The 220,547-nt window shown below is 46.3% G+C and overlaps 6 protein-coding genes across 10 annotated transcripts; 2 read left to right on the top strand and 4 right to left on the bottom strand.

Annotated features, from left to right (window-relative positions):
- The first annotated feature begins 7,252 nt into the window (after window positions 1–7,252).
- Window positions 7,253–29,369, top strand: LOC135557966 (adhesion G-protein coupled receptor G6-like). Of its 2 annotated transcripts, none has more exons than XM_064991704.1 (19): window positions 7,253–7,471; window positions 7,917–7,991; window positions 9,006–9,116; window positions 11,058–11,141; window positions 11,261–11,407; window positions 11,520–11,558; window positions 11,841–11,915; window positions 15,637–15,793; window positions 16,490–16,646; window positions 19,464–19,598; window positions 19,852–19,962; window positions 20,450–20,489; window positions 20,750–20,850; window positions 21,734–21,855; window positions 22,422–22,690; window positions 22,935–23,025; window positions 26,260–26,392; window positions 28,388–28,538; window positions 28,712–29,369. In XM_064991704.1, the coding sequence occupies exons 2-19, from the start codon at window positions 7,931–7,933 to the stop codon at window positions 28,876–28,878; spliced, it is 2,151 nt and encodes a 716-aa protein (XP_064847776.1). In that variant the 5' UTR covers window positions 7,253–7,471; window positions 7,917–7,930; the 3' UTR covers window positions 28,879–29,369. The 2 variants fall into 2 exon arrangements, with proteins under 2 accessions (XP_064847776.1, XP_064847775.1); XM_064991703.1 differs by having other exon boundaries at window positions 7,254–7,471; window positions 11,258–11,407.
- An 8,277-nt stretch (window positions 29,370–37,646) lies between these two features.
- LOC135557963 (homeobox-containing protein 1-like) lies at window positions 37,647–64,316 on the bottom strand. 2 transcript variants are annotated; one of them, XM_064991699.1, is made up of 9 exons: window positions 64,072–64,316; window positions 61,694–62,332; window positions 56,216–56,301; window positions 54,146–54,256; window positions 53,845–53,998; window positions 53,097–53,179; window positions 52,700–52,795; window positions 51,499–51,677; window positions 37,647–37,816 (listed from the first exon to the last, which is right to left on the bottom strand). In XM_064991699.1, the coding sequence occupies exons 2-9, from the start codon at window positions 62,329–62,331 to the stop codon at window positions 37,673–37,675; spliced, it is 1,491 nt and encodes a 496-aa protein (XP_064847771.1). In that variant the 5' UTR covers window position 62,332; window positions 64,072–64,316; the 3' UTR covers window positions 37,647–37,672. The 2 variants fall into 2 exon arrangements, with proteins under 2 accessions (XP_064847771.1, XP_064847772.1); XM_064991700.1 differs by having other exon boundaries at window positions 51,499–51,674.
- An 86-nt stretch (window positions 64,317–64,402) lies between these two features.
- On the bottom strand, window positions 64,403–148,667 carry LOC135557964 (kinesin-like protein KIF13B). Its single transcript, XM_064991701.1, has 41 exons — window positions 148,569–148,667; window positions 148,333–148,411; window positions 147,931–148,028; window positions 146,197–146,290; window positions 141,672–141,684; window positions 141,495–141,555; window positions 139,182–139,274; window positions 138,215–138,395; window positions 137,868–137,955; window positions 136,613–136,747; window positions 134,242–134,354; window positions 133,232–133,343; window positions 128,896–129,108; window positions 123,454–123,564; window positions 122,973–123,107; window positions 121,215–121,345; window positions 119,745–119,831; window positions 118,687–118,874; window positions 118,213–118,465; window positions 115,630–115,792; window positions 112,344–112,490; window positions 111,873–112,022; window positions 111,059–111,163; window positions 110,466–110,639; window positions 106,879–107,036; window positions 104,673–104,805; window positions 100,736–100,885; window positions 100,277–100,376; window positions 99,815–99,941; window positions 88,803–88,858; window positions 85,737–85,858; window positions 81,013–81,189; window positions 80,678–80,770; window positions 79,600–79,758; window positions 78,246–78,323; window positions 77,809–77,868; window positions 74,730–74,841; window positions 72,836–72,927; window positions 71,133–71,216; window positions 69,256–71,035; window positions 64,403–69,085 (listed from the first exon to the last, which is right to left on the bottom strand). Exons 3-41 carry the CDS (start codon window positions 147,995–147,997, stop codon window positions 68,829–68,831), a joined length of 6,552 nt encoding a protein of 2,183 aa, XP_064847773.1. The 5' UTR covers window positions 147,998–148,028; window positions 148,333–148,411; window positions 148,569–148,667; the 3' UTR covers window positions 64,403–68,828.
- A 306-nt stretch (window positions 148,668–148,973) lies between these two features.
- Window positions 148,974–173,076, top strand: elp3 (elongator acetyltransferase complex subunit 3). 2 transcript variants are annotated; one of them, XM_064991697.1, is made up of 14 exons: window positions 148,974–149,140; window positions 149,679–149,778; window positions 150,367–150,505; window positions 150,604–150,674; window positions 151,442–151,505; window positions 151,592–151,660; window positions 152,078–152,232; window positions 156,559–156,720; window positions 157,454–157,580; window positions 161,880–162,073; window positions 163,226–163,316; window positions 164,043–164,336; window positions 165,338–165,419; window positions 172,200–173,076. In XM_064991697.1, the coding sequence occupies exons 1-14, from the start codon at window positions 149,119–149,121 to the stop codon at window positions 172,283–172,285; spliced, it is 1,656 nt and encodes a 551-aa protein (XP_064847769.1). In that variant the 5' UTR covers window positions 148,974–149,118; the 3' UTR covers window positions 172,286–173,076. The 2 variants fall into 2 exon arrangements, with proteins under 2 accessions (XP_064847769.1, XP_064847770.1); XM_064991698.1 differs by lacking the exons at window positions 148,974–149,140; window positions 150,367–150,505 and having other exon boundaries at window positions 149,692–149,778.
- An 18,978-nt stretch (window positions 173,077–192,054) lies between these two features.
- On the bottom strand, window positions 192,055–205,042 carry si:ch211-63o20.7 (Serine/threonine-protein kinase pdik1l-B-like). The gene is made up of 4 exons (XM_064991696.1): window positions 204,729–205,042; window positions 202,082–202,948; window positions 197,343–197,595; window positions 192,055–192,883 (listed from the first exon to the last, which is right to left on the bottom strand). Exons 2-4 carry the CDS (start codon window positions 202,865–202,867, stop codon window positions 192,645–192,647), a joined length of 1,278 nt encoding a protein of 425 aa, XP_064847768.1. The 5' UTR covers window positions 202,868–202,948; window positions 204,729–205,042; the 3' UTR covers window positions 192,055–192,644.
- Window positions 205,043–209,225: 4,183 nt separating this feature from the next.
- Window positions 209,226–220,296, bottom strand: LOC135557960 (oocyte zinc finger protein XlCOF6-like). 2 transcript variants are annotated; one of them, XM_064991694.1, is made up of 4 exons: window positions 220,051–220,296; window positions 219,259–219,490; window positions 213,112–213,271; window positions 209,226–212,932 (listed from the first exon to the last, which is right to left on the bottom strand). In XM_064991694.1, exons 1-4 carry the CDS (start codon window positions 220,219–220,221, stop codon window positions 211,636–211,638), a joined length of 1,860 nt encoding a protein of 619 aa, XP_064847766.1. In that variant the 5' UTR covers window positions 220,222–220,296; the 3' UTR covers window positions 209,226–211,635. The 2 variants fall into 2 exon arrangements, with proteins under 2 accessions (XP_064847766.1, XP_064847767.1); XM_064991695.1 differs by lacking the exon at window positions 220,051–220,296 and adding an exon at window positions 219,629–219,755.
- Window positions 220,297–220,547: the final 251 nt, after the last annotated feature.

Raw genomic sequence — 220,547 nt, 5'->3', positions numbered from 1 at the left:
GCCATTCCTGTTTTTCATTAAAGAACTCTGTTTTCTGTTAAAACCGCTTTTGGGTCTTCACTCAAGTACATAACAGAAGAATCAGACCAAGAATGGACCCAGCGGCTCCGGACCCTTTTCACTCCGCCGTCGAGATCCAGGGAGCGATGCTAGGCAGACACGAGGAGGAATTGTCTGCTGCTCGACATGCCGTTGAGACCCTGGCCGTCCAAGTCTCCGACCTCACAAGACAGGTTCACCAACTCCACCTCGATCCACCGCCCACTTCCAGGGTTTCCGAGTCTCCGGAGCCCAGGATCAACAACCCGCCCTGTTACTCTGGGGAGCCCACTGAGTGCCGCTCATTCCTCACTCAGTGTGATGTGGTGTTCTCTCTCCAGCCCAACACTTACTCCAGGAGCGCAGCCCGCATCGCCTACGTCATTTCTCTCCTTACCGGACGGGCGCGTGAGTGGGGCATGGCAATCTGGGAGGCGAGGGCTGAGTGTATTAACCAGTTTCAGGACTTTAAGGAGGAGATGATACGGGTTTTTGACCGTTCTGTTTTTGGGGAGGAGGCTTCCAGGGCCCTGTCTTCCCTATGTCAGGGGAATCGATCCATAACGGATTATTCTATTGAGTTTCGCACTCTCGCTGCCTCTAGTGACTGGAACGAGCCGGCTTTGCTCGCTCGTTTTCTGGAGGGTCTCCTCGTCGAGGTTAAGGATGAGATCCTCTCCCGGGAGGTTCCTTCCAGTCTGGACTCCTTAATAGCCCTCGCTATTCGCATAGAGCGACGGTTTGATCTTCGTCGCCGAGCTCGTGGAAAGGAGCTCGCGTTCTCCGTTGCTCCCCTCTCCACATCACTGCCACCTGCCGCATCACTGCCACCCTCCTCCGCCGGCTCGGATGCTGAGCCTATGCAGCTGGGGGTATCCGCATCTCGGCCAAGGAGAGGGAACGGAGAATCACCAATCGCCTCTGTCTCTACTGCGGCTCCGCTGGTCATTTTGTCACCTCATGTCCAGTAAAAGCCAGAGCTCATCAGTAAGGGGAGGGCTACTGGTGAGCGCAACTACTCAGGCCTCTCCTTCTGGATCACGCACTACCTTTCCGGTCCATCTCCGCTGGCCCGGTTCATCTGCTTCCTGCAGTGCCTTGATAGACTCTGGGGCGGAGGGCTGTTTTATGGACGAGACCTGGGCTCGGGAACATGACATTCCTCTCAGACAGTTAGGGAGCCCACGGCCTTGTTCGCTTTAGATGGTAGTTCTCTCCCCAAGATTCAGCGTGAGACGCTGCCTTTAACCCTCACTGTCTCTGGTAATCATAGCGAAACCATTTCTTTTTTAATTTTTCGTTCACCTTTTACACCTGTTGTTTTGGGTCATCCCTGGCTAGTGCGCCATAACCCTTCTATTAATTGGTCTAGTAATACTATCCTATCCTGGAATGTTTCTTGTCATGTGACCTGTTTAATGTCTGCTATCCCTCCTGTTTCCTCTGTCTCTTCTTCACAGGAGGAGCCTGGCGATTTGACAGGGGTGCCGGAGGAGTATCACGATCTGCGCACGGTGTTCAGTCGTTCCAAGGCCACTTCTCTCCCTCCACACCGGTCGTATGACTGTAGTATTGATCTCCTTCCGGGAACTACTCCCCCGGGGTAGATTATACTCTCTGTCGGCTCCCGAACGTAAGGCTCTCGAGGATTATTTGTCGGTTTCGCTCGACGCCGGTACCATAGTCTCCTCCTCCTCTCCCGCCGGAGCGGGGTTTTTTTTTGTTCAGAAGAAGGACGGGTCCCTGCGCCCATGCGTGGATTATCGAGGGCTGAATGACATAACAGTTAAGAATCGTTATCCGCTTCCTCTTATGTCTTCAGCCTTCGAGATCCTGCAGGGAGCCAGGTTTTTCACCAAATTGGACCTTCGTAACGCCTACCATCTCGTGCGCATCAGGGAGGGGGACGAGTGGAAGACGGCGTTTAACACTCCGTTAGGGCACTTTGAATACCGGGTTCTTCCTTTCGGCCTCGTTAACGCTCCAGCTGTCTTTCAGGCACTAGTTAACGACGTCCTGAGAGACATGCTGAACATTTTTGTTTTCGTTTACATGGACGATATCCTGATTTTTTCACCGTCTCTCTCGATTCATGTTCAGCACGTGCGACGCGTCCTCCAGCGCCTTTTGGAGAACTGTCTTTATGTGAAGGCAGAGAAGTGCACTTTTCATGCCGCCTCTGTTCCTTTTCTCGGTTCCGTTATTTCCGCTGAGGGCATTAAGATGGATCCCGCTAAGGTCCAGGCTGTCATTGATTGGCCCGTTCCTAAGTCACGCGTCGAGCTGCAGCGCTTTCTGGGCTTCGCTAATTTCTATCGTCGTTTCATCCGTAATTTCGGTCAGGTGGCAGCTCCCCTCACAGCCCTTACTTCTGTTAAGACGTGCTTTAAGTGGTCCGTTTCCGCCCAGGGAGCTTTTGATCTTCTTAAGAATCGTTTTACATCCGCACCTATTCTTGTTACACCTGACATCTCTAGTCAGTTTGTTGTTGAGGTTGACGCGTCAGAGGTGGGCGTGGGAGCCATTCTTTCTCAGCGCTCTCTCTCTGACGGCAAGGTCCATCCTTGCGCGTTTTTCTCTCATCGCTTATCGCCGTCAGAACGTAACTATGATGTTGGTAATCGCGAACTGCTCGCCATCCGCTTAGCCCTAGGCGAATGGCGACAGTGGTTGGAGGGGGCGACCGTTCCTTTTGTCGTTTGGACTGACCATAGGAACCTTGAGTACATCCGTTCAGCCAAACGACTTAATGCGCGTCAGGCTCGTTGGGCTCTGTTTTTCGCTCGTTTCGAGTTTGTTATTTCTTATCGTCCGGGCTCAAAAACACCAAGCCTGATGCTTTATCTCGTCTCTTCAGTTCTTCTGAGGTCTCCACCGACCCCGAGGGGATTCTCCCTGAAGGGCGTGTTGTCGGGTTGACTGTCTGGGGAATTGAGAGGCAGGTAAAGCAAGCACTCGCTCACACTCCGTCGCCGCGAGCTTGTCCTAGGAACCTTCTGTTCGTTCCCGTTCCTACTCGTCCGGCCGTTCTTCAGTGGGCCCACTCTGCCAAGTTAGCCGGCCACCCCGGCGTTCGGGTACGCTCGCTTCCATTCGCCAGCGTTTCTGGTGGCCCACTCGGGAACGTGACGCGCGTCGATTTGTCGCCGCTTGTTCGGTCTGCGCGCAGACTAAATCTGGGAACTCTCCTCCTGCCGGCCGTCTCAGACCGCTTCCCATTCCCTCTCGACCGTGGTCTCACATCGCTTTAGATTTCATCACCGGACTGCCTTCATCAGCGGGGAAGACAGTTATTCTTACGGTTGTCGATAGATTCTCTAAGGCAGCTCATTTCATTCCTCTCGCTAAGCTCCCTTCTGCTAAGGAGACGGCTCAGATCATTATCGAGAATGTTTTCCGAATTCATGGCCTTCCGTCTGACGTCGTTTCCGACAGAGGCCCGCAGTTCACGTCTCAATTTTGGAGGGAGTTTTGCCGTTTGATTGGGGCTTCCGTCAGTCTCTCGTCCGGCTTTCATCCCCAGTCTAACGGTCAAGCCGAACGGGCCAATCAGACTGTTGGTCGCATTTTACGCAGTCTTTCTTTTCGTAACCCTGCGTCTTGGTCAGAACAGCTCCCTGGGCAGAGTACGCCCACAACTCGCTTCCCTCGTCTGCTACCGGTCTATCTCCTTTTCAGAGTAGCCTCGGGTACCAGCCTCCGCTGTTCTCATCTCAGCTCGCCGAGTCCTGCGTCCCCTCCGCTCAGGCTTTTGTCCAGCGTTGCGAGCGCACCTGGAAGGGGGTCAGGTCGGCACTTTGCCGTAATAGGGCGCAGACTGTGAGGGCCGCTAATAAGCGTAGGACCAAGAGTCCTAGATATTGTTGCGGTCAGAGAGTATGGCTCTCCACTCAGAACCTTCCCCTTAAGACAGCTTCTCGCAAGTTGGCCCCGCGGTTCATTGGTCCGTTCCGTATTTCCCAGGTCATTAATCCTGTCGCAGTGCGACTTCTTCTCCAGCTATCTTCGTCGCGTTCACCCGGTCTTCCATGTCTCCTGTGTTAAGCCCGTTCTTCGCGACCCCGCTCGTCCCTCCCCCCCCATCCTTGTCGAGGGCGCACCCATCTACAGGGTTCGTAAGATTTTGGACATGCGCCCTCGGGGCCGTGGTCATCAGTACCTAGTGGATTGGGAGGGGTACGGTCCTGAGGAGAGGAGTTGGGTTCCCTCTCGGGACGTGCTGGACCGTTCGCTGATCGATGATTTCCTCCGTTGCCGCCAGGTTTCCTCCTCGAGTGCGCCAGGAGGCGCTCGGTGAGTGGGGGGGGGTACTGTCATGTCTTGTTATGTCTGTTCCTGTCCTTTCTCTTCACTGTCTCTGCTGGTCTTTTTAGGTTACCTTCTCTGTCTCTCATTCTTCAGCTGTTCTACATCTCCCCTAACTAGCTCATTCACTCTTTCACACCTGTTCTCTCTTCCCCCTCTGATTAGGTCTCTATTTCTCTCTCTGTTCCTGCTACTTTCAGTGTCTGATTCTTGTTTGTGTTTTTGATGCCAGAAGCAAGCTGTCGTCTCGTTTGCTTCCACCTTGTCCTATCCTGTCGGAGTCTGCCTGGCAGGTGCATCCTGCACTATACTACGTTCTTTTTGTTCCATTGTCAACGTTGGAAGAGGATATATGCCATTCCTGTTTTTCATTAAAGAACTCTGTTTTCTGTTAAAACCGCTTTTGGGTCTTCACTCAAGTACATAACACATTGAGCACAGATGTCAGTTCAACGTCCAGTTTTGATTGACATTTGGTTGAGTTGTCAACTAATGTGAGTTCAACAAAAAAAAATGTCACCGTATCATTGGATTTAGGTAAAGAAAATGTGGGGAAAAAAATACTAAATTCCCTTAGGTTGAAGATTTTTTTTTTTTTTTTTTTTTAAATACAATTACATTTTTCCACATCGATTCAGCATCATCACATTGAATTTTTTAGTTGAAATGACGTGGAAACAAACTTTGATTCAACCAGTTTTTGCAGAATAAGATCATTAATCGGATGGTTTTCAAAACACACTTTAAGACTATCAGGCCGACTGGGCTAATAGAATATTTCAATTCATATTTTATACTGAACATGTTTTTGTTTTTTTGTCTAGTACTAGGCTTAGGCTTAAGGTCACCTTTATGGGTCTGTGTCTAGGAAAGCGCACTTAGATGTCTAATTTACATGGTTCCAGTAGCTGTGGTAGCAGGTCATGGTTGTTCATTGTCGTGGCACAGAGTAAACGGAGGCCAATGACTGTCATAAAGTCCCAGAGACTTGGGAGAACATTGCACAGCACATTCCTAAAGACAAGGTTAGGAGGGTCAATTCAATTTAAATCCAATCAATTCAGGAAGTAAAAGTCCAATTCCTATTTTACTACATTTCCCCTCTTCATTTCAGTTCCAAAAATTACTAAATTGATTTGGATATGGACACAACAAAAAGAGTAGGCTACAACACTTCGCCTTCCAATTTAGGATTTCCTGAATTGCCAGACCTAAAATGGACCTGGGCCCATATTTATAAACTATCTCAGAGTAGGGCGGCTGATCTAGGATCTGGTCTGCCTAATGAATGGACAGGGGGGCGGCTGAACTAGGATCTGGTCTTCCTAATGAATGGACAGTGGGGTGGCTGATCTAGGATCTGGTCTGCCTAATGAATGGACAGGGGGGCGGCTGATCTAGGATCTGGTCTGCCTAATAAATGGACAGGGGGGCGGCTGATCTAGGATCTGGTCTGCCTAATGAATGGACAGGGGGCGGCTGATCTAGGATCTGGTCTGCCTAATGAATGGACAGGGGGCGGCTGATCTAGGATCTGGTCTGCCTAATGAATGGACAGGGGGCGGCTGATCTAGGATCTGGTCTGCCTAATGAATGGACAGGGGGCGGCTGATCTAGGATCTGGTCTGCCTAATGAATGGACAGGGGGGCGGCTGATCTAGGATCTGGTCTGCCTGATGAATGGACAGGGGGGCGGCTGATATAGGATCTGTTCTGCCTAATAAATGGACAGGGGGGCGGCTGATCTAGGATCTGGTCTGCCTAATGAATGGACAGGGGGGCGGCTGATCTAGGATCTGGTCTGCCTAATGAATGGACAGGGGGGCGGCTGATCTAGGATCTGGTCTGCCTAATGAATGGACAGGGGGGCGGCTGATCTAGGATCTGTTCTGCCTTATGAATGGATGGGGGGGGGCTGATCTAGAATCTGGTCTGCCTAATGAATGGACAGGGGGCGGCTGATCTAGGATCTGGTCTGCCTAATGAATGGACAGTGGGGCGGCTGATCTAGGATCTGGTCTGCCTAATGAATGGACAGGGGGCGGCTGATCTAGGATCTGGTCTGCCTAATGAATGGACAGGGGGCGGCTGATCTAGGATCTGTTCTGCCTTATGAATGGATGGGGGGGGGGCTGATCTAGAATCTGGTCTGCCTAATGAATGGACAGGGGGGCGGCTGATCTAGAATCTGGTCTGCCTAATGAATGGACAGTGGGGCGGCTGATCTAGGATCTGGTCTGCCTTATGAATGGATTGGGGGGGGGGGGGGGCTGATCTAGGATCTGGTCTGCCTTATGAATGGATTGGGGGGGGGGCTGATCCTACTCTAGGAAGCTTCATAGACACATGTCCTGGAATAGACTTCAAGCCTAGCTCCTCATTTTTTAAATGTAGTTTTATTTAACTTTTATTTAACTAGGCAAGTCAGTTAAGAACAAATTCTTATTTACAATGATGGCTTACCAGGGAACAGTGGGTTAACTGCCTTGTTCAGGGGCAGAATGATGGATTTTTACCTTGTCAGCTCGGGGATTCGATCCAGCAACATTTCGGTAACTGGCTCAACACTCTAACCACTAGATTACGTGCTGATCACATTAATATGCTTATTCATGTAAAAACCAACAGCAGAATTATAACGCTGGTACAGGTTTGTCCTGTTTACCAAATGATGCAGTGTACAATACACTGTATAACTCATTATTTGATCAGACATCAAATACGTCCCAAAATGGTATCCCTATATAGTGCACTACATATGACCAGAACCATATGAGCTCTGGTCGAAAGTAGTGCTCTATAAAGGGAACAGGGGGCTATTTGGGATGCTTACATAGTCTTCTCCATGTTGTTTTTTTTGTATCCTTTGCATAATGACCGACAAAACAAAGAAGTGCCTGTTGGCTTGTGCACGGACCACTGACCACTGTCCACAGAGTTTTGCAAGGGAAATGTGACCCTCCGGCTTGGCATGCAAACTCACCGCCACGTTTAGATGTACACTTTCACGTGTGCATCATCGTTGAGGATCAGTCAGAGAACATAGTTTTCATTCTTTGACGGTTCAGCAGAACGCGTGCCGCTGTTTTCCGTGATCGTGGCTATAGGTGTTAACACCAAGAAACGGGTGAGGCTCCTATATTACTTTGATTAGTATATCTGTTATCTCCATCTGACTGTCTTTCTGAATTCAGCATAACGTGGCATCATGGGGCAGCATTGTTTGTAACATGCTATATTTTGTGTGTGTGTGTGTGGGGGGGGGGGGGGGGGAATGAATTTGCGTGCCACAAAAAAAATGCAAACATGGTAATATTTGGTGTCCATTACCAAATGTAATCATTTTTAGTAAATAACAATTGAGGGTAAAACGTTCAGAACGCTGAAAATCACTGAAAGGTTTTGATGGGAACGTCTAGACAACGGCCCACAGTAACGTCCAGTCAATGTGTACGAGATGGATGCTAATGTATAATAACTGCTCACTTTTAAATGTTGTACTGAACTACGAATTAGATTTTTGCATCTGAACAGTTGAGTGTTACCACATCCAAGTTGTTGTTTTTTTGTAGCCAACACAAACACCATGGAGTTGAAGAGTTTGGTGGCTTTGGGCTTCCTGGTCATTCTTCTCGGGAGTCCTACTTGTGAGTAGAAGACCAACTTAGAAAACTAACTAAGGAAACTAACTTCGCTTACTCACCATAAATGTACTGTAGGTGTCATGTGTATTACCATCAGGGTTTGGGGTCAGTTCAAATTAAAGTCACTCAATTCAAGAAGTGATTTGAATTTAACATTTTAAAACTGGAACAACTTTTGAAATAAATAGCTTCTCTTTAGTTGTTAATTAATTCAATTTTGATTTCATTTTTTGTGTGTGACTAAATTCAATTAGAATTGATTCCAAACTTGATTACTGTATTACAATATCAAAGATATCGCTTGGCCTTCCTTTCAATGGGAAAGCAATCCAACAAGATCATGCATTGTAATTAATACAACGGTTTTGGCACAATAAAAAAGGTTCTATCTAGAACCCATAAAAGGGATTTTCAATTTTTTTCAGGAACCCAAAAGAGTTGTACCTGGCTGGGACCCAAAATCAATCAATGAAATGTATTTTAGGAAGCCCTTTTTATTGCAGCAGCTGTCACAAAGTGCTTTACAGAAATCCAGTCTAAGACCCCCAAAGAGCAAACAATGCAGATGTAGAAGCACTGTGGTTAGGAAAAACTCCCTAGAAAGGCAGGAACCTAGGAAGAAACCTAGAGAGGAACCAGGCTCTGAGGGGTGACCAGTCCTCTTCTGGCTGTGCCAGGTGGAGATTATAAGAGTACATGGCCATTAAGGCCAGATCGTTCTTCAAGATGTTCATAGATGACCAACAGGATGGAATGATAATAACCACCCAGTGGTTGTAGAGGGTGAAACAGGTCAGCACCACAGGAGAAAATGTCAGTTGGCTTTTCATAGACAAACATTCAGAGGTGGAGACAGGAGAGGGAGGGAGAGAAAGAGATTGCTTTGTAAACATGTTTCCCATGCCAATAAAGCCCATTGAATTGAATTGATTTGAGATAGATGTCCTCCTCACCCTTTTGGAATTTTTTGTTGTTGGTGTATTTGTGTTTCTATGTCTTATGTTTTCTCATTTACAGGCGCGGGAAACAATAAACAACCATCATGTGACATCATGGATTGTCTGAATAAGGATACAAATATTTTGATAGCTGACGCTGGCTTCACGGGTACCCTGAAACAATGTTGTGGTGAGTTTCATCGCAGCCTGCGATTTATGAGATACAGTGCCTTGCGAAAGTATTCGGCCCCCTTGAACTTTGCGACCTTTTGCCACATTTCAGGCTTCAAAAATAAAGATATAAAACTGTATTTTTTTGTGAAGGATCAACAACAAGTGGGACACAATCATGAAGTGGAACGACATTTATTGGATATTTCAAACTTTTTTAACAAATTGGGCGTGCAAAATTATTCAGCCCCTTTACTTTCAGTGCAGCAAACTCTCTCCAGAAGTTCATTGAGGATCTCTGAATGATCCAATGTTGACCTAAATGACTAATGATGATAAATACAATCCACCTGTGTGTAATCAAGTCTCCGTATAAGTGCACCTGCACTGTGATAGTCTCAGAGGTCCGTTAAAAGCGCAGAGAGCATCATGAAGAACAAGGAACACACCAGGCAGGTCCGAGATACTGTTGTGAAGAAGTTTAAAGCCGGATTTGGATACAAAAAGATTTCCCAAGCTTTAAACATCCCAAGGAGCACTGTGCAAGCGATAATATTGAAATGGAAGGAGTATCAGACCACTGCAAATCTACCAAGACCTGGCCGTCCCTCTAAACTTTCAGCTCATACAAGGAGAAGACTGATCAGCGATGCAGCCAAGAGGCCCATGATCACTCTGGATGAACTGCAGAGATCTACAGCTGAGGTGGGAGACTCTGTCCATAGGACAACAATCAGTCGTATATTGCACAAATCTGGCATTTATGGAAGAGTGGCAAGAAGAAAGCCATTTCTTAAAGATATCAATAAAAAGTGTTGTTTAAAGTTTGCCACAAGCCACCTGTGAGACACACCAAACATGTGGAAGAAGGTGCTCTGGTCAGATGAAACCAAAATTGAACTTTTTGGCAACAATGCAAAATGTTATGTTTGGCATAAAAGCAACACAGCTCATCACCCTGACCACACCATACCCACTGTCAAACATGGTGGTGGCAGCATCATGGTTTGGGCCTGCTTTTCTTCAGCAGGGACAGGGAAGATGGTTCAAATTGATGGGAAGATGGATGGAGCCAAATACAGGACCATTCTGGAAGAAAACCTGATGGAGTCTGCAAAAGACTTGAGACTGGGACGGAGATTTATCTTCCAACAAGACAATGATCCAAAACATAAAGCAAAATCTACAATGGAATGGTTCAAAAATAAACATATCCAGGTGTTAGAATGGCCAAGTCAAAGTCCAGACCTGAATCCAATCGAGAATCTGTGGAAAGAACTGAAAACCGCTGTTCACAAATGCTCTCCATCCAACCTCACTGAGCTCGAGCTGTTTTGCAAGGAGGAATGGGAAAAAATTTCAGTCTCTCGATGTGCAAAACTGATAAGAGACATACCCCAAGCGACTTACAGCTGTAATCGCAGCAAAAGGTGGCGCTACAAAGTATTAACTTAAGTGGGCTGAATAATTTTGCACGCCCAATTTTTCAGTTTTTGATTTGTTAAAAAAAGTTTGAAATATCCAATAAATGTCATTCCACTTCATGATTGTGTCCCACTTGTTGTTGATTCTTCACAAAAAAAATACAGTTTTATATCTTTATGTTTGAAGCCTGAAATGTGGCAAAAGGTCGCAAAGTTCAAGGGGGCCGAATACTTTCGCAAGGCACTGTATATATTTAGATTGATAGGAGCCAGGAATGATCTACAATGATACTGAAAACCGTATGTGAAATATGAAAAAACTTCTGTTTGGTCGAGCTGCAGTGGCGGGCAAGCCTGGTCGTTCCAGATTTATTTGTTGCATAGCCAATTTCTATTACCCTGTTCGGAATTAACCGATTAGACGATTCTCAACTTCCGGTGTCCAACCAATCCATAGACGTCCGATGTTGTGTCCCAAGCCTAGTATTAACCATAGACTAGCTTTTTACCAAACTATCATCTCCCTTCTTCACCAGGAAATGGATCTAAACCCATCGCAGACATATTTCAAACGGTGTGCAGTGTTTCATTCAACACTCGTCGTGGTATTCGCTTTCAGAGTGAGTATGACGCCCATGTACAACAGTTTTGCATACGGCTTATTACATTCCAACATATTTACATCTCATGTGTCTAAAATGACTTTTTTCACTTTTTGTTTACTTGGGGTTGTTAGAAGACTGCAAGGATGTGGACTTTTGTTTGCGGGAAGTAAATACATCTCATCACCTGTACATGCCAAAGAAGTACGTGAACACACAAGTGTGTGTGATGGTTGGACAGAATTGCAAGGACACACTGGACTCACTTAGGGCAAACATTACAGGTTTGAAGATGCAGTCTTTCCCTATTCATGATGCAAATGTTTTGTAACACAGGGAACATCACCTTATTCTTCTTCTTCTTGTCAAAATAATAACAAGTGCATTTTGTTACAGCTTACAATAAGAAATGGCCTTCCATCGAGTCTAAGACAAGTACGTTTTTTATGTTTTCCATTGAGATCTTCCTGTCTATGTTCAGCATGTCCATGTGTGCATATAGAAAGAGAGCGGAATACCTTTCAATCCAAGCCGTGTTATAGTTCACTATACAACCGGCAAATTTTTAAAAAGGCTTTATCCCTGAAGTTCGCGGAGAACGCGTTCACTGTAAACCAACGCACGTGTTGGTTCAACAGTAATTTACCTTTAAAAATCTGTTGAAGCGCACCATGCTATAACGCGGCTTGCATTGAAACCCTTATTTTCCATCCACAGCCGGCTGCAGTGTCTCCTGTTTCAGCATCTCTGAACATTGCAGGGCATCCGCATATGATGAAGAGGTCTGCAAAAGTAAGAACCTGCTGTATGTCCTAACCTGCCGTGACTATGTAATTGTTGAGTAATTATGAGATGCAGGGCTCCCTTGGTCTCAATGAGACTCCCCGCTAAAATAAAGATAACAAAAATATAGACTGAACAAAAGATACAAACACAACATGTAAAGTGTTGGTCTCGTGTTTTATCAGCTGAAATAAATTATCACAGAAATGTTCCATATGGGGCGGCAGGGTAGCCTAGTGGTTAGAGAGTTGGACTAGTAACCGGAAGGTTGCAAGTTCAAATCCCCGAGCTGACAAGGTACAAATCTGTCGTTCTGCCCCTGAACAGGCAGTTAACCCGCAGTTCCTAGGTCGTCATTAAAAATAAGAATTTGTTCTTAACTGACTTGCCTCGTTAAATAAAGGTTAAAAAAAAAATATTCAATTCAATATGCACAAAAAAAAAAACATTTGTCTCACTTGTAATGGACGCAAGCCTTGACTGGAAGCCAGTGGAGTGTGTGGAGGAGCGGGGTGACCAGTAGCTGTCCATTGGTAAAATCAGTGAGGAAGCCAAGCCATATTACAGCCTATGCTGTGGTAATTGCATTGTTTACTCTATAACCCATTCGTTCATACGCCATTGTGTTATCCAATAAGGCCCGTGACAACAATAAAGACAGTCACACAGTGGTGGAATAAATTCAACTACACATACAATTGTTTCATTACTAAACCAGCAGCATGCCACCCTGCATACCACTGCTGGCTTGCTTCTGAAGCTAAAAGCAGGGTTGGTCCTGGTCAGTGACTGGATGGGAGACTAGATGCTGCTGGAAGTGGTGTTGGAGGGCCAGTAGGAGGCACTCTTTCCTCTGGTCTAAAAAAAGTATCCTAATGCCCCAGACACTGCCCTGTGAAGGGTGCCGTCTTTCGGATGGGACGTTAAACGGGTGTCCTGACTCTCTGAGGTCACCAAAGATCCCATGGCACTTATTGTAAGAGTAGGGGTGTTAACCCCGGTGTCCTGGTGAAATTCCCAATCTGGCCCTCAAACCATCACGGTCACCTAACAATCCCCAGTTTACAATTGGCTCATTCATCCCCTGTAACTATTCCCCAGGTTGTTGCTGCAAATGAGAACGTGTTCTCAGTCAACTTACCTGGTAAAATAACAGATAAATAAATAACAGATAAATAAAAAACCTGGCCAGCCACATCTGACCAGTGAAGTCCACAAGGCAAATATTGCATACAAACAGTTATCTGCAGCATGTTCAAACCAGTTAATGTTTCTGACAGTTCACTAAACAACTACTGATTTAGAACCACAAAGACAACAGGAGCTCTGCCTCCGCTATTTCAATTTAAACGTCATCAACTCAACAAGGTTATTATATGCTTAGTTTAAAAATCCCCGAAGGAAACTGCTATTCATGTGTAAATACATGATTCTGACTTGTGTGGCTCAGTCGGTAGAGCATGGCGCTTGCAACGCCAAGCGTCGTGGGTTCGATTCCTGCTGGGGCCACCCATATGTAAAAGTAGTGGCCCCAGCCGACTTGTAAGTCGCTTTGGACAAAAGCGTCTGCTAAATGGGATATATTATTATTATTATATTACAAACTTGGTGTATTTGGAAAGAAAACACCTGGAAGATGATGAGGAAATGATCAGAAGATAGCTAGGAGTTAGTGGCCATGTTCTGTTATAATCTCCACCCGGCACAGCCAGAAGAGGACTGGCCACCCCACATAGCCTGTTTCTTCCTAGGTTTTGGCCTTTCTCGGGAGTTTTTCCTAGCCACCGTGCTTCTACACCTGCATTGCTTGCTGTTTGGGGTTTTAGACTGGGTTTCTGTACAGCACTTTGAGATATCAGCTGATGTATGAAGGGCTATATAAATAAATGTGATTTGATTTGACATAGTTCAGAATACACAAGATCAAGCACACACTAAATAAAAGTTTATTTTATTTTATTATATTTTATTGACGAGCTATACGTGAATTAGTGATGACTAGAGCTGGAATCACATCAGAAGACTTCCACAACATTGTGAACAATATCAGAAAAATGGAATTGATAGACCTAACAACTAGAAATGGGCAGATGTTTTAGTAAGTGGTGGCAGGTGTGGTCACGGAACGATTCCAACTGTCCCTAAACCTCCCTCAAAGTAGCAGATAATTCCAGTCCTATTACATATACACAATCCCTAAATGCTATTTGTTCTGTATAAAAGCACAATTTTTACCATATACCAAACCTCATTCAAACATTGTGGTGGTGTTATGGGTGTATCCAGGGTACATTCAAGCGTCGTTTCAACCTCTGCAAAGTGTCTTAATGTTGTGGTGGTGTCGGGGGCATACAGGGGATATAGATGTGATGACTACAACGCATAAGCAGGCAACATCATATTTTTGATGCATAAAGATATATTCACTGACTGAACATTCGATATTGCCATCAAGTCATACATCATCAATAGGCTAGATTTGTTCCTACCAACGTAACGATTCAATGATGTAATTAAAGCTCAAACATAGACCAAATGGAAGTTTACCTTGTAAGAAGTTTGCTGTTAGGTGAAAACGTTGTGTAAAATAAACCATGTTGACTCTCGGGGCTAGTGATCAATAACGGTAGGTCACAGGCAGACAAATAAGATATCGTCATGATGTATGGAGTCCCGGCTTTCGGTGTGTATCAACGTATTCCGTGTTTATTTTGCCATCTTGAAATGAGGTCATCGGATCGGCCTGTCTTTATCAATTCGTATGCCCATAAATGGTAGTAAGTCGTACCAAATGATTTTAAAGCACCGATCGATTGCCAAGATACTTAGCTTTCTGCAGACACCCAAATTTTGCCGATAGGGGCTACCATTCTCATAGCAGACTGAATTAAATAAAACAAATCAAATAGGGTGCCCAAATATGGAGACGATACATTTAAGAGTTAATAGACTGAAAACAAACTTAGTTGCCCCCCCCCCCTTTATCTGGCTAATTATCTTATAAATGTATTTTATCAAGTGAGGCCAAATGCTTGCTGGCATCAAGCAATCAAATGCTACAGCGGCAACAGGCTAAACTCTTTTGGTCCAGACAGCATCCGATACATAGGCCACACATACTGAAACAGTATCGCTCTGATGATTTCTCCGGTGAGATTCAGCGACTCGCAAATTGACGAAAAAATTATTAAAACACAAAGAGAGAGAGATGTAAGATTAATTATTTTATCATTTGAATGTATTTTATTGGTCAAAATATTTGAGGAAGCCTGGCTTCCCATGGCATCCATGTATACACACGCAGAGGATGACATGGGAGAACACCAGGCGATCTGCAGCGTTCTGGATGAATTGCAAGGGGTTTGATGGCACAAGCATGGGAGGCCCAGCCAACAGCGAGTTGCAGTTGTCCAGATGGGAGATGACAAGTGCTTGGATTAGGACCTATTTACTACTCACTGTACTGTAATTCAAACACAGCAGCGTGCTCTTGGTGGAATGTGTTAGTTTATAAATGGTCAGTCTCTGCAGAGCTGTGGTGAAGTGGTAACACTCCCTGGCACAGGTCACATATATAAGACTCCAAACTGGAGGTCAGGGTTCAATTCCTTCCCACTTGCTCTCCTTCTCCCCCTCTTGATTTCCTTTCTGTCTAAATACAGCGAGAACCCTTCAAAAATTATATATTAAAGAGAAATGCTGTGTTTGTTTTTTTTACATATCTTCTTAGACTCCAAAATCAAAGAGAAGTTCATCATCAACGTAACAGCACCAGGGAGCTTGTGTGTCAACTGTTTTGAACCATTCAAGGACCCCGTGGAAAAGTTGCCTCCTCCAGCAATCTTTGACACGGGAAGTGGAGTTCACATCGATGGTGAAAAGGCTTCGTAAGAATTACTCAATCATATTTATTATTATTAATTATTATTATGTCATTCATAGGGCCAGTTTCCTGGACAAAGATGACACCTAGTCCAGGAATATAAAACATGTTCAATGGAGATTATCCATTGAAAGTGGTTTCTAGGTCCAAGATTAGGTTTAATCGCTGGTCGGGAATCCACCCCTATAAAGTGTAATTTTTTTAGAGAACATATAACAGTATCCAAACAAGCACTTGCTGTCACACTTACCAGGCTTGGAAATGTACTTATTAGGGCACAAAAAAAAATCCCCTCGCAAGAACAGCTGCCCTGTGAACTAACACAAAGAAACATTGTAAATAACTGATGCTTCAATCACCTCTAGATTGAAGTGTGTGTATCGCGGTGTCACAAAGTCTCTTGTTAAACTAGAGTTCCTCCTCACAGATAATGTTAAAGACCGTGGATGTGTGAACTGTTCTAATATGTAGACTGTCATAAAGGGATCTTCAAATCCCAGCCTGGAGGTCTGGAGCCTGCTGGTTTTCTGTTCAACCTGATAACCATCTGGTGTCACAGGTCTAAAACAGTCTCTGATTCAGATGGGAAGAATGCAAATCAGCAGTGGAATTGGCTTCAAGGACCACATTTGAATATCCCTGCTATATTCTATAGATGTGTGACTGTCCTAATATGGACACTGTACTCCTCTCCACACAGGAAGGCCATGAAAGATATCGCCTCTCTGGTCAATATGATGAATGAGTCCTCAGCTTCTGTGTCGATGGGCTCGGTCACTGGGGTCGTAGTGAAGCCCAAAGAGAAGACCGACATCGAGGAAGTCTCCTTTGGCTACTCTTACAACTCCGGCATTAAGGTGGGTGGATTTCCTGTATTTCTGTATGAATGGATGGACAAAATGCTTTAAAATGCTTTAATGTCCCGTAGGCACATTTGATTTGCAACATTAGGTATTAGTCACATTTTAAAAGTTGGACAGAGGGCAGACTTTTATATCTGAGACATTAGAGGTCTGACAGGTCAACTAGGGTACGGTTGTAGCTGGGTATGGTTGTAGCTGGGTATGGTTGTAGGTGGGTGTGGCTGTAGCTGGGTATGGTTGTAGGTGGGTATGGCTGTAGCTGGGTATGGTTGTAGCTGGGTATGGCTGTACGTGTATGGTTGTAGCTGGGTATGGTTGTAGGTGTATGGTTGTAGCTGGGTATGGTTGTAGCTGGGTATGGTTGTAGGTGTATGGTTGTAGCTGGGTATGGTTGTAGCTGGGTATGGTTGTACGTGTATGATTGTAGCTGGGTATGGTTGTAGCTGGGTATGGTTGTAGCTGGGTATGGTTGTAGCTGTATGGTTGTAGCTGGGTATGGTTGTAGCTGGGTATGGTTGTACGTGTATGGTTGTAGCTGGGTATGGCTGTAGCTGGGTATGGCTGTAGCTGGGTATGGCTGTAGCTGGGTATGGCTGTAGCTGGGTATGGCTGTACGTGTATGGTTGTAGCTGGGTATGGTTGTAGCTGGGTATGGTTGTAGGTGGGTATGGTTGTAGGTGGGTATGGTTGTAGCTGGGTATGGCTGTAGCTGGGTATGGCTGTAGCTGGGTATGGCTGTAGCTGGGTATGGCTGTAGCTGGGTATGGCTGTAGCTGGGTATGGCTGTAGCTGGGTATGGCTGTAGCTGGGTATGGTTGTAGCTGGGTATGGTTGTAGCTGGGTATGGTTGTAGCTGGGTATGGCTGTACGTGTATGGCTGTAGCTGGGTATGGTTGTAGCTGGGTATGGCTGTAGCTGGGTATGGTTGTAGCGGGGTATGGTTGTAGCTGGGTATGGCTGTACATGTATGGTTGTAGGTGTATGGTTGTAGGTGTATGGCTGTAGCTGGGTATGGTTGTAGCTCGGTATGGTTGTAGCTCGGTATGGTTGTAGCTGGGTATGGTTGTATCTGGGTATGGCTGTAGCTGGGTATGGCTGTAGGGGTATGGTTGTAGCTGTGTATGGCTGTAGCTGGGTATGGCTATAGCTGGGTATGGTTGTAGGTGTATGGTTTTTGCTGTGTATGGTTGTAGGTGTATGGTTGTAGCTGGGTATGGTTGTAGCTGGGTATGGTCGTAGGTTTATGGTTGTAGCTGGGTATGGCTGTAGCTGGGTATGGCTGTAGCTGGGTATGGTTGTAGCTGGGTGTGGCTGTAGCTGGGTGTGGCTGTAGCTGGGTGTGGCTGTAGCTGGGTATGGCTGTAGCTGGGTATGGCTGTAGCTGGGTATGGCTGTACGTGTATGGCTGTAGCTGGGTATGGTTGTAGCTGGGTGTGGCTGTAGCTGGGTATGGCTGTAGCTGGGTATGGTTGTAGCTGGGTGTGGCTGTAGCTGGGTGTGGCTGTAGCTGGGTGTGGCTGTAGCTGGGTATGGCTGTAGCTGGGTGTGGCTGTAGCTGGGTGTGGCTGTAGCTGGGTGTGGCTGTAGCTGGGTATGGGTTTAAACTGGGTATGGCTGCAGCTGGCTATAGTTGGCAATAGTTGTAGCTGGGTATAGTTGTAGCTGGGTATTGCTGTAGCTAGTTATGGCTGTCGCTGGGTATGGCTGTAGCTGGGTATGGCTGTAGCTGGGTATGGTTGTAGCTGGGTGTTGCTGTAGCTGGGTGTGGCTGTAGCTGGGTATGGCTGTAGCTGGGTATGGCTGTAGCTGGGTGTGGCTGTAGCTGGGTGTGGCTGTAGCTGGGTATGGGTTTAAACTGGGTATGGCTGCAGCTGGCTATAGTTGGCAATAGTTGTAGCTGGGTATGGCTGTAGCTGGTTATGGCTGTAGCTGGGTATGGTTGTAGCTGGGTATGGTTGTAGCTGGGTATGGCTGTAGCTGGGTATGGCTGTATCTGGGTATGGCTGTAGCTGGGTATGGCTGTAGCTGGGTATGGTTGTAGCTGGGTATGGTTGTAGCTGGGTATGGTTGTAGCTGGGTATGGCTGTAGCTGGGTATGGTTGTAGCTGGGTATGGCTGTAGCTGGGTATGGCTGTAGCTGGGTATGGCTGTAGCTGGGTATGGATGTAGCTGGGTATGGTTGTAGCTGGGTATGGCTGTAGCTGGGTATGGTTGTAGCTGGGTATGGCTGTAGCTGGGTATGGCTGTAGCTGGGTATGGTTGTAGCTGGGTATGGCTGTAGCTGGGTATGGCTGTAGCTGGGTATGGATGTAGCTGGGTATGGCTGTAGCTGGGTATGGATGTAGCTGGGTATGGCTGTAGCTGGGTATGGCTGTAGCTGGGTATGGCTGTAGCTGGGTATGGCTGTGGTATCAGTATTACATAGTATTAATCCCAAACATAGTGAGGTCCACAGGAGGTTGGTGGCACCTTAATTGGGGATAGCTGGAGCAGAATCGGGGTTATGGTATCAAATCTATCAAATACATGATTTCCATGTGGTTGATGCCATTCCATTTGCTCCTTCCCAGTCATTTTTTTGTGAGCCGTCCTCCGCTCAACAACCTCTTGTTGTCCAGATACACTAACGTGTCGAAGGGTTGCAGAAATATTGAAACTTTCCCCAAATTAGTTTGTCTTCCAGAAAGCCCGGTTGGAAATTTGGAATCCTCCAAGCTATTGATTTCTGGAAAATCGAGACATTTTGGTAATGTTAGCAGATTTGTACAATCCTCTGTGTGTCTGACATTGTTCTCGTTTGTTGTTGTTCAGATTGTTGAAGATCAGAAGTCTCTGGTTGGCTTCTCCAGGTCTGTATCAGTCACAAAGGAAGCATTTGAAAAGGCCTACAACTTAAGCAACGGCAGTGCATTTGCCGGTGTTTTCAGATTCCCCAACATGTCCAAGGTATGTCTAAGACCAATGGTCCTGTCATTGAATTAAGAAAATCAAACGACAGTTGGTATGGTGCCACTAGGGTCACAGAATTCTGGTCCCAATTTTCCCAAAAATCCTGGATTACGGATTCCCTACATACTCCGTCCACTTTCCTTGAGTTTTTCAACTGGTATTTCTTGGAAAACCAGAGCATTTTGGGAAATCCTAGGGGTTGCTATGGTTGTCATGGTTATCATGTCATGGTTATCTCTCTTTCTTCCAGGATGTATACAACAGCACAGTTCTGTATAACGAAGTGGTAGCGATCGAGATGGGCTGTTTCATTGTCAATTTAACCGACAAGATAAATCTTAATTTTCGAAACGTCCATAAGGTAAATGATGATGCACTTTACTAATACCTGTTAATAAGGTACAAGTATGTGGGATGTAATGTATACAATGTCCCATACAATGTCCCACCTTTATTTAACCAGGTAGGCAAGTTGAGAACAAGTTCTCATTTACAATATGCGACCTGGCCAAGATGTACTGTAGGCTGAGGAACATGACACACAGACTGATCAAAAGGTTGAGTTCAGACCTCTTGGTGTAGTAGCTGAGGAGTTGGACTGACAGTCTCGACAGAATCACCAAGTACATTTATATGTTGCAGGAATTTAAACCTGGTGAAATGGCACTGCCACAATAAACAGAATACACAGGCAATATAAGACAAAGACTTTACACATGGAACCTGGGTGGAATCCGAGTTGGGCTAAACCCCCCCAAATTTGCTGCATTTAGTGTGAAACACAGTCTTCTAAATACTCAATGAGTACATCAGCTCAACCCATAATGCACTACTTTGTTTTCCACTAGGGGGGAGCCATTCCATCGTGCCAGTCATGGAACGGCGAAGGTATTTAGTCGCATTACATCCATTAGGAATGGCATGCTTCCATTAAGTAACCATAGCGAGTAGCTGGTAGTTTGTCGTAAGCACTATGCAAGGGCGCATCTTGGTATGCTTAAAAAAAAGACCAGGAAGTCACACTTACTGCATTTGTTGAATAAATGGATTACAGGACGACGCCACTGTTCAAGACGCATACCGGCACTCAGGCAGTGTTCAGGTACTCAGTATGTGGTATCCGATTCTCACCCTTTTCCCCTTCATAGGGAGTCAACCCAACTGGACAGACTATGGCTGTTTGACCATTGTGACAGGGGACAACATAACCTGCAAGTGTACACACCTGACTTTCTTTGCTGTGCTCATGGTAAGGTTCCCTCGTTCTCTTATAGAGTGGCAAAATGCACGTAACGTTCCCAAAATTTGCCAGGTTTTCTACAAATCCCGGTTGGTAATTCCCTCCTTATCTTAAAACTGGGATTTCTGGAAAAACTTGGAATTTTGGGAAAGTTACCAGAATTTTCCAACTCGGTTCTTTTACCATTTACTGTATTGTTGGAAGGGCCGTAAATCAACATTTCACTGTTAGTCTGTATTGTTGGGAAGGCTGTAAATCAGCATTTCACTGTTAGACTGTATTGTTGGAAGGGTCGTAAATCAGCATTTCACTGTTAGACTGTATTGTTGGAAGGGCTGTAAATCAGCATTTCACTGTTAGTCTGTATTGTTGGAAGGGCCGTAAATCAGCATTTCACTGTTAGACTGTATTGTTGGAAGGGTCGTAAATCAGCATTTCACTGTTAGTCTGTATTGTTGGAAGGGCCATAAATCAACATTTCACTGTTAGTCTGTATTGTTGGAAGGGCCATAAATCAACATTTCACTGTTAGTCTGTATTGTTGGAAGGGCTGTAAATCAGCATTTCACTGTTAGTCTGTATTGTTGGAAGGGCCATAAATCAGCATTTCACTGTTAGTCTGTATTGTTGGAAGGGCCGTAAATCAACATTTCACTGTTAGTCTGTATTGTTGGAAGGGCTGTAAATCAACATTTCACTGTTAGTCTACACCTCTTGTTTACCAAGCATGTGATAAATAACTGGATTGGATTTGATTAAATAAGGTTGCATATGCTCCAGATTGTTGCTTATTTCATTTCAATTCTAAGCAGATCTATTTGAAATAGTAAAACAATAAAGATTTCTATTGCATGAATCTGTTCATCACGAACCTGTGCTTTTTTTTTTTCAGTCCCCTCCGAACCAGACTCTCTCAGACGGTGATGTGAACTCTCTCACCTACATCACCTATGTGGGGTGTGGCGTGTCCATGTTTTTTCTGGGCGTGGTTCTCTTCTTGCACTTCCTGATAAAGTAGGTGGCTCCGCCCACTGTCATTATGGCACTGGTCACTACTTCCTGATAAAGTAGGTAGCTCCGCCCACTGTCATTATGGCACTGGTCACTACTTCCTGATAAAGTAGGTAGCTCCGCTCACTGCCTTTATGGCACTGGTCACTACTTCCTGCTAAGGTCGGTAGCTCTGGTCACTACTTCCTGCTAAGGTAGGTAGCTCCGCCCACTGTCATTACGGTACTGGTCAACAAAGCTGCATCTGAAAACATACTTGCTGTCCTCTGTCCTTGTTTCCTCAATTATTTATCAAAGCGGATTGGAGGAGGTGGTCTGAGAGAGTGTGGATATTAAACAAAGCTCTTGGCCAGCCCATCTCCACACGTAGCAATGGCCTCCATTGACCTGAAAACTTAACCACACTGCTAACTTTGAACATAACCTTAAATTAAGACCAAAAAAGGTTATTTTTGTTTTCATACAATGTTTTATGATTATAGTCAATTACGACTCAGGCCACCTAGTGGGTGTCCCTTGACCTACTAACCCCTTGAACTTTGACCTCTAACCTGTATGTGACCTTTCAGGAAGGCGAAGTCAAGCAATACCACCCAGATCCTGATCCAGCTGTTCCTGTCCATGTTCATGCTCAACATCACCTTCCTGACCAACGGGTGGGTGGCCAGTCTGCAGAGCCCACTGGGCTGTCAGGTGATGGCTGCGGCCATGCATTACTCAATGCTGGCCACCTTCACCTGGTTCGCCGTGGAGGCCTTTCACCTCTGTCAGCAGCTCTACAAGTCAGGCTCCCTCCCCATACCGCGCTACATCATGAAAGTGTGCATCACCGGGTGGGGTGAGTGATACCGATACTCAGGTTGCGATAGCTACTGTAGGTTTTGAACGAGATAAAGTTAGGGTTGTACTCTAGGTAGGGGCCGGTTTCGGGATGTTAGGTATTATGGTGTTGGGGGAGGGAGGGAGGGGGGTCAACTGAGTCAATTGAGTCTGTATTTTTTTTTTTTTTCTTTTACAAATGGTTGAAGAATTGAATAACCTACTTACCTTTTTTTTTGTTTGATCCATGTCCTCTGCCTTAGTGCTGCCCGGCACGGTAGTGATCATCCTCCTCAGTCTGGGTAAATACGGAAAACAGATCATCTACACTGACGGAGGAAAGGAGGTGTACATGTGAGTCTCGCTTATGTAATACTTGATTAACATTTGTCTTTTCAGAGGAAAATAACTTGTAGAGTCTCAGACTCAATCCGGGCTTAACCCTGTGCTTATTATCACACTGTGAAGGTCCTGGATCCGAGACATAATGAACATCAGCCACACTACATATACCCTAACTCTATAGCAACTACACTACATATACCCTAACTCTATAGCAACTACACCACATATACCCTAACTCTATAGCAACTACACTACATATACCCTAACTCTATAGCAACTACACTACATATACCCTAACTCTATAGCAACTACACTACATATACCAGAACTCTATAGCAACTACACCACATATATCCTAACTCTATAGCAACTACACTACATATACCCTAACTCTATAGCAACTACACTACATATATCCTAACTCTATAGCAACTACACTACATATACCCTAACTCTATAGCAACTACACTACATATACCCTAACTCTATAGCAACTACACCACATATACCCTAACTCTATAGCAACTACACCACATATACCCTAACTCTATAGCAACTACACCACATATACCCTAACTATATAGCAACTACACCACATATACCCTAACTCTATAGCAACTACACCACATATACCATAACTCTATAGCAACTACACTACATATACCCTAACTCTATAGCAACTACACTACATATACCCTAACTCTATAGCAACTACACCACATATACCCTAACTCTATAGCAACTACACCACATATACCCTAACTCTATAGCAACTACACCACATATACCCTAACTCTAGCAACTACACCACATATACCCTAACTCTATAGCAACTACACCACATATACCCTAACTCTATAGCAACTACACTACATATACCCTAACTCTATAGCAACTACACTACATATACCCTAACTCTATAGCAACTCACTACATATACCCTAACTCTATAGCAACTACACTACATATACCAGAACTCTATAGCAACTACACTACATATACCCTAACTCTATAGCAACTACACTACATATACCCTAACTCTATAGCAACTACACTACATATACCAGAACTCTATAGCAACTACACTACATATACCCTAACTCTATAGCAACTACACTACATATACCCTAACTCTATAGCAACTACACTACATATACCCTAACTCTATAGCAACTACACCACATATACCCTAACTCTATAGCAACTACACCACATATACCCTAACTCTATAGCAACTACACTACATATACCCTAACTCTATAGCAACTACACTACATATACCAGAACTCTATAGCAACTACACTACATATACCCTAACTATATAGCAACTACACTACATATAGCCTAACTCTATAGCAACTACACTACATATACCCTAACTCTATAGCAACTACACTACATATACCCTAACTCTATAGCAACTACACTACATATACCCTAACTCTATAGCAACTACACTACATATACCCTAACTCTATAGCAACTACACTACATATACCCTAACTCTATAGCAACTACACTACATATACCCTAACTATAGCAACTACACCACATATACCAGAACTCTATAGCAACTGCACCACATATACCAGAACTCTATACCAACTACACTACATAGTGATGTAACTCTCCTCCATCTCTCTACCAACCACATAGTGATGTAACTCTACTCCATCTCTATACCAACCACATAGTGATGCAACTCTCCTCCATCTCCATACCAACTACATAGTGATGTAACTCTCCTCCATCTCCATACCAACTACATAGTGATGTAACTCTCCTCCATCTCCATACCAACTACATAGTGATGTAACTCTCCTCCATCTCCATACCAACTACACTACATAGTGATGTAACTCTCCTCCATCTCCATACCAACTACATAGTGATGTAACTCTCCTCCATCTCTATACCAACTACATAGTGATGTAACTCTCCTCCATCTCCATACCAACTACACTACATAGTGATGTAACTCTCCTCCATCTCCATACCAACTACATAGTGATGTAACTCTCCTCCATCTCCATACCAACTACATAGTGATGTAACTCTCCTCCATCTCCATACCAACTACATAGTGATGTAACTCTCCTCCATCTCTCTACAAACTACATAGTGATGTAACTCTCCTCCATCTCTATACCAACTACACTACATAGTGATGTAACTCTCCTCCATCTCTATACCAACTACACTACATAGTGATGTAACTCTCCTCCATCTCTATACCAACTACACTACATAGTGATGTAACTCTCCTCCATCTCCATACCAACTACACTACATAGTGATGTAACTCTCCTCCATCTCCATACCAACTACACTACATAGTGATGTAACTCTCCTCCATCTCCATACCAACTACATAGTGATGTAACTCTCCTCCATCTCTATACCAACTACACTACATAGTGATGTAACTCTCCTCCATCTCTATACCAACTACATAGTGATGTAACTCTCCTCCATCTCCATACCAACTACACTACATAGTGATGTAACTCTCCTCCATCTCCATACCAACTACACTACATAGTGATGTAACTCTCCTCCATCTCCATACCAACTACACTACATAGTGATGTAACTCTCCTCCATCTCCATACCAACTACATAGTGGTGTAACTCTCCTCCATCTCTATACCAACTACATAGTGATGTAACTCTCCTCCATCTCTCTACCAACTACATAGTGATGTAACTCTCCTCCATCTCCATACCAACTACACTACATAGTGATGTAACTCTCCTCCATCTCCATACCAACTACACTACATAGTGATGTAACTCTCCTCCATCTCCATACCAACTACACTACATAGTGATGTAACTCTCCTCCATCTCTATACCAACTACATAGTGATGTAACTCTCCTCCATCTCTATACCAACTACATAGTGATGTAACTCTCCTCCATCTCTCTACCAACTACATAGTGATGTAACTCTCCTCCATCTCTATACCAACTACATAGTGATGTAACTCTCCTCCATCTCCATACCAACTACATAGTGATGTAACTCTCCTCCATCTCCATACCAACTACACTACATAGTGATGTAACTCTCCTCCATCTCCATACCAACTACATAGTGATGTAACTCTCCTCCATCTCCATACCAACTACACTACATAGTGATGTAACTCTCCTCCATCTCTCTACCAACTACATAGTGATGTAACTCTCCTCCATCTCCATACCAACTACATAGTGATGTAACTCTCCTCCATCTCTAGGTGCTGGATCCTGGACATTGACGTGCACTACATAGTGAACATTGGCTACTACGCGCTGGTCTTCCTCTTCACTTTCACCACCTTCATCGTGGTTCTGAGCTGGCTGGTCCACCTTAAGAGCACCAAGAACAAGGTTGTTATAGTTACCAACGTACAGACATTAACATCCCATGTTAACATCCTTTTGCATAAAGGCTGAAGAATTCTAAACCTAAGGGACCGGCGATTGAGCACAAAAAGGATTGGGAAATATATACCATTAATAATTACCATTAATAATATACTGTCGGCCATCGAGCTGACGCTTTTATCCAAAGTGCCTTCAATCATGTGTGTAGACATTTTCTGTATGGATGTCTCCAACCTAGGTAGAGGACCATGAGAAAGAGGAAAATAAACAGAGTGAATTTCAGTGAACTAATCAGGAAACACATAACTGTTTTACTGTCATTCTATTCATGGAAAAAAAATTATACATACAGTGGGGCAAAAAAGTATTTAGTCAGCCACCAATTGTGCAAGTTCTCCCACTTAGAAAGATGAGAGAGGCCTGTAATTTTCATCATAGGTACACTTCAACTGTGACAAACAAAATGAGGGATTTGTTTTTTAGAAAATCACATTGTAGGATTTTTAATTAATTAATTTTGCAAATTATGGTGGAAAGTAAGTATATATATATATACACAGTATATCTACAGCCACTTCATTAATTGATTTCCTGACTGCTGTTATATTATCAATGCTCATCCTGTAGCATCTTTAGCTATCTTAGCAACGGCGATGTCCACAATAATTTGTCATTTAAAAAGACAAATGTGGCATGTGAATACAATGTTGTCCACAAATACACCAGCAGAATACAATGTTGTCCACAAATACACCAGCAGACGATACTTCTAAACTCAGCAAAAGAAAAGAGAAACGTCTTCTCACTGTCAACTGCTTTTATTTTCAGCAAAATTAACATGTGTAAATATTTGTGTGAACATAACAAGGTTCAACAACTGAGACATAAACTGAACAAGTTCCACAGACATGTGACTAACAGTGATGGAATAATGTGTCCCTGAACAAAGGGGGAGGTCAAAATCAAAAGCAACAGTCAGTATCTGGTGTGGCCACCAGCTGCATTTAGTACTGCAGTGCATCTCCTCCTTGTGGACTGCACCAGATTTGCCAGTTCTTGCTGTGAGATGTTACCCTACTCTTCCACCAATGCACCTGCAAGTTCCTGGACATTTCTGGGGGGAATGGCCCTCGCCCTCACCCTCCGATCTAACTGGTCCCAGACGTGCTCAATGGGATTGAGATCTGGGCTCTTTGCTGGCCATGGCAGAACACGGACATTCCTGTCTTGCAGGAAATCAAGCACAGAATGAGCAGTATGGCTGGTGGCATTGTCATGCTGGAGGGTCATGTCAAGATGAGGGAGGAGGATGTCTTCCCTGTAACACACAGCGTTGAGATTACCGGCAATGACCACATGCTCAGTCCGATGATGCTGTGATATACTGCCCCAGACCATGACGGACCCTCCACCTCCAAATCGATCCCACTCCAGAGTACAGGCCTCGGTGTACAGGCCTCACCCATGCGACTTGTCAGTGAAGAGCACTTTTTGCCTGTCCTGTCTGGTCCAGTGACGGTGGGTTTGACCTGCCTTACAACAGGCCTACAAGTCATCAGTCCAGCCTCTCTCAGCCTACTGCGGACAGTCTGAGCACTGATGGAGGGATTGTGCATTCCTGGTGTAACTCGGGCAGTTGTTGTTGTTGACATGTACCGATCCTGTGCAGGTGTTGTTACACGTGGTCTGCCACTGCCAACCGTCTGTAAACTGTTAGTGTTTTAACGACCGTTCCACAGGTGCATGTTCATTAATTGTTTATGGTTCATTGAACAAGCATGGGGAAACAGTATTTAAACACTTTACAATGAAGATCTGTGAAGTAATTTGGATTTTTATGAATCCTCTTTGAAAGACAGTGTTTAGTTCTATTTGATGTCAACAGAGTAAATCCCTGCTAAAACAGCCGACAAATTGTTCAATTTTTGGTGTAAGGACTCTATGACATCAGGTTCTATATCTACAGTCAGTAACCTTGTGATCCTAACCCTGGATCAGGCCCAGCAGCAGGGGACAGGCACCAAGGACATAGTGACTGTGATGGGGCTGTGCTGTCTGCTGGGAATCACCTGGAGTTTTGCCTTCTTCGCCAACGGGGTCCTCAAGGTTCCCTCCTTCTACATCTTCACCATCCTCAACTCGTTCCAAGGTAGGTTATTAAGACAGATATGAGATCAACTAATATTACAATTTATAAACCGATCAAAAAAAAATAAAAAGGTATGCTTGAGATATATGGATTGTAATATCATTCATTTTTTACATATGGACACACGCACTATTGGTATGTGTAGTAACCAGTCTCCCACCGTCTCTCACTAGGTTTCTTTCTGTTCCTCTACTACTACAACACCAGTAGAGTAATTGGGGAGACCACCAAGGACAACAGCACCAGTAGCAAAAGCTCCACAATGTCCGTCACAGTCACCACCTTGGAGAACCCTTACTTTGACCTAGGTCAAACAATCAAAACTAATCCCCAATCCTAGACAGTGGAGGCTGGTGAGAGGAGGACGGATCATAATAATGTCCAGAATGGAGAAAATATGTGTTTTGATACCATAAAAAAAAAAAATATATATATATATAATATATTATATATATATTTGTTCCAGCTGTAAATATGAGCCCGTACTCTGATGTAAAGTACCACCACTGACAGTGGAAGTCCAAGAGAAATTATACTCTTCACAGAATTATAGTTCTCAGAAAAAAAAACCAATCTCTGAGCGTATGGACATTTTGCAGCTTTTAACTCGTATTGTAGAATAGACCAAGGTGACTGTACCCCTCCTGGTAATCCATAGATCTTTACTGACTTCACCCCCAGAATTTGGTAAATATTGATTTAAATTTTTTATTTTTGTTTTGTTTTAAAAAGAGATGAATCAGAATTGTTTTGCTTTCTTTAAATCTAAATAAATCTGTGAACTATGATTATTACATGGAGCTTAAATAAAATTAAATGTATGCGTTTGCATTTAGTGTGTGTGTGTGTCATATGTACAGTTGAATTTAATTTAACCTAATTTATTCAACTTAAAAATGAACAGCATCAGAAAAAACAAGTTGTCACATTGATATAGCTTTATTCTCGCGTGTGTGTGTGTGTATATATATATCAGACTAAAAATAAACACAAGTAAAAAATAAAATAAAATCCAACAAAGAAACTGTACAAAAACATTTAAATTACAGAAGTCTACTGTCCAAAAAAGGCACTAAATTCTGAAATGAGCAAAATAGTAATTCAGAAGATAACTATTGGAGATAGATTGATACAACACCATTCAGTCTTATTTTGAAAGAGTTATATTGAAGGTTTTATTTACTGGGGACAGGAGACCTGGAGGGAAGTGAACCTTTACCCTGCCCTTCAGGGGCAGACTGGGAAAAGAAATCAGTCCTGGCATTTCTAACACACTGGCCCATTTAAAAAAAAAAAATGTTTTTCTTTCATTGAAGCACCCACAGTGGCATATTTTTTGTTGTTGTTGCTCGATGCCTCCCATTATGAGCCAAATAACAATCATTCTCCGCAATGACCCCCAATTTAGTCAGGCCCGCTGGGCTAAAGATGGACCAACTTATCTGGCATTGGCCTGAATTGGTTCGAAACACCCAGTCGATCACATAAAGTAGTAATTTGGTTTTTACCTGAATACTGCCAGAACGTTCTAACATACAGGACCTGTACCACAGCACCCCTTCAGGTCAGGAGGTGCTACTACAGGAAAGTACATAACAATTCACCTGCAATAGAGGGGGGGGGGCTAAGCTTTCACACAATACACTCTTGTCATCTCAAATCACAGACATGGAAACTGTTCTTCATGAGATGGGGATAGCAAACAATGGAATAAAAAATAAAAAAATTGTTTGTTTTTTTGGGGGGAGAAATCAAAAGAAAACAAATCAAGAAACAATTTGATTTCACAATAAAAGCATAATGTTCATTTCCAAACATATCATCCTTGTCATAGTGCTACACTGTAAGAACAAAATATAAAATACACTTGCATTTTTTTTCTTTATCCTCGTAAGGACAACAAACCCAGCGCAGAGTTCGGGCTCGAGTCTAGAAGAGCTTCAACTCAGGAGCAGCAGAATTCAATATATATATATATATGTGAAAAGCGTATTTAATCTGACTGGTGTTATATATATATATATAACACCAGTCAGATTAAATACGCTTTTCACACTATAGGGCCCGAACCAAACTGTGCTGGCTTAGATATTTGCCTTCAACATGGTCCTTTTCCAGCACGATGCCAAACCAGGCCAGAGCAGTACATCGCCGCTTAGCTCTGCTTCAAATCAGAAACGTGAAAAGAGTCAACCAGTCTTTTAAAAGCACATCTTTCTTTTAACACTACTACGAGGCAGCCATCTTAAGAGTAAGTAGTAATAGGTAGAGATAACATGGTGCCCAAGTTTTTATCTTTAAGAAGTAGTTGCTAAACTGAGAGGGTTTCCAAAACTTGTTGGCAGGTCGGTAAGACACACGGTATTCTCTGTACAGTGGTTGCTGTAACTCTAAACAACACATGGTACTGTCTGGTCTATCATAGACTATATCAATTGTTCTCTCTACGGTACCCATACAGTACCCCCCCCCCTCACTTACAGGTAACTGTCAAAATAAAAAGGAAATACCTACAAAGTGCCTTAATTAAGGCCACCAGCAACTTGGCATAGATTCTAGTGTCTGGAACTCTATTGGAGGGATGTGACACCATTTCTTCCACGAGAAAATTCCATCATTTGGTGTTGATGGTGGTGGTGGAATAACACTGTCTTACGCGACGGTCCAGAACCTCACAATTGAGGTTGAGATCTGGTTTACATTGTTTTCGCGCTCATCGAATCAATCAGTGCCCACTCGTACCCTGTGGATGGGGACATTGTCATCCTATTGGGGGGGGGGCATAGCCATGGTAACAGGCCGCACAGCATTTGTTATACATGACGCTAAGCATGAGATGTTAATTGCTTAATTAATTCAGGAGCCACACCTGTGTGGAAGCACCTGCTTCTGTTTCCCTCATTTAGGTAGTTACTTGAATATCCACCGTGTCTGCCAGTTGATCTAACGGTGGTCTCAAACTCAATTCCAGAGGGACAGTGTCTTCAGGTTCACTTCTCCTTTGTATGTGATCGATCAATTAAGGTTATTGATTAGTTAGTAACTCCCCTCACCTGGTTGTCTAGGTCTTATTATATTAGTTAGTAACTCCCCTCACCTGGTTGTCTAGGTCTTAATATATTAGTGAGTAACTCCCCTCACCTGGTTGTCTAGGTCTTAATAGATTAGTGAGTAACTCCCCTCACCTGGTTGTCTAGGTCTTAATATATTAGTTAGTAACTCCCCTCACCCGGTTGTCTTGGTGTTAATAGGTTAGTTAGTAACTCCCCTCACCTGGTTGTCTAGGTCTTATTATATTAGTTAGTAACTCCCCTCACCCGGTTGTCTTGGTGTTAATAGGTTAGTTAGTAACTCCCCTCACCTGGTTGTCTAGGTCTTAATAGATTAGTTAGTAACTCCCCTCACCTGGTTGTCTAGGTCTTATTATATTAGTTAGTAACTCCCCTCACCCGGTTGTCTTGGTGTTAATAGGGTAGTTAGTAACTCCCCTCACCTGGTTCTCTAGGTCTTAATATATTAGTAACTCCCCTCACCTGGTTGTCTAGGTCTTAATATATTAGTTAGTAACTCCCCTCACCCGGTTGTCTTGGTGTTAATAGGGTAGTTAGTAACTCCCCTCACCTGGTTCTCTAGGTCTTAATATATTAGTAACTCCCCTCACCTGGTTGTCTAGGTCTTAATATATTAGTTAGTAACTCCCCTCACCTGGTTGTCTAGGTCTTAATATATTAGTTAGTAACTCCCCTCACCTGGTTGTCTAGGTCTTAATATATTAGTTAGTAACTCCCCTCACCTGGTTGTCTAGGTGTTAATATATTAGTGAGTAACTCCCCTCACCTGGTTGTCTAGGTCTTAATATATTAGTTAGTAACTCTCCTCACCTGGTTTTAATAGGACCCAACCTGAAAGGAAATAACAAAAACCAGTAGACACACGTCCCTCCAGGAGTTTATAACAGGAGTCAACAGCTTTGTACTGTTGTACATATTTTACACACTGCCTCCAATGGACTTAACGCGTCTCATCAATGGACTGATCTTAGTGCTATACGAAGCTTTCAGGAAAGTCACCCGCTGTTAATTACTGTAGCTAATTCACTTTGGATAAACTGAACCCGTAAAGACAAAAAAACAACAACATTCCTCCCCCTTTTGCAGGGCTCTGCCGTCAGTTTGAAAAGCTCAGACAGCACATATTATCCACTGAAATCATATGGTTAAACTGACCAAGAGTCAGTTTATATACGTTATCTGAGGTGTATTCATTAGTCACACTGTAGCAAAATGTTTTGCAACAGAAACCATTCACTCCAAAACAGTATACAGTTTGCAATAAAAACAAGTTTCTTTTTTTGGACAAATTCAGCTAGGTTCCTCCCCGTTCTGCTCTGTTTCCGTCCGTTTGGTTTCATAGCGAACGTGACCCTGTTCTAACATCTCATCTGGTGGGGGATGATACTTCTGACTTTCCCATTTCAGAATGCTTCAGAATGCCTCAGAATGCCTCAGAATGCCTCAGAATGCCTCAGAATGCCTCAGAATGCTTTTTGCCACCTGCACCTTATTGTCCGTTAATTTCTGCTGGCCGTTGGATTCAAAACAACACATGGGCAATGGTACCGGAACACATGGGCAATGGTACCGGAACACATGGGCAATGGTACCGGAACACATGGGCAATGGTACCGGAACACATGGGCAATGGTACCGGAACACATGGGCAATGGTACCGGAACACATGGGCAATGGTACCAGAACACATGGGCAATGGTACCAGAACACATGGGCAATGGTACCAGAACACATGGGCAATGGTACCAGAACACATGGGCAATGGTACCGGAACACATGGGCAATGGTACCAGAACAAAACAAATTATAACGTTAAAAACAATATCAATTGTTTTTTACAACAAACAAAAAAACGTTAAGATTCCAGTAGGAATGAAAGCTCTACAGTGCAGGATACATGGAACAGTACAGAACAGTCTAGTCCAAATCAGAACAGTCCAATCCACAAACAGTTCTCAACTGACTGTTCTGTGGCAGGGTGACAGACTAAATCCATCCATTCATCCCTCTCTCTCTCTCAGAAGTATTAGTAAGAGACCACTGCTGCTCTGCCAATGCATTGCACAAGGAAAGGGGTTCAGGGTAACGCGGTGATGAAGGAGCATGAGAACCTTAGAAATAACAGAACTTCTAGAATAGAATCATGTCTCTGATGAGAACCATATATGCGCACTGCTACTGCTGCTCCCAGGCAGGGTTGAGGTTAGTGATGCTGGGATCAGGTCTAGAAAACCAGCCTGTGACAAGGACAGGGTAGACTGGGGCTGTGACGAGGACAGGATACACTGGGGCTGTGACGAGGACAGGCTACACTGGGGCTGTGACGAGGACATGGTAGACTGGGGCTGTGACGAGGACATGGTAGACTGGGGCTGTGACGAGGACAGGGTAGACTGGGGCTGTGACGAGGACAGGGTTCACTGGGGCTGTGACGAGGACAGGGTAGACTGGGGCTGTGACGAGGACAGGGTACACTGGGGCTGTGACGAGGACATGGTAGACTGGGGCTGTGACGAGGACATGGTAGACTGGGGCTGTGACGAGGACAGGGTAGACTGGGGCTGTGACGAGGACAGGGTAGACTGGGGCTGTGACGAGGACAGGGTAGACTGGGGCTGTGACGAGGACAGGGTAGACTGGGGCTGTGACGAGGACAGGGTAGACTGGGGCTGTGACGAGGACAGGGTAGACTGGGGCTGTGACGAGGACAGGGTAGACTGGGGCTGTGACGAGGACAGGGTAGACTGGGGCTGTGACGAGGACAGGGTAGACTGGGGCTGTGACGAGGACAGGGTAGACTGGGGCTGTGACGAGGACAGGGTACACTGGGGCTGTGACGAGGACAGGACAGGCTACACTGGGGCTGTGACGAGGACAGGCTACACTGGGGCTGTGACGAGGACAGGGTACACTGGGGCTGTGACGAGGACAGGACAGGCTACACTGGGGCTGTGACGAGGACAGGCTACACTGGGGCTGTGACGAGGACAGGCTACACTGGGGCTGTGACGAGGACAGGCTACACTGGGGCTGTGACGAGGACAGGATACACTGGGGCTGTGACGAGGACAGGCTACACTGGGGCTGTGACGAGGACAGGCTACACTGGGGCTGTGACGAGGACAGGCTACACTGGGGCTGTGACGAGGACAGGCTACACTGGGGCTGTGACGAGGACAGGCTACACTGGGGCTGTGACGAGGACAGGCTACACTGGGGCTGTGACGAGGACAGGCTACACTGGGGCTGTGACGAGGACAGGCTACACTGGGGCTGTGACGAGGACAGGCTACACTGGGGCTGTGACGAGGACAGGATAGACTGGGGCTGTGACGAGGACAGGATACACTGGGGCTGTGACGAGGACAGGGCAGACTGGGGCTGTGACGAGGACAGGGTAGACTGGGGCTGTGACGAGGACAGGGTAGACTGGGGCTGTGACGAGGACAGGATACACTGGGGCTGTGACGAGGACAGGGTAGACTGGGGCTGTGACGAGGACAGGGTAGACTGGGGCTGTGACGAGGACAGGGTAGACTGGGGCTGTGACGAGGACAGGGTAGACTGGGGCTGTGACGAGGACAGGGTAGACTGGGGCTGTGACGAGGACATGGTAGACTGGGGCTGTGACGAGGACAGGGTAGACTGGGGCTGTGACGAGGACAGGGTAGACTGGGGCTGTGACGAGGACAGGATACACTGGGGCTGTGACGAGGACAGGCTACACTGGGGCTGTGACGAGGACAGGGCAGGCTACACTGGGGCTGTGACGAGGACAGGGTACACTGGGGCTGTGACGAGGACAGGGCAGGCTACACTGGGGCTGTGACGAGGACAGGGCAGGCTACACTGGGGCTGTGACGAGGACAGGGTACACTGGGACACGTCCAGTAACCACCTCCCCAGTCATTTTTCAGTAACCCCTCCCCCCTCTTCCCCCTCCCCTCATTGTCATCCACCCAGTAACCCCCTCCCCTCATTCAGTCATTCATCCAGTAACCCCCTCCCCCTCATTCAGTCATCCACCCAGTAACCCCTCCCCTCTTCCTGCCCAGTAACCCCCTCCCCTCATTCAGTCATCCACCCAGTAACCCCCTCCCCTCTTCCCCCTCCCCTGCTCAGTAACCCCCTCCCCTCATTCAGTCATTCACCCAGTAACCCCCTCCCCTCATTCAGTCATTCACCCAGTAACCCCCTCCCCTCTTCCCCCTCTCCCTGCTCAGTAACCCCCTCCCCTCATTCAGTCATCCACCCAGTAACCCCCTCCCCTCTTCCCCCTCCCCCTGCTCAGTAACCCCCTCCCCTCATTCAGTCATCCACCCAGTAACCCCCTCCCCTCATTCAGTCATCCACCCAGTAACCCCTCCCCTCTTCCCCCTCAGTAACCCCCTCCCCTCATTTAGTCATTCACCCAGTAACCCCCTCCCCTCATTCAGTCATCCACCCAGTAACCCCCTCCCCTCATTCAGTCATCCACCCAGTAACCCCCTCCCCCTCTTCCCCCTCAGTAACCCCCTCCCCTCATTTAGTCATTCATCCAGTAACCCCCTCCCCTCTTCCCCCTCCCCCTGCTCAGTAACCCCTCCCCTCATTCAGTCATTCACCCAGTAACCCCCTCCCCTCTTCCCCCTCCCCCTGCTCAGTAACCCCCTCCCCTCATTCAGTCATTCATCCAGTAACCCCCTCCCATCTTCCCCCTCAGTAACCCCCTCCCCTCATTCATCCAGTAACCCCCTCCCCTCTTCCCCCTCCCCCTGCTCAGTAACCCCCTCCCCTCATTCAGTCATTCACCCAGTAACCCCCTCCCCTCATTTAGTCATTCACCCAGTAACCCCCTCCCTCTTCCCCCTCCCCCTGCTCAGTAACCCCCTCCCCTCTTCCCCCTCCCCTGCTCAGTAACCCCCTCCCCTCATTTAGTCATCCACCCAGTAACCCCCTCCCCTCTTCCCCCTCCCCCTGCTCAGTAACCCCTCCCCTCATTCAGTCATCCACCCAGTAACCCCCTCCCCTCTTCCCCCTCCCCCTGCTCAGTAACCCCTCCCCTCTTCCCCTCAGTAACCCCCTCCCCTCATTTAGTCATTCATCCAGTAACCCCTCCCCTCTTCCCCCTCCCCTGCTCAGTAACCCCCTCCCCTCATTCAGTCATTCATCCAGTAACCCCCTCCCCTCTTCCCCCTCAGTAACCCCCTCCCCTCATTTAGTCATCCACCCAGTAACCCCCTCCCCTCTTCCCCCTCCCCCTGCTCAGTAACCCCCTCCCCTCATTCAGTCATCCACCCAGTAACCCCCTCCCCTCTTCCCCCTCCCCCTGCTCAGTAACCCCCTCCCCTCATTCAGTCATCCACCCAGTAACCCCCTCCCCTCATTCAGTCATCCACCCAGTAACCCCCTCCCCTCATTCAGTCATCCACCCAGTAACCCCCTCCCCTCTTCCCCTCAGTAACCCCCTCCCCTCATTTAGTCATTCACCCAGTAACCCCCTCCCCTCATTCAGTCATCCACCCAGTAACCCCCTCCCCTCTTCCCCCTCAGTAACCCCCTCCCCTCATTTAGTCATTCACCCAGTAACCCCCTCCCCTCTTCCCCTTCCCCCTGCTCAGTAACCCCCTCCCCCTCATTCAGTCATTCACCCAGTAACCCCCTCCCCTCTTCCCCCTCTTCCTGCTCAGTAACCCCCTCCCCTCATTCAGTCATTCACCCAGTAACCCCCTCCCCTCTTCCCCCTCCCCTCATTCAGTCATCCACCCAGTAACCCCCTCCCCTCTTCCCCCTCCCCTGTGCAGTAACCCCCTCCCCTCATTCAGTCATTCATCCAGTAACCCCTCCCCTCTTCCCCCTCCCCCTGTGCAGTAACCCCCTCCCCTCATTCAGTCATTCATCCAGTAACACCCTCCCCTCTTCCTGCTCAGTAACCCCCTCCCCTCATTCAGTCATTCACCCAGTAACCCCCTCCCCTCATTCAGTCATTCACCCAGTAACCCCCTCCCCTCATTCAGTCATCCACCCAGTAACCCCCTCCCCTCTTCCTGCTCAGTAACCCCCTCCCCTCTTCCCTCCCCGTGTTCAGTCATCATCCAGGGCCTCTGTCTTGATGTCGCTGGGCACCCCTCCGGTCCGGGAAAGAGCCAGGATGGTGTGGTTGACTGCAGCCATCTCAACGGCCAGAGAGATGGGGTCCTGGTGGTCTCCATGGCCTGGACCATCATCCTAGGAGGAGGAGGGGAGAGATCATCCATATGGAAAGATAGCGCACCTTTTATCCTTGTAATGGCTGACTTCTGTGGCAGCATTGGCAGTGCATTTTTAAAAGGTAGTCAATCTCCATTTTAAAGTAGTCAATCTCCATTTTAAAGTAGTCAATTTATTGTTCTAAGTTCTATTAGTGTACTGGCGGTGCGTACATCAACTAAAACGGTGCACACCCCCACCTACTGTGCTGCAGTGTATTGTCTTAACAGGTACAGAGCCAAGGTTACCGCCACCTGCAGTGTATTGTCTTAACAGGTACAGAGCCAAGGTTACCCCCACCTACTGTGCTGCAGTGTATTGTCTTAACAGGTACAGAGCCAAGGTTACCGCCACCTGCAGTGTATTGTCTTAACAGGTACAGAGCCAAGGTTACCGCCACCTGCAGTGTATTGTCTTAACAGGTACAGAGCCAAGGTTACCGCCACCTGCAGTGTATTGTCTTAACAGGTACAGAGCCAAGGTTACCCCCACCTACTGTGCTGCAGTGTATTGTCTTAACAGGTACAGAGCCAAGGTTACCGCCACCTGCAGTGTATTGTCTTAACAGGTACAGAGCCAAGGTTACCGCCACCTGCAGTGTATTGTCTTAACAGGTACAGAGCCAAGGTTACCGCCACCTGCAGTGTATTGTCTTAACAGGTACAGAGCCAAGGTTACCGCCACCTGCAGTGTATTGTCTTAACAGGTACAGAGCCAAGGTTACCGCCACCTACTGTGTATTGTCTTAACAGGTACAGAGCTAAGGTTACCGCCACCTGCAGTGTATTGTCTTAACAGGTACAGAGCCAAGGTTACCGCCACCTGCAGTGTATTGTCTTAACAGGTACAGAGCCAAGGTTACCCCCACCTGCAGTGTATTGTCTTAACAGGTACAGAGCCAAGGTTACCGCCACCTGCAGTGTATTGTCTTAACAGGTACAGAGCCAAGGTTACCCCCACCTACTGTGCTGCAGTGTATTGTCTTAACAGGTACAGAGCCAAGGTTACCGCCACCTGCAGTGTATTGTCTTAACAGGTACAGAGCCAAGGTTACCCCCACCTACTGTGCTGCAGTGTATTGTCTTAACAGGTACAGAGCCAAGGTTACCGCCACCTGCAGTGTATTGTCTTAACAGGTACAGAGCCAAGGTTACCGCCACCTGCAGTGTATTGTCTTAACAGGTACAGAGCCAAGGTTACCGCCACCTGCAGTGTATTGTCTTAACAGGTACAGAGCCAAGGTTACCCCCACCTACTGTGCTGCAGTGTATTGTCTTAACAGGTACAGAGCCAAGGTTACCGCCACCTGCAGTGTATTGTCTTAACAGGTACAGAGCCAAGGTTACCCCCACCTACTGTGCTGCAGTGTATTGTCTTAACAGGTACAGAGCCAAGGTTACCGCCACCTGCAGTGTATTGTCTTAACAGGTACAGAGCCAAGGTTACCGCCACCTGCAGTGTATTGTCTTAACAGGTACAGAGCCAAGGTTACCGCCACCTGCAGTGTATTGTCTTAACAGGTACAGAGCCAAGGTTACCGCCACCTGCAGTGTATTGTCTTAACAGGTACAGAGCCAAGGTTACCGCCACCTACTGTGTATTGTCTTAACAGGTACAGAGCCAAGGTTACCGCCACCTGCAGTGTATTGTCTTAACAGGTACAGAGCCAAGGTTACCGCCACCTGCAGTGTATTGTCTTAACAGGTACAGAGCCAAGGTTACCGCCACCTGCAGTGTATTGTCTTAACAGGTACAGAGCCAAGGTTACCGCCACCTGCAGTGTATTGTCTTAACAGGTACAGAGCCAAGGTTACCCCCACCTACTGTGCTGCAGTGTATTGTCTTAACAGGTACAGAGCCAAGGTTACCGCCACCTGCAGTGTATTGTCTTAACAGGTACAGAGCCAAGGTTACCCCCACCTACTGTGCTGCAGTGTATTGTCTTAACAGGTACAGAGCCAAGGTTACCGCCACCTGCAGTGTATTGTCTTAACAGGTACAGAGCCAAGGTTACCGCCACCTGCAGTGTATTGTCTTAACAGGTACAGAGCCAAGGTTACCGCCACCTACTGTGTATTGTCTTAACAGGTACAGAGCCAAGGTTACCGCCACCTACTGTGTATTGTCTTAACAGGTACAGAGCCAAGGTTACCGCCACCTGCAGTGTATTGTCTTAACAGGTACAGAGCCAAGGTTACCGCCACCTGCAGTGTATTGTCTTAACAGGTACAGAGCCAAGGTTACCGCCACCTGCAGTGTATTGTCTTAACAGGTACAGAGCCAAGGTTACCCCCACCTACTGTGCTGCAGTGTATTGTCTTAACAGGTACAGAGCCAAGGTTACCGCCACCTGCAGTGTATTGTCTTAACAGGTACAGAGCCAAGGTTACCGCCACCTGCAGTGTATTGTCTTAACAGGTACAGAGCCAAGGTTACCGCCACCTACTGTGTATTGTCTTAACAGGTACAGAGCCAAGGTTACCGCCACCTGCAGTGTATTGTCTTAACAGGTACAGAGCCAAGGTTACCGCCACCTGCAGTGTATTGTCTTAACAGGTACAGAGCCAAGGTTACCGCCACCTGCAGTGTATTGTCTTAACAGGTACAGAGCCAAGGTTACCTCCACCTGCAGTGTATTGTCTTAACAGGTACAGAGCCAAGGTTACCGCCACCTGCAGTGTATTGTCTTAACAGGTACAGAGCCAAGGTTACCTCCACCTGCAGTGTATTGTCTTAACAGGTACAGAGCCAAGGTTACCTCCACCTGCAGTGTATTGTCTTAACAGGTACAGAGCCAAGGTTACCGCCACCTGCAGTGTATTGTCTTAACAGGTACAGAGCCAAGGTTACCGCCACCTACAGTGTATTGTCTTAACAGGTACAGAGCCAAGGTTACCGCCACCTGCAGTGTATTGTCTTAACAGGTACAGAGCCAAGGTTACCGCCACCTACAGTGTATTGTCTTAACAGGTACAGAGCCAAGGTTACCGCCACCTGCAGTGTATTGTCTTAACAGGTACAGAGCCAAGGTTACCGCCACCTGCAGTGTATTGTCTTAACAGGTACAGAGCCAAGGTTACCCCCACCTACTGTGTATTGTCTTAACAGGTACAGAGCCAAGGTTACCGCCACCTACAGTGTATTGTCTTAACAGGTACAGAGCCAAGGTTACCGCCACCTGCAGTGTATTGTCTTAACAGGTACAGAGCCAAGGTTACCGCCACCTGCAGTGTATTGTCTTAACAGGTACAGAGCCAAGGTTACCGCCACCTACAGTGTATTGTCTTAACAGGTACAGAGCCAAGGTTACCGCCACCTGCAGTGTATTGTCTTAACAGGTACAGAGCCAAGGTTACCGCCACCTGCAGTGTATTGTCTTAACAGGTACAGAGCCAAGGTTACCGCCACCTGCTGTGTATTGTCTTAACAGGTACAGAGCCAAGGTTACCGCCACCTGCAGTGTATTGTCTTAACAGGTACAGAGCCAAGGTTACCGCCACCTACTGTGTATTGTCTTAACAGGTACAGAGCCAAGGTTACCGCCACCTGCAGTGTATTGTCTTAACAGGTACAGAGCCAAGGTTACCGCCACCTGCAGTGTATTGTCTTAACAGGTACAGAGCCAAGGTTACCGCCACCTACAGTGTATTGTCTTAACAGGTACAGAGCCAAGGTTACCGCCACCTGCAGTGTATTGTCTTAACAGGTACAGAGCCAAGGTTACCGCCACCTGCAGTGTATTGTCTTAACAGGTACAGAGCCAAGGTTACCGCCACCTGCAGTGTATTGTCTTAACAGGTACAGAGCCAAGGTTACCCCCACCTACTGTGTATTGTCTTAACAGGTACAGAGCCAAGGTTACCGCCACCTACAGTGTATTGTCTTAACAGGTACAGAGCCAAGGTTACCGCCACCTGCAGTGTATTGTCTTAACAGGTACAGAGCCAAGGTTACCGCCACCTGCAGTGTATTGTCTTAACAGGTACAGAGCCAAGGTTACCGCCACCTACAGTGTATTGTCTTAACAGGTACAGAGCCAAGGTTACCGCCACCTGCAGTGTATTGTCTTAACAGGTACAGAGCCAAGGTTACCGCCACCTGCAGTGTATTGTCTTAACAGGTACAGAGCCAAGGTTACCGCCACCTGCAGTGTATTGTCTTAACAGGTACAGAGCCAAGGTTACCGCCACCTGCTGTGTATTGTCTTAACAGGTACAGAGCCAAGGTTACCGCCACCTGCAGTGTATTGTCTTAACAGGTACAGAGCCAAGGTTACCGCCACCTACTGTGTATTGTCTTAACAGGTACAGAGCCAAGGTTACCGCCACCTGCAGTGTATTGTCTTAACAGGTACAGAGCCAAGGTTACCGCCACCTGCAGTGTATTGTCTTAACAGGTACAGAGCCAAGGTTACCGCCACCTGCAGTGTATTGTCTTAACAGGTACAGAGCCAAGGTTACCGCCACCTGCAGTGTATTGTCTTAACAGGTACAGAGCCAAGGTTACCGCCACCTGCAGTGTATTGCCAAGGTTACCGCCACCTGCAGTGTATTGTCTTAACAGGTACAGAGCCAAGGTTACCGCCACCTGCAGTGTATTGTCTTAACAGGTACAGAGCCAAGGTTACCGCCACCTGCAGTGTATTGTCTTAACAGGTACAGAGCCAAGGTTACCGCCACCTGCAGTGTATTGTCTTAACAGGTACAGAGCCAAGGTTACCGCCACCTACTGTGTATTGTCTTAACAGGTACAGAGCCAAGGTTACCGCCACCTGCAGTGTATTGTCTTAACAGGTACAGAGCCAAGGTTACCCCCACCTACAGTGTATTGTCTTAACAGGTACAGAGCTAAGGTTACCCCCACCTACAGTGTATTGTCTTAACAGGTACAGAGCCAAGGTTACCGCCACCTGCAGTGTATTGTCTTAACAGGTACAGAGCCAAGGTTACCTCCACCTGCAGTGTATTGTCTTAACAGGTACAGAGCCAAGGTTACCGCCACCTGCAGTGTATTGTCTTAACAGGTACAGAGCCAAGGTTACCGCCACCTACAGTGTATTGTCTTAACAGGTACAGAGCCAAGGTTACCGCCACCTACTGTGTATTGTCTTAACAGGTACAGAGCTAAGGTTACCGCCACCTGCAGTGTATTGTCTTAACAGGTACAGAGCCAAGGTTACCCCCACCTACAGTGTATTGTCTTAACAGGTACAGAGCTAAGGTTACCCCCACCTACAGTGTATTGTCTTAACAGGTACAGAGCCAAGGTTACCGCCACCTGCAGTGTATTGTCTTAACAGGTACAGAGCCAAGGTTACCTCCACCTGCAGTGTATTGTCTTAACAGGTACAGAGCCAAGGTTACCGCCACCTGCAGTGTATTGTCTTAACAGGTACAGAGCCAAGGTTACCGCCACCTGCAGTGTATTGTCTTAACAGGTACAGAGCCAAGGTTACCGCCACCTGCAGTGTATTGTCTTAACAGGTACAGAGCCAAGGTTACCGCCACCTGCAGTGTATTGCCAAGGTTACCGCCACCTGCAGTGTCTTAGTTATGGAAGCTTTTCTCAGGAGTATAATTCAGTGGCTGACCCATCCTGACGACCTGGATGGAATCCTGTGACCCTTCCTTATCTATCTTGTCAATATAATTGCTATGGGTTAAGTGACTGCCCTAATGGAGAGATCTGGTAGGACCATTCTGTGAACAACAGGCACAACGCCAATATAAAGTAGTATTTTTTCAAAAGTTGCCGAAATGCCACGCATGTCCACTTAAAAATCAGTACATTTGCACCAACCTAACCATAGCCAGCTTCTATTGAATCAAATACGCTTCACGTAGGAAATATTGGCAACACACATTTTTGTTGACGAAATTCAGCACCTCCGTACAACAATTTCTCACTTCGTGGTCATATTTTTGTGTGGACAGATTTTGGGCGGAGTAAACCAATCTCGCTTCGCCTCGTCCTCTCTGCCCATAGTGTGGGAGCAAGATGTACATATAGGGAGAAACTTAATACTGTACCACAAGAGAAAGATACACTTAGAGTGCATTTGCCATTCTTGTAAAATGCATTGTCTATTGTATAGGACAGGAAGCCAAAGTAAGGCCATGAGAGCATAGGACAGCTGGACATACCAAGGTCAGAGGGACACACAAAGGAGGGGGTCAGCCAAATGACCAACTGATGGACTATAGACGAAGAGAAGAGGCACATAGTCTACTAGTCCTAATAAGGACAGACATACCAAAGACCACACCAAGCTGAACATAAGGGGCCCATAGGATAAGATGGGCATGTATTATTTTTGGGACATGAAGAGGTCCTGTCACCATTAAATAAAATCAAATGTTATTGGTCACATACACATGGTTAGCAGATGTTAATGCGAGTGTAGCGAAATGCTTGTGCTTCTAGTTCCGACAATGCAGTAATAACCAACGAGTAATCTAGCTAACAATTCCAAAACTACTACCTTATACACAAGTCTAAAGGGATAAAGAATATGTACATAAAGATATATGAATGAGTGATGCTACAGAGCGGCATAGACAAGATGCAGTAGATGGTATCGAGTACAGTATATACATACGAGATGAGTATGTAAACAAAGTGGCATAGTTTAAAGTGGCTAGTGATACATGTATTACATAATGATGCAGTAGATGATATAGAGTACAGTATATACATATACATATGAGATAATATAATGTTTACATACCCTACATTATTTAAGTAGCATTGTTTAAAGTGGCTTGTGATATATTTTACATCAATTCCCATTATTAAAGTGGCTGGAGTTGAGTCAGTGTCAGTGTGTTGGCAGCAGCCACTCAATGTTAGTGGTGGCTGTTTAACAGTCTGATGGCTTTGAGATAGAAGCTGTTTTTCAGTCTCTCGGTCCCTGCTTTGATGCCCCTGTACTGACCTCGCCTTCTGGATGATAGCGGGGTGAACAGGCAGTGGCTCGGGTGGTTGTTGTCCTTGATGATCTTTATGGCCTTTCTGTGACATCGGGTGGTGTAGGTGTCCTGGAGGGCAGGTAGTTGCCCCCGGTGATGCGTTGTGCAGACCTCACTACCCTCTGGAGAGCCTTACGGTTGTGGGTGGAGCAGTTGCCGTACCAGGCGGTGATACAGCCCGACAGGATGCTCTCGATTGTGCATCTGTAGAAGTTTGTGAGTGCTTTTGGTGACAAGCCGAATTTCTTCAGCCTCCTGAGGTTGAAGAGGCGCTGCTGCGCCTTCTTCACGATGCTGTCTGTGTGGGTGGACCAATTCAGTTTGTCTGTGATGTGTACGCCGAGGAACTTAAAACTTACTACCCTCTCCACTACTGTTCCATCGATGTGGATAGGGGGGTGTTCCCTCTGCTGTTTCCTGAAGTCCTCAATCATATCCTTAGTTTTGTTGACGTTGAGTGTGAGGTTATTTTCCTGACACCACACTCCGAGGGCCCTCACCTCCTCCCTGTAGGCCGTCTCGTCGTTGTTGGTAATCAAGCCTACCACTGTTGTGTCGTCCGCAAACTTGATGATTGAGTTGGAGGCGTGCGTGGCCACGCAGTCGTGGGTGAACAGGGAGTACAGGAGAGGGCTCAGAACGCACCCTTGTGGGGCCCCAGTGTTGAGGATCAGTGGAGATGTTGTTACCTATCCTCACCACCTGGGGGCGGCCCGTCAGGAAGTCCAGTACCCAGTTGCACAGGGCGGGATCGAGACCCAGGGTCTCGAGCTTAATGACGAGTTTGGAGGGTACTATGGTGTTAAATGCTGAGCTGTAGTCGATGAACAGCATTCTCACATAGGTAATCCTCTTGTCCAGATGGGTTAGGGCAGTGTGCAGTGTGGTTGAGATTGCATCGTCTGTGGACCTATTTGGGTGGTAAGCAAATTGGAGTGGGTCTAGGGTGTCAGGTAGGGTGGAGGTGATATGGTCCTTGACTAGTCTCAAAGCACTTCATGATAACGGAAGTGAGTGCTACAGGGCGGTAATCGTTTAGCTCAGTTACCTTAGCTTTCTTGGGAACAGGAACAATGGTGGCCCTCTTGAAGCATGTGGGAACAGCAGACTGGGATAGGGATTGATTGAATATGTCCGTAAACACACCAGCCAGCTGGTCTGCGCATGCTCTGAGGGCGCGGCTGGGGATGCCGTCTGGGCCTGCAGCCCTGCGAGGGTTAACACGTTTAAATGTTTTAATCACCTTGGCTGCAGTGAAGGAGAGTCCGCATGTTTTGGTTGCGGGCCGTGTCAGTGGCACTGTAGTCCTCAAAGCGGGCAAAAAAGTTATTTAGTCTGCCTGGGAGCAAGGCATCCTGGTCCATGACTGGGCTGGTTTTCTTTTTGTAATCCGTGATTGACTGTAGACTCTGCCACATACCTCTTGTGTCTGAGGCGTTGAATTGCGATTCTACTTTGTCTCTATACTGACGCTTAGCTTGTTTGATTGCCTTGCGGAGGGAATAGCTCCACTGTTTGTATTCGGTCATGTTTCCGGTCACCTTGCCCTGGTTAAAAGCAGTGGTTCGAGCTTTCAGTTTCACGAGAATGCTGCCATCAATCCACGGTTTCTGGTTTGGGAATGTTTTAATCGTTGTTATGGGAACGACATCTTCAACGCACGTTCTAATGAACTCGCTCACCGAATCAGCGTCTTCATCAATGTTGTTGTTTGACGCAATACGAAAAATATCCCAGTCCACATGATGGAAGCAGTCTTGGAGCGTGGAATCAGATTGGTCGGACCAGCGTTGAACAGACCTCAGCGTGGGAGCTTCTTGTTTTAGCTTTTGTCTGTAGGCAGGGAGCTTCAAAATGGAGTCGTGGTCAGCTTTTCCGAAAGGAGGGCGGGGCAGGGCCTTATATGTGTCGCGGAAGTTAGAATAGCAATGATCCAAGGTTTTGCCAGCCCTGGTTGCGCAATCGATATGCTGATACAATTTAGGGAGTCTTGTTTTCAGATTAACCTTGTTAAAATCCCCAGCTACAATGACTGCAGCCTCAGGATATGTGGATTCCAGTTTGCAAAGAGTCAAATAAAGTTTGTTCAGAGGCATCGATGTGTCAGCTTGGGGGGGGAATATATACGGCTGTGATTATAATCAAAGATAATTCCCTTGGTAGATAATGCAGTCGGAATTCTAAATCAGGTGAACAGAAGGACTTGAGTTCCTGTATGTTGTTGTGACCACACCACGTCTCGTTAACCATAAAGCATACACCCCCGCCCCGCTTCTTACCAGAAAGATGTTTGTTTCTGTCGGCGCGATGCGTGGAGAACCAGCTGGCTGCACCGACTCAGATAGCGTCTCTCCAGTGAGCCATGTTTCCGTGAAGCAAAGAACGTTACAGTCTCTGATGTCCCCCTGGAATGCTACCCTTGCTCGGATTTCATCAACCTTGTTGTCAAGAGACTGGACATTGGCGAGTAGAATGGTAGGGAGTGGTGCGTGATGTGCCCGTCTCCGGAGCCTGACCAGAAGACCGCCTCGTTTCCCTCTTTTACGACGTTGTTGTTTTGGGTCGCCGGCTGGGATCCATTCCGTTGTCCTGGTTGAAAGGCAGAACACAGGATCCGCTCCGGGAAAGTCATATTCTTGGTCGTACTGATGGTGAGTTGACGCTGCTCTTATATTCAGTAGTTCTTCTCGACTGTATGTAATGAAACCTAAGATGACCTGGGGTACCAATGTAAGAAATAACACACAAAAAAAACTGCAGAGTTTCCTAGGAACGCGAAGCGAGGCGGCCATCTCTGTCGGCGCCGGAAGTGTGTAACTTGACTGAAAGCAGATATGGGCGTTATTGGGCGTGAACAAGCAGGAAGCACAGATTGAAAGATAATGGTGGCAGATGGACTGAGGGAAGTAACTTCATTTGCATGTGGGATGGACTCATATGTTGTATGTGTATAAATCAGAGCCAGTGCTCTGGAAAAGGGTGTGTTCCGCGGACCATCTAGGCTTCTGAAATGTTTGTATTAAAAGCCTATATTTAATTCACAAGTTCTTGTAAGTGTTCTATTTTGTAACGATCCTCTGCGACAATAGCAGAGAGGAAGCAAGGAGCAGCAGGTAGCCTAGTGGTTACAGCGTTTGGCCAGTAACCGAAAGGTTGCTAGATCAAATCCGCGAGCTGACAAGGAAAATAAATAAGAATTTGTTCTCAACTGACATGCCTAGTTAAATTTAGAATTTTTTTAAAAAAAAAGGTTGACTGCCCCTACTGTTTTTCTTTGGAACTGCAGTTTAACGGACACTCTTAATAAGACACTTCAGTCATGGCCTTTGTGCAAAAAAAATAAAAACATCCATTGAATTATTCAAATAATTGTCGCTGCTCCTTGTGCGCGCCGAGTGCTAGTGTGCATGTGATGTTGGTCTGTACAAAGCCGGATGCAACTCGGATCGAGACGATGCAGGAATCGGCGGAAGCAAACCCGAGTAGATTTCCTTGAAAACAACGGGCGGACATTTTGGACACAGTCTCCAGTTCTTATTGTACCTCAAAATGGAGATGGCCCTAGTAGCGACTACGGTAATCTGAGCATATTGACTGGGGGGGGGGGAATGCTGCCCATCTAACATGGTGTGACTCTGGGAACAGCCGGAAGCAGAGATGTAGTTAACCAATAATACACGAGGCCATGTGTTATGACATTTCTATCATGGCTGTGACGTGGTCATAGCTACGAGGCGAAGCCGAGCGGCATAGAGTCGTAGACCACCGCAGCCGTGATAAAAATGTCATGACACATGGACGTGTGTATTATTGCTTTTATACAATGGGGTTAGCAGAATTAAAAAAGGAAGATTTGTTCCAAAACCATACATTTTTCAACAAAACACAATGCTACATTCACGAACACTGGTTGTCAAGTGCAATTTTAGGCGTTCTCTGGTCGTTAGTTCTATTCCTATTGACTGCCATGTAAAGAAAAACCACCCAAGAATTGGTTGATAGTTCCAGAACTTTGCAGGTTGCTATCGGAAACCAAAAATGGTTGCTATGGAAGCTCTTCCCCCCTTGCAAGCTAGACAACTACACAGCTAACACAATCACTTCAGACTGAAGCTAGCAAGACAGCAAACTAGCTGTTTTCGTTTCCGTTAAAAAAATAAAAAATAAAGTTCTTTATAAAAATTACGCTGATTCATGATTGACTGGCTGAAACAATGTCTCACCATTATTATAGGACACAGTGGAGATTGAATTTTAATATTGCAACATTGTTGCAAATGTTGGAGATAATGCCGAGACGGTATTTACAGTGGCGATCAAGTTTATAAATCGCTACGCTCGGCATATGAGACAGTGGTCCCTGGTCCTGGCTGCATGCCTGTCCCTGGTCCTGGATAAAAACCTGTCCCTGGTCCTGGATAAAAACCTGTCCCTGGTCCTGGATAAAAACCTGTCCCTGGTCCTGGCTGCAAACCTGTCCCTGGTCCTGGCTGCAAACCTGTCCCTGGTCCTGGATAAAAACCTGGTCCTGGCTGCAAACCTGTCCCTGGTCCTGGCTGCATACCTGTCCCTGGTCCTGGCTGCATACCTGTCCCTGGTCCTGGCTGCATACCTGTCCCTGGTCCTGGCTGCATACCTGTCCCTGGTCCTGGATAAATACCTGTCCCTGGTCCTGGCTGCATACCTGTCCCTGGTCCTGGCTGCATACCTGTCCCTGGTTCTGGATAAAAACCTGGTCCTGGCTGCATACCTGTCCCTGGTCCTGGCTGCATACCTGTCCCTGGTCCTGGCTGCATACCTGTCCCTGGTCCTGGATAAAAACCTGGTCCTGGCTGCATACCTGTCCCTTGTCCTGGCTGCATACCTGTCCCTGGTCCTGGATAAAAACCTGGTCCTGGCTGCAAACCTGTCCCTGGTCCTGGATAAAAACCTGTCCCTGGTCCTGGCTGCATACCTGTCCCTGGTCCTGGCTGCATACCTGTCCCTGGTCCTGGCTGCATACCTGTCCCTGGTCCTGGATAAAAACCTGGTCCTGGCTGCATACCTGTCCCTGGTCCTGGATAAAAACCTGTCCCTGGTCCTGGATAAAAACCTGTCCCTGGTCCTGGCTGCATACCTGTCCCTGGTCCTGGATAAATACCTGTCCCTGGTCCTGGATAAATACCTGTCCCTGGTAAGTCGCTCTGGATAAGAGCGTCTGCTAAATGACTTAAATGTAAATGTAATGTAAATGTCCTGGCTGCAAACCTGTCCCTGGTCCTGGATAAAAACCTGGTCCTGGCTGCATACCTGTCCCTGGTCCTGGCTGCATACCTGTCCCTGGTCCTGGCTGCATACCTGTCCCTGGTCCTGGCTGCATACCTGTCCCTGGTCCTGGATAAATACCTGTCCCTGGTCCTGGCTGCATACCTGTCCCTGGTCCTGGATAAATACCTGTCCCTGGTCCTGGCTGCAAACCTGTCCCTGGTCCTGGATAAAAACCTGTCCCTGGTCCAGGATAAAAACCTGTCCCTGGTCCTGGATAAAAACCTGGTCCTGGCTGCATACCTGTCCCTGGTCCTGGCTGCATACCTGTCCCTGGTCCTGGCTGCATACCTGTCCCTGGTCCTGGCTGCATACCTGTCCCTGGTCCTGGCTGCATACCTGTCCCTGGTCCTGGCTGCATACCTGTCCCTGGTCCTGGATAAATACCTGTCCCTGGTCCTGGCTGCATACCTGTCCCTGGTCCTGGATAAATACCTGTCCCTGGTCCTGGCTGCATACCTGTCCCTGGTCCTGGCTGCATACCTGTCCCTGGTCCTGGCTGCATACCTGTCCCTGGTCCTGGCTGCATACCTGTCCCTGGTCCTGGCTGCATACCTGTCCCTGGTCCTGGATAAATACCTGTCCCTGGTTCTGGCTGCACACCTGTCCCTGGTCCTGGCTGCATACCTGTCCCTGGTTCTGGCTGCATACCTGTCCCTGGTCCTGGCTGCATACCTGTCCCTGGTCCTGGCTGCATACCTGTCCCTGGTCCTGGCTGCATACCTGGTCGTGGCTGCATACCGGTCCCTGGTCCTGGCTGCATACCTGTCCCTGGTTCTGGATAAATACCTGGTCCTGGCTGCATACCTGTCCCTGGTCCTGGATAAATACCTGGTCCTGGCTGCATACCTGTCCCTGGTCCTGGCTGCATACCTGGTCCTGGCTGCATACCTGTCCCTGGTCCTGGCTGCATACCTGTCCCTGGTTCTGGCTGCATACCTGTCCCTGGTTCTGGCTGCATACCTGTCCCTGGTTCTGGCTGCATACCTGTCCCTGGTCCTGGCTGCATACCTGGTCCTGGCTGCATACCTGTCCCTGGTCCTGGCTGCATACCTGCCCCTGGTTCTGGCTGCATACCTGCCCCTGGTCCTGGATAAATACCTGTCCCTGGTTCTGGCTGCACACCTGTCCCTGGTCCTGGCTGCACACCTGTCCCTGGTCCTGGCTGCACACCTGTCCCTGGTCCTGGCTGCATACCTGTCCCTGGTTCTGGCTGCACACCTGTCCCTGGTTCTGGCTGCCCACCTGTCCCTGGGCCTGGCTGCATACCTGTCCCTGGTCCTGGCTGCACACCTGTCCCTGGTCCTGGCTGCACACCTGTCCCTGGTTCTGGCTGCACACCTGTCCCTGGTCCTGGCTGCCCACCTGTCCCTGGTCCTGGCTGCATACCTGTGTGGGTGAAGTGGGCTCCAGCCTGTAGAAGCCAAAGGGTCTGGCCATGGGTCTCTTGTCGAAGTAGGGCAGGTCACAGGCCTGTTCTGTGTAGTCGCCTCCATCGATGTCGTCGCTGTTGGAATGTCCTCCAGGACTCTGAACGTCTATCCCATGGCTCTCCAAGATCGTGGCTTCTTGAGAAAAACAGAATATATTTCATGATGTGCCAAATCTTGACTTATTATAGGGTAAACATTATAATAAGCCGCCTAATATTTGCAGCCATAGGTGATAATATCTTTCTAGGAGCAGTCGTCAGTCCCGTGGAGGGCAGCAGGTAGCCTAGTGTCTAGAGCGTTGGGCCAGTAACCGAAAGGTAGCTAGATAGAATCCCAGAGCTGACGAGGTACAAATCTGTCGTTCTGACGCTTAACAAGGCAGTTAAATCCACTGTTCCCACGAAGGACGTCATTGTAATAAAGGTTAAGTTAAATAAAAGGTCAAATAAATTAAAAACAAATACAAAAATTGTGGAATCGTTCTAATGTTAATGTAAGAGTTGGATGGAGAACACTGATCTGAGAACAGTTCTTCCTTTCTTTCTCTCCAATCAGTATCAACACAAGCCTCAACGACTCACTTCTGAAACATTCGCTCTTCATGGTGTTTTGGGAAACTTATGTTACGTCTTCGGGCCGTTGTAGGAAAGACGAATTGTTTAAACACTCCTAATCTGAAGTTCCATCACTATCGAGAAACCGAGCCCTCGTTCTTTGTCTTAATTACAACAGATACCCAGCCTCAAGCCCGCTTTACCAATATTAGCCCAGCGTCCCCAAGATTAGCCCAGCGTCCCCAAGATTATCCCAGCGCCCCCAAGATCAGCCCAGCGCCCCCAAGATCAGCCCAGCGTCCCCAAGATCAGCCCAGCGTCCCCAAGATTAGCCCAGCGTCCCCAAGATCAGCCCAGCGTCCCCAAGATTAGCCCAGCGTCCCCAAGATCAGCCCAGCGTCCCCAAGATCAGCCCAGCGCCCCCAAGATCAGCCCAGCGTCCCCAAGATCAGCCCAGCGTCCCCAAGATTAGCCCAGCGTCCCCAAGATCAGCCCAGCGTCCCCAAGATCAGCCCAGCGTCCCCAAGATCAGCCCAGCGTCCCCAAGATTAGCCCAGCGTCCCCAAGATCAGCCCAGCGTCCCCAAGATTAGCCAAGCATTACCAATATTAGCCCGTCTCTTGATCTCCTTGCGTCGGTTGGCAAACCAGTTGTAGACTTTGAGGGATGTGACTCTCTCCAGGTCAGAAAGCTTCTTCCCTGGAATAAAACACTCCACAGTTTAGTATTGCGTATAGTAAATTATATTCCTTAGGGCAAAGTATGCTGATTTGTTTATTTTATTTTTTTAAAAGCAACAAAAAAAAGCAGAGCAACTCACAATCAGTGCATTCAACTTAAGGTAGCTAGGTAAGGCAGATAACCAACCTCATATCACAGTCATTGTAAGTAAAAATTGACTCAACAAAGCAGCTATCAGCAAAATCAAGTCCTAGTAAGAAAAGAGGTGCACGAGAACAAGACAAGCCAGTACAACGGTCAGGTGGACAGAAGGAAATACCTGGTTTCTGGATAACCGCGTTGCAGGCGTTGGCGATCTCCTCTCTCTTGGCTTCGTCAGGGTACTGGTTGTCATTGAAGTAGCTGAGGAGAAGAGGTGGTTGTCATGGCAAAACATAGGATTTAGGTAGTATTCCAATTGGTACCCTATTCCCACCTCTCTCCTCGCCCCCTTCTCAAAACCCATTGGATGAGATGGGAAGAGGTCACCCCTGACCTTCTCATCCAATGGGTTATGAGAAGAGAGGCCGCAAGGTTGAGATTCTCCCCAATGTAGTGCACTACTTTTGACAAGGGCCATCTCCTCACATCTCCTGCCCAATCCCCTCGCACAACTAGTAATCTCCCCACCTCCCCTCATCTCTCTCCCCATCCCCCCTCTCTCTCCCCTCATCCCTCCCCCCCCTCTCTCTCTCTCTCTCTACTCATCCCTCCCCCTTCCCCTCATCCCTCCCCCTCTCTCTCTCTCTCCTCATCCCTCCCCCCTCTCTCTCTCTCCTCACCCCTCCCCCCCCTCTCTCTCTCTCTCTCTCCTCATCCCTCCCCCCTCTCTCTCTCTCTCCTCATCCCTCCCCCCTCTCTCTCTCTCTCTCTCTCTCTCTCCTCATCCCCCCCTCTCTCTCCCTCATCCCCCCTCATCCCTCCCCCCACCTCTCTCCCCTCCCCCTCTCCCCCTCTCTCTCCCCTCATCCCCCCTCTCTCTCCCCTCATCCCTCCCCCTAACCTCTCCCCTCATCCCTCCCCCTAACCTCTCCATCACAGCCAGACATTCCTTCCTCCAGGTAAAGCGACTCCCACGCCGAAGCCGGAAGCTCCCGGGGGCGGTGCTTATAGGGGGTGGGGTCTGTCTCCACTCCATCTCCTCCAGAGCCATGGGGGCAGGGCACATGTTTAGAGTGGCACCTGGAGGAGCCAATAGAGAGAAAGCATTAAGTTAGAACTTTTTAACATGTCTCACATTCACAAGACACCAAATGGAACCAAAAGGGCTGAAATTGTTTTAGTTTAGAGACCAGACCGACACACACACACACACACACACACGTGTACCTGGGGTAGTTTTCTCTAGCTGGTACCAGCGGTAGAAAGCTCTCTTCTTCTGTTCGCTGAGGTCAGAGCCGTGCTGGAGCAACCAATGAGAGATCCTGCTCTGACTGATACCTGGAAGCACACAGGCACCACACAGTTAAAAACAGCAGTCCTACCAGGCACCACACAGTTAAAAACAGCAGCAAAGAGAATTGTAGCTATCACTGTACTGCCTACATATACACATTACTAATGTAGCTATCACTGTACTGCATATAGATATACACACTAAACCCATATATACATACACACACACACACACACACACACACACACACACACACACACAATCACTAATGTAGCTATCACAAGTTTGTGGGTACTTAGAAATGTCATTGTTTTTGACAGATAAGCACATTTTTTGTCCATTAAAATAACATCAAAATGATCAGAAATATAATATAGACATTGTTAATGTTGTAAATGACTATTGTAGCTGGAAACGGCTGATTTTTTAAATGGAATATCTACATAGGCATACAGAGGCCCATTATCAGCAACCATCACTCCTGTGTTCCGATGGCACGTTGTGTGAACGAATCCAAGTTTTAAACGGCTAATGGATCATTAGAAAACCCTTTTGCAATTATGTTGTTACAGCTGAAAACTGTGGTCCTGATTAAAGAAGCAATAAAACAGGCCTTCTTTAGACTAGTTGAGTATCTGGAGCATCAGCATTTGTGGGTTCGATTACAGGCTCAAAATGACCAGAAACAAAGCACCTTCTAAGTGACCCCAAACTTTGAATGGTAGTGTGTGTGTGTGTGTGTACACACACACACCTAAAGTAGCTATCACTTAACTGCCCATATACTAAAATAGATGTCTGATGAAATAAAGGCTATTCAACTCAATCCTATGTCTGTTAGAAAGTTGATTGCTGTGTGAGGAGGAGGAGGAGGAAGAGGGTGGTGAGTGGAGGAGGAGGAAGAGGGTGGTGAGTGGAGGAGGAGGAAGAGGGTGGTGAGTGGAGGAGGAGGAAGAGGGTGGTGAGTGGAGGAGGAGGAAGAGGGTGGTGAGTGGAGGAGGAGGAAGAGGGTGGTGAGTGGAGGAGGAGGAAGAGGGTGGTGAGTGGAGGAGGAGGAGGAGGGTGGTGAGTGGAGGAGGAGGAGGATGGTGAGTGGAGGAGGAGGAGGAGGATGGTGGTGAGTGGAGGAGGAGGAGGATGGTGGTGAGTGGAGGAGGAGGAGGAGGAGGAGGATGGTGGTGAGTGGAGGAGGAGGAGGAGGAGGATGGTGGTGAGTGGAGGAGGAGGAGGAGGAGGATGGTGGTGAGTGGAGGATGGTGAGTGGAGGAGGAGGAGGAGGAAGAGGGTGGTGAGTGGAGGAGGAGGAGGAGGAAGAGGGTGGTGAGTGGAGGAGGAGGAGGAGGAGGAGGAGGAGGGTGGTGAGTGGAGGAGGAGGAGGAGGGTGGTGAGTGGAGGAGGAGGATGGTGAGTGGAGGAGGAGGAGGAGTAGGGTGAGTGGAGGAGGAGGAAGAGGAGTAGGGTGAGTGGAGGAGGAGGAGGGTGGTGAGTGGAGGAGGAGGAAGAGGAGTAGGGTGAGTGGAGGAGGAGGAGGGTGAGTGAGTGGAGGAGGAGGAGGAGGAGGAAGAGGAGTAGGGTGTGGAGGAGGAGGAGGGTGAGTGGAGGAGGAGGAGGAGGAGGAAGAGGAGTAGGGTGAGTGGAGGAGGAGGAGGAGGAGGAGGAAGAGGAGTAGGGTGAGTGGAGGAGGAGGAGGGTGAGTGAGTGGAGGAGGAGGAGGGTGGTGAGTGGAGGAGGATGGTGAGTGGAGGAGGAGGAGGAGGAAGAGGAGTAGGGTGAGTGGAGGAGGAGGAGGGTGGTGAGTGGAGGAGGAGGGTGGTGAGTGGAGGAGGATGGTGAGTGGAGGAGGAGGAGGAAGAAGAGGAGTAGGGTGAGTGGAGGAGGAGGGTGGTGAGTGGAGGAGGAGGAGCGTGGTGAGTGGAGGCTTGTAGTGCGAAGTCAGTTATAGTGGATGCTTCACGGTCTTACTGACCTGGGCCAACACAGAATGTGTGTGTGTCTTCACTGACCTGTGACCTGAGCCACCACAGCCTGAGAGATTCTCCTGTTTCCCAGAAAGGACTTGATCTCCTCCTTGACGATACTGCTGTCCCTCCTGCACACACACACACACACACACACACGTTAACATAGTTATGCTTGCTTTGTAAAACATGGACCAGTGCGTTTTCTACTACCATGCAGTTCGTTGTCCAATCAAATAATGCATCTTTTGACCAACCTCTAAGAAAACAAAACAAAAAAATGGGCCAAACCTCATGTCTCTATCGTAATCCGTAATCCGTTCAAAACCTATTGGAGTTTAACCCTTGTAGGAATTAGAATTAGGACAACTAAAATCAATGGAGGTCAAAGGAGGGGAAAAAAAGTGGATAAATTGAATTGCGTCGGCTCGGCGAGATGCTGTGTCGGAACTGAGGCTCCTGGTCACCTGCCAGGTTCACTGTCATCTTTCTTCTCGATTCCGCAGGCCATAAAACTATATAGGAGGTAAGACAGACACTCGGTATTTGAGTTTACTGTTAGGAAAATTATGATTAAATGACTGAACAATATTCTTATTTTTAAATGAGACGGTAAATAAGTAAAGTTACACTCAGTTTTATTACATCTGATTAACAATATGAGTCCATAAGAAGCGATTGTGTGACACGGAGTAATTAAAGTTAATTGAACACCATTCCAACTAGGAAGAAAGGAATGGGTTGTGGATTAAGTAAACATAAGGTAGTTAACCTATGGTTGAACTGAAGAAATGAGCTCTGGGGTGTTTTAGATAAGGCAGTGAGTGCATTCCTAGGTTTTCTGTTAATTAGAACTGTCAGCTAAGTGGTGATCGATAATGGTGAGGAGTCAAAAGTTAATTCAGTTGTGTTGTGTGTCTTGTGTTGTGTTAGTGAGTTGGAATGAACTTTGAATGAACTTTTAAAGTTCCCTGTGTCTCGGTCGAGAGGAGGGGATTCATTTTAGAAGCAATGAAATGACGTCATGTTATTGTATATAAACTGTTGCTCGTGGTAACGTGGCAGCGCACTCCGAGAATAAATTCTGTTACCTATTATTGAAAAGACCGTCTATTTTATGCAAACAAGAATCTTACAAATTCTCATAAAATAGATTAAGGGAATTCAATTAATGAAAACATATTGGTATAATTAAATTACAGTAACATTTACGCTTTTCTATATTAATTCCTGAGATTACTCACAAAAACAAGCACATCTGTTAAATGTCAACGGCGCAATGAGTTTTTTATTTTCAAAGCCTTTTAACTCAGCTCGTTTCATGCTAATTGAACTTTACAAACAACAACCACAAAATGAAAAAACCTGCCAAGTTATGAGAAACCTGCACCGTTATGTCAACAGAGCTTGGTGCTTATTATGGGATGTATTAGGTTACATAACACCAATTTATTTTTGCTGATATGTTGGAGAAAGATCCCACGGAACGATTCAGAAAATGAAGAATCTATATTTCTCTTGTTGAAATGGATTTTGTACTATAAGGAAGTCATATTTTATCTCCAAAGCCTGTTTTTCTGGACAGAGCGGGCGGACACCCTACGGACACGTGAACACCCTACGGACAGGCGGACATCCTACCAGGCGGACACCTTACGGACAGGCGGAGCGGGCGGACACCCTACCAGGCCGAGCGGGCGAACACCCTACCAGGCGGAGCGGGCGAACACCCTACCAGGCCGAGCGGGCGGACACCCTACCAGGCCGAGCGGGCGGACACCCTACCAGGCCGAGCGGGCGGACACCCTACCAGGCCGAGCGGGCGGACACCCTACCAGGCCGAGCGGGCGGACACCCTACCAGGCCGAGCGGGCAGACACCCTACCAGGCCGAGCGGGCAGACACCCTACCAGGCCGAGCGGGCGGACACCCTACCAGGCCGAGCGGGCGGACACCCTACCAGGCCGAGCGGGCGGACACCCTACCAGGCCGAGCGGGCGGACACCCTACCAGGCCGAGCGGGCGGACACCCTACCAGGCCGAGCGGGCGGACACCCTACCAGGCCGAGCGGGCGGACACCCTACCGGGCGGACACCCTACCGGGCGGACACCCTACCAGGCGGACACCCTACCAGGCCGAGCGGGCGGACACCCTACCAGGCCGAGCGGGCGGACACCCTACCAGGCAGAGTGCCCCATCTGTGCCCTCCTTGCCTACTGCAGTTTCCCTTCGTTGGGCTGAAAGTGGGGACCTGGTCTAGTAAAAGAGCCTGATCTGACGAGATGGAAGACGAGGTGTACAGCAGTCGCTGTCCTGCAGGTGCTCACTATTCCACTACTCTCCATATTTCCCAGATCGAATGAGTCACGCCTCCTCCTCCCTTATTGAGGCGCAGCTAAAATTAGATAGACCCACAAAGAAAGATTGCTGCTTATCGACACTACGAGGATACGTCCCAAATAGCACCCTATTGCCTGTATAGTGCACTACTTTAAACCAGAGCACTATGGAACTTGTTCATAAGTGGTGCACTATATAGGGATTAGGATGACATCTGGGACAGGCTCTAAATCAGGAGGGAGGAGAATGGGAGGGTGGGTGGAGGAGGAGGGTGAGTGAGTGGAGGAGGAGGAGGAGGAGGGTGGTGAGTGGAGGAGGAAGAGGAGGAAGAGTGGAGGAGGAAGAGGAGAAAGAGTGGAGGAGGAGGTGGGTGAGTGGAGGAGGAGGAGGGTGAGTGGAGGAGGAGGAGGGTGAGTGGAGGAGGAGTGGAGGAGGAGGAGGGTGAGTGGAGGAGGGTGAGTGGAGGAGGAGGAGGGTGAGTGGAGGAGGAGGAGGGTGAGTGGAGGAGGAGGAGGGTGAGTGGAGGAGGAGGAGGGTGAGTGGAGGAGGAGGAGGGTGAGAGGAGGAGGAGGAGGGTGGTGAGTGGAGGAGGGTGGTGAGTGGAGGAGGAGGAGGAAGAGTGGAGGAGGAGGAGGAAGAGTGGAGGAGGAGGAGGAAGAGTGGAGGAGGAGGGTGAGTGGAGGAGGATGAGGAGGGTGGTGAGTGGAGGAGGATGAGGAGTGGAGGAGGAGGAGGATGAGGAGTGGAGGAGGAGGAGGATGAGGAGTGGAGGAGGAGGAGGATGAGGAGTGGAGGAGGATGAGGAGTGGAGGAGGAGGAGGAGTGGAGGAGGAGGAGGGTGGTGAGTGGAGGAGGAGGAAGAGGGTGAGTGGAGGAGGAGGAAGAGGGTGAGTGGAGGAGGAGGAAGAGGGTGAGTGGAGGAGGGTGGTGAGTGGAGGAGGAGGAAGAGGGTGAGTGGAGGAGGAAGAGGGTGCCAACAGCTAAACACAGCAGAGCTGAGAAAACAGGCACATTAAGGGGCGATCTGCAGTTTAAAAAGTACAAAAATGAATGCACCAATAGTAGATTCCTCCTTTAAGGTAATATCCGTAGTATGGAGGATATAACGTGGGGGTGTGGAACGCAGCACCATCCAACCACGCAGCACCATCCAACCACGCAGCACCATCCAACCACGCAGCACCATCCAACCACGCAGCACCATCCAACCACGCAGCACCATCCAACCACGCAGCACCATCCAACCACGCAGCACCATCCAACCACGCAGCACCATCCAACCACGCAGCACCATCCAACCACGCAGCACCATCCAACCACGCAGCACCATCCAACCACGCAGCAGCACTCTGCAACATGAGACTGATCCCAGGGAGAGTGTTTCTGAACGCTGCTTCCCTTACAGGACATGATGTAATCTACTGCACCTTCTAAGAGGAGGGGGCAGACATGGTAGCAGGGCTTTTAACATTGTAGTTACTGTGCTATGCATTCATCCTGTTCCCCTTGTAACTCAACATATGCAAACATCTAGAGACCTACGGGCAGGACGACTGTTCGCATATGTTTTCATTTGGGTGAATTAATAATAGTTAGTCAATAGTGAAAGTGGTAGCCTAAACGTTTTCATGCTTTTTACGTGTGTGAAAGACAGTGCCTCTGTGACTGATACAGTCCTGATGGTGGACTGGTGTATAAACTGATATGATGGTGGACTGGTGTATAAACTGATATGATGGTGGACTGGTGTATAAACTGATATGATGGTGGACTGATGTATAAACTGATACAGTCCTGATGGTGGACTGGTGTATAAACTGATACAGTCCTGATGGTGGACTGGTGTATAAACTGATACAGTCCTGATGGTGGACTGGTGTATAAACTGATACAGTCCTGATGGTGGACTGGTGTATAAACTGATACAGTCCTGATGATGGACTGGTGTATAAACTGATACAGTCCTGATGGTGGACTGGTGTATAAACTGATACAGTCCTGATGGTGGACTGGTGTATAAACTGATACAGTCCTGATGGTGGACTGATGTATAAACTGATACAGTCCTGATGGTGGACTGGTGTATAAACTGATACAGTCCTGATGGTGGACTGGTGTATAAACTGATACAGTCCTGATGGTGGACTGATGTATAAACTGATACAGTCCTGATGGTGGACTGATGTATAAACTGATACAGTCCTGATGGTGGACTGGTGTATAAACTGATACAGTCCTGATGGTGGACTGATGTATAAACTGATACAGTCCTGATGGTGGACTGATGTATAAACTGATACAGTCCTGATGGTGGACTGGTGTATAAACTGATATGATGGTGGACTGGTGTATAAACTGATATGATGGTGGACTGGTGTATAAACTGATACAGTCCTGATGATGGACTGGTGTATAAACTGATACAGTCCTGATGGTGGACTGATGTATAAACTGATACAGTCCTGATGGTGGACTGGTGTATAAACTGATATGATGGTTGACTGGTGTATAAACTGATATGATGGTGGACTGGTGTATAAACTGATATGATGGTGGACTGGTGTATAAACTGATATGATGGTGGACTGGTGTATAAACTGATACAGTCCTGATGGTGGACTGGTGTATAAACTGATACAGTCCTGATGGTGGACTGGTGTATAAACTGATATGATGGTGGACTGGTGTATAAACTGATACAGTCCTGATGATGGACTGGTGTATAAACTGATACAGTCCTGATGATGGACTGGTGTATAAACTGATACAGTCCTGATGATGGACTGGTGTATAAACTGATACAGTCCTGATGGTGGACTGGTGTATAAACTGATACAGTCCTGATGGTGGACTGGTGTATAAACTGATATGATGGTGGACTGGTGTATAAACTGATACAGTCCTGATGGTGGACTGGTGTATAAACTGATACAGTCCTGATGATGGACTGGTGTATAAACTGATACAGTCCTGATGGTGGACTGGTGTATAAACTGATACAGTCCTGATGATGGTGGCCTGGTGTATAAACTGACATATTGATCTCACACAGACTGAGTACCCGCCTGTTTAGCCATCATCACAGTTCTTGTCATGCCAAAGACGGCAAAACTGCAAAGTTCAGGATTTCAGAGATATAAATATATAGTTCTATTGACCCCACCGTGACATCATCACTGACCTCATGAGCTCCTCCACCTTGTCATCAATGTCCAGCTCCTCCTCCGTGGCCTCGAACCCGAACGGCCTGACGGCAGCAGCGCTATTCATTGGGTACCGAGGCGGCGAGAGCTTCCCATTGGGCGTTGCCGCCAGGCTGTCCCGCCCCCCGTTCTGCACCATGGCGACCAGCGACACCGGGGACGAGAGGATGGCAGAGGGCGGGGGCGGGCCGGGTGGTGGGGAGGTGTCGTAGCCGTTGCTAGGCGACGGGGAGAGCCCCCCACGTGGAGGGAGGTACTGTGTCTGTGTGGTGGTAGAGTTGGTGGAGGATGATGCCAGGGCCATGCTAACATTACTGCTCCCAATTCCACCATTATTATTATTATTACTACAGGAAGAGGATGCTGTTGAGGAGGTGGTGGCGACAGAAACAGAGGCAGTGTTGTTGTTGTTTGTGGTGGTGCTATTGGGGTCGGACACATTTGCTCCTCCTCCGTAGGTGCGACGACCGAACTTGTCCCCGTGCTCGCGGTCCAGCCGGTCTAGGGTGTCCAGGGCGTGGAGGATCTCCTGCTTGGTCATGCCCGTACGCCGCAGCCTCTGGAGCAGGTCGATCTGCTCGATGGTGAAGCGAGGCTCGTCTGTGTAATGAGACATCCTGGATGAGAGGAGGAGGGGGAGGAAGGGACAGAGGTGGGGGAGAGGGGGAGGAGGAAGAAGAGTGTGAGAGAAAAGGAATGAAAAAGTAAGCGGGAGAGGGGGAGTGGAGGTATGGAGGGAGAAAATAAATGAGGGAGCTTCTTTTGGGAACAGCAGACAATTAATGTAAAGTCACCTTGAAAGCAGCAGCAGATGCTGTCTCATAATCATTCTACTGCTTTAAGACCAATAATAAATGCACTTCCCCCACCGCATGGGTTTTCCATAGCCTAAACATTTCTCCGAATGGTTTTCCATAAGCATTTCACTGTGTTATAGAAATCAATATCATCATAACCAGGCTGCGGCACATTTTGCTTCTTATGAAGCATTGGCTGGCAATGCATTCACTTCTGACCACTAGATCCATGCTTGCACTTCTAGAACCAACATACGACAGTGATCTGGAGCCTAATTCTATCTTCTCAAACCTCACAACTGATCTGTATTTAAATAAGTAAAATTGCCTTTTTTCATAGTCTGCTGCCATGGCTAAGTAAACCATTAAAACACCATTAAAACATGTCCACTGCTAGCTACAGTCCTAAACCATTTCAAATCATGTTGCCTGACTACCTTTTCTAATATAGAGCCCATCAACGAGTAATAGAATAGGGACAATTATGAAAAGGTTAGTCAAAAGGGATTCTTCCCTTTCTCTTAGTAGCCTAGACCAGCCGAGACTCAATCACTGCCTTGGTATTCATTACCTACCCACCTGAGCAGGAGATATTTACCCAGTTAACGGTTAACTAGACCGTAGGTTAACTAACAAAGCTGGGTTAACCAGAAGGAGCACAAAGCTAACAAAAAGGTTAACTTCTAATTAGACCACAAGACAAGGTGTGTGTGTGTGTGTGTTTTTGTGTGTGTGTGTGAGAGAGAGAGAGACAGTTATACAACTGTAATTTATCCTCAGTTCTGACCAATGATGTGCATAAACCCATCATCGGTTGACCTAATCCTTCAGTTGTCTCCTCTGACAGATGGCATAGCCCTAGATAGCAAACAACACACTGGTCACCACGCAGGGTCCTTGGTTTCTGCCCTTCTTTAATGCGGTCTAGTATTTCAACTGTGGTGCTGCATATGTTTGTAAGGCTCTTTAGGTCTGTAAAAAAAAAAATCTCTCATCATGGCACCAGCCACAAATAAGCTTTTAACAACTATATCTTGATTTAGTCATATAGGTAATGGGTGCGTCAAGTAGCTGCATATTTCTGTGTAGTTCAAGTACATTTGCGAAACAGCCCAGATTCAAACGCAAAGAAAATAAAAATTCACACAGATAGGAACTTGTTTACATGAGTCATTCTGCAATGCATTATCGTTACCTTGCTGGGCAAAATGAGGTAAACAAAGGCCTTCGGGTACACAACAAAACTGTTGTTGTTACGGTACTGAAAATAGAGCTGGTACTGGCTAGTAATTAGCCTTTCCAGACAGACCTATCCAGTAAAAATACTCCTTGCTAGTTTATTGGTAAGCTAGCAAATTCGAAATAATACATTTGACTTTAGGCTATGCATTTTTTGCTAACTTAGTTAATCAGACATCGCGTTCAGTTTAATTTAATGGGCTGGTTATTATTATTTATTTTTTTACCAGATTGCAAGATAGACAACTGCTAATCCACCATTGGAAAATAATGTATAGGCTAGTAGCTAACGTTTGCTTGCTAAATATATGAAATCTTACCTTATATTAGCTGGCTATCTCGATGTGCCTCCGTACACTTGACCCTTTAATTATTGCACCACCACAAAACAGCGTGTGGCGGTCGGGAAAACCACTTCTTAACAGAAGCGACACATCGATCAACCACCAGCTAGTAGCAGGAGTGCCCGGCCTTTTTACTAGATTTCAATCACAAGCGGACTGTTTGTCTTTTGTCTGACTGACAACAGCCATATTGAAAGAAACACCTCGACGATAGTTACATGGGAGGTGTAGTTTAATTTTGGTCAGCGCGATAACAAGGAAATTTGACGCAAACTACATTTCCTACCCGACAAAATAAACTGGAGCATTAAAGGTTCCTAGACATACGGAAACGTAGTTTATTAAGATGTAATACAATTCAGTTGTAAATAAAAATTTGGTAAAGATGTAGAAGTATACAGTTTATTGTAACACCATATTGATATTAAAAAAAGAGATTAGTGGTCATCCCATCGATTTCTTTTAAAAATGTCTAGTTTCCATCTAAAAATAAAATGGAACATTCATACAGTCAGATCAGACTGAATGCACGTATAAAACATTTGAAAAATAATTAAAAACAAGCCCAATGTGCAATGTCTTAAACCCCCTAATACATTACATAAATACCCAAATCTGCATACAAAACAGAACCCATCCATGCACAGCAACTATACTGAACAAAAATATAAACGCAAATTGCAACAATTTCAAAAATGACTTACAGTTCATATAAGGAAATGTGTCAATTGAAATAAATTGGTTAGACCCTCGTCTACAGATTTCGGAGTGCTGCCATGGGTGGGCTTAGGAAGCCATAGGCCCACCCACTTGAGAGCCAGTCCCACCCACTCAGAATTGGTTGTTTCCCCCGCCAACAAAAGGGTTTTATTGAAGACAGAAATACTGCTTTGCGGGCCTCCCGAGTGGCGCAGTGGTCTAAGGCGCTTGAGTCGTCACTACAGACCCGGGTTCGATCCCAGGCTGTGTCGCAGCCGGCCGCGACCCATGAAGCGGTGCATAATTGGCCCGGGTTAGGGGAGGAGTTAGCCGGCCGGGATGTCCTTGTCCCATCGCGCTCTAGAGACTCCTGTGGCGGGAACCGGGCACATGCACGCTGACACGGTCGCCAGTTGTACGGCGTTTCCTCTGACACATTGTTGCGGCTGGCTCCCGGGTTAAGCGAGCAGTGTGTCAAGAAGCAGTGGGGCAGGGTCGTGTTTCGGAGGACGCATGGTTCTCGACCTTCACCTCTCAAGTCTGTATGGCAGTTGCAGCGATGGGACAAGACTACCAATTGGGGAGAAAAGGGGGTAAAAAGTATATTTAAAAAAAGTTGAATCAGCTGTCTGGTCTCAGACGATCCCGCAGGTCAAGAAGCCGGCTGGCGTGGTTACATACGTTAGTAAGGCAGGTTGGACATACTGCTAAATTCTTTAAAACAACATTGGAGGTGGCTTATGGTAGAGAAATTAACATTAAATTCTCTGGCAACTGCTCTGGTGGACATTCCTGCAGTCAGCATGCCAATTGCACGCTCCTCAAAACTTGAGACATCTGTGGAATTGTGTGACAAAACTGCACATTTTATCCCCAGCTCAAGGTGCACCTGTGTTATGGTCATATGATCAGCTTCTTGATATGCCACACCTGTCTGGTGGATGGATTATCTTGGCAAAGGAAAAATGCTCACGAATAGGGATGTAAAATATGTGCACAACATTTGAGAATAATAAGCTTTCTGAACATATGGATAATTTCATGGGACAACATTTCACATGTTGCGTTATATTTTTGTTCAGTATACATAAAACACATACCAGGTTGCATTCTACCTGTCCCACACTATCCCAAAACCTTATAACATAACATCCAAACATAAAATGATCCAATCAAACAGTTTAAGTAAATTAATTAATACACAGAATATTTCCTGTTAGCTAAAAACAGATCACGATAACATATTGTTCTGCCACACTGTTGTAATAACCAGGGTTGGGGCAAATTCCATTTCAATTTCAGTCAATTCAGAAAGTAAACCAAATTCCTAATTGAAAAGCATTGAATAGAATTGGAATTTGTGTATTTCCTGAAATGAAATGGAATTGATCGCAACCCTGGTAAATAAAATATGGCACGTGTTATTTGAGAACCTGAGAGACCCAATCAGACAAAAAAATACATTCAGATGATATGAAAGAAAGCTCTGGAGGTGAAGTTTCCCCTTGGTCAGGGGTTCCCAAGCTGTTTGGGGCCTGGGACCCCTTTTGTGATAGAAAATTCAACAAGGACCCGCTCATAATCAGAAGACATCTCCAGTGTGTTAAAAACAGCCTACAATTAGTTTTACTATGCCGTCTGCAGTGCAAGGCTGAACAAACCAAGTCGAGGGCCCGGAGAAAGAACATTTAAAAGGCCCGCCTCTTGGCATCGGAGAGAAAATGTTGCCGTTTTAAAACTATTATCCTGGAATTCTGCACATTTTGCCATGAGGCAAAGACTTTGCCATTTTAGAACTTGAATCACAGTGCATTTATGTAAAAAGAAACAGAAAGAAAGAAAAGATAATTGGTGGAGTGGATACCAATATCCCTGTGAGCCTCCAGGGAGCCTCTAGGGTCAAGAACATAAATTACAGATTACTACTATTACATTGTATTGATTCAAACAATTAACACATTAAACGTATTCCACGGATACCTTGGCCAAAAGTTGTTCAATCTTTTGTTCGTAATACCCCCCCCCCCAAAACGTACAAAAAAACAAACAGCGGCAAACCCCCTGTAGTAGTCCGCAGATCCTACTTTGAGAACCCCTGACCTATAGGTCATGTGTCAAACTCATTCCAAAGAGTGCAGAGTGTGTGCAGGTTTTCACCACCTCCCTTGTACTGGATCGATGAATTAAAGCGAAGACTCAGCGGTAGGCTTGTCAAACGTTTGCCTGTCAGTACTGAGCACCTCCGAACAGTGCGGCAGTCAATCTCTGGTTTGTGTTCACACAGCAAAGACCTTTGAAGTCGTCAGCCACTCAGCCTTGTTAACATACTCCAAACCAGAAGGTGGCAGTAGCGTTGTTTGGCAATGCCATTGCCTATGGTCTAGATTCCAAGCTATCTGTGCTAATGTTGCTATTTCGTAGAAAGTAGGGTCGGGAAGTATCCAGAGGTTCATACCGTTTCCGTACCATACCAGGGTATACGGTATTACCGAATGTGCACACAAGGGGGCGCCATAAAGAATATAACATTTAAAAAAATGCTCAAAACAATTTAAGCAACAGGGATCTTGATCCACCCAAGAGGGGATTGAATGGCTCTGCTGTAAACAAGAAGTGTGACCTTGACGTCTCGCAACTTAGCTGGCAAGTTAGCAAACCATTGGTATTGAAAATCATACCAACGGTATTTAAAAAAAAACCCGATATAAGGTATATCACCCAAGCCTAGTAGAAAGCCTTTGTTGATACTAACCAGAAGGCCACAGCTAGATAACTACCTAGCAAGATGACAAAGAAACAATTTAATTAACTCTTCATAATCCCATACTGCCAGACCCTAGCCAAATGTTTAGCTTGCTAGCATAACATAGCTAAAGCTAAGGACACTGTACTAACTCAGCAGCTAACACAGTTTCATGGAAACTAGCTAATCCATTATGATTGAATTACAATGTCAATACTAGCTACAGTGGTAAGCTTGTTTGGAGGAAGTATTTAGTGTTGTGTGCATTGCGTCTGTGCACTTAGCTAGCTACCCTCTCATAGCCTAACATTGCATATGAAGTGTGACTGGCTCATTCGTGGACGTATGGAGAAAATGCCCTATTTTTTTTATTGGCTCTCCCACTTGGGGGTTGGTGCTCTCTGATTGGTTCAAAGTCAAATTGTTGGCCACTGACGAGCATTGCGATTCCACAAATAGAATCGGTAGGTTCGTTCGGCATGCAGCAGGTACCACTTTTGTTCTAGCAAGAGAAGGAACGGCCTCCCACTGTTATAAGTACCCATCGGCAGTCTATGGACAGTCAGATTCTCGGTGTGTTTCATGCTTTAAGGTCACTGATTAGTAAGGAACTCCCCTCACCTGGTTGTCTTAGTCTTAATAATTGAAAGGAAACCCCCCCCAAAAAACTCCATGGAATGAGTTTGACACCCCTGCCCTAGGTACAGATCTAGGATCAGCTTTCCCCTCCTCCCCCGAACCTTAACCATTAGTGAGGAAAATGCTAAACTGACCCAAGATCAGTGACTAGGGGCAACTTCACAAAACTGGCCCCGGGATGAAGTTACCCCTAGGTACAGATCTAGAATCTGCATCCCCTCCCCCCAATACTAACCTTATCCATGAGTGGGGAAAAAGTCTAACTGACCCAAGTTCAGTGACTAGGGGGTAACTTAATCCTACTCCTTGATGCAGCCAGCACCATGAACTGGGCCTCTCCTCCACCTGTCCATCGGTGACTGAACATTTAAAACGAGAAAATGGTGCACCTCTTATGTCTTGATATGTTGCTGTGGTTTTTGGGTTGCACCTCTACTAGTTGGTTGTGGCGTTGCGTCTAGTACCCACCAGGTTGGGGTCAATCTCGTTTCAATTCCAGCAATTCGGAAAGTAAACTGAAATTCGAATTTCAAATTTTCCTCAATGCATCTCTAGAGAAGTGTTCAGGGGAAATTGAAATTGGAATTACAGATTCCTTCTTGAATTGACTGAATTGGAATGAAATTGACCCCAACCTTGCTACACTCTCCTCTCAGCTGTTCCAGGATTTACGGTTGTCTCCTTTGCGACCGGCCCCAGTCCCCTCTCCCTTGGCCAGGGCAGTGAGGGCAGCCAGGTTAGGGCTGGACCCTGATAGGTTAGCACTGCGACGCTTCTGCTGCTGTCGCCGCTTCTCCTTAGCCCCGCCCCCGACTCCTCCACGGCTCACCCTATCAGGACGCACCAACACCCCGTAACCAGGGTTACAGTGGAAGTAGTGCTTTCCACCCACAGACCCGTCATTTTTCCCTGGATAGAGAAAGAGCCAGTGAGACATCCAGCACGAATTTACTCAAAATATATCACGCACACAAACACGCACAAACACTTTGCGAGCCATCACAAGAACTACAGCAGAATCGTAAAGTTACAAATAAATACAAATCAGAACACATCACATGGTAACCTCTTCTACCTACCCGCAGGTAAGTCCAGCTCCACTCCAACCCAGGTTCCGTCTGCGAAATCCGTAGGTCCCACGTAGCGCACAGTGCCACTTTTATTAGTTCCTACAGTCACAAACTCCCCCTCCTTCAGCCAGTCATGCACCTCTGTGGCTGTGTCAGTGACTCCTTCGTCTGAGTCAGAGAGGATATCCAGAGGAAGAGCGAGATCAGCACCAAGACCACTGTTCCTGGCCTGGCTCTCATCCTCATTTACAATAGGATGGAAGGACTTCAGATCGGACGTCTTTACTTTCTGGATCTTGAATGGGTTTGCTGCCGAGCTACTGGGAGGTTTGACAACTAGTGCTGGAAGAAGGGTTGGGACAGTGGTGATGAGAGGGGCTTTGGGTGGGACAGGAGCAGGAGTTACGGCAGTGATTGGAGCTGAAGCCAGGGTTGGGGCTGGAGCTTTGGCTGGCTGGCTAGGTGCAAGCTGGACAACCAGAGGCTTTACAGGGGTAAGTGCAGGTTCAGGCTGGTCTGCCGGTGCTAGCTGGTCTAGAGGTGCTAGCTGATCTAGAGGTGCTAGCTGGTCTAGAGGTGCTAGCTGGTCTGCCGGTGCTAGCTGGTCTAGAGGTGCTAGCTGGTCTAGAGGTGCTAGCTGGTCTAGAGGTGCTAGCTGGTCTAGAGGTGCTAGCTGGTCTAGAGGTGCTAGCTGGTCTAGAGGTGCTAGCTGGTCTAGAGGTGCTAGCTGGTCTAGAGGTGCTAGCTGGTCTAGAGGTGCTAGCTGGTCTAGAGGTGCTAGCTGGTCTAGAGGTGCTAGCTGGTCTAGAGGTGCTAGCTGATCTAGAGGTGCAAGCTGATCTAGAGGTGCAAGCTGATCTAGAGGTGCAAGCTGATCTAGAGGTGCAAGCTGATCTAGAGGTGCAAGCTGATCTAGAGGTGCAAGCTGATCTAGAGGTGCAAGCTGATCTAGAGGTGCTGACTCAGCTGTTGCCTCACGCTGTTCCCGAGGTGGCTTTGGCTCCACTGGTGGTTGTTCTAACTGGACTGGGTCTTTTCTGTGGACTGGTGGTTCTGACTGGTCTAATTCTACAGACAGTTTTTCTGTTGAATTGTCTGGTGAAGACCGTCTCAGTTGTTCTTGTACAGACTTGACTGGCTGGACTGGTGGTTCAGACTCATTAGATGCTACAGACTGTTCTTGTGTAGACGGTGTCAGTGACTCTGGTTGGATTGATACTTCACAAGGTAGTAGTCTGTAGTATTCTTGTGTAAACTTGTGTGACAGTGACTCTGGTGGAGTCATATCTTCAGGTTCTCCTGAGGATTTATAGGGTTTTGATATGAGAAGAGGTTCTGCGGAGGTTCCATGTGGATCCAATGGGAGAGAAGAGTCTGCTCGTAGTGTATCAATATCAGCCCTGTCTGCCTGGGGAGAACTAGTATCAGTCCTCTGTTTCTCTGAAGCCTCCAGGTCAGTAGCAGTGGTCCTCTCTTCCTCCTGGTCGGCCATGTTAGACTCCTGATGAAGACACCGACCGATGTCGGACTCGAACGACCTGTGCGTCACCTCAAAGCCATCTGGATTGAGATTGGCTGACAGACCGAGGTCCCCACAAATCAGGTAAGCCTCTGACAGGGTTGCCGTGGAGACGCTGGTGGACATGTAGCCACTGGATGCCTCGCTGACCGGACTGGGGAAGGGGTCTTCTATCTCAGGGATGAGTGGAGGGATGATAGCCGGGGGGAGGGGCATGGTTTTCCCAGCCTCTGATTGGCACTTTGGGGGGATGATTACCCCAATGGGAACCTGTGGAATTAACCAAACAGACAAGTAATGAATGGTGACGAACATATTACCATATTATTCTCAATACTTACTAGGGACAGACGATCAAGTAACTTACCAATTGATGGCTAAGTTTTGTATTCAAGTCCTCTTCAACACTTGCGGACTGCACGACAATGCGAGGTAGGCTCTGAGGGAGAGGCTAAAGATGAGAACATACGTTAAAAGTTCAATCAGAGATGTTTCACAGAGTATACGACAGTTCAATCAATCATAGATGTCATTACAGAAAACAGGCTCAAGAGCTCTTCCAGCCGCTGATCTAGGGACAGTATCCAGATTCCAGCCTCTGATCTAGGGACAGTATACAGATTCCAGCCTCTGATCTAGGGACAGTATACAGATTCCAGCCTCTGATCTAGGGACAGTATACAGATTCCAGCCTCTGATCTAGGGACAGTATACAGATTACAGCCTCTGATCTAGGGACAGTATACAGATTCCAGCCTCTGATCTAGGGACAATATACAGATTCCAGCCTCTGATCTAGGGACAGTATCCAGATTCCTGTCCCTTTTCTATTAAATCATCCTCCATTCTGTCCTGCTCAAAACGCTGGAAATGAAATAAAGAATGATAAAGGCCATAACCACTAGGTAGCCTAGTGGTTAGAGCGCTGGACGAGTAACCGAAACATGTGCAAGATCGGATCCACTATTCTGTCGTTCTGCCCCTGAACAGGCAGTTAACCCACTGTTCCTAGGCCGTCATTGAAAATAAGAATTTGTTATGAATTTACTTTTTACTTGTTTTGTTTTTTACAGCTAAACATTCCAAAGCCCTGTCTCCTCAGATAAGGGAAAGTAGAGGCCAGGTGAGAAAAGACACAAAGCAGATCAGCTGCAACAGCACAATCGCAATTCTAGAATCATAGTCAGAAAATGAGAGGTGATTGTTTTCTGATGTCTTGCTTGAAAGATGCTATTTTCGGCAGCAGGAGAAGAACCTTACTGAGGTCATAGTCAGCAGGTCAAACAGAACTACCCTGTCATCCTCTGGCTATCTCCTGTCCACTGCACCACTCCTTCACACCGCTGGAGAATATTCCCATTCAGAGACTATCACAGGTACTGTAAATTAATATTTTGAAGATAAAAATACACAAAGCAGAGTACTAATGGTCAATAGGGAAAATAGTTCAACAGGTGTTTAGAATGTGTGGAATGTTGGTCCTGAACTCAGAGCTACGTGTTCTACATTTTTGTTGGTCTATACATTGAGTCTGGAGCAGGATACTTGTTATTTGGCCATTGGCTCAGTTGTACTGCAAGGCCTTCTGATTGGTCAACCGCAGGCTAGGGTGGGGTGGTGTGGGGGGGGGGGGGGGGTATTAATGGCATCCTGTTCCTTTGTTCTGTGGAGAAAAACTGAGGACAGGGAAGACTGAACATCTACCTCCTAGCATAATAATTTGTCCTTTTCAAATAAATCTATTTTTCTCCCCCTGATTTGCTTTGGGGTTTGTGTTATTGAATAACTGCTAACGCTAGTATAACAACAGATGGCCGCTTCACATAGAGCAGGTTACGAAATGTGTGAGATAATGTGAATGTTGGTTATATATATAGTGTTTATGGGCAGCATGTGTTTTCTGTTGCTCTGAATGAAGCATATGCTATAAATAAGAACTGACCACAAAGCAGATGTTACTGTTAAAAGGTAGCAAATATGTTCAGCAGTAGTGTAAATACTTGCTGGCAGATAGGGGTCTGGTCTATGAACTGACCAGAGATCAGTAGTGTTATTAGTTTAGTACTTTACCTGCTGTGGGACATGGGTCAGGTCTCTCTTCTCCTCCCTGGTTGGGAACAGGGACTTTAGCAGTTTAGGGACAGGAGGAACCAGAGCCTTGACTGGGGAGAAATAAGAGGTAGCAGGAGCATACCGTGAGAGACCTGGAGAGGGTAAGCAGAGGAAAGAGGGAGGGATAGAAAGAAGAGAAGGAGGAGGAGGGTACGAGAAGGGAGGACGAGGAGGAAGAGGAGAAATAAGAGGTAGCAGGAGCATACCGTGAGAGACCTGGAGAGGGTAAGCAGAGGAAAGAGGGAGGGACAGAAAGAAGAGAAGGAGGAGGAGGGTACGAGAAGGGAGGACGAGGAGGAAGAGGAGAAATAAGAGGTAGCAGGAGCATACCGTGAGAGACCTGGAGAGGGTAAGCAGAGGAAAGAGGGAGGGACAGAAAGAAGAGAAGGAGGAGGAGGGTACGAGAAGGGAGGACGAGGAGGAAGAGGAGAAATAAGAGGTAGCAGGAGCATACCGTGAGAGACCTGGAGAGGGTAAACAGAGGAAAGAGGGAGGGACAGAAAGAAGAGAAGGAGGAGGAGGGGACCAGAAGGGAGGACGAGGAGGAAGAGGAGAAATAAGAGGTAGCAGGAGCATACCGTGAGAGACCTGGAGAGGGTAAACAGAGGAAAGAGGGAGGGACAGAAAGAAGAGAAGGAGGGTACGAGAAGGGAGGACGAGGAGGAAGAGGAGGAATAAGAGGTAGCAGGAGCATACCGTGAGAGACCTGGAGAGGGTAAACAGAGGAAAGAGGGAGGGACAGAAAGAAGAGAAGGAGGGTACGAGAAGGGAGGACGAGGAGGAAGAGGAGGAATAAGAGGTAGCAGGAGCATACCGTGAGAGACCTGGAGAGGGTAAACAGAGGAAAGAGGGAGGGACAGAAAGAAGAGAAGGAGGAGGAGGGGACGAGAAGGGAGGACGAGGAGGAAGGAGGTACGGGGAGGGATGAGGAGGAAGAGGAGGAAGAGGAAGAAATGGAATAAGAGGAGGAAAAGAAAGAAACAGGACGGATCTGATAGATTAACCAACAGATGAAACCACAGAAACAGAAGACAGATCTAATAGATGAACAGATGAGCAGCACTAGTGACAGTTCTAAATGAAGAAAAGGTTAGCGATAGCGATCATTAGCCCTGACGTAACAGAGGCAGCACTAGCAGCACTAGTGACAGTTGTAAATGAAGAAAAGGTTAGCGATAGCGATCATTAGCCCTGACGTAACAGAGGCAGCACTAGCAGCACTAGTGACAGTTCTAAATGAAGAAAAGGTTAGCGATAGCGATCATTAGCCCTGACGTAACAGAGGCAGCACTAGCAGCACTAGTGACAGTTCTAAATGAAGAAAAGGTTAGCGATAGCGATCATTAGCCCTGACGTAACAGAGGCAGCACTAGCAGCACTAGTGACAGTTCTAAATGAAGAAAAGGTTAGCGATAGCGATCATTAGCCCTGACGTAACAGAGGCAGCACTAGCAGCACTAGTGACAGTTCTAAATGAAGAAAAGGTTAGCGATAGCGATCATTAGCCCTGACGTAACAGAGGCAGCACTAGCAGCACTAGTGACAGTTCTAAATGAAGAAAAGGTTAGCGATAGCGATCATTAGCCCTGACGTAACAGAGGCAGCACTAGCAGCACTAGTGACAGTTCTAAATGAAGAAAAGGTTAGCGATAGCGATCATTAGCCCTGACGTAACAGAGGCAGCACTAGCAGCACTAGTGACAGTTCTAAATGAAGAAAAGGTTAGCGATAGCGATCATTAGCCCTGACGTAACAGAGGCAGCACTAGCAGCACTAGTGACAGTTCTAAATGAAGAAAAGGTTAGCGATAGCGATCATTAGCCCTGACGTAACAGAGGCTTGTTGTTCTCACTCGTCTCAGGGTGGATGTTCTGGACCAGAGGCGGAGCGGAGCTAGGCAGGGTGCGTCTGGAGTTGGACGGTGAGGAGAACACTGACAGGTCCTGGTTACTCTCTGACCAGCCCTGAGGAGACGAGAAGCAGACATTATCTACATAGATTGTTAGATATTTTTTATTGTATTGTTGTAACAACAACAACAACAAAAAATTGTAATTGTTCAAACTGTTTATCTTATGTTGTCAATTCTGCTTCATAGTCAAATTAAACTATAGGTGAAACTAGGGGCTGAAAATATGGGCTGTGTGCTTGGGGACGTCTATACGCATTTCAAACTGAAAATATAGCTGCAAGCAGCATTAAACGGGGTTCACAGAATGACAAAAAGGACACAAGATCAGTTGGATAACAAAACAAGTACTATAATGTAGGAACTATTTCACATTGTTTGTCTGCATAATATAACCCTAACATTCATTTGCATGAGACAAAGTCCACTTGATCAAGAGTTATTGCTCTCGTATCCTATAGTGCCACAGGGGGTCAATGATCTCTATAGCACCACCAACTGGTCTGGGGTCAATGATCTCTACAGCGCCATCAACTGGTCTGGGGTCAATGATCTCTACAGCGCCATCAACTGGTCTGGGGTCAATGACCTCTATAGCGCCACCAACTGGTCTGGGGTCAATGACCTCTATAGCGCCACCAACTGGTCTGGGGTCAATGAGCTCTACAGCGCCACCAACTGGTCTGGGGTCAATGAGCTCTGCAGTGCCACCAACTGGTCTGGGGTCAATGACCTCTATAGCGCCACCAACTGGTCTGGGGTCAATGACCTCTATAGCGCCACCAACTGGTCTCGGGTCAATGACCTCTATAGCGCCACCAACTGGTCTGGGGTCAATGACCTCTATAGCGCCACCAACTGGTCTGGTGTCAATGAGCTCTGCAGCGCCACCAACTGGTCTGGGGTCAATGACCTCTACAGCGCCACCAACTGGTCTGGGGTCAATGACCTCTACAGCGCCACCAACTGGTCTGGGGTCAATGACCTCTATAGCGCCACCAACTGGTCTGGGGTCAATGACCTCTATAGCGCCACCAACTGGTCTGGGGTCAATGACCTCTACAGCGCCACCAACTGGTCTGGGGTCAATGACCTCTACAGCGCCACCAACTGGTCTGGGGTCAATGAGCTCTATAGCGCCACCAACTGGTCTGGGGTCAATGAGCTCTATAGCGCCACCAACTGGTCTGGGGTCAATGAGCTCTATAGCGCCACCAACTGGTCTGGGGTCAATGAGCTCTATAGCGCCACCAACTGGTCTGGTGTCAATGACCTCTATAGCGCCACCAACTGGTCTGGTGTCAATGACCTCTATAGCGCCACCAACTGGTCTGGTGTCAATGACCTCTATAGCGCCACCAACTGGTCTGGGGTCAATGACCTCTACAGCGCCACCAACTGGTCTGGGGTCAATGAGCTCTACAGCGCCACCAACTGGTCTGGGGTCAATGAGCTCTACAGCGCCACCAACTGGTCTGGGGTCAATGAGCTCTACAGCGCCACCAACTGGTCTGGGGTCAATGAGCTCTACAGCGCCACCAACTGGTCTCGGGTCAATGAGCTCTACAGCGCCACCAACTGGTCTGGGGTCAATGAGCTCTACAGCGCCACCAACTGGTCTGGGGTCAATGACCTCTATAGCGCCACCAACTGGTCTGGGGTCAATGACCTCTATAGCGCCACCAACTGGTCTGGTGTCAATGACCTCTATAGCGCCACCAACTGGTCTGGGGTCAATGACCTCTATAGCGCCACCAACTGGTCTGGTGTCAATGACCTCTATAGCGCCACCAACTGGTCTGGGGTCAATGACCTCTATAGCGCCACCAACTGGTCTGGTGTCAATGACCTCTATAGCGCCACCAACTGGTCTGGGGTCAATGAGCTCTGCAGCGCCACCAACTGGTCTGGGGTCAATGAGCTCTGCAGCGCCACCAACTGGTCTGGTGTCAATGAGCTCTATAGCGCCACCAACTGGTCTGGGGTCAATGAGCTCTATAGCGCCACCAACTGGTCTGGTGCAGTCATCTAAGGATGCAGTGACTGTATATCCACACAGCTGAATGCATCAGTGTTATTTTAACTCTTTAGGGACTATTGTGATGAGCAGGGGTGAAAGTCAATTGAATTTTTTCCCAATAGGGGACCTCGTGTGCACACGCATCCGAAAAATGTAGGGCAGCAGAACGGTCCTGTACATTCTGCCGCCCTAGGCGAGATAAAATTGCCCCCCCCCCCCCCATCCCATCCCCACTAGAATAGAATACAGCAGGGGTCGGCAATAGGTTTGGCAGAACAGAACAGCAGCCCAATTCAGCTTGTATAATAGGCCCGAATCAGTGCCATTACTTTAGACCAAAGTTACTCATGGCCGCTAGTTTGTGTGTGTCAAGTTAGGAAAAATAAGGTACCAATCTGGAGTTATTTGACCATGTCAACAAAAATGATTAAACTAGAGAATAACCATAGCTTTGCTGTGAACCCCTAATGAGAGGTCACTGTGTAGTTAGTTCCCTTAAGGATAAGCACCTTTAGTAAATCCGCTTTCTCCGTGAGAGCTTCCCATGTCTGGAATACACTGCCATCAGACACACACAACTGCACACTTTCACAAAATGTATGAAGACATGGCTAAAGGTCAATCAGATTTGTGATCATAATCCCTAGCTGTGTGTTGCCGCTTTCCATGTTGTCTGTTGTCTGTAGCTTGTGAGGTGTGGAAACACTTTGTTGCTTTTATGAAATTTGTCTTGCTGCTCTGTCTGTATGCTTCGTCTTGCTTGTCCTATGTTGCTCTGTGTGTGCTCACTGCTCAAGGATTGTCTATATTGTAATTGTTTTTAATATCCTGCCCAGGGACTGCGGTTGAAAATTAGCCGGCTGGCTAAAACCGGCACTTTTACTGAAACGTTGATTAATGTGCACTGTCCCTGTAAAAAATAAAAATAAACTCAAACTCAATAAAAACACATTTATCAAGGTAAGTCATTAAGAACAATAAGGAAGTTGGTTAAAGACTCACCTTGTTGTCATCTGGCCTGTGATTGGAGGACAGATCCTGTCTGCTCCAGGATCCTGACAGCTAGGTGGTGGTTGAAATCAGAATGAGATCAGCATGGAACATGTTACTAGGACAGGCTGTCGTAGGTGTTACTGGTTAACTAACTAACTAACTAACTAAAGACAAAATTCTAAAATAAGTTAATATTTTCTAGAAATAGGCATGGAATAATTGATGAGAATAGCTTATGCAGGTGCTTCTACACCTGCATTGCTTGCTGTTTTGGGGGTTTTAGGCTGGGTTTCTGTACAGCACTTTGAGACATCAGCTGATGTAAAAAAGGGCTTTATAAATACATTTGATTTGAACGCCTCAGTTGACCAATCAGTAACAGGCAGGATGTTATGGGTTGGAGTAATCAGTGAACGATAGGGAGACCATGTGATGTAGATTCTTACCCGGTTCACGTTAGGAGAGCTGAGAGCACGACTTGGAGACTTGGCCTTGACAGACAACTTCTCCTTTACTGCTACTTCCTGCACAGACACAGACAGACAAAGACCCAGACAGACAAAGACCCAGACAGACAAAGACCCAGACAGACAAAGACCCAGACAGACAAAGACCCAGACAGACAAAGACCCAGACAGACAAAGACCCAGACAGACAAAGGCACAGACAGACAAAGGCACAGACAGACAAAGGCACAGACAGACAAAGGCACAGACAGACAAAGGCACAGACAGACAAAGGCACAGACAGACAAAGACACAGACAGACAAAGACAGACAGACAAAGACAGACAGACAAAGACAGACAGACAGAGACACAGACATACAGACAGACAAAGACACAGACAGACAAAGACACAGACAGACACAGACACACAAAGACACAGACACAGACAGACACAGACAGACAGACAGACAGACAGACAGACAGACAGACAGACAGACAGACAGACAGACAGACAGACACAGACAGACACAGACAGACAAAGACAGACAAAGACAGACAAAGACACAGACAGACACAGACAGACAGACAGACAAAGACACAGACAGACACAGACAGACAAAGACAGACAAAGACACAGACAGACAGACAGACAGACAGACAAAGACAGACAAAGACACAGACAGACAGACAGACAGACAAAGACACAGACACACAAAGACACAAAGACAGACAAAGACAGACAAAGACAGACAAAGACACAGACAGACACAGACAGACAGACAAAGACACACAAAGACAGACAAAGACAGACAAAGACAGACAAAGACAGACAAAGACAGATAAAGACACAGACAGACACAGACAGACAGACAAAGACAGACACAGACAGGCGGTTTATGTTACGTAAGAGTTGAGTATATGTACTATTGTGTGTGTGCGTGTTGTCTGTGTGTGTGCGTGTTGTCTGTGTGTGTGTGCGTGTTGTCTGTGTGCGTTTGCGTGTTGTCTGTGTGCGTGTGCGTGTTGTCTGTGTGCGTGTGCGTGTTGTCTGTGTGCGTGTGCGTGTTGTCTGTGTGCGTGTGCGTGTTGTCTGTGTGCGTGTTGTCTGTGTGCGTGTGCGTGTGGTCTGTGTGTGTGTGTGCTGTCTGTGTGTGTGTGCGTGCTGTCTGTGTGTGTGCGTGCTGTCTGTGTGTGTGCGTGCTGTCTGTGTGTGTGCGTGCTGTCTGTGTGTGTGCGTGCTGTCTGTGTGTGTGCGTGCTGTCTGTGTGTGTGCGTGCTGTCTGTGTGCGTGCGTGCTGTCTGTGTGCGTGCTGTCTGTGTGTGTGCGTGTTGTCTGTGTGTGTGCGTGTGGACCTGTCGTAGTCGGTCCAGGGTGAGTATATTCTCCACAGCCAGGACACTGCGGAGGTACTTCTCTATGGCAGCCTCACTGTCCCCTGACTGGACATCCTGAACATCAACACTGGCTGCTAGTCTGGCCAGCATCTCTCTGTCCTCTGGACCCTGGACATGCTGGAGGAGGAGGAGACTGAGATCAGTGTTGGCCTTTTGGAAGAGAGATCCGCAAGCTATGGTCCTTCATGTGTCAGGGAAAACCACAGTCTTTCTTCCTAAGAGGACCACTTCCAGTAAAACTAGCACTTAAGAAATCACTGGTCAGCTAACTGGCAGAGGGACTGGTCAGCTCACTGGCAGAGGGACTGGTCAGCTCACTGGCAGAGGGACTGGTCAGCTCACTGGCAGAGGGACTGGTCAGCTAACTGCAGAGGGACTGGTCAGCTCACTGGCAGAGGGACTGGTCAGCTCACTGGCAGAGGGACCGGTCAGCTCACTGGCAGAGGGACCGGTCAGCTCACTGGCAGAGGGACCGGTCAGCTCACTGGCAGAGGGACCGGTCAGCTCACTGGCAGAGGGACCGGTCAGCTCACTGGCAGAGGGACCGGTCAGCTCACTGGCAGAGGGACCGGTCAGCTCACTGGCAGAGGGACCGGTCAGCTCACTGGCAGAGGGACCGGTCAGCTCACTGGCAGAGGGACCGGTCAGCTCACTGGCAGAGGGACCGGTCAGCTCACTGGCAGAGGGACCGGTCAGCTCACTGGCAGAGGGACCGGTCAGCTCACTGGCAGAGGGACCGGTCAGCTCACTAGCAGAGGGACCGGTCAGCTCACTAGCAGAGGGACCGGTCAGCTCACTAGCAGAGGGACCAGTCAGCTCACTAGCAGAGGGACCAGTCAGCTCACTAGCAGAGGGACCGGTCAGCTCACTAGCAGAGGGACCGGTCAGCTCACTAGCAGAGGGACTGGTCAGCTCACTAGCAGAGGGACCGGTCGGAAGTTGCAAACCACTGCCATAGATAATGCATACAGAGATTGGCAAACTGAGATAGAATAGCTTATGGGTGTCATGTTGTCATCGATTGTTCCTCGCTCACCCCAGGGATGTTGGAGACGATCTCGAAGGTGACTCCACAACCAGGGATGGTGCTGCGATGAGACATCCTCTTCAACAGACTCTGACCCCAACCCTGATATATTACCATGATATTAAAACCCAACTATGGCCAATGTCGTTACATCATACAAAACCATTGCTGTAGGCTGGATACTAATAATTATACCCAGAAATGAATAAAGATGATTTTTTTTAAATTAATGCTAAAAAAACATGTACAGCTGTATCTTACAGGAGGAGAAACTTAGCAGGATTCTGACCTGTATTCCGGTGTGTGTGTGTGTGTGTGTGTGTGTGTGTCTCTCTCCCTCCTACCTGTCGTCCAGCTAGGTTGACACAGATTCGTTTTCGGAGGACCAGGTGCATGTTAGCAGGGTGAGAGAGTTGAACTACGACCCTGACGATCAGGTACACCCTGAGGTCAGCTGACACACTGCGACTCAGCTGGGGACAGTTATGTACCGTAGAGTCCCACGACGCCTCTGCACCAACCTGGGAGGTGAAAAAGGTGTGTACTTGGTGTAAGGAAAATTGTAATGTTTGAGCTATTCTTATAACTAATTTCTATATTATATTCATGTGCTGTTCTATAAACCAATTTCTATGTTCTTGCAAGTGGCTGACTGTACGAATCACACCTGTCAGTAGCTGGCAGGAGGACCAGACGTTGTTTTGAGAACGAATGACCGTGTTTTGAGAACAAAAGAAAGTTATCTCAGTTTTAAGATCTCAGCTTAGAAAGAGGAAAGAGGTCTCGGTCCGTCACGTGGTATGAACCAGTCTCGGTCCGTCACATGGTATGAACCAGTCTCGGGTCCGTCAAGTGGTATGAACCAGTCTCGGTCAGTCACATGGTATGAACCAGTCTCGGTCCGTCACATGGTATGAACCAGTCTCGGTCCGTCACGTGGTATGAACCAGTCTCGGTCCGTCACATGGTATGAACCAGTCTCGGTCCGTCACATGGTATGAACCAGTCTCGGTCAGTCACATGGTATGAACCAGTCTCGGTCAGTCACGTGGTATGAACCAGTCTCGGTCAGTCACGTGGTATGAACCAGTCTCGGTCCGTCACGTGGTATGAACCAGTCTCGGTCAGTCACATGGTATGAACCAGTCTCGGTCCGTCACATGGTATGAACCAGTCTCGGTCCGTCACGTGGTATGAACCAGTCTCGGTCCGTCACGTGGTATGAACCAGTCTCGGTCCGTCACATGGTATGAACCAGTCTCGGTCAGTCACATGGTATGAACCAGTCTCGGTCAGTCACATGGTATGAACCAGTCTCGGTCAGTCACGGCTTCCTTTCCTGTGGTGGTCCTCGTGAGAGACAGTTTCATCATAGCGTTTGATGGTTTTGCGACTGCACTTCAAGAAACTTGACATTTTCTGGATTGCCTGACCTTCATGTCTTAAAGTAATGGACTGTCGTTTCGCTTTGCTTATTTGACCTGTTCTTTCCATAATATGGACTTTATTTACCAAATAGGGCTATCTTCTGTATACCCCCCTACCATGTCACAACACAACTGACTGGCTCAAATGCATTAAGGAAAGAAATTCCACAAATTAACTTTTAACAAGGCACACCTGTTAATTGAAATGCATTCCAGGTGACTACCTCATGAAGCTAGTTGAGAGAATGCCAATAGTGTGCAAAGCTGTCATCAAGGCAAAGGGTGGCAATTTGAAGAATCTCAAATATTTGGTTACAACATGATTCCATATGTGTTATTTAGTAGTTGTGATGTCTTCACTATTATTCTAAAAAGTAGAAAACAGTAGAAATATAGAAAAACCTTTGAATGAGTAGGTTTTCTAAAACTTTTGACCGGAAGATATGTAAGACAGCTGGTGGGACAGCCCCGGGAGAGTTCTGACAGACGTGTACTATGGTGACAGACGTGTACCATGTAAGACAGCTGGTGGGACAGCCCCGGGAGAGTTCTGACAGACGTGTACTATGGTGACAGACGTGTACCATGTAAGACAGCTGGTGGGACAGCCCTGGGAGAGTTCTGACAGACGTGTACTATGGTGACAGACGTGTACTATGTAAGACAGCTGGTGGGACAGCCCCGGGAGAGTTCTGACAGACGTGTACTATGGTGACAGACGTGTACTATGTAAGACAGCTGGTGGGACAGCCCCGAGAGAGTCCTGACAGACGTGTACTATGTGAGACAGCCCTGGGAGAGTCCTGACAGACGTGTACTATGTAAGACAGCTGGTGGGACAGCCCTGGGAGAGTTCTGACAGACGTGTACTATGGTGACAGACGTGTACCATGGTGCATTGAGTTGGTTGGAACCTCTCCAGCACGCTGACAAATAAACAAGGATTCATTTAACATGGACGTCCAGTGTCCTTGTGTGGAAGAATTTCCACAACATTGGTTTGCTGGAGTAGGGCTCCAGGGATAGAAAAGTGTACACTTGGTTTGCTGGAGTAGGGCTCCAGGGATAGAAAAGTGTATACTTGGTTTGCTGGAGTAGGGCTCCAGGGATAGAAAAGTGTACACTTGGTTTGCTGGAGTAGGGCTCCAGGGATAGAAAAGTGTATACTTGGTTTGCTGGAGAAGGGCTCCAGGGATAGAAAAGTGTACACTTGGTTTGCTGGAGTAGGGCTCCAGGGATAGAAAAGTGTATACTTGGTTTGCTGGAGTAGGGCTCCAGGGATAGAAAAGTGTATACTTGGTTTGCTAGAGTAGGGCTCCAGGGATAGAAAAGTGTACACTTGGTTTGATAGAACAAGCATTAAAAAGCAGTGGTTCTCAAAATATTGTCCTGTGACCGTCACAATAAACCTAACAAGTCCAAACCAGTGTTTTAATTCAACCTCTCTTTAACCAGGTTAGTCTTGCTGAGAGACCTGGACCAAGACAGCAGCATCAACAGGTCAGTTCCAGACAGACAGTCACATGACGTCCACCAGACAGTCACATGACGTCCACCAGACAGTCACATGACGTCCACCAGACAGTCACATGACGTCCACCAGACAGTCACATGACGTCCACCAGACAGTCACATGACGTCCACCAGACAGTCACATGACGTCCACCAGACAGTCACATGACGTCCACCAGACAGTCACATGACGTCCACCAGACAGTCACATGACGTCCACCAGACAGTCACATGACGTCCACCAGACAGTCACATGACGTCCACCAGACAGTCACATGACGTCCACCAGACAGTCACATGACGTCCACCAGACAGTCACATGACGTCCACCAGACAGTCACATGACGTCCACCAGACAGTCACAGGTCTCACGATTCTATATGTCTTCAGATTTGATACTGCGATTTTGTTTGCAATTTGATGTTAAACATATTGCTCACCCCGTCTGTTGCAGAAGGACAAGGAAAAGCACGAGAAAACCTGTTTCCATCAGTCGAGGAAATAAAAATGTAAACCTCAGTCTTATTTAAAAAGAAGACGGAGGTTAAACTATAAGATTAAAAAAATACCTGAATTTTGGCCCAGGTACAGACGACTAGTGCAAAGTAACGCTACTTACAGTACGTAAAAAATGAGGAAATCGATATACACTACCGTTCAAAAGTTTGGGGTCACTTAGAAATGTCCTTATTTTTGAAAGCAACTTCATTATTAAATAGTACCCGCAAAACACCAGTCTCAACGTCAACAGTGAAGAGGCGACTCTGGGATGCTGGCCTTCTAGGCAGAGTTCCTCTGTTCAGTGTTTGTGTTCTTTTTCCCATCTTAATCTTTTCTTTTTATTGGCCAGCCTGAGATATGGATTTTTCTTCGCAACTCTGCCTAGAAGGCCAGCATCCTGGATGGCACCTCTTCACTGTTGACGTTGAGACTGGTGCTTTGTGGGTACTATTTAATGAAGCTACGTCTGTTTCTCAAACTAGACACCAATGTATTTGTACTCTTGCTCAGTTCTGCACTGGGGCCTCCCCGGGGGCCTCCCCTTCTGTGAAGGAAGTAGTACACAGTGTTGGCAATTTCTCACATGGAAAAACAAGCATTTCTCAGAACAAGAATAGAATGACGAATTTCAGAAGAAAGTTATTTGTTTCTGGCCATTTTGAGCCTGTAATCGAACCCACAAATGCTGATGCTCCAGATACTCAACGAGTCTAAAGGCCAGTTTTATTGCTTCTTTAATCAGCACAACAGTTTTCAGCTGTGCTAACATAATTGCAAAATGGTTTTCTAATGATCAATTAGCCTTTTAAAATGATAAACTTGGATTAGCTAACACAACGTGCCATTGGAACACAGGAGTGATGGTTGCTGACAATGAGCCTCTGTACGCCAATGTAGATATTCCTTTTTTTATTTTTATATATTTTTTAAAATCTGCCATTTCCAGCTGAAATATTCATTTACAACATTAACAATGTCTACACTGTATTTCTGATCAATTTGATTCTATTTTAAAAATGGACAAAACAATTGATTTTCTTTTAAAAACAAGGATATTTCTAAGTGACGTCAAACGTTTGAACGGTAATGTATATTATCATTTAAAAAATGTATACTTGGGAGTCAAATATCCATGTAATATCATCCAAAAACTATATTGCAATATGTAGCTGTATGCTTTTCTCCCCCATCACTAATCAAAATGCTTCAAGTGAGACATTATCCTTCCTTCCATAAGGCAACACGACTAGTGCCATCGGGCGACAACTAGAACCAACTACATACCAACAACCTGTTCATCTATTTGTCCTTTGAACTCCTCCAGGTCCTGTAATTGTTAGCTTGGCTTGGAGGGAATTCCAAGGCCAGAACTCCTCCAGGGACACCGGGTCCTGTAGTTTTAGCTTGGCTTGGAGGGAATTACAAGGCCAGTGGGCAGAGTAGTGAAAACACTCCCCCTCCCCCCCCCCTCATAGTCTGTTCTAATGTTCATGACTGTTAGCAGAAAACAAGACTGGGATCTGAGCTTGTATATGTTTTTCGAAGAGAGGCTTGATAAAAAGGTGTTAAGTGTGAGGTTGGGTGTGACAAAGCCCACAATGCTGTGTTTGTCTCTCTATGGTCCTCACCTCTCCTCCATCGTAGTGCTTGACTATGTGCAAGTCAAAAAAGGCATCCTCATCCTCCTGGTTAAGCATGGCATCTAGACCCCCAGCCAGTGGAGCAGATGGGTTATCCTGGAAATCATCAGCTGGAGGGGGGAGAGAGGAACAATGGAACATACCACTGATGATAGTGAAGACAGGGGAGGACAGACGGAACATACCACTGATGATAGTGAAGACAGGGGATGACAGACGGAACATACCACTGATGATGGTGAAGACAGGGGAGGACAGACGGAACATACCACTGATGATGGTGAAGACAGGGGAGGACAGACGGAACATACCACTGATGATGGTGAAGACAGGGGAGGACAGACGGAACATACCACTGATGATAGTGAAGACAGGGGATGACAGTCGGAACATACCACTGATGATAGTGAAGACAGGGGATGACAGTCGGAACATACCACTGATGATAGTGAAGACGGGATGACAGACAGAACATACCACTGATGATAGTGAAGACGGGATGACAGACGGAACATACCACTGATGATAGTGAAGACAGGGGATGACAGTCGGAACATACCACTGATGATAGTGAAGACAGGGGATGACAGACAGAACATACCACTGATGATAGTGAAGACGGGATGACAGACGGAACATACCACTGATGGTGAAGACAGGGGAGGACAGACGGAACATACCACTGATGATGGTGAAGACAGGGGAGGACAGAAGGAACATACCACTGATGGTGAAGACAGGGGAGGACAGACGGAACATACCACTGATGGTGAAGACAGGGGAGGACAGACGGAACATACCACTGATGATGGTGAAGACAGGGGAGGACAGACGGAACATACCACTGATGATGGTGAAGACAGGAGAGGACAGACGGAACATACCACTGATGATGGTGAAGACAGGGGAGGACAGACGGAACATACCACTGATGGTGAAGACAGGAGAGGACAGAAGGAACAACAGAACATACCACTGATGGTGAAGACAGGGGAGGACAGACGGAACATACCACTGATGGTGAAGACAGGGGAGGACAGACGGAACATACCACTGATGGTGAAGACAGGAGAGGACAGAAGGAACAACAGAACATACCACTGATGGTGAAGACAGGGGAGGACAGACGGAACATACCACTGATGGTGAAGACAGGGGAGGACAGACGGAACATACCACTGATGGTGAAGACAGGGGAGGACAGACGGAACATACCACTGATGGTGAAGACAGGGGAGGACAGACGGAACATACCACTGATGGTGAAGATAGGGGAGGACAGAAGGAACAACGGAACATACCACTGATGATGGTGAAGACAGGGGAGGACAGACGGAACATACCACTGATGGTGAAGACAGGAGAGGACAGAAGGAACAACAGAACATACCACTGATGGTGAAGACAGGGGAGGACAGACGGAACATACCACTGATGGTGAAGACAGGGGAGGACAGACGGAACATACCACTGATGATGGTGAAGACAGGGGAGGACAGACGGAACATACCACTGATGGTGAAGACAGGGGAGGACAGACGGAACATACCACTGATGGTGAAGACAGGGGAGGACAGACGGAACATACCACTGATGATGGTGAAGACAGGGGAGGACAGACGGAACATACCACTGATGGTGAAGACAGGGGAGGACAGACGGAACATACCACTGATGGTGAAGACAGGGGAGGACAGAAGGAACATACCACTGATGGTGAAGACAGGGGAGGACAGACGGAACATACCACTGATGGTGAAGACAGGGGAGGACAGACGGAACATACCACTGATGGTGAAGACAGGGGAGGACAGACGGAACATACCACTGATGATGGTGAAGACGGGGGATGACAGACGGAACATACCACTGATGGTGAAGACAGGGGAGGACAGACGGAACATACCACTGATGGTGAAGACAGGGGAGGACAGACGGAACATACCACTGATGGTGAAGACAGGGGAGGACAGACGGAACATACCACTGATGATGGTGAAGACAGGGGAGGACAGACGGAACATACCACTGATGATGGTGAAGACAGGGGAGGACAGACGGAACATACCACTGATGATAGTGAAGACAGGGGATGACAGACAGACATACCACTGATGATGGTGAAGACAGGGGATGACAGACGGAACATACCACTGATGGTGAAGACAGGGGAGGACAGACGGAACATACCACTGATGGTGAAGACAGGGGAGGACAGACGGAACATACCACTGATGGTGAAGACAGGGGAGGACAGACGGAACATACCACTGATGGTGAAGACAGGGGAGGACAGACGGAACATACCACTGATGGTGAAGACAGGAGAGGACAGACGGAACATACCACTGATGGTGAAGACAGGGGAGGACAGACGGAACATACCACTGATGGTGAAGACAGGGGAGGACAGACGGAACATACCACTGATGGTGAAGACAGGGGAGGACAGACGGAACATACCACTGATGGTGAAGACAGGGGAGGACAGACGGAACATACCACTGATGATGGTGAAGACAGGGGAGGACAGACGGAACATACCACTGATGGTGAAGACAGGAGAGGACAGACGGAACATACCACTGATGGTGAAGACAGGGGAGGACAGACGGAACATACCACTGAGGGTGAAGATAGGGGAGGACAGACGGAACATACCACTGAGGGTGAAGACAGGGGAGGACAGACGGAACATACCACTGAGGGTGAAGACAGGGGAGGACAGACGGAACATACCACTGAGGGTGAAGACAGGGGAGGACAGACGGAACATACCACTGATGGTGAAGATAGGGGAGGACAGACGGAACATACCACTGATGGTGAAGACAGGGGAGGACAGACGGAACATACCACTGAGGGTGAAGACAGGGGAGGACAGACGGAACATACCACTGATGGTGAAGACAGGGGAGGACAGACGGAACATACCACTGATGGTGAAGACAGGGGAGGACAGACGGAACATACCACTGATGATGAAGATAGGGGAGGACAGACGGAACATACCACTGATGATGGTGAAGACAGGGGAGGACAGACGGAACATACCACTGAGGTCCAGGAAGAGAACAGGACTGTGTGCCTCCATCCCAGGAACAGGATCTCTGTGGGGAAATCAGAACACTCAGCGCACACAGCTCCAACGCACGCTAGTGACGCGGAGGTTCACTCACAACCCGCGCATCGCAGTCCCTGTGGTAGCCTAGTGGTTACAGCATTGGGCCAGTAACCCAAAGGTTGCTGGATCGAATCCCCAAGCTGACAAGGTAAACATCTGTTGTTCTGCCCCTGAACAATGCAGTTAACCCACTGTTCCCCGGGCACCGTGGATGTCGATTAAGGCAGCCCACCAGCAGCTCTCGGACTTCAGTTGGACAACTGACTAGGTATCCCCCTCTCCCTTTATCTGCGGAGTGGGCAGGTTTAGGGTTATGAAATATTGTGGCGGGCGGGTTAAATAAAGACAAGTCACATCTATAGGCTACTTTGAGAGGCGACAGGTAGCCTAGAGTGTTGGGCCAGTAGCAGGAAGGTTGCTGGGTCGAATCCCCCGAGCTGACAATGTAAAAATATATTCTTCTGCTCCTGAACAAGGCAGGCACTGTTCCCTGGTAGGCCGTCATTGTAAATAAGAATTTCTTCTTAACGGACTCGCCTAGTTAAATAAAAGGTTAATTTCAAAAGAAATTGAGATTCTTTCGTTATTCTTATCTGGCATTAGGACCTAAGCCTCAGATTCCGGGCCTAACGGTACAGCGCCAAATACACACCAACTGACAAAGTCAGGGAATATTGTCCTTTTTGTCTCAGTGGATCAACATCAGAGTTTAATTGAATAAGAGAAAAGCGAGAGAGTTGAAAATCAATGGAAGGAGGGGTCATAAAGGTAGTCTAACGTTTGGAAAGCTGTTGTGTGTGTGTGATGATTGTGAGGCGCTATACAAATTCAACAGTCAGGGACGTGGGTCTTGAAATGTGGTACGGTCAAGGGATATGTACTGTTCATGTGGGTTAAATGGAATAGTGACTGAAATCTGGACACCGACTGTAGGTCTACAACCGCTCACATATGCTGAATTCTGCAGGAGTTAATATTAACCTGACGTGCATTAAAATGATGCACCAAAATGTACATTTGACTCAGGAACCAGAATGGATAAATTTGACGTCTTCCTTTCAGCATCTTGAGAGAATGAATGTGCGGTTAGGGACCGTCTGTAAAGGTCTTATCTTTAACAGCATCATAAAGGCTGATAGAATTTCAGCAACATAAAATAGGCCTCCAAGCTAAACATAAATCTTATCAGAAACATGTTGGAAAAGTTTTCACAGCTTCTACATTTTCTTTTAAAAAATGGGTCAAACTGATGCCAATTGAAAATTTTGCACCAAAAATATTTTTTTTGTTTTTTGTTTTTATAATTGCATTTTCTCCCTGGTACCTAAACGTCTTTGCTGCGAGAGAGAAGTGGAGAAAGAGAAAACCTTTTCCGATGTCAACTAGATTGAAGTGGTGAGCAACAACCAATGACAGAAGAGAAGCTGCATGTAGGCCTATCAAATCAAATGTTACTTGTCACATGCTTCGTAAACAACAGGTGAACTAACGGTGAAACGCTTACCTATGGGTCATTTTCTAACAATGCAGAGTTAAAGATATAAAAAAATTGACTTTTAAAATAGTGACACTAGGAATAAATAGAGTGAATAATGAATAACGAGTTAAAAAATATATAATTTCTATATACAGGGAGTGCCAGCACCACGTTGATGTGCAGCGGTACGAGGTAATTGAGGTAGCCTTCAGAAAGTATTCACACCCCTTGAATTGTTGTTCCAAATTATGTTGTTACAAAGTGGGATTAAAATGTCTCATTTTTTTGTCAAAATATCTACACAAAATAATCCCAAAAAATTTGAACATTTGTAAAAACAACAAAATAAAAACACTAACATACCTTGGATTAGATAAGTATTCAACCCCCTACGATTACAACGATTACAGCGAAACGATCTGCATAATGTAAATCTCTAAGAGTTTTCACACAAATGGATTATGCAACGTTTGACCATTATTTTTTCCAAAATTATTAAATATTATACTCTATTATTATTATTATTATTATTATTATTCTATTCAAGCTCTGTCAAGTTGGTTGTTGATCATTGCTAGACAACCATTGTCAGGTCTTGCCATAGATTTTCAAGCAGACTTAAGTCAAACCTGTAATTTGGCCACTCAGGAACATTCACAGTCTTCTTGGAAAGCAACTCCAGTGTAGATTTGGCCTTGTGTTTTAGGTTATTGTCCTGCTGAAAGGTGAATTCATCTCCCAGTGTCTGGTGGAAAGCAGACTGAACCACTGAACTGGTTTTTCTCTAGGATTCTGACTGAGCTTTGCTCTATTCCGTTTCTTTTTCCATCCTGAAAAACTCCCCAGTCCCTAACGATTACACTCATACCCATAACATGATGCAGCCACCACTATGCTAAAAAACATGGAGAGTGGTACTCAGTAATGTGTTGTTTGCCCCAAACATAACACTTTGTATTCAGGACAAAAAGTGAAATGCTTTGCCCAATTTTTTTGCAGTGTTACTTTAGGGCCTTGTTGCAAACAGGATGCATGTTTTGGAATATTTATATTCTGTACAGGCTTCCTTCTTTTCACTGTCAATTAGGTTAGTATTGTGGAGTAACAGTTTTAATTTTAATTTCACTATGTGCAAAGCTGTCAGAGGGTGGCTACTTTGAAGTATCTCAAATATATTTTGATTTGTTTAACACTTTTTTGGTTACTACATGATTCCATATGTGTTATTTCAATGTGTTGATGTCTTCACTATTATTCTACAATGTAGAAAATATAAAGAAAAACCCTTGAATGAGTAGGCGTGTCCAAACTTTTGACTGGTACTGTATGTCTGAAATTAGTTTTGATTTGGAATGCACAAACTGAAATGGTCCACCCACACAGACAGCGTGATGAAGAAGGCGCAGCAGCGCCTCTTCAACCTCAGGAGGCTGAAGAAATTTGGCTATTCACCAAAAACACTCAAACTTCCACAGATGCACAATCGAGAGCATCCTATCGGGTTGTATCACCGCCTGGTATGGCAACTGCTCCTCCCACAACCGCAAGGCTCTCCAGAGGGTAGTGAGGTCTGCACAACACATCACTGGGGGCAAACTACCTGCCCTCCAGGACAACTACACCACCCGATGTCACAGGAAGGCCAAAAAGATCATCAAGGACAACAACCACCCAAGCCACTGCCTGTTCACCCCGCTATCATCCAGAAGGCGAGGTCAGTACAGGTGCATCAAAGCTGGGACCGAGAGACTGAAAAACAGCTTCTATCTCAAGGCCATCAGACTGTTAAACAGCCATCACTAACATTGAGTGGCTGCTGCCAACATACTGACTCATCTCTAGCCACTTTAATAAGGACAAAATTGATGTAATAAATGTATCTCTTGCCACTTTAAACAATGCCACTTTATATTATGTTTACATACTCTACATTACTCGTCTCATATGTGTCATGACGTTGGCCTCTTTGGGTATAGCAAGCCCATCCCCCTCTGCCTGCCTCCCCCTTGCCTCCTTCAACTAGGCTGCTGTGGTCAGAGAGACGTCGTAAATTCCTGAGGATCTCCTCATGGACACACAGTATAGAGAGAGTAGATTTTCACAGAGGACAAAGGAAATCCTTCCACCTCACAGAACTCGAGGTACGAACAAATTTCATGTTCCAGAGAAAGTATAGAAGATCGGTGAAGAATCCAGCTACAAACTGATCCGTTTGTTACAACTTGGGGAAGCTCATGGGAGACGTTGTGGCCACATTACCATAACGCTGTTTATATAATAGCCTCAGATATGAGGTTTACATCTAATTGTTGTATAAGATGAATGAGTTAGTATGATACTGTTTGAATAAATATGTACTATGATTTTGGACTGTTTAATGAAGAAAAATACAATTCACTTTTGATTTGAACTAAATCAGAGGACCGCCCCTGAGCCCAGTTAGGGTCAGACATCCTGGGGACAGCCCTTTTCGGCCCTTCCGAATAAAACCCCCACTCGGGTTTTCGATCAGCAGACCGAGCTTACCTCAATTACGAGATGGCTAAAGGTTGCAGACCATGTTTTACTCCATTAGGAGGGACAAAGGTTGTAGACCATTGCTGAATCTTTTAACCATACCACGTGGTTAAACTCTTAGACTATCGATACCGACAGAATAAGAACAAGTCTTTGATATTAATTACTTGTCTGCACCTAGGAATTCGGTATCATTGAACGTGAAGTACGACAACCGCCGAAACACCCATTCTATAACGAATGTCACTCTGAACTATCCCCTCTTACCACAACTGAGAGAGAGAGAGAGAGAGAGAGAGAGAGAGAGAGAGAGAGAGACGGAAAATTCTACAAAAGAAACAGACTTCCTAGTTAATTACATTTACATGATTAATCAGTCTAATCGCGTAATACTAATTACAGAGAATCTTTGATAAACTATAAGTCTTCAGTTTAATGAGAGTAAAGACACGACATATGTATATACTGTACTCTATACCATATACAGCATCTTGCCTACGCCGTTCTATACCATCGCTCATTCATATTTTTTTATGTACATATGCTTATTCATTCCTTTACACTTGTGTGTGTCTAAGGTAGTTGTTGTGAAATAGTTAGGTTAGATTACTTGTTAGATATTACTGCATGGTCGGAACTAGAAGCACAAGCATTTCGCTACACTCGCATTAACATCTGCTAACCATGTGTATGTGACCATGATGTATAACATTAACATCTGCTAACCATGTGTATGTGACCATTAACATCTGCTAACCATGTGTATGTGACCATGATGTACAACATTAACATCTGCTAACCATGTGTATGTGACCATGATGTATAACATTAACATCTGCTAACCATGTGTATGTGACCATGATGTACAACATTAACATCTGCTAACCATGTGTATGTGACCATGATGTACAACATTAACATCTGCTAACCATGTGTATGTGACCATGATGTACAACATTAACATCTGCTAACCATGTGTATGTGACCATGATGTACAACATTAACATCTGCTAACCATGTGTATGTGACCATGATGTATAACATTAACATCTGCTAACCATGTGTATGTGACCATGATGTATAACATTAACATCTGCTAACCATGTGTATGTGACCATGATGTATAACATTAACATCTGCTAACCATGTGTATGTGACCATGATGTACAACATTAACATCTGCTAACCATGTGTATGTGACCATGATCTACAACATTAACATCTGCTAACCATGTGTATGTGAACCATGATGTATAACATTAACATCTGCTAACCATGTGTATGTGACCATTAATATCTGCTAACCATGTGTTTGTGACCATGATGTATAACATTAACATCTGCTAACCATGTGTATGTGACCATTAATATCTGCTAACCATGTGTTTGTGACCATGATGTATAACATTAACATCTGCTAACCATGTGTATGTGACCATTAACATCTGCTAACCATGTGTATGTGACCATGATGTACAACATTAACATCTGCTAACCATGTGTATGTGACCATTAACATCTGCTAACCATGTGTATGTGACCATTAATATCTGCTAACCATGTGTTTGTGACCATGATGTATAACATTAACATCTGCTAACCATGTGTATGTGACCATGATGTATAACATTAACATCTGCTAACCATGTGTATGTGACCATTAACATCTGCTAACCATGTGTATGTGACCATTAACATCTGCTAACCATGTGTATGTGACCATTAACATCTGCTAACCATGTGTATGTGACCATGATGTACAACATTAACATCTGCTAACCATGTGTATGTGACCATGATGTATAACATTAACATCTGCTAACCATGTGTATGTGACCATGATGTATAACATTAACATCTGCTAACCATGTGTATGTGACCATGATGTATAACATTAACATCTGCTAACCATGTGTATGTGACCATGATGTACAACATTAACATCTGCTAACCATGTTTATGTGACCATGATCTACAACATTAACATCTGCTAACCATGTGTATGTGAACCATGATGTATAACATTAACATCTGCTAACCATGTGTATGTGACCATTAATATCTGCTAACCATGTGTTTGTGACCATGATGTATAACATTAACATCTGCTAACCATGTGTATGTGACCATTAATATCTGCTAACCATGTGTTTGTGACCATTAATATCTGCTAACCATGTGTTTGTGACCATGATGTATAACATTAACATCTGCTAACCATGTGTATGTGACCATGATGTACAACATTAACATCTGCTAACCATGTGTATGTGACCATTAACATCTGCTAACCATGTGTATGTGACCATTAATATCTGCTAACCATGTGTTTGTGACCATGATGTATAACATTAACATCTGCTAACCATGTGTATGTGACCATGATGTATAACATTAACATCTGCTAACCATGTGTATGTGACCATTAACATCTGCTAACCATGTGTTTGTGACCATGATGTATAACATTAACATCTGCTAACCATGTGTATGTGACCATTAACATCTGCTAACCATGTGTATGTGACCATGATGTATAACATTAACATCTGCTAACCATGTGTATGTGACCATGATGTATAACATTAACATCTGCTAACCATGTGTATGTGACCATGATGTACAACATTAACATCTGCTAACCATGTTTATGTGACCATGATCTACAACATTAACATCTGCTAACCATGTGTATGTGAACCATGATGTATAACATTAACATCTGCTAACCATGTGTATGTGACCATTAATATCTGCTAACCATGTGTTTGTGACCATGATGTATAACATTAACATCTGCTAACCATGTGTATGTGACCATTAATATCTGCTAACCATGTGTTTGTGACCATTAATATCTGCTAACCATGTGTTTGTGACCATGATGTATAACATTAACATCTGCTAACCATGTGTATGTGACCATGATGTACAACATTAACATCTGCTAACCATGTGTATGTGACCATTAACATCTGCTAACCATGTGTATGTGACCATTAATATCTGCTAACCATGTGTTTGTGACCATGATGTATAACATTAACATCTGCTAACCATGTGTATGTGACCATGATGTATAACATTAACATCTGCTAACCATGTGTATGTGACCATTAACATCTGCTAACCATGTGTTTGTGACCATGATGTATAACATTAACATCTGCTAACCATGTGTATGTGACCATTAACATCTGCTAACCATGTGTATGTGACCATGATGTATAACATTAACATCTGCTAACCATGTGTATGTGACCATGATGTATAACATTAACATCTGCTAACCATGTGTATGTGACCATGATGTACAACATTAACATCTGCTAACCATGTGTATGTGACCATGATGTACAACATTAACATCTGCTAACCATGTGTATGTGACCATTAACATCTGCTAACCATGTGTATGTGACCATGATGTACAACATTAACATCTGCTAACCATGTGTATGTGACCATTAACATCTGCTAACCATGTGTATGTGACCATTAACATCTGCTAACCATGTGTATGTGACCATTAACATCTGCTAACCATGTGTATGTGACCATTAACATCTGCTAACCATGTGTATGTGACCATGATGTATAACATTAACATCTGCTAACCATGTGTATGTGACCATGATGTATAACATTAACATCTGCTAACCATGTGTATGTGACCATTAACATCTGCTAACCATGTGTATGTGACCATTAACATCTGCTAACCATGTGTATGTGACCATTAACATCTGCTAACCGTGTGTATGTGACCATTAACATCTGCTAACCATGTGTAGGTGACCATTAACATCTGCTAACCATGTGTATGTGACCATTAACATCTGCTAACCATGTGTATGTGACCATGATGTATAACATTAACATCTGCTAACCATGTGTATGTGACCATGATGTACAACATTAACATCTGCTAACCATGTGTATGTGACCATGATGTACAACATTAACATCTGCTAACCATGTGTATGTGACCATGATGTACAACATTAACATCTGCTAACCATGTGTATGTGACCATGATGTACAACATTAACATCTGCTAACCATGTGTATGTGACCATGATGTATAACATTAACATCTGCTAACCATGTGTATGTGACCATGATGTATAACATTAACATCTGCTAACCATGTGTATGTGACCATGATGTATAACATTAACATCTGCTAACCATGTGTATGTGACCATGATGTATAACATTAACATCTGCTAACCATGTGTATGTGACCATTAACATCTGCTAACCATGTGTATGTGACCATGATGTACAACATTAACATCTGCTAACCATGTGTATGTGACCATTAACATCTGCTAACCATGTGTATGTGACCATTAACATCTGCTAACCATGTGTATGTGACCATTAACATCTGCTAACCATGTGTATGTGACCATTAACATCTGCTAACCATGTGTATGTGACCATGATGTATAACATTAACATCTGCTAACCATGTGTATGTGACCATGATGTATAACATTAACATCTGCTAACCATGTGTATGTGACCATTAACATCTGCTAACCATGTGTATGTGACCATTAACATCTGCTAACCATGTGTATGTGACCATTAACATCTGCTAACCGTGTGTATGTGACCATTAACATCTGCTAACCATGTGTAGGTGACCATTAACATCTGCTAACCATGTGTATGTGACCATTAACATCTGCTAACCATGTGTATGTGACCATGATGTATAACATTAACATCTGCTAACCATGTGTATGTGACCATTAACATCTGCTAACCATGTGTATGTGACCATTAACATCTGCTAACCATGTGTATGTGACCATTAACATCTGCTAACCGTGTGTATGTGACCATTAACATCTGCTAACCGTGTGTATGTGAACATTAACATCTGCTAACCATGTGTATGTGGCCATTAACATCTGCTAACCATGTGTATGTGAACATTAACATCTGCTAACCATGTGCATGTGACCATTAACATCTGCTAACCATGTGTATGTGACCATTAACATCTGCTAACCATGTGTATGTGACCATTAACATCTGCTAACCATGTGTATGTGGCCATTAACATCTGCTAACCATGTGTATGTGAACATTAACATCTGCTAACCATGTGTATGTGACCATTAACATCTGCTAACCATGTGTATGTGACCATTAACATCTGCTAACCATGTGTATGTGACCATTAACATCTGCTAACCATGTGTATGTGACCATTAACATCTGCTAACCATGTGTATGTGACCATTAACATCTGCTAACCATGTGTATGTGACCATTAACATCTGCTAACCATGTGTATGTGGCCATTAACATCTGCTAACCATGTGTATGTGACCATTAACATCTGCTAACCATGTGTATGTGACCATTAACATCTGCTAACCATGTGTATGTGACCATTAACATCTGCTAACCATGTGTATGTGACCATTAACATCTGCTAACCATGTGTATGTGACCATTAACATCTGCTAACCATGTGTATGTGACCATTAACATCTGCTAACCATGTGTATGTGGCCATTAACATCTGATTTGATGATGCAGCCAGTCAAGATGCTCTCGATGGTGCAGCTGTAGAACGTTTTGAGGATCTGAGGATACAGCTTTTCAACCTCCTGAGGGGGAAGAGGCGTTGTCGTGCACCTCTTCACACCTGTGTGGGTGTGTGTGGTGGACCATATCAATTCCTTATTGATGTGGACACGGAGGAACTTTAAGCTCTCGAGCAGCTCCACTACAGCCCCATTAATGTGGATGGGGGTGCTCGCCTCTCCGTTTATTGTTGTCCCCAATCAGCTCCTTTGTCTTGCTGACGTTGAGACGAGGTTGTTGGCACCAAAGCTGTCTCGTCATCACCGTGATCAGACGACCCATTGTTGCGTCATCAGCAAACTTAATGATGGTGTTGGAGTCGTGCAAGGCCACGCAGTCATGAACAGGGAGTACAGGAGGGGACTAAGCACGCATCCCCGAAGGGACCCGGTGTTGATGGTCAGTGTGGCAGAAGTGTTGTTGACTACCACCGCCTGGGGACAGTGGCCCATCAGGAAGTCCAGGATCAAGTTTCAGAGGGAGGGGTTCAGTCCCAGGGTCCCAGCTTGGTGATGAGCTTGGAGGGGACAATGGTGTTGAATGCTGGGCTGTAGTCAATGAACAGCATTCTGCACAGCCAGAAGAGGACTGGCCACCCCTCATAGCCTGGTTCCTCTCTAGGTTTCTTCCTAGGTTCCTGCCTTTCTAGGGCGTTTTTCCTAGCCACCGTGCTTCTACACCTGCATTGCTTGCTGTTTGGGGTTTTAGGCTGGGTTTCTGTATAGCACTTTGTGACATCAGCTGATGTAAGGGCTTTATAAATAGATTTGATTGATTGATTCTTACATAGGTATTAATTTAGTCCAGGTGTATGAGGGCGGTGCGGAGTAGAAATTGCGTCATCTGTGGATCTGTTGGGGCGGTATGTGAATTGGACTGGGTCTAGGGGTGTCTGGGATGATGCTGTTGATATGAGCCATGACCAGCCTTTCAAACCCATTTAATGGATATAGATGTGAGTGCTACGGAGCGGTACTCATTTAGACAGGTTACCTTGGTGTTCTTGGGCACAGGGACTATATGGTGGTCTGCTTGAAACAAATTGGTTTTACCGACCAGGTCAGGGACAGGTTGAAAATCTAAAATTATAGAAGAGTTGACTAACAAATAGCAACCAAATTGTTGGAAATTATAAGCAGAAACATTAGGCTTGAAAAAACAAAATGGCTCCTGCACCCAGTCAAAAAGAATTTTCCGGTATCTCTGACTGGCAGCGTATTTTCTATATTAGCGGGTCAGGTGCAGACCTCAGATTTTCACATATAGTCGGATGGTTGCAGATGGGTTATTAGCAATTACGGGCATGTGAACAAACACAAACGCACACACACCCTTTACCTCTCAGCGGGGGCTCCAGGGATCCCGCTACCAGCCGAAGGTAACAGGACGGCGTTACGTTCCTCTGTCAGGGTCAAACGCCACTCTAACAGCTGGGCCTCCCTCTCCACGTCATCCTCTGACTTACCTACACACACAATACTATTTTAACTGTATAAAACTCATTATCAATACTATTTTAACTCTATAACACTCATTATCAATACTATTTTAACTGTAAAACACTCATTATTAAAGTATTTTAACTGTAAAACACTCATTATTAAAGTATTTTAACTGTAAAACACTCATTATTCATAGTATTTTAACTGTAAAACACTCATTATCAATACTATTTTAACTGTAAAACACTCATTATCAATACTATTTTAACTGTAAAACACTCATTATTACTAAGATTTTTGGTCAAATACAAGTCATGAATATGCTCTATGTGTAATGTAATGGGTCAGTCCATCTGACCGGCCTTTTGGACCATCTTCTGCAGGTGCTGGTCCAGGTACTGTTGCCTCTTAGTGAGAGTGGTCAGCCACTGGTCCCTCAACCTCTCCAGATCACCTTCCTGCACGCACACACACACACACACACACACACACACACACACACACACACACACACAATTATCAGAACAAAGATCAGTTTTGCTTTGCCCTACTAAACAACCCCCTGTGACGACTTTCCTTCACTCAACTCTTATGCGAGAACATCCATTGCATTTTCTTGATTGCTCCCATCCTCTTTCCTCACCTCCTAAAAACCCACTGGATGAGAAAGTCAGAGGGGATGGACCTCTGACCTTCTAATCCATTTTTTTTTTTGAGGAGGCAGCGAGAAGAGAGGACGAGAAGAATCAACAAAAAATGCAATTGAGATTCTCCCAATGTCTCAAACTACTATAAAACAGATTGCAGTCAGTGTTACCTGATAGCTGTCCATGTCCTCATCCCAGCGGCAGGCCTCGCGTACCTCCACGTTGCCAATGGATACAGAGAGGATGTTTGTGGCGATGAGGGGCATGGTTCCTGAGTCAGGTACGGACCGTACCTCCACCTGCAAACGACGAGACTGGCCCTGGGTGGGGAGGGGAAAGAGACAGGGTTAAGGTTAGAGACAGGGTGGGGAGGGGGGTAGAGACAGGGTTAAGGTTAGAGACAGGGTGGGGAGGGGGTTAGAGACAGGGTTAAGGTTAGAGACAGGGTGGGGAGGGGATAGAGACAGGGTTAAGGTTAGAGGCATGGTTCCTGAGTCAGACTGGCCCTGGGTGGGGAGGGGGTTAGAGACAGGGTGGGGAGGGGGGTAGAGACAGGGTTAAGGTTAGAGACAGGGTGGGGAGGGGATAGAGACAGGGTTAAGGTTAGAGACAGGGTGGGGAGGGGGATAGAGACAGGGTTAAGGTTAGAGACAGGGTGGGGAGGGGGATAGAGACAGGGTTAAGGTTAGAGACAGGGTGGGGAGGGGATAGAGACAGGGTTAAGGTTAGAGACAGGGTTAAGGTTAGAGACAGGGTGGGGAGGGGGGTAGAGACAGGGTTAAGGTTAGAGACAGGGTTAAGGTTAGAGACAGGGTGGGGAGGGGGATAGAGACAGGGTGGGGAGGGGGTAGAGACAGGGTTAAGGTTAGAGACAGGGTGGGGAGGGGGTTAGAGACAGGGTTAAGGTTAGAGACAGGGTGGGGAGGGGGATAGAGACAGGGTTAAGGTTAGAGACAGGGTGGGGAGGGGATAGAGACAGGGTTAAGGTTAGAGACAGGGTGGGGAGGGGATAGAGACAGGGTTAAGGTTAGAGACAGGGTGGGGGGGGGGTAGAGACAGGGTTAAGGTTAGAGACAGGGTGGGGAGGGGGTTAGAGACAGGGTTAAGGTTAGAGGCTTGGTTCCTGAGTCAGACTGGCCCTGGGTGGGGAGGGGGTTAGAGACAGGGTTAAGGTTAGAGACAGGGTGGGGAGGGGGATAGAGACAGGGTTAAGGTTAGAGACAGGGTGGGGAGGGGGTTAGAGACAGGGTGGGGAGGGGGTAGAGACAGGGTTAAGGTTAGAGACAGGGTGGGGAGGGGGTTAGAGACAGGGTTAAGGTTAGAGACAGGGTGGGGAGGGGGATAGAGACAGGGTTAAGGTTAGAGACAGGGTGGGGAGGGGATAGAGACAGGGTTAAGGTTAGAGACAGGGTTAAGGTTAGAGACAGGGTGGGGAGGGGGTAGAGACAGGGTTAAGGTTAGAGACAGGGTTAAGGTTAGAGACAGGGTGGGGAGGGGGATAGAGACAGGGTTAAGGTTAGAGACAGGGTTAAGGTTAGAGACAGGGTGGGGAGGGGGATAGAGACAGGGTTAAGGTTAGAGACAGGGTTAAGGTTAGAGACAGGGTGGGGAGGGGGATAGAGACAGGGTTAAGGTTAGAGACAGGGTTAAGGTTAGAGACAGGGTGGGGAGGGGGGGTAGAGACAGGGTTAAGGTTAGAGACAGGGTGGGGAGGGGATAGAGACAGGGTTAAGGTTAGAGACAGGGTGGGGGGGGTAGAGACAGGGTTAAGGTTAGAGACAGGGTGGGGAGGGGGTTAGAGACAGGGTTAAGGTTAGAGGCTTGGTTCCTGAGTCAGACTGGCCCTGGGTGGGGAGGGGGTTAGAGACAGGGTTAAGGTTAGAGACAGGGTGGGGAGGGGGATAGAGACAGGGTTAAGGTTAGAGACAGGGTGGGGAGGGGGTTAGAGACAGGGTTAAGGTTAGAGACAGGGTGGGGAGGGGATAGAGACAGGGTTAAGGTTAGAGACAGGGTGGGGGGGGGGGGGTAGAGACAGGGTTAAGGTTAGAGACAGGGTTAAGGTTAGAGACAGGGTGGGGAGGGGGATAGAGACAGGGTTAAGGTTAGAGACAGGGTTAAGGTTAGAGACAGGGTGGGGAGGGGGGGGTAGAGACAGGGTTAAGGTTAGAGACAGGGTGGGGAGGGGGTTAGAGACAGGGTTAAGGTTAGAGACAGGGTGGGGAGGGGATTAGAGACAGGGTTAAGGTTAGAGACAGGGTGGGGAGGGGATAGAGACAGGGTTAAGGTTAGAGACAGGGTGGGGGGGGGGGTAGAGACAGGGTTAAGGTTAGAGACAGGGTGGGGAGGGGGTTAGAGACAGGGTGGGGAGGGGGTTAGAGACAGGGTTAAGGTTAGAGGCTTGGTTCCTGAGTCCTGGAAGGAACGTACCTCCACATGACAAGACTGAACCTACTAAACACTTATTTCATGTGCCTATCACATGATCTATGACCTTTTCATCTATAACCCATCTATCCATAAGATGGAAACTTCTGTACACACTCCTGTTTGAGAAACAGGCACCACACACACACACACACACACACACACACACACACACACACACACACACACACACAGTGGGGAAAAAAAGTATTCAGTCAGCCACCAATTGTGCAAGTTCTCCCACTTAAAAAGATGAGAGGCCTGTATTTTCATCATAGGTACGCTTCAACTGTGACAGACAAAATGAAAAAAAAAAAAAATCCAGAAAACCACATTGTAGGATTTTTAATTAATTTATTTGAAAATTATGGTGGAAAATAAGTATTTGGTCACCTACAAACAAGCAGGATTTCTGGCTCTCACAGACCTGTAACTTCTTCTTTAAGAGGCTCCTCTGTACTCCACTCGTTACCTGTATTAATGGCACCTGTTTGAACTTGTTATCAGTATAAAAGACACCTGTCCACAACCTCAAACAGCCGCACTCCAAACTCCACTATGACCAAGACCAAATAGCTGTCAAAGGACACCAGAAACAAAATTGTAGACCTGCACCAGGCTGGGAAGACTGAATATGCAATAGGTAAGCAGCTTGGTTTGAAGAAATCAACTGTGGGAGCAATTATTAGGAAATGGAAGACATGCAAGACCACTGATAATCTCCCTCGATCTGGGGATCCACGCAAGATCTCACCCCATATATGTCCAGGCCCGTCTGAAGTTTGCTAGAGAGCATTTGGATGATCCCGAAGATGATTGGGAGAATGTCATATGGTCAGATGAAACCAAAATATAACTTTTTGGTAAAAACTCAACTCGTCATGTTTGTAGGACAAAGAATGCTGAGTTGCATCCAAAGAACACCATACCTACTGTGAAGCATGGGGGTGGAAACATCATGCTTTGGGGCTGTTTTTCTGCAAAGGGACCAGGACGACTGATCCGTGTAAAGGAAAGAATGAATGGGGCCATGTATCTTGAGATTTTGAGTGAAAACCTCCTTCCATCAGCAAGGGCATTGAAGATGAAACGTGGCTGGGTCTTTCAGCATGACAATGATCCCAAACACACCGCCCGGGCAACAAAGGAGTGGCTTCGTAAGAAGCATTTCAAGGTCCTGGAGTGGCCTAGCCAGTCTACAGATCTCAACCCCATAGAAAATATTTGGAGGGGGTTGAAAGTCCGTGTTGCCCAGCAACAGCCCCAAAACATCACTGCTCTAGAGGAGATCTGCATGGAGGAATGGGCCAAAATACCAGCAACAGTGTGTGGAAACCCTGTGAAGACTTACAGAAAACGTTTGACATCTGTCATTGCCAACAAAGGGTATATAACAAAGTATTGAGATAAACTTTTGTTATTGACCAAATACTTATTTTCCACCATAATTTGCAAATAAATTAATTAAAAATACAACAATGTGATTTTCTAGAGTTATTTTTTATAATTTTGTCTGTCCTGAAAATTACAGGCCTCTGTCATCTTTTTAAGTGGGAGAACTTACACAATTGGTGGCTGACTAAATACTTTTTTGTCCCACTGTACACACACACACACACACACACACACACACAGTAGAAAGTCCTCACAAGAATAGAAAAAAATACACAGAAACACAGCTACCTGTCTGAGCTGGAAGATGCCCCCAGTGCCGACGTCCTTGGGTGGTAGGACCTCTACAGGGGTGAACTCTCCTGCTTCATTCAGCTCCAACACCTGAACCCAGAGATCCAGCCTACGAGTCACCTCACTCCACCTGGAGACACACAGACCAGATATCGTACCAGACCAGACATTAAACCAGACCAGACATTTATACCAGACCAGACATTTATACCAGACATTATACCAGACCAGACATTTAGACCAGACATTTATACCGGACCAGACATTTATACCAGACATTAAACCAGACCAGACATTAAACCAGACCAGACATTAGACCAGACATTAGACCAGACCAGACATTAAACCAGACCAGACCAGACATTAAACCAGACATTATACCAGACCAGACATTATACCAGACCAGACCAGACATTATACCAGACAAGACATTATACCAGACCAGACCAGACATTATACCAGACCAGACATTTATACCAGACATTAAACCAGACCAGACATTAAACCAGACCAGACATTAAACCAGACATTATACCAGACCAGACATTAAACCAGACATTATACCAGACCAGACATTAAACCAGACATTATACCAGACCAGACATTAAACCAGACATTATACCAGACCAGACATTAAACCAGACATTAAACCAGACCAGACATTATACCAGACCAGACATTAGACCAGACATTAGACCAGACCAGACATTAAACCAGACCAGACCAGACATTAAACCAGACATTATACCAGACCAGACATTATACCAGACCAGACCAGACATTATACCAGACCAGACATTAAACCAGACATTATACCAGACCAGACATTAAACCAGACATTATACCAGACCAGACATTATACCAGACCAGACCAGACATTATACCAGACCAGACATTAAACCAGACATTATACCAGACCAGACATTAAACCAGACATTATACCAGACCAGACATTATACCAGACCAGACATTAAACCAGACATTATACCAGACCAGACATTAAACCAGACATTATACCAGACCAGACATTAAACCAGACATTATACCAGACCAGACATTTATACCAGACATTAAACCAGACCAGACATTATACCAGACCAGACATTATACCAGACATTATACCAGACCAGACCAGACATTAAACCAGACATTATACCAGACCAGACATTAAACCAGACATTATACCAGACCAGACATTAAACCAGACATTATACCAGACCAGACATTTATACCAGACATTATACCAGACCAGACATTATACCAGACATTACACCAGACCAGACCAGACATTATACCAGACATTATACCAGACCAGACCAGACATTACACCAGACCAGACCAGACATTACACCAGACCAGACATTACACCAGACCAGACATTACACCAGACCAGACATTACACCAGACCAGACATTACACCAGACCAGACATTACACCAGACCAGACATTAAACCAGACATTAAACCAGACCAGACATTATACCAGACCAGACATTATACCAGACATTATACCAGACCAGACCAGACATTACACCAGACCAGACATTACACCAGACCAGACATTACACCAGACCAGACATTATACCAGACCAGACCAGACATTATACCAGACCAGACCAGACATTATACCAGACCAGACCAGACATTATACCAGACCAGACCAGACATTATACCAGACCAGACCAGACATTATACCAGACCAGACATACCAGACATTATACCAGACCAGACATTATACCAGACCAGACATACCAGACATTATACCAGACCAGACATTATACCAGACCGGTCATTACACCAGACATTATACCAGACCAGACCAGACATTACACCAGACCAGACCAGACATTACACCAGACCAGACCAGACATTACACCAGACCAGACATTACACCAGACCAGACATTACACCAGACCAGACCAGACATTACACCAGACCAGACATTATACCAGACCAGACATTATACCAGACCAGACATTATACCAGACCAGACATTACACCAGACCAGACCAGACATTACCAGAGTCGTACTCATTAGTGCCCACTTAGCAAAACATTTTGCAATCGGAACACATTTTCCAATGAAAAATAGAGTTTCTTATTGAACAAGTCCAGATAGCCCCTCGTTTCATCCACTTGGGTTCTAGTGAATTACAACCCAGTACACACCAACCCATATGTCCCATCTACACCGATAGACTCACCTCTCTCTGAGGGTTCGTGTCTTGGCCTGAATGACTCCCAGATCCCAGAGAGCCAGGTTCCTGCGGTGGTTCACCTGTTTATGTCCAAACACCTCGATGGCCACTGCACCCTCCGCCGCAAACTCCACAAACTCCTCAGACACACACACCTCCAGCTCCTGGGAACAAACAACACGTATAGCCAAACACATCATGCTTGACTCTGGGTAGGTTTGCAAAATCCTGGAAACTTGGCGATGGCTGATTTTTTATTTATCCTAACCAACTGTATTATTTAGTTTGTTTTTGTTGTTGTTGCATTGTTTGTAACTTATTTTGTACATAATATTGCTGCTACCGTCTCTTATGACCGAAAGAGCTTTCTGGATAACAGAACAGCGATTACTCATCTCGAACTGGACGAAGATTATTTATTTAACGACGTTCGTCAGATGTGGCAGGGCTTGAAAACTATTACAGACTACAAAGGGAAACAGCCGTGAGATGCCCAGTGACGCGAGCCTACAAGACGAGCTAAATGCCTTTTATGTTCGCGTCGAGGCAAGCAACACTGAAGCATGCATGAGACACCTGCTGTTCTGGACAACTGTGTGATCACCCTCGTCATGGATCCCTCCGGAACTTTCATCAGGCACACCTGTCCCCTATTCCCACTGATTAGTATAGTATAGTATATTAGCCCTTTGGTTTCCATGGTCTTGTCGATTATTGTTACAATGTCCGTTGGTACGTGTGAGTACCTGTGCTGTGAGTTTTGGGATTTTTTGCCCTTGTGGATAGCGGGTCTCGTCCCGTGTGTTAATCATTGTGCGCATGTTATTTATTTGAGGTACTCCTCACTCTTTTGTTTGGGTTCCAGCCCTATGTTTTTGTATAGTGTTTGTTTGGTCTTGGTCCCTTGCCTATATACGGCACACCATCGTTTGGGTACAATTTTAAAAAACTATTACGCATTCCTGCTTCTGTCTCCCGAATCAATTATACCAACTAGACAACCCTCAACGATGTGAGCAAGACCTTTAAACAGGTAAACATTCATAAAGCTGAAGGCCAGACGGATTACCAGGATGTGTACTCAAAGCGCGGACCAACTGTCAAGTGTCTTCAATGACATTCACAACCTCTCCCTGACCGAGTCTGTAATACCTACATGTTTCTAGCAGACAACCATAGTCCCTGTGCCCAGGTAACCTGGCTGAATGATTACCATCACACACACTGACCCGGTACCCCATGTATATCGCCTCCACACTGACCCGGTACCTCCTGTATATCGCCTCCACACTGACCCGGTACCTCCTGTATATAGCCTCCACACTGACCCGGTACCGGTACCCCCTGTATATAGCCTCCACATTGACTCTGTACCGGTACCCCCTGTATATAGTCTCCACATTGACTCTGTACCGGTACCCCCTGTATATAGCCTCCACATTGACTCTGTACGGGTACCCCCTGTATATAGTCTCCACATTGACTCTGTACCGGTACCCCCTGTATATAGCCTCCACATTGACTCTGTACGGGTACCCCCTGTATATAGCCTCCACATTGACTCTGTACCGGTAGCCCCTGTATATAGTCTCCACATTGACTGTACCGGTACCCCCTGTATATAGCCTCCACATTGACTCTGTACCGGTACCCCCTGTATATAGCCTCCACACTGACCCGGTACCCCCTGTATATAGCCTCCACATTAACTCTGTACCGGTACCCCCTGTATATAGTCTCCACATTGACTCTGTACGGGTACCCCCTGTATATAGTCTCCACATTGACTCTGTACGGGTACCCCCTGTATATAGTCTCCACATTGACTCTGTACGGGTACCCCCTGTATATAGTCTCCACATTGACTCTGTACCGGTACCCCCTGTATATAGCCTCCACATTGACTCTGTACGGGTACCCCCTGTATATAGCCTCCACATTGACTCTGTACCGGTACCCCCTGTATATAGCCTCCACACTGACCCGGTACCCCCTGTATATAGCCTCCACATTGACTCTGTACGGGTAGCCCCTGTATATAGCCTCCACATTGACTCTGTACCGGTACCCCCTGTATATAGCCTCCACATTGACTCTGTACCGGTACCCCCTGTATATAGCCTCCACATTGACTCTGTACCGGTACCCCTGTATATAGCCTCCACATTGACTCTGTACCGGTACCCCCTGTATATAGCCTCCACATTGACTCTGTACCGGTACCCCCTGTATATAGTCTCCACATTGACTCTGTACGGGTACCCCCTGTATATAGTCTCCACATTGACTCTGTACGGGTACCCCCTGTATATAGTCTCCACATTGACTCTGTACCGGTACCCCCTGTATATAGCCTCCACATTGACTCTGTACGGGTACCCCCTGTATATAGTCTCCACATTGACTCTGTACGGGTACCCCATGTATATAGCCTCCACATTGACTCTATACCGGTACCCCCTGTATATAGCCTCCACACTGACCCGGTACCCCCTGTATATAGCCTCCACATTGACTCTGTACGGGTACCCCCTGTATATAGCCTCCACATTGACTCTGTACCGGTACCCCTGTATATAGCCTCCACATTGACTCTGTACCGGTACCCCCTGTATATAGCCTCCACATTGACTCTGTACCGGTACCCCATGTATATAGCCTCGTTATTGTATTACTTAATCTTTTACTTTATTTTGTAAATATTTTTTATAAACTATTTCCTTGAACTGCATTGTTGGTTAAGCGTACTAGCTTTCCCCCGGCATTATGGCATATTATCACATTCCTATTTCCAATTCCTGGAGTCGGAGGAAGTCAGAGGAAGCAGGGCACTGCACCTCAGATGAAGAAACAACCTCCGAGCCTCAGAGCAAGGGGCTTTAGTGAGCGGTGAGCCCCTCCACAAAAACACTATTGTGACGCCAGTGTCTCCACGTTTGGAGTGCTTACATCAGGCATTACCGGAGCCCCCTGTGTCCACAAGGGGACAGGCTTCATCCAGCACAACTTAGTTTGGAAGCTTGTTTAAATCTCCCTCTGTAGCCCACTCGGTTACCCTAGGCTCAGTGAAGAGCGTATGAATCCGAGCCTCAGGCTTATCAACTGTGGAAGCGAGACGCGTATTTCATTGGCCTTGTCAGGCGTGATTATTGATCCTTCAACCCAAGTCTGTTGTACTTTTCAGGGAACAGTAGTTACAGGCACGTGGTGAGATACTCCTCTTTAGCCAATAAAAACACAGAAAAGGACATATAGAAAGGCCTTCAAACCTCGGCATATCTAGTGACTCCCCCATTCAGGGCCGGACGACCACATCCGGGGCCCCTACCTCCAGGAGGGTGGCCCCTACCTCCAGGAGGGTGGCCCCTACCTCCAGGAGGGTGGCCCCTACCTCTCAACTTCCTGCAATTCTATCAAATTTTACCATGAGGCCGAGAGAACATTTTGCAGTTTTAAAGCAAATTTTCTGCAATCCTACACATTTTGTCATGGCTATGGCATGTTTATATAATATCTGGCGGGGAGGGGGGGGTCCCCAGGGCACATGCCCAGCGTGCCTGTTCAGAAATCCGGCCCCGACTCAATTGTCCCACCTTGCTACTGTCGAAAAGTACGGTGCAGAGTGGATCTCTGCTGGTGGCTGACGGGGGTGTGGGCACCACCTCCGGGGCAATGAACACAGGCTCATCCTGCCCCCAGAAATGGTACTGGCAGAACACAAAGTTACACAGGTGGCGAGGAAGACCTGTAGCCTGTAGGATCCTGACCTGGAGACAGCGAGAGGAGGGAGGAGAGGGAGAGGAGGGAGAGGAGAGAGGAGGGAGGAGAGGGAGAGGAGGGAGGAGTAGAAGGGAGGAGCGAGAGAGAGAGAGAGGGGGAGGAGAGAGAGGGAGGAGACAGAGCAGGGAGGAGAGAGAGAGAGAAGAGAGAGAGCAGGGAGGAGAGAGAGCAGGGAGGAGAGAGAGCAGGGAGGAGAGAGAGCAGGGAGGAGAGAGAGAAGAGAGAGAGCAGGGAGGAGAGAGAGCAGGGAGAAGAGAGAGAAGAGAGAGAGCAGGGAGGAGAGAGAGAGAGAGAAGAGAGAAAGAGCAGGGAGGAGAGAGAGAGAAGAGATTACATTACATACTACATTACATTATGTCTGTCTGATGTCCATCTATGTGTTTCAGGACCTGATGTTGTCTCTTACCACACACTCCATTTTGCGTTCCTGTGTCTCGCCATCTGGACTGGTCTCTACTTTCTCCAGCCCCTCGCTCCCTCGCCACACCTCCACATGTAGACGGCCTGCAACCTAACAGGAAGGCAGACAGACATCTCAGTCAAACACACACGGCCTCTCCCTTCTGGTTGCTGGGTATAGCGTACTGCAGGTTGACTTTGTAGAACACGAACACAGTCACACAGACACACATACGGCCATACCTCTCCCTTCTGGTTGCTGGGTATAGCGTACTGCAGGTTGACTTTGTAGAACACGAACACAGTCACACATACAGTCACACAGACACACATACGGCCATACCTCTCCCTTCTGGTTGCTGGGTATAGCGTACTGCAGGTTGACTTTGTAGAACACAAACACACAGTCACACATACAGTCACACATACAGTCACGCACACACACAGTCACGCACACACACAGTCACGCACACACATAGTCACACAGTCACACACACACACACACAGTCACGCACACACACACAGTCACGCACACACATAGTCACACAGTCACACAGACACAGTCACACAGACACAGTCACACATACAGTCACGCACACAGTCACACACACAGTCACACACACAGTCACACACACACACACAGTCACGCACACACACAGTCACGCACACAGTCACACACACAGTCACACACACAGTCACACACACACACACACAGTCACGCACACACACACAGTCACGCACACACATAGTCACACAGTCACGCACACACATAGTCACACAGTCACACAGACACAGACACACAGACACACACACGGCCGTACCTCTCCCTTCTGGTTGATGATGGGTACAGCGTACTGCAGCTTGACGTCGTAGAAGAGACAGGCCAGAAACACGTTGGCCACTCCTATCAGACTGTGGTTCTCCTGCTCGTCGAAGAACGGGTCGGCACGCTTGAAGTAGGAACGCATCACCTAGACAGAGACCAGGGGAGAGAGGGAGACGGGGGGAGGGGGGTGAGGAAAGGGGGAGACAGTGGGTGAGGAAAGGGGGAGACAGTGGGTGAGGAAAGGGGGAGACATTGGGTGAGGAAAGTGGGAGACAGTGGGTGAGGAAAGGGGGAGAGAAAGGGAGACGGTGTGAGGAAAGGGGGAGACAGTGGGTGAGGAAAGGGGGAGACATTGGGTGAGGAAAGGGGGAGAGAAAGTTAGACGTGGGTGAGGAAAGGGGGAAACAGTGGTTGAGGAAAGGGGGAGACAGTGGTTGAGGAAAGGGGGACCGAAAGGGGGACTCACAGGGTTGTCGTCATCGTAGTCTTTCCATTCCTGGTACAGTTCTCTCATGTCCACCAGTCTATTCTCCATCTTCTCCAGGGCCCAGATCTGTTTCCCTTTACCCTTACGTCTCACCTGCACCGCGGGCTCACTTAGCACCGCATCACGCTGTAGAGAGGGAGAGAGAGAGAGAGACGAGAAAGAGAGGGAGAGAGAAAGAGAGGGAGGGAGGGAGAGGGAGAGAGAGAGAGAGAGAGAAAGAGATGAGAAAGATGGAGAGAGACGAGAAAGAGAGGGAGAGAGAAAGAGAGGGAGGGAGGGAGAGGGAGAGAGAGAGAGAGAGAGAGAAAGAAGGAAAGAGAGCGAGAAAGAGAGAAAGAGAGAAAGAGAGAGAGAGAGAGAGAGAGAGAAGGAAAGAGAGAGAGAAAGAGGGAAAGAGAGAGAGAAAGAGGGAAAGAGAGAGAGAAAGAGGGAAAGAGAGGGAGAGAGAGGGAAAGAGAGAGAGGGGAGAAAGGGTTTGTGTGTGTATATACAGTTGAAGTAGGAAGTTTACATACACTTAGCTTGGAGTCATTAAAACTAGTTTTTCAACCATCCCACAAAGTTCTTGTTAACAAACTATAGTTTTTGCAAGTCAGTTAGGACATCTACTTGGTGCATGACACAAGTCATTTTTCCAACAATTGTTTACAGACAGATTATTTTACTGTATCACAATTCCAAGCTTCTGACATTATTTGAGTCAATTGGAGGTGTACCTGTGGATGTATTTCAAGGCCTACCTTCAAACTCAGTGCCTCTTTGCTTGACATCATGAGAAAATCTAAAGAAATGAGTCAAGACCTCAGAATGTTTTTTTTACCTCCACAAGTCTGGTTCATCCTTGGGAGCAATTTCCAAACCCCTGAAGGTACCACTTTAATCTGTACAAACAATAGTATACAAGTATAAACACCATGGGACCACGCAGCCATCATACCGTTCAGGAAGGAGACGCGTTCTGTCTCCTAGAGATGAACGTACTTTGGTACGAAGTGCAAATCAATCCCAGAACAACAGCAAAGGACCTTCTGAAGATGCTGGAGGAAACAGATACAAAAGTATCTATATCCACAGTAAAACGAGTCCTATTACAAAAAGAAAGGCCGCTCAGCAAGGAAGTAGCCACTGCTCCAAAACCACCATAAAAAAGCCAGACTACAGTTTGCAACTGCACATGGGGACAAAGAACGTACTTTTTGGAGAAATGTCCTCTGGTCTGATGAAACAAAAATAGAACTGTTAGGTCATATTGACCATCCTTATGTTTGGATGAAAAAGGGGGAGGCTTGCAAGCCGAAGAACACCATCCCAACCGTGAAGCACGGGGGTGGCAGCATCATGTTATGGGGGTGCTTTGCTGCAGGAGGGACTGGTGCACTTCACAAAACAGATGGCATCATGAGGTAGGAAAATGATATGGATATATTGAAGCAACAGCTCAAGACGTCAGTCAGGAAGTTAAAGCTTGGTTGCAAATATGTCTTCCAAATGGACAATGACCCCAAGCATACTTCCAAAGGTGTGGCAAAATGGCTTAAGGACAACAAAGTCAAGGTATTGGAGTGGCCATCACAAAGCCCTGACCTCAATCCTATATAAAATTTGTGGGCAGAACTGAAAAAGTGTGGGCGAGCAAGGAGGCCTACAAACCTGACTCAGTTACACCAACTTATTGTGGGAAGCTTGTCTGTCGGGAGGAATGGGACAAAATTCACTAAAATTATTGTGGGAAACTTGTGGAAGGCCTACGTGAAACTTTTTACCCAAGTTAAACACTTTAAAGGCAATGCTACCAAATACTAATTGAGTGTATGTAAACTTCTGACCTACTGGGAATGTGATGAAAGAAATAAAAGCTGAAATAAATCATTTAACTATTATTCTGACATTACAAATTCTTAAAATAAAGTGGTGATCCTAAATGACCTAAGACAGGGAATTTTTACTAGGCTTAAATGTCAGGAATTGTGAAAAACTAAGTTTAAATGTATTTTGCTAAGGTGTATGTAACCTTCTGACTTCAACTGTACATGGTTTAAAAAAAAAAACTTATCTTCACCCTTACGCCCTGGAATCACAGGCTCACTCAGCACCGCCTCACGCTGTCCTGCACCACAGGCTCACTCAGCACCGCCTCACGCTGTCCTGCACCACAGGCCCACTCAGCACCGCCTCACGCTGTCCTGCACCACAGGCCCACTCAGCACCGCCTCACGCTGTCCTGCACCACAGGCCCACTCAGCACCGCCTCACGCTGTCCTGCACCACAGGCTCACTCAGCACCGCCTCACGCTGTCCTGCACCACAGACTCAATCAGCACCGCCTCACGCTGTCCTGCACCACAGGCTCACTCAGCACCGCCTCACGCTGTCCTGCACCACAGGCTCACTCAGCACCGCCTCACGCTGTCCTGCACCACAGGCCCACTCAGCACCGCCTCACGCTGTCCTGCACCACAGGCTCACTCAGCACCGCCTCACGCTGTCCTGCACCACAGGCTCACTCAGCACCGCCTCACGCTGTCCTGCACCACAGGCTCACTCAGCACCGCCTCACGCTGTCCTGCACCACAGGCTCACTCAGCCCCGCCTCACGCTGTCCTGCACCACAGGCTCACTCAGCACCGCCTCACGCTGTCCTGCACCACAGGCTCACTCAGCACCGCCTCACGCTGTCCTGCACCACAGGCTCACTCAGCCCCGCCTCACGCTGTCCTGCACCACAGGCTCACTCAGCACCGCCTCACGCTGTCCTGCACCACAGGCTCACTCAGCACCGCCTCACGCTGTCCTGCACCACAGGCCCACTCAGCACCGCCTCACGCTGTCCTGCACCACAGGCTCACTCAGCACCGCCTCACGCTGTCCTGCACCACAGGCCCACTCAGCACCGCCTCACGCTGTCCTGCACCACAGGCTCACTCAGCACCACCTCACGCTGTCCTGCACCACAGGCCCACTCAGCACCGCCTCACGCTGTCCTGCACCACAGGCTCACTCAGCACCGCCTCACGCTGTCCTGCACCACAGGCCCACTCAGCACCGCCTCACGCTGTCCTGCACCACAGCACTGCCTAAACTAAACACACATGGCAAGAGGCCCAGCACCTCACAGGGGCTCAATGTAGACCAGACTTGACAGTGCTGTTTTGGTAGGCACACTGTTTTAAACATGTGAACACACACACACACCTCCGTGGACAAACATTGACACACACCGTACTGTATGTAAAGCTGATAATGTTAACACACAGCCGACACCGACCTTCCTGTTGGCGTCGAGGTTAGCAGCAGGTATTTGCAGTGTGACCAGGTACTCTGTCCTCTTGTTGAGTTCTTCAGCTATGAAGCCCGCTTCCTGCACCAGCAGGTTAGCTCTGACGATCTGCTCCCTCAGTCTACGCAGGCTACGAGTCATCATGGCCTCTCTACAGCACAGAGAGAGACAGAGGGTTAGTTACAGGACCAGCAGGTTAGCTCTGACGATCTGCTCCCTCAGTCTACGAGTCATCATGGACTCTCTACAGCACAGAGAGAGACAGAGGGTTAGTTACAGGACCAGCAGGTTAGCTCTGACGATCTGCTCCCTCAGTCTACGCAGGCTACGAGTCATCATGGCCTCTCTACAGCACAGAGAGAGACAGAGGGTTAGTTACAGGACCAGCAGGTTAGCTCTGACGATCTGCTCCCTCAGTCTACGAGTCATCATGGCCTCTACAGGGGGAGGCAGAGAGATAACAGACAGAGAGAGAGAGAGAGAGAGACAGAGAGAGATGTAATGTTGTAATGTAATGTTTACTGTTAATTTTTGATTGTTTATTTCACTTTATATATTATCTACCTCACTTGCTTTGGCAATGTTAACACATGTTTCCCATGCCAATAAAGCCCTTGAATTGAATTGAGAGAGACAGAGAGAGAGCTTGTTGCCATGATAAAAAGGACAACCAGTAGAGAACAAACAACATTGTAAATACCACCAATATTTATCTATGTATTAATCTTCCATACTATTCGTACTACAACTATAATTGAACCTTGCTATTGACTGTACACAGCTGACATTATGAACTGGCCCTGAATGCTGATTGGCTGAACGCCGTGGTATAGCAGACCATATACCACAGGTATAACAAAACATGTATTTTTACTGCTCTAATTACGTTGGTAACCAGTTTATACTAATAATAAAGGCACCTCTGGGGTTTGTGGTATATTGGCCATATACCCCCCCCACCCTCCCACCCCATGGTCTTATTACTGTAATAGAACACTTGAAATGGCTTTACATCGAAAACCTTTATGAGAGGAGTCGTCATCCCTGCCTCATCGGCACAGAGGAGTCGTCATCCCTGCCTCATCGACACAGAGGAGTCATCGTCCCTGCCTCATCGACACAGAGGAGTCGTCATCCCTGCCTCTCATCGACACAGAGGAGTCGTCATCCCTGCCTCATCGACACAGAGGAGTCGTCATCCCTGCCTGCCTCTCATCTACACAGAGGAGTCGTCATCCCTGCCTGCCTCTCATCTACACAGAGGAGTCGTCATCCCTGCCTCTCATCTACACAGAGGAGTCGTCATCCCTGCCTCTCATCTACACAGAGGAGTCGTCATCCCTGCCTCTCATCGACACAGAGGAGTCGTCATCCCTGCCTCTCATCTACACAGAGGAGTCGTCATCCCTGACTCTCATCGACACAGAGGAGTCGTCATCCCTGCCTCATCGACACAGAGGAGTCGTCATCCCTGCCTCTCATCGACACAGAGGAGTCGTCATCCCTGCCTGCCTCTCATCTACACAGAGGAGTCGTCATCCCTGCCTGCCTCTCATCTACACAGAGGAGTCGTCATCCCTGCCTCTCATCTACACAGAGGAGTCGTCATCCCTGCCTCTCATCTACACAGAGGAGTCGTCATCCCTGCCTCTCATCTACACAGAGGAGTCGTCGTCCCTGCCTCTCATCGACACAGAGGAGTCGTCATCCCTGCCTGCCTCTCATCTACACAGAGGAGTCGTCATCCCTGCCTCTCATCTACACAGAGGAGTCGTCGTCCCTGCCTCTCATCTACACAGAGGAGTCGTCGTCCCTGCCTCTCATCTACACAGAGGAGTCGTCGTCCCTGCCTCTCATCTACACAGAGGAGTCGTCATCCCTGCCTGCCTCTCATCTACACAGAGGAGTCGTCGTCCCTGCCTCTCATCGACACAGAGGAGTCGTCATCCCTGCCTGCCTCTCATCTACACAGGAGTCGTCGTCCCTGCCTCTCATCGACACAGAGTGGTCGTCATCCCTGCCTCTCATCTACACAGAGGAGTCGTCATCCCTGCCTCTCATCTACACAGAGGAGTCGTCATCCCTGCCTCATCTACACAGAGGAGTCGTCATCCCTGCCTCATCTACACAGAGGAGTCGTCATCCCTGCCTCATCTACACAGAGGAGTCGTCATCCCTGCCTCATCTACACAGAGGAGTCGTCATCCCTGCCTCTCATCGACACAGAGGAGTCGTCATCCCTGCCTCATCTACACAGAGGAGTCGTCATCCCTGCCTCTCATCTACACAGAGGAGTCGTCATCCCTGCCTCTCATCTACACAGAGGAGTCGTCATACCTGCCTCATCTACACAGAGGAGTCGTCATCCCTGCCTCATCTACACAGAGGAGTCGTCATCCCTGCCTCATCTACACAGAGGAGTCGTCATCCCTGCCTCATCTACACAGAGGAGTCGTCATCCCTGCCTCATCGACACAGAGGAGTCGTCATCCCTGCCTCATCGACACAGAGGAGTCGTCATCCCTGCCCCATCGACACAGACTTTCAGACTTTGACATCCTGCCACCTCACCTGTCCTCGCTCCATCTCCGCATGCGTGTCTGGGCGCAGGGTGATGATGCGAGCGATGCTGCTGAGGGCCCGGCTGGCTCCAGGTCTGCAGGCCCAGGGCTCGGCAGCAGCAGGGTGTGTTTCTCTGCAGGAGGGAGCCGCTTCCTCAGCTGCTGCAGCTCCTGCTCATACATCTGTCTCTGTCGCTCCAGAGCCGTCCTCTTCTCCTCCTCGTGCTGTCGCTCCAACGTCTGGAGGACGGACTGCATGGGGTCTGGGAGGGAGGGAGGGAGGGGGGAGAGCAGGAAGGGGAGAGCGGGGGGAGGGGGGAGGAGCGGGAGGGGAAGGAGAGATTAGTTATGAATGCTGGGAAAAGTGAATGGATCTTTGAAAGCACCAAGTCCTTGACTAGGATGCTGAGTTGAATAGTGTTTCATTTTGAATGAGACCTCTTCCTCTGTATCACTTAGAAGATGAGGAGGAAAAGGAACTCACCGTCGCTGCCCATGCCCTTCATCATGACCTCTGTCTGGGCGAACTCGTAGCCAAAGCTGACCTCACTGGACACATTGCTGACCGTATCAAAGTCCACTTCCAACTGGTCAGTACTGAGGCAATTCTTCATCACACCTCCCGCCTCATCCTCACCCCCCGCATGGGCCAGGTGTCTGGGCAGGTTGATCCTGGGGGGTGGAATGAGGAGAGAGAAAGGGTGAGAGAGAGAGAAAGGGTGAGAGAGAGAGAGAGAGAGAGAGAGAGGGTGAGAGAGAGAGAGAGAGAGAGAGAGAGAGAGAGAGAGAGAGAGAGTGAGAGAGAGAGAGAGAGGGTGAGGGTGAGAGGGTGTGAGAGAGAGAGGGTGAGAGAGAGAGAGAGAGAGAGAGAGAGAGAGAGAGAGAGAGAGTGAGAGAGAGAGAGAGAGGGTGAGGGTGAGAGGGTGTGAGAGAGAGAGGGTGAGAGGGTGTGAGAGAGAGAGGGTGAGAGAGAGAGAGAGAGAGGGTGAGAGGGTGTGAGAGAGGGTGAGAGAGAAAGTGAGAGAGAAAGAGAGAGGGTGAGAGAGAGAGAGGGTGAGAGAGAGAGAAAGAGGGTGAGAGAGAGAGAAAGAGAGAGGGTGAGAGAGAGAGAAAGAGAGAGGGTCAGAGAGAAAGAGAGAGGGTCAGAGAGAAAGAGAGAGGGTGAGAGAGAGAGGGGTGAGAGAGAGAGAGGGTGAGAGAGAGAGGGTGAGAGTGAGAGAGAGGGTGAGAGAGAGAGAGAGAGAGAGAGAGAGAGAGAGAGAGAAAGGGAGAGAGAGAGTGAGAGAGAGGGTGAGAGAGAAAGAGAGAAAGGGTGAGAGAGAAAGAGAGAGAGAGAGAGAGAGAGAAAGGGTGAGAGAGAGAAATGGTGAGAGAGAGAGAGAGAAAGGGTGAGAGAGAGAGAGAGAGAAAGGGTGAGAGAGAGAAATGGTGAGAGAAATCATGAGGTATACATTTCAGACATCAACAGATTAATAATATCTATAGATGTTGTTATTAAACAGTACACAGGCAAACCCATCCCCACAGTGTGAACAGGCAGACCTGAAGAAGTGGTTGTTTCCCCACAAGATCCGGTCTCCATGGTGAAGCAGGACAGGGTTGGTGACTGAGGAGCCATTCACACACGTACTGTAGACAGAGAGACCGTATCATCACTGACTACTGACCAGGCTATATCACAACATATGTTCCATACAGCAGGTTTAGTACCAGGCTATATCACAACATATGTTCCATACAGCAGGTTTAGTACCAGGCTATATCACAACATGTTTAATACCAGGCTATATCAAAACATGTGTTCCATACAGCAGGTTTAGTACCAGGCTATATCACAACATATGTTCCATACAGCAGGTTTAGTACCAGGCTATATTACAACATGTTTAATACCAGGCTATATCACAACATGTTTAATACCAGGCTATATCACAACATATGTTATATACATATATATATATATATATATATATATATTAAAGGAACAAAGAGTTTGGTCTGCTTTATGTTTTCATTTTTCCCTGGAAACAATATAATTATAGACTGGTATCATCACAGTCCTAGTTAGTACTATAATTATAGACTGGTATCATCACAGTCCTAGTTGGTACTATAATTATAGACTGGTATCATCACAGTCCTAGTTGGTACTATAATTATAGACTGGTATCATCACAGTCCTAGTTGGTACTATAATTATAGACTGGTATCATCACAATCCTAGTTAGTACTATAATTATAGACTGGTATTATCACAGTCCTAGTTAGTACTATAATTATAGACTGGTATCATCACAGTCCTAGTTAGTACTATAATTATAGACTGGTATCATCACAGCCCTAGTAAGTACTATAATTATAGACTGGTATCTGATTGGCTGACAGTAATGATGTATCTCGTATTATAGACTGGTTGGTTCAAGTCCTGAATGCTGATTGGCTGACAGTACTATAACAGTAATGATGTATCTAGTATTATAGACTGGGTGGTTCTAGTCCTGAATGCTGATTGGCTGACAGTACTATAACAGTAATGATGTATCTAGTATTATAGACTGGGTGGTTCTAGTCCTGGACCCTGATTGGCTGACAGTAACGATGTATCTAGTATTATAGACTGGGTGGTTCTAGTTCTGAATGCTGATTGGCTGACAGTACTATAACAGTAATGATATATCTAGTATTATAGACTGGGTGGTTCTAGTCCTGAATGCTGATTGGCTGACAGTACTATAACAGTAATGATATATCTAGTATTATAGACTGGGTGGTTCTAGTCCTGAATGCTGATTGGCTGACAGTACTATAACAGTAATGATATATCTAGTATTATAGACTGGGTGGTTCTAGTTCTGAATGCTGATTGGCTGACAGTACTATAACAGTAATGATGTATCTAGTATTATAGACTGGGTGGTTCTAGTCCTGAATGCTGATTGGCTGACAGTACTTTAACAGCAATGATGTATCTAGTATTATAGACTGGTATCACCACAGCCTTAGTGAACGTACCGGGAGCTGCGGTGTGGTGTGAGCACCACTCCAGTCTCAGCGGTGATGTTGATGACACAGTGTTCAGGGTGGATGGCCATACCACACAGCTGAATGTCCTGAGAGTCAGCTGAGCCAACACGCGTGTGCTCCTACACACAGGACAGAGGCATGAGAGAGATGACATACTGTACTCATCAAAAGTTAACCAAATCTAAATATATTTTATATTTGAGATTCTTCAAAGTTGCCACCCTTTGCCTTAATGACAGCTTTGCACACTTGGCATTCTCTCAACCAGCTTCATGAGGTTATATTCCAGTCAACTGGAATGCATTTTAATTAACAGGTGTGCCTAGTTAAAAGTTCATTTGTGGAATGTCTTTCCTTGTTAATGTGTTTGAGCCAATCAGTTGTGTTGTGACAAGGTTGGGGTGGTATACAGAAGATAGCCCTATTTGGTAAAAGACCAAGTCCATATTATGGCAAGAACAGCTCAAATAAGCAAAGAGAAACGACAGTCCATCATTACTTTAAGAAGGTCAGTCAATCCGGAAAAGTTCAAGAACTTTCAAAGTTTCTTCAAGTGTAGACACAAAAACCATCAAGCGCTATGATGAAACTGGCGCTCATGAGGACCGCCACAGGAATGAATGGAAGACCCAGAGATACCTCTGCTGCAGAGGATAAGTTCATTAGAGTTAACTGCACCTCAGATTGCAGCCCAAATAAAAAAGTAACAGACACATCTCAACATCAACTGTTCAGAGGACAAAGTGTGAATCAGGCCTTCATGGTCTAATTGCTGCAAATAAACCACTACTAAAATGACACCAATAAGAAGAAGGGAGTTGGTTGGGCCAAGACACACGATTAATGGACTTTAGACCGGTGGAAATCTGTCCTTTGGTCTGGAGTCCAAATTTGAGATTTTTGGTTCCAACCGCTGTCTTTGTGAGACGCAGAGTAGGTGAAAAGATGATTTCTGCATGTGTAGTTCCCCAACGGGAAGCATGGAAGAGGTGGTGTGACGGTGTGGGGGTGCTTTGCTGGCGACACTGTCAGTGATTCATTTAGAATTCCTTTGCACACTTAACCAGCATGGCTACCACAGCATTCTGCAGCGATACACCATCCCATCTGGTTTGCGCTTAGTGGGACTATCATTTGTTTTTCAACAGGAGAATGACTCAAAACACCTCTGTAAGAGCTATTTGACCAAGAATGGAGTGCTGCTTCAGATGACCTGGCCTCCACAATCACCCAACCTCAACCCAATTGAGGTGGTTTGGGATGAGTTGGACCGCAGAGTGAAGGAAAAGCAGCCGACAAGTGCTCAGCATATGTGGGAGCTCCTTCAAGACTGTTGGAAAAGCTTTCCTCAGGAAACTCATTTGAGAGAATAGCAAGAGCGTGCAAAGCTGTCATCAAGGCAAAGGGTGGAAACTATGAATAATCTCAAATATATAATATGCTTTGATTTGTTTAACACTTTTTTGGTTACTACATGATTCCATATGTGTTATTTCATAGTTTTGATGTCTTCACTACTTTTCTACAATGTAGAAAATAGTAAAAAAAAAAATGTAAATTCCTGGTGTGTCCAAACCTTTCGACTGGTACTGTATGTCAAAATAGACCTGATATTATCCAACCAAGCCTACATACTAGACAGAAACAGGGGACTCCAGTCGGGTCCTCAATCTCTTGATAAAGAATGACATGGAGATCTAGAAGTCTATACGATCAGTGGATTGGATGTTAAATTGCTGACTGTACCTTTAGATAGTAAACCAGCAGCTCATTGAGGGCGGGGTCGGCGTTGAGGTTGACAAGGAAACACTTGTCGTCTACCACTCTGATGCCAGACGACTGGAGAGAGATACCTAGAGACTCCAACTGTTTCTGACGCTCCTAGAGGACAACATAGAAGATAGATGACTGGAGAGAGATACCTAGAGACTCCAACTGTTTCTGACGCTGCTAGAGGACAACGCGCTGGCATTAACAATATGTACATATGTAAGTACGTTCTGTTGTGTGTCCGTACCCGAGTGACAGCCCCAGTCTTTCCGCATTTCAGACGTCCCCACAAGGATAGTAAAAACAAGGAAAGCTCAGACATATGGGGTCCCCACAAGGAAAAATACTATTTTAGGCTTTAGGGTTAGCTTTAGGGGTTGGGAAAAAAGGATTTTGAATGGGTATCAATTGTTTGGTCCCCACAAGTATATTAAAACAAGTGTGTGTGTGTGGCTACCTGAGCCACTGCCTCAGTCTTCCGTAGTTTCTGTTCCCAGGTAACTGTCATCTCCTGAATCAGTTTCTCGGACTCCTCCAGCCTCTCCTTCAAATCTGGAGCCTTCATAGACTGACAGGGAGGAGACAAACAAACAGCCATTATAAAGACACACACACACACACACACACACAAAACCATTAAAACCACAATCTGGAGTTTGTGTTTCAACCCAACATCAGCCCGGCTGAGGGGGGCAGTAATATCCTTACCACTCATTCCACCACAGCAACAAGTCATTCCACCACAGCAACAAGTCATTCCACCACAGCAACAAGTCATTCCACCACAGCAACAAGTCATTCCACCACAGCAACAAGTCATTCCACCACAGCATCAAGTCATTCCACCACAGCATCAAGTCATTCCACCACAGCAACAAGTCATTCCACCACAGCAACAAGTCATTCCACCACAGCAACAAGTCATTCCACCACAGCAACAAGTCATTCCACCACAGCAACAAGTCATTCCACCACAGCATCAAGTCATTCCACCACAGCATCAAGTCATTCCACCACAGCAACAAGTCATTCCACCACAGCAACAAGTCATTCCACCACAGCAACAAGTCATTCCACCACAGCAACAAGTCATTCCACCACAGCAACAAGTCATTCCACCACAGCAACAAGTCATTCCACCACAGCAACAAGTCATTCCACCACAGCAACAAGTCATTCCACCACAGCAACAAGTCATTCCACCACAGCAACAAGTCATTCCACCACAGCAACAAGTCATTCCACCACAGCAACAAGTCATTCCACCACAGCATCAAGTCATTCCACCACAGCAACAAGTCATTCCAACACAGCAACAAGTCATTCCACCACAGCAACAAGTCATTCCACCACAGCAACAAGTCATTCCACCGCAGCAACAAGTCATTCCACCGCAGCAACAAGTCATTCCACCGCAGCAACAAGTCATTCCACCACAGCAACAAGTCATTCCACCGCAGCAACAAGTCATTCCACCACAGCAACAAGTCATTCCACCGCAGCAACAAGTCATTCCACCGCAGCAACAAGTCATTCCACCACAGCATCAAGTCATTCCACCACAGCAACAAGTCATTCCAACACAGCAACAAGTCATTCCACCACAGCAACAAGTCATTCCACCGCAGCAACAAGTCATTCCACCACAGCAACAAGTCATTCCACCACAGCAACAAGTCATTCCACCACAGCAACAAGTCATTCCACCACAGCAACAAGTCATTCCACCACAGCAACAAGTCATTCCACCACAGCAACAAGTCATTCCACCACAGCATCAAGTCATTCCACCACAGCAACAAGTCATTCCAACACAGCAACAAGTCATTCCACCACAGCAACAAGTCATTCAACCAACAAGTCATTCCACCACAGCATCAAGTCATTCCACCACAGCAACAAGTCATTCCACCACAGCAACAAGTCATTCCACCACAGCAACAAGTCATTCCACCACAGCAACAAGTCATTCCACCACAGCAACAAGTCATTCCACCACAGCAACAAGTCATTCCACCAAGGCAACAAGTCATTCCACCACAGCAACAAGTCATTCCACCACAGCATCAAGTCATTCCACCACAGCAACAAGTCATTCCACCACAGCAACAAGTCATTCAACCAACAAGTCATTCCACCACAGCAACAAGTCATTCAACCAACAAGTCATTCCACCACAGCATCAAGTCATTCCACCACAGCATCAAGTCATTCCACCGCAGCATCAAGTCATTCCACCGCAGCATCAAGTCATTCCACCGCAGCATCAAGTCATTCCCACCGCAGCAACAAGTCATTCCCACCTCAGCAACAAGTCATTCCCACCTCAGCAACAAGTCATTCCCACCGCAGCAACAAGTCATTCCACCGCAGCAACAAGTCATTCCACCGCAGCAACAAGTCATTCCACCGCAGCAACAAGTCATTCCACCGCAGCAACAAGTCATTCCACCGCAGCAACAAGTCATTCCACCGCAGCAACAAGTCATTCCCACCGCAGCAACAAGTCATTCCCACCGCAGCAACAAGTCATTCCCACCGCAGCAACAAGTCATTCCACCGCAGCAACAAGTCATTCCACCGCAGCAACAAGTCATTCCCACCGCAGCAACAAGTCATTCCCACCGCAGCAACAAGTCATTCCCACCGCAGCAACAAATCATTCCCACCGCAGCAACAAGTCATTCCCACCGCAGCAACAAGTCATTCCCACCGCAGCAACAAGTCATTCCACCACAGCAACAAGTCATTCCACCACAGCAACAAGTCATTCCACCACAGCAACAAGTCATTCCACCACAGCAACAAGTCATTCCACCACAGCAACAAGTCATTCCACCACAGCATCAAGTCATTCCACCACAGCATCAAGTCATTCCACCACAGCAACAAGTCATTCCACCACAGCAACAAGTCATTCCACCACAGCAACAAGTCATTCCACCACAGCATCAAGTCATTCCACCGCAGCAACAAGTCATTCCACCGCAGCAACAAGTCATTCCACCACAGCAACAAGTCATTCCACCACAGCAACAAGTCATTCCAATAACCTGTGTTCCTAGTCCACCTCTGTGTTAGCTACCATTCAGTCGTCGTAGCCGTTTTCATTGAATCATTATTGATCCATGCCGGTCTCACTATAATGACCAAATCAATTTTTTTTATTTTTTTAAAGGTACCTGTTCAAGATGGCAGCATTCTGCAACGTTGTTAAACGTTTCACAGTCAATATGTACCTCAGTGATGCCTGTTACATAATAACTGTTCAGTACCTCAGTGATGCCTGTTATATCATAACTGTTCAGTACCTCAGTGATGCCTGTTATATAATAACTGTTCAGTACCTCAGTGATGCCTGTTACATAATAACTGTTCAGTACCTCAGTGAATCAGTGATGCCTGTTATATTATATAATAACTGTTTAGTACCTCAGTGAGTCAGTGATGCCTGTTATATAATAACTGTTCAGTACCTCAGTGAGTCAGTGATGCCTGTTATATAATAACTGTTCAGTACCTCAGTGATGCCTGTTACATTATATAATAACTGTTTAGTACCTCAGTGAGTCAGTGATGCCTGTTATATAATAACTGTTCAGTACCTCAGTGAGTCAGTGATGCCTGTTATATTATATAATAACTGTTTAGTACCTCAGTGAGTCAGTGATGCCTGTTATATAATAACTGTTCAGTACCTCAGTGAATCAGTGATGCCTGTTATATTATATAATAACTGTTTAGTACCTCAGTGAGTCAGTGATGCCTGTTATATAATAACTGTTCAGTACCTCAGTGAGTCAGTGATGCCTGTTACATAATAACTGTTCAGTACCTCAGTGAATCAGTGATGCCTGTTATATTATATAATAACTGTTTAGTACCTCAGTGAGTCAGTGATGCCTGTTATATAATAACTGTTCAGTACCTCAGTGATGCCTGTTATATAATAACTGTTCAGTACCTCAGTGAGTCAGTGATGCCTGTTATATAATAACTGTTCAGTACCTCAGTGATGCCTGTTACATAATAACTGTTCAGTACCTCAGTGATGCCTGTTATATAATAACTGTTCAGTACCTCAGTGAGTCAGTGATGCCTGTTATATAATAACTGTTCAGTACCTCAGTGATGCCTGTTACATAATAACTGTTCAGTACCTCAGTGATGCCTGTTACATAATAACTGTTCAGTACCTCAGTGATGCCTGTTATATAATAACTGTTCAGTACCTCAGTGAGTCAGTGATGCCTGTTATATAATAACTGTTCAGTACCTCAGTGATGCCTGTTATATTATATAATAACTGTTCAGTACCTCAGTGAGTCAGTGATGCCTGTTATATAATAACTGTTCAGTACCTCAGTGATACCTGTTATATTATATAATAACTGTTCAGTACCTCAGTGAGTCAGTGATGCCTGTTATATAATAACTGTTCAGTATCTCAGTGATGCCTGTTATATTATATAATAACTGTTCAGTACCTCAGTGAGTCAGTGATGCCTGTTATATAATAACTGTTCAGTACCTCAGTGATGCCTGTTATATTATATAATAACTGTTCAGTACCTCAGTGAGTCAGTGATGCCTGTTATATAATAACTGTTCAGTACCTCAGTGATACCTGTTATATTATATAATAACTGTTCAGTACCTCAGTGAGTCAGTGATGCCTGTTATATAATAACTGTTCAGTACCTCAGTGATGCCTGTTATATTATATAATAACTGTTCAGTACCTCAGTGAGTCAGTGATGCCTGTTATATAATAACTGTTCAGTACCTCAGTGATGCCTGTTATATTATATAATAACTGTTCAGTACCTCAGTGATGCCTGTTATATTATATAATAACTGTTCAGTACCTCAGTGAGTCAGTGATGCCTGTTATATAATAACTGTTCAGTACCTCAGTGATGCCTGTTACATTATATAATAACTGTTCAGTACCTCAGTGAGTCAGTGATGCCTGTTATATAATAACTGTTCAGTACCTCAGTGATGCCTGTTATATAATAACTGTTCAGTACCTCAGTGATGCCTGTTACATTATATAATATCTGTTCAGTACCTCAGTGAATCAGTGATGCCTGTTATATAATAACTGTTCAGTACCTCAGTGATACCTGTTATATTATATAATAACTGTTCAGTACCTCAGTGAGTCAGTGATGCCTGTTATATAATAACTGTTCAGTACCTCAGTGATACCTGTTATATTATATAATAACTGTTCAGTACCTCAGTGAGTCAGTGATGCCTGTTATATAATAACTGTTCAGTACCTCAGTGATGCCTGTTACATTATATAATAACTGTTCAGTACCTCAGTGATGCCTGTTACATTATATAATAACTGTTCAGTACCTCAGTGAGTCAGTGATGCCTGTTATATAATAACTGTTCAGTACCTCAGTGAGTAAGTGATGCCTGTTATATAATAACTGTTCAGTACCTCAGTGAGTCAGTGATACCTGTTATATTATATAATAACTGTTCAGTACCTCAGTGAGTCAGTGATGCCTGTTATATAATAACTGTTCAGTACCTCAGTGATACCTGTTATATTATATAATAACTGTTCAGTACCTCAGTGAGTCAGTGATGCCTGTTATATAATAACTGTTCAGTACCTCAGTGATGCCTGTTACATTATATAATAACTGTTCAGTACCTCAGTGATGCCTGTTACATTATATAATAACTGTTCAGTACCTCAGTGAGTCAGTGATGCCTGTTATATAATAACTGTTCAGTACCTCAGTGAGTAAGTGATGCCTGTTATATAATAACTGTTCAGTACCTCAGTGAGTCAGTGATACCTGTTATATTATATAATAACTGTTCAGTACCTCAGTGAGTCAGTGATGCCTGTTATATAATAACTGTTCAGTACCTCAGCCTCAGTGAGCTGGTCTTGTAGTTTCTCCACCTCCTCCCGAAGCTCTCTGATGATGCGTGCGTTGGGGTCTTCGTTGACGACGGCGTGGTTGACGATGCTCTTAGCCCGGTCAGCGTAGCGCAGCGTGGACAATGTCTCGTCGTAGTTATCAGCTGCTGGACTCACCGTGGCCACCATGGCTGTCCTACTGTTACCACCCAGACTGTCCTGGAGAGAGGAGAGAGGAGAGAGGTTAGTCTGTCGAGGAGAGAGGAGAGAGGTTAGTCTGTCCTGGAGAGAGGGAGAGGTTAGTCTGTCCTGGAGAGAGGAGAGAGGTTAGTCTGTCGAGGAGAGAGGAGAGAGGTTAGTCTGTCCTGGAGAGAGGGAGAGGTTAGTCTGTCGAGGAGAGAGGAGAGAGGTTAGTCTGTCCTGGAGAGAGGAGAGGTTAGTCTGTCCTGGAGAGAGGAGAGGTTAGTCTGTCCTGGAGAGAGGAGAGAGGTTAGTCTGTCCTGGAGAGAGGAGAGGTTAGTCTGTCCTGGAGAGAGGGAGAGGTTAGTCTGTCCTGGAGAGAGGAGAGAGGTTAGTCTGTCCTGGGGAGAGGAGAGAGGGAGAGGTTAGTCTGTCCTGGAGAGAGGGAGAGGTTAGTCTGTCCTGGGGAGAGGAGAGAGGGAGAGGTTAGTCTGTCCTGGAGAGAGGGAGAGGTTAGTCTGTCCTGGAGAGAGGGAGAGGTTAGTCTGTCCTGGAGAGAGGGAGAGGTTAGACTGTCCTGGAGAGAGGAGAGAGGTTAGTCTGTCCTGGAGAGAGGAGAGGTTAGTCTGTCCTGGAGAGAGGTTAGTCTGTCCTGGAGAGAGGAGAGAGGTTAGTCTGTCCTGGAGAGAGGAGAGAGGTTAGTCTGTCCTGGAGAGAGGGAGAGGTTAGTCTGTCCTGGAGAGAGGAGAGGTTAGTCTGTCCTGGAGAGAGGAGAGAGGTTAGTCTGTCCTGGAGAGAGGAGAGAGGTTAGTCTGTCCTGGAGAGAGGAGAGAGGTTAGTCTGTCCTGGAGAGAGGAGAGAGGTTAGTCTGTCCTGGAGAGAGGGAGAGGTTAGTCTGTCCTGGGGAGAGGAGAGAGGTTAGTCTGTCCTGGAGAGAGGGAGAGGTTAGTCTGTCCTGGAGAGAGGGAGAGAGGGGAGAGGTTAGTCTGTCCTGGAGAGAGGGAGAGGTTAGTCTGTCCTGGAGAGAGGGAGAGGTTAGTCTGTCCTGGAGAGAGGGAGAGGTTAGTCTGTCCTGGAGAGAGGAGAGGTTAGTCTGTCCTGGAGAGAGGAGAGAGGTTAGTCTGTCCTGGAGAGAGGGAGAGGTTAGTCTGTCCTGGAGAGAGGGAGAGAGGGGAGAGGTTAGTCTGTCCTGGAGAGAGGGAGAGAGGGGAGAGGTTAGTCTGTCCTGGAGAGAGGGAGAGGTTAGTCTGTCCTGGAGAGAGGGAGAGGTTAGTCTGTCCTGGAGAGAGGGAGAGGTTAGTCTGTCCTGGAGAGAGGAGAGGTTAGTCTGTCCTGGAGAGAGGGAGAGGTTAGACTGTCCTGGAGAGAGGAGAGAGGTTAGTCTGTCCTGGAGAGAGGGAGAGGTTAGTCTGTCCTGGAGAGAGGAGAGAGGTTAGTCTGTCCTGGAGAGAGGAGAGAGGTTAGTCTGTCCTGGAGAGAGGGAGAGGTTAGTCTGTCCTGGAGAGAGGGAGAGGTTAGTCTGTCCTGGAGAGAGGAGAGAGGTTAGTCTGTCCTGGAGAGAGGGAGAGGTTAGTCTGTCCTGGAGAGAGGAGAGGTTAGTCTGTCCTGGAGAGAGGAGAGAGGTTAGTCTGTCCTGGAGAGAGGGAGAGGTTAGACTGTCCTGGAGAGAGGAGAGGTTAGTCTGTCCTGGAGAGAGGAGAGAGGAGAGAGGTTAGTCTGTCCTGGAGAGAGGGAGAGGTTAGTCTGTCCTGGAGAGAGGGAGAGGTTAGTCTGTCCTGGAGAGAGGAGAGAGGTTAGTCTGTCCTGGAGAGAGGAGAGAGGTTAGTCTGTCCTGGAGAGAGGAGAGAGGTTAGTCTGTCCTGGAGAGAGGAGAGAGGTTAGTCTGTCCTGGAGAGAGGGAGAGGTTAGTCTGTCCTGGAGAGAGGGAGAGGTTAGTCTGTCCTGGAGAGAGGGAGAGGTTAGTCTGTCCTGGAGAGAGGAGAGAGGTTAGTCTGTCCTGGAGAGAGGGAGAGGTTAGACTGTCCTGGAGAGAGGAGAGGTTAGTCTGTCCTGGAGAGAGGGAGAGGGAGAGGTTAGACTGTCCTGGAGAGAGGAGAGGTTAGTCTGTCCTGGAGAGAGGAGAGAGGGAGAGGTTAGTCTGTCCTGGAGAGAGGAGAGGTTAGTCTGTCCTGGAGAGAGGGAGAGGTTAGTCTGTCCTGGAGAGAGGAGAGGTTAGTCTGTCCTGGAGAGAGGAGAGAGGGAGAGGTTAGTCTGTCCTGGAGAGAGGGAGAGGTTAGTCTGTCCTGGAGAGAGGAGAGAGGGAGAGGTTAGTCTGTCCTGGAGAGAGGGAGAGGTTAGTCTGTCCTGGAGAGAGGGAGAGGTTAGTCTGTCCTGGAGAGAGGAGAGGTTAGTCTGTCCTGGAGAGAGGGAGAGGTTAGTCTGTCCTGGAGAGAGGAGAGAGGTTAGTCTGTCCTGGAGAGAGGAGAGAGGTTAGTCTGTCCTGGAGAGAGGGAGAGGTTAGTCTGTCCTGGAGAGAGGTTAGTCTGTCCTGGAGAGAGGGAGAGGTTAGTCTGTCCTGGAGAGAGGAGAGAGGTTAGTCTGTCCTGGAGAGAGGAGAGAGGTAGAGGTTAGTCTGTCCTGGAGAGAGGAGAGAGGTTAGTCTGTCCTGGAGAGAGGAGAGAGGTTAGTCTGTCCTGGAGAGAGGAGAGAGGTTAGTCTGTCCTGGAGAGAGGAGAGAGGTTAGTCTGTCCTGGAGAGAGGAGAGAGGTTAGTCTGTCCTGGAGAGAGGTTAGTCTGTCCTGGAGAGAGGAGAGGTTAGTCTGTCCTGGAGAGAGGAGAGAGGGAGAGGTTAGTCTGTCCTGGAGAGAGGAGAGAGGGAGAGGTTAGTCTGTCCTGGAGAGAGGGAGAGGTTAGTCTGTCCTGGGGAGAGGAGAGAGGTTAGTCTGTCCTGGGGAGAGGAGAGAGGTTATTTTGTCCTGGTGAGAGGGAGAGGTTAGTCTGTCCTGGAGAGAGGAGAGAGGGAGAGGTTAGTCTGTCCTGGAGAGAGGAGAGAGGGAGAGGTTCGTCTGTTAGAAAGGTCAGACTGTCCTGGAGAGAGGAGAGTCCACTAAGCAAGCTGGTCCTGGGGCTCTGTTCACAAACACAAACAGACCCCACGAAGCCCCAGGACAGCAACACAATCAGACCCAACCAAATCATGAGAAAACAAAAAGATAATTCTTTCCAATGTGTCAAGTAATTAACAAAAAAACAGAGCAAACTAGAATGCTATTTGCCCATAAAAAGAGAGCACACTGGCAGAATACCTGACCACTGTGACTCACCCAAAATAACGGAAAGCTTTGACTATGTACAGACTCAGTGAGCATAGCCTTGCTATTGAGAAAGGTCGCCGTAGGCAGACATGGCTCTCAAGATAAGACAGGCTCTGTGCTCACTGCCCACAAAATGAGGTGGAAACTGAGCTGCACTTCCTAACCTCCTGCCCAATGTGTGGCCATATTAGAGATACATATTTCCCACAGAATTATACAGACCCACAAAGAATTAGATAACAAATCCTATTTTGATAAACTCCCATATCTACCGGGTGAAATACCACAGTGTGCCATCAGAGCAGCAAGATTGGTGACCTGTTGCCAAGAGAAAAGGGCTTTGTAAGTGTAATGTTTACTGTTAATTTTTGTTTTGTTATTTCACTTTTGTTTATTATCTACTTCACTTGCTTTGGCAATGTATACATACGTTTCCCATTCCAATAAAGCCCCTTGAATTGAAATAAAATTGAATAAAGAGGAGAGAGACATTACTCTGTTAGAAAAGACCGGCTATTACCACCCGGACTGTCCTGTAGAGGGAGGAGAGAGAGGAGGAATGTGAGCTCTGAATGAGAGAAGGAGTTACCCCATTTAAAAAGAGACTGCTTTACCACATATACAGTGTGGCAGGAGAGACGAGGCAACACTGTTACAGTTGCAGAATGTTGAACGATAATAACCCGTGGTAATAACCCGTGGTAATAACCCGTGGTAATAGCCCGCGGTAATAACCCGTGGTAATAATCCGTGGTAATAACCTGTGGTAATAGCCCAGGGTAATAACCCGTGGTAATAGCCCGCGGTAATAACCCGTGGTAATAACCCGCGGTAATAACCCACGGTAATGGTAATATGGCTCAGCGTACCTTGAGTAGCCAGGTGAGAACGGAGTCTCTGTAGGGAACAAACTTGGTCTTGTTCTTCCCTGCTCCTTGGTCTGCCAGCGCTGAGATCACCAGGCCCAGCGTGCTCAGAGACCTGACCCACAGTGATTTACAGAACGTGAAGATGTAACAAAGTGTGGCACATTTTCAGAGACATTGAGAGACCGTGTACAAAGTATATAATAAAAAAAGGGGGGAAAGAGAGAAAGAGGGGGAAGGGGAGGGAGAAAGGGGAGGGGGAGAAAGGGGAGGGGGAAGGGGAGGGGGAGAAAGGGGAGGGGGAGAAAGGGGAGGGGGAAGGGGAGGAAGGGGAGGGGGAGAAAGGGGAGGGGGAGGAAGGGGAGGGGGAGGAAGGGGAGGGGGAGGAAGGGGAGGGGGAGAAAGGGGAGGGGGAGAAAGGGGAGGGGGAGAAAGGGGAGGGGGAGGAAGGGGAGGGGGAAGGGGAGGGGGAGAAAGGGGAGGGGGAGAAAGGGGAGGGGGAAGGGGAGGAAGGGGAGGGGGAGAAAGGGGAGGGGGAGGAAGGGGAGGGGGAGGAAGGGGAGGGGGAGGAAGGGGAGGGGGAGAAAGGGGAGGGGGAGAAAGGGGAGGGGGAGAAAGGGGAGGGGGAGAAAGGGGAGGGGGAGGAAGGGGAGGGGGAGGAAGGGGAGGGGGAGGAAGGGGAGGGGGAGAAAGGGGAGGGGGAGAAAGGGGAGGGGGAGGAAGGGGAGGGGGAGGAAGGGGAGGGGGAGGAAGGGGAGGGGGAGAAAGGGGAGGGGGAGAAAGGGGAGGGGGAGAAAGGGGGGGGGAGAAAGGGGGAAGGAGAGGAAGGGGAGGGGGAGAAAGGGGAGGGGGAGAAAGGGGAAGGGGAGGAAGGGGAGGGGGAGAAAGGGGAGGGGGAGAAAGGGGAAGGGGAGAAAGGGGAAGGGGAGGAAGGGGAGGGGGAGGAAGAGTGGGAAGTGGGGTAAAGAGAGGGAAAGAGAGTGGGAAGAGAATGAGAGTGAGATGTAACCTACTTGTTGATGTTGCTCCCCTCCTTCATTCTCTCTCCAGTAGCTCCAGTCTTAGCAGCTCTCTCACTGCCAGCCAGATCCACCAGACTCAGTTTACTGACCTTCTCACCACTGGTCTACAACAACAACAACAACAACAACATGGGGTTATATAGAGCAATATGAAACAGACTGGTTTGTTAGCAACACACATAGCAACACACATAGCAACAGCTGGAGGAAATGAATGTCAACATATTAAAAGTAAAGCATTGAGTGATTTAATGTTGTCATCACATGATGTACTCAGAAAACCATCAAAGTTTTCTTGGCAAGATGCTGGGTTGGCAAGATGTGGTGATGCTGAATTAGAATGTGGTGATGCTGGATTAGAATGTGGTGATGCTGAATTAGAATGTGGTGATGCTGGATTAGAATGTGGTGATGCTGGATTAGAATGTGGTGATGCTGGATTAGAATGTGGTGATGCTGGATTAGAATGTGTTGAATGTAACTTGTAAAGAAACTATTTATCCTGTCCTACCCCAGAACCCAGGTCCATTAGAGTGTGTGTTGGACCTACCCCAGAACCCAGGTCCATTAGAGTGTGTGTTGGACCTACCCCAGAACCCAGGTCCATTAGAGTGTGTGTTGGACCTACCCCAGGTCCATTAGAGTGTGTGTTGGACCTACCCCAGAACCCAGGTCCATTAGAGTGTGTGTTGGACCTACCCCAGAACCCAGTTCCATGAGAGTGTGTGTTGGACCTACCCCAGGTCCATTAGAGTGTGTGTTGGACCTACCCCAGAACCCAGGTCCATTAGAGTGTGTGTTGGACCTACCCCAGAACCCAGTTCCATGAGAGTGTGTGTTGGACCTACCCCAGGTCCATTAGAGTGTGTGTTGGACCTACCCCAGAACCCAGGTCCATTAGAGTGTGTGTTGGACCTACCCCAGAACCCAGGTCCATTAGAGTGTGTGTTGGACCTACCCCAGAACCCAGGTCCATTAGAGTGTGTGTTGGACCTACCCCAGAACCCAGGTCCATTAGAGTGTGTGTTGGACCTACCCCAGAACCCAGGTCCATTAGAGTGTGTGTTGGACCTACCCCAGAACCCAGGTCCATTAGAGTGTGTGTTGGACCTACCCCAGAACCCAGGTCCATTAGAGTGTGTGTTGGACCTACCCCAGAACCCAGGTCCATTAGAGTGTGTGTTGGAACTACCCCAGAACCCAGGTCCATTAGAGTGTGTGTTGGACCTACCCCAGAACCCAGGTCCATTAGAGTGTGTGTTGGACCTACCCCAGAACCCAGTTCCATGAGAGTGTGTGTTGGACCTACCCCAGAACCCAGTTCCATGAGAGTGTGTGTTGGACCTACCCCAGAACCCAGGTCCATTAGAGTGTGTGTTGGACCTACCCCAGAACCCAGTTCCATGAGAGTGTGTGTTGGACCTACCCCAGAACCCAGGTCCATTAGAGTGTGTGTTGGACCTACCCCAGAACCCAGGTCCATTAGAGTGTGTGTTGGACCTACCCCAGAACCCAGGTCCATTAGAGTGTGTGTTGGACCTACCCCAGAACCCAGGTCCATGAGAGTGTGTGTTGGACCTACCCCAGAACCCAGGTCCATTAGAGTGTGTGTTGGACCTACCCCAGAACCCAGGTCCATTAGAGTGTGTGTTGGACCTACCCCAGAACCAAGGTCCATTAGAGTGTGTGTTGGACCTACCCCAGAACCCAGGTCCATTAGAGTGTGTGTTGGACCTACCCCAGAACCCAGGTCCATTAGAGTGTGTGTTGGACCTACCCCAGAACCCAGGTCCATGAGAGTGTGTGTTGGACCTACCCCAGAACCCAGGTCCATTAGAGTGTGTGTTGGACCTACCCCAGAACCCAGGTCCATTAGAGTGTGTGTTGGACCTACCCCAGAACCCAGTTCCATGAGAGTGTGTGTTGGACCTACCCCAGAACCCAGGTCCATTAGAGTGTGTGTTGGACCTACCCCAGAACCCAGGTCCATTAGAGTGTGTGTTGGACCTACCCCAGAACCCAGGTCCATTAGAGTGTGTGTTGGACCTACCCCAGAACCCAGGTCCATGAGAGTGTGTGTTGGACCTACCCCAGAACCCAGGTCCATTAGAGTGTGTGTTGGACCTACCCCAGAACCCAGGTCCATTAGAGTGTGTGTTGGACCTACCCCAGAACCCAGGTCCATTAGAGTGTGTGTTGGACCTACCCCAGAACCCAGGTCCATTAGAGTGTGTGTTGGACCTACCCCAGAACCCAGGTCCATTAGAGTGTGTGTTGGACCTACCCCAGAACCCAGGTCCATTAGAGTGTGTGTTGGACCTACCCCAGAACCCAGGTCCATTAGAGTGTGTGTTGGACCTACCCCAGAACCCAGGTCCGTTACAGTGTGTGTGAGGATGATGTTGAAGACGGCGTGGGACCTGCTGCTCTCCTCGTTCATATTGGTGGCTGCTACTGTACGAGACTTGTTACCCTCTGACATCAGACACTCTATGTCCTGTAGAGAGAGAGACATGGAGGGAGGGAGGGAGAGAGGGAGGGAGAGAGACCGACAGAGAGACATGGAGGGAGAGAGACCGAGAGAGAGACATGGAGGGAGAGAGACCGAGAGAAACCGAGACCGAGAGAGAGACAGAGACAGAGACAGAGAGAGAGAGAGAGAGAGACCGAGGGAGAGACATGGAGGGAGAGAGACCGAGAGAGAGACATGGAGGGAGAGAAACCGAGAGAAACCGAGAGAGAGACAGAGACAGAGAGAGTTTTATATAGACCGAGGGAGAGAGAGAGACCGAGAGAGAGAGAGACCGAGAAAGAGAGAATATGTGAATGTATTGTAATGTTTTTAAAAATGGTATAAACTGTCTTACTTTTGCTGGACGCCAAGATCCATAATAAACATTAATAGATGATCTTCTTTGCGAGGAATCAGAAAACCTCCCTGGTCTTTGTGGTTGAATCTATGTTTTGAAATTCACTGCTCTACTGAGAGACCGTACAGATAATTGTATGTGTGGGGGTACAGAGATGAGGTAGTCATTCAAAAACCATGTCAAACACTATTACTGCACCTAGTAACTTATTATGTGACTTGTTAAGCAAATATTTACTCCTGAACTTATTTCGGCTTGTCATCACAAAAAGGGTTTGACTACTTATTGACTCAAGACATTTCTGCTTTATATTTTTAATTAAATTTGTACAAATTTCAAAGAACATAATTCCACTTTGGAATTACAGGGTTGTGTGTGTAGGCCAGTCACAAAACAATCTCAATTTAATCCATTTTCAAATTCAGGTGAACATAATTCCACTTTGAAATTACAGGGTTGTGTGTGTAGGCCAGTGACAAAACAATCTCAATTGAATCCATTTTCAAATTCAGGTGAACATAATTCCACTTTGAAATTACAGGGTTGTGTGTGTAGGCCAGTCACAAAACAATCTCAATTTAATCCATTTTCAAATTCAGGTGAGCCTGAGCAAAATTTGGGAAAAGTCAAGGGGTGTGAATTCTTTCTGAAGGTCCTGTTTAGAAGCACCAGTCCTCTCCTGACAAAGAACATGTGTTCCAATGAGACCAACCTGGGCCAATTCTATACATTCGATAAGAAATGTACCTTATAGCAGGCTACAGCCAGACGAGACAGACCATCAACGTACGGCCCGAACACCTTGTGTTCTCTCACTCGCAGGGCCTGACGACTTCTGAGGGCAAAGACAGGGGGAGAGAGGTTTCATCAGGAAATACTTCGTTTTTTATTTTACTTTCCCACCTTGATTGTTTGGAGAATAAAAATAAATCCGCTTTCATCATATGCGAGCGGTCATCTCTACGTACTGATATGAGCCTACATGTACAGTATGTCCACATACTAAAACATACGATTGGTTTCTTGTTTATCTGTCATAAACTGGTAACAAAACATTTGAACACCAAAAGAAATATAGTTGTTGTTCTCCTCACCCTTTAGGGTCCAGTAGGTCGCGAACCTTCTCGTTGTAGATCTCCATAAAGGAGACCTCTACAGTGAAGCTCTCTCCCTCCCTCTGTTCCTGTAGGATCCGGTCAAACAGAGAGCTGCACAGCCGCGGGATCAGACCTGGCTGCTCTGACGAACCCATCATGGTGTACGACTTCCCAGAGCCTGGTGGGGGCACACAGCCAATCAAATCAGAGGATCAGGAGGGCTCAGCCAATCAAATCACTGGATCAGTAAGGCTCAGCCAATCAAATCACTGGATCAGGAGGGCTCAGCCAATCAAATCACTGGATCAGTAAGGCTGAGCAAATCAAATCTAAAAACAGGTGAGGCACTTTAGTCACAGGGCCAAAAAAAGGTTTTGTTTGAGGTAAAAAATAATAATAATAATTGGATTACAAGTGTGTTTAAACTGAGTCACCGTGTGTGTTATTGAATGCCTGGTCACTAGTCTGGTACCAACCTGTCTGTCTGTCTGGGTCACTAGTCTGGTACCAACCTGTCTGTCTGGGTCAATAGTCTGATACCAACCTGTCTGTCTGTCTGGGTCACTAGTCTGGTCCCAACCCGTCTGTCTGTCTGGGTCACTAGTCTGATACCAACCTGTCTGTCTGTCTGGGTCACTAGTCTGATACCAACCTGTCTGTCTGTCTGGGTCACTAGTCTGATACCAACCTGTCTGTCTGTCTGGGTCACTAGTCTGGTCCCAACCAGTCTGTCTGGGTCACTAGTCTGGTCCCAACCCGTCTGTCTGGGTCACTAGTCTGGTCCCAACCTGTCTGTCTGTCTGGATCACTAGTCTGGTCCCAACCCGTCTGTCTGTCTGGATCACTAGTCTGGTCCCAACCCGTCTGTCTGGGTCACTAGTCTGGTCCCAACCTGTCTGTCTGTCTGGATCACTAGTCTGGTCCCAACCTGTCTGTCTGTCTGGGTCACTAGTCTGGTCCCAACCTGTCTGTCCATAGGCGAAGATACAGGCGTTATAGCCCAAGAAGGCATTGTCCAGAAGACTCTCTCCAAGGCACTGGAACACGACGTCTTGACCTGACACACACACACACACACACACACACAGACAGAAACACACACACAGACAGAAACACACACACACACACATTAAATTCCAATTGAATTGCATTAGAATATGTGGGTCTTTCTCAAAGGCAGATATTTATCTTCCCTAAAGCCAAGATAATCTATTTCCAGGTCTGTTCCTTTCTTCAGGTGTATCAGTACAGTTAAACCTGGGAGTGCTTTACCCTCCATGGGGCGCTCTGGGACCAGGAAGCATAGTGCTTTACCCTCCATGGGGTGCTCTGGGACCAGGAAGCATAGTGCTTTACCCTCCATGGGGCGCTCTGGGACCAGGAAGCAGTGCTTTACCCTCCATGGGGCGCTCTGGGACCAGGAAGCATAGTGCTTTACCCTCCATGGGGCGCTCTGGGAACAGGAAGCATAGTGCTTTACCCTCCATGGGGCGCTCTGGGACCAGGAAGCATAGTGCTTTACCCTCCATGGGGCGCTCTGGGACCAGGAAGCATAGTGCTTTACCCTCCATGGGGCGCTCTGGGACCAGGAAGCATAGTGCTTTACCCTCCATGAGGCGCTCTGGGACCAGGAAGCATAGTGTTTTACCCTCCATGGGGCGCTCTGGGACCAGGAAGCATAGTGCTTTACCCTCCATGGGGCGCTCTAGGACCAGGAAGCATAGTGCTTTACCCTCCATGGGGCGCTCTGGGACCAGGAAGCATAGTGTTTTACCCTCCATGGGGCGCTCTGGGACCAGGAAGCATAGTGCTTTACCCTCCATGGGGCGCTCTGGGACCAGGAAGCATAGTGCTTTACCCTCCATGGGGCGCTCTAGGACCAGGAAGCATAGTGCTTTACCCTCCATGAGGCGCTCTGGGACCAGGAAGCAGTGCTTTACCCTCCATGAGGCGCTCTGGGAACAGGAAGCATAGTGCTTTACCCTCCATGGGGCGCTCTGGGACCAGGAAGCATAGTGCTTTACCCTCCATGGGGCGCTCTGGGACCAGGAAGCATAGTGCTTTACCCTCCATGGGGTGCTCTGGGACCAGGAAGCATAGTGCTTTACCCTCCATGGGGCGCTCTGGGACCAGGAAGCATAGTGCTTTACCCTCCATGGGGCGCTCTGGGACCAGGAAGCAGTGCTTTACCCTCCATGGGGCGCTCTGGGACCAGGAAGCATAGTGCTTTACCCTCCATGGGGCGCTCTGGGACCAGGAAGCATAGTGCTTTACCCTCCATGGGGCGCTCTGGGACCAGGAAGCATAGTGCTTTACCCTCCATGAGGCGCTCTGGGACCAGGAAGCAGTGCTTTACCCTCCATGAGGCGCTCTGGGAACAGGAAGCATAGTGCTTTACCCTCCATGGGGCGCTCTGGGACCAGGAAGCATAGTGCTTTACCCTCCATGGGGCGCTCTGGGACCAGGAAGCATAGTGCTTTACCCTCCATGGGGCGCTCTGGGACCAGGAAGCATAGTGCTTTACCCTCCATGGGGCGCTCTGGGACCAGGAAGCATAGTGCTTTACCCTCCATGGGGCGCTCTGGGACCAGGAAGCAGTGCTTTACCCTCCATGGGGCGCTCTGGGACCAGGAAGCATAGTGCTTTACCCTCCATGGGGCGCTCTGGGACCAGGAAGCATAGTGCTTTACCCTCCATGGGGCGCTCTGGGACCAGGAAGCATAGTGCTTTACCCTCCATGGGGCGCTCTGGGACCAGGAAGCAGTGCTTTACCCTCCATGGGGCGCTCTGGGAACAGGAAGCATAGTGCTTTACCCTCCATGGGGCGCTCTGGGAACAGGAAGCATAGTGCTTTACCCTCCATGGGGCGCTCTGGGACCAGGAAGCATAGTGCTTTACCCTCCATGGGGCGCTCTGGGACCAGGAAGCATAGTGCTTTACCCTCCATGGGGCGCTCTGGGACCAGGAAGCATAGTGCTTTACCCTCCATGGGGCGCTCTGGGACCAGGAAGCATAGTGCTTTACCCTCCATGGGGCGCTCTGGGACCAGGAAGCATAGTGCTTCCAGTATAAAGCCTGTTCTAATGAATAACAACTCAACAGCAAGAGGAGGGTTTACAACTGTTTACCCACAATGCACATAGTCCAGGGGAAAGAGAGAATCTGAAGGATAATCCTTATTAGACGGTGTGGATGTTGTGTGTGGAAGGGGATGGATGGACGTCCTTTTGATCTCGTTTATCTCGTTGCTGAATTAAGTATTCTGAGATCTACTAACCTGCAAACTTGTCTGTGTCGGACTCGTCCGTGGACCAGAAGCAGTGGTCATAAGCAAAGACCTGAGGTGGAAAATGACAGCCAGTTGAAGAACACATAAAAACCTGACGTTCACAAGAAGAAGTGATTAAATAGTGATTTTGTAACCTCGCAAATAGTGTCGTGGTTAAGGGCTCACCTTAGGCTGATTCCTGAACAGGACAACAGAGGGGACAGGGAAAGACTTGGTTAAACAGCTTTACTCCAAACAAAGTGGGCTAACTAATAATACCAGTGTGCATTCAGGTACAGGGGAAACCACCAAGCTATTAATATATGCATTTACTAACAAAGTCCATGAAGTCAAAAGGTGATATGAAAAGGGAGTACATAAACTAAATATTTAAAAAAATATATACATATTTTTTTATATCATCCAAAGCTTAAAAACACGCTGTCAAGGCGACACGCTGTCAAGGCGACAAGCTGTCAAGGCGACACGCTGGCAAGGCGACACGCTGGCAAGGCGACACGCTGTCAAGGCCACACGCTGTCAAGGCCACACGCTGTCAAGGCAACACGCTGTCAAGGCAACACGCTGTCAAGGCCACACGCTGTCAAGGCAACACGCTGTCAAGGCAACACGCTGTCAAGGCAACAAGCTGTCAAGGGAAGGGTGAGAGGGAGGGAGGGGGTGAGAGATCAATTGGGAATGTTCTAAAGGATTGGGGGGGGGACGCAATCGTATGTTCATATTTCTCTCTAATAAAACATTATTTTCTTAAAGAAAGAAGGGTCTCAAAACAGCATAGGGGGTTGTGCCACCTTTAGCTGCAATGCCTCCCAACCAAACGCTTCCTGTAGTTGTTGATCAGTCTCTCATGTCACTGTGGAGGAATTTTGGTCCACTCATCCATGCAGAAGTGCTTTAACTCAGTGACTTTTGTGGGTTTTCAAGCATGAACTGCTTGTTTCAAGTCCTGACACAACATATCAATTGGTATTAGGTCTGGACTTTGACTAGGCCATTCCAAAACGTCAAATGTATTGCTTTTTAGCCATTTTCATGTAGACTTGATTGTGTGTTTTGGATCATTGTCTTGCTGCATGTAACCAGCTGCTCTACAGATTCAACTCAGACGGACAGCCTGACATTCTCCTGTAGAATTCTCTGATACAGAGCAGAATTCATGGTTCCTTCTATTAAGGCAAGTCGTCCAGGTCCTGAGGCAGCAAAGCATCCCCAAACCATCACACTACCACCACCACGCTGGACCCCAAACCATCACACTACCACCACCACGCTGGACCCCAAACCATCACACTACCACCACCACGCTGGACCCCAAACCATCACACTACCACCACCACGCTGGACCCCAAACCATCACACTACCACCACCACGCTGGACCCCAAACCATCACACTACCACCACCACGCTGGACCCCAAACCATCACACTACCACCACCACGCTGGACCCCAAACCATCACACTACCACCACCACGCTGGACCCCAAACCATCACACTACCACCACCACGCTGGACCCCAAACCATCACATTACTACCACCACCATGCTGGACCCCAAACCATCACATTACTACCACCACCATGCTGGACCCCAAACAGAGGTTGATGATCATCCGGGTGCTTTTTTGGCAAACTAGAGTCAACTTTTTGGACGACACAGGTCCCATTATGTCTGGTGAAAACCAAACACTGCATTTATGACTCGTTGCAACTAAACCACAGAGCAGCTTGGCTGACTCTAAAGAAGAAGAATCCTCCAACATGGTCAGGTTCTCCTGTTGGCTGGGATCCCTCCACTAGCTGTTTACCAGCCTTGTGTTCTCCTAAACTACACTGAGCAAAACATATAAAAAGCACAACATGTAAAGTGTTGGTCCCATGTTTCAGGAGCTGAAATAAAAGATTCCAGAAATGTTCCATACGCACAGAAGAAATAAATTAATTGTTTACATCCCTGTTAGTTATAATTTCTCCTTTGCCAAGATAATCCATCCACCTGACAGGTGTGGCATATCAAGAAACTGATGAAACAGCCTGGTCATTACACAGGTGCACCTTGTGCTGGGAACATATCAAGAAACTGATTAAACAGACTGGTCATTACACAGGTGCACCTTGTGCTGGGAACATATCAAGAAACTGATTAAACAGCCTGATCATTACACAGGTGCACCTTGTGCTGGGAACATATCAAGAAACTGATTAAACAGCCTGATCATTACACAGGTGCACCTTGTGCTGGGAACATATCAAGAAACTGATTAAACAGCCTGATCATTACACAGGTGCACATTTCTCTACCATAAGCTGCCTTCAACGTCGATTTAGAGAATTTGGTAGTAAGTCCAAATGGCCTCACAACTGCCGACCAAGTGTAGCAACGTCAGCCCAGGAACCTCCACATCTGGCTTCTTCACCTGAAGGATCGTCTGCGACCAGCCACTCGGACAGCTGATGAGACCGTGGGTTTCCACAATCGAAGAATTTCTGCACAAACTGTCTGTAACAGTCTCAGGGAAGCTCATCTGCGTGCTCGTCGTGCTCACCGGGGTCTTGACCTGACTGCAGTTTGGCGTCGCAACCAACTTCAGTGGGCATATTCTCACCTCGATGGCCACTGACACGCTGGAGAAGTGGGCTCTTCACGGATGAAACCCGGTTTCAGCTGTACCGGGCAGATGGCAGACAACATGGCGTCGTGTGGGAGAGTGGTTTGTTGATGTCAAAGTAGGGGCAAGGCATAGGCTACGAACAAACTGCATTTTATTGATGGCAATTTGAATGCACAGAGAGATACCGTGACGAGATCCTGAGGCCCATTGTTGTGTCATTCATGCGTCGCCATCACCTCATGTTTCAGCATGATAGTTCACAGCCTCATGTCGCAAGGATCTGTACACAATTCCTGCAAGATGAACATGTCCCAGTTCTTCCATGGCCTGTTTTCTCAGACATGTCACCGTCTGGACATGTTTGGGATGCTCTGGATCATGTTCCAGTTCCCGCCAACATGTTCCAGTTCCCGCCAATATTCAGCAACTCTGCACAGCCTTTGAAAAAGGAGTGAGAGAACATTCCACAATCAACAGCCTGATCAACTCTATGCAAAGGAGATGAGTCTCGCTGCGTGAGGCAAATGGTGGTCACAGCAGATACTGACTGGTTTTTGGATCCACGCCCCTACCTTTTTATTAAGGTATCTGTGACCAACAGATGCATATCTGTATGCCTCAGTCATGTGAAATCCATAGATTAGGACCTAATTTATTTATTTCAATTGACCGACATCCTTATATGAACTGTAACTCAGTAAAATCTTTGAAATTGTTGCATTTTGCGTTTATATTTTTCTTCAGTGTAATATAAAAACAAAATGTTATAAGAGCCATGTAGAATACTTCAAAGACACATATTTATAAAAAAAAGGCCCAGAGCTCGCCGAGGAAGCCTGATGCTCTACTAAAATGGTCCCTTAAATAACCAAAATGGAATCTGGGAAGTGATTTAGTCTGAAGCCCACAGAAGCCTGTAGAACCTGTTCATATATAGCCCAGGGGATAGACAGGAGGACAGCACTGCAGCGTGTCAGGGCAGAAATCACAATTGAAGACAAAATGTCCTACAGCTTATTGTAGACCACACAAAAAATGGGACCATATCATGCATCAGAAACATAACCTATAGTCTAACAAACCCCCCAACTAACCAGGTATCTGTTTGTTGATGAGGTGGAAACCTCATCTGGGCAAGTAGCCAACCCTGAGAGCATCCATCCCACCTGCACACTGACTGACTGAACACAGAATTAAAACTGAATAGACACACCCTTAGTAACGAGACACAGGACAGAGCAGGGCGGAGGGTTAAGGCAGGGTAGCGTTGTGGAGGGTGTTCGGAAGGTTAAGGGAGGGCTTGGAGCTAAACAGTGAGTTGTCAGACCGGTTTGACTCTCTGTGACTGAACGTACATACACAGCAGACCAGCTAGCTGTAGGGCTGTAATGGAGATGATGACTGATGGTTCATGACATGGCATAGACTATAGGTAGTTCAAGATGATGGGCCAGACAAATGGTCAGTAGGGAAGATTCAGTTATTTATTTTTCTTCCTATTCTGAAATCAACACCATGTCCATTGAGCATTGGACCAATAAGGTGTGATCCTCAGTGTGAGAACATCAGAGGGGATCTAATTTGGTGGACACACAGTGCATTCTAAGTGATACAGTACGTAGCATGAACAATGACTCTGACAAATGATACAAATAACACCTGGTGGCAGCCAACAACAAAACACAAAATTCACTTATTTCCAATAACCGTCCTGCACTTGAACCATTGAAAAAAAACAACAAAAAAAACTAAAAATGTATTTTGTTGCTTTTCAGAAAGCAAAATCAATAACACGGTCTGACTTGGATCTGATTCCTCATCTGTTTCTAAACACGTCAAACCATAAAGAAAAGTCAAGCATATGAAAAAGGGGGCCCAATTAAATTCCTAAGCTAGTAGTCCTTGATAAATATTGACCTGAAACTGAACCCCCCCCCCCCACCCAATTACTACAATATAATTCAAAATGAAGTATTTGTTGAACACTGAGCAGTAGACAGGCACATGGATGGCACATGGGATGGGAGGCCTATGCTGCAGGGATACATGATGCTCAGAATTTTGGTATGTTTATTCATACCGGGAGTCTCCCTTGCTGAGGTTCTGACTAGCAGGGTTCAACACTGTCTGGTTCCCCTCCATCCCCACCACACAGATGGTCTTCAGGTCTTTTTCTGGTGGGAAGGAGACACACAACACATACGTTGTTGTTATACAACAGGAGCAACAACAACAATCAACAGGTCTTATTTCTGTGTCTGGCTATGCTGTGTCCCGGGAACAGTTGATGATTCGAGGTGGCCACAGACATTTAACCTCTTAGATAGTGTATGTGTTGCTATGTTGATACACTGCATAGCCAAAAGTATGTGGACACCTGCTCATTGAACATCTTATTGCAAAATTATGGGCATTAATATGGAGTGTGTCTCCCCTTTGCTACTATAAACAGCCTCCACTCTTCTGGTAAGGTTTTTCACTAGATGGTGGAACATTTCTACGAGGACTTGCTTCCATTCAGCCACAAGAGCATTAGTGAGGTCGGGCACTGATGTTGGGTGATTAAACCTGGCTCGCAGTCGGCGTTCCAATTCAGCCCAAAGGTGTTCGATGGGGTTGAGGTCAGGGTTCTGTGCAGACCAGTCAAGTTCTTCCACACCGATCTCAACAAACCATTTCTATACGGACCTCGCTTTGTGCAAAGGGGGCATTGTCATTATGAAACTGGAAAGGGCCTTCCACAAACTGTTGCCACAAAGTTGGAAGCACAGAATCGTCTAGAATGTCATTGTATGCTGTAGCGTTATGATTTCCCTTCACTGGAACTAAGGGGCCTAGCCTCCTCCACCAAACTTTACAGTTGCCACTATGCTTTGGGGCATGTAGTGTTCTCCTGGCATCCTCCAAACCCAGATTTGTCCGTCAGGACTGCCAGATGGTGAAGCGTGCTTCATCACTCCAGAGAACGCGTTTCCACTGATCCAGAGTCCAATGGCGGTGAGCTTTACACCACTCCAGCCGACGCTTGGCATTGCGCATGGTGATCTTAGGCTTGTGTGGGGCTGCCATGAAAACCCATTTCATGAAACACCCAAAGAATAGTTATTGTGCTGACCATGCTTCCAGAGGCAGTTTGGAACACGGTAGTGAGTGTCGCAACAAAGGACATACGATTTTTACGCACTACGTGCTTCAGCACCAGGCAGTCCCGTTCTGTGAGCTTGTGTGGCCTACCACAAGCCATAAGACTGCTGAACAATTAATCAAAATGGCCACCGGACTATTTACATTGACACCCCCCATTTGTTTTGTATGCTGCTACTACTACTACTACTTGCTGTTTGTTATCTATGCATAGTCACTTCACCTCTACCTACATGTACAAATTACCTCGACCTAACCTGTACCCCCGCAAATTCACTAAGAACCGGTAACCCCCTGTATGTCGCCTTGTGATTTTTTTTGTTACACTCTTTCTTGAACTGCACTGTTGGTTGAGGGCTTGTAAGCAAGCATTTCACAGTAACGTCTACACCTGTTGTATTCTGGGTATGGGATAAATAAATAAATAAATAAAGTTTGATTTGATATAAATTGAACCAGAATGATACATTTATAGATATTTTTTAATGCATTGTTCAACCTGCCCTTCATTCACACAATATTCTATGACCTTAACCTGCCGGATATAACTGCTGGGGCTACATGTTTAGTCACCCCCACATCATTCACTCACACACACACCAAAATAAACTGCATGGAAGGAAAGACCTAGTCATGAAATGACTGTGAAGATTTGTAATTATGAATGTACCTCTTCTGTTCATTGGTCGGACGCGAACTGCGACCTTCACATTGGAGTTACTCAAGCTGTCATCCATGGTGCCCGGCTGTGGGTTTTCTGTGGCTGGACTGAATGGTGAATGAGATTCATTAATAATGCATAACGTTAGTGTACATGCATGAATCATGCTACCTCATCTTGCCAAATGTACACATTCTGAATGATTTATCTCTAAAGGTTATTAATCAAACGAAGAGATAGGAAGCCTGCTGTAGCTAGCACAATGTCAAAACACTCTTCGTTGCGTCGAAGATCACCCACACACATACACACACACACGTGCCCTGTTCAGCTCAAGGACAAAAGTTAAGTTTAAAAAAACGGAAAAAAAGCTCAAACGATTTTAGCTGACAGAGAAAACTGTCAACTCACCGTGCGACTAGTTCTTATTTCCCCCCTTACTCGAGCGTCCAAATTCAGGCAGCGTTCTCTTCAAGTGCACCTTCCTTCCCTAGCTTGCGTGCCAGCGGGATAAAAACAAACAAACAATATTTGGTGATATCGGTGGACAAAATTAGCCAGCAACAACTAAACAGTTTAGGTAGTAAATTGTCTTGAGTTACAGCTATTATAAAACATTCCCAAAAAACACGATTGTCCAAACTTACGGAGAACAACAACAGATCATTGCGAGAACGAATAGTTTTCCACCTGTTGCATTTCCTGATGCCGCCCGTATAGATCCCTGAAGTCATAGTCCTAAACCTGTCCTGAAACCTTAACCGGATTTAGTTGCGATACACAGATTTGCGCAAGGGAATGTTGTTTGGGAATAAACTGATGGAGAGTATACTGATTTATTGTAGATCTGTATTTTTTTTAAATGTTTCAGAAAATATACATATAATGTATTTTTATAGTAAAAATGTGTGGAAAAGATTAGAATTATTGATGTCAGATGCAGTTTTCAAAAGGGCCATTTTAATTGAGACACCGTCCAACATTTTACATTATTTTATTATGGACAGGGAATTTCTCGGAATAAAAAAAGAAGCGCTGTGTTTTTACGTTATTTTACGACCGTTTACAGGGGTGGACGGCAGGAGTCGTGCAAGCTTGATTACGTTGTGTTGTTTACAAAGTTGAAAGTTCTCCACATTTTCTCAGTTAATAACACGTTTCATATTGTAAATTCACAGCGTCAACGTAACTTCAGATATGGGGAAGCAAAAGAAAAAGAGTAAGTCCGTGGAACTATCCTCTACTTTTCTGCTTGGTTAGCTAGGAGCTGAGGTTAGTCGTTGGCTAGCTAGCTCGCTAGCTAAATTACACATCATGCTAACTTGCCCTCCAGATAGCTAAACTAAACTGAATTTCTCTACAAACAACTAACCAACTCCGTCTCCATTTATGTAGGCTAAATTGACTAATTAAAAGTGACTAGGCTTGAGATGGGTTGAGTATCTGTGAAGCTTGTTCGGTAGTTATTAAACCACTAAACACTAACCGAGGTAAAAATGTATTTAATATTGGATATTCGTTTTTCTCTCGTCATGACCCATCACAGCTGTCCTCCATTTATTTGATATGATATGACTTTACTCGCAATAAAAACTGTCGGTGGGAACGTGGTGAATGTCCCGATTTACTTTTGGATCTCACTGTATATTATATGGTCAGGGCATGCTTGGTTGTATTAATGTAAATGTAATATCGTTGAGTTTAGTCGGCTATTACTGGTAGTTCATTAAGCTAATGTTGCCTGACTACTTTGCCAGGTGATCTGAGCCGTGCAGAGTTAATGATGATGACCATTGCTGATGTCATCAATCAGCTGGTCGAGGCGCATGAAGAGGGAAAAGACATCAACCTCAACAAGTAAGAACCTCAATCTAACCCTAACCTACAGCTCTCCATGGACTTCCACCTGCCTAGTGGTTAGAGCGTTGGGCCAGTAACCAAAAGGTTGCTAGATCAAATCCCCAAGCGTACAAGGTAAAAATCTGTCGTTCTGCCCCTGAACAAGGCAGTTAACCTGCTGTTCCTAGGCCGCCATTGTAAATAAGAATTTGTTCTTAACTGACTTGCCTAGTTAAATTAAAGGTTAAATTTAAAATAAAAAAAATTAAAGCCCTTGGGGAAGTGGATTGTGACCCACCAAGTAAGCAAAGCATTATTTCTTGCCAGAAACCTGTCATATTTTCAAACGTACCTGGCTGCAACAATCATTTGGGAAAGGTTGTGCTGGGTGGAATGATAATCTAAGCCAATAGGACAAAATGGGGATGGACCTACCAGAATGTCTCCAATATAAACACTTTTTTTCCAGTTCAGTTTGCTGTTTTACTACCCAGTGCACGAATGAATGGATGTTTCTATACAACAGGCCTCTAGTAGGTCTCCTCTGTTTCTATACAATTAGAATGAATCTAACCTCTCTAACACTCCTTCACACGTCGTCATCAGGGTGAAGACGAAGTGCTCTGCTAAATATGGTCTTTCAGCTCAGCCCAGGCTAGTAGACATCATAGCTGCTGTTCCACCCCACTACCGCCGTGCCCTGGTGCCCAAACTCAAGGCCAAGCCTATCCGCACTGCCAGCGGGGTACGTGTGTGTGTGTCTGTCAGCTTCCTTCTATGGACAGGCAATAAAAATGACCATTTTTTTTCTGACAAGACACGTGCTTGTTTCTCTTTGTTCAGATTGCAGTAGTTGCTGTGATGTGCAAACCCCATCGATGCCCCCACATCAGCTTCACTGGAAACATCTGCGTGTGAGTGCATAGTAACAGATCGTCTGTGTGTGACTGCATAGTAACAGATCGTCTGTGTGTGACTGCATAGTAACAGATCGTCTGTGTGTGACTGCATAGTAACAGATCGTCTGTGTGTGACTGCATAGTAACAGATCGTCTGTGTGTGACTGCATAGTAACAGATCGTCTGTGTGTGACTGCATAGTAACAGATCGTCTGTGTGTGACTGCATAGTAACAGATCGTCTGTGTGTGACTGCATAGTAACAGATCGTCTGTGTGTGACTGCATAGTAACAGATCGTCTGTGTGTGACTGCATAGTAACAGATCGTCTGTGTGTGACTGCATAGTAACAGATCGTCTGTGTGTGACTGCATAGTAACAGATCGTCTGTGTGTGACTGCATAGTAACAGATCGTCTGTGTGTGACTGCATAGTAACAGATCGTCTGCGTGTGACTGCATAGTAACAGATCGTCTGCGTGTGACTGCATAGTAACAGATCGTCTGCGTGTGACTGCATAGTAACAGATCGTCTGCGTGTGACTGCATAGTAACAGATCGTCTGCGTGTGACTGCATAGTAACAGATCGTCTGTGTGTGACTGCATAGTAACAGATCGTCTGTGTGTGACTGCATAGTAACAGATCGTCTGCGTGTGACTGCATAGTAACAGATCGTCTGTGTGTGACTGCATAGTAACAGATCAGACAGTAAAACTAGAAGAATTCTGACCCTAATGTTGTATTGACTATAAAGAGGAACCGTTCTGTTTCTGCTATGACAGATACTGTCCAGGTGGGCCAGACTCAGACTTTGAATATTCCACACAGTCTTACACTGGCTATGAGGTAAATCAACACTATATTCCTGTAGTCCAGAACCTTCAACATCCCTATGTGTTGTCTAAAAGTCTAGTATTCTTTCTCTCTGTCAGCCGACGTCTATGAGAGCCATCAGAGCACGGTATGATCCCTACCTGCAGACCAGGCATCGAGTGGAACAGGTCAGTGACACACAGTGCAGTACCCCACTATCATTATTACCTATTATAATAAAATAAGACATGATGATAATAGTAATAATTCACATGAGAAATACGGGGAACTCGAGTCATTCACCACTGCACTACATGGGGCGGCTGGGTAGCCTAGTGGTTAAGAGCGTTGGACTAGTAACCGGAAGGTTGCAAGTTCAAACCCCCAAGCTGACAAGGTACAAATCTGTCGTTCTGCCCCTGAACAGGCAGTTAACCCACTGTTCCCAGGCCGTCATTGAAAATAAGAATTTGTTCTGAACTGACTTGCCTGGTTAAATAAAGGTAAATAAAAGCAGCATAGGTAGCATAGGTAACCAATGTTCGTCTCTGCCCCTGTTCTGAGATGAGGCCTATACAACACTGAACGTGTGTTTTTCTGTCCAGTTGAAGCAGCTGGGCCACAGTGTGGACAAGGTGGAGTTTATAGTGATGGGAGGAACCTTCATGGCCCTGGCTGAGGAGTACAGAGACTACTTTATCAGGAACCTCCACGACGCCCTGTCAGGACACACCTCTAACAACGTGGCTGAGGCCGTCAGGTAATACTGCTACCCCCCCCCCCCCCCTAATTAACCCTGTCAGGACACACCTCTAACAACGTGGCTGAGGCAGTCAGGTAATACTGCTACCCCCCCCCCTAATTAACCCTGTCAGGACACACCTCTAACAACGTGGCTGAGGCAGTCAGGTAATACTGCTACCCCCCCCCCCCACCACCACCACCACCCAAATTTAACCCTGTCAGGACACGCCTCTAGGCCGTCAAGCGCTGTACGCTTTCGACACCTTCTAGAATCGATGCCCAGGCGAATTGAGGCTGTACTGAGGGGGAAATGGTTGAAACTCAGAATTAGGAAGGTGTTGTTAATATTTTGTACACTCGGTGTGAATCTGTCAGTGACCACTCAAAAAGGACAAAGTGCGTGATACAGGTAACACGGTGGCTTGAACATTACAACAAAATATATATATATATATATATATATATATATATATATATATATATATATATATATAATCAAGAGACTTTCATTAGGCCTATATGAATTTCTCATTTGTCAGAGGTTCGTTATTAATTATACCACTCAGTGCGTCGTAAATGGAGCAGTCTGGGTATTGATCTACAGCGTCTCTGTAGAGTCAATAGGATTGATCCATTGAGGTTTTTTTTGTAGGAGAACTAATCACACAGAACCCTTTCTCCCTCAATTAGTCACTTCAGACTCTCTTCAAGGGTTGTGTCCGAAATGGCACCCTATGCCCTTTATAGTGAACTACTTTTAACCAGAGCCCTATGGCACCCTATTCCCTTTATAGTGCACTACTTTTAACCAGGGCCCTATGGCACCTTATTCCCTTTATAGTGCACTACTTTTAACCAGAGCCCTATGGCACCCTATTCCCTTTATAGTGCACTACTTTAGACCAGAGCCCTATGGCACCTTATTCCCTTTATAGTGCACTACTTTTAACCAGAGCCCTATGGCACCCTATTCCCTTTATAGTGCACTACTTTTAACCAGAGCCCTATGGCACCCTATTCCCTTTATAGTGCACTACTTTTAACCAGGGCCCTATGGCACCCTATTCCCTTTATAGTGCACTACTTTTAACCAGAGCCCTATGGCACCTTATTCCCTTTATAGTGCACTACTTTTAACCAGAGCCCTATTTCACCTTATTCCCTTTATAGTGCACTACTTTTAACCAGGGCCCTATGGCACCCTATTCCCTTTATAGTGCACTACTTTTAACCAGAGCCCTATGGCACCCTATTCCCTTTATAGTGCAATACTTTAGACCAGAGCCCTATGGCACCTTATTCCCTTTATAGTGCACTACTTTTAATCCTCCTGGGGTGCTGCTTCCATCAAAACTAGCACTCGAACATCTCAGGGTACCTGGGTTGGAATTAAAACCTACAGGAGGGTAGCTCTCCGGGAACAGGGTTGGAATTAAAACCTACAGGACGATAGCTCTCCGGGAACAGGGTTGGAATTAAAACCTACAGGAGGGTAGCTCTCCGGGAACAGGGTTGCAATTAAAACCTACAGGAGGGTAGCTCTCCGGGAACAGGGTTGGAATTAAAACCTACAGGAGGGTAGCTCTCCGGGAACAGGGTTGCAATTAAAACCTACAGGACGATAGCTCTCCGGGAACAGGGTTGGAATTAAAACCTACAGGAGGGTAGCTCTCCGGGAACAGGGTTGCAATTAAAACCTACAGGAGGGTAGCTCTCCGGGAACAGGGTTGGAATTAAAACCTACAGGACGATAGCTCTCCGGGAACAGGGTTGGAATTAAAACCTACAGGAGGGTAGCTCTCCGGGAACAGGGTTGGAATTAAAACCTACAGGAGGGTAGCTCTCCGGGAACAGGGTTGCAATTAAAACCTACAGGACGATAGCTCTCCGGGAACAGGGTTGGAATTAAAACCTACAGGAGGGTAGCTCTCCGGGAACAGGGTTGGAATTAAAACCTACAGGAGGGTAGCTCTCCGGGAACAGGGTTGGAATTAAAACCTACAGGACGATAGCTCTCCAGGAACAGGGTTGGAATTAAAACCTACAGGCGGTAGCTCTCCGGGAACAGGGTTGTAGAGCCCTGAACTAGACCCGACCCAATATATCTCATTATTTTGGTGGTATCTTTGCTCCCTCTGGTTGTGAAATGGTTCCTGTCTGAACGACGTGATGGTTAGTTTGTTCCACGAGATGGCAATGTTCTCTGTGTCGTGAGATCTAGCAAACGCTGTTGACCACGGGGACTTTAATTGGTGTAGGTGCCATCAAAAAAAATCTGAACTCCTCATGATGGACCGCAGCTGCTCCCAATTCTACACATTTTGACATGGGGTGTAGAGAAGATTTAGCAATTTTATAACTCATTTCATGCAAATCTACTAATTTTGCCATGGAGAGGAAAATGAGCTGTTTTTTAATATATCGGAGTGAGACTGTCTAACAAAATCAATGGAGGCCACCCGGCCGGTAATTCAACCATGATAACAAGTTTATTTTGGACACACCTATTTGGTAAAAGACCAAGTCCATATTATGGCTCACATGAGGACCGCCACAGGAATGGAAGACCCAGTTACCCCTCTGCTGCAGAGGATAAATTAATTAAGAGTTAAAAGCACTTCAGAAATTTTCCGCCCAAATAAAAGCTTCACAGAGTTCAAGTAAACAGACGCATCTCAACATCAACTGTTCAGAGGAGACTGCGTGAATCAGGCCTTCATGGTAGAATTGCTTTAAACAAACAAAAAAGTTCAAATCCCCGAGCTGACAAGGTACAAATCTGTCGTTCTGCCCCTGAACAGGCAGTTAACCCACTGTTCCCAGGCCGTCATTGAAAATAAGAATTTGTTCTTAGTTAAATAAAGGTAAAATAAAAATATAGAGATATAATACAGAGATATAATATAAAACGGGGGGATGTGATAAAGGGGGAACGGAGGGCTTGTTAGTCAGGGTATTTACTCCCTACTGGCTGATGAGGTGTGTGTGTGTGTGTGTGTTCTCCTGTATTGCTCATCCAGTGGCGTTATCAGCATGTTCGTTAAGACACGATTACAGGAATTGTTATAGCAGCTAATCAGGCTGAGACGTGGGAGGCCCTTATCTCTGCCGTGTGTGTGTGTGTGTGTGTGTGTGTGTGTGTGTAAGCTTGTCTGCCTGTGGCAATCACGCTTCTCCGAGTCCCACTACGCCTCCGTTCGTTTGATGAGAAAAGCCTCTGCATGTGACCTGCAGATAACCATCCAGATAATAGCATTTTTATTGACTAATTTCAGCCAATCTGATGTGTTCTCTGGGGCAATAACTCCTGTGATTTGTCTTAAATCAGTCGTCAAGACTGTTAGAATGGACATTATGTTCCCAGTAATAGTTTGTCGCAATATGAGCTGAGATGACTGGTCTAGATTATGATGATGATGATGATCAAACCTGTCCAAGTGGAGAGAATGACAACCAGACTGATGATGTCTAATCTCAGCTCAATTCAACCAATCGGCTCTCCTCGTTCCTACAGTTTTTAAATCGTCCATAATCGGCTCTCCCCGTTCCTACAGTTTTTAAATCGTCCATAATCGGCTCTCCCCGTTCCTACAGTTTTTAAATCGTCCACAATCGTCTCTCCTCGTTCCTACAGTTTTTAATACAACCACAATCGTCTCTCCTTGTTCCTACAGTTTTTAAATCGTCCATAATCGGCTCTCCTCGTTCCTACAGTTTTTAATACAACCACAATCGGCTCTCCTTGTTCCTACAGTTTTTAATACAACCACAATCGGCTCTCCTCGTTCCTGCAGTTTTTAATACAACCACAATCGGCTCTCCTCGTTCCTACAGTTTTTAATACAACCACAATCGGCTCTCCTCGTTCCTGCAGTTTTTAATACAACCACAATCGGCTCTCCTCGTTCCTGCAGTTTCAACGGGGAAGAAGTTATTCATAGAAAATGTCACTTTTGTTGTGCCATTTTATAAAGTGATTTATTATTGTGTCACATTTTCCTGCCTGGAGTGGGGTGTGTCCGGGTGGTTTGTCCGGGTGGGTGTCCGGGTAGTTGTGCTCTCCTTGCCCCTAATATAATCACAGATCATGTTCAAGAGATTAAGATTATTTTACTGTCCAATTTGTACACACGGTCAAACAGAAATTCGGGTTCCGTTTTATTTATTCCAACCCTCTCCGAAAGATGCATACATCCATACGTGTTGGAGCAGAGGGAGGCTGGATATATTACCCATACCCTCGATCTGACCCTATCAGACATGGACATCTCCTTCTAGTTCTTTGGAATCAGCAGCCGGTTGCCGACAGCCAACTTCTCCGTCTCCTTTTCTGTTTTTATAGGTACTCGGAACGCAGTAACACCAAGTGTGTTGGTATCACCATCGAGACGCGCCCTGACTACTGTCTGAAGAGACACCTCAGTGACATGCTGGGGTACGGCTGTACCCGGCTGGAGATAGGGGTTCAGAGCGTCTACGAGGACGTGGCGCGGGACACCAACAGGTCAGAGGTCATTAGTGTGTGGGAGAGGGGTTCGGTGTGTATATGAGGACATAGCACGGGATACCAACAGGTGGGTGTGTCAGAGGTCGTTAGTACGTGAGATAAGGGGTTCATAGAGTCTACGAGGACTTTAGTTTGAGACAAACAGGTCAGAGGGCAGAGGTTAAGGGTCAGGAGGGATTTTGAACGGAGCCGTCATAGCGAATGCTAGTGATATGTCACTTATCTTAGTCATATGTCAGTATTCTTATTCATGGCCGCTAGTCATATGTCACTAATCTAAGGGGTAGAGACCCAAGGGTCATAGATACTAATCATATGTCCCTGGTGTTGGGCATGACTCATGTCCCCGGTGTTGGGCATAGCCACTGATCATATGTCAGTAGTGTTAGACAGTACAATGTTGTGTGTCATGTGCAGGTTACATGATCACCATGTAATATATTGTTTGTTTGTGATTTGTGATCATCCGAGTGAACGTGATTGTGGGGCGGCAGGGTAGCCTAGTGGTTAGAGCGTTGGACTAGTAACCGAAAGGTTGTGAGTTCAAACCCCCGAGCTGACAAGGTACAAATCTGTCGTTCTGCCCTTGAACAGGCAGTTAACCCACTGTTCCCATTGAAAATAAGAATTTGTTCTTAACTGACTTGCCTCGTTAAATAAAGGTAAAATTAAAAAAAGAATTGTGTGTTTTACACGCTCACTGTTTAATAATAATGCTGTGTGTGTCCAGAGGTCACACGGTGAGGGCGGTGTGTGAGTCCTTCCACTTCTCCAAAGACGCAGGTTTCAAGGTGGTGTCTCACATGATGCCTGATCTCCCTAATGTTGGTATGGAGAGAGACGTCGAACAGTTCATCGTGAGTAACACACACACACACACACACAGTGGGATGTGGAGCAGGATACTGTAAATAGTACCAGGTGTTTTTAAAACGGAGGATGAATTCTAAGAAATGTGTTTGTAGTTTGTCAGGATTTGTAAATATTAGCTGAACCTATTTGCACCGATTTATACATTTTATTTCAGCAATATGTGAATTGAGAGACAAAGCTGTAGTTTATTACACCGATATGAAAATAGCATGTGCATACAAACTACCCCTCCTACAGTGGTCTGTCCCTGATTTGAAAGAGCTCCGTCATTTTAATGTGCGGTTGCTCGGTTACGCCGCGTCATGACTGGACCCAACCCACGGTTTAATGTGTGGTTGCTAGGTTACACCGCGTCATGACTGGACACAACCCACTGTTTAATGTGTGGTAGCTAGGTTACACCGCGTCATGACTGGACCCAACCCACTGTTTAATGTGTGGTTGCTAGGTTACGCCGCGTCATGACTGGACCCAACCCACGGTTTAATGTGTGGTTGCTAGGTTACGCCGCGTCATGACTGGACCCAACCCACTGTTTAATGTGTGGTAGCTAGATTGCACCGCGTCGTGACTGGACACAACCCACTGCCGTGGTTCTCTCTCTCTCCTCTCTCTCTCTCTCTGTGTGTATACATCCCGAATGGGCCCCTATTTAGTGCACTACTTTAACCAGACCCCTATGAGCCCTACATAGGATTAGGGTGCCATTGGGGATGCACAATATGGTTATGTTATGACCCGGGTAGTCATCCTACCAGCCAGTCAGCGTGTGGTGACTCATCGCTTCACATTACAGAGAAGAAGTGGTGAAGGGAGTAGAGGGGATTATGGGTAGTTCATTACTGCCTGGTGTGTGTGTGTTGCAGTAGCTAGAGGGAAGGTGCATGCCTACTTCCCACCTGCTTGCAACCCTCTCCCTTACAACTCTTGCCCTCGTAATAAACTGGGAAGCAGCTCTGCGTAAGCCTTACCTTGACCGTAAACAGCCTCTCCTTCATCAACACTCTTGCCGGGCCTCCTCGTGGCAACACACGGTAACTGGGTGGCCCCATGCTAACTCGACCAGTACCAGCTGTGGGGAGGTAGTGGTCATCTTTGATATTTTCTTCTTCTTTCCTCGCCACCGGAGTAGCCCGTTTCCCAACAGCGTGTCACTCACTAAATCGGTTCGTCACGCAGGTATCCACTATTGCTCTGCAGCAACTTCCACCTAGAATTCCTGAAACCATTCATGTCTACAGGCAATGGGAGTGCTTGGTAACGGGCAGGACGGAATGATCTAGAATCTCCTAGCCGGGCCCCTGCACGGTAGCAGCACAGGGCTCTTGGTTGTCGTCAGCAGCTGGGATTTGAGTGGCAGGTACACCTGGCAGAGCAGTCCTGTTTTAGGAACCACACTTCTCACCCCAGCAGGGTAAAAGGTGTCTGAAACATTGCCCACTCTAACTCTCTTATTAAGATAGGTGCAGTAGCCTATCAGGACATTCCACTTCAGCGCTCGCTAACTAGATAAACTAAACTAACTAAATAAATGTGCCCTTACGACTTATACCATGGAACATCTCTTGGACTCGAGCCACGGCACCGACAGGCCCGAAGGAAGGACGAGGCTCATCTCAGCAGAGCTGAAGCGATTTATAACAATGACATCGCTGCAAATAGTAAGCGACCAGACTCCTTGGTGAAGGTTCACCCAGCCATCCTTAACCGAGCTAGAGAATGAAGGTTCACCCAGCCATCCTTAACCGAGCTAGAGAATGAAGGGTCACCCAGCCATCCTTAACCGAGCTAGAGAATGAAGGTTCACCCAGCCATCCTTAACCGAGCTAGAGAATGAAGGTTCACCCAGCTATCCTTAACCAAGCTAGAGAATGAAGGTTCACCCAGCCATCCTTAACCGAGCTAGAGAATGAAGGTTCACCCAGCTATCCTTAACCAAGCTAGAGAATGAAGGTTCACCCAGCTATCCTTAACCAAGCTAGAGAATGAAGGTTCACCCAGCTATCCTTAACCAAGCTAGAGAATGAAGGTTCACCCAGCCATCCTTAACCAAGCTCAGACTAAAGGTGCACCCAGCCATCCACCGCAAGAAGTCCACTTAAAAAGACTCCAGCCACCCTTGTCATAGACTGTTCTCTCTGCTACCTCACGGCAAGCGGTACCGGTGCGCCAAGTCTATGTCCAAGAGGCTTCTAAACAGCTTCTACCCCCCCAAGCCATGAGACTCCTGAACATCTAGTCACATGTCTACCCAGACTATTCACATTACCCCCCACACCACTGCCACTCTCTGTTGTCATCTATGCATAGTCACTTTAATGAACTACTACCTGAACTAATTGGTTCCCCCGCACATTGACTCTGTACCGGCACCCCCCTGTATATAGCCTCCACATTGATTCTGTACCGGCACCCCCCTGTATATAGCCTCCACATTGACTCTGTACCGGCACCCCCCTGTATATAGCCTCCACATTGACTCTGTACCGTAATACCCTGTATATAGTCTCCACATTGACTCTGTACCGTAATACCCTGTATATAGTCTCCACATTGACTCTGTACCGGCACCCCCCTGTATATAGCCTCCACATTGACTCTGTACCGTAATACCCTGTATATAGCCTCCACATTGACTCTGTACCGTAACACCCTGTATATAGCCTCCACATTGACTCTGTACCGTAATACCCTGTATATAGCCTCCACATTGACTCTGTACCGTAATACCCTGTATATAGCCTCCACATTGACTCTGTACCGTAATACCCTGTATCTAGCCTCCACATTGACTCTGTACCGGTACCCCCTGTATATAGCCTCCACATTGAGGCTGTGGCAGGCTGTGTGCTCTGTCTGTGGCAGGCTGTGTGCGTCCCTACATTGGATCATACAGTCATCAGTGAACCCACAATCAGTAGTGGAAGTCCACATCGGATGCAATATACTACCTTAAGCGCGTGTGTGTGTGTGTGTGTGTGCGGCCAGACAGCCACACATTTTGCTGAACTAGCCTGGTTCCTCTTCTATTATACTATATTATAATACAACGTGTATTTAGGGTTAGGGTTCCGTGTGGAGCCAGAGTTCCGTGTGGAGCCAGGGTTCCGTGTGGAGCCAGGGTTCCGTGTGGAGCCAGGGTTCCGTGTGGAGCCTATTCTATGTCTCTACATCCAGTATAAAGAAAGTTTAAGGTAGTTTAGCGAGCCAATGCTAACTAGCGTTAAAATGGTATCCACGGGTTCATCTGACTCTCTGGGGAAGTAAACAAAGGGCTTCATTATCAACATCCCGAAGTATCCCTTTGAGAATAGCTTTCATACCCTGTGTGTGTAATCCTAGTGATAGTAATCGGAGCGTGTCGGTGTGTGAGAGCAGGAGATAAATGGTGTATTTGGCCGATGGTCACAGTCCTGCTCTCCTGTCATACTGATACATACACCTGCATCACTGGGACCTCTTGTTCTTTAACAGCACTCTCTGTCTTCCTCTTCGCCCTCCATCCTCCTCCTCCTCTCTGTCTTCCTCTTCGCCCTCCATCCTCCTCCTCCTCTCTGTCTTCCTCCTCGATCCTGCTCCTCCTTTCTGTCCACCTCTTCCCCCTCCATCCTCATTCTCCTCTCTGTCTTCCTCTTCACCCTCCATCCTCCCATCTGTCCACCTCTTCCTCCTCCATCCTCATCCTCCTCTCTGTCTTCCTCTTCGCCCTCCATTCTCATCCTCCTCTCTGTCTTCCTCTTTGCCCTCCATCCTCCTCCTCCTCTCTGTCTTCCTCTTTGCCCTCCTCCTCCTCCTCCTCTCTGTCTTCCTCTTTGCCCTCCATCCATCCTCCTCCTCTCTGTCTTCCTCTTCCCCCTCCATCCTCCTCCTCCTCTCTGTCTTTCTCTTCCCCCTCCATCCTCCTCTCTGTCCTCCTCTCTGTCCTCCTCGCTGTCCTCCTCTCTGTCCTCCTCATCCTCCTCTCTGTCCTCCTCTCTGTCCTCCTCTCTGTCCTCCTCGCTGTCCTCCTCTCTGTCCTCCTCTTCCCCCTCCATCCTCCTCTCTGTCCTCCTCTCTGTCCTCCTCTCTGTCCTCCTCGCTGTCCTCCTCTCTGTCCTCCTCTTCCCCTCCATCCTCCTCTCTGTCCTCCTCTCTGTCCTCCTCTCTGTCCTCCTCTCTGTCCTCCTCTTCCCCCTCCATCCTCCTCTCTGTCCTCCTCTTCCCCCTCCATCCTCCTCTCTGTCCTCCTCTTCCCCCTCCATCCTCCTCTCTGTCCTCCTCTCTGTCCTCCTCTTCCCTCCCAGGAGTTCTTTGAGAACCCAGCGTTCAGGCCAGATGGGTTGAAGCTGTACCCTACTCTGGTGATCAGGGGTACAGGTCTGTATGAGCTGTGGAAGACCGGTCGCTATAAGAGCTACTCCCCCTCTGCCCTGGTAGATCTAGTGGCACGCATCCTGGCACTGGTGCCACCCTGGACTAGAGTCTACCGCGTCCAGAGGTATGTGTGTGTGTGTGTGTTAGACAGAGCTAGTGTTTACTTGCTTTGACAATGTAAACACATTTCCAATAAAGCCCCTTTTGAATTGAATTGGGATGTAAAAACAGAAAAGCCCTTTCTGAGTCAAAATGCAAACTGAGATCTACTGCTCATATACTACTTTTTATATTTTTTGCTGAATTTAATAAACATAAGCCTATGCAACAGTAATGAATTAAACATAGTTCTGTAGCTGCATATTGGATATGCTTGAATTGCCCTGCCAATGTTGTTCTTCTCAGACCAAGGTTTTAAATTATATTTTACCTGATGGCGTCTGAGCGGAGGGAGGAAGCAGTGGTGAGGCTGCCTCTCACCTGACTCACCGTCCCTCCCCTCCCCTCCCTCCCTCCGCTGAGAAAAGGGGACACAGTCATCTAGCTGCCGCATGCACCAATTCCTGTTTATCTTATGACCAGAGACAGTGAAATACACTACCTGACCAAAAGTATGTGGTCACCTGCTTGTGGAACATCTCATTACAAAATCATGGGCATTAATATGGAGTTGGTCCTCCCCCCTTTGCTGCTGAAACAACCTCCGCTCTCCAGGGAAGGCTTTCCACTTTCCATTGCTGCGGGGACTTGCTTCCATTCAGCCACGAGACTTAGTGAGGTGGGCCCTGATGTTGGGCGATTAGGCTTTGGCTCGCAGTCGGTGTTTCAATTCATCCCAAAGGTGTTCGATGGGGTTGAGGCTCTGTGCAGGGCCATTCAAATTCTTCCTCACCGATTTACGACAAACCATTTCTGTCTGTATGGACCTTGATTTGTACAAGGGGGAATTGTCATGCTGAAACAAGAAAGGGCCTTCCCCAAACTGTTGCCACAAAGTTGTAATCGTCTAGAATGTCACTATGCTGTAGCGTTAAGATTTCCCTTCACTGGAACTAAGGGGCCCGAACCATGAAAAACAGCCCCAGACCATTATTCCTCATCCACCAAACTTTACAGTCGGCACTATGCATTGGAGCAGGTAGCGTTCTCCTGGCATCCACCAAACCCAGATTCGTACCATTAAGATTTCCCTTCACTTGAACTAAGGGGATAAGACCATCCTAGAGCCCTTTATGTACAGTATACTGATGTATCGGTCTCTGCGTCTCTGTCTCAGGGACATCCCCATGCCTCTGGTGAGCTCTGGGGTGGAGCATGGTAACCTCCGAGAGCTGGCTCTGGCCAGGATGAAAGACATGGGGACGGAGGTGAGGAAATGCACTGCAAATAAAATGTATAAAATAAGGCCAGAGGGGGGCGTGGCGACTGGAATGCTGTTTTAGCCAATCTGCATCCAGGATCCAGGATCCAAAATACCAAATATATCATGAAGCAATAGGGCCCCAGGGGGTGTAGTATATTGAAGCAGTAGGGCCCCAGGGGGTGTAGTATATTGAAGCAGTAGGGCCCCGGGGGTGTAGTGTATTGAAGCAGTAGGGCCCCGGGGGGTGTAGTATATTGAAGCAGTAGGGCCCCGGGGGGTGTAGTATATTGAAGCAGTAGGGCCCCAGGGGGTGTAGTATATTGAAGCAGTAGGGCCCCAGGGGGTGTAGTATATTGAAGCAGTAGGGCCCCAGGGGGTGTAGTATATTGAAGCAGTAGGGCCCCAGGGGGTGTAGTATATTGAAGCAGTAGGGCCCCAGGGGGTGTAGTGTATAGGCAATTATAAACTGGTTACCAACGTAAATAAAACAGTAAACAAGTAGTTTTGCGTCACACCCATAATATATATAATCTGATATACACATGGCTGGAATGCTGTTTCAGCCAATCAGAATCCAGGATCTAAACTACCCGGTTTACAATAATGTGTGTGTGTGTGTGTGTGTGTGTGTGTGTGTATAAAATGTAATTACAGTCCAATGTTAGGTCATACGGGGTGGTAGTTAGCTAGTTAGAATACATGATCATAATGTCTTTCTCTCATCCACCAGTGTCGAGATGTGAGAACAAGAGAAGTGGGAATCCAGGAGATCCATCACAAGGTGCGTCCCTACCAGGTGGAGCTGATTCGTAGAGACTACGTGGCCAACGGTGGCTGGGAGACCTTCCTGTCCTACGAGGACCCAGAACAGGACATTCTGATCGGTCTGCTGCGTCTGCGGCGTTGTTCCGCCCAATCATTTCGCCCTGAGCTCAAAGGGGGCGTGTCTATCGTCCGTGAGCTGCACGTCTACGGCAGCGTGGTTCCCGTCAGTAGCAGAGACCCCAGCAAGTTCCAACACCAGGTACACACACACACACACCCTGGTCCTGGACAACTGTAGAATGACAGTGCAAGCTTGTGTTCCTGCTCAGCACTATTCATATATTACTAGCTACTCAACATCATCATGACCTCAGCATTATTCATATATTACTAGCTACTCAACATCATCATGACCTCAGCACTATTCATATATATTACTAGCTACTCAACATCATCATGACCTCAGCACTATTCATATATATTACTAGCTACTCAACATCATCATGACCTCAGCACTATTCATATATATTACTAGCTACTCAACATCATCATGACCTCAGCACTATTCATATATATTACTAGCTACTCAACATCATCATGACCTCAGCACTATTCATATATATTACTAGCTACTCAACATCATCATGACCTCAGCACTATTCATATATATTACTAGCTACTCAACATCATCATGACCTCAGCACTATTCATATATATTACTAGCTACTCAACATCATCATGACCTCAGCACTATTCATATATATTACTAGCTACTCAACATCCTCATGACCTCAGCACTATTCATATATATTACTAGCTACTCAACATCATCATGACCTCAGCACTATTCATATATATTACTAGCTACTCAACATCCTCATGACCTCAACACTATTCATATATATTACTAGCTACTCAACATCCTCATGACCTCAGCACTATTCATATATATTACTAGCTACTCAACATCCTCATGACCTCAGCACTATTCATATATATTACTAGCTACTCAACATCCTCATGACCTCAACACTATTCATATATATTACTAGCTACTCAACATCCTCATGACCTCAGCACTATTGATATATATTACGAGCTACGCAACATTACATTACATTACATTTAAGTCATTTGGCAGACGCTCTTGAATCATGTGTTTTTAAAATGAACTGAATCACTGTCCGTCTCTCTGTTAAGTCTCTGAGTTTTTGTTAAGCTCTGTGCTTGATGTTGTCTCTTCATTCCTCCTGTTTGCAGGGCTTCGGCATGATGCTGATGGAAGAAGCAGAGAGGATCGCCAGAGAAGAACACGGCTCTGGGAAACTAGCCGTTATCTCAGGTGGGTCTCTTATCGTTCTCTCTCTCCTCCATGCTTAGGAGCAGGAGACGAATGGTCTCCTCTCTCTCCTCCATGCTTAGGAGCAGGAGACGAATGGTCTTATCGTTCTCTCTCCTCCATGCTTAGGAGCAGGAGGCGAATGGTCTCCTCTCTCTCCTCCATGCTTAGGAGCAGGAGACGAATGGTCTTATCGTTCTCTCTCCTCCATGCTTAGGAGCAGGAGACGAATGGTCTTCTCTCTCCTCCTAGGAGCAGTAGACAGCTGGTCTTATCTCTCTCCTCCTAGGAGCAGTAGATGGCTGGTCTTATCTCTCTCCTCCTAGGAGCAGTAGACAGCTGGTCTTATCTCTCTCCTCCTAGGAGCAGTAGACAGATGGTCTTATCTCTCTCTCTCCTCCTAGGAGCAGTAGACAGCTGGTCTTATCTCTCTCCTCCTAGGAGCAGTAGACAGCTGGTCTTATCTCTCTCCTCCTAGGAGCAGTAGACAGATGGTCTTATCTCTCTCCTCCTAGGAGCAGTAGATGGCTGGTCTTATCTCTCACCTCCTAGGAGCAGTAGATGGCTGGTCTTATCTCTCTCCTCCTAGGAGCAGTAGACAGCTGGTCTTATCTCTCTCCTCCTAGGAGCAGTAGACAGATGGTCTTATCTCTCTCTCTCCTCCTAGGAGCAGTAGATGGCTGGTCTTATCTCTCTCCTCCTAGGAGCAGTAGACAGCTGGTCTTATCTCTCTCCTCCTAGGAGCAGTAGACAGCTGGTCTTATCTCTCTCCTCCTAGGAGCAGTAGACAGCTGGTCTTATCTCTCTCCTCCTAGGAGCAGTAGACAGCTGGTCTTATCTCTCTCCTCCTAGGAGCAGTAGACAGCTGGTCTTATCTCTCTCCTCCTAGGAGCAGTAGACAGCTGGTCTTATCTCTCTCCTCCTAGGAGCAGTAGACAGCTGGTCTTATCTCTCTCCTCCTAGGAGCAGTAGACAGCTGGTCTTATCTCTCTCCTCCTAGGAGCAGTAGACAGCTGGTCTTATCTCTCTCCTCCTAGGAGCAGTAGACAGCTGGTCTTATCTCTCTCCTCCTAGGAGCAGTAGACAGCTGGTCTTATCTCTCTCCTCCTAGGAGCAGTAGACAGCTGGTCTTATCTCTCTCCTCCTAGGAGCAGTAGACAGCTGGTCTTATCTCTCTCCTCCTAGGAGCAGTAGACAGCTGGTCTTATCTCTCTCTCTCTCCTCCTAGGAGCAGTAGATAGCTGGTCTTATCTCTCTCCTCCTAGGAGCAGTAGACAGCTGGTCTTATCTCTCTCCTCCTAGGAGCAGTAGACAGCTGGTCTTATCTCTCTCTCTCTCTCCTCCTAGGAGCAGTAGACAGCTGGTCTTATCTCTCTCCTCCTAGGAGCAGTAGACAGCTGGTCTTATCTCTCTCCTCCTAGGAGCAGTAGACAGCTGGTCTTATCTCTCTCCTCCTAGGAGCAGTAGACAGCTGGTCTTATCTCTCTCCTCCTAGGAGCAGTAGACAGCTGGTCTTATCTCTCTCCTCCTAGGAGCAGTAGACAGCTGGTCTTATCTCTCTCCTCCTAGGAGCAGTAGACAGCTGGTCTTATCTCTCTCCTCCTAGGAGCAGTAGACAGCTGGTCTTATCTCTCTCCTCCTAGGAGCAGTAGACAGCTGGTCTTATCTCTCTCCTCCTAGGAGCAGTAGACAGCTGGTCTTATCTCTCTCTCTCTCTCCTCCTAGGAGCAGTAGATAGCTGGTCTTATCTCTCTCCTCCTAGGAGCAGTAGACAGCTGGTCTTATCTCTCTCCTCCTAGGAGCAGTAGACAGCTGGTCTTATCTCTCTCTCTCTCTCCTCCTAGGAGCAGTAGACAGCTGGTCTTATCTCTCTCTCTCTCTCCTCCTAGGAGCAGTAGACAGCTGGTCTTATCTCTCTCCTCCTAGGAGCAGTAGATGGCTGGTCTTATCTCTCTCTCCTCCCAGGAGCTCTTTTTATTTTAATCCAAGCTTTTTCTAAAAATTCTGTAAACAGAAATACACAATGAACATAAACACATTTCAGTGTCTCCTGATGTCTCAGCCACATAATTCCAGGGTATATACAGTGCATTCAGAAAGTATTCAGACCCCTTCACTTTTCCCACATTTTGTAACGTTACAGCCTTATTCTAAAATGTATTAAATTGTTTTTTTCCCCCTCATCAATCTACACACAATACCCCATAATGACAAATTTAAAACATTGTTTTTTAGATTATTTTTTTTGTGTTTTAAAAATAAAAAAGTTAGATCACATTTACATACGTACTCAGTACTTTGTTGAAGCACCTTTGGCAGTGATTACAGCCTCACGTCTTCTTGGGTATGAAGCTATATGTTTGGCACACCTGTATTTGTGGAGTTTCTCCCATTCTTCTCTGTCAGGTTGGATGGGGAGCATCGTTGCTCTGGTCTCTCCAGAGATGTTTGATCAGGTTTGAGTCCGGTCTCTGGCTGGGCCACTCAAGGACATTCAGAGATTTATGCCACTCCTACGTTGTCTTGGCTGTGTGCTTTGGGTCGTTGTCCTGTTGGAAGTTGAACCTTCTCCTCAGTCTGGGGACCTGAGTGCTCTGGAGCAGGTTTTCATCAAGGATCTCTTTATTTTGCTCTGTTCATCTTTCCCTCGATCCTGACTAGTCTCCCATTCCCTGCTGCTGAAAAACATCCCCACAACATGATGCTGCTACCACCATGCTTCACCGTAGGGGTGGTGCCAGGTTTCCTCTAGACGTGACACTTGGCATTCAGGCCAAATAGGTACATCTTTGTTTCATCAGACCAAAGCATCTTGTTTCTCATGGTCTGAGTCCTTTAGGTGCTTTTTGGCAAACTCCAAGCGGGCTATTATGGGCCTTTTACTGAAGAGTGGTTTGCGTCTGGCCACTTTACCATAAAGACCTGATTGGTGGAGTGCTGCAGAGATGGTTGTCCTTCTGGAAGGTTCTCTCATCTCCACAGAGGAACTCTGGAGCTCTATCAGAGTGACCATCGGGTTCTTGGTCACCTCCATTACCAAGAATCGTCTCCCCAATTGCTCAGTTTGGCCAGGCGGCCAGCTCTAGGAAGAGTCTTGGTGGTTCCAAACTTCTTCCATTTAAGAATGATGGAGGCCACTGTGTTCTTGGGGACCTTCAGTGCTGCAGAAATGTTTTGGTTCCCTTCCCCAAATCTATACCTCGACACAATCCTGTCTTGTAGCTCTACGGACAATTCCTTCAACTTCATGGCTTGGTTTTTGCTCTGACATGCACTGTCAACTGTGGGACCTTATATAGACAGGTGTGTGCCTTTACAAATCATGTCCAATCAATTGAATTTACCACAGCTGGACTCCAATCAAGTTGTAGAAACATCTCAAGGATGATCAATGGAAACAGGATGCACCTGAGCTCAATGTTGAGTGTCATAGCAAAGGGTCTGAATACTTACGTAAATAAGGTATTTCTGTTTCTTATTTTTTTATAAATGTGCTAAAGATTCTAAGCCTGTTTTTGCTTTGTCATGATTTGGTATTTAGTGTAGATTTAATTAATATATTTTAGAATAAGGCTGTAATGTTACAAAATGTGGAAAAGTCAAGGGGTGTGAATACTTTTCGAAGGTGCTGTACAGTGGGCTTTTCTAGAATAAGGACAAGTGTATCGTGGTAGAAAAGGCCATAGAGGATCAAATACATTTCAATCTCTATTTCTTCAAGATCACATTTAAAAACTTTGCTGGCTATTCTGTCAGTTGGCATATCCAACAGTCTATTCCAATGTCTCACCATACACACCTGCATATCCAACAGTCTATTCCAATGTCTCACCATACACACCTGCATATCCAACAGTCTATTCCAATGTCTCACCATACACACCTGCATATCTAACAGTCTATTCCAATGTCTCACCATACACACCTGCATATCCAACAGTCTATTCCAATGTCTCACCATACACACCTGCATATCCAACAGTCTATTCCAATGTCTCACCATACACACCTGCATATCCAACAGTCTATTCCAATGTCTCACCATACACACCTGCATATCCAACAGTCTATTCCAATGTCTCACCATACACACCTGCATATCCAACAGTCTATTCCAATGTCTCACCATACACACCTGCATATCCAACAGTCTATTCCAATGTCTCACCATACACACCTGCATATCCAACAGTCTATTCCAATGTCTCACCATACACACCTGCATATCCAACAGTCTATTCCAATGTCTCACCATACACACCTGCATATCTAACAGTCTATTCCAAAGTCTCACCATACACACCTGCATCTCTAACAGTCTATTCCAAAGTCTCACCATACACACCTGCATATCTAACAGTCTATTCCAAAGTCTCACCATACACACCTGCATATCTAACAGTCTATTCCAAAGTCTCACCATACACACCTGCATATCTAACAGTCTATTCCAAAGTCTCACCATACACACCTGCATATCTAACAGTCTATTCCAAAGTCTCACCATACACGCCTTCTTCCATCTCACCTCACAGGGTTTCCAGTCCGTGTCCCCTGTTATTTGAATCTTTATTTATTTTATTTTACCTTTTTTTTAACCAGGTAGGCGAGTTGAGAACAAGTTCTCATTTACAACTGGGACCTGGCCAAGATAAAGCAGTGCAACACAAACAACAACAACAGTTACACCTGGAATAAACAAACGTACAGTCAATAACAACACAATAGAAAAAAAAATGAAAGTCTATTTTCAGTGTGCGCAAATGGGGTGAGGAGGTAAGGCAATAAATAGGCCATATTAGCGAAGTAATTACAATTGAACAAATGAACACTGGAGTGATAGATGAGCAGATGATGATGTGCAAGTAAAAATACTGGTGTGCAGAAAAGTAAATAAAAACAATATGGGGATGAGGTAGTTGGATGGACTATTTACAGATGGGCTGTGTACAGGTACAGTGATCGGTTAGCTGCTCAGATAGCTGATGTTTAAAGTTAGTAGAAGTAAGAGAGAGAGAGATATAAGACCATCCATCTACTGTTTAAAGTTAGTGAGGGAAATATAAGTCTCCAGCTTCAGCGATTTTTGCAATTCGTTCCAGTCACAGGCAGCAGAGAACTGGAAGGAAAGGTGGCCAAAGTAGGTGTTGGCTTTGGATGACCAGTGAGATATACCAGCTGGAGCGCGTGCTACGGGTGGGTGTTGTTATCGTGACCAGTGAGCTGGGATAAGGCAAAACTTTACCTAACATAGGCTTATAGATGACCTGGAGCCAGTGGGTCTGGCAATGAATATGTAGCGAGGGCCAGCCGACTAAAGCATACAGGTCGCAGTGGTGGTTAGTATGGGGCTTTGGTGACGAAAGGGATGGCACTGTGATAGCTTCCAGCAAACTGGATGTAGTCTAAGTCGAGGATCTTTTACGAGGGTATGTTTGGAGGCGTGAGTGAAGGAGGCTTTGTTGTGAAATAGGAAGCCAATTCTAGATTTGATATGTTTAATATGACTCTAGAAGGAGAGTTTACATTCTAGCCAGACACCTAGGTATTTGTAGTTGTCCACATATTCTAAATCACATCCGTCCAGAGTAGTGATGCTAGTCGGGATGTGGGCAGCGAACGGTTGAAACACCCCCCTTTTTCTCCCCAATTTGTTAGTAGGTACTGTCTTGTCTCATCGCTGCAACTCCCGTACGGACTCGGGAGTGACAAGGTCGAGAGCCATGCGTCCTCCGAAACACAGCCCAACCAAGCCGCACTGGTTCTTAACACAGCGCACATTCAACCCGGAAGCCAGCCGCATCAATGTGTCGGAGGAAACACCGTACACCTAGCGACCTGGTCAGCGTGCACTGTGCACTGCGCCCGGCCCGCCACAGGAGTCGCTAGTGCGCGATGAGACAAGGATATCCCTGCCGGGTCAAACCCTCCCTAACCCGGACGACGCTAGGCCAATTGTGCGTCGCCCCACGGACCTCCCGGCCGCGGCCGGCTGTGACAGAGCCTGGGCTCAAACCCGGAGTCTCTGGTGACACAGCTAGCACTGTGTTGCAGTGCCTTAGACCACTGCGCCACCCGGGAAGCCACAAGTGTTTTTATATTTACGGATAGCCAGGGGCTATCACTAACACTCAGAAGTCATTTACAAAGGAAGCATTTGTGTTTTAGTGAGTCCCCCCAGATCAGAGGCACTAGGAATGATAAGGGTGTGAATTGAACCATTTTACTGTCCTACTAAGCATTCAAAATGTAACAAGTACGTTTGGATGTCAGGGAAAATGTAATGAGTGAAAAGTACATTTTATTTTCTTTAGGAATGTAGTGTAGTAAAAATAGTCCAAATATAAATAGTAGAGTACAGATACAACTTAGTAAAAAATACTTTAAAGTATTACTTAAATACTTCACACCACTGTCAGCATATAGTAGATGCTGCGCATTTCATCATATCTTACACCCATATTGAACTGTTTCATTTATTGTGCCCAAATCATTAATATACATAATTTCAGAAAGTGAAGCTCTTTGGGGAGTACTTCTACATTGCTTGTTGTTTGGGGTTTTAGGCTGGGTTTCTGTATAAGCACTTTGTGACATCTGCTAATGTAGAAAGGGCTTTAAAAATACATTTGATTTCTTCATTGATTTTTGCACCCATTGGTGTGGAAAAGCACTCTAAGATATTAATTAACACACACACAGACAGTTGGTTCTTTGTCAAGACTGGATTGCGTGATAACATTTCCCATCAACCCATGTCTTTATCTAATTTCTGTGTTTCAGGTGTGGGAACTAGGAACTACTACAGGAAGATGGGTTATGAGCTGGAGGGACCGTATATGGTGAAACACCTGGAGGTGTGTCTGTAGACGGACGTGGGGAATTAACGTGTTTTTATTATAATTATTTTACCAAGACACACACCAGACAAAAATATATTTATTTGTTACTAATACATGATTGTTAGTCGCTCTGGATAAGAGCGTCTGCTAAATGACTTAAATGTAAATGTTACTTTGGAGACACTGCATCGTACATGGATGACAATACATGAACCACTCTTGTTTTGGGTATGCTTGTGGTATCAGAGGGGGCGGAGTGGATAGGTCAGTTTGGAGGAAGCTGATCCTACCTCTGTGCATAAAAGAGTCACTTCTACCCAGAGTGGGAACAGCATAAGAGTCACCTCGATGGACCAGTAGTGGTCTGTGCGTCCTCGGGTCATTTATTAAGCCGTAGTTCAGGAATACTATGGAAGAGTCTCGTCCAGCTTCATGAGATAACTAGGAGGCTGTTTAGCGTCATGTTGTTTTTAAGTTCATCATGTTATCAGTTGAGTTGAGGAAGACCACCAGTATGAATCGGTGTTCATTAACGGACTTGGCACAGTATAATTCGTCAGTCGGGGGGGGGGGGAGTCCCCTCTGTCTCTGAACAGATGTTTTTATAGGGCAGGAAATGGAATAATAGTGTTGCATACGTTTATTTTTAAACACTGTTAATCCTATCCCATGTTTTTTCCTGTTTTTGTTTTTATTTACAACAAATGTTACTTTTGTTTTGGTGTTGGCCTTAAGATTTCAGTTAAAATCCCTTTCACTGCTCTGAAAGCTGTTTTGGTTTCATGGGAATAAAATATTTAACAGTTATATAATTTCAACTGTTGTCACTTTTTGCCCTTGCTTTGTTATTGAATGTGTTTACTCTCGATAAGAGCTTCAGCTAAATACAAAAGACAAATGTACTTGTCTGTCAGAGAATGCCTGTGTTGATAAGATAAACATGTTTCTTTCTAATTATACTGCATGAGTTTCCTGTCAAAAACAGAGTAGAGAAATATAAGCTAAAGAATAGAACACTTTAAACAAAAATCAGCCCTTTGTCTCTCTGACTCTGAATAGCCATTTGAGGTTAAAAAAAATAGCTGCCTCCATCACCATGGCAGCACTTCCTATGATGATGTGTTCTAGAATCTAGAGTAGCCTATCAGAGGTTGTGTTCCTCAGGAGACCCCAGATGATGAGAACTCTGATGGTTTTTACTGCTTCATTTGACACACGAAGCCAGTCCAATTACATCTCTATCAGTCCTCAGTCAACTGAGCACCGACTGAGTGGCCCACTGACTGCATTCCCAAATGGCATCTTATTCCCTATATAGTCCACTACTTTTGACCAGAGCCCTATTGGGAACAGGGTACCACTTGGGATGTAACCGCTCTCCATAAAAGGAGGCCTGTCATTTGAAAAATGGCTGACAAAAAAACGGACCCTCGTTGTAACTGTGAAACCTCTTTTCATGTGGAGACCATGGGCACGTTTTAAGTGGTAAGGTCAAAACAACCGTCTAGGAGAAAGGGGAGGGGTGATTTCGGAGGTTTGTATGCGACAGCCGGAAGTCGGACACGAGTGTGGTTTTCCAACAGCAACGCTCAGAACAACATGGCAGTGTTGCCATTGTTTATAAAAGTGTTTCTTTATATAATGTTGAAATCAACATGTCTCCAACACCGATATCATACAATAACAAACTGAAATCACGTGTGTACACATTGTACAATAAACTAGTGAGAGAGAGCCTCAAACATCACATTTATTTGTATATATCCACGTTATACATGAATCATGGCACAGTTGGTTCCTGTTTCAGTCATGTCTTTGGTCAAGTTTGTGTGGGTCAAACAAAAACAGCCTAATGATTGGTTGACCAAAGAGCCTCCCCCTATGCAGGCGATGGCTGCGTGATGAAGATGGTGAAGAACAACTGCACAAACTTGCTGTCGACTGCAGTCAAAAACTTCATGACCTTTGATCACATGACCTTTGATTTTTGTCAAGTTCATGCTTTCGACATGTATGTATTATGGTTCCCGTTCAGTTCCTGCCAAGGCAGCAGCTACTCTTCCTGGGGTCTAGCAAAATTAAGGCAGTTATACAATTTTAAAAACATTACAACACATTAATTACAGAATGCACAACACACTAAGTGTGTGCCCTCAGGCCCGTACTCCACAACACACTAAGTGTGTGGCCCTCAGGCCCCTACTCCACAACACACTAAGTGTGTGGCCCTCAGGCCCCTACTCCACAACACACTAAGTGTGTGGCCCTCAGGCCCCTACTCCACAACACATAATCCATGTGTGTTTGTGTTGCTTCCCAGTCCCTGCTGGTCTATAAGGTGTATATTTGACCTGTTTTTTAAATCTGATTCTACTGCTGCATCAGTTATCTGATGTGGAATAGAGTTCCATGTAGTCAAGGTTCTATGGAATACTGTGGAATAGAGTTCCATGTAGTCATGGCTCTATGTGGTACTGTGGAATAGAGTTCCATGTAATCATGGCTCTATGGAATACCGTGGAATAGAGTTCCATGTAGTCATGGCTCTATGGAATACTGTGGAATAGAGGTCCATGTAGTCATGGCTCTATGGAATACTGTGGAATAGAGTTCCATGTAGTCATGGTTCTATGGAATACTGTGGAATAGAGTTCCATTTAGTCATGGTTCTATGGAATACTGTGGAATAGAGTTCCATGTAGTCATGGCTCTATGGAATACTGTGGAATAGAGTTCCATGTAGTCATGGCTCTATGGAATACTGTGGAATAGAGTTCCATGTAGTCATGGTTCTATGGAATACTGTGGAATAGAGTTCCATGTAGTCATGGCTCTATGGAATACTGTGGAATAGAGTTCCATGTAGTCATGGTTCTATGGAATACTGTGGAATAGAGTTCCATGTAGTCATGGCTCTATGGAATACTGTGGAGTAGAGTTCCATTTAGTCATGGCTATATGGAATACTGTGGAATAGAGTTCCATGTAGTCATGGTTCTATGTAATACTGTGGAATAGAATTCCATGTAGTCATGGCTCTATGTAGTACTGTACACCTCCCATAGTCAGTTCTGGACTTGGGGATTGTGAAGAGACCTCTGGTGGCATGTCTTGTGGGGTATGTACTGTATGGGTGTCAGAGCTGTGTGCTAGTAGTTTAAACCGACAGCTCGGTACTTTCAACAACACTTCTAACAACAACAAATACTGATGAAGTCAATCTCTCCTCTACTTTGAGTCATATTATTGTTAGCTCTCCGTGTACATTTAAGGGCCAGCCGTGTTGCCCTGTTCTGAGCCAATTGTGGCACCACTGAACAGTAGCCCAGGTGGGACAAAACTAGGGCCTGTAGGACCTGCCTTGTCACCTCAACTTGCTCAATTTCCACATTATTTATAACAAGATTTAGTTGAGGTTTAGGGTTTAGTGAATGATTTGTCCCAAATACAATACTTTTTTTGTATATTTAGGACTAACTTATTCCTTGCCACCCACTCTGAAACTAACTGCAGCTCTTTGTTAAGTGTTGCAGTCATTTCAGTCACTGTGGTAGCTGATGTGTATAGTGTTGAGTCATCCGTATATATTGACACTCAAAGCCAGTGGCATGTCATTAGTTAAGATTTTAAAAGTAATAGGCCTAGACAGCTGCCCTGGGGAATTCCTGATTCTACCTGGATTATGTTGGAGAGACTTCCATTAAAGAACACCCTCTGTGTTCTGTTAGACAGGTAACTCTTTATCCACAATATAGCAGAGGGTGTAAAGCCATAACATATTTGTTTTTCCAGCAGTAGACTATGATCGTTTCACAAAACAGCCCCTCAATCTTTTTATCATCAACTTCTCTCAGCCAATCATTAGTAATTTGTGTAAGTGCTGTGCTTGTTGAATGTCCTTCCCTATAAGCGTGCTGAAAGTCTGTTTGTTTACTGTAAAATAGCATTGTTTCTGGTCAAACTTTACTAAGGGTTGTTAACAGGCTGATTGGTCGGCTATTTGAGCCAGTAAAGGGGGCTTTACTATACTTAGGTAGCGGAATGACTTTTGCTTCCCTCCAGGCCTGAAGTCACACTGTAATTTTCCATCCAAATTGTCAGACCCCGGTGGCTTGTCATTGTTGATAAACAGCAATAATTTTTTCACCTCTTCCACACTCACTTTAGGGAATTCAAAATTACAATTATTTTATTTCATAATTTGGTCAGATACTTTTGGATGTGTAGCGTAAGCATTTGTTGCTGGCATGTCATGCCGAAATTTGCTAATCTTGCCAATGAAAAAATAATTAAAATAGATGGAAATACCACTCGGTTTTATAAAAATTACATTGATACAAAGATTTTTACTGTAATTATTTATGTCATTTATCTTTGTGTCATAGTGTAGTTTTTTCTTATTTTTATTTAGTTTAGTCACATGATTTCTTAATTTGCAATACGTTTGCCAATTGTGGTTGTGCGGCCAGACTTATTTGCCATTCCCTCTCAACCATACAATTTTTAAATTGCTCATCAATCCACTGGGATTTAAACAAATTTACAGTAATTTTTCATAATTGTATAATTATTAGTGCATATGTAACCGATGTGAAATGGCTAGCTAGTTAGCGGTGGTGCGCGCTAATAGCGTTTCATTCGGTGACGTCACTCGCACTGAGACCTTGAAGTAGTTGCTCCCCTTGCTCTGCAAGGACCGTGGCTTTTGTGGAGCGATGGGTAACGATGCTTCGTGGGTGTCAGTTGTCTACGTGTGCAGAGGGTCCGTGGTTCGGGGACGGACTAATGTTATACTGTTACACATAATTATTAGTAACTGGGAAATGAATTTTCATAAATGTGTTAAGTGCAACATCTGGTTGGTCCTCATTACGCCACCATGGACCAACCAATATTCTTTACATCAACAACATAGGAATCACTACAAAATGTATTGTATGACCTCTTATACACTATATTAGGCCCCGCCTTTGGAACTGTGGTTTTCCTAGATATGGCTATTATATTGTGATCACTACATGATGGATCTGGATACTGCTTTCAAGCTAATTTCTTAAGCATTAGTAAAGATGTTGATGATCTCGTTCCTGTGCTGTTTGTAACTACCCTGGTAGGTTGACTGATAACCTGAACCAGGTTGCAGGCACTGGTTACAAAAAAGAAGAAGCTTTTTCTTGAGTGGACGCCAGTCAATATTTAAATCACCCAGAAAATATACTTTTCTTTTGATATATCATACAGTACCAGTCAAATGTTTTTTTCTTTGTTTTTACTATTTTATATATTGTAAAATAATAGTGAAGACATCAAAACTATGAAATAACATGGAATCATGTAGTAACCAAAAAAGTGTTAAACAAAAATATATATTTTATATTTGAGATTCTTCAAAGTAGCCACCTTTTGCCTTGATGACAGCTTTGCACACTCTTGGCATACTCTCAACCAGCTTCACCTAGAATGCTTTTCCAACAGTCTTGAAGGAGTTCCCACATATGCTAAGCACAGGTCATCTGATGCAGCACTCCATCACTCTCCATCTTGGTCAAATAACCCGTACACAGCGTGGTGTGTTGTGTCATTGTCTTGTTGAAAAACAAATGATAGTCCCACTACGCACAAACCATTAGGGTTGGCATATTGTTGCAGAATACTGTGGTAGCCATGCTGGTTCAGCCTGCCTTGAATTCAAAATAAATCACTGACAGTGTCACCAGCAAAGCACCCGCAAACTACCACACCTCCTCCTCCATGCTTCACGGTGGGAACCACACATGCAGAGATCATCCGTTCACCTACACTGCATCTCATAAAGACACGACGGTTGGAACCAAAAATCTTACATTTGGATTCATCAGACCAAAGGGCAGATTTCCACTTGTCAAATGTGCATTGCTCGTGTTTCTTGGCCCAATCAAGTCTCTTCTTATTATTGGTTTATTTGTAGCAATTTGACCATTTGGGGCGGCAGGTAGCCTAGTGGTTAGAGTGTTGGGCCAGTAACTGAAAGGTTGCTAGATCGAATCCCGAACAAGGCAGTTAACCCACTGTTCCTTGATCGTCATTGTAAACTTGCCTTGTTAACAAAAAAATAAAATGAAGGCCTGATTCACGCAGTGTTCTCTAAACAGTTGATGTTGAGATGTGTCTATTACTTGAACTCTGTGAAGCATTTATTTGAGGTGCAGCAGAGGTAACTCTGGGTCTTCCTTTCCTGTGGCAGTCCTCATGAGAGCCAGCTTCATCATAGCGCTTGATGGTTTTTGAAACTGCACTTGAAACTTTCAAAGTTCTTGACATTTTCTGCATTGACTGACTTTCATGTCTTAAAGTAATGATGGACTGTCGTTTCTATCTGCTTATTTGAGCTGTTCTTGCCATAATATGAACTTGGTCTTTTACCAAATAGGGCTATCTTCTGTATACCACCTCTACTTTGTCACAACACAACTGATTGGCTAAAATGCATTAAGAAGGAAACAAATTCCACAAATGAAATGCATTCCAGGTGACTACCTCGCGAAGCTGGTTGAGAGAATTCCAAGCATGTGCAAAGCTGCTATCAAGGCAAGGGGTGGCTACTTTGAAGAACCTGTTTTACACTTTTTTTGGTTACTACATGATTCCATGTGTTATTTCATAGATTTGATGTCCTCACTATTATTCTACATTGTAGAAAATAGTAAAAATAAAGAAAAACCCTTGAATGAGTAGGTGTGTCCTAACCTTTGACTGGTACTGTACATTATCAAGCATTTCACACTAGTTATCCAGATACTGTCTGTTAGCACTTGGTGGTCTGTAGCAGCTCCCCACAATAATGGGCTTTAGGTGAGGCAGATGAACCTGTAGCCATATTACTTCAACAGTATTTAACATGAAATCCTTTCTAATCTGGTTCTGAATATAAACAGCAACACTTCTACCACTGGCATTTCTGTAAATGTTATAACCTTGTATTGCTACCATTGTTTCATTAAAGGTATTGTCTAAGTGAGTTTCAGATATAGTCAGCATATGAGTGTCATCTGTTACTAGCAAGTTATTCATTTCATGAACCTTGTATCTTAAACTACATATGCTAATGTGGGTTATTTTGAGCACTTTTCTTAGATGCTTGCTTGTTTTCATTGCTTTTACTAGGAAGCTTAGCAGAAGTAGATATTATATTAGCCTAGTAGTTAGAGCGTTGGACTAGTAATCAAAATGTTGCAAGTTCATATCCCTGAGCTGACAAGGTACAAATCTGTCGTTCTGCCCCTGAACAGGCAGTTAACCCACTGTTTCTAGGCCGTCATTGAAAATAAGAATTTGTTCTTAACTGACTTGCCTAGTTAAATAAAGGTTAATTTTTTTTTTTTTTAAAGATAATATTATCATGTTATTTATGTTAGTGCAGGGTGGGTTGCACACCGCCTCAGTGCTAACAGTATAATTCTGGTTCATAGACACATGATTGCTGCAGACAATAGCTGTAGGACCAGCAGAGACATTCAGGGCAGTTCGAGGGACATAATTTAGGTTACTTACATTGTGTCTACCAACGCCCCTGGGATAATGTTCATTTGCTGAAGCATTATGATGACTCAGCGACACAATGGTGGGGATTAACTGAGCTGGGCTCGGGTCATTGATAAATCATTGTCTCAACGAAGTCTTATAACGCTGTGAAAGGATCCAGGAACCAAAATGATTTGGGTGGATCCCATCCTCCTTATAAAGTGTGTTTTGTTTCCAAAAGGTATCGAAAGTGTCAACAAAAGTTACACCCACTGAGCTGCAATAATCACGTAGCCAGTTGTGAAGAGAAAGAATCCAGCTAAATCATTCAATGGCACGATTCAGAGAAGGGCACATGGCCAGATATGATTGGTCTTTTATTAGTGTCGTGCAGAGAGTCAATCAGCTCTTTAAAATCCAGTTTCAACTGTTCAGAGCTGCCCTTCATAAGGTCATTAAAACCCAACTGGACTACGATAGAATCAATGTCCATGTCCTGACGCAGCCAATTCAGGAGCAGCTTTGTAATGTCATTATACTCGATCTGATGGATGGAAGGTCGCCGACGTCGACTTCGAAATCACAGGGGAAGGAGTAGGAGTAGGAGTAGGCGTAGGAGTAGGAGTAGGGGAAGGAGTAGGAGTAGGAGTAGGGGAAGGAGTAGGGTAAGGAGTAGGGGTAGGGGAAGGAGTAGGAGTAGGAGTAGGGGAAGGAGTAGGAGTAGGAATAGGAGTAGGGGAAGGAGTAGGAGTAGGGGAAGGAGTAGGAGTAGGAGTAGGGGAAGGAGTAGGGGAAGGGGAAGGAGTAGGAGTAGGGGAAGGAGTAGGAGTAGGGGAAGGAGTAGGAGTAGGAGTAGGGGAAGGAGTAGGAGTAGGAGTACGAGTAGGAGTAGGGGAAGGAGTAGGAGTAGGGGAAGGAGTAGGAGTAGGAGTAGGAGTAGGGGAAGGAGTAGGAGTAGGAGTACGAGTAGGAGTAGGGGAAGGAGTAGGAGTAGGGGAAGGAGTAGGAGTAGGAGTAGGGGATGGAGTAGGAGTAGGAGTACGAGTAGGAGTAGGAGTAGGGGAAGGAGTAGGAGTAGGAGTAGGAGTAGGAGTAGGGGAAGGAGTAGTAGTAGGGGAAGGAGTAGGAGTAGGGGAAGGAGTAGGAGTAGGGGAAGGAGTAGGAGTAGGGGATGGAGTAGGAGTAGGGGATGGAGTAGGAGTAGGAGTAGGAGTAGGAGTAGGAGTAGGGGAAGGAGTAGGAGTCGGAGTAGGGGTAGGAGTAGGGGAAGGAGTAGGAGTAGGAGTAGGGGAAGGAGTAGGAGTAGGAGTAGGGAAGGAGTAGGAGTAGGAGTAGGGGAAGGAGTAGGAGTAGGAGTAGGAGTAGGAGTAGGGGAAGGAGTAGGAGTAGGAGTAGGGGAAGGAGTAGGAGTAGGAGTAGGAGTAGGCACAGCGGTCACAGACACAGGTCCCCCAGCGGCGAAGGGGAAGATCAGGCTCCAGACACAGAAAACCCCCAGCGACGAGGGGGCAGTAAGATCAGGCTCCAGACACAGGTCCCCCAGTGACGAGGGGGCAGTAAGATCAGGCTCCAGACACAGGTCCCCCAGCGACGAGGGGGCAGTAAGATCAGGCTCCAGACACAGAAAACCCCCAGCGACGAGGGGGCAGTAAGATCAGGCTCCAGACACAGGTCCCCCAGTGACGAGGGGGCAGTAAGATCAGGCTCCAGACACAGGTACCCCCAGCGACGAGGGGGGCAGGAAGATCAGGCTCCAGTGCGACAAAACTATTTTGTTGTTTGTATCCGCTAGTAGGACCATTTTTATCCCCCATAATGCAACACACATTGAAAATGCGGTGACCACTTTACAAAAGTGATCCGCTCAATCTTGCCCCAAGTCCCAGATTCTCTTCAGTCAGTGTGGTGTTGGTAGAGTCAAAGATGAATAAGTCTGAATGAGTAAGCCCTACTCTGCACTGCATCATTTCCTGGAACTAATGTTGTGACTTCACTGTGTGTTACTGTTTCACTTTCAACACTGAAGCAATGGGGCCAATATCTCATCTCCTTATGCTGCCGCTCTCTCTCGGTCTGCTACTATCTGTGAAATCTAAAACTACTCTGCTCAGAATCCCCAACTGCCAATTTTCTCCCTAACTGTGCATTCTCCACGTTTTACAAATTTGTCATCTCCTGTTAACTTTTCAACTGGCCAGGAGGCTACAGAGGTCTGGAGCAAACAGACTGGAAGCCTGGGGTCCAAGCTGATTTTGATACAGTTCACTGTTATAAAACGTAGGCGAAAGCTGGTTAAACAGCAAAATACAGCTCAGTTGGCTAGCTCAGACCTTATCTGACCTCGCATCAGTTCTCAGGAGCTCCCGTGGTCATTTCCAATTAATCTTCAACAGGCTGGGAAGCCACAGAGGTCTGGAGGAAACAGAGTGGTAGCCTGATTACTAAAACGCAGTGAAAATTAGGTCGCTAAGATAACCTGAAGATGAAAACGAGTTTGAGTTTCCAAAATCCACGGAATCCCAGGTTACCAGTCCGTTTCCTCCAGACCTCTGTGGCCTTCCTAGCTAGCTTTATGAAGATGAACTGAAGATGACATGAAGCACCTGAAAGCTGTCCTTACTGAGCTGAGGTCAAACGGTGGCCGAATCCCAAATGGCAACCTAATCCAGACCTACTGCACTACTTTTGACCAAATCCCTATGGGCCCTGGTCAAACGTAGTACACCATATTAGGGATTAGGGTGCCATTTGGGACATATTCTGTGTCTGAGTGTTTTATTTAGCAGCCAGCCAGGCGTGAAGTGAAAGGCCAGGAGTTTCTAAGAGGAGGAAATGTCACAGCCCTTTCCCAAATGGCACCCCCGACCCTATTCCCTATATAGTGCACTGATTGACTAGGGCCCATAAGAATCTGGTCAAAAGTAGGTCTCTCGGTAGGGAATAAGGTACCATTGAGGATGCAAGCCCCACATATAAAACGTGTTTAAAAGACTGTGAGCAGAACTCTATCTCATTCTACAGTCTAAAAGTTAGCCCATAACACAGAGATAGTTGTATCACTGTGGGTTTACCCTCCCTGGCCCTGTCGCTACTCTCTCTCTCTATCCTCCAGCCACTCTCAGTTTCAGCTGCTGTGTTCGTCCCCCTAATGGCACCCTATTCCCGATGTAGTGCACTACTTTGGACCAGGTCTCATAGGGATTTGGTCTAAAGTAGTGCACTATATTAGGGAACAGGGTGCCATTTGGGATGCAAACTCTGTCCGTTATGGTAATGAGGCCATATTTCAGGGACCCAGATTTCTGATCTGTTACCTTTTACGAGAGTCATCTCCACCTGGGCTGAGTGAGTGATAGGAGGAACAATCAGGGAACCCTACATTTTAATACAGGAGCAAGTCTCAAGTGTACTGAACCAAAATAAAAATGCAACATTTAAAAGATTTTACTACGTTACAGTTCATATAAGATAATCAGTCAATTGAAATAAATTCATTAGACCCTAATCTATCTAAGTTCACGACTGGGAATACAGATATGCATCTGTTGGTCACAGATACCTTTTTAAAAAAAAGGTAGGGGCGTGGATCAGACAACCAGTCAGTATCAGGTGGGACCACCATTTGCCTCATGTTGTCCCACTCTTCAATGGCTGTGCGAAGTTGTTGGATAACTGGAAGACGGTGTCGTACACGCTGATCCAGAGCACCCCAAACATGCTCAATGGGTGACATGTCTGGTGAGTACACAGGCCATGGAATAACTGGGACATGTTCAGCTTCCAGGAATTGTGTCCAGATCCTTGCGACATGGGGCTGTGCATTATCATGCTGAAACATGAGGTGATGGCTGGAGTTGAATGGCACGACAATGGGCCACAGGATCTTGTCACTGTCTCTCTGTGCATTCAAATTGCCTTTGATAAAAACGCAATTGTGTTCGTTGTCTGTAGCTCATGCCTACCCATACCATAACCCCACCATGGGGCACTCTGTTCACAAGGTTGACATCAGCAAACCACTCACCCACATGACTCCATAAACGTGGTGTGCGGTTGTGAGGCCGGCTGGACGTACTACCAAATTCTCTAAAATTACATTGGAGGCGGCTTATGGTAGAGAAATGAACATTCAATTCCCTGGCAATAGCTCTGGTGGACATTCCTGCAGTCAGCATGCCAACTGCACGCTCCCTCAAAACTTGAGACATCTGTGGCATTGTGTTGTGTGACAAAACTGCACATTTTAGAGTGACCTTTCATTGTCCTCAGCACAGGGTGCACCTGTGTAATGATCATGATGTGTCTTCAGCTTCTTGATATGCCACAGCTGTCAGGTGGATGGATTATCTTGGCGAAGGAGAAATGCTCACTAACAGGGATGTAAACTAATTTGTTTACAACATTTTAGATTAGTAAGCTTTTTGTGAGCTTGAAACATTTCTGGGATCTTTTACTTTACCTCATGAAACATGGGAACAACACTTTACATGTTGCATATATATTTGGTTCCATATATAATTTTCCATAAATATATTTAGAAATATTATAGCCTGGTGTCATCATGCCACTCGTGAGGGGCAAGGAGTGGAATGATAGCACAAACAGATCTGGGACCAGATTAGAAACATTACACAGCTTGGATCACGGTAGAAAGAACAGAAACAGCACGGGAATACAGAAACAGCACGGGAATACAGAAACAGCACGGGAATACAGAAACAGCACGGGAACACAGAAACAGCACGGAACACAGAAACAGCACGGGAACACAGAAACAGCACGGGAACACAGAAACAGCACGGGAACACAGAAACAGCACGGAACACAGAAACAGCACGGGAACACAGAAACAGCACGGGAACACAGAAACAGCACGGGAACACAGAAACAGCACGGGAACACAGAAACAGCACGGGAACACAGAAACAGCACGGGACCACAGAAACAGCACGGAACACAGAAACAGCACGGGAACACAGAAACAGCACGGAACACAGAAACAGCACGGGAACACAGAAACAGCACGGGAACACAGAAACAGCACGGGAACACAGAAACAGCACGGAACACAGAAACAGCACGGAACACAGAAACAGCACGGGAACACAGAAACAGCACGGAACACAGAAACAGCACGGAACACAGAAACAGCACGGGAACACAGAAACAGCACGGAACACAGAAACAGCACGGAACACAGAAACAGCACGGGAACACAGAAACAGCACGGGAACACAGAAACAGCACGGGAACACAGAAACAGCACGGGAACACAGAAACAGCACGGGAACACAGGAATGTGTGATTGGTGACTCAGAGACCACGTCATTTCTTCATTCAACTTCCTTTACTACTCAACTCATCTTCGAAAGCTTATCCATCTGAAAGCTTATCCATCTGACAGCTTATCCATCTGAAAGCTTATCCATCTGAAAGCTTATCCATCTGAAAGCTTATCTATCTGAAAGCTTATCCACCTGAAAGCTTATCCATCTTCGAAAGCTTATCCATCTGACAGCTTATCTATCTGAAAGCTTATCCATCTGACAGCTTATCTATCTGAAAGCTTATCCATCGGACAGCTTATCTATCTGAAAGCTTATCCATCTGAAAGCTTATCCATCTGACAGCTTATCCATCTGACAGCTTATCCATCTGACAGCTTATCCATCTGAAAGCTTATCTATCTGAAAGCTTATCCACCTGAAAGCTTATCCATCTTCGAAAGCTTATCAATCTGACAGCTTATCTATCTGAAAGCTTATCCATCTGACAGCTTATCTATCTGAAAGCTTATCCACCTGACAGCTTATCTATCTGAAAGCTTATCCATCTGACAGCTTATCTATCTGAAAGCTTATCTATCTGAAAGCTTATCCACCTGAAAGCTTATCCATCTTCGAAAGCTTATCCATCTGACAGCTTATCCACCTGACAGCTTATCTATCTGAAAGCTTATCTATCTGAAAGCTTATCCACCTGAAAGCTTATCCATCTTCGAAAGCTTATCCATCTGACAGCTTATCCATCTGACAGCTTATCCATCTGAAAGCTTATCCATCTGAACGCTTATCCATCTGACAGCTTATCCATCTGACAGCTTATCCATCTGACAGCTTATCTATCTGACAGCTTATCCATCTGACAGCTTATCCATCTGACAGCTTATCCATCTGACAGCTTATCTATCTGAACGCATGCACAGTAAATGGAACGATTAATGCTAGGAACATGAAACGAATGGGAAAATGTTTGTATGAAAAAGTATTACTGGTGTTTAACGTGGGAATTCAGTAAACCATCTAGTGTCAACGTCAACAACTGTGTCAACGTCAACAAACCCCCCCCCCCCCAGATGTTAACACAGAGACTGATTAATAACATCAGAAAACAGATATAATCAGAGAATCTGTGTTGATAAGATTAAAAACAATCTAATTATACAACAACTAGTGTTGTTAAAAACAGAGCAGAGAAATATTAACTATAAGGTTTTTCCAGCTGTCTGAAAATAACAGAATATTTCAACAACAAAAGATTTTCCTCTGTCACCGACTCTGAAAACCCATTTGCATTAAAGCACCTGGCTCCATCACCATGGCAGCACTTCCTATGATGATGTGTTCTAGAATCTAGAGTAGCCTATCAGAGGTTGTGTTCCTCAGGAGACCCCAGATGATGAGAACTCTGATGGTTTTTACTGCTTCATTTGACACACGAAGCCAATCCAATTACATCTCTATCAGTCCTCAGTCAACTGAGCACCGACTGAGTGGCCCACTGACTGCATTCCCAAATGGCATCTTATTCCCTATATAGTCCACTACTTTTGACCAGAGCCCTATTGGGAACAGGGTACCATTTGGGATGTAACCACTCTCCATAAAAAGAGGCCTGTCATTTGAAAAATGGCTGACAAAAAACTGACCCTCGTTGTAACTGTGAAACGTTGAGAGAGACTAAACATAATTTTGGTGTGATGAGTTTAGGATTTGTGTAAATTGGTGTGTACCATCTCTCAGGCTTGCTGTAATTGGCAGAATCATATCAACTAAAGCATAGCCTGGAGGAGTTAGTATATGTATTTATTATGGATCACCATTTGCTACCCAGATACTCTTCCTGGGGTCCAGCAAAATTAAGGCAGTTTATACAATTTTAAATACATTACAATACATTCACAGATTTCACAACACCATGTGTATAGTGTGTATGTTATCGTGTGTGTATGCATTTGCCTGTGCCTGTTTGTGTTGCTCCATAATCTCTGCTGTTCCATAAGTAGTATTTCTTTCTGTTTTTTAAAATCAAATGTTACTGTTTGCATGAGTTACTTAATGTGGAATAGAGTTCCATGTAGTCATGTCTCTATGTAGTACTGTGCACCTCCCATAGTCTGTTCTGGACTTGGGGACTGTGAGTCCTCTGGTGGTATGTCTTGTGGGGTATGTACTGTATGGGTGTCAGAGCTGTGCTCCAGTAGTTCAGACAGACAGCTTGGTGTATTCAACATGGCAATACCTCAGTACAAGTAGTGATGATGTCAATCTCTCCTCCTCTTTCAGCCAGGAGAGATTGACACGCATATGATTAACGTTAGCTGTCCGTGTACATCCAAGGCCCAGCCGTGCTGCCCTGTTCTGAGGCCCAGCCGTGCTGCCCTATTCTGAGGGCCAGCCGTGCTGCCCTGTTCTGAGGCCCAGCCGTGCTGCCCTGTTCTGAGGCCCAGCCGTGCTGCCCTGTTCTGAGGCCCAGCCGTGCTGCCCTGTTCTGAGGGCCAGCCGTGCTGCCCTGTTCTGAGGCCCAGTCGTGCTGCCCTGTTCTGAGGCCCAGCCGTGCTGCCCTATTCTGAGGCCCAGCCATGCTGCCCTATTCTGAGGCCCAGCCATGCTGCCCTATTCTGAGGGCCAGCCGTGCTGCCCTGTTCTGAGGGCCAGCCGTGCTGCCCTGTTCTGAGGCCCAGCCGTGCTGCCCTGTTCTGAGGCCCAGCCGTGCTGCCCTATTCTGAGGGCCAGCCGTGCTGCCCTATTCTGAGGCCCAGCCGTGCTGCCCTGTTCTGAGGCCCAGCCGTGCTGCCCTGTTCTGAGGCCCAGCCGTGCTGCCCTGTTCTGAGGCCCACCCGTGCTGCCCTGTTCTGAGGCCCAGCCGTGCTGCCCTATTCTGAGGCCCAGCCGTGCTGCCCTGTTCTGAGGCCCAGCCGTGCTGCCCTGTTCTGAGGCCCAGCCGTGCTGCCCTGTTCTGAGGCCCAGCCGTGCTGCCCTGTTCTGAGGCCCAGCCGTGCTGCCCTGTTCTGAGGCCCAGCCATGCTGCCCTGTTCTGAGGCCCAGCCATGCTGCCCTGTTCTGAGGCCCAGCCGTGCTGCCCTGTTCTGAGGCCCAGCCATGCTGCCCTGTTCTGAGACAATTGCAATTATCCTAAGTACATTTTTGTGGCACCTGACCACACGACTGAGCAGTAGTCCAGATGTGACAAAACCAGGGCCTGTAGGACCTGCCTTGTTGATAGTGTTGTTAAGAAGGTAGAAACCAGGGCCTGTAGGACCTGTCTTGTTGATAGTGTTGTTAAGAAGGTAGAAACCAGGGCCTGTAGGACCTGTCTTGTTGATAGTGTTGTTAAGAAGGTAGAAACCAGGGCCTGTAGGACCTGTCTTGTTGATAGTGTTGTTAAGAAGGTAGGAACTAGGGCCTTTAGGACCTGCCTTGTTGATAGTGTTGTTAAGAAGGTAGAAACCAGGGCCTGTAGGACCTGCCTTGTTGATAGTGTTGTTAAGAAGGTAGAAACCAGGACCTGTAGGACCTGTCTTGTTGATAGTGTTGTTAAGAAGGTAGAAACTAGAGCCTGTTGGACCTGCCTTGTTGATAGTGTTGTTAAGAAGGTAGAAACCAGGAGCGGTAGGACCTGCCTTGTTGATAGTGTTGTTAAGAAGGTAGAAACTAGAGCCTGTAGGACCTGTCTTGTTGATAGTGTTGTTAAGAAGGTAGGAACTAGGGCCTTTAGGACCTGCCTTGTTGATAGTGTTGTTAAGAAAGTAGAAACTAGGGCCTGTAGGACCTGCCTTGTTGATAGTGTTGTTAAGAAGGTAGAGCAGCACTTTATTATAGACAGACTTCTCCCCATCTTACTGCTACACCAATATGTTTTGACCAATGACAGTTTACAATCCGGGATTTCTCCAGGCAGTTTAGTCACCTCAACTTGCTCAATTTCCACCTTATTTATTACAAAATTAATTTGAGGTTTAGGGTTCAGTGAATGATTTGTCCCTAATACAAGTCTTTGTGTTTTAAAAATATTTAGGACTAACTTTTCCTTTGCCACCCACTCTGAAACTAACTGCAGCTCTTTGTTAAGTGTTGCAGTTATTTTAGTCTCTATAGTAGCTGACATGGGTAGTGTTGAGTCACACTCATACATACACACTGGCTTTAAGCAAAGCCAGTGGCTTGTCAGTAGTGAAGATTAAACCCATTTCATGAAGCTCCCGACGAACAGTTCTTGTGCTGACCTTGCTTCCAGAGGCAGTTTGGAACTCGGGTAGTGAGTGTCGCAACCGAGGACAGGACAATTTTTACACGCTTCAGCACTCGACAGTCCCATTCTGTGAGCTTGTGTGGCCTACCACTTTGTGGCTGAGCCGTTGCTGCTCCTAGACGTTTCCACTTCACAATAACAGCACTTACAGTTGACCGGGGGGCAGCTCCAGCACGGCAGAAATGTAACTTACTGACTTGTTGGAAAGGTAGCATCCTATGACGGTACCACGGTGAAAGTCACTGAGCTCTTCAGTACGGGCCATTCTACTAACAATGCTTGTCTATGGAGATTGCATGGCTATGTGCTTGATGTTTTTTACACTTGTCAGCAACAGGTGTGGCAAATAGCTGAATCCACAGTTATGAAGAGGTGTCTACATACACTACACAGTGCATTATGAAAGTATTCAGACCCCTTCACCTTTTCCACATTGTTAAAATTATAACTTATTCTAAAATGTATTCATGTATTTATTTTCCTCATCAATCTACACACATTACCCTATAATGACAAAGTGAAAACAGGTTTAGACATTTTTCGAAAATGTATTACAAATGTAAAAAAAAAAAAAACATTAATACCTTATTTACGTAAGTATTCAGACCCTTTGCTATGAGACTCGAAATTGAGCTCTGGTTCATTCTGTTTCCTTTGATCATCTTTGAGATGTTTCTACAACTTGGAGTCCACCTGTGGTAAATTCAATTGATTGGGCATGATTTGAAAAGGCAGACACATCTATATAAAAAGGTTCCACAGTTGACAGTGTATGCCAGAACAAAAACCAAGCCATGAGGTTGAAGGAATTGTCCATAGAGCTCAGAGACAAGATTGTGTTGATGCACAGATCTGGGTAAGGGTATCAAAACACTTCTGTGGCACTGAAGGTCCCCAAGAACACAGTGGCCTCCATCATTCTTACATTTACATTTAAGTCATTTAGCAGACGCTCTTATCCAGAGCGACTTACAAATTGGTGAATTCACCTTCTTAAATGGAAGAAGTTTGGAACCACCAAGGGTCAGTTTGTTATATCTGGAGTACTTCTCCTGTCCAATTCGGTGTCCTGTGTGAATCTAAGTATGCATTCTCTAATTCTCTCCTTCTCTCTCTTGGATAACCTGAGCCCTAGGACCATGCCCCAGGACTACCTGATATAATGACTCCTTGCTGTCCCCAGTCCACCTGGCCGTGCTGCTGCTCCAGTTTCAACTGTTCTACCTTATTATTATTCGACCATGCTGGTCATTTATGAACATTTGAACATCTTGGCCATGTTCTGTTATAATCTCCACCCGGCATAGCCGGAAGAGGACTGGCCACCCCACATATGCTCTCTCTAATTCTCTTTCTTTCTCTCTCTCGGAGGACCTGAGCCCTAGGACCATGCCCCAGGACTACCTGACATGACTCCTCCTTGCTGTCCCCAGTCCACCTGGCCGTGCTGCTGCTCCAGTTTCAACTGTTCTGCCTTATTATTATTCGACCATGCTGGTCATTTATGAACATTTGAACATCTTGGCCATGTTCTGTTATAATCTCTGGCCACCCCACATAGCCTGGTTCCTCTCTAGGTTTCTTCCTAGGTTTTGGCCTTTCTAAGGAGTTTTTCCTAACCACCGTGCTTCTACACCTGCATTGCTTGCTGTTTGGGGTTTTAGGCTGGGTTTCTGTACAGCACTTTGAGATATCAGCTGATGTACGAAGGGCTATATAAATAAATTTGATTTGAAGACTCTTCCTAGTGCTGGGCGCCCAGCCAAACTGAGCAATCGGGGAGGTTCTTGGTAAGGGAGGTGACCAAGAACCCGATGGTCACACTTCAGAGTTACTCTGTGGAGATGGGAGAACCTTCCAGAAGGACAACCATCTCTGCAGCACACCCCCAATCAGGCCTTAATGGGAGAGTGGTCAGATGGAAGCCTCAGTAAAAGGCCCATAACAGCCCGCTTGGAGTTTGCCAAAAGGCACCTAAAGGACTCTCAGACCATGAGAAACAAGATTCTCTTGTCTGATGAAACCAAGATTGAACTCTTTGGCCTGAATACCAAGTCTGGAAGAAACCTGGCACCATCCCTCCGTTGAAGCATGGTGGCAGCATCATGCTGTGGGATGTTTCTCAGCAGCAGAGACTGTGAGACTAGTCAGGATCAAGGGAAAGATGAACGGAGCAAAGAGAGATTCTTGATGAGCACTCAGGACCTCAAACAGGGGTGAAGGTTCACCTTCCAACAGGACAACGACCCTAAGCACACAGCCAATAAAACGCAGGAGTGGCTTCGGGACAAGTCTCAATGTCCTTGAGTGCCCCAGCAAGAGCCCAGACTTGAACCCGAGCTAACATCTCTGGAGACCTGAAAATAGCTGTGCAGAGACGCTTCCCATCCAATCTGACAGAGCTTGAAAGGATCTGCAGAGAAGAATTTGATTTGGGGAGTTTCTCAAACTGAGCATCATATTGATGAAAGACACCACTGACCGACTCAAACTCCATAAATATGTATTTATTAAATCACAGTCCCTTAAAATAAAATGTTACAGTTTAATACATGTATATACATCAAGTGGTATCTTCAAGCAGTGCTACAATCATTCAAGTACATTCCATGATTAATGAAATAATAAATATTAGGTGCAAACCATTCCTGACCACAACGTAGGCCTATAGGCTAGCGAACCAAACTGTTTGTAGCATCGAAGACAAAAACACCACTCACTCACCCACCCACCCACCCTCCCTCCCTCCCTCCCTCCCTCCCTCCCTCACTCACTCACAAGGTATATTGATGTGCCTAAAGAACAGTAAGCTTCCCTCAGAGTCAGAAGACTAGGGCCCGGTTTCCCAAAAGCATCTTTAAGGTTAGGTACAGAACCCCAGGTTCCTCTGTAGCAGTAGTTGTTCCTGGTGACTTGGTGCGTGCATGGTGCTGGCAAGTCAGCACACGTTTCTTTTGACCATTAGATGGCTAGAGCATTGGGTCACCAAGGTTGTGGGTTATATTTCTGTAGGGACCACATACAACTGAATATATTGATAAGAAGAAGAGAAGCATCAGTGGTTGGCATGGTACGGACAGGTGGCAACATCAACCCAACGTTGTGGGTTTAACGCCGTCATGGTCCCTCACACTAGTAGATAAGACTGACTAGGAGTGTTCAGCACATTGGATATAGAAGCTCGGTCACCAGCTCTGCATCCCAATATGCACCCCATTCCCCATCTAGGGCACTTGCTTTGACCAGGGTCCAATATCCCTGTAACGATACACTACTTTTAACTAAAACCCTAAGGGCCCTGGTCTAAAGTAGTGCACTCTATAGGGAATAGGGTATCCTTTGGGACGCAGACCCGTCACTGTGCGTCCTCCTCCATGGCAGAGCGGACCCTGTCTTCCAGCTGGGCGGCGGTGGGCCGGGCGTCCGGGTCTGAGGCCAGCATGTCCAGTAGCAGGGTGCAGACAGCCTGGCCAGGAGGGGGCGGTAGAGAGGGGGCGCGGCGGGACTTCATGGGGATGCACACCTGGAGGTCTGGGTTCTCACACAACGCCTCGCCCAGTGGCATCAGCCAGCGAGCCTTACACACATACGCACCTGTAGGGAAACATACTGTATATCAGTACTAACACCTTTAAGGAGTCTGCATGTTTCCCAGTCAAAACAGTTGGCTAGAGTTTGTGCATATACTTTGATGATATTTTGTGATGTTGTTTTAAGTTCATTTTGGACTTTGGTGAGGGGATTTTCCCCGGGATGTTCAGGCACACCATGTTTTCCCCCGGGATGTTCAGGCACACCATGTTTTCCCCCCGGGATGTTCAGGCACACCATGTTTTCCCCCCGGGATGTTCAGGCACACCATGTTTCCCCCCGGGATGTTCAGGCACACCATGTTTTCCCCGGGATGTTCAGGCACACCATGTTTTCCCCCCGGGATGTTCAGGCACACCATGTTTTCCCCCGGGATGTTCAGGCACACCATGTTTTCCCCCCGGGATGTTCAGGCACACCATGTTTTCCCCCCGGGATGTTCAGGCACACCATGTTTTCCCCCCGGGATGTTCAGGCACACCATGTTTTCCCCCCGGGATGTTCAGGCACACCATGTTTCCCCCCGGGATGTTCAGGCACACCATGTTTTCCCCCCGGCAAGCTCGGAGCCGAAGTCTACGCCCCAAACATCAGAGTTAGATGTAAAATTGCGCAACTAAGATAAAAAAAAATAACTCAAGAAATCTGTCATTACTTTTGACATCAGATTAATTCGGACAATTTGGAGATGGTGTATACGGGCTGCGGCATCTCGAAATGGACAAACAGTACTATTGCTGTATTCTTCTCGTTTTTTCAAGAAAAGGTCTTGAGAGTATGTAGGTACAGTCGTTCGGTTCGCCGAGTTCTGCAGGGCGCCAGCTGAACTGAAACAAGCTGACGCCTTAAAAACACATACGCACCTGTGGGACCACACAGGTACAGGACAGATTTCAGTATTTCATTTTTTTCAGAAAAAATATAATGTTTATATGTCGAAAAAAAACAACAACAAGCCATCATCTTGATCCTTCAACCAGGAGAACATGACCCACTGTAGTAATTACTGTAGTAGAACTGTCATCCATTCATGGGCTCTTGGAAGACAACAGGAGGCAGAGGAGAAATGAGCCACTACTTTACTGGCCTAGGAAGTGTCCCTCCCTCCCCAACTCACCCCATCCATTCACCCACCAGACCATGGACAACATAATGACGCCTCAGTTCCCCGGTTTATATTCAAATCCAGTATTGTCTTCGGTAACAGAGACATTTTCATTCAGGTTGATAACCCACTTGAAACGGAGGTGGGGAAGGAAGATATTATAAATGGAGGTGGGGAAGGAAGGCATTATAAATGGAGGTGAGGAAGGAAGGCATTATAAATGGAGGTGAGGAAGGAAGGCATTATAAATGGAGGTGGGGAAGGAAGGCATTATAAATGGAGGTGGGGAAGGAAGGTATTATAAAGGAGGTGGGGAAGGAAGGCATTATAAAGGAGGTGGGGGAGGAAGGTATTATAAAGGAGGTGGGGAAGGAAGGTATTATAAATGGAGGTGGGGAAGGAAGGCATTATAAATGGAGGTGGGGAAGGAAGGCATTATAAATGGAGGTGGGGAAGGAAGGCATTATAAATGGAGGTGGGGAAGGAAGGCATTATAAATGGAGGTGGGGAAGGAAGGCATTATAAATGGAGGTGGGGAAGGAAGGCATTAAAGGAGGTGGGGGAGGAAGGTATTATAAAGGAGGTGGGGAAGGAAGGTATTATAAAGGAGGTGGGGGAGGAAGGTATTATAAAGGAGGTGGGGAAGGAAGGCATTATAAATGGAGGTGGGGAGGAAGGTATTATAAAGGAGGTGGGGAAGGAAGGTATTATAAATGGAGGTGGGGAAGGAAGGCATTATAAATGGAGGTGGGGAAGGAAGGCATTATAAATGGAGGTGGGGGAGGAAGGCATTATAAAGGAGGTGGGGGAGGAAGGTATTATAAAGGAGGTGGGGAAGGAAGGTATTATAAAGGAGGTGGGGGAGGAAGGTATTATAAAGGAGGTGGGGAAGGAAGGCATTATAAATGGAGGTGGGCGAGGAAGGTATTATAAAGGAGGTGGGGAAGGAAGGAATTTTATAGTAAACCTGAAGAATAGAGTTTTCCTCCAACAGAGCTGCTCGTGGACACCAGACATTTTAGAGAATTAAATCTGACAGTCTGTATTCTACTGCTTCATCATCCTCCGACTCTGAAGAGCCAAAATGAGACCGCGAGCATTCATATTCAAGGGTTAGCGTAACTAACCCCTCTGAATCTTTTCACAGATAGTCAACATAGATTTGTTTTCCATAGGCCGCCACAACACAAACACACCCTCCCCCCCCTGTTGTTCCTGTGTGGAGCCCTCCCTCCCTCCCCACAACTCACCCAGTTGTTCCTGTGTGGAGCCCTCCCTCCCTCCAACTCACCCAGTTGTTCCTGTGTGGAGCCCTCCCTCCAACTCACCCAGTTGTTCCTGTGTGGAGCCCTCCCTCCCTCCCTCCAACTCACCCAGTTGTTCCTGTGTGGAGCCCTCCCTCCAACTCACCCAGTTGTTCCTGTGTGGAGCCCTCCCTCCCTCCAACTCACCCAGTTGTTCCTGTGTGGAGCCTTCCCTCCCTCCCTCCAACTCACCCAGTTGTTCCTGTGTGGAGCCCTCCCTCCCTCCCTCCAACTCACCCAGTTGTTCCTGTGTGGAGCCTTCCCTCCCTCCCTCCAACTCACCCAGTTGTTCCTGTGTGGAGCCTTCCCTCCCTCCCTCCAACTCACCCAGTTGTTCCTGTGTGGAGCCCTCCCTCCCTCCCTCCAACTCACCCAGTTGTTCCTGTGTGGAGCCTTCCCTCCCTCCCCACAACTCACCCAGTTGTTCCTGTGTGGAGCCCTCCCTCCCTCCAACTCACCCAGTTGTTCCTGTGTGGAGCCCTCCCTCCCTCCCTCCAACTCACCCAGTTGTTCCTGTGTGGAGCCCCCCTCCCTCCAACTCACCCAGTTGTTCCTGTGTGGAGCCCTCCCTCCCTCCCTCCAACTCACCCAGTTGTTCCTGTGTGGAGCCCTCCCTCCCTCCCTCCAACTCACCCAGTTGTTCCTGTGTGGAGCCCTCCCTCCAACTCACCCAGTTGTTCCTGTGTGGAGCCCTCCCTCCCTCCCTCCAACTCAACCAGTTGTTCCTGTGTGGAGCCCTCCCTCCCTCCCTCCAACTCACCCAGTTGTTCCTGTGTGGAGCCCTCCCTCCCTCCCTCCCTCCCTCCAACTCACCCAGTTGTTCCTGTGTGGAGCCCTCCCTCCCTCCCTCCAACTCACCCAGTTGTTCCTGTGTGGAGCCCCCCTCCCTCCCTCCAACTCACCCAGTTGTTCCTGTGTGGAGCCCTCCCTCCCTCCAACTCAACCAGTTGTTCCTGTGTGGAGCCCCCCTCCCTCCCTCCCTCCAACTCACCCAGTTGTTCCTGTGTGGAGCCCTCCCTCCCTCCAACTCAACCAGTTGTTCCTGTGTGGAGCCCTCCCTCCCTCCAACTCACCCAGTTGTTCCTGTGTGGAGCCCTCCCTCCAACTCACCCAGTTGTTCCTGTGTGGAGCCCTCCCTCCAACTCACCCAGTTGTTCCTGTGTGGAGCCCTCCCTCCCTCCCTCCAACTCACCCAGTTGTTCCTGTGTGGAGCCCCCTCCCTCCCTCCAACTCACCCAGTTGTTCCTGTGTGGAGCCCCCCTCCAACTCACCCAGTTGTTCCTGTGTGGAGCCCCCCCTCCAACTCACCCAGTTGTTCCTGTGTGGAGCCCCCCCTCCAACTCACCCAGTTGTTCCTGTGTGGAGCCCTCCCTCCAACTCACCCAGTTGTTCCTGTGTGGAGCCCTCCCTCCCTCCCTCCAACTCAACCAGTTGTTCCTGTGTGGAGCCCTCCCTCCCTCCCTCCAACTCACCCAGTTGTTCCTGTGTGGAGCCCTCCCTCCCTCCCTCCCTCCAACTCACCCAGTTGTTCCTGTGTGGAGCCCTCCCTCCCTCCCTCCAACTCACCCAGTTGTTCCTGTGTGGAGCCCCCCCTCCCTCCCTCCAACTCACCCAGTTGTTCCTGTGTGGAGCCCTCCCTCCCTCCAACTCAACCAGTTGTTCCTGTGTGGAGCCCCCTCCCTCCCTCCCTCCAACTCACCCAGTTGTTCCTGTGTGGAGCCCTCCCTCCCTCCAACTCAACCAGTTGTTCCTGTGTGGAGCCCTCCCTCCCTCCAACTCACCCAGTTGTTCCTGTGTGGAGCCCTCCCTCCAACTCACCCAGTTGTTCCTGTGTGGAGCCCTCCCTCCAACTCACCCAGTTGTTCCTGTGTGGAGCCCTCCCTCCCTCCCTCCAACTCACCCAGTTGTTCCTGTGTGGAGCCCCCTCCCTCCCTCCAACTCACCCAGTTGTTCCTGTGTGGAGCCCCCCTCCAACTCACCCAGTTGTTCCTGTGTGGAGCCCCCCCTCCAACTCACCCAGTTGTTCCTGTGTGGAGCCCCCCCTCCAACTCACCCAGTTGTTCCTGTGTGGAGCCCTCCTCCAGGAAGGTGAGTCTCTCCAGGATGGCCCAGAACATCACCCCCAGGGAGAAGATGTCTGCCTGGGCTGTGTAGGTGAGGCCACCCCACACCTCTGGAGCCATGTAGAAGTCAGAGCCACACGTAGAGGAGAAGTGCTGTCTGGTCAGACTGGTGTCTGGTCCCCTGGCCCCCTTGGTCCCCTGGCCCCCCTCAACGCTCATCTTACTCAGGCCAAAGTCAGCCACCTAAAGGAAGATAGTGTGGAATGGAAGATTGAAGAAGGTGAATATTGTTACAGTATCAAGCTGAGGATTTAAATTAACTGTCTGTATTTGGCTGTTAAAACCCTTTCACCCTTTTAGTAGACAAAATGTAAGAAATGTTCTATGTACTTTTCAGCTGGGACCGTGGTTACACTGCTGTTCAGTACAACGGTGTTACAATGGGGCCGGAGGGGATGGCGTCATCTCTGTCCCTATATGTAGGACCCTACATGTAATGGGGCCGGAGGGGTATGCATCATCTCTGTCCCTATATGTAGGACCCTACATGTAATGGGGCCGGAGGGGATTGCATCATCTCTGTCCCTATATGTAGGACCCTACATGTAATGGGGCCGGAGGGGATGGCGTCATCTCTGTCCCTATATGTAGGACCCTACATGTAATGGGGCCGGAGGGGATGGCGTCATCTCTGTCCCTATATGTAGGACCCTACATGTAATGGGGCCGGAGGGGATGGCGTCATCTCTGTCCCTATATGTAGGACCCTACATGTAATGGGGCCGGAGGGGATGGCGTCATCTCTGTCCCTATATGTAGGACCCTACATGTAATGGGGCCGGAGGGGATGGCGTCATCTCTGTCCCTATATGTAGGACCCTACATGTAATGGGGCCGGAGGGGATGGCGTCATCTCTGTCCCTATATGTAGGACCCTACATGTAATGGGGCCGGAGGGGATGGCGTCATCTCTGTCCCTATATGTAGGACCCTACATGTAATGGGGCCGGAGGGGATGGCGTCATCTCTGTCCCTATATGTAGGACCCTACATGTAATGGGGCCGGAGGGGATGGCGTCATCTCTGTCCCTATATGTAGGACCCTACATGTAATGGGGCCGGAGGGGATGGCTGCCGTTTTACGGGCTCCTAATCAACTGTATTATTTACTGCATCAACTGTTTTTTTTACTGCATTGTTTCCAATTTATTTTGTAACATAAATGTTGCTGCTAACATCTCTTATGACCGAAATAAGCTTCTGGATATCAGAACAGCGATTACTCACCTCAAACTGGACAAAGATATTTTCCCTTTAATGAGTCCGACGCAAAGGATATCCTGCTTTCTGGAGACAAGGCCCAAATCCCCGTCATTCGCGTGAAGAAAAGGCAGAGATACAGGGGGAGAATGTCGGGGGTGCCTTGTGAGGATTCAGAGGCGAGTGAGTAAATCACCACTACCCTCGGTTCAAAAAGTTTGAAATATCCAATAAATGTCGTTCCACTTCATGATTGTGTCCCACTTGTTGTTGATTCTTCACAAAAAAATACAGTTTTATATATCTTTATGTTTGAAGCCTGAAATGTGGCAAAAGGTCGCAAAGTTCAAGGGGGCCGAATACTTTCGCAAGGCACTGTATAGACACTGAATTGATCTGAGAGTCACAGGGCTATGGTGAAGCTCATATTATTAAAAGATAACTCTGACTTGTGTGTGGTTTGTAAACTCTCCTTTCACTTAGTAATACAGGAAATTACCATGACAGTGCATCAGCGGGACAGAGTGTGCAATGTCTAATATTTAAAAAGTCTCGAGGTACTGCTCACCTGAGGTAGTGTACCTACCAAGAGAGTTCTCATCTATATTATTCGGAGCAGTCTATTTACTACCACAAACCGATGCTGGCACTAAGACCGCACTCAACCAGCTGTATAAGGCCATAAGCAAACAAGAAAATGCTCATCTAGAAACGGTGCTCCTAGTGGCCGGGGACTTTAATGCAGGTAAACTTAAATATGTTTTACCTCATTTCTACCAGCAGGTCACATGTGCAACCAGAAAAAAAAAAAAAAAAAAAAAAAAAAAAACTCTAGACCACCTTTACTCCACAGAGACGCAGACAAAGCTCTCCCTCCATTTGGAAAATCTCACCATAATTCCATCCTCCTGATTCCTGCTTACAAGCAAAAACTACAGAATGAAGTACCAGTGACTTGCTCAGTACGGAAGTGATCAGATGATGCGGATGCTACGCTACAAGACTGTTTTGCTAGCACAGAATGGAATATGTTCCGGGATTCATCCAACGGCATGGAGTATACCACCTCAGTCACCGTCTTCATCAATAAGCGCATCGACAGCCTCCGAGGTGGCGCAGTGGTTAAGGGCGTTGTACTGCAGCGCCAGCAGAGAATCTGGGTTCGCGCCCAGGCTCTGTCATAACCGGCCGCGACCGGGAGGTCCGTGGGGCATCGCACAATTGGCCTAGCGTCGTCTGGGTTAGGGAGGGTTTGGCCGATAGGGATATCCTTGGCTCCTATACCTTGTCCCAGCGACAAGATATGGCGGGCCGGGCGCAATGTGCGCTAACCAAGGTTGCCAGGTGCGGCTGGCTTCCGGGTTGGATGCGCCACTAGCTGTGTTAAGAAGCAGTTGGGTATCGGAGGACGCATGACTTTCAACCTTCGTCTCCCGAGCCCGTACGGGGGTTGTAGCGACAAGACAGTACCACGAAATTGGGGTGAAAAAGGAAAAAAAAAATCTACAATAAACATTGACGACGTCGTTCATCACAGTGATCGTACGTACATATCTCAACCAGAAGTTAAAGGCTGCCACTTTCAAGGAGCGGAACACTAATCCGGACACATAAGAAATCCCGCTATATCCGTAGATGAACTACCAAACAGGCAAAGCATCAAAACAAGACTAAGATTGAATCCTACTACACTGGCTCTGATGCTCGTCGAATGTGGCAGGGCTTGCAAACTATTACGGACGTAATCTCTATCGCACTCCACACTGCCCTTTCCCACCTGGAAAAAAGGAACACCTAAAGTCAGAATGCTGTTCTTTGACTACAGCTCAGCGTTCAACACCATAGTGCCCACAAAGCTCATCACTAAGCTAAGGACCGTGGGACTAAACACCTCCCTCTTCAACTAGATCCTGGACTTTCTGACGGGCCGCCCTCAGGTGGTAAGAGTTGGCAAGAACACATCCACAATGCTGATCCTCAACGCATCCTCAGGGATGCGTGCTTAGTCGTCTCCTGTATTCCCAGTTCACCCACGACTGCGTGGCCAGGCACAACTCCAACACCATCATTAAGTTTGCTGACGACAACAGTGGTAGGCCTGATCACCAACAACGATGAGACAGCCTATAGGGAGGTGGTCAGAGACCTGGCAGTGTGGTGCCAGGATAACAATCACTCCCTCAATGTGATCAAGACAAAGGAGATGATCGTGGACTACAGGAAAAGGAGGGCCCAACAGGCCCCTGTTAACATCAACAGTGCTGAAGTGGAGTGGGTCGAGAGTTTCAAGTTCCTTGGTGTCCACATCACCAACAAACTATCATGGTCCAAACACACCAAGACAGTCGTGAAGAGTGCACGACATCACCTTTCCCCCCTCTCGAGACTGAAAATATTTGGCATGGGTCCCCAGATCCTCAAAATGTTCAACAGCTGCACAATCACCGCCAGGTATATTGCAAACTGCTCGCCGTCTGACCGTAAGGTGCAACAGAGGGTAACGCGTACATCACTTGGGCCAAGCTTCCTGCCATCCAGGATCTATACACTAGGCGGTATCAAAGGAAGGCCCAAAAAATTGTCTAGGACTCCAGTCACCCAAATCATAGACTGTGCTCTCTGCTACCGCATGGAAAGCAGTACCGGAGCGCCAAGTCACGGTCTAAAAGGCTCCTTAACTGGTGAACAATTAATCAAATGGCCACAGGACTAATTACATTGACAACTCCCATCCTTTGTTTTTACACTGCTGCTACTCACTGTTTATTATCTATGCAGTCACTTTACCTCTACCTACATGTACATATTACCTCAACTAACCTGTACCCCTGCACATTGACTCAGCACCGGTACCCAAGGTTTATATCCTCATTGGTATGTAATTTTACTGTGTAACTTCATTTTGTTTTTTACTTTAGATAATTTAGTAAATATCTTCTTAAGTATATTTCTTTAACTGCATTGTTGTTGGTTAAGGCCTTGTGAGTAAACACTGTAAGGTGCTTAAGGTAACCTGGTAAGGTAACCTGTTGTATTCGGCGCATGTGACAAATACAATTTGATTTAGTTACACTGAAGTGTTCAGTTGGGACCGTGGTTACACTGAAGTGTTCAGTTGGGACCGTGGTTACACTGAAGTGTTCAGTTGGGACCGTGGTTACACTGAAGTGTTCAGTTGGGACCGTGTTTACACTGAAGTGTTCAGTTGGGACCGTGGTTACGTTGAAGTGTTCAGTTGGGACCGTGGTTACACTGAAGTGTTCAGTTGGTTCCGTGGTTACACTGAAGTGTTCAGTTGGGACCGTGGTTACACTGAAGTGTTCAGTTGGTTCCGTGGTTACACTGAAGTGTTCAGTTGGGACCGTGGTTACACTGAAGTGTTCAGTTGGGACCGTGGTTACACTGAAATGTTCATCTTCTTACCACGCTCACACCCCTTTCCCTTTCCTTTGAATTTTGGTGCACCTACCTTGATGAGAGGCCCGTTAGGCGTGAGACAGACAAGCACGTTGTCTGGCTTCAGGTCTCTGTGTACGATGCGGAGGCGGTGGAGGAAGGCCATGGCTGAGCTTAGCTGCTGGACCACACTGTGGTTCCTCTGGCTTTCTGGAGGTCTGGACAACAGGTAGTGGTTCAGGTCTCCCCCATCACAGTACTCCATCACCAGCCACAGGGCCAAGCAGCGCCTGGGACCACAGTTCTCCTTCTCTCCTGTGGGGGCTGGTCTCTTTCTGGGCCTGGAGAGGACAGAAATTTCCCTCACAGGCGTTTTGGACATGGATAAGTCAGAGTTAGTTGATTCCTGGGATTTGGACCTGAAGAAATCTGACTCGGAGTTAGTTCTCAATCTGCTCTTGGTTCTGAAGAGACCACCTGAGTTAGTTCTGTTCTTAGTTTTAGACCGGGAGGAGTCTGACTTAGTCCTATTCTCCTCCTGGCTCTGCTTTATCCCCACCACGCTCCCTTTTAGGGCGCTCTCCACCAGGTCCAGAGGCAGCCTGCCTGGCCTGAGGGGCTGCAGGGTCTTGGGTCCGGTCTGCAGCAGGCAGCCATGGAGGGCGATGACATTGGGGTGGTTCTTGGCCGTGGCTCTCATAGCCCACAGCTCCTGGAGGTAAAGCTCGATGCACTCTGGGCTACTGCAGGGCAGGCGTTTTATGGCAACCCGCTCGCCTGTTTTAGCCATGTGGCCCTCGAAGACCACCCCGTAACTGCCTCGTCCGACCTCCCTCTCCAGGGTGTACAACTCCTCCATCTTCTGACTCACTATATAAAAACAGTAACTTGGATTGTTCTTAGATTCTTGGTTTGAAGTCAGTGTTTGAGTTTACCATGTCTGCAAAATGACAAAGATATTGTTAGCTAGTTGTAGCTATCATGAAATTGATGAGACGTGATATGATCTCAGTCTTTCCTGTTTGAGCAAATAAACTTAGCAACAAGAAGCTCTCGAAAACACAAAGGTGCTTCCAGCATACACCCTTTTGGGTTATCAGCTGATTGTATGGAGTGCAGCTGGGACCATGTGAACTACAATCCCACTGCAATTACAAACGTTAATAATCCTCACTCGCAATACGTTTTTAGAAACATCTGGAAGTTAACAGTGAAAAGAATCTTTCAAATACAAAATACACAGTTAAATGTATATAGTTAAGCAAAGTTGCATCCTGGTTTCACCCGAAAGAATTTTCAAAACACAATACGAAACTTCGTCGACAATTATGCTTAATTTGGCAGAATCTCAATTGCATTTTCTTGATTCCTTGCATCCATCCTCTCCTCCTTGTCAAAATCCATTGGATGAGAAGGCCAGGGGTCCCTCCCCTGTGACCTTCTCCTCCAATGGATTTTGAGAAGGAGACGACAAAAGAGGATACGAGGAGTTTACAGTTGAGGTTTTCCCAGAGTCACTAAGTGGGGAAAGTCCAAACGGTATCCTTGGGACATCCCAACTCTGATGTCACCCCATTGAAGTTGAAATGTGAAACGGTTAAGGTTAGGTAAGGGTTATGGCTAAGGTTAGGATGTCCCAAGGATTCCGGATAGCACTAACCCGAAGAAGGCGCTGCATGATCATTCAGATGTCTGCATTGGCCGTGCAGCATTTACAGTGTTATGTCCTCTGCAGAAGTCAGGGCATTCATACTTCTTGTGTTTCTCCGGGCAGAGCTTTTGTGAAGGAAGTTGTCAAGGAAGTACGTTTGTGTTTATACAGGACCTCCCACCTTCACCTACCATCAACCAAGCATGTCAATGTGGAGCCCTCTGCATTGTGCAACCAGAATACAACTTTACTAAACTGTGAACATTAACTGTATATTTTGAATTTGAAACATTATTTCTCGTGTATATGAATGTTAAAGTTATAAATGTTTCCAAAACTGTATAGAGTAAAAGGCGTATTTGCGTTTAGACAGAGGATTTAGTGAATAGCCCAAAGGCCGGTAGATGGAGTTAGTCATTTCATCTTACAGTCCAAAGACATTGTATTCAACTGGTTATACAATCGGATCTCCCGTGGACCGTTCATAAATAAATCTTATATTCAGCTGCAAATGCGTCGATTTCTTCCTTAACTCGATTTAATGGTGAAAAACAACAGGGAAAGTATACGCATCCTTTCTTTATGAAACAATGTTCCACCACCAATGCTAGTAGAGTGTCTGCACTACAATGCCTTTAGATGACAATATGAAAATGTATGCACGAAAATATAACGTTACGCACTCATATTGACTAACATTTACCATCTATTTGAATGGTCAAATGTTAGCTACCTAGAAGCCCGCGATAATTATCTAATGTATCTAACTTGTCAACATGTTGTTTGCTAACAGACATTAACAGTAGCTAAAGAAGTTAGCTAACTAGATAACGTTAGCTAATATTTTGTCAATTTTACTGACTATAGTAAAATTAACAATAGTAATGTACTTCCAACTGACTTTGACTTTTCACAAATACATTTACCCGATTTGCATATTTAAATCGCTTGTCTTGGTAACGGTAACAACCGAGCGTTCTTCTCGTTTGAGTTACCGTTGGCTAACTGGTTAGCTTGCTAAACGTATCGAGACATTTTAATTTAGTTACATTAAGTAAATTACACTTACCCCCATAGAGATCATTTATATTTTTCACTAAAAGTTCATTATAACTATGTGTATCTGTTAATTTGACTAACAGGTGAATCTGAAACGGACACCAACATCTTCGAGTCAAATGAAAACAAAGATGGATTTGCAGAACTTTCGTCTCCCCTTTGGAACGTCCCGCTCTTAGACAAACGTGCGCTGTGATAGGCTACAGAACCGTACGTAACGACAACGTTTACAGTTATCATTGGCCAATCAACGAAGATGCATGTTTGATATAATTCGAAATGTCCAATGACGGAACGTTTCATATAATTTAATCAAAATGTCGGATAAATGAAGATAGTTCACTCAGGCAGTGTTTGCTGTTGAAATAAAAGTGTAAATTGCGGTCAACTTAACTGGGTTGGGTGTCTCCCATGAACACCAATGCAATCAATAGTAGCTGGGTAGTCTACTTTGTTCATTGACTGTCAGTAGCCACGTTTCCATCCAGTTTTTATGCGAGTAAAGTTATACTGTATACAAAAAAATAATCATGATATCTGTGATGGAAACAGGTCGTTTCGGTACAATTTTATATATGCCAGTAGATAGCCACTCTCGTCTGAGTGTGCCAGAGCGCAGAGTAGTAACTAATTCATTTACAAACACCAGTTGAACATGGCCGGTGTCAGTAAACATCGGCAAAAAAAGCGCAATTAAATTGTTGCAAGCGTCACATTTAGCCATCAACGCTCTGGATAACATGAAAACAGCCTAACCGGCTCTGCTCGGGCGAGTAAAATGGTCAGTCATTTGTGTCTGTAAGTAGCTAGCAAGTTAGCCCGTCAGCCTGGGTGCTTGACCGCAGTTGTGAGGTCAGAATGCTCGGATCAACCCTACTCTTCAGCCAGAGCATCCAGTGTGCCCTCTGAAGGGTCCAAGACTTTATGAATGGACAATCGGACCATGCTGAATTTACAGCCAGATGGCACTCCAGATTTAATTTAGGAACACACCCTACATGGTGGGATCTTTTTGCGTCAATAAAATTAATTATGCAATAAATGGTGGTGGCTTTTTTTTGCCAAAGTTTACTGACATCGGCCATATTCAACAGGTGTTGAGCGTTTGTAAATTCATCAGTTATTCTGCAGTCTGGCACACTCAGACGAGAGTGCTCTGAAATCGGAGTAGATAGCCAGAATGAATTCACAAAAACCCTTGGAGTCAGACGAGGATATGGTGTGTGGTCCTCCCAATATGACTCAGGAAACCATGCAGTTTATTAGGCTAGAGATTAAATCAATTGTGAATTTCAAGAGTGGTAAAAGTGCTAATAATATATACTTAATTCGATGTTGGACAGTAGTTAGACTACACCTTATTTTTTACTTGAAATGATTATTACATATTTACTTGTGTTACTCAAACACGATTGAATTAAGAAATAATAATTAGAAATCATGTCTGTCCTCCAGGAAACATACAGCACCCGATGTCACAGGAAAGCCAAAAAGATCATCAAGGACATCAACCACCCGAGCCATGTTAACCCCGCTATCATCCAGGAAAGGTCAGTACAGGTGCATCAAAGCTGGGACGGAGAGACTGAAAAACAGCTTCTGTCTCAAGGCCATCAGGCTGTTAAATAGCCATAACTAGCCGGCTTCCACCCGGTTCCGCAAGTCTGGTTCATCCTTGGGAGCAATTTCCAAACGCCTGAAGGTACCACATTCATCAGTACAAAGAATAGTACGCAAGTATAAACACCATGGGACCACTCAGCCATCATACCGCTCAGGAAGGAGAAGTGTTCTGTCTCCTAGAGATGAACGTACTTTGGTGCGAAAAGTGCAAATCAATCCCAGAACAACAGCAAAGGACCTTGTGAAGATGCTGGAGGAAACAGGTACAAAAGTGTCTATATCCACAGTAAAACGAGTCTTATTACAACATAACCCGAAAGGCCGCTCAGCAAGGAAGAAGCCACTGCTCCAAAACCGCCATAAAAAAGCCAAACTACGGTTTGCAACTGCACATGGGGACAAAGATTGTACTTTTTGGAGAAATGTCCTCTGGTCTGATGAAACAAAATTAGAACTGTTTGGCTATAATGGCCATCGTTATGTTTGGAGGAAAAAAAGGGGGAGGCTTGCAAGCTGAAGAACACCAACCCAACCATGAAGCACGGGGGTGGCAGCATCATGTTATGGGGGTGCTTTGCTGCAGGAGGGACTGGTGCACTTCACAAAATAGATGGCATCACGAGGTAGGAAAATTGTGTGGATATATTGAAGAGACATCTCTAGACATCAGTCAGGAAGTTAAAAGCTTGGTCGCAAATGGGTCTTCCAAATGGACAATGACCCCAAGCATACTTCCAAAGTTGTGGAAAAATGGCTTAAGGACAACAAAGTCAAGGTATTGGAGTGGCCATCACAAAGCCCTGACCTCAATCCTATAGAAAATGTGTGGGCAGAACTGAAAAAGCGTGTGCGAGCAAGGAGGCCTACAAACCTGACCTAGTTACACCAGCTCTCTGGAGGAATGGGCCAAAATTCACCCAATTTATTGTGGGAAGCTTGTGGAAGGCTACCTGAAACGTTTGACCCAAGTTAAACAATTTAAAGGCAATGCTACCAAATACTAATTGCGTGTATGTAAACTTCTGACCCACTGGAAATGTGATGAAAGAAATAAAAGCTGAAATAAACCATTCAACTATTATTCTGACATTTCACATTATTAAAATAAAGTGGTGATCCTAACTGACCTAAAACTGGGAATTTTTACTAGGATTAAATGTCAGGAATTGTGAAAAACTGTGTTTAAATGTATTTGGCTAAGGTGTATGTAAACTTCCGACTTCAACTGTACATAGACATGGAATCACTGGGCACTTTAATGTTTACATACTGTTTTACTTATTTCATATGTATATACTATATTTAGTTAATGGCACTCCGACATTGCTCATCCCAACATTTATATATTTCTTAATTCCATTCTTTTACTTTTAGATGTGTTTATTGTTGTGAATTGTTAGATACTACTGCACTGTTGGAGCTAGGAACACAAGCATTTCGCTACACCCACAAAAACATCTGCTAATTGTGTATGTGACCAATAAAAATATATTTGATTTAATATGGTGTCAAATCCGAAATCTGATTCAAAAGTCGAACAAGCACTAGATGGTGCGCATGAGCAAGATGAAACATTGCATAACGTAACACAAAAAAGTCAAAGGGTTTGAATACTTTCTGAATGCACTGCATGTCTCAAGAGAAAATAATCTGCCCTTATTAAACTTCCCAGATCATTTTCGATCAATAGATGTCGATTTAACTTGTTTTGACGGCTATAAGTAAGCAATAAAAGACCAGAGGTGGTATATGGCCAATATACTACGGCCAATGGCTGTTCTTAGGACACAGCCCTTCGCCGTGGTAGGCCAACATCTCATTTCATGGAAAAGTCCACAAGGGAACTGACATTAGTTCTGTGAGCTTGTGTGGCCTACCACTATGCAGCTGAGCTGTTGTAGCTCCTAGATGTTTTCACTTCACAATAACAGCACTTAGTTGACCGGGGCAGCTCTAGCAAGGGTAGACATTTGACCAACTGACTTGTTGGAAAGGTGGCATCCTATGACGGTGCCACGTTGAAAGTCACTGAGCTCTTCAGTACAGGCCATTCTACTGCCAGTGTTTGTCTATGGAGATTGCATGGCGGTGTGCTCCTTGATTCTATACACCTGCCTGAAACAGGTGTGGCTAAAATAGCCAAATCCACATACTTTGTATATATAGTGTATTTCTGTATTTCATTTCCTATACATTTGCAAAAATTCCTAAAAAAAACATTCTTCCCCTCGTCATTATGGGGAATTGTGTGTAGATGGACAAGAATTCTGTGTGTTTAAATACATTTTGAATTCCGGCTGTAACAATGGGGAATAAGGGGTCTGAATACTTTCTGAAGTCACTGTAAACCATTGGATGGTGACATGCTTCCTTTACTCGTAAAATAAAAGGTTAGATGATAACCTGGTTACAAAAAGATCCCACCATGTTAAACTGGAACTATTTTTTTACCCAGGCAAGTTAAGAACAAATTCTTATTTTCAATGACGGCCTGGGAACAGTGGGTTAACTGCCTGTTCAGGGGCAGAACGACAAATTTGTCAGCTCGGGGGTTTGAACTCGCAACCTTCCGGTTACTAGTCCAACGCTCTAACCACTAGGCTACCCTGCCGCCCCGTGTAGCCTAGTGGTAAAATTGTACCAAAGCTTCCTGTTTCCATCATCTGTTGTGATTTTTATATACATATTTGTGGATGGAAACATGGTTTATGACTGAGATGTGTTTGTCCCACCTACATTATTAGGATGAATGCACTATGTCACCCTGGATAAGAGGCTGCTCAATGACTAAAATGTAAAATAATATGCTACCAGAGAGCTCAGACATGCTGATGGCGATTTTAATACAGAGTGGCTTGGAGAAGAGAGACAAGAACAAAACACACAGATGCTAATTTGTTTATTTATTTGAAATACAGAATATTTGCATTTAAAGCAGAAGCAACTATGCTAGGGGTAAAAATCACAAATTCTGTCATTTGATTTTACTGCTATTTGAGAGCCAAAAAAAAAAAAATTGATCTCATCTAGATAAAAGTAAAAAGGTCAAATATTTTTTTTTTTTTTTATCATAAAGACCTGGTGACATTGGAAAATGAGCTCATCTATTGATTGCTAATGAGTAGACAATCAATCAACAGACTCCTAACAATATGAAGGTCTCCAATTAGAAGCAGCAGGATCAATACATTCACAAGGACATTGTGATGGAGCTAGCCACTGCACGGTTCTGTCTGGTGCAAAATGACTACCAGCCTGACACAGAATGGAGTCCAGTCATGACAATAGACACTCAAAGCAGATTTTTAAAAAATGTACACAGATTATTTCCCTTAAAATAGCAAGGTTTCCATCCAATTGGAGACAGAATTTAAATGCGAATATTCTAAAAATCTGCATAAAAACAATCTTCATATTTTTACTACCTGGGATGAGTTTCTGTAAATTGACTTGTTGAGGATAAAAGGATGTGCATGATGGACACAGTGCACATAATAACTTTTCCGCTTAAAAATCCAATGTAACGTTAACGAATAAACAAACAAAAAAAAACTTTAAATAAACAAGTTAAATGGGATTCCATCTTCTTTTCAATTCTGCTGACTATAGTGAATGTGCCCACTCTGGTCTTGGCACATCTGCACTAGCCTCCAGCTCACAGATACAGTGCGGGTATAGCCTACATGATGACATTATTATGGACAAAAGAGTGAGATCATTTTTATTTGTCAAAACGGCAGCCAAGCATCGATCATCATGTCACCAGAATAAGACCCTCAATATTTATTGGAACGGAGCATCAAGCTCGTCACCGTGCACTTTATGCAATTTACCGGCATTAAAAGGTTGGATGGAAACCGGGTTAGTTTTTTTTGTTTTGTATTTTCCCCTTCACGTGGAGAAGCATGGAATGGGTCCATTCAAAAATTAAAAGGGAACACTTAAACAACAATGTAACTCCAAGTCAAACACACTTCTGTGAAATCAAACTGTCCACTTAGGAAGCAACACTGATTGACAATACATTTCACATGCTGTTGTGCAAATGGAATAGACAACAGGTGGAAATTATAGGCAATTAGCAAGACACCCCCAATAAAGGAGTGGTTCTTGCAGGTGGGGACCACAGACCACTTCTCAGTTCCTACGCTTCCTGGCTGATGTTTTGGTCACTTTTGAATGCTGGCGGTGCTTTCACTCTAGTGGTAGCATGAGACGGAGTCTACAACCCACACAAGTGGCTCAGGTAGTGCAGCTCATCCAGGATGGGACATCACTGCGAGCTGTGGCAAGGAGGTTTGCTGTGTCTGTCAGCGTAGTGTCCAGAGCATGGAGGCGCTACCAGGAGACAGGCCAGTACATCAGGAGATGTGGAGGAGGCCGTAGGAGGGCAACAACCCAGCAGCAGGACCGCTACCTCCGTCAGGTTCACACTGAGCACATGTGACAGTCTGGAGACGCCGTGGAGAACGTTCTGCTGCCTGCAACATCCTCCAGCATGACCGGTTTGGCGGTGGGTCAGTCAATGTGTGGGGTGGCATTTCTTTGGGGGGCCGCACAGCCCTCCATGTGCTCGACCAGAGGTAGCCTGACTGCCATTAGGTACCGAGATGAGATCCTCAGACCCCTTGTGAGACCATATGCTGGTGCGGTTGGCCCTGGGTTCCTCCTAATGCAAGACAATGCTAGACCTCATGTGGCTGGAGTGTGTCAGCAGTTCCTGCAAGAGGAAGGCATTGATGCTATGGACTGGCCCTCCCGTTCCCCAGACCTGAATCCAATTGAGCACATCTGAGAAATCATGTCTCGCTCCATCCACCAACGCCACGTTCTGGGAGGAGATCCCTCAGGAGACCATCCGCTACCTCATAAGGAGCATGCCCAGGCGTTGTAGGGAGGTCATACAGGCATGTGGAGGCCACACACACTACTGAGCTTCATTTTGACTTGTTTTAAGGACATTACATCAAAGTTGGGTCAGCCTGTAGTGTGGTTTTCCACTTTAATTTTGAGTGTGACTCCAAATCCAGACCTCCATGGGTTGATAAATTTGATTTCCATTGATAATGTGTGATTTTGTTGTCTGCACATTCAACTATGTAAAGAAAAAAGTATTTAATAAGAATATGTCATTCATTCAGATCTAGGATGTGTTATTTTAGTGTTCCCTTTATTTTTTTGAGCAGTGTATATTGCTCATTGACAGGGTGATAATTATCTAGTTGTGACGCTAGATTACTACCGTTTAGCATAAGCACTGCACAGACTACCGTTTAGCAGAAGCACTGCGCAGACTACTCTTTAGCAGAAGCACTGCACTTGTGGAGTTTCAGATTCTGTCTATTTGCATAGGCCTTCCCACAGATGTCACACACGAATGGTTTGACACCCGTGTGCACATGTCGCTCGTGATATTTCAGATGACTTGACTGGGTGAACCTTTTCCCACATTGATCACACTCAAACGGTTTCTCCCCTGTGTGAATGAGCATGTGAGCTTTAAGAGTCGGATTGCTAAAGAAACCTTTGCCACAAACGCTACATGGACACGGTTTCTTCCCCGTGTGAGTGACCATATGATTTTTTAGGGTGTAACGTCTTGGAAAAACTTCCCCACAAATCTCACACTTGAAAGAAGGCTTATCTACGCCGTCTGTGTGCGTGTTTAGTTTATGTATGGTTAGGGTTCCAGACTGGGTAAAACTTTTCCCACAAAGGTCACAGTGATATAGTTTCTCACCTGTGTGCGTTATCTCGTGTCTTTTGCAATTACCCGAAGAATGAAACTTTTTGCCACAAACGTCACAAGAAAAGGGTTTTTCTTCCTTGTGTCTCCGCATGTGTTTATACAGATGGTCTCTCTTGGCGAAACATTTGCCACACACGTCGCAGACGAAGCGTTTCTCTGGCGTTTCTCCGGGGTGGCTGGCTACCATGTGCTTTCTGAGAGCATGTCCGTTGTTGAAAGGTTGGCCACATACAGCACAGCTATGATCCTTCTCTTTATGAGTCATCATATGGGTTTTTAAGGACACGGAGGTAAAGAACGTTTTGCCGCAGGTCTCACAGCAATACTTCCTCTCCCCGGAGTGTGTTCCCTGGTGATAAGACAATCCTTCTCTGGTCTTTAAGACCTTTGGGCAGGAAGAGCAGCTGAATGTCCTCTGCTTTACAATGCATTTGTGCCTTTCCCCTACAAACTTTTTTTCACAAACTGCGCACGTGACCGTTTTCTCCGTTTTGTGACGTTTCTTGTGCGCCTGCAAAGTGCACTTCTGGCGAAACACCGCGTCGCAATCGGTACAACTGAAGCTGTTCTCTTGGTGTTTAATGGAATGTTTTGCTAGCTGTTTCGCCAGATTAAAACCTTTCCCACAATGAGAGCATCTGTAAGATTTTGTATGGGACTGAAGGTGCCTCGTCAGATACCATTTCTCCTTGAAACATTTTCCACAGTGGGAACAGATGAGGGGCCCCTGGTGGGCACAGACGAGGGGCCCCTGGTGGGCGGTGTCTGCAGAATCTCCACATTGGACATCTTGATCATCTCCATCCCTACCTGCGTCTTGTTTGTCTGGGTCCGATGCAGATCTAGGTTGAAGAGAAAAAGGTTAAGACAAGAGGATTCTAATACCCCATAACTCTTTGCATTAAAGAGGAAGAATTCTTTAAAAAAAAAGAAAAAAAAGAAGGGATATGCTAGTTAGCAACAGCGCTCAATGTGTTTATTTTCAAAAACTACCATATGGAATTATTAGGGTTGTCCTAACCTGGGTATCTTCAACCTAGATGCAGATGGTGCCTGAGGGTCAAGGTCATCATTCTGGCTGGGATCAACCTCGGGGAGCCATTCCTCGTCTGATGAAGGTGAGGGCAAGGGGGCAAAGCCAGGGTAAACCTCCTGACTATCAGACTCAGAAGATCCCTCGTCTGTAAAACAGAGAAGATCATTGTGGTTGTTGCTGTGCGAAAAAAAAAAGAATTCGGAGATGTAACTGGTTTCAGGAAACTAGGCATATGGCTCGTGTCACTACTTCACAGGAGAGGCATTTGAATGCAAATAAATTATATTTTTTAAATCAAAAATGTGTTGTTTTTTAGCAGAAACGCGTTCTGGAATATGTTAACTTTAATTTGCCTTAGTAACAAACTTGTATGCCATCTGTAAATACAAATACAATTGTTATATTAGAAGCCTAGATGGTTTAGTCACAGAAAAAGTGGGGAACCTTCCCTCTAGCCATGATTGGCTGAGATAATGGATGGGCTGGACATGCCGAGAGATGAGTTCTGATTGGTCTGCCATGTAGCACACTTGTGTCTATAACATGAGCTGGTCAGTGTGTGTAGGTACTCCTTTCGAGCTCAGATAAAAAAAAAAAAATATCACGTATTAGAACTACAAAAGTGTTGTTCTTCACTTTCTGGAGGACCGAGTTTTGAAATCAGTGGAATTAGGAGTATGATAGCTACAGAGATGTAGAAAATTCTGGCGTTTGATTGCAAATATGCGGAGTCAAAAAGAGAATGCTGTTCTATAACCTGTCTCTGGATTACATCTTCAAACATCGTGACAGAGAGGGAGAAGTTTCCATCCATGTATACGATAGTCTAGCTAGCTACATTTTCAGATATGTTTTATCTTTGCCACAAAGTCGTTTTCATTTCAAGTTAAAGCGTACTGTTAGCTAGCTAACGTTACAAATAATATTACTACACGATTATACACGTATCTAAGAGCCATTTGCATAGCTAGTTATAGCCTAATGTTAGCTAGCTAGCTAACATTGAACTTAGTTGGTTAGATACCCGCAGATTCATGCAGGGTAGCAACGTCACGAGTTGGGATTGTGGTTCATTGTTTAGCTAGCTAGCTACATGTCTAAACAAACAACAGACTCCACCATGCAAGTCATCATTTCACCTTCTGTATCCTGTACAAATGACAAATAAACTTTTATTTTATATAGTATGTGTTTACCAGAGACGGTGATGTGTAGAACATGATCTGCACCAAAGTCAAGAGGCTATAACGTTTGTCTCATTGGCCTGTGTCCAAGTTCTAAAATTCTCCAGTAGAACACTTTGCTTTTATTTCGTCGCACTCACAAACGTAAGCTATGTTCTGTAATTGGCTCACCATTAAAAAGTAAATAATTATATTGTTGTGAGTTTATTTTCCTGTAATAATGAAGACACATGAGCTAAAGTGAAGATGTTGTCAGCTATATGATATGGTCATTATTTGAACTGGCTAGCCAACTAACTAACAAGCTAGAAACAAACAAAAATATTGTTTAGAATGTTGCCTGGTTTGATAGATTGACATATCCACTGGATGTCAGAAGGTGAATTCACCAATTTGTAAGTCGCTCTGGATAAGAGCGTCTGCTAAATGACTTAAATGTAAATGTAAATGTAATACTGAATTTTTAAATGGGTGGTTTATTTGTGTTAAAATACACTAGTTATGCTATTTTGGATCACCAGGCAGGTGATGTCATGCAGCCTGTAGTTTTTGTGTTTATACTTATAACGACAAGTTTGATTTCAGACAACAATAGAATGTTCATTATGTCACTGCTACAACTGCCAATAGACAGCCTTCAGTCTTAATCTTTGGTTGTTTAGTACATGGCCTCACATGTGAATCCTTAAAGAGATGAGTGGGGCTAAGGCTTAATAGGGTGTGAACAATGCTGAATGGGTGTTGACAAAGAAGAGCTCTCAGTAGGTTTACAAAAAAATTCAAGGGCCATTTTCTCAAAAGTGAGAATACAAGTTTATCAACTTTCAAAGCAGGATTACTTTCCCATTGTTCCTCAACTGTAGTGTATGATATACCATGTTCTAGCTCTGAGCCTCTACTTTTATACAATGTAAAAAAACAACTAAAAAAAACACAATTACAAATTTTACTACATAAGCCGTTCGGTCACAAATTATTTAACTGTAGCAACAAAAATATGTACACAATGTTGTAATATAATCGATGTTACACAGCAATAGGAAACTGTACTTGGAACACCCATAGAGTTAAATAGACGACTCTAAATGGATAAAAACCCGTTTTGGCATGGACATTGCCATTAAGGGCTTCCACCATTTTTAAAGTAGTCAACTGGGTGGGACTTCCTATGGTTAAGGAAGGATCACGATTCCATTCGGGTCACCAGCCAATGAATTATATACGTGAACAAACATTCCATAACGGCATGTTCCAGAAAATCACCAACCTTGGCTTTATACCCGTTTAAACAACACAATCTAGGTGTCAGTATCCACTAGGGTTGGGCTGTATTCCGTTCCTTTTCTCTCTCTTTTAACTCCCCAGTCCTTAACAATTACAAGCATACATAAAAAAAAAAAACACAATGCAGACACTACTATGCTTGAAAAATGTGGGACTCAGTAATGTGTTGTATTTGCACCAAACATATCACTTTGTATTCAAGACAAAGGGCTACTTGCTTTGACACATTTGCTGCAGTGTTACTTTAGGGCCTTGTTGCAAACAGGATGCATGTTTTGGAATATTTATATTCTGTACAGACTTCATTCTTTACACTATCAATTACAGTGCATTCGGTAAGTATTCAGACCCCTTCCCCTTTTCCACATTTTGTTACATTACAGCCTTAATCTAAAATGGATTAAAATATTTTTTTTCCCCCTTCATCAACACCCCATAATGACAAAGCATAAACAAGGCTAGAATTATTTGACACATTCACTACAAAAAATAAATCACATAAGTATTCAGACCATTTACACAGTACTTTGTTGAAGCACCTTTGGCAGCCTCGAGTCTTCTTGGCTATGACGATACAAGCTTGGCGCAGAGAGTACAGCCTCGAGTCCTCTTGGCTATGACGATACAAGCTTGGCGCAGCGAGTACAGCCTCGAGTCCTCTTGGCTATGACGATACAAGCTTGGCACAGCGAGTACAGCCTCGAGTCCTCTTGGCTATGACGATACAAGCTTGGCGCAGCGAGTACAGCCTCGAGTCCTCTTGGCTATGACGATACAAGCTTGGCGCAGCGAGTACAGCCTCGAGTCCTCTTGGCTATGACGATACAAGCTTGGCACAGCGAGTACAGCCTCGAGTCTTCTTGGCTATGACGATACAAGCTTGGCACATCTATAGGATTTGATTTATATTTATGGAGATTCTCCCATTTTTCTCTGTAAATCTTCAAAAGCTGTCAGGCTGGATGGGGACAGTTGCTGCACAGCTATTATCAGGTCTCTCCAGAGATGTTGGATCGGGTTCAAGTGCGGGCTCTGGCTGGGGTAACTCAAGGACATTCAGAGACTTGCCCCCGAAGCCCATCCTGCGTTGTCTTGGCTGTGTGCTTAGAGTCGTTGTCCTGTTGGAAGGTGAACGTTCACCCCAGTCTGAGGTCCAAAGCGCTCTGGAGCAGGTTTTCATCAAGGATCTCAATTTTGCAACGTTCATCTTTCCCTTGATCCTGACTAGTCTCCCTGACACTGAAAAACATCCCCACAACATGATACTGCCACCACCATGCATCACCGTAGGGATGGTATTGGCCAGGTGTTGAGTGGTGCCTAGTTTTTGCCATACATGACGCTAGGCATTCAGGCCAAAGAGTTCGATCTTGGTTTCATCAGACCTGAGAATCTTGTTTTTCATGGTCTGAGAGTCCTTTAGGTGCCTTTTGGCCAACTCCAAGTGGGCTGTCATGTGCCTTTCACTGAAGAGTGGCTTCCATCTGGCCACTCTACCATAAAGGCCTGATTTGGTGGAGTGCTGCAGAAATGGTTGTCCTTCTGGAAGGTTCTCCCATCTCCACAGAGGAACTGGAGCTCTGTCAGAGTAACCATCGTGTTCTTGGTCACCTCCCTGACCAAGGCCCTTCTCCCCCGATTGCTCCATTTGGCCAGGCGGCCAGCTCTAGGAAGAGTTTAGGTGGTTCCAAATGTCTTCTATTTAAGAATGATGGAGGCCACTGTGTTCTTGGGGACCTTCAATGCTGCATATATTTCTTGGTACCCTTCCCCAGATCTGTGCCTCGACACAATCCTGTCTCAGAACTCCTTTGACCCCATGGCTTGGTTTCTGATCTGACATGTAGTCAACTGTGCAGTGGTGGGAAAAGTATGCAATTGTACATGTATGCAAAAATAAAGATCACTTTTACTTGATTCATTTTCTACTAAGTTAGTCACCCAGTAGAATACTACTGGAGTAAAATCTAAAAGTATTTGGTTTTAAATATAGGTTAAGTATCAAAAGTTTTAAAATTTAAAATAAAAAATTACTTACATTTTTTATTTGACGGATAGCCAACGGTAACACTCAGACATCATTTACAAATTAAGCATGTGTTTAGTCAGTCTATCAGATCAGCGGCAGTAGGGATGACCAGGGATGTTCTTTCCATAAGTGTGTGAATTGGACCATTTTCTGTCCTGCTAAGCATTCAAATGTAACAAGTACTTTTAGGTGTGAGGGGAAAATGTATGGAGTAAAAAGTACATTATTATCTGCATGAATGTAGTGAAGTAAAAGTTGTCAAAAATATAAATAAAGTCCAGATGCCCCCCCAAAACTTCTTAAGTAGTACTTTAAAGTATTTTCACACCACTGCAACTGTGGGACCTTATAGACATAGTACCTTTTCAAGTCTAATCAACTGAAGGGTATAATTATTTGCTGGATATTGGAGGGAACTGAAACACTGTCGTGCACGTCGATCCAGAGCATCCCAAACATGCTCAATGGGTGACATGTCTGGTGAGTATGCAGGTCATGGAAGAACTGGGACATTTTCAGCTTCCAGGAATTGTGTACAGATCCTTGCGACATGAGGCTGTGAACTATCATGCTGAAACATGAGGTGATGGCAGCGGATGAATGGCACGACAATGGGCCTCAGGATCTTGTCACTGTCTCTCTGTGCATTCAAATTGCCATCGATAAAATGCAAGTGTTAGCTGTCCGTAGCTTATGCCTGCCCATACCATAACCCCACCATGGGGCACTCTTTTCACAAGGTTGACATCAGCAAACCACTCACCCACATGACTCCATAAACGTGGTCTGCGGTTGTGAGGCCGGCTGGACGTACTGTCAAATTCTCTAAAATGACATTGGAGGTGGCTTATGGTAGAGAAATGAACATTCAATTCCCTGACAATAGCTCTGGTGGATATTCCTGCAGTCAGCATGCCAATTGCACGCTCCCCCAAAACTTGAGACGTCTGTGGCATTGTGTTGTGTGACAAAACTGCACAGTTTAGTGGCCTTTTATTGTCCTCAGCGCAAGGTGCACCTGTGTAATGGTCATACTGTGTAATCAACTTCTTGATATGCCACAGCTGTCAGGTGGATGGATTATCTTGGCAAAGGAGAAATACTCACTAACAGGGATGTAAACTAATTTGTTTACAACAACAATAAGCTTTTTGTGCATATGGAAAATGTCTGGGATCTTTTATTTCGATTCATGAAACATGGTACCAACACTAATTTAAAGCAAGTCTAAGATCGGTAAATATGTTCTATGTGCACTAGTTCTATGCTTACCTTATGTTCAGTTTTTGCTTCATACTCTCGGGAAATACAATATTTTAGTGGTACAATGATTCTTTACACTATACTTGCTTGTTTTTGTCACAAACTGAAATAAAGCAAACTATTCTAATTTTAGCAAACAGCAAATGGTAGAGGGGTTCCTTCACAGAGCATCTTTAGATTCAGGCTGTAACAAAATGTGGCTACGGTCAATGAGTGTGAATACTATGTGAAGGCAAAGCGATATCTCTATCATTCTCTATGCGCTTCCCCATGCTCTCACAGACTCTGTAATGGGACAGATACAATGTTGCGTCCTTTAACTCTCTTATGGGAACATCCACAACCATAAAAAAACAACCACAAATGACTCACCCTTTACGGCTCCTTTTTGAGTCGCAACTGCTTCTCTAATATCTCCTGGATAGATTATAATTACACGTGATTTTACTTCTGGGTTAAGCAAGTTTACTGCTTCTCCACCACTTGTGCCTTCTCCACCAGTCTTCTCCACGGCTGTCACCTCCATCTCGTCCACAGTCATTAGTAATGATATTTTCTCCATCGAGCTTTTACTCAACACTTCCATGAATGATGCAAACTTTATCTGAAAGATTAATAATAACAACAATTGACTGAATTACTGACCATTCAAAATACACACTCACTGCCTGCCTCGTTTCTAACACATCTGAATAAATATATTCCAGACCAGGGCTATCCAACTCTGTTCCTGGAGACTTACCCTCATGTAGGTTTTCGTTTCAACCCCAGTTGTAACTCACATGAGAATCCGGAGCGCTAGATTAAGGTTGGAGCGAAAACCCCACAGGACGGTAGTGCTCCAGGAACAGGGTTAGAGAGCCCTGTTATAGGTTAACGTTAGCTAGCTAAATATTTAAAAAAAAAAATTGATCCATAGAGAATGACAGAGGCCTCTAGTAGCCAAAAGGACGATTTAGCATGGGCAGCGACATTTAAGGATTCCACCATGTAGTCAACTGCGTGGGGTTTCCTATGGGTTGTGGCCTCAGCCTCAATGGCGTGCCCATGCAGTCACAAACCCTAGTATGGCAGATATATATATATATATATATATATAAATGAGTCCTCTATCCATCTCTACGGTTTGATCACAGATAATTGGTTGGTGCACTTCTCACTCACTTTGTTGGTTGTATTCACACGCTCCATTTCTCTCTTCAGGAAACGATTGTCTTTATTCTCCAAAACAGCAGCACACACGTCGAGAAGTCGCCCCATCTCGCTAACTGCTGATTCAACTAATAACCCCATAATTTGGGATAACTGTGTCTGAAATATATCTGTGATCGACATGACTGCTAGCAAGTTATCTCAGAAATAGCCTACTTTGAAAATGTGTAGTTTGCTTCTTTTCCGCTGTCTAATGTTTCCGGCCTTACGCTGTATTATTGTCCGAAATGAAACGCAATCGAGAAGAAATGTTCCTACCATTTTCCGTAACATTTGGTGTATTCACCAGGAACCAATCGAAACAGCGAGGGACCTACCTGAATTAGTCCAGTAGAAACTCTCATTTTCGTTGCAAAACGTATATTACTAATCATTGCAGCCCTGGTGAACATGTTGTATGTAGAATTAGGATACACAATGCGCTCCTATCAGTGGCGTGGAATTTGTTA

The sequence above is a fragment of the Oncorhynchus masou genome, chromosome 16, assembly GCF_036934945.1.
Source record: "Oncorhynchus masou masou isolate Uvic2021 chromosome 16, UVic_Omas_1.1, whole genome shotgun sequence".
NCBI classification, from domain to species: domain Eukaryota; kingdom Metazoa; phylum Chordata; class Actinopteri; order Salmoniformes; family Salmonidae; genus Oncorhynchus; species Oncorhynchus masou.
Note: the sequence above shows the minus strand (reverse complement) of the source record. Positions and strands in the feature narration are given on the sequence as shown.

Excerpts from the sequence above, each read along its gene's own strand:
- LOC135557964 (XM_064991701.1), bottom strand. The coding sequence starts at position 147,997 with ATGGATGACAGCTTGAGTAACTCCAATGTGAAGGTCGCAGTTCGCGTC. Across the intron at positions 104,806-106,878 it reads ACACGAACCCTCAGAGAGAG|GTGGAGTGAGGTGACTCGTA; the intron begins GTGAGTCTATCG and ends GTGTGTCTCCAG. Across the intron at positions 77,869-78,245 it reads GCTCTCCTAACGTGAACCGG|CTGTCAGGATCCTGGAGCAG; the intron begins GTAAGAATCTAC and ends ACCACCACCTAG.
- si:ch211-63o20.7 (XM_064991696.1), bottom strand. The coding sequence starts at position 202,867 with ATGGAGGAGTTGTACACCCTGGAGAGGGAGGTCGGACGAGGCAGTTAC. Across the intron at positions 197,596-202,081 it reads CTAACGGGCCTCTCATCAAG|GTGGCTGACTTTGGCCTGAG; the intron begins GTAGGTGCACCA and ends ATCTTCCTTTAG. Across the intron at positions 192,884-197,342 it reads CTCCACACAGGAACAACTGG|GTGCGTATGTGTGTAAGGCT; the intron begins GTGAGTTGGAGG and ends GTTTCCCTACAG.
- LOC135557963 (XM_064991699.1), bottom strand. The coding sequence starts at position 62,331 with ATGTCTCATTACACAGACGAGCCTCGCTTCACCATCGAGCAGATCGAC. Across the intron at positions 54,257-56,215 it reads TGTGGTGGCTCAGGTCACAG|GTATCAGTCAGAGCAGGATC; the intron begins GTCAGTGAAGAC and ends GTGTGCTTCCAG. Across the intron at positions 53,180-53,844 it reads TGTCTGGCTGTGATGGAGAG|CTACTTCAATGACAACCAGT; the intron begins GTTAGGGGGAGG and ends TCTTCTCCTCAG.
- elp3 (XM_064991697.1), top strand. The coding sequence starts at position 149,119 with ATGGGGAAGCAAAAGAAAAAGA. Across the intron at positions 151,506-151,591 it reads AGTCTTACACTGGCTATGAG|CCGACGTCTATGAGAGCCAT; the intron begins GTAAATCAACAC and ends TCTCTCTGTCAG. Across the intron at positions 156,721-157,453 it reads GTGGCGCGGGACACCAACAG|AGGTCACACGGTGAGGGCGG; the intron begins GTCAGAGGTCAT and ends GTGTGTGTCCAG.
- LOC135557966 (XM_064991703.1), top strand. The coding sequence starts at position 7,931 with ATGGAGTTGAAGAGTTTGGTGGCTTTGGGCTTCCTGGTCATTCTTCTC. Across the intron at positions 7,992-9,005 it reads TCTTCTCGGGAGTCCTACTT|GCGCGGGAAACAATAAACAA; the intron begins GTGAGTAGAAGA and ends TCTCATTTACAG. Across the intron at positions 19,963-20,449 it reads ATTTTCGAAACGTCCATAAG|GGGGGAGCCATTCCATCGTG; the intron begins GTAAATGATGAT and ends GTTTTCCACTAG.
- LOC135557960 (XM_064991694.1), bottom strand. The coding sequence starts at position 220,221 with ATGTCGATCACAGATATATTTCAGACACAGTTATCCCAAATTATGGGG. Across the intron at positions 219,491-220,050 it reads GTGTGAATACAACCAACAAA|ATAAAGTTTGCATCATTCAT; the intron begins GTGAGTGAGAAG and ends TTAATCTTTCAG. Across the intron at positions 212,933-213,111 it reads TCTAGGTTGAAGATACCCAG|ATCTGCATCGGACCCAGACA; the intron begins GTTAGGACAACC and ends TCTTCAACCTAG.